This window comes from Columba livia, chromosome 5 (genome assembly GCF_036013475.1).
Source record: "Columba livia isolate bColLiv1 breed racing homer chromosome 5, bColLiv1.pat.W.v2, whole genome shotgun sequence".
Lineage (NCBI taxonomy): Eukaryota > Metazoa > Chordata > Aves > Columbiformes > Columbidae > Columba > Columba livia.
In genome coordinates this window covers 27,811,245-28,092,303 of record NC_088606.1, presented here as the reverse complement: position 1 = coordinate 28,092,303, position 281,059 = coordinate 27,811,245, and the positions used below count along the sequence as shown (strand labels likewise).

The 281,059-nt window shown below is 41.0% G+C and overlaps 7 protein-coding genes and 1 long non-coding RNA gene across 18 annotated transcripts; 3 read left to right on the top strand and 5 right to left on the bottom strand.

Moving 5' to 3' along the window:
- Positions 1-16,053: 16,053 nt before the first annotated feature.
- CFL2 (cofilin 2) lies at positions 16,054-21,854 on the bottom strand. 3 transcript variants are annotated; one of them, XM_065064076.1, is made up of 4 exons: positions 21,693-21,854; positions 19,934-20,241; positions 19,756-19,832; positions 16,054-19,663 (listed from the first exon to the last, which is right to left on the bottom strand). In XM_065064076.1, the coding sequence occupies exons 1-4, from the start codon at positions 21,693-21,695 to the stop codon at positions 19,551-19,553; spliced, it is 501 nt and encodes a 166-aa protein (XP_064920148.1). In that variant the 5' UTR covers positions 21,696-21,854; the 3' UTR covers positions 16,054-19,550. The 3 variants fall into 3 exon arrangements, with proteins under 3 accessions (XP_064920148.1, XP_064920149.1, XP_064920150.1); XM_065064077.1 differs by lacking the exon at positions 21,693-21,854 and adding an exon at positions 21,407-21,475; XM_065064078.1 differs by lacking the exon at positions 21,693-21,854 and adding an exon at positions 21,401-21,456.
- Positions 21,855-35,907: 14,053 nt separating this feature from the next.
- Positions 35,908-100,370, bottom strand: BAZ1A (bromodomain adjacent to zinc finger domain 1A). Of its 2 annotated transcripts, XM_065064059.1 has the most exons (27): positions 100,229-100,370; positions 99,413-99,562; positions 92,146-92,424; positions 80,357-80,500; positions 75,629-75,730; positions 74,330-74,417; positions 72,361-72,495; positions 71,598-71,700; positions 68,730-68,896; positions 67,828-67,923; positions 65,868-66,006; positions 65,281-65,427; positions 61,753-61,848; positions 61,400-61,624; positions 60,589-60,754; positions 60,207-60,320; positions 58,943-59,067; positions 56,811-57,419; positions 53,833-53,996; positions 53,502-53,656; positions 51,062-51,210; positions 42,977-43,224; positions 42,648-42,874; positions 40,960-41,444; positions 39,663-39,808; positions 37,476-37,563; positions 35,908-36,955 (listed from the first exon to the last, which is right to left on the bottom strand). In XM_065064059.1, the coding sequence occupies exons 2-27, from the start codon at positions 99,523-99,525 to the stop codon at positions 36,765-36,767; spliced, it is 4,701 nt and encodes a 1,566-aa protein (XP_064920131.1). In that variant the 5' UTR covers positions 99,526-99,562; positions 100,229-100,370; the 3' UTR covers positions 35,908-36,764. The 2 variants fall into 2 exon arrangements, with proteins under 2 accessions (XP_064920131.1, XP_064920132.1); XM_065064060.1 differs by lacking the exon at positions 61,753-61,848.
- A 32,663-nt stretch (positions 100,371-133,033) lies between these two features.
- On the bottom strand, positions 133,034-154,963 carry LOC102093661 (uncharacterized). Its single transcript, XM_065064070.1, has 8 exons — positions 154,705-154,963; positions 144,487-144,608; positions 143,316-143,454; positions 142,335-142,456; positions 140,501-140,611; positions 136,236-136,342; positions 134,770-134,860; positions 133,034-133,296 (listed from the first exon to the last, which is right to left on the bottom strand). Exons 1-8 carry the CDS (start codon positions 154,946-154,948, stop codon positions 133,180-133,182), a joined length of 1,053 nt encoding a protein of 350 aa, XP_064920142.1. The 5' UTR covers positions 154,949-154,963; the 3' UTR covers positions 133,034-133,179.
- Positions 154,964-155,183: 220 nt separating this feature from the next.
- LOC102097209 (signal recognition particle subunit SRP54) lies at positions 155,184-190,701 on the top strand. Of its 3 annotated transcripts, XM_065064066.1 has the most exons (17): positions 155,184-155,398; positions 158,480-158,588; positions 159,953-160,044; positions 160,621-160,705; positions 161,590-161,694; positions 162,931-162,997; positions 163,086-163,143; positions 163,855-164,005; positions 164,919-165,067; positions 166,393-166,493; positions 166,622-166,708; positions 167,138-167,211; positions 167,439-167,547; positions 168,329-168,499; positions 168,975-169,070; positions 187,462-187,559; positions 188,404-190,701. In XM_065064066.1, the coding sequence occupies exons 2-17, from the start codon at positions 158,511-158,513 to the stop codon at positions 188,614-188,616; spliced, it is 1,734 nt and encodes a 577-aa protein (XP_064920138.1). In that variant the 5' UTR covers positions 155,184-155,398; positions 158,480-158,510; the 3' UTR covers positions 188,617-190,701. The 3 variants fall into 3 exon arrangements, with proteins under 3 accessions (XP_064920138.1, XP_064920136.1, XP_064920137.1); XM_065064064.1 differs by lacking the exons at positions 187,462-187,559; positions 188,404-190,701 and adding an exon at positions 169,735-170,200; XM_065064065.1 differs by lacking the exons at positions 155,184-155,398; positions 158,480-158,588; positions 159,953-160,044; ... (10 more) ...; positions 168,329-168,499; positions 168,975-169,070 and adding exons at positions 174,170-174,523; positions 178,633-178,809; positions 185,683-185,749.
- A 691-nt stretch (positions 190,702-191,392) lies between these two features.
- Positions 191,393-207,600, bottom strand: PPP2R3C (protein phosphatase 2 regulatory subunit B''gamma). Of its 3 annotated transcripts, none has more exons than XM_065064069.1 (13): positions 207,489-207,600; positions 206,285-206,412; positions 205,044-205,148; positions 204,345-204,457; positions 203,429-203,526; positions 200,576-200,646; positions 199,703-199,835; positions 198,527-198,582; positions 198,378-198,453; positions 197,587-197,723; positions 195,811-195,948; positions 192,519-192,578; positions 191,393-191,815 (listed from the first exon to the last, which is right to left on the bottom strand). In XM_065064069.1, exons 2-13 carry the CDS (start codon positions 206,375-206,377, stop codon positions 191,627-191,629), a joined length of 1,269 nt encoding a protein of 422 aa, XP_064920141.1. In that variant the 5' UTR covers positions 206,378-206,412; positions 207,489-207,600; the 3' UTR covers positions 191,393-191,626. The 3 variants fall into 3 exon arrangements, with proteins under 3 accessions (XP_064920141.1, XP_064920140.1, XP_064920139.1); XM_065064068.1 differs by lacking the exon at positions 207,489-207,600 and adding an exon at positions 207,170-207,445; XM_065064067.1 differs by lacking the exon at positions 207,489-207,600 and adding an exon at positions 206,822-207,057.
- On the top strand, positions 207,401-260,968 carry PRORP (protein only RNase P catalytic subunit). Of its 4 annotated transcripts, XM_065064062.1 has the most exons (9): positions 207,475-207,586; positions 207,827-207,889; positions 208,062-209,450; positions 211,697-211,744; positions 217,061-217,193; positions 232,937-233,044; positions 257,072-257,220; positions 258,667-258,862; positions 260,542-260,968. In XM_065064062.1, exons 3-9 carry the CDS (start codon positions 208,456-208,458, stop codon positions 260,668-260,670), a joined length of 1,758 nt encoding a protein of 585 aa, XP_064920134.1. In that variant the 5' UTR covers positions 207,475-207,586; positions 207,827-207,889; positions 208,062-208,455; the 3' UTR covers positions 260,671-260,968. The 4 variants fall into 4 exon arrangements, with proteins under 4 accessions (XP_064920133.1, XP_064920135.1, XP_064920134.1 ...); XM_065064061.1 differs by lacking the exon at positions 207,827-207,889 and having other exon boundaries at positions 207,401-207,586; XM_005502316.3 differs by lacking the exon at positions 207,475-207,586 and having other exon boundaries at positions 207,821-207,959.
- On the bottom strand, positions 258,287-265,248 carry LOC106145679 (uncharacterized). The gene is made up of 2 exons (XR_010472906.1): positions 265,084-265,248; positions 258,287-259,973 (listed from the first exon to the last, which is right to left on the bottom strand). It is a non-coding gene; the product is annotated as an uncharacterized LOC106145679 (long non-coding RNA).
- A 105-nt stretch (positions 265,249-265,353) lies between these two features.
- On the top strand, positions 265,354-276,890 carry PSMA6 (proteasome 20S subunit alpha 6). Its single transcript, XM_065064071.1, has 7 exons — positions 265,354-265,591; positions 270,111-270,205; positions 270,951-271,032; positions 271,289-271,444; positions 273,017-273,195; positions 275,355-275,449; positions 276,682-276,890. Exons 1-7 carry the CDS (start codon positions 265,516-265,518, stop codon positions 276,737-276,739), a joined length of 741 nt encoding a protein of 246 aa, XP_064920143.1. The 5' UTR covers positions 265,354-265,515; the 3' UTR covers positions 276,740-276,890.
- The last annotated feature ends 4,169 nt before the right edge of the window (positions 276,891-281,059 follow it).

The window sequence follows — 281,059 nt, the reverse complement described above, 5'->3', positions numbered from 1 at the left end:
GACTATACATATGCATATACATTGTAATGCAATTCAGCACACTTCTTCCCTAGGAAAAAATGGAATTTTTCTTTTTGTCTTTTAAAATTCATTTACATGGCATTAGAGACACATTCTGTCTTTGTCTGCCATGAATGACTTAATGCCTTTATAGAGCTATACCTATGCAGAAAGTTGAACTATCTAAAACCTCATTTTTCACCAATGCCATGAACTAATGCCAAGAAGCTATAAGGGGAAGAATATATCATCCAATGAACAGATGTAAAAATAACTTAATCGGAGCTCTGAACCTTTTAAAGGATTTTTCTTTTTTGGATTGCATTCTGTTATTAACCTAATCACGATATTCTATAACAGATTGTAGACAATCATTGCTCTACACAAATACTTCATTGCAAATGGTTACAGCAGGAGGCTACATCTCCCGTAGCTCCCATAGGATTGTCTAGGAAAGAGCCTATAATGAAGTTTTCCCCTTCCCTGGCACACAGGGATGCGTAGAAATGTTTATTAATAAAATCACAAGCTGATCAGTGTTTCAGCTGCCTACTCTGGATTTAAAGCCATTGAACTTGTCTCTTTTCCTGAACTCTAGTCCCTTCTTTTTAAAACCAGCAGAAACTTGGTATGCTCCAGAGGATATTCTGAGGAAATCCTTTTTCCTTACTCTCCACAATTCTGAATGTGTCTTTAAGACAAAACCAACATTTCTGGCCTCACCTTTGCTCCAGACTAAGGGGTTTACTTGCACCAAGTACAGGCACTTTTTAAAAAATTACTTATTATTGTAATGTAATTTGCTATTGTAACAGAAACAGAAAAATCTTTTTGTTGACACCACAGCTGAAACCAGGGAGGTTCTCTCCCCACATTGCTTCTCAGGTTTTTAATTTTAGAGCTGCCTGGTATAATCCCTGGGTTGTAGAGGGCAATAGGAATGCTTTGGGATACCAGCCTCATAGCAGAGTCTTAACTCTATCAATCAGTAACTGCAATGATAAGAGCATTATGAGAGACTTCTCCAAAGCAGTTTCATTACTCTTTTCACATCAGATGTTGATGAGTCTGAGGTAAAAATACCAGGTGGCCATTTACAGTAGGGCTTTCATCGGGGCCAGCGCTGATGATTCTTATCAGGTTTAGGGAATAGTAAAAAAGAGTCAGAAAAAAACCCTCAGTATAAATAAGACCTTGTCAATGAAAATGTGACCAAGAAGGATAAAAAGCAGATTTGCTAACACTGACCTCATCCACGTCATTCCTCAAAGGCCAGCTCTGCCCCAGCAGGGCAGCACCATGCGGGGCAGACAAAGCAGCTTTTGTCATGTCTTGTCACTGGTACAATAACGGGTATCAGGCAGGACTGCACAATGCTGCTTGTTTTGCCAGAACAGACTGAATGACGCTTTCTGCCTAATTCAGTAGATACCTACTGCTGGGGCCTATCAGTCATTGTTCTTTGTCTTTTGCTCCCTGTTACCTTATTTCCTTTTATTCTAATACTTTTTTTTTTGTTTGCTTTTCAATTATTTTTCCTTTTTTTTTTTTTTTTTTTTTTTAATATTTACCATTTTTCCTTTCTAATCTCTCATTCCTCTTCTAACCTGTCTCTTCCTTTCTCTTTGTTAGACCACACTGTTCCGTGCCCCAATTCGCTTTGGTCTTGCCTGACGGCAACTGTCCTCTCGAACTCATCACAAAATGACACCTCTCCCTTCACTCCCAAGCCTTCAGGTCCTCTCTGTTATCAGTCCCAGCACATTCCATTGATTGTCTCTCTCAATCTTACATTCAGTCTTCTCCTAATGTGCTCCTCACTGACTACTTGCTCACTTGAATTTCCTTACTGCTATCTTTCATGTATGGCAGGTGGCCACCCTCTTCTGAGTTCTCCCCTGAAAATGTTGGATGTCTCCTAGCATGTCCTATGAATGCCAGTAGTATTAGAGCATCACTTGCAGCATGAGACAATGTGATGACCACTAACCTAGTCTGCCTGAGGCAACATTCACAAGTTTGCCAAACAATAACAACGTATCCTTTGTCTTCCTACACATATCAGGTGAGCCTTACCTGACTCGCATCCTGAAGACTCTCTGACCAAAGGGGTCTCATTCAAAATGATCAGAGAAAAGCCAAGAAAACAAACAAACATGTTATTTCTGCTATATGTTTACCAGAGAAAAAGCTGAGTTTGACAGATTCCATCAACCAGCATTAAAATTGCAATCAGCTGAGGCAATTTAATGGCCAGGGGCAGCTCTTCAAATATGATGATGTCTGACTCAAAACCCAAGCTGCTTCCATCTCCAGGTGAACCTGTTGTGACACTCATTGCAGCACAGCTGCATGGGAGCAGCCACCCTAAGAGACATCCTATGTTTCATTCACAGTCTGAAATGCTTGCTTGCCAGTGGTCCAGTGAAAAAAAAAAAACGATGCTGCATCCAGATATGTTCCTTTCTATATAGTATCTTCAGAATGAGAAGCCTTAGGACTGACTTGAGGGGCAGTCAGAAGCAAAAAAAAATTGGGCCACGTAGACATTGGCTGGCCAAGCATATCACCCTCTTTGTTCTCTCTTCCTGACTTAACAGCTATGGAGATGCAGATGCTTGTTTAATTTTAAGTTGTGTTGGACAGACAATTGCAATGAAAGGGATGGGTTAAGATGCAGCTGCATGGAGCACTCACTATTAGACTTTACTGCAGTTCTACTTCCAGCTGTCTGCTTTTGAGTTACCATCTCCTGAGACAGCTTGACTTGACTTATGGTGCTCACTGCAAAACAGCCAAGATGTGCAGAGCCATCATATAACAGCTGCGCTGAATAACTGATTCCCACAGTGTGACCCCTAGCACTTGAGCTGCAGCCCATGCTTCCAGGCAGGCCAGTTCTGTTCACACCGCCTGGTTCGTCATACCATGTGGTTCGTCATACCATGTGCTTCATCATACCATCCCTCTGGATCTGGAGATACTGAATGTGGAACAACCATAGAGGGCGGTTTGGATTAAGACCATCAAAGGCCATGCTGCTGCTGGAGTGGAAGTCACACCCGCCTCTGTGCTCCTGCTGTCCCAGCGCTCCCTCAGCACAGCCCCATGGACAGGTAGATTAGGCAACTGAGCCCATTTACCTGTTTTTCTTGCAGGATCATTTTCCAGCTGGCTCATTTGAGTCAGCACAATAGGAACATAGGGAGAGTATGAAGAGTAGCACCCCGCTTTTCAGCAGCAGTGCAGTTTTAGATTGGCCCGAAACAATCAGGAAACCTCTTGTGGCATTACTAATGGATTATTTCAACCTGCACTTCAGCAAAGATGAGCCCACGGGTACATTACAATAAAGCACCCTGCTGTGAAAACGCAGCAGGCACACCAGGAAAAATTCATGTGGCTCCTGCTATGGTGTTTCAGAGTAGTATGGTGGTTTTCACTGGTGGACAGGACGTGCCATCAGGCAAACACACTGAGCCTGTCTCGGCACAAATTCAGCTGGGATGGCTTGCATCAGAACAGAGGTCTGCACAAAGCATGCCTGGCTACAGATTAAAAAAGCACTTGTGCATCAGCCTCTAGGCAGCACAGCTTTCTGATGTTGCCCAGGCCAGGCTGTAATCTGGAATGAAGGCTAATGGAATAGCATTTGGATCTCCATCAGCACTTTATTGAGTTGCAGCAGTGCCTCAGTCAAGGCAGAGCTAACATGATACTATGAGAGGTTATATATTTGTAGGCAGAAATTAGAACTGTGTATTTGAGAGCAAACGAGCCTTGTGCTGCAATGTGGGGAACTGAAGCGTTCGGTATTTGAGACACTGACCTGTACTGCATGTGGTCAGAAATAGGGATACATGTAACGTTCATGAGCAGGTTCAGGATCAGGTCTTCAGAGAAGGCTTGAGCACTGTTACAGGATCAGGTCTTCAGAGAAGAATCAAGCAGTATTACATATGTGTTTTGTCCCAGCTGGTCCATGTATGGTAGAGGGAAAAAAAGAAAGCACTGGTGCTTTGGCTTTGTTTTTTTCTTTTTCTACACCCATGCCATTTGACTTAAGAGTTTTTAGCATCTGAATGGGCAAATCTGATGGTGAACAGGTGAACCAGGCTCACTGAGAATTTTACACATGCCCGAAGTGAATGCTGGGCCACATGGGTGGATCTGCAAAAGGGAACTCAGCAGTGGGAACCAGCCTAGGAAATGCTTCCAGTGCTCCCAATGGGATCAAACTCTCTCCTTTCCAAGGTACACAAACAAATCCCGCATATTAGTTTGCGTTTGGGCAGGTCAGCTGTGCTATTGTAACAGTTATGTTCAGATTGCTGTGACATGTAGGGCCAAAACCTGCTGATGCATGGAATAACACAGGCATGAAAATTGGGGCAGTGTTTGACTCCATGCAAAAGGCAGAGGGTTCAGTGTCCTGCTCACTGCTGCTGAGTTCCGAGGCCCCCCTGTTAGCTCTCTGCCCCTGTGGCAGACACTGTGCAAGTTCACACAGCAGTACATACCAGAAGTGGAGCAGGGAGCTGTGCTTCAGGACTGGCGAAGCAGCCTCATCCAGGCCAGGGCAAAAAAGGGAGTAAATTCAGACCCTCCCTTGGAGTGGGTTTGTTGCTGTTAAGGATAGTTTTGGCACTGAAAGTATAAGGACCTGCAGAATGGAGCTATAAAAGAAACACAGACTCATACTAATTTTTATTTTTCATAATTACTTCAGGGAGATTACCCACATGAAGAAGACAGTCAGGAATGCACCTCCTTCTACTCAGCTCTTCTGCTCTTGCAAATCAATGTTTTTCCATTAAAGTCAATGGAGCTTGGCTGATTGCGTGAAGTCAAGATCATTATGTACAATTTATTGGCTCTAGTCATTTGATAATATGCTACAATGGGAAATCTTTTACCTCTGCTTCTTTTATAAAACACAAAGGACCCATACAGTTTCAGATAATTGTATTTTGCTCTAGTCCCACTTTCTCAAAAAAAATTCCTTTTGTTATTTCTCTCTTGAGGGGGTAGCTATGACTAAGTGGCTGAACAAAACCTTCAGATTTACCAAACCTGCAATGCAGCTCATTTCCTACCATTTAAGGCAATGCTATTCTCGGAATTCGCACTTTGAAATCTCCCCTCCCGGAGAATCAGTGCTTTAGGACAAAGGTAGGCACCAGTGTAAAGCCCAGTTGTAAATGCACCAAATAAAGGTTTTAGGTTAAATTTTGCCTTTCACATCTCATAGGAAAAAGAGTTTCTTTGCTGTATTTCTTATTTTACATCTCCATATAATCACCCACTGTAGCGCTGAAGACCAAGGAGTTCCAGTATTGCATCCTGGAAATTGTTTCCCTCTCCAGTCTGGGCGGACCTTTCTTAGCTCTGGACTTCATGTCTCCCAGTCATACAGTCACAAAATCTGCTCCGAGCCACCAACAAGTAAGACTTTTGTTTAATCATGACTACTTTATTTTAGAATGTACATTAATTTCTGCTCCATAAAACACCTCACTGTGTTGTAGTGGTGCAATACTGGATCAAATCCTGCAAGCACAACAGAACTGAGCTATACCAAGATGGTACTTGTGGGACAAATTTATGGGAAAGGACAGCAAAAACTGTCATCCTGGTGATTCATTAGGTGATGCTTTTTCCTCTGCAGCGATTCTGAACCAATGCTCAAGGTGCACAGGGCTCTGACTTCCACATGAATCATAAAATGTTTTGGCTGCTTGAGATGTGATTGTGTGTGATACACTTAATCTTTGTGATGAGTTAAAGCGAGTTACAAGAGCAAGTAAGGTTCAGTCAGGTTCAATAAGGCTCTTTCTTAAATCTACACATTTTGAGCTCAAGTCCCTTCCTAGCATTCTAGCAATTCTCCTAACCCCCTCCTATTTGGGTCACCTGCAGTTTACATCTGCTTCTGAATCTAAAACACATCAATGCTGAAATGTATTTTAAGGGTGTGCAACGTCATAGTTCAGTCTGAAGTGCTGTCAGCTATGGATTCATGTTGGGCAAAGGGGCTGTCACGTAGGGCTCCGCAGTGAGACAACAGCATGCCCCAGAGCTGAAAGTTGGCTAAATGATGCTTACAGAATCTGTGCATGCCACCCACAATAAAGCTTATAGTTGTTTCATTTGCTTAATATTTCCCCTCTTTTGTACATTTCTGAGACACTGTTTTATAATTATTAGTAGAATATTAGAAAAACACTTAATTTGTTCTAATTCTTAGTATTCTTATTTTGAATGAAGTATCAAATATTTGGGGGGAATTTATTAACAATAAAAGTGATATACCTATGTCTTCAAGAAAGGGAATGAGTGAACTAGGCAGCTGCCAAAGCACGTACATCTGAGCTGAATAACGATCAGTATTTTATGACACATTTGGAAGGAAAACGTAATAAAAGATAGAGAGGCATATGAAATGGGATAAAAATAGCCACTCATTATTGATAAATTATTCTAGAGTTGTCTGATATATTTGCTTGATAAAATGATTACCTGTTCTTTACACAGACAGACAGTAGATCTAATCATGCTGGACAGCTGAATGTATTTTGCATAACGTTAATTAAGATGAAAATGAAGGCTAACATATGAACTGTAAAGCATATAAGAAACTGACTGAAGAGGAGTCTTCTGTCAGGAGAAAGGGCAATTATTAATGGAGTTTCCTAGATTCACTCTGGGAACAATCTTATTTAATCTTTCATTAATGACCTTGGCACAAAAAATAGGAAGTAAATGAGCTAATGAAATCTGCTGACAACATAAAACTGGAAGGTACTGCTGATACAGAAGAGGATCGAAGTATCATGCAGGAAGATATTAATGACCTTGAGGGATGCAGTAGCAGAAATAGGATGGAATTTCATAGAGAATAATAAGTGATGATCTTAGGGGCCAAAATAAATTTCTATAAGCATGAGGAAAGAGCAGAGGAGGAGAAAGAAGTAGGTGTATCAGTCACATGATATATATTGGACTTTTTAATGGAAGAAGACATAGGAGAAAGCAATGCATTAATATCTTCATAACATGTAGTGATTAGGCCTGGACAAACATGTTCGGGAAAGCTAGATCCAAACTGGAACAGGTACCAAGAGGTGCTGCTAGGGCAATTAAAGGGATGAAGAAAACTATCTTACTGGAAATATCTTGGTGTGAACAAATACAGTATCACATCGGGAGATTAAAAAAGGGAAAGGGAAGACTATTCAAAGAACAATACAAGTACAAAATAAAATGTCCAATAATATATTTAGGCTGGAATTAAAATAAGGCTTCAAAACATCAAAGGAGGCTTCTGGAACATCACTTCCATCGTAGTAGTAGAAAGAAAGACATTAACTAATTTTAAGGTGAACTTCCTAAGTTGCAGGGGGAGGCTATATGGCTTCATGGCTGGCAATAGCAAGTGGTTGGAATGAAAGCCACATCAGGTGACACCAGGTTCTCCATTCCCTGACAGCTGGATTTGCATAGATGTGCAAGAACAATGTGCAAACTTTCACATGCAGAGCATGGAGTCCTGACCTGTGCCACATCTGCTTACTGTGTGTTTGGAGCTCTGTGATCACATTTAAAGCACCTTTACTGCACTGGGCCAGTGGGGAGACCCAGACAGGAGAGTCTTACTTCTGCCTTACAAATGAGCCTTGATGTCAATGCTGTATTCTGAGCTTAAAGTCACAAAAATGACGTGATCTTCTGTGCACATACAGAACACAAGGAGGCAGTACATGGGTGCTGATCCAGAAAGGTCATCATAGATATAAATGGTCACACAATAAAAAAACAGCATTTATAGTTGCACTTCATGCATTTAAAAAGTGGGTGCTATTAGGTTAAATTAATAATACATATTTAAAATAACCTTTTGGTTAAAAGAATCACAGCTGCCTTTCTTGTATATATATTGCGACTCATCACATTTCCGTCTGGACTGTTTTATCTTTGTTGCCTAAAGATGCAAATCTACGATGTGTGCTCTGAAATACACATAGTGCTGGTATAATATTTCTGTTCATTTTCTGTACACCCAGAGCATTCTCCTGCTGCCATTAACATCACACTATACTGTTCTAATGATACCAGATACTAATGAACTTGTAATACGCATTTCTAACTTCCACTGATTTTAATGGAGCTACCCCTGATTATGCCTGGATTACATCAGTCCTGATGAAAAAAAAAAACCAAACAACTGACTTCATATATACTTAGCACATGCATGCAGCGGTTGAATTCCAAATACACATCAAGTGAGCTATTCTGCATATGTCTTGTTTTCTAACTGGTCCATAGTAAACGCATAATTTACTTTTCCATTCAAAACACCACTAGCTACAATTCACCTGGAATGCTAACAGGAAGCAGAAGTTGAGCGAAGTAAGTTTGTCTCACCAGCTAAATGAACAAGGCAAAACCCAAACTCTTTAGAAGTGCTGGCCCTTGGATATTCAAAGCTGTGTGACGTGCTGTACATGCAGCATGCTTGCCTACACCCTTAGGAATACCATGGCATGGCAGGACTCCCAGTCTCTGCAAAGCTTGTAGTCAGGACTTCAGAATCTGAGAAATTCAGTTAGTTCATATCACAGGTCTTCATGGGAGAAGGGTGGCCAAAACACTGTTAAAAGGAGTGAGGAGAGGAAGCAAGAGCTGGAGTCAGGCATGCACATCTGATGTAGTGTAACTCCAAGTTTCACTTTAAGTTAAACATTAAAATGCCTTTACATGTCTTGTGTGGTACTATCAGCAGCTGAGATTTGATGGACCTAATTTCACCACTGCTGCATACACGTACAGGAGTCAGAGTGCTAAAGAATATGCAGTTTAATGTGTGTACATGACAAGAAGCTCAGATGCAAGTGATCATTGGCCTTTCCAGATTTTTGCCCAAGATTTGGCAGCAGAGACATGTATGACTATGTCAGAGTCATTCACTATGCACCAGAGACCCTGTCATTGTTTGACCTCAGCTGGCAACTAAACATCATGCAGCTGCTCGCTCACTCCCCACCGGTGGGGTGGAGGAGAGAATTGGAAGAGTAAAAGATGATAAAACTCGTGGGTTGAGATAAAGGCAGCTTAACAGGGAAAGCAAAAGCCACATGCATAAGCAAAGCAGAACAAGGGATTCATTCACCACTTCCCATGGGCAGACAGGTGTTCAGCCAGCTCCAGGACAGTAGGGATCCATCAGGCACAGTGGTTACTTGGGAATACAAATGTCATCGCTCTGAATGTCTCTCCCATCCTTCTTCTTCCCCCAGCTTTGTATGCTGAACACAAGATCACATGGTGTGGAATATCCCTGTAGTCAGTTGACATCAGCTGTCCTAGCCTTGTCTCCTCCCAACTTCTTGTGCAGCCCCAGCCTATTCACTGGTGGGCTGGTGTGAGGAGCAGCAAAGGCCTTGGCTCTGTGTAAGCACTGCTCAGCAATAGCTAAAACATCCCTATGTTATCAACACTGTTTGCAGCACAAATCCAAAATGTTGCTCCATACTAGCTGCTGTGAAGAAAAATAACTCTACCCCAGCCAAAACCAGCATAGACCCAAACATCCAATGCTTCTGATCTATGTGAAACATGTTGTGACAGTATGTATCTGCTGTCTAATATACAGACAGAGAAGTTCCAATTCTTCCTAGAAGAGCTGGACTTACTGTACAAGAAGAATGTGATCCAATAGCTTGGCATTGCCTGGAAATGCACGGGAGCACGGTGGCTGCCGTGAACACAAAGAAAGTTTGGCTCCTCCACAGACACCCTGCATACCATATACTAAACTGCCAAGACCGAGGCAATTCTCAGAAACATCTCAAATATTTCAGGCATTGTGCCTTCCTAAACAAGGAAAAAAATATAACCTTTCCAAAATAAGTGAGAAGTGTAGATTCCTAAATTCACTGCTTGGTCAGGAAGGCACCAACTATTAAAGAGGGGGAGCCTTCAGCCCAGCGCCTGCAGGGATCCCCGTGTCATTGGATGCCTTCATTATGCTGTCAAACAGCACCCTCAGATGGCCCTACTTCATATATCTTCATCAGACTTTTTTTCTTTTTAAGATCAGGAAAAGGAAATAAATCCTCACTGCAATGCTATCGGTTTCTGGTGCTCGTAACTGCAGAGAAAAGCCCAAGGAGATGAATAAGCATAATACAAGATTTCAGAAAAGGAAGCAGATGAAAACGCTTAAAAGGTATTATATTAATGTAACTTCTGATTATATAAATGGCTACTTCATGATTTATTGAACTTTTTTTTATTTTTGAACATGTAGGTTTGTAATATGGCCTTTAATCCTTGTAGCAGTTTTCTATACGTTTTATAATACTGAGATTTTCTTGATTTGACTATGAAACAGTGCATTTGGACTATGATCCAATGAGCCATGCAATCAACTTTCAGAATTCTATGTTGATACACAGTTCATTTCACACTATTTATACAGCTTCAGTTTTCAATATACCATAAATTCAGGCATCTATAACATCTCCCCACACTGTAAGTACTTACCACTTTTGCGGAAGTTAACAGATGAAAACAGATGCTTTAATGATTGTGAAAAATGAAAGTTCGGGCTTCTGGCACCGAGGAAAGCACAAAACCACCCAATATGGCAATTCCCCGTCTAAATGGTGGAGCCTGGATCTCAGAGTTAAATCCTGTGGATGGAATGAAACTGTTCAAACGTCTCGAGAGATTATTTCAAACTGTTTGCCACTCTAGTAAACTGTAGCCAAGTTTACTCTTTGAACAATTTCTTTGTAAAGTTATGTATTTTTAACAAGAGGAACTGGTAAATGGATCAAAAGTGTTGTGCTTCTTTGTTTGGTGTGTTGTTTTGTTTTCTTGTTCGCGCTACGTTTATGATACAGACTAAAGCACACTGCTAATGTGAGAACCTGAGCTACCGGGGAGCGAAAAGGGTGATGATGAGCAGAGGTGAAACTGAGGTAATGGAGATAAATAGGAGGATTCAAGGAAGCAGGTGAGCAATTTCTGCATGTAGACAGAGGCAGGGAAGGTGCTTTGGAGGAGAAGGGACGCGGAAAGCCAGTCAAAGGGAGGGGAAAGGCTCAGCTTTGTCATTTGCATCCTTGAGAATGCAAAGACACAGCAGGACACTTATACCTGTTCAAAGGGAATAAAATGCTACTGCCCATGAAAATGACAAATTATGATCTGAGAATATTTTTTATTCCTTTTGCATACAGCATGACTTGGAACTTGACTGCCGTTAAACGCATTTAATGTCAGTGATAACAGATACTATGTCACCACAACACCCTTTCTATGCACCCTTTCACACTGTGCCCCACAGATGGCAAAGCAAGCCTGATAACATTATAGCAATTCCCCAAAATAGATTAAGTGAACTGGTTGCTTCTATAACCTTCACTTTAACTTTCAGCCCCGTAAAAGACGTTGAAGAATTACATTTCCACTAGTTCTGAATCATCTTCTGAAAAACATGTGAAAACATTGGAACATTCATCATAGGTGTAAATATTCTATTCTAAACTATAAAAAAGGAAAATTATTGCAGACATATCAAAAAGTAGCTATAACATTCATCTCTCTAATGCTGGTGCAAGATTGATGAGATGGTCTATGATTATTTCAGGATTAAGCACTACAATAATAATCTCATTCCCACTGAGTGCTCCTAAATACTCTCAGTAAACCCATTCATCCCTTTTCCTTAACTGTGATCCCATCCCCGTAGCAAGAAATATCTCCATAAAACTGGGTCAAGCAAACAGTTTACTCTTTTCAACAGTAACCGTATATTTTATATACATAATAACTCCTTCCTTTGGTAACAATTTAATCCAATCTGTATTAGACTGAAACGTGATGCAGTGTGGGGAAAGTGAGAACACCAAAACCAAGTAACTAAGAAAACAGAAAGAACTTCATGGGCAACTTACAACATAAAAAACTTGCTAGCAGAGAAAAATATAAGCTTTAAAAAGTTACTGTTTTTTTCCCCAAAATATGCCCTATGGTAATTAAAAGTTTTCATCCCATAGCTCAAAAACGTGTATGTTCATATGAATACTGTAAAATTACTTACAGAAATTGTATGTTCTTGTCCATTAATCACTGAATGTGATCCAAATGCTATTTTAAGAAGAAATTGAGAGGATCTGTATTTGCACACAATGTAAGATGCTGATGGAAAGAGAAACAACTAATAACTCTTCTCATCTTCCCACAGTTTGCTATTACAGTGGAAACTTCCTAAAAAAAATTTTTATTTTTTAAAAAAAGGAGGTAAAAGCAGGAAATTCCTTAAATATCTAGACAAATAATACTTAAAGCACATATATGAAAATAAGTTATTCCATTTCCTGGATATTAATTAGTAAACCTTTGGAAAAATCTTATCCTCACCCTTTTCCAAAGAAAACAGCTGTTAAATTAAAGTAAGATTCTGAATTCCCATTGATGTTAAATATATTTTTATGTATCATCGTTACTTTATGCACAGGATAACTGCAGATAAACACAGAGCCACGTGCTTCTTGAGTCTGCTGTGCACAAAGCTATTACTGGACATATCTTGACTTTGTATTTCACTATTAGAACAACAGCAGTCCTTATGTTCCTCAAGATGTAATTCCGGTGCTGTATTTTGGCCTTACGCTGCACAGTGCTGTGAGAAGCATTCTTTGCTCGCTTCTCGTAATCAGGAAAAAATAAAATACATAGCTGAGATGGTTGACTGTAGTGTCATAAGAAAAAGCTGTAATTGCAGTCTGTGCATTCTATTCAGCATGAAAAAGGCGGTGAAGTGCTTTAGACATTGATGCCACAGTAACCTCAACATATCCCAGGACAGGGAATTTATTCAACTATGCAAGAAAGCAAAGCAAACTGCTCTATGTGGATACTCCAACACTACTTCAACTCCCTCATGAAGGTCTATGGCAGGTGTTCAGTCAGGAGCTCACTGGACGACCACTTGACTTTCTTAAGAGAGTTGTCATCCTCCTTGCAAAACTGAGACCAGGCTATAGAAAATAAAATTAATTTGGATTATTACTAGTTTTGATGATGATGACTTTTAAGTGTTTATGCTGTGTTGTGAGCATTATATTAGCAGTGCTGAACTCCAGGCAGTTAAAACTGTAATGGAGTTGAAGCAACTGAATTAAAATAATAATGGGATCAAAGCAACTACCAGAATTATTGAAAGGTTATATATCTAAATATAGCTTGCCCTGAAAATACTTCCGACCACTGCACCTGTTGAACTAAATCTATAAAACTGGCTAGAATCAAAGTAAGGTGTTTTTGTCAGAACAGGTAAAATATGTTTTTGAAAAAGGGGTTATCACTGTGACCCTGATAGCTGTTTCACTCAGCCTTACCAGTAAACAAGGCATTCAGTCAGCTTGTGAAGTATTTATATGAGAAAAATTAAAATATTCTCTTCTGTTTCCACGCATTTTCTGGGTTGGGCTGTTGCACACAAACTTGAACGAGCTGGGGTTCTCATCAGAGTAACCCAACAGTCAGAGATGGCAGGCAGGGCCAAACATGTCCAGTGGCCACGCAGGATAATGCCAGGCATTTGTTTCCTATGTGTGTTCTACAAGATGCCTTTCTACTTTAGTCACGCAGAATAAATATTGTTTAGGAATTCTGGTTACTTGGAAGGAGAGTTCTGGGAACTGGTTTTGAAGTGTGGATGTGGAAAAATAATGTAGCACAACAAAGGGAATTCACCAATGCAGAAGAATAAAAACCTTCAGGTGACGGATTCTGCATCAGTATAGTCAACAAAGAGATAAAATCAAGCTACTGCTTCTTAAAAGAATTTATGCAGGCAATGAGTTCTGTGGACTGGGAAGTGTTTAATCTCTAAGTCACACTTAAATAACAGGGTTAAGACTGTAAAACATGACCATATATTACATTTGTCACTTGCAGTCACATAACTAAGAACTACATCAGATCATCCTCACTCCCAACGTAATAGCTTAATTATTGTATTGGGTATAATGAAAAACCACACAATTTTAAAGGGTTGTTCAAATGCAGCTTAGGTGCATCACCTATACGGTATCACTAACCAGAAGCCCCATTACAGCACGGCTTCATATTTACAGGAGTAAAACAAATTGCACTGATACAGAGCTGCGTGTTCATATTTCATTGCCTAAAAGCATCAAGGCACTTGGGACAGTGGAATCAGGATGTTCAGGCAGAGCAAAAGACAACATAAGCTCAGTCTTTACAGCTGTAAGCCCATGCTGAAATTAAAAGGAAGCCAATCCTGTGCTGTAGCCTTCCCCCTGCCCCCAGATGTACAGGTCTCCATGAAAACCTGCATCTTCTAAACCTTCCTCTGCACCTTGTTTGCGACACGCACATTCCATTTTCTGTTGAAACAGCTAAAATGGAAGAAAAGCTTAGCTCTCACATCAGCCTTAACAGAAGGTCAGAGATGAAAGCAGTGCTGCCACAAATCAGGCTCTTCTAAACCTGTTCTCAAAATCACATCTATTTTTTCAAGCCGATGTACACCCTGCAGCTGTGCTCACCAGAGAGTAACTGATGCTTTTAACTTTCTGCATAATAGAAAAGCTTTTGAGGAGCATATTGTTACAGTGTTCAGTTTTTCTAAATCAAATCCCTACAATCACAAACAAGAGGGGGAAATAGATACTAAAAGGTACAAGTGGAGATTGTCTGCAAAGCTTTAGAGAAGATGGTGGGCAGATGGTAGGGATTTGCAGTGACACAGCTGTTTTTAAAAATAAAGAGGTGGAAGAGGAGAAGGCATGATTACAGCTACACACATTCCTACGCCTGTTCACCCAGGAATAAAAATGAAGCTAACGGCAGGAAATTCAAGTTGGCACATTTTTTATCGTCCGAATCGACATTTAGGAACTTGAAAAACAACCAGCAGCACCTTCAAATTTATTTTCCAATCATCAGTTTTCTAAGTAATTATGAAGTAAAGCTGAAAACACAAATATTAACCTACAAAGATAATAAAAATGCAATGTCAAAATCACTCAGTGCCTCCAAATAGCACACATTTTTGCTGCAATATAAAAAAGAAAATTCTATTACATCATCAAATAAACAACATATATTATGTTACCTGTTTCAATTTCCTATGAAAGGTTTTAATTTATCACTTTTGTATTTTTTTCATATAGTATTAGTAGATGGCAGAGATAAGCAATGCAAGGAATAGTAAGATGTATGGGAATTATTGTAGATTTAACAGCATGGGGGGTGAGGCAGGGAAATGCCCAAATTCAAGAGGTTATCAGGCACTGGATACGAATAGAGTAAGAAGAGAACATTTTTTAACTAAGCAGTAATTTCTATAAAGATCCTTAATTTCTTAGAGACCTTTCCTTCATTTTTAATGTGTATTCTCATATATGTCCCCTATAGCCACATACAAAGTTTGTTAGGTAAACAAGATTGTTCATCTACAGTGTCAAAGCCTGTCTCCTCCACACAACCCAGTGAAGCTGTTTTTTGACAGCTTTGTCTACAAAATCAACTCTCTTCCAGTTAAGCTGTTCCTAGATCCAAGAGATTTTACATTAACAGGAGAGATACCACTGATACCAAAAGAATAATCCTTCGATCATTCTTCACAGAGTCACCTTTTGTCACACTGCATCCGTTCCGTTTCTTCTGAGTATTTAAAATGACTTATGTCAACCAACATACTTTTTGCTACCTTAAAAAAAACATCAGACTTTCTGAACGTATGAGCTGGGACCCAACACAAGAAAAAAGTTACCCATCACCATGCCACTACAAACTCCTTTATGCCTATCTCCAGAGCCACCAGTGCTGGCTTTTGCTACCACTGGGTACTGAACTGAATGGGCTGTAGCTGAAACCCATTACAAAAATAAACATACTTCATGCTTTTACTTTCTGATCTCTCCTTTCACAGTGTCTGGGTGGCTCCCGAAGACAGCAGCAAAGTGATTAGTGTAGGTGTTACCTAGCACACAAACATACTCAACATCTGGAGACATTTAAATTAATTTTATTTATACCAGGTTTTCAAAATCAGAAATATTTCAAAGAAATTCAATACTTAATAGACAGGTGCTACATTGATGATCTTTCATCCACCATTAGTGCTGTGTTTTCACTCTACAATCATTAACTCGCCACCACAAACTAAGGGGTAACTTACAGAAGTTTGTAAAAAATAGGCAGACATGAAAATTTGGTTTATACTGGAATTGGCATAAGAGAGTAAAGCTTATTATCAAATTGTGGCAATTGCTGTATTTCATCACTTGTTCTGAGGGAATGGTACAGCAGAAAAAGACTCTTCCGGTTAGAGAAGCGCTTCGGATTTTAACTGAACATACTCAAACTCTGTTTAACAATCTGACTAGGAGTGATTTTTACACTCAAGTCCGTACCTATTTAAGCTTTGCATTTCTAAAATCGCCACAAGCATAAACATCACTTTCTCACCCTTATCTTGGACCGATCTCCCTTTCTGGGGAAATCAAGCCCTCATGTGTGTACCTCTTCCAGGATTTACCAAATCAAACAAAACAACTGCTGGTTTCAAAGTATTTTTAGAAGAAAAATGCTGTTTCTGCACAAGCTACTCTCATGAAAAGTTTATTTTATGTTTCTTGATCAATAAAATAACTGAAGCCACGATACCCAAAAGTCACGTCTACACCGAGATACACAGAAGATATTCAACTCGAGAGGATTTTCCTCCACTTCTCGATCACAATGAGGCCCTCACCATTTTGCATAATGACAGAAAACAACAGCTGACAAACCGTTTCGGAACAGATGCCAGCTGTCTCTCATTTGTTTTATAATTCAAACAGTAACAGTTCTGTAGCACTTTATTGTTGGTTATTTTAAAAAAAAAAAAAAAAAAAAAAAAAGCAAGCCATCTGAATTGGACCTCGCATCAGTCAGTCATTTCAAGAACAAACTGAGGGCAGGCTGATCCTTTTGGATCCAAAATTGTTTTGGTAGGAATCTTACATAAATACAGTTTGTGCTTCAATTTTTTATCTACTTGGACTGAGTGAATACACATCTAAGCTAGTTAAAAAAAGAAAAAAAAATAAAAACAAGAAAAAAATAAAAAGTAACTTTTCATAGTCAACTTAGAAGCCACAGACATCTCTCCAGACTGTTTGCAGCACAGACAAACAATAAATTTAAGCACAGTACTCTTTAAAAAAGTTTACTGTCTAAAATGAAATTCAAATGGTTTATTAAAATTTAACATTTTCAGTTTTGGCTTTCTCTAAGGAAAACGTTTATACCTTGCGAAAAATCAGTTAAAAGATAATTTCATTATACTGTACTGAACTGAAGTCAAACATAAAGCACAAAGGAGATCCTTACATTAAACTGGGCTTTACACACAACGTGAATAATCAGAAATAGCCTATTTTGAGGAATAAAAAGGGTTTTTTTCCTTTATCTAGACAACATGCATACCATCAGTTACTTCTCAAACTTAAAAGGTACCTGAAAGGAGAGTTTTGTAGAACAAAACCAAGACTCATTAATACACTTAGTAAGTCAGTGGTCATCATGCCTTTTGAGTTAAATTCTAGTAAAGTTTAGTCTACATACAACAGCTAACACAATGAGGTGTGCAAGTCATAGGGATAGCCAGAAGCCTGAAACAAAGTCTTAAAGTTCTACAGGACAAGAGAGCCTAAACACAGTACCACTAAGTTATTTAAACTACTTCTTAAAAAAGAAAAAAAGAAAAATAACTTTATTATTGTCTGTTTCCTTGTTGAAAAAGGGCTATGAACTGAACATAAAGGGCCCATATTTAAAAGCTCCATAGTTCTACTCTACCCACTTTTTAAAATAAGGTAATGATAAAGAGCATTCCTTCTAGCAGCATGTACAGCTCGGCTGCGAGTGGCTGCCCAACAGCGCTCCTTTACGCATACCAGGAGAATCATGTCCAGTTTTGCCATTTGTGGATAACGATGACAAGATACAAAAGCATGTGTTTGCCATAAATAGCTCTGGCTAACGGAGGATTGCTCACACAGAGCAGATCAAATTCTCTATAAGGAGAGCATTATTTGGCTCCCAGCCAAAACATGTCCCCAATGCAAGCCTCAGTAGTGGCAAACACTTTCCAGTTCTATTTACATAGAAGCTAACAAGTAGAACAGTTAATTTAGGCTATTTCTTGTACCAAGCCCGCCTCCGCTGCAACCCTCAAAGAAACAAAAATCATTTATCGGCTTCATATTCTGCATACAATTGTCATTACACATCACCTTAGCAAAAAAAAGACAGTGAGCTGTAAGATTTTGTGCAAGGTTTAACTCCGACATGTAGAACTTTAAGAACATTCAGGTACGAAACACACTGCGTGGTTAATCACTTCATATGTTTCTGACACAAGTGTTTCATGGAACTAATGGTCTTTAGTAGTGGTAGCTTCTTCAATGGTAAACTAGAATCAGGTCCTTTATTGAATGATCAGAACAGAGCCACAAAGTATTGTAAAGCAGTGCCTAAATCATGATTAGGAATGAAAAAACTGCATTATTTGAGATTAATGATTATTTATCTTTACAATACTTTCCACAGAAGTTATCTGAAATATGCTTAAATTAAACATACTTAAAAACTATATTTTCCAATGAAAACAAGGCAACATTCTGTAATAAGCCACACGTTTTATTGCAACGTGGCCAGTTCTTGATCTCAAAAAAACAACGTTCCATTTAAGGCTCTTTTTAATACAGAAATTGCCACCATGATTGATGTTTTACAAAACTTTAGTGTTTCAAGACTCACATGGTAAACAGGTAACTTCTACTCCTGTTCAGTAGTGTACATTCACTGGAAAACAAAAGGCATCGTAACAGCTACTTCATTTATAAAGATATGCATGTAACAGGAATGAAACTGAGGTACTACAATGATTTGATGACACAGTTACAGCAACTTAATTGGCATTCCTTGGGGGGCGGGGGGGGACAGGTCAAACATATCACAAAAAAGTGCTTTAAATGCATAGTGTTGTGTGCTGCCATGTCACAAAAATAGGCTTGTCAAGGCAGGTGAGGTGTATGAATGCACAAGAGCCTCATGGAACTGCAATCAAGTGCAACTGTAAGTAATACTGTATAGAGTCTACCATCCGACCAGTGGACAATACTTTCAAGGCATTCAATTAGCTTACCCTTTGCTGTCTGCTGGACTATTCACATTAACTATCACATTCATTGTACACGTTGCAAGGAATGCCTGCCACGTCAGTTTTGGCTAAGAGTATGACGTGAAAGCATTCCTTGGATCCTACCAAAAACTACCAGGATTAAACAGTCTAATGGCAATCACTGGTAGACTGCTTAACAATGACATCTCCTTCAGGGGCACTAGGGAAAGGACTTATTTTTTGAGGAGGGCAGGGGACAGGGAGACTAATACTATTCCAATTGAACGAGCTGCAGAAATGGAAGCTCCTTAGATCCAGATGGCACTTGTCTGTCTTTTTATAAGGGTTTTCCTTCGAGTGAAACTACCACGTTGCCTCCCAATTTCTCTCCAAGCGTTGAACGGTCCTTAATATCATCCAAACCATTTACTTGCCACTCATGTTTAATACCTGAAAGGCAGACGGAAAACAAACATACTTGTGAGAACCTCAAGATCTAGACAGCATTATAAATAACAAGCAAAACATTTTAAAGGTTGTACCTGTAAATTTCTTTTTAATGGCATCTTTAGAGCTTGCGTAGATCATCTTGCTTTTTAAAGGTGCACTTTCAGGAGCCCTTTGAAGGGAAAAAGAAAAAACACAACCAAACAGTTATTCAGTCATCCGGTGTTAGTTCTGGAATATTCAAGTTTAACAACAAGCTTTGCTCTTACACACCAGAATATAAATACCAGGTCTTCTTTCTTAGATTCCTTTGTCTCATATGTGGCATCATACAAAGCGTATCGGCAATCATTCAAAGGTAGCAACTTTACAAAGGCTGTATAGGGGTCCTCCACGGTATCTCCAATGTCACCAACCAATATCTGCTTTGACTCCTCTACAATTATTTGTTTTTTGTCATCACTTAAGCAGAAGAGAACGGCTTTCTTTCTTTTTTTAATCTCTTCTGGGGTTGAAGATTTCCTTACTTTCATGTCATTAAAAACCTTTATGACTTCATCATTCACTGTTACTCCAGAAGCCTGTAAAATGAGATCAAAGGAATAATTTAAACAGCAGAAATTAACACTCACCAGACAAGACGATAGCCCACAGTGCTAGATAAAGAAGTCTGCCTGCCCCTGTAAGAATAAAAATACTGTACTCAACGTGAACACACTATGAATTTAGTAATTCCTGCAGGACTGGAGCAGAAGATATGAAGGAGGTGTAAATTCTGTACTCTCCTGTTGCAGATCTCAGCATCTTCAGCTGATGGCAGTTTTATACAACTAGGCATACAACTGTACTACTCAAGCAGTTTTCCATTACCTTATCATACCCCTGGCTCACTGGGGGGAAGGTTGGGAAGCAGGGGCTTGGATGGGGGCTGAACACAGGAGAGGAGTTTGTAGTTTGGGGTTGGGATGGAGGGTGGGGGTTTTGTTCTTTTTGCTCGTTTTTAGCGGAACGAACACTACAGCAGCAGCCCACATCCAGCACTGTCATGACTCTCATTCTGCTGGGTGATGTAAGGCTCTACAAGCAGCAGAAATGTTTTCTGCATTGTGTCAGCTTCAACATCACGCTTTAAAAACTCCTGAATTTTACTTCGCACTGCTGCACACAAGTACTCCCTGCTCGTTCTTTCTTTGTAGGAAAACACCAGTTACAATGTATCCCGCTTTCCTTAGGGCTCGCAAGCCGTTCAAAACCCGAGCCTGCAACAGCCACAAAACCAGACCCTGGCAGGGCAAGCGGGGAGCTCGCGGCAGAAACACAACAGCGCACCGAACCCCATGGCGAGGGCGCGGGCTGCTCCCAACCGCAGCGCCCCGGCTCCGGCCCCGCAGCCGCATCTGGGGCGGCGGCGCTGCCCGCGGCGGTGCGGGGCAGGCAGGTGCACCGGGAGCCGCCGGCTTTGTCCCCGCGGGAGCCGCCTGCCCCCTTCACGGCTTTGTTCCAGGGGCGGCCCTCGCCTCCGGGGAGCGGCCGCCCCGCAGCCCGGCTCGCCCCGACCCTCGCTCCAGCCCCAGCGCGCCCGGGCCGGCACCGGCAGCTCCCCCACCGGCCGCGGACACCTCTGGGGCCCGGCCGGGCCGCAGCAGCGGCTCCCCCGAGGGGGCGCCGGGAGCCGCGCAGGCCCCGCCGGGAGCCCCTCTCCCCGCGCCCGCCGGCAGCGGCCGGACCGCCGCCCCTCACCCGCACCGAGAGGCGCTCGCACGCCCGAGCGGTTCCGCAGGGAGCGCTGCGCTGCGCCGCCGGGCCCGAGCCGCCAGCCCCCGGCCCCACCGCGGCCCGCCCCGCCGCCCGCTCCTGCCCCGCGGCCGCTCCCACCGCCCCTTCCCCCCGCACCCGGCTAAAATTAGACTAAAATGGCCGCCAGAGGCCGCGGGGCCGCGCCGGGCCTGCCCTGCCCTGCTCTGCTCAGCCCCGCGCCGCCGCTGCCCCCGCCAGCCGCCCTCCCCGCTCGGCCGCGCCGCGCCGCCCTTACCATGGCGCCGGGTCCCGGGGCAGCGGCTGCCTGCGGTGCGGTGCTGCTCCACGCAGGAGAGCGCTGCGCTGGGGGCGAAGCGGGCGGGGACTCGGGCCGGGCGGGGGATGAGCCGCGGCGGCCGGGGAGGGCCGGTCACATGGGCCGCGCCGCCACCACGTGCCGCCGGGCCGCGCCGCTCCGCGCCGGGCCGGGCCGCCCCCCGCGGGGCTGGGCCAGACCGCGCCGGGGCTGCGGGGTCCGGCCCTCTGCGCGGCTCGGGCAGCCGCTGCTGCCCCGGGGGTGCGGCTGGCAGCGCCCGGGCGGCCGCCTCGGCCTCGCAGCCACCGGCGCCCACCCTCGGCCACCCCCGGGCCTGCCCCGGCGGGCGCGGGCTGTTGCGGGCTCGGCGCCGGGCACAGGCGGCCCGCAGCCGTGTCGGGTGGGGCGGGACGGGACGGGACGGGACGGCGCGGGTCGCGCTGGAGCCAGGCACGGGCGCTCCCGCTCTGCCCGCCGCTCCTGCCTGGGGCCGCTCCTGCCTGGGGCCGCTCCTGCCTGGGGCCGCTGTGTTCGCCAGGGTGTGTTCCGATGCTCTAAAGTCACGATTTTGGCACCGCACCCCTGTTCGTGCTTCGTGGCCGAGCGCTGTCTGTGTGTCTGCATGAGCCCGACAAGACGGCGTCGGGGGCATTCTGTGTTTGCTGTGTGCTGCAGCCCATGGCAGCGGACAAGGGGATGGTCGGGACCGTGCAGCTCTCTGCTCCCTGAACTGGTGCGTGTGAAAGCCAAGAGCTCCAAAACAAGCAGGGTTTCCACCAGCAGTGTGTGTGAGCACACCACCTGTGTTGTGGACAGTTAGCTGTCTGTCCCCAGAACACCTGAATTGTTAATAGTACCTTCGTAGAAAACGGCTAGCTAGTGTTTTAGCAGTACACATGTATATATATACATATATGTATATATACATTCATGCTGCATTGTGTGGGGGATGTGGGATTTTTTCCCTTTTCTCCATTACTGTACACTGCTACGCTGACCAGAGGAGCCACTGTGTTTCCAGTTTTTGAGTCACATCCTGCCCTCTCTCTATGCAGAATTCAAGACTGATTGACATTCATCAGTATTCAGAATTTGGCCCATCTTCTTTGAAATCACTGACGTGGAGCTATATTATGCCTCCAGCTTGTTACACCCACACATTCAGGACCCCCCCACTGCCACTGAGCTGAAAATGTCCAGTTTATTAACTTCAGCTTTTTTCTAGTTGATGGCCTCTCATTCACTTCTACAGCCTGTTCAGTGCCTGCAAGGGAGACCCTTTATTGCATACTTACATTTAAAGAGTCAGCCATTGTGCAATTCAGTTTTCAAATTCAGTATGTGCTGCTTTTTGATCAAGCAAATAACTAGTTAGGAGAGGTGAAAATTGTTAATGAGAATTAATAGCACAAATTCTAAACCGGATAACTCTCAAAACACAGTTTTATGGTTGGCTTAAACCAACGTAAGTCCACGGGAATGCCTTGACAGCCCCATTTCTGGGCATCTGCTGCTCTTGTGTAGCTTCATGGACTGGGGTGGACTGGAGTGGTTTCAGATCCTCCCCATCAGGATGGTTTAATGTATCCCAAAACAGCATTCACGACACTGCAGTGCATCACGGCGCCGTGTGTGACACAGGCCCTTCTCAGTGCCCCAAGTGGAGGTCTGTGTCCTTGCAGCTGTACACAATGTTGGGAGGCTACTACGGCAAAGAGCAGCATGGGGGTTCCTTCGCCTTTGTAAGCAGATGTAGCTGTGCCCTTGTGCCGTACATCGCTGCCGTGGGCTCAGTGTTCTTCTAACACTGGTGCAGTACCATGAACGTGCTGTGTGTGAGTGCCCTCAGCCACCGATGCAGGGCCTCTGCACTGCACATCCCAGGCTGGTGAAATGAAAGGTGGGAAAAGAGTTACCAGCTCCAGAGTTGGACGGCTGGGTAGATGCCCCAAGAAAGAGTTACCAGCTCTGGAGTTGTGCGGCTGGGTAGATGCTCCAGGGATGACAACTCCAAAATTGTGCGTGACTAACCCTCTGTCTTTACTACCATGGAAACTGAATAATGAATCAGAAGTGCTTGTTATTCTCATCACCTCACAAGGTGCATACCTGAGGCACACAGGGCTGCTCCTGAACATCACTGACTGGTACCTGGCAAATTGTCAAGAGTACAGAGGAAGGAGTACTGAAAAAGGAATATTTTAGGACTTTATTGACACCTCTGAGAGATAAATGAGTTCAACAGAATTGGAGATAATTTTTCAGGGTGAAAAACAGGTCACAGGTAAGCAGAAAGGGGCTTCTTATTTTCAAGAAAATGAACAATGGACTCCCAGTGATCAGGGAAGGAACTTGTGATAGAGCCCAGTGGTGACCTTGAAGGCCACAGAAATGGCCACTGTCCAGCCAAGAGCAATAATGACCAAGCAAATCTTGCTGGAGCACACTCGGACAAAACTGGTTCCCCACCTTGGCTGCCCTCAGGAAGCCCTGAGTTTCACTACCCTTGTGCTACAAGACCTGCATCCCACCAGGCACCACTGAAATAGCCCTATGATTCAGAGAGCCCAGCAGCAGCACTAAAAGCTTTGTGAATGATACCCTATGTGGAGCGCATGCCTCTGAGGAAGCCCTCCAAGCCTCCCCTCGCCCTCCGGGGATGGAAGAAATGACTCACTGGGAAGCAGAAGGCACTGTTTGTTTGGATTCAACTCCTGGATGCTCATTAGCACAAAGTGATTATAATGGACTAAGTTGCCTTATGCATTGAAGCTCTCTGAAGTCATAGTCCTTTCCTTTTGTACCCTGTACATCCCCTTTGCTTTTCTATCAGAGTCACTAAACTCGATGTTACCGTTTCAGCCTCATTTCCCATGGAAGCAAGGCCTCTGCTTGGCCTCCTCGGGCATCCCTTCTCTCGCTTGGGCTAGTCCTTGTCCCAGTGACTTTTTAACTTGTTAGCTTACTTGAGTTAAATCTGGCAGAAGGACAGAGGTCACAAAAGTAATTAAGATCCTTAATTAAGTAATTAAGTTTCATAAAAGAGTTCATTTGAGATAGAAGAAAGTGGGGCTGTATGTCTAGCAGTTCAGCTGAGGAACTCGGTTTCTGCCAGGAAACATCAGGTCTCTTCTGGTGTAGCCAGATTACCTTCAGGAAGAAGGCTACAAAGGGAAGGCAGAGGAACTTGTGTAGGTGTACACTGAAATAACAGAAAGTCTTAATACTGTTCAGTTACAAAAAAAATCAGTCAAGGGAGAGAAATCCACAGCAGAGTGTACTGTTTGAGATCTGTTGCTCAGGGCACTTCCTTTCCCCCTTTGCTCTCTTGTGTGCCTCTGGAAAATGTCCTGCTTCCCTCCAACAATTTTGTGTTTTCAGTGGGAGTGCAAAGAATGCTGGATAAAATCTAAGTTCTTGTAAGAGAGTATTACAGAAAACCCCAATGAAAGGCAAACACTGAGGTTTTATGCCTTTCTTCACACTACAGATACATTTATTTTTAAAATAATTTGACCACAAGTGGCGGATCCTAGCACAATTTCGCTGCAAGTTAGCAAGCCTTGCGGTGCCTCCCACAGACGCTCACCCGCGGTGCTGCAGCACGGGGCAGGTGCGTAGCTGCCGTGGAGCAGGGGTGCCCAGCGACCCGGGATTTCCCCTCGGGGAACCTTGGCAGGGTCACCGGCGCGGCTTCAAGCAGCCCCTTCCGCCGGTGTGGTCCGAGTCCCTCCGGGGCGCTATCAGTCAGCTTCTCAGCGGCTCGGGCCGGGCTGCGGAGGAGCGCGGTGCCCGCCGGGCGAGCCGGGCCCCTTGCGTCAGCCGGGCCGCTGCCAGCGCATTCCTGCGGCTGAGTCACGGCCGGGCGGCCGCCCCGCAACCCCAGCGCGGCCCCGCGGCTGCTGCCGCCCGGCCTAGGGGGGCCACCGCCTGCCTGCGCTCCCCAGCCACCGCCTGCCTGCGCTCCCCAGCCACCGCCTGCCTGCCCTCCCCAGCCACCGCCTGCCTGCGCTCCCCAGCCACCGCCCGGGGCTCGGCGTCCTCCCGCTCAGTCCTCGCTGCAGCCGGGGATGCGGCTGCCAGAGGTGGGGCAGGACTTGCTGCAGCAGCCGTGCCAGCTGCAGCGCCGCGGTGCTTCGGCTGGTTCGAGCAGCCCTTTTCCCTGCCAAGTGGAGCCCCTTTTCTGACCCAGCACTGGTGTGGCTGAAGAAATGCGTTTGCTTTTTCTTTTTTAATTATTCCTTGGAAAGCTCTTCAGCCGCCCGCTCTCCCTGGCCGGGTTCACCTCACGGCCCCACACTCCTCTCCCGGGCAGAAAGAGGCAGGAAAATAGCCGGCCCGGGTGCTGGAGGAGCTGCAGCCACCTGGTTTTCGGGACAGGGTGGGTGGAATTCCCCACGCTCCCCTCCCCCGTGACTCTCAGCCCCGTGCTGAAGTCACACGTGCCCGTGAATCATAACGCCGGGCCTGTCATCGGCCAACGGACAATAAGAGAGAGATTTAATTAAAATGTTTTGCCTTGTAATGACATCATTTCAGGGATGGTATTTAAACATCAAAAAAGGAAATAAAAATTCCTCCTATGAGAGAAATGTGGAAACTAATGGCAGAAAAATGGCTGAACAGAACAAGGAGTTCCCCTGAAGTCAAATACAGGGAAACTTTGCTGAACCTTATTAATGAATACGGAATATACAAATACTTTTAAGTAATTAGCACATATTCAACATTCACAAAGGTTTGCACATTTATAGCATTAGAAGAAGTAACTACTATTTACCCTGCCTTCATAAATCCTGTATGCCCTGCAAAATGCCTTTTCCCCATGAACAGTTTCTTCCCAAGTCTTCCCTCTTGCTGCCTCTTGTTCACAACTGAGATAAATTTTCAGCATTATCTCAGGTAAGGAAGGATTTATAAGATCAGCCACTGACCACAGCAATTATTCAATTTATTCACTTTTTTTCCCAACTTCCAAGGTAAAAACAGTTTTTTGGTTGTTTTTGTTGGTTTTTTCCCACTTCCACATGTAGCATTTTTATTCCAAGGTGTCAAAACTTTTCATTAAAATTACAAATGAAGTATCCCTGCCTGATGGGTATTACTTACCCGGTTCGATAGTCGCCCGGGGTCACCCAGGAAGACTGCGGCAATGCAAGGGACAGGGAGTCTTGGATCCCCATCCCTGCTTCAATTATTGAAACCTCTGTTTCAAGCAAACAGCAAAGTCAGACTTTCCTTCTCAATAAGCATCCTCTGACAACACAAGGTTCTAAGAGTTTGACGTTGTCTGTTACCTCCAACTACCGATATGTCAGAGAGAGGCTTATGTGCACATACAGTGAAGCAGAACCCTGGCGATGTAGCAGACATGGATGCAATATGGCAAATCCTATCTAAAGAGAGGAAATGTAAAAAGCAGCATCATTTCCTGGGAGCACAGTAGTTGCTGGGCATCACAGAATAAATGCTTAGTACAGTGAAATGGCAAGAAGGGAGCCAAAGTGACCTTTAGAGAACGAGGAGTGTATAGCTGACCTATACACTGGGTAAGTGGATTGGGGGAAGAGCTGCCAGAGCACTTTTGGAAGAATAGGCTGTAACACTAAAAAAGATGTAGATCTTACTATTTAATTATTCTAATGAAATAAAAGTCCAGAAGTGTTCTTCAAGCAGTCAAAAAGCAATGGCATAATTTACTGGATGTATCAGTCACCTGAAAAACCTCTCCTGGATAATCCATCCCTTCTGTGCTCTTGTTTTGTATATGTAACATTTTCCTATAAAATGAGCTAATGGCAGAGTCCCCTGAAAGTGAAGATCTCTCACACTTCAAGTGTGACAGCTGTAAAACCAGCATGAAAAAAAAAAAAAACTAAAACATTTTCTGGTACTGCCAGCTTGTTTTAGCTGAAGTATGCCACTTTTAGCATGAAATATGTTATTCTGGCTGTCTGTGTCTGCAGCAGAGGAGGGTAACACACGGGGAGTCACACCCGGGAGCTCCTGTGGAAGCGCCTTTCCTCAGCCCACGGCATTTACTCACAGCTGCCTGCGGATCCACCAGCCTCATCCTCCTTCCCAGCACTATTCAAGGACACGCATAGGAGTCACACAGAGGAGGTGCCCTTGGTAGTTTTGCTGGTTTCTGTCAGGAATTTCTAGGAGAGCTATGAAACTGGGATGCCTGAGGTTAGCGGGGATGTTAATCAATGCAATGGTCCTGGTAGGTGTTTTTTCAATAGCAATTCCACCCGTTGCTTAGCTCTTTGAGTTTCTGGCAAAAAATCCCTGCCTTTGCCACCAGAAGAAAGTCTGTTACTACAGTGGGTGTACATCACCACCGTATGCCTCGCTCGAGCCACGTGTCTCTCATTGCTGCAATGTCCTTTTGCTGTGCATGTGCCCCAGTAGCGTTCAGTGATTTTTGCTCTTTTTCCTGTGTCTTACAAATGGAGTGATAGTCCTTGTGCTGGCAGTCTCCAAGTTCCTCCCTCCAAGCTTAGGAATTCAAATTCTGGTGCTTCGTAGACTAAGATTTCAATAGACTTGCCACAGCACAGAAGCAGAGTTGTTTGTTTCTTTTTAAAATTAGAAGGGAGAAAGAAATATGGTCTGTTTCTTTGTGCTGTGATGCAACAGTTGGTTCTTTGCTTGCTCGCAGTATGTAAAATTTAGTACATAAACATAATAAAACTTACACAGAGAAGGACAACAGTAGTGTCACCAAAATAAAGTCCACGTTTATGACTTTCCTAACAGTGCTTTCATCTGGCTTAGGTTTCTGAAAATTTGTTCAGCCGCAGGGTGGTGACACCTCTCAGCAGAGGAGCAGGACAGCTGGAAGGGGTCATTTCTTGAACGGCTTCAGCCTGGTTCGCAGGAGGATGACTGCCAAAAGTTAGGATGCAGTCAGACACCTCAGCAGATGACACAACTGGTGCTTCTCCAGGAAGAGGTGGCAATGATTTCAGAAAGCTCTTTCCCTTCCGGATAGATGCATGCAGAAGTTCAAGATGCTGGGGCTGTTTGGCATGTAAGGACTATAATGATTCAGCTTTGCGAGTCCCCAAAAAGCGGTCCCTCTGAGATAGCCAGGGTTCCTGGCGGGACAAGGAATCCTTGCTTTCCTGTGGCTGGACAAGTGCGGAGCAGTACTGTGCACAGACTGCACGTAGAATTTGGGCACTAATCCCAAGTCTTGCAGCCTTGGCCTTATTCTGCTACTAACCTTCATCACTCCAGGCTTCCCCTCCTACTGGGGTTATGTCATCGCATTGGAATAAGGTCCTTGGAAAACGGACTGTTTCTAATCGTGATCAGCACTTCTATGATGTAGATCTGATTTAAGGAGACGTCTTTGCAATAGAAAAAGTAATCACCAGGAAAGGATCAAATCTTCACCAGGAGATGGAGGCAGCCATCACAAAAGTGCCGAGACAGGAGATTAATTCATGTGGCCTCTTTAGACTGGAAGTTGCAAAGATCAGACAAAAAGGAGGACAGAAACTTTTGGTTCTGAAGTTTTAATACTATTAAAATTACTCTGAACAGACCTGGGACTCAGTTTGCAGCATTTGGATCTGAATGGAAGGAAATTGTGTTTGATGAATGTTGAACCCAAGGACTGGTACTAAGAAACCTCTTAGAAGCAAAGAAAACAAAAGATGCATGGGCTAAACCTACCCCAGCATTGCAAAGCCCCCTCACAGAATATGTTGCTTAAAAAGTTGATCTTGCCTTTTAAAATAGCTAGATTTTTCTTTTTCAGAGAGCAATCTAAAAATAAAATGTTAGCTAAGCCTAACATGCTAAATACACGAGTTGACATCACTTTCTGATGGTTGAGGATGGGCTTTAGGATGACTGGGGCACAGGAATATTTATAACCGCTGCTGGATCGCGGGACCTGTCGGTCAGGGCAGAAGCGTCCTTCGGTGACAGCCGCGCTCCCGAGCGGTGCCAGCACCGCGGGGCCCAGCATGTGACCGATGGTGGGATCTGCTCAGGAATGCTCGCGAAAGGCAGCTATGAAGCCCTGATGCCACAGGCAAATCCCCATGCTGCCCAGAGTCAAGTGCAGAGCTGCCGTCCAAACCCCGTTTCAGCATCCTGGCTCACATTTCTGCCATTTCCAACGCCTGATGCGCAGCAGCCAAGCCACAGCACAGCCTGTCTCCTCCACGTCCTTCCCTCTCTGAACTGATTTAATCTGTAAGGCGATTGGAGAAGAAAAATAGGAAAGCATATAGATTATTATATATGTTACTATAAGACTGCTAATCTAGAAAATAGCTATACAAAGCCTAAATAAACTGGTAAACTGGGAACTGCACACTGGCAAAAGTCAGGTTGGAGGGTGCATGATCCCAGCAGAGCAGGAATATTCTCTGCAAGACAACTTTGTTACATGGGAAATGATTGTGCAAGCTGCCGTTTCCAGCTCCTTCGCACGGCCCTGTTTAATCAGGCTGTACATGGCACCAGAATGACCCTGTGCTGCGACACGATGCCAGCGCCGTGGTACTACGTTACTAAAATAAAGACATTTTTTCGCGGGTCTTTGAAATAAATATAAGAAATTCTGTGATTCTGCGAAAGGAATGGCGAACGACTGTAGAGAAGAATAAGTGAAAGCTGATCTTCTGTGGGCAGCAGCCAGTGCTCTGGAGAGTATGCTGTCACGTAACATCCTTGTAGGAAACTTGGCCCAATCAAACATTTCTATCATCAAAAGCGAGTGACCTGAACAGCTGGATCCAGGCTGTGAGCTGCGGGCAGGGTGCAGGCAGGGTACAGGCAGGGCACAGGCAGGGCGCAGGCAGGATGCCGGCAGTGTGCAGGCAGGGTGCAGGCAGGGCGCAGGCAGGATGCAGGCAGGGTGCGGGCAGGGTGCAGGCAGGGCGCAGGCAGGGCGCAGGCAGGGTGCAGGCAGGGCGCAGGCAGGGCACGGGCAGGGCGCAGGCAGGGCACAGGCAGGGTGCAGGCAAGGTGCAGGCAGGGTGCAGGCAGGGCGTGGGCAGGGTGCAGGCAGGGTGCAGGCAAGGTACAGGCAGGGTGCAGGCAGGGTGCAGGCAGGGTGCAGGCAGGGTACAGGCAGGGTGCAGGCAGGGTACAGGCAGGGTGCAGGCAGGGTGCAGGCAGGGCACAGGCAGGGTACGGGCAGGGTGCGGGCAGGGTACAGGCAGGGTGCAGGCAGGGTGCAGACAGGGTGCAGGCAGGGTACAGGCAGGGTGCGGGCAGGGTACAGGCAGGGCGCGGGCAGGGTGTGGGTGCTCGCTGCCTTCTCCCTCCCTGGCAAAGGCTGCGGGGCACTGGTGCGGGGCCCAGCGCCTCCGGACAGGCCCACAGCCTCTCGCGAGGCAACGGCTGACACGCTCCTGTGTTTGCACACCCAGAAAGCATTTTTTTACCTTATTCTTTCACACCTAAAAATTTTTAAAGATGGAGGTTCACTAAAAAAAATATTAAAATTAATTCCAGCAATTTTCCAGCACTACAAACTCAGGAAATTGATGTATTACAGTAGAGAAACCCAAAGTTGGCCTCAGTACGCTTTTTGCAAAATATGTGCAGCCTGTGGCCTTCTGCCATTGAAAACATTTTAGGTGTAGTCTGAACTACTGTTTAGCATTGTAATGCACTCCAAATATTAAAAAGCACTGGTTTGGAAAAGTATCTGTTTGCCAGAATGCAGCTGCAGGTGTGTGGCCGAGGGTGGAATGTTTCACCACCAGCAGACCAGATTTGTTTGATTACTTAAAAAATAAAATCAAGTTTAAATGCAGACCCAGTCGCAGATTGTCACTGCAGCTCAGGCTCCTGGATGCCGCTGGGAGCGGGGTGAGGCTGGAGTAAGCTGGGCTTTGCTCCCAGACCACTCTTGGTCTAAGTAAATCACAGTTTTTCCAGCACTTTCCCAGGTACTGGAGATGTAACTTTTAAAGACATAGAAGTACAACTTTCAGGAATGATAACCGTTATTTTAATAATAGGTGGCTTACAGCAGTTCAAAATACAAAACTTTGCCCAGTATGCACACACACATCCATGTTTTAGGGACAGTGCTACTTCAGCATCCCTATTAGCAAACAGATGGGAAAGAAGGCGATGGATTTACTTACCCATCTTCATAATTCTTTTGATTTGCAGCACAAGTCATTTTACCTTTTGCATTGGATTTAATCCAAACATCCTCAAACCCAAGTGCCCCAAAATGGGAAACTTTCTTATCGGTGGTAACTGGGGATTCTCCAAGAGGGGTTATTATATGGGCCTGATACTGGACATATATACAACTGTGCACTTAAAATTTTGATAGTGCTGTTTAAGGAAGCACCAAATTAAGGGAAGTAGGTTGCTGATGAAGGCTGGAAGGAAGATGACACCAGTAGGTCCAACAGTATCAGGCTGAGAAATCTCCTAACACCCGCTTAGAGCACGTGGGGCAGAGCGCAAGCAGCACCTCTGCAGAACTGGAACGAGCAGTGCAGGGGAGAGATGTCCTGGAGTTACAGCAGGTGAGCCAAATGCTGCACAGATAACTACCTGCAGTCATCTGGATGCTGATGTTTTGTTTTGGGTTTTTTTTAAGAGTGTGTGTGCTTTTGCAGGACAGAAATAGTCCTTGGTAGCCTCAGGAACTGTTAGCTGGAATTGTTGCAATCAGTGATGACAGGGATACACACTAGGCAATGTGACCACTGTTAGATACCTGAATACAAATAGATAAAACTTGGAAGATACAAGATTTTTGTAAGGTAAGGGTTAATTCAGTTATTACATCAATGATTAAAAAAAAGTCATAAACCACACATGCAATCTCCTAAATCCTAAAGTACTAGGATACCAGTCCAGCAGCAACATGATGTTGGGCAGGACTCTGGCACGCTCTGGTGTCCCCAGAGACCTGCTCCCTGCACTCGTCCATAGCAGAATCTCCACTTCTGGACCATGGTGGGTTCAGGGATGACCAGCTGTGGGGCAGCTGTTTACTGCAGCAAGGTGGGCCATTCAGGGTCTGTCAATCTCTGCCTCCCTATGATTACACATAAAAGTTCAGGCTGGCTTTCTGCTGCTTCTTACTGGTTTCTAAAGCCCATGTTTGCTAAGAGTACAATAAGGTCATCTTTATTTACCGTTAATTCTAACATTCATGTGCTGTCTCCTGTGATACTTAAAACTTCACCCTCTCCACAAGAGCCATCCAACACTGGGTGCAGGAGTGGTGTCCCTAGCCCAAACCCTTCACCATGAAGAGTTCTGGCCCAAATCTTTCACAAGGTCTGCCAGATGGAAGCAGCTCAAGCTTTCCAGCATCATGAAAGGTTTCCAGGAGTTAAATTTCCAGCAGGTGAATCTGACACTGGAGAAACAATCAAGGTGATCATCGGCATCCTAACACAGGTGAAGGGACCTGGCACAATACTTTCGCTACGTTGGTGCTGCCACCTAAGTGTGAACAGCCAGTATCAGCTTTACTGCAGCCAGCACACAGGGCTACATCCAGAACTTCTGAGAACAGGCCTTCTCCTGCTGACCTGGTCCTGCTTGGGTAGGAAGGGCAGCTTCCAGTAACGGCAGCCACTGTAGGGATTTGCCTTCTCAATGTTCGACAGTCTGTGGTGGTCGGGGGCAGAGCAAGTTGTTTTTGAGGAAATGCTGAGATTTCCTGGAAGAGACAGTAGTTTGGGTTGGAGCCCAGTTCTTCCAAGGGAACTGGCCCCATGGTTATGAAAGACTTACAGACAAAAAGCATCAGAAGAAATTGCTGAGGGTGGTTGGTTACTCGGTAATTCTTAGCTCTGTCATGAAAGGAGTGGGAGGAGGGAAGAGGCAGAATTTGCACAGCAAGAAAAACAGCTGGTCTGGCAACCTTTGGATACCTGCCAGGGCTAAGAAATATCTGGGCTACCAAGAAGGGAAAGACTTTCACTCTCAGATCTCGTAAAAATCCTGCCTGGAGGACAGAAGCTCAAGGAAGCCTATTGCCTGTTTTCCTGGAGAGTTGGGCTCAGCCTGATCAGTCAGGGCCTCTGAATCTGAAATGAAGCCCTTGGCCCTACCTCATTTCTGTGCCTTTGTGGAACTGTGGCTTGGAGACCCCTGCAGTGGCAGGAGACCCCTCCCTTACCCCAGCACTAACAGCATGTGGGGTGGCTGCTTGCACCAAGACATGGCCTTGTCCAGGGGAGAAAGATGGACAAGGAGCATGAATATCTCCATTCCTAAGACAAGGGGAGAGACACAAAGCAATTCCTCTTTTTTCCAAGGGGAATGTGTGGGGAAAATAAACAGCCATAAAAAGCCATCTTGCCATAACTCAGAAAAAGCAGAGCTGAAGTTTCAAAAAGCTGTAACACAAGCACTGACTAAGGCAGCCTGCTGCCAGGAACAGAGGGCTTGGTTCGTGCCCTGGGAGCACCACAAAAGCCAAGGATGGTCAGATCAGCATTGCACATGCAGCATATACAAACATTTTAAGCACAGCTGCTCAAAGAAGCGGGCGCGTTCCCACCTCAGCATGTCTAAAGAAGGCTTTACGCTTGCAAACTTAATGACAAATTGGTAGCTTGACTCCTAGCCCAAGCAGACAAACACCACCATCACAAGCAGCGATTTGGGTTAAACTGTTCCCACTTGCGCTACCCAAACTGAAAATTATAGTTGCGTTGCTGAGGGGAAGCTACTGAAGGAAATAACCTTGGAGAAAGAGTGATAGGAATGGACAGCTGGGAGTAGGCTGGGGACAGCAACAATTTAAATTGCTTCTGCCACAGAGGGACTTGTTCAGCTCACTGTGCCCTCCATCCCCAAACAGTATGCACATTTAAGTCAAAGGGCACTATTCATGTGAACAAGAACTTGCACAACTGTTTGTGCAACCTGCTAGTCAGGATGTTCACATCCTCTTGGGACTGAACAGATACACGGATATCAAGTACAACCTACACCCTGCAAAAAAGCCTTCTGCTGCTCACTTTCCTTACACTATTTAGCATTCTTTGTGGTGGCAACAAGAAATCCATCTTTGGTCTGGACAGGAGAGAGGCATCAGCTCTGAACAAGAACAGATGTTTCTAAACCATATCCCTCACATTTCTCAGACTTAAAAAAGAAGATATCCAACGCTTCCACCTAATCAGTCTCCTATTGATCACCATCCATTCCCCAGGCTCAAGGGAATGCCCATTCTTGTCACCTCTAAGGCCAGGTAAACTCTACAGCAGCAAAGAAAACCCCCAACTGCAGAGCAAGTTATTGCTCAGGTCTGTAACACGTACAGGTCATCACGCTGCAGCACAAGCCAGCACAAACACAGAGAAGTCGCTGCAGCAGCAAATATCCTTGATATTAAGGATAGTTTAAAGAAGCTGCTGGTCAGCTAAACTAATCAATGAGGTTTTACACTATTCAAATAAAGATCCTAATTAAAGAACCATACAACTTATACATGTAGTTCTTACATTACTCCTTACACACTGATGAACATTTGCATCCCTCAAAGACCAGGTATCACACTGGCTTGCAGCTGCTGAAAATGCTGGTCAGGGTGTGTTGTGGTTTAATCCAGCTGGCAACTACGCACCACGCAGCCGCTCACTCACTCCTCCTTCCCCAGGAGGCTCAGGGAGAGAATCAAATAAAAGTAAAACTTGTGGCTTGAGATGAAGGCAACAAAGGAAGAGAAAAATCATAATAGAACAGAATATACAAGTGAAGCACAGTGCAAGTGCTCACTGCCTGTTAATGGATGCCCAGCGCAGCTCCAAGCAGCGATCCCAGCTGTCCAGCCAATTCCCCCCAGTTTATATACTGAGCATGATGTCACGTGCTGTGGAATATCCCTTTGGCAAGTCTGGGTCAGCTGCCCTGCCTGCATCCCCTCCCAGCTCCTTATGCACCTCACTGCTGGCAGAGCATGGGAAGCTGCAAAGTCCTTGACTTACTATAAGTGCTATGTAGAAACAGCTAAAACATCAGTGTGTTATCAACATCTTCTCTTCCTGCATCCCAAGCACAGCACTATACCAGCTCCTGGGAAGAAAATTAACTCTATTCCAGCCAAATCCAGGACAGGGTTCTCACACTGAAACCAGATTCTGCTGTGTTCTCTCCAGCAACTTGTCCTAGTAAATTCATGGGGAAGATGGTGTAGCAGTGTAACTCAAAAGGAAATGCCAGAAGCTCAAAATACTTTGAAAAATGTGTCATTTTATTTGTACACTTCCAAAGTTGTACGTAGAAACTTATAGCACAGTCCTGTAAATTTACTCATTGCTAGAAGAACTTCCAAGGACACAAGAAGGTATTTATTGATTGATCATCAAGTTAGAGGGGAATAAACAAAACAAACAAAAAAAGAAAAAACAAAAAACCACAAACCCACTGGAAAAAAAAAATTAAAAGTTATGGAACTTTTTTTTTTTGTTTGTTTTTAATCCCCAAGTACAAATTTTATAAATACAAAACAAATTCACAAATTACTTTGAATGCTAAATAAATATCTACTTAATAAACTCAGACTGAATACCTCCAGCCAGCACTGGTACAGTACTTAAAAGATATGCAGTTGTACTCATTCATGTGTAGTGTTGAGAAGATATGCTCAAACAAGTTTTAAACATACACACAGTTTCTTCAACTGTGCTACAGCAGAAGATTTTATCTGAGTTGATAAAGCCCTCAATACCACAGCTCCTACAAAATGTAGAGGATGAAACAAGGTCATTTGGTGCAGGAATAAACAATGTACTTCTGGAAGTTATTTGGACACATGAATGTATTAAAAATGTACAAAACCTCTGTAAACCAGTACTGTACCCAGTACATCTATCAAAATTATTAGACACTGAATAAAACTGTAGCAAAGGTAATCTTTCCTACATTCTCCTGAGTGCTTAATATTTCATTGAGAATATAGTGCAGGCCACACTTCAAGGTGGTTAAACAGTTGTTATTGCTTTATACAGGTATGACGACTGCGTGATTTAACATTTCATTTTAATGAAAATAACAGATTCCCTCAGAAAATCCTTTGGAAGGCAGAGGTTAGATTCGTGACTTCTTTGCCGCGGGAGCGGCGTGGTCCACATTACCAGATGTGATGGGAAGTCCGAGCTTCTGAGCCTGAATGTGGAAGAAAGCCTGAAGTCTAGTTCCAGCTTTTGCTTCACTCGTGTTACGAGGGTTGTATTCAAAGCAGTTCGAAAACATCAGCTCAATGTCATCAATGAATTCCGCTAGTAAATAAAAAGTAAAGAAATTAATTTAGCGTGTCTCAAGTAAGAGAGCGATGTGACACCACTGACTTAGTACAGTGATCTTACACAGAGACAAAATGTCTTTACACATGCGTCAAGTTTCTATCATTATTCAGTGAAGTGCCACGTAAACATGGTTAAATTTCTCTGATTGTCAATAAAGGAAATACAAATGAAGTAGTAACAATGCTATCTTTTCTAAATATTTCATCAGTATCACCCGCTGACATCAAAAGGCTTGAGAAATTACCAGCAGTGTCTCATCTGCTTGTTTCTTATCCATCTGTACACCGTGTATTTTGCCAGTAAAAGAACTATGTTCAACAAATCTTATTTAAAAATGCTCTTTAAAAAACAAAAACAAAACACAAAATACCACAAAACCCCAAACCAACCACAATTTCAGTTTTCTAATCCTCTGACACAGCGTATTTTAGGAAAATAATTTACTTTAGAGAGAGAATATGGTTCTTTACTTCTTTCAATAAATAATACTTACATGCATATTTATATTCACATTTATTCACTTTTTCACGGATTATATTTAAGGCAATAGGTTTTTTTATGATGTCATAGTAGTCTGGTACCTTTAAAAGAAAAAAAAAAAAAGAATGATTCATAGACAAACAAATGGAAGCTTAAAACTCTACCTGTGTAAAAAAATTAAGCAAACCATGCACTGGCAGAAAGCACACTGGTTTTCTTTATATATAAGCAGAGGAGTCCTAAGCAACCACCTCCATTTCCTGGACAGAATATTAGTTTGCAGGTATTGCTTTTCCATTTTTTATATAATTAAAGCAGCAGACCTCAACAAACATTAGCCAGCAATTCAATGAATAAATCTAAACCTAAACACCCTGTGAACAACTGTAAGAAAACTGCCTGAGCTGATAAGCATTATGGTGTTCCAGCTATTCCCATCTGTCAAGCACAAAAAATATTTCCAAGATTTAAAAACTTTTCATTTTCCTGTAACATATTAAAATATTAAAAGCTCCTTAATCCTGAGTTATGGCCATTTTTACTCCACTACTATTCACCATCTTGCAAGAGAAATGAAATCCTGAGATTCTATTTAGTTGTGCTGAAGAGAAGGTGGTGAAGCTTCCTGTAGCAAGCAGGACACGCTGTGCAAGTACCAGAGATGAAGACCTGCTCAGAACAGTGTTGATGTGATAAAAGCGAGGGGAGGTAAAGGATTGCCTAACCCTGAAGGGCACTGACCATTTGGATCACAGATTTTGAATTCCAGGTAAGCACCAAGCTTACCGTGACCGTGTCTCACCCATGAAGTGGGGTGGGGGCAAAAGGTAAAGATAGCTGATCCAAATTTTACTTTTCTTTTTCTTGACAAGATTAGATACCCACATGCACCATCATGTATGTTTGAAAACCAAGTTCTGGGTCTGTAACTTTACTGTACCAAGTACAACCTGCAAACAAACCTAAAGAAGGAGTTAGTAGAGAAATCAAATTAGATTGACATATTTTTCATTTCTTTTCCTTTAGGAGTGGTGTTTACATAAGTACTAAAAAGAAAGGTAAGTTTCTTTTTCTAGCTTGCTGTGCACTGGTCATTCAATGTATTCCTTACATTGTCTTAAAGGCAGCAAAAATGTAACCCAAAATTTCTATCATCATTAAGAAAACTTGGGTCACTCCGGTATGGATTTTTCTTTCTGAACAATACAGAGACTATCCCCTAGTGACTGATTCAGGCAAACCGGAATGCACTGGGTTCTAGCAGCTTCTTTTCAGGATCAAAACTAAGCTGAATTCTCCATCCCTCCCTAAGAAGCTTCCTTGCCTTCACCAGATTCTGCAAGACTGTAACTCCTGTACTATAGCGGGCAGACGCTAGTCTCTGTTTCATTCAAAACTCCTCTCCTCCTCCTCTGCACTTTCTACACAATTCTTTTTGTCTAGATGCATTAACCCTTCCAGTTATCTGGAACTCCTTAGAAGTTTCAAGCCTTCACCTATCAGCTATCACTGTTAATTTTAACAGAGGACTTAACCCGCGAGCTCTGGCTGCCGCGGGAGGCCCAAGCAGAGCTGCTGCAGGGGCTGTGGGGACAGACGCATTGTCGGAGAGGACGGTTCCAGCAGCACCTCCCAGCTGACAAGCCAGGGCAGCCTGCAGAAAAGCCGATGTGCTGCAGGAACTTCTGTTGTAACACAAACCTCTACAGCAGCACTTACTTTGGGTACCTACTTTAGCATCAAATATTTTAATATCTAAACAAGAGAAAAATGAAATTCAGAACTAAGCTAGGAAATAATCTTTTTCCTGCATTACAGTTAACAGAGTGAAGTTGTTCCTACCTTGTTATTTTATTGCAGGTCTGTTCTCAAAATACCTTTGCATAAATTGAAGATTAATTGATAACCATAAGCTTACGTTTAGCAGTCCTGTGCTCTCTTTGTTTTTGAGGTTTGTTTTTCAAATCAAAGCATTTCACATTTTCAAATGCCTGATGCATATTTAAAATTTTCCCAATAATAAGTCAATTGGAAAAGTTATTTCTGGCATCAAATATCTGAGTTGAAATGCAAGAGTTCTCCTGAATCCCACTGCTTAGCTGTATCCTCTGTTTGGGCAATGCTATAAAATCCCACGTTTTTACTGCCAGCCAACAGGATTCCCAGGCATTACCACTCCATCTCCAGTTTTATCAGTTACCTGGATTTTGGAAACCAGTTTCATGAAAGGCCAGCTGTCATCATGTCGTACTAGTTCCACTATGAGTTGTTCAAAAGCTGAGAGTTCATGGACTCCCCCTTGACGTCCTGAACTTCTCCTGTTCAATGAGGTTTGAGGAGGTAATTCTAGAAAAACAAAAAAAACCCAAAACCAACCAACCAAAAAAACAAAACAAAACACAAGCAAACAAACAAAAACAACAACAAAAAAACATTAGATAAAAAATAAAAACCTGATAATTTTAAAAAAATAATTAAAAAAAAGTGAAACACCATTATTCTCCCCTATTAAAGTTGTAGTTTCAGGGCACAACTTACGTAGTTTAGATTCAGGTATAAACTACACTACAGCGTTGTTATTAACCGCTAAATGTCTCTCTTGTTGTACAAAATGCTAAGGACCAGGACTTAGCTGGGTTCCTCCTCCATTCTTCTTCTCCACATTAATTTTGGAAAGGATTTTTTCACCTATTTCAATTTTAAAACAATTAGTTAAACACCTAAAGAAAAGCCCTATTAGAGAAAGATAGAATAAGCCGCCTACTCATAATTTTACTTCCACAAAACCTCTATTCAGAGTGGTTTTATCTGCTTTCAAGAGTAGTCAGCAGGGTGGTTAGAGGATAAGCCCAGAAACTCCCAATGGTGAGGGACAGAAGTGGTTCAGAATACAACGCTGCCACACTGGAGTGCAAACTCTTTTACACTCTTCAGCCTCACACGGGGTCCTTTTTGTTTTTAAAAGGTTATTGTAGCTTTCCAAGTATTTCCATACCATCAAACACATGGTATTAGCTTAACAAGCAAGGACACTGTTAGCCCTATACCAGATAGACAACCTTTTTCTTCTGGTAGCAGTTTCCTGTTGTACGTGTATATTCCCACTTTCACTGCCTTGCCTACATCTGTGTTCTTCACTGTTTAGCTCTCTAATAAAACAAAACCATAAAAACTATAAGGAAACATTTGCAGGGGTTAAGACATAAATACCACTTCCACATTTTCTATTCACTTATTAGCAATTGCTCCATATTGCATGCAAATATGAAATATAAAATATCGTTATGATAAATCTCCTTGGCAAATTAAGTAATGTTCTTTAGATGGCTGAAATTTTTTCTTCAGGTTCATTCTGTCACTGCAAAAGAGGGAGCTGTCTTGTTGGAAATGGTAAAAACACCTTCAACCACCACTTCTAATCTCCCTGTCCTAGCACACAAACATTTTAGCGAGGAACAGAACACTGCTTTTGTTTTGGACAAACACATTTCTCTAACCTGTGGATTGTCGTTTCCTGCCTCTTCTCTTGGGTTCGGTAACAGGCAGAGAAAGCTTTGAAACAGAAACCGGGCACTTCCTAAGCCGTTCACTCGGATCTGCTGTTTCAACAATTCTAAATCCGAGGGAATTGGAGGGGCTGTTTTCCAGTGTGCTGTCAGCACTCTTTCTTCCTCTTCGTCTTCTTCGAGGACCCAGTAATTCCACGAATACATCTGCTTGTAATGAACTTTGGTTCTGACGAGTGGTCCGGCTATGAAGCCTTAAAGAAGGCTTTGTCACAGATGGAGGGGCTGATTTTACTTTTCTTATACCCCTCCTGGTCACTCTGGATAAAGGATCAGCTTGCTTAGGTGTGTTTTGCTGACTCCGAGAAGCGTATCTTGCCTGATGCTGGCTGTTACGACTTGAGAACGGATTGTTCAGTTTTGCTGCTCTCATCTTTAATGGAAACTTGACCTGGGGTCTTCCTGGCTTTGATGGGCTACAAAAAGTGAACAATTATTTTTAGTTATCCCAAAATTCCATTCCTCTCTTTTCCCTCGGTCTTCTAATCAGCATTTTAAACCCCAACCATTCAAGTCTGGACTGGTGAGCAGCTGGCTTTCAGGCTGATGCAGTCATCCAGTTACTATTACTTTAAATACTGCTCTGAAGTCTCTTAAATAAATATTACTTGGAGCACATGCTTTAAAGAAATGCCCAGAATTCTGATCACTCTCACAGCTTGAGCAATACAAATGCATTAACGAGTACCAGGTATCAATTTCTTTAAATCACTTATTTCTCACAGCAACTGTAACTACCAAGATTTTTGAACTATATTATCAGTTATCTAAGTAAACTGCAGTTCTAATGCACCAAGTATAAAATCTATGCTCTAGTCAGGGTTTATAACTAATACTCAAGACTCTCCTTCCATTACAGGAGAAAAGGAAGAGCCCAGAGACAAATTCACTTCTCAAGGAGATGCAAGTTCTCTCCAATTATTGAATGCCAACTGTCAGAGCTGCAAATAATCTTGTTTCAGTCAATTCAAAAGACTGTACCAAAAAGAAAAAAAGTAGTCTGAGATCAGGAAAATTTCCTGCAACTTTTATGTTCCTGGCATGTGTATCAAATCCATCACTTACTGAAATTACCACATACATTGGATTATTTAGCTGTTTGGGGTCTTTTCTGTTTGGTTCATTTTGGTGGGATGTTTCTTGGTTTTTAACAGCTACTGCAGAAGTCCTCAAGTCCTCTCAAAGTCACATAGACTCCGATGGATGACCTTGTCTTCCCTCATGTTCCAATACTGACTGTACGCAGCTAGTTCTCCAAAATTCAAAACTGGACAAAACCGACTCCAGGTTTTCTCCAGAAAAATCTTTGTTGTTTGAAACACTCTCCACTTTACATTCAAACAGTAGCTGTGCAGAACTACAACTCTCATGGCCATCTCTTGCTCATACATCCAAGGCTGGAATTTTCATCCTGAAAAGCGAGTCTAAGTCCAGTGGACCTAACTTTTGTTAACACTAAGTCCACCAGTAATGGCCAAATTCATAACAAGATGCCTTTTTTTTAATAAACATATTTTCTAGACTGAATTTCCAAGGTACATGCTTTTGTGAACAACTATTCCACCTAATGATCAAGATGATATTTCAGTATGAAACCGCTTTACCAGATGTCTGTTTACCTTGTTTCTTCTTCCTCTTGAGATTCATCCTCCCCATCTTGCTCTTCTTCATAATGCTCTTCCTCACTTTGTCTCATTTCATCATAGTTTGCCTCCTCTTCCCCTTCTCCTAGTTGTTCAGCAGTCTCTTCATCGCTTTCCACAGAAGGTCTCTGTCTGGAGGAGAGGCGTCTGGAGCGCTGTTTTGGTCGGCATTCCGGACAAAACCAGTCTCCTTCAGGAATGACCTGCAAACAGAAGAAAAAAAAAAATCAGCATTAGGAATATGCAATTAATTAGTAAGAAGTACTCACGTTTTGTGCCAAAAGGAAGCCCTTTTCCCTAGATACCTTCAGCTTGGGCCTGATACAGTAGGTGTGATAGCCTCGGTCACAGCCATCGCACAGCACCATGCTTTCTGCATCGCCCTTCTTTCGACACACTTTGCAGCGAGCGTTGAGGATGGACTTTGACCAGATGACACTTCGATCCAGTGTAGACAGATGAAGGAAGACTTGGGACAAACTGGTAGAAGCAAGAAGTGACTCCCTCCAACGATCCAAAACTGTTTTGTAGGACCGTCCACCATCACTGGCATCTTCCATTGAAGAAGGGGATTTAAAAGAAAAAAGAAAAAAAAAGGCAGAACAATCAAACTTCTTTATCAAGCATCCAGGTTTTTCTAGACTATGAGGTAAGGCTCTGACTTTCAAACAGATAGCAGTAGAGAACTGGGATAATATGACAACCTGTGTCTTATCTCTTCAATACTTGAATATTTCCTCCTTAGTTTCCAAGCTGCTGAAGCTCTAAGAGCTGTAAGATTTTAGTCTTCAATACCAATTCAACATATAAGTTACACCTAGGACATGAGTAAGACATAAATGTCTCACTCAGATGTCAACCTGGAAACCTAACAATTTGATTAAATTTATAAAGTATAAATGAAGATTACTCAAGATTTAAAAAAAAACAAAACAAAACACAAACCCAAGCAAAACCAAAAACACACTCACAATTTACTTCCAGTTTTATCTATGTTTCAAAATCCCAAAAATATTTAAAGAAAGAACCTGGCATTAAACAGACTTGATTGGCAAAAAAACAGCTAAAAGGGCTCTTCTCACCTGCACTGGCCCCAGTATAGTCTAGCAGACCAACTTCCAGCCCTCTCCCCCTGCCTCAGCACCTTATTCCTGACCTGCACTCCACCTTCACAAGAACCTGCATGTCTGTCTGGTTAACCAGATGGGGTGATTGGTCTGGCTGAAATAGAAATGTTTCTTGGTATTTGATAAGCAATGTAGCACACGAGTCTCTGGTACACACCTAAGGGCAAACCAAGCAAGACCTGGAATCCTAATTAAGTCAGAAATAAATGAGGGAGGGGGTGGGGGGGCAGTGGTGAGAAATTATATTTTCAGGCACGTTTGGTTTGCAACCCAGGCCAAAGTGGCCACAGCAACATACACAGAATAGCAAGAGGGGCAATACCCAACAGGAATGAGCAGCTGGGGATTACAGAAGAAATTGGGTTGTTTGAGGAGCTAGAGAAACAAGAAGGTATAAATGACACCCTGCACTGCTGCTGCTGAGCAGAAAGGGAATTTCTTTATGAATATCAAAAGCTAATTTCTTGCATTTTGAAGCAAGAAGGTCTGACAAAGAGACAATATAGCAGTACTTTTGATTACAGAGACATGCACAGATTTCCCTTCTAAAAGTGATAGTCCAGTTATTGCTGTGTGATCTCTCGCTGATGAACGATCCACTCCAGTGTCAAATGCCCCCTCTCCTGCTGCAGTGGCCACAGTGGGCAGAGGAACAGCCTCCAATCCACCTGTCTGCCACAGCAGCTCTCCTCAGGAACAGGAAGAGAAAATATCTAACAACAAATAAAATGAAAGAATAAAAACGAGACTAATTTCTCTCCTGGCAAGGTCTTTCTGCCATCTCATCAACTGGCTGCCAGGATTTGCCTAATCTTGCATACATTTGCATGAGCAGCAAGCAGCACAAGAAAAGCAATGGGAGAAGGCAGAGGATAAACCGGCAACACGGCTTCATAAGTACAATATAGCCACTCGCGAACTGCAAATACAAATCTAGATTTCCTAAAATTTCCTCTTACTTTGTCCTTAGGTTTCCTGTCTCAAGTTCAGTCTTATGAAGGATAGTGGACAAGGTTCTTTTCACAGCACTGCAGTACATCTCTCAATGTATTTTTTAAAATGCAGTAAGAAGAAAATTAAAACTTCTTGTTGGGACACTAGACTGTAATGTGAGACCCACTTCTGCTCTGCTGCAGATTTCTACTGTAACTCTGGCAAAGACACTTATTTTTTGTGTATCTATAGTTTGACAAGCATTTCTTTTGCTGACAATAGCCGCTTGAGCATTATTACTTGGTGGTTTTTTTTGAGTGGTTATTTTTAGCCTGAATTGGTTCACCAATATAGTTCATCACACCACACAACAAATATTTGCACTGCAAAACTCCAGTTGCAATGTAGAGAGAGAAATTACTGAGTACAACTTGCTTCAGCACATCCTGCTGCTGAGAGAAACAAGCTAAATGACACCTGCTGTTTCAGACCCCAATTTGTAAAATAAGATTAACACTTTTTTCCTCCATCCATCATCTTTCTCATTTAATATTGTTAACTTGGAGAGAGAAACAGCCTCTTTCTTTGTGTCTGAGCGGCTCTACATGGCGCAGTGGGATACCCCTCCGTCAGCTAAGCCTCCCAAGCCTCGCTACAATGCAAATGAAGTTGTTTGACAGATCTATGCACTCATCTATCAATAGCTAATTGAGTTCAGGGAAGGGTTTTCCATTTTAGTATTTCTAGAAAGGATATGCAGTTGCACAATGCTGTGAAGTTTAAAAAAAAGGGGGGGGGGTGGATTATGTGAACATGCAGATTTCTGTCCCAAAGTGATAGAAAGAAAATAGAGTTCTTTATCTCCAGTTGCAGAAAACGTTAATTTTTTTTTCTTTTTTCTTTTTTTTTTTTTGAGCTGTTTTTGTTTTCCTACCCATGTTTAAGCCTTTGGCTTCAATACCACAATTCCTTCAACATAAGGAGCTGGCCATAAAATTATTATAGTTAAAAAAATAAAAGAAAATGTGATAAAATATTCAACACTTTCTAATTCTTAGCAATACAAGTAACATTTAAAATTTACCGTCTCTCTGACTACTCTTGTCTTTCACTCTCTTCCTCTTTTTATCCCCCCAGTGGTTCCTTTCATCTCCTGCATTACCAAACATTAAATTTATAAAGTTATTTTAAATAGCTTTTTGAAGCATAGCAGATTATTTTTTAATTAATTGTTATAATCCATACTTGTGTAGCCTAAAAATGTAAAGTGGTTCTCAACACACATATGTGGAAAAAGGTAGGCAGGAAAAGGCAACAGAATAATGTACATGGAGGAACTGGACATCCTGGACATTACTTTGACTCTCACTACAAACAGAAGGGTTAACCCGAAAACTCTTAAATCAACCCTCCCTTACACTTTTCTGTCCATCCCCAGTACAAATGGCTATAGAAGCAGCTTGCTAACCACACGTTTCTCTCTCAGCAAACAACTTGTCTGGTGTGTGTTACCACGAACCTCCTCACATCTCGAGAATACAGGCAGTTCACAGGCACTGTCCTCAAGGACCAAGAGAACAAGCTCATCTGTCCATGTGAAATGACGCTTAAGATATTTTCATGCAGGGGCATTCCTAAGTATTAAAACCACGAAGTTACTCTCCCAGGAAGCAAGAGCCAGAGTAAACCTCATCTGCTCCAAATGCAAGGTACCTTCTCTGACTGCCTTTTCTGAAGGATAAGCAAATAATTCTTCATCAGAAAAAACCCACCACTTGCACCTCACTGCCTCTGCTCATGGAACTCCATAGGGAAGTAAGAAAAGCCCAAGAACAAAGTATGCCTACATACGAATCCTATCCCAGTTCACTGCTGGATGATGTCTGATGCTATTAAGAGGAGGACAATTCTAAACAGAAAAGGAAGTAACTTTGGGAGTAGAGGAAACAAATAATAAAAACCTAGAATGAAATGAATGGAACAAAGACAAGTACAAAGGAGTGGAAAAAGCTGTGGTTTGGGGTTTGGTAGTTTTGTTTGTTTTGTTGTTTGGTTTCGGATTTTTTTGTTCCACTGGAAATACGTGGCACAAGTTTAAAAGGAGGTAAATGGTTCACTATACTGGTCACAAAGGTGCTCCCATGAATTGGAATCCAGCCTTCTGTATGGAAATATGAAGAATGCTTAGTGACTCCAGTCCTGCTCTAGTGCAGAAGGCAGCAGGATTTTTTGTGGCTGCCTCACTGAGCTCCAGGGCAACCAAATCACTTCATCATTCTATACCTCAATTTTCACATCTATGTAACAGCAATGATCAGACCTACTTCTCCACTGCAAAGTATATTGAAATTTAAAGAAAAGTAATTTATACTAAAAAAAAGAAGCAAAATCCACAATTGCTTGTATTTCTTCCCCCTCAAACATATTTTTTTAATCTGAGAAGCAGCACTCAGTTTCCATCAAACAGCTTTTTTTTTTTTTTTTTTTCTAATATTTTAACTCAGAATTTTTGCAGGAAGAGCATGTACTGCAAGTTGCATCCCCCTATCCCCCTTTTTGCAATTGTCCCCAAACATTACCTTGAGCTGGTTACAGAAAGAACAATGACATTTTCATAGCTAACACGTAACAAAAGGATTTCTAAAACGCAGCTTGAATTGTAGGCATTTTTAAATTACATGTTACATTTAATCACCACACAAGAGACGATTAGCAGCCACCTAGCAGCTCTGCAAGGCAGAGGGTGCCGTTTCTGGGGTTTCTAGATCTCCTTTTGCATTGCTATCTTGTGCGCCAGTCTTTTCTTGCTCTTCCACTTGAATATTCGGTACGCACCTCAACTCTAAACTTATCAGAATCACCAGCAAGGCTCTTGGCAGCGTGATAGAGCCTCAGAACAAAAACGGTGCAGAGAGGAGCAGCTGGTCCTTTTATTGCTGCGCTGGGTCCCTTTGTCTGTTCCGCACCCTGGAGGCCACTGGGACAAACTTGCCAGTGGCTGCACTGAATTTCACTGCCCTGTCTTTAGTGCTCGAAGCTGTATACAGAGTGAAAACTAAAAATTGTTAAATAGGGCTTCACTCCCTAACAGGAGCCGAGCACAGCGAGGGGGGGCAGAGAGGGAAAAGAAACTGCCGTGGCAAAAGCAGCAACTGACATACCGACAAAGCATGTTCAGTCTGGTGTAAACCAGAAATGCACGGGTTCACTTTCTACCAAAAGCATTCTCCTGTACTGCTACCAAAACAGAACTCCTAGCGCTTGCTTGACTTCCAATGTTTTTACTTCAGTGGTAATTAAATCAGCCTAACAAGTTGGGTTTCTCAGGTTTAACATTTAGAAATAGATATGCAGGCATTCTGTCTAGGGAACAATGCCATTAAATAGTTAAAACAACTATAAAAAAAACCACCGGTTAGAAAAAATATGCATGTAGGAACACAATGATCTGTACAAGAACAGGCAAACAAAAAGCCCACAAACCAAAACCCAGTGGTTACAAACTACAAGCTATTTTCTGTCTGAGTACTGCTGGCCACTTTCTAGGAGTCAATGACAGAGGGAATCTTAGTTTTAAGCACCAGGCAGTCCCTGAGCAAGCAGCAGCATCCACTTTTAATAAAAAGGTTTAGTGACGCTACTAACACCTCCTTGTCAAACCAAGTATAGAACTTTTCTTTCCCTGTTATACATATGCAAGTTGCAAACTAAAAAAAATAGAGCTCACTGTGGTAGCACGCTAAGACATTGTTTCCAATGGGGGAACTTAAGCTGAAGGTAAGATCATGCAAATTCTACACACTTGGTTTTTGAAACATGTCAAACACTGAAGATCTGTACCCAGAAAGGGCTGCATCCCACAAGTTTGCCAGATGCCTCTCAAACACAGGTTTCCTTGACGCTTGGCAGTTGCGCCTTCTATTTGCGCCCAGAAGTTCCAAAGTCAGAGCACCTTTCGTGTAACTGCCTAGCACTCAGAAAAACCAAAGAGGTGTGTGGTTTAAGTTTTCCTTACTACATAGTCACTCAAAGCCACGGCTCCTCCAAGAGCTCTCTAATGACAAAACTAAAATCTTGCCTTCATTCAGACTCATATCCTGCTAAAAGCAGCCCATTACGCAACTGAAAACATGAGACGCTTGGCACCAAAGGTAAAGCAAGGAAGAGAGAACCCGATGCTGTCGTGTAATGGTTAGGGCAGTAAGCCAGAGCTGAGGAGACCTGGGATCCTTCCTGCTCCCTCAGCTATGTAGATTATTCTATACAGTAGCATAATCTTACAGCGATACCATTTATCAGAGCAGAAGAGATGCACAGGCACAGTATGGTAAACAAACATGTAAGACTTAAGACATGCAAATCACATAAGATTGTTTTCCCTATATAGTTTCTTTGTCACACAGTATAAAGCACCTAAAGGAAAACAGGATTCCCAAGTTAAACACAAACAAGAAAGCCCACTATCAACAAAAGGTCAGGCAAAAAACATGAACCATCATTAGATTATGGCAGAGTTGGGACCACCAAAAAAAAGACGCAGGAGAATTGCTAAAAAATTTCCTCTCCATTACTTCAGGGACATCTTTCTTCTTTTAGTCCTTTTCCTCTAACTCATGATGCCCGATGTATGTCCATAACCTACTAATAGCCATGTTCTTCCCCTTACAAGCTAAACTTACAGCTGCGAGCAAGATGCTGTTGCCAAAATACTCCCAGAGAGAGTCTGGAAATGGAGGCATGTACTGTACAATGTATTTACCACTCTGCGTGTGCAGGTTAATATGGCAAACACTGAATGTACTGTCAATTAACTGTCCCAGGCACATGTTGTAAATCTAGTCCTGTGGCAGGAAATAAGCTGCATCATGCCTGGCTTGAAAAGGGCAGACAGCCTTGAGTTGACCAAACACACTTCGCCAAGTAAAGCTTGTGAACAGCTGCAGCTTAAACCACTCCTATGCTCTCCCCTTTCATCTCAATCATTTGCTGCATTTCCCTCTCCTAGAGGTCATCACACTGATGACAAAAGCCTGTGGAAGGGAACCCATGCCTGTGTGTCAGTCTCTGGCACAGATCTAGCTCAAACTCATCTTCAGTGTCAACTGATAACCAGGCACCAGACTCTATGCAGGAGCAGCTGAGAAGCAGAAACAGTTTCAGGTCAACTGTGCCACAGGGCACCAATGTCTACTGTTAATACAGCAAAACCCACATTTTCATCTTAAACTGCTGCAGCAAAATCTGCCAGAGCCTAAGGATTTTGTACGCAGTCATTATCGGAGGAGAATATCAACGTAAGAGGCGGTGTAGCAGTCTCTGCTCTGGGGTGCCGCCAGTCTGTGCTGCACTGGTGACCCACGCTGCGCTTCCCCCGGCGAGGAGTGAAGCGGTGCAGCCCAGCACAGAGCATCACTTGTCCTCGCCACCGCATCCGAAGGGCAGCCTGACCGAGACAGCTGCCTTGGGAAGGACGAACCACCTGCACACGCTTCTCCAAGACAAAAATCCCAGTTTTGAATTGCAAATGCATCCTAAGGAATCATGGGAAAACAAGTGAATTTATGCACTTTGGACCTCCTCTTGCCCATAATTGTGCTTTGGTTTAATTTCTTCTTGCAACCCTTTATTTCTAAGTTTTACAGCATGAACGCAAAACCCAAGGATCTGAAAGTTCGCAGTGTAAATCTTTACTATGTTTTACCGCAAATATTCTGCTATCGCTGAACAAGGTGATCGAGATAAACCAGGCCTATATTGCTTTCACAGAAACAACATAAAAGGGAGGACACATTTTTACCACCTAAGAAACTCATGGTATAGTTGCATGATACATTGGCCTCAACAGCAATGCTGAATTATGGAGTATTCCCCCCCAAAAGTTCACTTATTTCTGCCCAACAGTACAACTTGCCTCACAGTGCATCTGTATAACTGTATGGCCACATGAACAAGATCACTGAAGTGATCCAGGTTAAACAGGCAGAGTAAAATATGCTCTAAATTAATTAATACATGTAATTCAGGACATGCAGAAAAGAAAAATAATGTTTCCTCATGATCTATGGCCTTGTAACCTGATAATCTAACATTTTTAAATTTTACAGTGGTACATAGTAATAGATCAGTTATTTGTTCTTTTCCCCAACATGTCCCTCTAAAGCATCCAGCCTTACAAAAGAAGTGAGTTCGGAGTGCATGCTTTTTCTGTGTTCTTTGTGGGGTTTTGTTTGCTTTTGTTTTGTGGAGTTTTTGTTTGTTTGGGAGGAGGGGTGTTTGTTACAAAATCTTACACAAAATTAGAGACGTAACAGTTTCAATTCTAAAGCTTACCAAGAGGTGCTTTGAGAAACCTGCGCTCAATCCCTTGTTCTATCTGAAGCAGTGCAGATGCCAAGTAGTGGACCACGTTATTAACTGGCTGAGGAGTACTTGTACTTGTTGACGCAGCACTTGGAGCTTCAGTTTTTAACCCAACAAGTCTAAAATAGAAATATATTAAATTATATGTTTTAACATATTTTGAATTTGATCCCATAGATATTTGTACAGGTCTGTATCCAGATTTTTATTTTCACTTCACGGACATGCATGGGCTACAGATATGAACAGACAGTTATCCCAGTTCTCATATTTGCTTAATTAGTCTAATAAATCTAGATAAATAATGTTTCAGTAACAATTATCTAAATGTCAAGAAATGCATATGACAAATTTCAATACTATTATTAAGATTTCCAGAAGATTGGATCCAACATCCATCAGCTAGCTTAGGGAGATTTCTGTGAATTATTTTCCCAATGATTCTTCAGTGCAAACACTTCCAGGGGTGAGGTGCAGCCTTTTAGAATACTTTCATCTCCAGAAGTTCAACTATATATACCCCCACAATTAATAAGATTTTTGAAAAGAAAATTAAATACAACCAGAAAGCATTTTAGAATGTTATATTAAGAATTGTTAACTTCTACGTTCTCATCCTTGGAGGATTTTTCTAAAACATTAACTCTCTTTGACCAAAGACTAAGTAATCATTTCCAAGTGTAGTTAATCTTCCTGAACCACAAACATTACATTAAGTATAGTGTAGAAAAGCAACTCACACTAAGGAAAATAAAAATCAATTTCTACTTGGGGTTTATAAAAAAAAAAAAACTAATTAAGACTGTCTGGATTCTGCTTTATTCTGGTGAAAGAGCAACGCTTTTGGTTGTCCCTATTCTTTTTTCACACTTAAAAGCTGTTCATTATATTTTGCAGTCACACACATTTTGAGAGCCTGAAAGCAAACAGAAAAAAAGCTGCATAGTTATTTACATTTCACTAGTCAAACTCCAAGGTCTTAATGAGATGTCACTCGCTCTGAGGTGGATAAAAAGCCCAGCATCAAAAGCAATCTGTCACATGATTTCAGAATCCCATAGTCTCTGTTTTAATATGCAAGGCTTTATTAGAGCAGACTTCATTCAGAAACTTTGACTGAGTCAGTATCAAATGGAAAAAAAACCAAAAACCAAAAAACAAAAAACAACAAAAACCAAAAACGAAGCAACAAGCTTCTGCAGTTGAATTGGGATTTGGCAACGGAGCAAGTGCCAAAGGCAACTGGAGACAGATAAATTTTAGCTTCTTAATTAAAACACTGGAATATTTCTATGTTGTGGTTTTCAGGAAGCAAATGTCTAAATTCTGTCATTAATATAGAGGATGACCCTATTCATTTTGCATGCAAGTAGAGAACTTGGATCTGAAGGACAGTCTTACATGAAAATACTAATTCAGCCAACTGAAATAAAAAGGAAAAAAACTTAAAGAACTTTAAATTCCTACATCCAACACAGCATTCAAGAGTCCACCCAGAAATAAAGCTTTCATAAAAGTCTAATTGCAGAAAACCTCACAGAATACATAAGCAAACAGTATGTTGGTATAATGATCACCGCAAATGAATCTTTTTTCCTGCAATATTTCAACATTCACATTCTATAGAGACATACAACTGTACACCTATTAAGTAAATTAGATATTTCTGCAAAGAAAGAATATTTAGAAATCTTCACTTTCTATAGTTTGATTTACAACAAACAGATATAGTGTAGACTCCCACATCTGTCTCAAATGTTTGTTTAAAAAAACCCAAAACAAACCAACAAAACAACACTATATGATTTGAGGTTTCCTCTCTTACTATGCTGCAGCTTGCTCTGCAGGATGATCATCATTCATAAATTATAAGATTATATCTCTGATGTGCTGCATTGCTTAAGGTTAATCCAGACGGTGGCCTCTTGCACTGATGGGTCTCGCTGTGACTCGTGAAGAGGTACAGTGGCCACTTCAACCAGCAATTTGTTACTATTACCATTTTCCCTTTGAAACACTCCTACTTTTCCCACAAAGTGTTGGTTTTTTGTTTGTTTGTTTTTTCTTCTGGAAAACAAACCGGAATTGCCAGATTAACCTTTCTCTGCATTTCAAATGATTTTAAAATGAATTAATGTATTACTTATTTGATAATTGATGTTCACTTTGAGCAGTGTAGTATCTGAATAGTAGAAGTTGTTGTAAAAATTGATGTCTTAATCTTATATGGTAATAGAACAGTGTCATTTACAAAATATAAACCAAAGAAAAATGTCACATTTTACAACTCAAATCTTAAACACTATTCCAAAGAATTTGAGGGTAAAAACACTTTTAAGGTTAAAAAAAACCCCAGAGCACCGCTGTAAATCTCACAGGGAAGAGTCATTATTTAAATCATAGCTCTTACCTGTCTTTCACAATAAACTTATCTTGTTCATCAGTTTCCATTTCTTCAGATTCTTCATTCACAGTTTTAATTATACCATTTTCCTTGTTTTCATCGTTCAGGAACTCGTACCGCCCATGTTCTAAGGCTGCTCTCCAAGACTGTCTGTCTGTAACCTGAAGCAAACACAGAAACTTGAAGTTTCTAAAAATCAGAGGCCACAAACTTTTAGTGCCAATTACTGTCTAAATTTAATTATGCTTTCAGTAAAACCCATACCATGCAAGAGTTCTCATTCAAGCTACAGACTTGATGGCACCACCATGCTATGTATGCTACAATTCACAAATACCTTAATAGCCCCCAATGTTCCTTGGTAGATCCTGTCTTCAATGTCCAAAAGAAAGTCTCGAAGTCTCAGCTCAAGCTGCTTCTCTGCAGATACATAAGATCCATCATGGGCATTTGACATCCTTCCCCGTCCTGAAGAAGGTCTGATGTCACTTTGAGGTTTGTCTGCAAAAATACCGAGTAACCTCACGTTAGTGGACTTTCTTCCTTAAAGCAGCTGCTGTTGGAACAAAACGTAGCACGGGGCTGAACAAACTGAAGGCACAGGTTCAAAACTCCCTTCCTGTAGGGACAGTTGCCAACACCAGCAGCTCCATGACAACTGAGGCACCTGATCCAACCACATGAAGCAGTTTTAAGGGAAGACCTACGGATTAGCATCCGCTCATCCCAATGCAAAAGATGACAAATTCTTGTAAATTTAAAAGTCATTCTTTCGTCTTAAAATGCTTTCTGAAGTAGTAGATGGTCAAAAACTGCTGTAAGTGCAAGGAGGGAAAAAAAACACCAAGAGAAAGAATAAAGTCAAATGTCTAGCATTTTTCATATTCGGTGGTCCTTACTTTACAGGAGAACTCCTCAGTTTTCTTTCTTGCATGGATCTTTATCATGACAACATTTAAAATAAGCATGTGCAAAGGATAATCACAAAAACTAACAGAAGAAAATATAATCCCTTTTAAAAATCTAACTTTAAACCAAAACTAACAGATCAAGATGACACAGGCACAGACTAGACTGATTGTGTCCTCTAATTAAAGGCTGGGAAAAAACAGAACAAGACAGCAACATAATTTATGAAAAATATGGGAAGAGCTGATGATAGGCAGTCATGCAGAAATCTCTTCATAAAAGAACTGAAAATTCATGCAAAAGCTCAAAAGCCACAGGAAAGAGCTGAAAGTATGCCCAGATCCTAAATTAGTGCTTGTAAATCTGCATAAGTGGCAAATGTTTTGGTTCCCAGGATTTATATTAAATTCTAGGAGTGCAGTGATGAGGAGGTAAATGCAAAAACTTGGAGGTATTTAATAAAAAATTACCGTAAAGCTGTAAGGAAGCACAGGATGAATTTTCTAAGGTGCTCTCGACTGCAGAAACAATTGCCTGTTACTGAAAGTAACTATGCAAATATTCTCAAAATGTATACTCATATACTCTGATGTCTGGATGTGAGAAAAGTTTTTTGGCTTAAAATAAAAGGAAGAAATGATTTTTTTCTTGAGCAAAACTGAAACAGCAGCAATTGGCTTGCAAACAGTTGGTGAGGAAATGTTAATGGATACTGGAATGAAATCAGCTAATAGCACGTATCAGTTTTATTTCAACGCTCTTTTGAGTGGGAATTAGAAAACAGAGAAGGGCAGTTTAGAGCACCAGAGAATCACTGAGTAGTTCCCATTTGTTTTGCAAGTCATTTCAGTGAAGACAACAGGGCAGCAGCCGAAGGCCACTGCAGAGAAACCCCCTCCCCAGCACAGCTGCATGTGGGCACCTACCACAGAGGGGAGGTGGCACTGGTATTAGAACACTGCATTTGAATTGTCTTTCTATTAAAGTGAAGTTCGAAGCTGGTTTTTTTGTTGTTTTTTTGTTTGTTTGTTTTGGGTTTTTTTAATCAACATTACACTATAATTCTAGCATAGAAAGATAAAAATCTATGATTGGGAAATCAAGTTGCTTCAGGACAGAAAACAACATACAAAATATAAGGGTGCAGCAACTAGAAAAATAAGGAACTACACATACAAACACAAATATATCAGAAAATGATAGATTTTCTCACAAAAAACACAAACATAGCCATAAGCCATGATGCCTCCAAATAAAGCTCAATTACTACGCAAGAACTCTGTCCTGTGCTAGTTTCTGTCAAAAGAAACGGTAAAACAGTTACAGATTTAGTAGTATTTGATGTGTTTGTGGCATGTTCTGGCACACGCACTCCAGTAAAACACAACTCATCTCTGTCATGAATAATTCAGGTACACTAAAATACTGACAGTAATCTGGCATAATTCAAAACAAACTGCAATTTCTTAAACATTACCCTGGCGAGTTTCATTTTAGTAACATCCTCTACCCACCAACACACCACAAACAAGCCAGCTGCGATCTTGTGTATGCAGAATTTTATCAGGGATTGGAGCTAATGCCTTGCCAATAAATGGCAAAATACTTGGCTAGGAGAAAAGGGAAAAAACCCTAAATCGTAGGTCTAGGATGGTTTCAACTACATTCCTCAGTTTTGAAACCCATAAAACCAACACTGCCCTGTAGATGTGTCCCCCTCCTGTAATAAGCCTCAGCCAAAAGCAAAAGAAGGTGAAAAAAAAATAGAAAAGAAACCACTGCACTGACATTAACCCACAGAACAACCAACAGGCTACACTGTTTTTTCCTCCCAAAGCTTTTAGTATGACCCTGCGATATACTGTCATTCCCTTCTTCACAACAGGCCAGTAAAGGCTTTCAAATAATCCAAAGCATTATAATGTTGGCAAAGAACGTGCCCTGTTCAACGAATCAAGGTAGTAATTGTGTCCCTTTGCAATGTTTCTGTCTCCAGTGTCATATCTGTGTCTTCTTTCATCATACTGGAATTGAGGACATCAGATGATCAATACTATGATTTGCCTTCAGCAGGTATTAATCTTTATTCTCCAGTTAATCTTTTCCCAAAGCTCAAATTACTGCCTAAAGATGTTTGTTTAAAAGCCAATCCCGTTTTAATAAGCAGTGAGATAACAGAAAAGTTATTGCTCTTTTCAGGATAAAACACCAGAACAAAACTAAAATCTATCATGGGCAGAGGGAAACAGGCCACACGCCAAACCTGTTTTCTATAGACTGAAATAATGCTTAAGAATAATTCATATTTCTTAGGAATTAAAATTAAACGTGAATTAGAAGTTTCTAGAATATTACATAGAAATTACAGCCATGGAAGCAAATTAAGATCCGGAAGTCCTCATTTACCTGGAATATGGAACTTTTCCACAGGAAAACTGCTTAGTTGTTCATATATTCTACTTTTTTCTTGTAAAAGAGTTTCTTTTAAGGCACTCTCCCTATGTCCTCGGGAATTGAGAGCCTCTAGGAGTTGGTCCAGTTGCTCCCGAGAATTGTAAAAGCACCAACGGTTTGGTTTATATACTGGCCTTGGCACTTCTACAACAACACTGGTGTGTGAATCTTGGTCAATATTGGAGGTAGATTCAGAAGATTTCAAAGACTCTCCAGTTTTACTGAATACCTGAGGTTCATTTGTGCAAGACTGTACATTATTCTGAAAGGAAGAGGTTCGAGGCAGCAACATATCTTCTGTGAGACCAGAATAGTCCTCCTCTATAAACAATCCAGGAACAGAGGGGAAAATCCAGTAGCGTCGGTACAGACGGTCACGACCTAACGGGGTGATATTTGTGCAGGCTGTTGCATTCTGAATCTTTTCTAACAGTTCCTTCTCTTTCTTTTGTTGCTCTTGTTTTAAAGCTTCTTCCTCTTCAGCAGTAAGAGGTTCACTCTTTTCACAAGGGGTCTCTTCTTGTCTTGTAAATTCTTTATATCCATTTTGCCCTCTCCTTCCTAAAATTTAAGGGAAAAAGAATGATATGAAGACAGTTACAAATTCTTTCTTTAACCAAAAACTCAAGTAAAGGGCGGGTTTTGGTTCTGTCCCTTTCTGATCAAACTAGTTAAACTTACCCTGTCAAAGACCATCAGCTCAGTCAAGAAACAATACTAGTTTTGTCAAAGAAAAATTCAAGTGATTAACCCCCTTCTCTTGATAAAGAGAAAGCTATCTTTAGCATACTTTCACTTCGCAGAAACTAGACCAAGTCTGACAATTATTTTTAACTATGTTTTGGACTTAATTTATCATATTTGAAATTATCAATTAAATCTGCCAAAGACCTCAGGCAAAACCAGAATCCCTATATAAGAGCTTTTATTGCAAACTCAGTTACATTACTTCATCCTTTTTTTTTTAATATATATACACACTACTATTTTTTACCATCAACTTATATCAGCTGAAAATATTCCAGTTGACATCTTATTTTACCAAAGAATCACGTCCTGATAGTCATCTAGAAAAGCACATCTTGTAATTAACACATGCAAGGGTGAAAGATGCTGTCAGTAGTCAATTTCTACTGATTTCCAGGGTGACCTCCTGTGTCTCCAATTGTAGGAATGAAATAACGCTTGTTTGCCCTCCACACACAATGTCTCAAACACGGGCATTTGAGAAACTTGACATTCTCTTTAAGACGTCATTGTTTTGCTATCATAAAGCTGGAGGAAATATTCAAACCTGCATTACTGAATGACTCAGAATTTCTATCCCAGGTACTGTTAGGAACTGTACAAGATGTAACCTTAAGTCCATGATCATCCAGGACTTTCACCGGCACAGACACGAGCACAAGGCCTTCATGGGAGAAAGACACAGATAAGGTGGCAGGCCAAAGCCATCAACAATTCATCCTCCTGTGGCAGTATCTATATTTAATTACAAATCGCAGGCTGTGCCATTTACTGCACCACAGCTCCTACTAGCACACTGTTGAGGAAATCAAATCTGTGGAGAAACCTAGTTGTACTCTTGTACAGAAGTTATGTTGCTTCATTAACAAAGGCAAATGAAACCAAACCACTCAATGTAACATTTTCTTTCAAAATACCTGTTGTTTTTGCAGCTTCCTAACAAAAAATCACCAAACCCACACCACACCCTGTTAGAAGAGACTCCTAGAACTCCTTGACTTTGAGTACACGGCTCGTAACTGTCATGGTTTGTCCAGCAACAGCCCGGGCCTTTTTTTAGACAAAAGCGGAATCTGGAAACCAAGTATGGAAGACAAGATGAAACAGAAGTGTGAGACACCATACACCTGACCACTAGAACTACATCAGGCCAGCTCAATGCTTAAGAGCCCATTAGGATCATGTCTGGGTGGGTTTTCTGTTTTTCCTTTAAAAAATCTACAGGAAAGATTGATACTTTATAAGAATTTGCTATAAAACCCAGGAACTTCCCGGGTGCTTGCACACGTGTGTGTGTGCATACATGTACACAAATGAAGAAGACATTATAGCATTACCTCTCCCTCGTTTTTTGTTTGGTCCCAGCTCTTCTTCATCCTCTGTCATTGTGTCCATGTCTTGCTCTTTACGTTCAGCTTCTTTGCTCTCTGTACTAGTATCAAGGTCTTCCCGTTCCTCCTCCCTGACGCAATAAAATAAAGGTAACTAAGTGATCAGCCATGTATTAAAAGCTGAATGGAGTGAAGAAAATACACACTAGAATACAGCATCTTCTATACAAACAGTATTTACCTTTCAGAAATACTTAAGCTACTCAAAGACCTATAATGCTTTTTAAAAATAAACTTCCAAGTCATAGAATGTATTAAAATCCAGAAGAAACCCACTAAACTATAAATGGGAAGTTTCATATTAAAGATTAAAAACCGTTCTTTGCTATTCACTCTTTCATTTGAAGAGCATTAATATAATCAGATCCTTTCTGGAGACATCTTGGTGAAGTTCTACTGACCTTATTTTTTTCATGACTAAAACAATGTGTTTCCTCCTCAAAATGTATACCATTTTATAAAACGCTTATTACACATTTCCCCCTTATCTAGCAAATACAATTAAAAACCTACAGAACTACATACAACCATTAAAGGATAACTTGGGTTTTCTTCAATTACAGCTTCAAAACCAGCACAAATCTCTCTTTGGCCCATGCTCACCTTTTGCTAGCAGATTTATTTAACTAACTCCCTTCCTCAAGCAGGTAAAGATACAGTGTTGTATACACACTTTGCTTTTTTGCTGGAATCATATACAGGTGCCTGTGCATGAATCTTACCACCTGAAACCATACAGTTTTATTAATAGAACAAAAAACCTTGGTTTTACGGAAATCATCTAAGATAACACAGCATTTTTTTAAAATGCTATTAAATTTGATTCATAAACTGTTATGTGAGGTCAGTATTATCTAGCTCAGATCAATTCCTCAAATTAGAGAACAAACTAGAATGGTCTGTTATGAAGATATTCACAGATAAGAAATAAATGCAAGACAAAAAGTAATGCAAAAAAACCCCCAACAAATTAGATTTTGTAAATTTCTCATCAGCTGGTAAAATTATGAGTACAATAAAAGTTGATTTTAAAAGAAAATCACTTTCATAAAGCAATTGTACTAGGAAGAAAAATAAAATCAACAGTAAGGGCTATATATTTAAATATAACTTCATATATGATCACATCAGGGAAGATTACATAGGTAAGGTCTGGGCACACAACTGAAGTGCTGTATCATATATGTCACAGTAATACTATGTATCATACCCAAGAGGTACTTCGACAGCAGGATTTCTTTGCTCCTCTTCCTTCAGCTTTTCTTGTTTCTCTTTCATTTTTAACTCTTGTTCTTTTAACCTTTCTTCTTTCCTCTTACGTATCCTAATAAAAAGAATACAGAAAACCAGTTGCAATCATCTAGTATCTGATCTGGCCACATCTTTCTTCTTTTATACCACTGCATCATCTAAAAATAACAGTAACATGGGAAAGGACAACGCTTAGCACAGTAAAGTTTCACTCCTGTTTAGGGTCTCAAGAAAACAGTATAAAACACAAACACTGCTATTTTTTCTCATATGCCTTTTGAAACTGAGGAATTAATCTAATTTGTAGCAACAAAATTTAGCTTTCCATATCCTGGTTTTACCTTGCTGCTGCCGCCTCTCGTTCTTTGCGATGCTGTTCTGCCTTTAATTCTCTGAACTCCTGTTTTGCCTGTCGTAACACGTCAACAGAGTCCTCAATGAAATCTCGAGTGGAGACGAGAGTCAGAAGTTTCCCACAGAGGGCATGAAGGATCTTCATCTTTTCTCCTAATAAAATTCAGACCAATTTTTATATTTCATCATACAATTGATAAATAAGCCTTAATGGTACACACTCCAGACTGAAGATGGGTTCTCACTCAAGAAAAAGCGAACAAACATTATTAGTGCACCAGCTGCACTTGCAAAGAGGCATTTCCTGAAATACCTGCTTTGCTCAGAGATGCAAGCCTTCTTTTTTGATTTATTAACTTTTAGATAAAATAATCTTCAAAACTGAGACAAAGGAACAGCAGATAATAGGTTTTTTTCTCCATTTCCAAATAACAAACAAAAGAGCCAAACCAGAACAGTAATAAAAAGCAGGAGATTAATCAAATACTGAGATGCTTCTCCCAGAGAGATCCCCTTCTGCAAGTAAAACTGACTTTTTTTAATTTTTTTTTACAGTATTTTTAAAAGCTCCTCAGAAGTAACAAGACTGCCTTGCTCCGCCTATCTCTGATCTGGTGGGATCTGCGGCTTGTCAGGGCTGGAGCACAGAGGGTGGTCTAGGTGACCTCCAGAGGTCCTTTCCAACCTAAATTATTTTATAATACAGTACATTTTGACCATCATTGATCTGAAGCAGTTATAGATCTGATCACTTGATGAGCAATCTAATCACCTCTAACATTTACTGTCCTTCATTACCTGGCAACAAATCATACACTGAGGTACTTGAAAGTTTCTTCAAGAGACCAGGATTACTCAATCTCAGTTCCATGCAAGCATCATCAGTAGCATCAAACCCTCCTCGTTTCTGGTAACGGTATTTTGCATTGGCTGACGTTACATCAGCACCCGACGCTAGAATGTGAAGTCTGAGAATCTCAGAAAGAGTGCAGCTATCAAGATCCAAGTTTTTCAAATTGCAGCCTACAGTTGAGAAGAGTGAACAGTTATTTTATATAAATACTTAAATTCATATAAATATTAAAAATATGCTTTAAAATACAGAGCAAAATAAGAACAGTAACAAAACAAGAAGTGAAACCCACACATACCCTGATGTAACTGGGGCCATGCAGCTGCCAAAGTTGCAACTGCAGACAGTGCAGATTTTGTGGGGTCTGCATCTTCATCCAAAGCCTCTGTTAAATCTTTAAGGAAATAAACACTTTATTCTAGTGCAAATTAAAACTTGTACTGTGGAGGGGAGGAAAGCAAGCCGTTTTTTAAAAGTTGCAGACAAAGCAAAGGGGGCCAATATTTACAAAAGCATCAATGTATTCAAAACTCAATTCAACATCCAAATCAAAATTTACACATCTTTAAATGCAACTAAAAATCCAACTAAAAGCTAAGGACATGCACCACATGCTACACACTGTTTTCCCTATATAGAAGCTGTTAAAGCAACCCCAATGCACAAAACATGCACAATGGCAACATAAAAACAGAAACAAATCCATAAACACACTTGAAAGCTAAAGCAAACAATGCAAGAACACCTGTATTCTACCATTATTTTGTTTTTAGGAAAGATCACCTAAACCAATCAGATACTGGTTATCACCATTCCCTTTATACTTTTAATCTGTAACTTAGATATAGCCTTACTGTTCTGCACAAATACAATTACTAAGGCATGACAAAAAAAATTGTATTTCACCAAAGCAAGCACCTGCACTTAACGAGGAGCATCGCACATCAGCGAACTGACCAAGGAAGCAGAGCAGTGAAAGGGAGAAATGGCAAAATTCCTGTTTCTTAGACAAGTTTCCTTAGCACGTACAGGTATTTCTCCAGAGGGCTGGCACAATTCTTTCAGCCTTGTATACTGTTTCAACAATTTCACTTTATTCAAGTCCAAATCACTAAGCAGTTAAAAGTCACCACGTCATTAAAGAGCCACAAATCCAAACTAAGACTATGTAAAAAAACAAATCCACAACAGAGTCTTGTATGATGATTGATGTTGTTTGAAAACTGTCACCCAAACATTGCAAATTAACCTCCACACCCCTCCTCTCACTGTACCCGTGTAACAGGGTTTGAGAAAGTATTATACACACCAAAACCCCACATTCACGGTGTTTTCTGTTGCAGAAACACTGCCTGTACAGAATTTAAGTGAGCAAAACTGCTGACTACTACTAGTTTGGTTCGCCAGAATTACAAAGCTGAGAACATGTGGTTCTTTTACAGGAAAGAAGATGTCTAAACAAGAGTGACAAGAAATGAAAGTTCAAAGGCAAGTAAAAGATTAAGTGCCCTGCCCACAGCTCTGCTGAACTACAAGTGAAATGGCAGATTTTTGCAATTGCCAGCCCCATATAATCAAATTAAAATATAAAAGTTATGTCACATTTTTTGTGATCAGTTCTATGAATAATTAATAATCTAATCAACCATTCTATGATTACCTGATAAAGGAATCCTTGCTTATGTTGTCCAAGCAAGGCTCTCAGTTGTTAAAAAAAAAAAAAAAGTTCAATTGCTAAATTCAACGGTAATTAAAATACAGTCTATATTTGTTAACTTCGTATCAAATCTGTAACTTTATTCAATTAAGAAGAGCAACCTCTATTGCTGAAGATAGTGTGCATGTTTTATATAAAGACATTTTATAGATCAAACATAAATCTTAAGCATGAAAATACACAATCTTCAAGGGAGGCATTAAAGAAGCCTTCCTGTACCTCACGCATCTGCCTTTCAGGGGAACCACAGGATTCACTTGACCCCAAATTGGAAGGGCTCTTATGTTCCCATCTACCTCTAATGAAATACAAGATCAGCATGAAGGGTGAAAGCTTCTCCTTTAACTAGTCAGCAATCTGGCAGTCTATAAACACAGGACACACTGGACTTAACAACAGCATGGTGACGATGTTTGCCTTCCCTTCCACCAAGCACCACAGAGGGTGAAGGAATTGGGAGAAGTCTTAGACCTCAGATTCAAAACACAGCAGGTACATAGCAACAGTAACATCTTAAAATATATTCAAGGCTCCCAGTCTGGTGCTTCTTTCTACCTCCTCACACTAACACACAGTTTTGAGAGACCATCACTAGATGCTCAATGAGCATAACAAAGCAGTCAGACCAGCTCTCTGGTCCACAGCAAGGCTTTATAAATAACTGAGCTGAAATAAATAGGCAGAAGCACCTTGCAAGGGCATTAAAAACCCAAATTGTGCAAGGGCAATATACAAAATACTGTAAGTTTGCGTTATTGACAAACTCTTTCCAAAGCACTAGGTGGAGTGCTCTCTGGAATGAGGCTTAGAGCATTCACAGACCATTGATCAAACCCCTGAGCTGCCTGAACACAGAAGAGAAACAGGTGACTAAGGATGAAAACACATATACAGACCACATAAATTTGGAACCAAGCCTGCAGTTCCTTCTTATCAGTGTTTAGTGTACAACAAATGCCTCTGAAAACGTGGGCAACTTCAGCCATAGAGTGAAGAGCAAAGGCAGAGTAACTGTGAGAGGTTGAGAGAGGTTCTCCTCCCCCTCTACTCTGCCCTGGTGAGACCACATCTGGAATATTGTGTCCAGTTCCAGGCCCCTCAGTTCAAGAAGGACAGGGAACTGCTGGAGAGAGTCCAGCGCAGAGCCACAAACATGATTAAGGGAGTGGAGCACCTCCCTTATGAGGAAAGGCTGAAGGAGCTGGGTCTCTTTAGCTTGGAGGAGACTGAGGGGTGACCTAATTAATGTTTATAAACATATAAAAAGTGAGTGTCACGAGGATGGAGCCAGGCTCTTCTCAGTGACAACCAATGATAAGACAAGGGGCAATGGGTACAAATGGGAACACAAGAGGTTCCACTTAAATATCAGAAGAAACTGCTTCTCAGTAAGGGTAACAGAACACTGGAACAGGCTGCCCAGGGGGGTTGTGGAGTCGTCTTCTCTGGAGTCATTCAAAACCCACCTGGACACCTTCCTGTGTAACCTCATCTAGGTGTTCCTGCTCCAGCAGGGGGATTGGACTAGATGATCTTTCGAGGTTCCTTCTAATCCCTAACATTCTGTGATTCTGTGAAAAACACAGATGCCAGAACCTAGGAGTTGTGGATGCACACCAAATCCTGACGGACAATGAACATAAAATTCTTCATTTTTACTGTGCTGGGGATTTTTAGTTTTTAATCTAGTCAGGTCCAGATTTTTTTTTATAGCTACAGGTAAAGACCTTTGAGAAGATTTAGGAAATTGCTTTGTTTCTTGACCCTCAGGAGAAACATCTAACAGTGCTAAAGGAAGAGGTGGAAAGTGAAGAAGAGTTTTGCCTCACCACCAAAACATAAGCAGTGCTGTTAAAAGCTTATTATGCTTTGTTGGATACAATTGTAGTAACAATGAGCTTGTTTTTTCTCTATTCCCCCACCTCGACCCCACCCTCCATGCCCAGTTTAAAGCTTTAATTTCAGTTAAAAGAGAAAAAACAAGTCAATTTGCATACAATATCCATGCATAATAAGACAAGGTTAAACAAAAGAATGCCATAAATCATGCAGTTTAAAGTTAATTCCAGTGGCATTTCAGTTTTTCAGCAGTAAAATTAAGTATCTGACCTTTGGTCTCAGCATCAGCTATTTGATCTTTGGCCACTTCCTCTTCCTCTTCGGCCATTGCCTGAAAGATGGCAGTCAGGAAGAAAAACAGCAATTCACATAGTGGGCCTTCAGTGTCATTTCCTACAAGAGCTTCCTCTAAAACTTCTGTGAATAAAGAAGCGTCACTTTTACCGCAAAGTTGGAAACAATTATGCACTGAAGAGCGAAAACATTTTTTTTCTTCAGGTATGATAATCAAGTTACTGTTCCATAACTTATTACAAATATTCCTAAAGTGATTCTGTCAGGAAGAGTGCTGACAAAATAACATTATTTTATTAATATTTAACTGCAAGAATAAACTACAAGTAGACATTTTAATACATAGATTAATAGCTTCTACATTTAAATTAATTTTGATTTTATAAACACTGTAGAAGTTGACTGTGAAAAGTGGATTTATATGCACGTGTAAGCACTGACATTAAAGCTGTACAGAAAAAATTTCAGCACTAGTACTTGGGTGCACTTAAGATATTTGGTTGGTTGGTAGAAGAAGGGACATCACAACATCTGGGCACCTTGCCACATAAACAACAACTTGCCTAAAGTCACTCCTTCAGGAAATTCATCTTGAAGATCAAAAAGTTCCCCAAAAGCGTATAAAAACTCCAAAACCATCAGAGCATCACCAAAGATCTCAGGAGGAAGTCTCGTCTTCACTGGCATTGGAACAGGAAGTTCCTGTAATCCAAATGGGACAACTTAATATTGCATTTGGTTTCTGCAGAGTACACAAGTGATTGAAACTAGCCTATAATTTTAAGGAGTGTATCTGTTGGGTTTCTTTACATTTTACTACAAACAGTTCTGCAAGACATATAATCAATTATTATGGTAACATCTGTGGTAGTACTGACTTTAAAAACTGAAGTGCATGCAACATAGACATAAATCTTTTGAGATAAAAGTTTATTAATATTTGAGAAGTTTAATTATTTTGTATCTTCCTTTAAAGGAATTCAAATGCACTCCAAGTCAAGAACACTGACTGTCAAGATTTTTCCTTTAAACCTGCATTATTTCACAAGAGTTTTGAATTTAATTTTGGTGGAACTGTCCAGACAAGCAAAAATAAACATACTCTTTTAAATGTTACTCATTATTGCTTGCAAAGACAAGCAAACAAAACCCCATCACATTCACATAAAACCACACCCATCTAATACTAGGATATGCAAGATCATGTCTAATGAGCCAGTGTTCTGGTACTTGGGGTTTTATGCTAGTGAGGCAGTTATGAAAGACATTTTAAAGGGAGCTCATGTAACCATGTGACAAGACCACTGAACAGAGACCACCTCCAAATCTCAGACAACAGTGTCTAACACTGAGTTTGACTTTCAAATTAGTATCTTGATGTAACTCTTCAAGATTTGTCTTCACTTAACATTTCTTAGCAGACAATTTCCAGAAGGATGGCTCCTTTCCACAATGATGACAGTTCACAAACATTAACAAGGAGAACACCAAATACTGTGCTTTGAGAAGAACACAGTAAGGTATTTCATACATTTCCTGAAAATGGATTTTTTTTAAAAGCAGTATACAGGTGGATCTTTCTTCTTGCTTCCTCATCTACACCTATCTGTATTCATATTCTTGTCAATTTTGACTGCAGTGATGACACTACTTTCCCACCCCTCAATGTTTCTTTTCCAGTTGCAACATAGCAGCACTGTTTTGCAGAGCTACCTCTCATTTTGACAAAGTTATTCCCTTTCTTCAGTTTCCTCTTTTCTCTACACAGCTAAGAGTTTTTCCTCACATATTCAAGGGCCTATGCAGCTCTCCTTGCAAATATATTCATTCTTGCATTCCTCCCTTGTCCTCTTTGCACTGTCATGTTTCCCTGTGTACCTCAAATAAACCTCCATCCTTGCATTTGACAATTTTCCCTCCTTCACTATCCCCTGTGGCAACAAGTCATAATAAAGTGTACATAAATGTGTAACGCTAGACAATCTTCCATTATGTACAGCCACACTATATTCTTGTTTAGAACATTAAGTTCTTTTGGACATAAATTCTTGTTATTTTCTCCAGGTTTCTAGGATCATTCAGGAAGATGCTTGTTAAGCAAGGATACTGTCAGAGTTTAAATCAAAAGAATGCCACAGAGAGTAACATGCTAACGTCCTTTTACATTTTTCAGCCAAAAATTTGGTTTCTTCATTACTCAAATCTTTTAAGTAACCTGGGTTTATTCTAGGTGAGACCATGTTGTACATTTAACAGAAGAGTCAGGCATACTGAATACCTTCCACTCAGTAACATCAGCATTTTAAAAAGACATCTGTTCTATGTTAAGACTGAGAACAGCCTGTAAAGATTTTCTGGAGGGGGAAAATACAGATGCAGGTGATCCTTTTAGCATCGGCACTGGGAAATATTACACGACTGCAGGTGATTCACAACCCCGAGCATCCAGATCAGATCTAGTTCTGCCTCTACATTAGGCACCCTGTAAAGTGTAAGTCTGAGCTACTCCAACTTCAATCATACCTTAAGATCATCACACTCCATATCTTCCCTAGGCTTACTCCACTGTTTCAGGTATTCCACATATTTTCTTTTTTCTTCACGCAGCTTCTCTCTTTCCTGAAAGAGAGCGTCACAATTGTATTTGAAATATGGTCAGATCACCCTACTGTAGTTTCTAGAACTGCCTCCTTTATGATTTCCATTACACTGAAAAATAAAATGAAACCATTTTTAATTAGAATGATTTGTTTTTATAAGAAGATACTGGCAAAAATGTTTCAAAGTAAACTCCGGTAATACTTTGTTGAATTAGACATGTTTGGGTTTGGTTGGGTTTTTTGTTTGTTTGTTTTGTTGTTGTGGTGGGGTTTTTTGCTTTTGTTCGTTTTTAATGGAAGTGGCTGAGGGAAATAAAAAACACAAAACTAAAAATAAGAGTTTTTATTAAAAGTTGCCACAAAAGAGACCATCAAAATTGATTGTGGATGTGGCTGTGGTGAAATATAGTGGAATAAATAATTTCTTCACATTCAGAGTGAAAAATTCCAATTCAAAGAGAAACCACATGGAAACCCACAACCATTTAATACACTGTGAATCTGACACAGTACAGTCTCTAGCAATTAAGTAGAAGACAACCATCAAATCAAATCCTGCCAGGTGTTATTGGCAAAAAACTCCCACCCCACACCATTAATTCAGAATTATGTTCAAAGCAAACTGTTCGTGAACTAAAATTATATAGAGAATATTATCCAGAAATACAAATCCGTAGTCATTTAACTGCCTATTCTTCGAAAGTACATTTCTATTAACTGAAAACAGTTCATGGAAAATAACTTGAAGCAGACAACAACTAAGAAACAAACTAGAAAGACATTATCTTGTTCCTATACGAAACATATAAACTGCAAATGCATTACTTTTTCCTTTTCTATTTTGAGTCTCTCTTTCTCTTCTTTCTTCTTCATCCTTTCTTCTTCCACAATCTTCTTTAATTCTTCTCTCTTTTTTTCCTTATCTTCTTTTTCCTTTTTCCTAGCTTCTATGGCATTTGCCTTCTCTCGTTTTAATTTAGCTTTTTCAAAAGCTAGAAAGGAAAAAAACAAGCAGAACAGTTATTTTTCTTTTATAAAATGTTAATTTTATCTAACTGTGCTAAACAAACTAGTCTTTTTATAATTACCATATGAAAAAAGATAGTTATGACAACTGAATTGTTTCTATGCCAACCAGAAATTCAATCACTTGAAAGTTCTTTAGAGAACCAAAATTTTAAGCCTAAGTATTACAGATGTTTTACAAGGTAGTCATCACTGTAATAAAGTCAAACTTCTGTTTTTATACGTATACAGAAGTTTATTACTTGTGCATTGTTTTTTTACCAAGTGACCTATAAAGATGAGAATCAATTCCAACTGCATATAATTACACCAACATAATTAGTAATGACTGCCTAATAAAAGCATGTCACAACTAGGTGTGGCATACAACCATGAAATATTTATCATAGTAAAAACCTTTACATAAGTGATCTTTAAATACATTAATTACTGAAAAGCCAATACATTTGAAACCTACTAAGTATTTCAGTGGCTTTTGTGCAAGTTTTACTTCTGCTACACAGTTTAAGATTAACTTTAATTGGTAAAAAAAATGTTCTTGCCTGAGGAGATCAGATTTCTTTGCAGTTGTCTACAGAAGAACAGCAGGATACAAATTTCCACTTTCTGTGACAGACAATGTCTGTCAATGTACACACACACACTAACAAATAAAAGGGTATCTAGGGGGCTTCCCATTTTAATTGAATAAGCAAGAGAGCTAGAATCATGAGTGAAGAAAGTGAAAAAAGATTCTGTTACCAAGAGGATGGCACTCCAAGATTTGGATTACATTTTCCTATAAAGTTCTGAAGACGGGTTAGATTGTTTTTACAGATAGCTACTGTACATACCAGCGACAGCTCTCACCCAGCAAACAACAGCAGTAAAGCTGAGCTCTGTAGGTTTCTACATATTAAGGAGGATGATTTTTCAGGGTACTTGGTATTTTGCTACCTTTTTACATCATTAGTGAAGTACTACAGCAGCTCTTTATAACATACTTTATGAATGTCAGTAATTGTCATTCCAATTAAACATTATTTACAGGTTAAAAGTTTAAATTAATGTTCTATTACATTAATATAGTATATTTGAAAGTGTACTTTTAAGTTAATTGTATGGATGGTACCATACTTTTTAAACAACCAGTATAATGTGGTGTGGGTTTCAAATCAAAAAAACCTGCATCTTAAAAACAAAAAAAATATTTTAAAAGAAGGAGGTTTATAATCATGGGCCAACATTGCGCCAAAACTGAACAACACAGAACATTTGACACCATGATATTTTTTAATTATTACTTCTTATTTGATGCATCTATCATAATTTTTTGGCCCCAGCAAAGAACAGAAAGCATTTACAAAGTCTGAATATCAACATGCTCTGACAGCTTTCTAGTGAGGTGGCAGAAAATACAAAAAACACCTTTGGATCTCCACGTCATGCAACTTATTTCAGGGCTGGTTGCTCTTTCATTGTTTGAAACTATATGTTTCAAGGCTGTGGGGGTTTGGGGTACAATAGCATAAAACAAAGTTAAAAATTAAGCTAGAATGTGTCTTAACTAGCCTTCTAGAAGCTGCAGTTAATGCCACACACAAAAAAAAGGAAGCAGCTCTGACGCTCGTGAGTGATTACCTTGTTTTGTGCTGTCCATTCCAGCACATAACAGCTGACGATGCTGGTTGTGCAGAAAAGTGGACGCACGAGTTTAGTGGAGCCCATTAAGCCCCAGTGTCCCCACCTCCTAAGAAAAGGCCCTAAGTAGTCTCAGACAACTTTGCAGTTACTTAAGAAGATGTTGGACTAGATAATTTCCAGGCACTCCTGCCACCCTAAAACATTCTGTGATAATGGAAATGAGAAGCAGAAACCAGAAGTCCACCAAAACATTTCCACAGATGAAAGCCTTTTGTTAGGAAGGACATCAGTGCTTGCAATCCAGAAGAACATGTCCTTGTCTGAGCTTTGTCTCCTCAAGGAGGTGCACCAGTTCATCCAGTTAAATCCATGCCAAAGTTATGTGGGCCCCCTTACTTCATTTGAAACAAAGTTTAAATAGATCAGAAGCAGGTCAAAACTCAGCCAAAATAATTCCATAAGTCCAAAATAAAAACCTCTTAAGTGATTTGTGCTCTCTTAATTGGAAAAATTTGTAAACAGACTGTAAGTAATCATGCAGAACATTGAGACATATCTTAAATATCTACCTATAGACATCTTCAGAAGGACTCAAGATTTGCTTAAGTATTATTATGGGTTTAAAAAGTGTTGCCGTTCTTTTAAATTTTGATGTAGTTTTTCCATTTATGGATTTTCTTCATACAACGGATTGATTTTGTTAAACGCTCATGTTTTAATATACCTTCAGCTGGTAAAATTTATACATGACTTTAGAATCCAAATTTCTGCAAGTATTTTGCTCTTTATCTGAGATAGAAATCAACATAGCTGGACCACAAGCTTCCTACGTTTCCCAAGTTTAGAAAAAAAATAAATAAATAAATAATCCAGGAAACAAGCATTCTAACTACAGAAAGGAGCACTTTGCAATAGTGCTCTGGCATTGCGCTCTTGTGACATTTTCCCTTTGAGAGCTACAACCCCAAAAGTACTCTAATTATGGCCTGCTCTGGGACCTGCAAAAACTGGTTCTACTAGTCATAGGACTAAACCTCAACTTACCCATGGCCTGCATATCTTCTTTTTGCTTCTGGAACCTTGTCTTTTCCCTTGGTACTTTACTTTTGTTTCCTTGGGTATTTTGTTTAGCAGTAATTTCATCCTCCTGATAGAGAATTCGGAAGGGGAGTGGAAAGAAAGAACATAATATCTACAGTGAAATGACCAGAAACAGATATTCCCAATTTTTCAACAGTTCACTAAAACAAGAATAAAAACAGGCTGTAAGAGTTTCCCCCAAACATACTACAGACCCAGAGATCCTGCCTAATGGTGGGGAAGAAGGGAGAAAATCCAACACTTTTCTGCCAGCTTTCTTTTTAAATAAAGCAGTTTAGAACACTAAGCTTTGCTGTGTTTAAATACAGGCAAGTAACATAACTGTATCTGAGGTCAAGTCACATACTTGTATCTAGGGGTACAAATTAAAGGTTTTTAGCAAATTATTTATTAATTGTTCCAAGAAGGGACAAGTACTCCATGTGCCTTCACAACAGACTGAAAAGCTAGTTTCTTGATGGAATCACAGAAATAAAAAAGATAAAAATAATAAGATAACACATCAATTATTGTCCCTTTGACCAGCTGAACTATAAAGCAATCTACTATAATAGCAATTATGTAACATATCCCAATTCATCCTCAAAGTAAAAAAGTACAACATCAAACTTGCATTCCAACTGTTCTGAAAGTTCAGAGAAAATGGTAGAACTTAAAAGACTACATTGAAGTGTCTTCATCTGGAATTAAAAATGTCACTACTCACAAGACTAGTAGGTGCCCTCTTTGGGGGTCTCCCTCGCCGTCTGCTTGCGGGACTGAAGACAAATGTCGGTGGGTCATCAGGAAAGAAGTAGGAGAAATTTTGTTCTGCTAGATTATATTTTGCAATTGATGTTGCCTTCATAAGAGAGAGAAAGCACATATTAATTGCTAAATTCTTACGTTTTCATAAGTATAAGCTAATGAATGAATCATTAACTCGCAAAAAAGACAAAGTAACTAGATTTATGATTAGTTAGCTTAGGATAAGAAATAAAACTCTGAAACAGTGTAAGTGTAGAGTTAATCCACCAAGTGGATAATAATGTAAGCAGCACACATCTGAAAATAGAATTTGGCAAGATTTTATTTCTTTAGATGCCTTTTTGCAAACACAGCTGGACACAGTCTTCCTAGCAATTTATTGACATATGTTGAAAATTACTTTTGACAGAGAAAACTGGAAAATAAATTTACTGACGTATCATATGATTCTCTAATACTTTAACTCTTCTGGAAGAGAAGAAAATTTATTACTTCTCTCATTCTTAATTGTCAAAATTTCATTTAAAGTCACCTTTAACCTGATGACTTCAGGAACGCTACCCTTACAAAGTGATACAGATGAGGACACAAAGGAGATAATCCAAACAGGACATGTTCACATAACTGCTGAAATGCAAGGCAATCAGCAGAGGAACAAGGAGACACTCCACAAATGCCCTAACAGAAAGAATAAGACACACACACACACAGACACATATAAAATATAATTATTTTCCTGAGGCACCAAAAAGCATCACTAAAAGATCACTACACCCAGCTCACTGTATCATATCAAGGACAACATAATTGCTAACAAGCTCAAGGAAGGTGGCGGTTTATCCCTTTCAGATCCATTTTCTTTTATTTCCACTTCCTTAAAAGAGATAGACTTCAAAATTACAAACTCATTCAAAAACTAGTTGCCTTTGTTATTTTCCACAACTTTCAGAGGCAAGACTGATGCTCTCATCTCTCAGAGCTTCCTTGTGCAGGACGAGCACTTACACAGCTGTATGAGGATTCTTCTTAAACACACACAAAATGCAAGATGTAATAAACAAACATGCTTCCTTCTAAAAACAAGGCGAAGATCAGAAGGATTTCAGGGTCAAGGCTGCAATATGCAGTGCAAGGATGCAGGATCTCCTGTGGCACAGCAAGCGGGGCAAGGGAAATTGCCACCTGCTTGGCTGGCATGGGAGAAGCTGCTCAATTCCTTCAGCACAAGGAAAAAAAATTCTCAGAGTCATCCTGCACAGGCTAAGATATGAACTTCAGCTTGAACTAGTACTAAGTATCACCATATATTTCCACAGAAGATGACAAAAATATGCATCTTCAACACCTAAGGCCTCACCAAAAGCCCATTCCAGCCACCTGAAGTCTTCAGTACTTCTGTCTCAGTGAAGAACTGGAGACTTAATACAACCTATAATAAAGTATTTTCCAGCTAAAAGCATTACAAAAGAATATCAGATTACTGTACCAAACCAGAAATAGATAATTTTTATTTGACTTAGGAATACGAGCTGCATACCTTGAAGAATGAAAACAACTTGTGTTAGACTAAGCAAAAATATATTATGTTTTAATAAATAACATTCTTCTAGGTAGAAGCTCCCATTTTTATTTTTGGGACTTTTCTAAACGGGTAGCTAAAGAAGAAATTAGAGAATTAAATTCTGCTTCATGTACAGAAAATTTACCATCTTGTTTACAAGCAAAAGTTTAACATAAACTTCTTTTTACAGAAAAAGTTGCAGTATTCATTGTTTTATTCTGGAAAAGTCAAATACCAACTCAATACTTACAAAAAGCTAAACTTGTTGTAATTTTAAAAAGAGGTTCTGAGCAGCTAGTAGAGAAAAGTAAAAGAAAGACTGAGCAGGGTCAATATTCTATCCCACAAATGATTCCTTCTTATTTACCTTAGTTTTAATGACTCCATCATGTGGTTCACAGTGTTGTTTCAGAAAAAGTTTAAGTCTATCACGAGAAAAGAGATGTTTCCTTCGGCTGTATTAGGAAAGAAAGGCAGCATTATCAAATAACATCTTTAATTACTGTTTAAGTACAGCTGACAATATATGCAAAAACACAGGTAACAGATTATGTGACTGACTTTTTTCTCATTTTCTTAATTATAAATTACACCCTTACTATTGTAATTAACAGCCATTTGCAACCCCAATTCAATTAAAAATTTCCTTCTGAACAAAACAAAAGCCAAGAAATACTTAAAAAGTTGGTTATGCATCTGCAATTTTTGTTTTGAAGATCCTGGTATGTCCTCTTTTATACACACATACAAACAAACTCTGCAGCCTATTCATCCCCACTAGATCCTCCAAACATTCCTCTCTGTCACGGTAGCTTTTAAAATCCCCAAATAAGACTCCAGTCTGACTGTCTCAGAAGAGGGTGGAAGCAAACAAGGGCAACAGGAAAGCAGCACCCACAGCTCTCATGGGGGAAGGAAAGGCACAGAACTCTCAGGCCAACAAGGGAGAGGGGCACCCTGCTCACTTGGGCTGCGCCACTCCTGCCTACAGGACAGCATCAGCTCCACATGCTCCCTGGCACCCCAGGGAACCCACGTTACTTCACAGGAAGGAGAAAACCAACTACACAGGTATGGTTAATGGAAAACTAATCTGGATTCATGCTGGAACTAAATGACGTGAAATCACTGAAGTCTGGTGTTCCCTGCCCCCGCCCCCAGCAGCCGGTTTATAAAGTTTTGATGCACAACCTACTCTAAAAATGCATTAAATAAATTCAAGACAAAATTATTTAAGAAGCAAAAACTCTTTGCAGCTTTTTATCTTAAAGCAGTCTGATAACAAGCATCTGCTCTACCACTTCCAACCAGTAATGCTACCACAGAGGGTTCACAATGCAAACAGTTCATCAATATTATAGAACAGGGTTCTCAAACTTCATCTATGCCACCAGTCACATCAGTAGACACAGGTGTCAGAAGCAACAGCCAACAAAAGCACAGAGGCTTGTAAGGAGTTACTACCTGTGTTAATACTAGTAAAGCTTGGAACCCTTGGCTACAGAAAGCCTGTGAAACACAGTATTTTGTTCCAGTTCCTCTAATTAATAGTTCTAACATATTATTTTTAAATGCCATTCATTTGATACCAAAAACATCTTCCAGTGACTTACACAACTCACACAGTTATAAAGTAGGATTTTAACTTTAATATAGTAATTTTTACCTTAGTTGAGATGCTTTAACAATAACAGTCTCATACAAATCTTTTTTAATAGGTTCTACTTTGTATTTGAACAAAGAAGGATCAATTATGGCTTTCTTCTCCCTAAAAAAATTAAGAAAAATTACAAAGTTAACTACAATCACAAAACATCAGTCTTTTATTGTATACATTTAATATATTTATACACACACACAATGGACCTCTTGAAAATACAAGCTACATTTAATACAGACTGTAACTTCCACTGGTACCAAAGAGGACCTGTTCACTTCTGTCAGCTTTTCTGTGACTAGGTGTATTAATAGATTTGCATCAAAGACAGTTCCTGCAAGGAAAAGGAAAAGGGATCAGAGATGTTGGTGTCCTTACTGGCGAGATGGGAGGCGAGAAGGGAAGGAAGAACAAAGGAGGAGATAAGTAATGATACATCCCTGTCCCTCAGAAAATTGTCTGTATTTTGGTCATACCGTGACTTGGTATTCCATGATCATCCTCAGACTCAAGATAGGAAAGCTAAAGTAATGAGGGCTGTGGCTAGGAATTACTTGATAGTGTCAAATACAAACTTGTCCCCTCACCATACATACACCCCTGCGTTTCCAGCCCTTTAGTCTAACAAGCTAAAGAAGGTTCCCAACAGATAATGTTCAAATACAAAGTAAAAGGCCAAGTGCCCATGTTCTACCCAAAGTAGATTATTTTATACATTTTAATAGATTCTAAACTCAAATACTGTCTGTAATCAAAAGCAGGGCCCAAAGAACAATCAATGGTTAACTCTTGTATCATTAACCTTTACTTTTTAGTTTGAGTAAAATCATTCTCCCACCTTCAGTGGATCATGTATAATGGCCTCAACCCAATTCCCAAACAAAGGTTTTTTTCCTGCTTAGTTTCTGAGTTTGATTATCCTAAGAAGTGAACATATTCCTGAAGTCCTCCTTCATAAATCCAAACTCAAAGTCAAAATTTTACTTAGTGCACAAGAGGGAAAAAATGATCATCCAGTACATGTAGAAAGCTTTAAAAATTACATAGATTATCTAGGCACTTTGGCATAAATGTCGTATTATTTTTGTTGTATTGCACTTCATAAAACATTATATAAAATACAGAAAAGTTAGCAAAGGTTAGACCCATTTTGCAGCAGAGTCCATACAGCAAGTCTTAACAGGACAGCTCTGACAGACCACCAGATCCCAAGGAAAGAATACAGAATATCTTGAACTTAATAGGTAAAAACTGGAACTGACTCACTTATATTACACTAGTTTCTACCGCACTCAAGTAAATGCACCTGGCAGAGTCTTGCATTTTTTTAATGAGGTTATTCTGAACCACTAACAGATGATAATCTCATCAGCCCCTCTGTCACTTTGATACAGTGACCACATGACTTGGATATAAATTTCTGCTATCTTGTATTCAGACAGTATGGTCTTAAGGTAGCTTTACCAAGAAGCTTCTGAGAAACCTTGTCAAGGACAGGACTATCTATACTATATGGTCTGAGTCTTGCTAGAGCTACCTATATCTTGTGGTATTAATAGAACTAGAAAAACTACATAGAAGAATACTGATGGTTAGAGAATCAAGAATGCATCTACAATGAATGCTGTTCTGCTTTTCCAAAAGAGGCAGTGGCTTTTCTTCTCTTTGACTAAGTTTGGGAATGGAAAAAGCTCCCCTGAAGAATGCTGGCTAAATAATGCAAACATTTGTCTCCTTATGCTCCAATGCAAGCCTTACACAGAGGTAACCTCTTGGTATACTGATCCCAACAAAAAGACGGTCTCTGTGCACCTTCGAAGGTTGTCACTGACAAGCTACTCTATACTGAGCAATTCCAACTGCTAAGACATACCATCTCCATCATTAGATTCAGATAAAGAAGGGGTCAGAGAGGATGAGAGGAAAGAGGAAAGATCGTTGAAGAGGAAGAAAGATTTGTTCTACTGAAGACATTGTATAGCTTTAATGACAAGCAACAACCACACTTTTTGACGTATCCTGTTCATAACTTCTTCTCCAAAGAAGAGGCAGAAACCTAGGTTGAAGATGGTTTAAAATAAATAAATAAATAACCAAAATATCGATAAGGTTTCACTCACATTTTTTTCAAAAGCTTTGTGACCTTTGCTTGCATTCCAAAATTTGCAGAAACAATTAACCCTTCTCCAAAATAAAGATGATACATCAAAATGCATAAACACCCAAATTTACTGCCAGAAGCCAGCCAGCGACCCAATAAGAATTTTTTTCTTCTAGTATTTCTGATGTGGTTGATGGTTCGCACTACTCACGGCCCCAGCAAGAGGAATGCCATGAATTGAGCTGCAGACAGTATTGTATATATTGAGCAGCACAAGCCCTTCAACCTCCAGCCTGCTCCTTGGTGCTGAAGAGAATGCAAGAGTTTGACCTCACCCCAAGTCCAGCAGTTTAAGGTGTGTACACTGCTCATCTACAATGACCACTACCCTACAGAACTAGAGGGTCCCAGGGAATAGGATCAACGGTTTAAGACCTCAGAAGATTGCTGCCTTTTGCTTCATAACGCAGGCCTTACAAAGCAGCTTGTTTTTCTGAGGAGGGCAGGAGTGAGAGCATCCTGGCCTCTTCCTCCCTGTACAACCTCAGTTTTTACAGCAGAACACAATAAAAAAAAAGGACAGCAGGAACACTTGTACAGAACTTGTGCTATTTCTGCCCCACACAGACAGGAGTAGGGTCAGAGAGAGGTTGGGATCTCTAATGACATCTATTTTCAGTTAAGATTCTCTACCCGTACAGATTCTTTAGGAAAAATATTTGCAGATGGCCCATCAATCTGTGCTGTGCTCCCCTCCCCCCTCACAAACACACCGAGCATCTGCTGTGCCATTGTTTAACGGCACTGCAGCTTCGCTCAAAGGCTGGGTCTCAAAACCTGGAGATTTGTGTGCAGACGGAGGCAGAACTGCAGTTCTGCACATATCAACTTGACATTGGTTCCAAGGCAAATAATGTTGATATGCTCCACATCCAAGTTTCTCCATAAACAGCAAAATACAGTCCCTGAAGGATTAGGGCTGCAAAACAGTGTAATTCAGTTCAGTGGGATTCTTACTGTTATGGGCAAGGGTATAAAGAATCTTAGATGTCCATATAAAAAAAATGGACAACAATGCTCTACTTTCAGATAGGTTTTACAGGTACAGCAAATAATACTTCTCAAGTTTGCATAGGCCCATAATATATCCAGAAACTAACGTGTTACTGCACTCTTGCATTTGTTACAAAAAGACTCACTTAAAACTTCCACTAAGCATTTTAAAGCCATAAGAGGTTTGCAATTTAAGTTTGTAGCATAAAAGTTAGTTATGCCACAGAACAGTACTTCCAAAATTTCGATATTCTTGCAAGATTTCTCCTTCTAAGAGAAGTAAATTATTTTCCTTCCCTCTCCTGCATTATCAAAATAAGTAATGAGCTGGGGAGAACCACAGACTAACTGGGAGTGTAAGACTCAGTCTTACTACCAGCTCTGCATGCATGGAAGTGACAGCAACATAAAGGGATCAATCCAACAGTCAGCTCTGTGTACGCTTACATTATTCCAAGAATAACCTCCTTTCAAATGCCATATGCCTTATGGAATACAGAAAGAGCACTTATTTTCTCCAAGGTGTAGGACCTCTTTGTGAACAACTCAGACACTGCCTTCAAGAGATAGTATAGAATTTTTAAAATTATTTATCCCATGTTATCTTCTTGGCCAAGTGAGGAGCTCCACCCTAGTTGTGCAAGGCACGCCAAGACATGGAAGCCCTCATGCACCAACCAGTGAGAATAACTTCTGCATCCACACAGCATCTCACAGACAACGGCCGTTCCTTTAAGCCTGTGTGTTGCCAGATACAAAACTAGGGCACACTTCAAACCCTCTTCTTTCATCAACATTGTGCTTGTGAAGGACAGATAACTTTCTTCTCATTATACTGCTAGGATAAACCACATGCATACGATCAATTACTAACTGGTAAAGGGATACTCCAAATTAAACACTGCAATTATAGCCAAGAAGCTCTCTTATTTAATTTTAAGCTACTCCAGCCTTTCTTTCACAATGAAGAAAGCTTTGTACATTTTTATATTTTGGATGCAAACACATTTAGTCTCTGGAAAGACTTTTCAGAAAGTTACAGCAAGAGTATGTCCTATTATAAGGCAATCTCAACCCTGAGCCCCATGATGGACGTGAAATAATAGATCATGCTAAATAGTACCAGACTGTAGAAATGCAGAACATAACTGCATTTTCCAAGCTATAGCAGCACAGGTTCTGCAGCACAGAGAGGACTAGTGATAGGTACATAATGTGAACTGTGAGGTTGTCCTGCACAGGGACAGGAGTTGGACTCAAGGACCCTTGTGGGTCCCTTCCAACTATGATTCTATGATAGGCACACATGGCTCTTCCACCACCTGTCAACAGAAACACTGTCATTCCAAACAGATTTAACAACGATTATTCCGTAGGTACTCTGTTTCTCATGACATGCAGCTCTCTGGTAGATTTCACGTAGCATAACTGGCACCTGTGAATATTCAACTTGTCACCTTCGGCTGCTTGAACACTCACGAGCCACACAGATAAGTAATTTGTTTTACTCAGACCCCACCTCATTTGCTTTAGTCCAATTTCCACCCAGCCTGAATGCTTTATACTGTAAAAGTATCATTTACCCATTTTGTGCAGAGCTATTGTGCGTTTCTGAGTCATCACTGTCACTGATGACAATTGTGTCTCCGTCAGTGCTGCTGGTGTGGCCATTTGCCATCCCATTGTGATGAGCTGGAGCTATGACTTCCAAAATCTTACATTGCAACCTGAAATAAAACAAAGACATTTCATTACCCTCAAAATCTTCCAATAGTGCAAAGAGCCTAAAGTTGTAGTAGATGTTATTTTAAGAATACATTTATAACTGAATATTGTATTGTCTACCAAATAAGTAAATACTTAAGAGTGTTGCACTGAAATACTAGGTAAAATGTTAATTTTGTGAGTTCCATCCAATAAATGAAAGAAAAAAAAAAAAATCATCTGCTTACACAGCTACCAGCTTTACTACTCTGGACAGCAGAACAAGTCACTGTTAGAATTATTTGCAGTTGTATTTTTTTTTTCAGTTCTCACTTAAACTAAAAAGTTAACTTAATGTATTACCTTAAAACTGGACACCAAACCTTTTACATTTATTTTTACAGCAGTCTAAGAAAAGCAAAAGATTTTCAGATCCCAAAGTATTTTTACTTATAAGAGATCATCTACTGCTGTCAATGACCTAAATAAACAAGGCTGAAATTATCATTATGCATCTAATCTTAATAATGGCCCATTTATCTGCTGACACATATTAAGGCTCCATCTGGCATGCACACAATTGACAAAACAAGTCTATCTCTTCACCATCCTGAATGCCAGTTATAAAAGGCAGAATTAACTACATATTAAAAAGTATAATTAATCGACACTTCATGCTGGGTGACTATATTACAGCTGGTTCTTAAGCACTAACTTTCACCCCTTTCTGGAATCCCATGGTTCATATTTTTTAGTTTAATCTCCTCAAGACTGTCTGCTTCATGAAAATTAACTATAGCAGTCAGTGGATGCTGTCACATACTATCACTAAAAGCTCAAAGGGTGACGGGAGAAAGAACACAGAATAATTCTCTTCTCTGGACACCAAACACTGTCACTTGAAATAAATAAAATGGAGAATGCAGGAAGCACAGGGCTTGAATGAGCGTAGCATCACGCCTAAGCTAAAAATAAACACACACCCCCAACAAATCTATGACAGACAAATTCTAAGTGTTCTATCTGAACTGAACACTAGCAAAAAGGAAACAATGTCAAAATATTTCTTAAACATCTTTCTGCGAGCAGACAGTACTCTCTGCACACACTGGGGAAGAAAAAAAAAATAAAAAGAAGGACAAAAGTTGAAAACAAAAATATCCTAGGTCGTATTCACTTGTGAATTTAGCCAGGAGCAGTAATGCAGTTGGTGCCCATAACTGTCCTCCCCAAATCTCTCTCCAACAGGGACAGAGTTCCAAGATGCTCCAACGGGATGTGCTACTTTAAAACAATATGAAATAATTAAAAAAAACCCACCAAGTACTATTAACGTGGTCATGTACTCCTGCAGACAACAATATAACCAGTTATGCATGGGGACACGAGCGCTGCCTGCGTGCCAAGGACCGCTGTCTGCAGGAGCTGCCATGCCAGCACTGCCCCGATGTCCAAGGCTGGTCCGGGGCTGGAAGGCACCTTTTCCTGGCGAGTGGAGCTCAGGATAATTAACTGTGCTAATGTGAATAGACTCAATGTAAAGGATCAAGAGCACCCAAGTATGTAACGGACATAGAGCCTAGTGACTGCTCACAAAATAAGTCCAAGGCCAATGAAGCTTAGTAAGGTCTGGCTCAGCACCAGACTGTGGCTGAGTCCTAAGAGAAATGCCTGTCATTAACAGTGTCTTGGTTTTCCAATATTTGAAACATCACTGCCTCCCCTTCATACTGCACAATATGGAGCTGACTACATAGCAGAATGTATTAGGCTGATTTTCTTAAATCCAGCAAAGATCACCTGCTCAAAAAGACTTCTTAGTAGAAATATTTTTGTTTCAGATTATAAAATATATTTCCTAGAGAGTTCAATTACATTTAAAAAACACTTTTAAGTGTTGTTTGTTTTTTTTTCCAAATGGAAAATAATCAAAAGCACCAATGCTTAAGACTAGTGACACTTCTAATTTGTTTACTATTTGAAGCCCACTAGGGGGAGCGCATATACACTGAATTTGCAACCACAGTAAAACTGCCACATGAAAGCTAACTTGCAACCTATGCTATGCAATGCCATGAAAGGATAAAGAGCCTAACATACACACACGAATCAGTCCTCCTCGACAAAAAGACTTTAATGTTTAGTCACTGAGTATTTTACCAATGCTTAATTTACATGTGTGTCCATCAGACAGCCCTGTAATTTAGAGTATCACATCTCCTTCTGTAAGAATTGAAATTATATATTCTATATACTTGATTCAGTAAGTAGCAAAATCCCAATACAGCTACCTCTTTTTTCTTCTTCCTTTTTTGTTATTAAATAGGAAGCATGACTAATGGAATAAACTACCACAGAAAGCAAGTGATTGTCCATCATCTATGCCTTCATTCAAATAATTACCAGAAATCTTCGGTGAAGGAATCAAGTGAAACACACATTACCTGGCTCAATAAAAGCATAATCCAATGGAAGTTAATGGTTACTGATAGACAGGGGATTAAAGAAGGTGATGCAACTGCTCCTTCTAGCATTGAAGAAATAATAATCTATTAGTTCTTTTTTTAGCCCTTGCTACAGTCAAGTCCTGGCTAGTAGTGGCCAATTCCCTGGGTGAAGAGAGGCAAACACACTTGGTTTCTAGTACAAACAAAGGCCTGCTTTTCTCAATAACCTAATGATTCCCGAGTTCACTTATTACAACTCTTATTTTATATCATAAGGAACATAAAAAACAGCAGAGCTGAAATCTGAAGCAAGACACTCAAATGAAGCATACTCATGGAAATACTTTATAAAAAGGACATCTTAAGATCTTCACAGAGCTTACATCAAAGTCAAACCACGCTCGCTCACTATTTCCCATAAAATAAGAACTAGAGGCACCTCAAACTGAAAAGACAGCAGCATTCAAGCAAATAAATACATATCCTAATATCCCCCTCAGTCAGGAAGCACTTTCTTCAAATAGCAATAAAAATTGTGAAAAAGCTTACAGCCACTCTAAGTAAATCCCAAAGGTATTCAGAAAAGGATCAGATAAATTGAGAATAGAGCCATCACGAACTTCTACACACAAGTCCCAGCAACTCAAGCTCAGACACTGACAGTTAAAAGCTAGAACAGTAAAACCTGCAAAAGGATTACCCTGTACTCAAAGAGTTTTGCATACTGCTCTCTGCACTGCAGGCTGCTATCAACAACAGGGTATGGATTCCCTGACCAATCCCAAGGTTGGCCTCTATGCTCACAGCTTTATTTTTTGCTACACTCAGAAAACAAGCTCTTTGAGATCTCTTATGTTATGGAAAAGAAGTGCCTGGCCTAGATGATTAAATCTGGGGTTTGTTTTGAAGAAAGAGAGGAACACGAGCCCAAAAGTTTTAAATGCAAAGCCAGAGGAGATACTATCAATGTCAATTTTTTTAAGTACCTGTGCACATCCCCTCTCTCAAATGAAAAAAACTTAGATCTTTCATTCCCATGAATTTTGGGTAGAGCTGGTCAGATGCCCAGGTGAAAGAACATAAGTGACTCCAGCAATCTAAGAGCAAGATACACTGGCTGGAGACGGTGGCACAGGACACGGTTTCTGCAGAAATCCAACTCCATCACACTCTCTCTACAAGAACAATTCTGGGCTGTGCTTTGAAAAGCAGCTTAACACAACTAGCAGAAAACTTTAAGGTTGGGTGGAACCTCGTCACTCCCAGAAGAACAGTAAGGAAACGGCAGGCTGAAGGTGAACAACAGCAAAATGCACCTGCAGCCTCAGGCTGCTGCTCTGCGAGATGCAGAGATGACTTAACAGTTCAACACTACCAAGGGGGAAATCCTCCCCTGCCATTCCTCTTTCCAGCCACATATTTGGTGTGGTGCTTGCTTTTTGTAGCTCTGGCACTCAGTATTGTTCATTGATTGCCATTAACCCAAAACTAAGCCAAGGTGAAGAGCTGGGTAAGTTTGTGTCTGATCATATACTTCAAGTGTTTCCCTGAAGGATCTGATGAGAACTACAGCATGTACAAAAGCAAATATTGGCCACAGACAAAAGCAGGTGAGAAAAAGTAGCAAGACCTCTCTCATGCAGAAGCCCTGATACACTATAATTTTTTGAGGAGCTCAGTGACCTCAGTAGCTTATGCTTCCAAACTGAAAAGCAAACACTGGGATGCTAGGAAAGTCTGCTCTCGGGAAACCACACAACTCACAAGGTATTATAGTTGGGCATGACACAGTACATGCTTCAAACTCACCAGTAGTCCAAGATGGGAATGATTCAGGAAAATCCAAAACAAAGGGTAAGTGTAACTTACATGGCAAATTTCTCTTTCTTTCAGCTCAGCAATTCAAAGGCAGGTACACAACCTACTACAAGTTGTGGGACAACCCCACAGGTATCTCCATCTCCTGCCAAAGCAGCAGAAGAACACAATTTGAAGAAAAAGAGAAGCTGCACTCCACTATGTAACGGGCCAAAACCAGACATCACAGGGTGTCAAGCAGAAACCTTGACCCTGCAATTACCAGCACTTCAACTTACTCTGAGAAGTTCTTCCCAAAGGCCAGGTAGGCCTATACATCCAGCCATACAAGCTGTGAGAAGAGAGACCACTTCTCACTGCCCCTCAGTTGAGCATTCTGCACCCCTGTTTTTGATCTGACTGGTGCTAACTACTGTGATAGAAATAATAGTCTGGCACTCTGCTATGTCCTCATCTCAAGCCAAAACACAAGAGCCCTTGAATGCCCACGTGAGTTATAAACATGTCTCTGTATGCTTTACAATAAGCAGTTAAAAAACAGCAGAAAGCTGTTTCAAATGGGGCAGTGGAGTAATATTGCAATACTTTGAGGCCAACTTTTAACATAAACAAAACAATGACCAGCGAGGCAGAAGCAAAAGGAAATTCACTTTTTAAAAAAACAGACACCCAAATGAAAGCAAAGTTTTTCAAATGCCAAAATTAAAAAGGGACACATTTTCCAATAGTATGTGAAGTTAGTCGAATGAAGAAAACCCCAAGAGAGACGTATGAGAAGCTATGGTAGCAAGTACCAAAAAGCTACAGCCTCATTCTGTTTTGACAGCTTTTAGTAAGTTTTTAAGAAGTAAATGTCAGGTAAGTGCAATAACTTGTATCCTAGTCCTAACAGTTCTTGTACACTTGGAAGTAATTAGAAAGATAAAAGCGAGACAAGATCTGAAGGAATAAGTGACATCTCTTACTGAGCTAACTGGTACTATTTAATGCACACACCAAGCAAAAGCACACAACAAGGAGGCAGGTTTTACACACATAATGGCTTCCTGAAGTACAGTAAGAGCTGCTCTTTTCAAGTTTTAGCATCTTCATTTGTCTGTCAAGTTATAGGTAAGATTGTGCGCTTCAAAGAAACCAGTAAGTAGCATGTTTTTACTTAGGACAAGAGAATCTGGTATACACAGTAGCTGCATCAGTTGTCTCCTGCAGATTTAGGACAGCACTAACTAACAGTAGATGCATTGTTTTGATTGCCCAGCCTTCAGTTCACAGTACTGTACTGACTAAAAAAAATCCACACAACAAACCAAACCCTGTACCTTTAAATTTGTAGTTACAGAAGTAGAGAAAGTACACAGAACTAACAGAGATTGGCTGTGTCCAAAAATAGTTGTAACAGCTGTTCAACAATCTATAAGAAAGGAATTGCAGGTTCTCTCCCAGATATTGTAATCTCATAGCTTCCATCAGTCAAATACAAATATATTTATTATCAACAAATACAAATATATTTATATCCCAAAGGACTTAAGAGCAGTGGAAAGCTAATTTCTTAAACATGATCTTTCCAGGCCAGGAGTTGACTGATCTTTAACGAGCAATGCTGGAAGAATGCAAACTGCACTTGCTCTATGAATAGGTAAGCTGCTCTCCAGTACTGTCAGCTATGCTGTTTCACAAGCACCACACTAACTTTGCTACTGGAATTCAAATTCACCTTTCAAAATAAAGTAGGAAACTTCTTTGTATGCAGGAACTTGTGCTTAAGCCTTGGCACTACAAAAACATGCTATAACTTTCTGATTCTGTGGACATGAGCTCCAATGCCTCTGCATCCAGTCAGCTTTGAAGCCTAAATGCCAAAGAGGAAAAATCGTTGGTGGACAAGAATATAATTTAAACTCACTGTAACTCATTAGAGTCTAAATATGGAAGACACTTTGCCTTTTACTACCTAGTGGTCTTATACTAACTTATCCTAGTGCTCAGAAGGCAACTATATGTTAACTTATGTAAGTAATACCTTGTTGCTGGTTTGAACGAAAAAGTTGGAAAATTAGCTATAACCTTATCTCTTACAAGGATTATCTTGTACCATCCTGACTCCATATCAGCCAGGCACAGCCACCGCCAGCAACACGCTTTCTGTGCCCCGGTTAAGACTTAGAGAGATGAAAACAGTATGCAAATCTTTTAATTGGCCTAATGCAGTAGTTAATCCACTATGAACAGTCCTGAAGCACTGGGACACCAGCCAAACAATTGATGAGCTAAAAAAAGAAGTTTCAGTTACAGAAAGGTTGCTCTGTGATTATCGAGGTTTCCTACAGCTTGGCAACATCAGATCATTCAGAGCAGAGAAAGGATGCTAACCTGTACCAAATGCATTATGAGATGCAGCAATCCTCCTAACAGAGAACTTTATCTACTACTTCTGTAAGCAGGTTCATTTTAAAAACACTACGTTCCCTTAAAGCATTCTGCTGTTGCTCACAGGCATGACGCAAGTATTCTTTTGCAGTGGTGTCATCTAGTGGTCAAATTCAATGAAAAAACATACTCCTTCATATCTGCCACATTCTGTATGACTTCTTATACACTACCTCTAAGCAACCTATTTTAGTCTGCAGGTGGTTAACTTTTTAATTAAGTTCCATACTAATTGATGGACAACAACTGGTTGTCTCCCAACCTTCATGGGGAAGGGAAGGCATAGTCACACCGGCTATTTTTAAGGCTGGGAGAGGGGGAGCTGAAGAGCTTGAGTTCTCCAACCAAGTCAGACTGCAAGCTTACAGGTTAATTAACTAATTATCACACTGCTCACTTGTATACCCTAATAAAGATAACCAGTATTTCTTGTGATACCACCCAGGTTCAGAACACTGATGATAAGTCACGACTGCTTGTTTACACATGCTTTAAATCTCATTTTTCCTCCAGCAAATTAAAATAATTGGAGGAAAAAAAACAAAACAAAACACAACAACACACACAAAAACACCCCACAAAAAACAAGCACACTGCTCAAGCAGAAAAGAACGGGTCCTACAGCTGAGTGAGCTTGGCAGTCATAGGTTTTATCTGGTGTGGCTGAAGCATTCACTGAGGTTATTTCAGGTAGGCCTTCCACACCTCACACCTCCAAATTTCAGGTAACTGACTGGCTGACTTCAGGTGCCAACATGTTGAAACTCAGTTTCACAAGTTGTAAGTACCAATAAAACAACACAGTACTAAGACAGCAACAAATGGTCAGGTTACTGTAAGAGATTCCACTTCTTGTGGAAAAACAAAAGGCCAGCTAGTATGGTATGGATCTTAAGCTTCCAGTGCTGAAGAGCAAGTACAGGAAGCAACTCCAGTGATGTTGTCAACATTTTTCCTCTGCTTCAATAAAGTGTGAGTTAAAACATTAACTGTTTATTTTACATTGTAACTGACCAGGGTTAACATGAAATATTGCTCTAATTTCCTCCCCAACGAAATCTCAAATAATAATTTCCATGCCTTTTTGAATCAACTTCTTTCCATAAATAGCAATTTGACATTCTAACAGTACTTACAGTGTCATCTGTTTTCAATTCCTTTGCAACTTAGACAAATTTAAACTTCATTTTAGATTATTTTTTTCTGTCTCTATGATATGATGTTTCTGACTTACGTTTCAAATAATAATTTTGTCTTTCACTAAGGCAGTACTAGGAAAATGTTGTTACACAGCTCCTACAGTTCTTGAACTGGGAATCCAATAACCTCATGTTTTAAAGCACAGCACAGCTGCCACTTGGGAGAAAAGTCAGGCTCAGTTTGGCTGGAAAAGCTGGACACATACAAAATAAAAGCTGGCCATTTTTAATCAATACATCATCTGAAAGAGTTAAAGAGCAAGTAGAATTATCTCCTTGTTGATTCTACTAGATTACCAAATTACACACATCATTTTCACGGACCGCCTGAACAAGCCACATCATAGGACTGGGGGGCTTTCTTTGTAATTTCTTTTGGTTGATAAGGCCTGTTAAGACATCAGACATACCAAAGCAACAGGAAGACAAAGTATCTCCCAAACTCTTTGAATTCCTCATACCAGACCTCAGCACCAAGGCAGAAGCAGCTAAATTCAAAACTGTGTAGTGCAACAAAAGGCTAGAAACCAGGAAAGCCTGGTAGAGATCTAAGACCAGAAAAAGCAATGGAGCATGAGATTCTGTAACCACCAGAACATACGGGTTGGATACAAGAACCACCAGTGTCCATCTCCCCCGGCCTCCCCATCCCCCTGCAAAAAAAAAAGAGTATTAAAAAAAAAAGTCTTCTGCCTAGCCTTTGCACAAAGCACTTGTCCTCTTACTCTTTCTAGATCACTTGTCCATTGCTTATAGTACTGAAGACTACTTTGCATGCTCAATTTAAAAACATTTACATTAAGCAAAAATGCTAACCCTTCTGGTGTTTGGGTTCCCTCCCATTTACTTTGTTTGAACTCCAGAAAGCCGCGCCAAAGTAATCCATCCTACAAGAATATTACATGTGCAAATTTAGGAATTATAAAATATAAATACTTGAATTGCTTGATCAACCTTTACCTATCCCTGGCTACACATGAACTATGCTGTAGACTTCACACTAAATGATGTGCAAAGCTCAGATAACAAACAACCCTGCTGACATTGCATGGGCAAAAAACTTCATACATAAATGCAGCGGAACAGTTTACAACACCACGACACGACTGGGTTTTCGTGATCTGCCAAATTATTTGTCTCATAGGATGCAATTACACTACAGATGGACTGTGACCATTTTTGTTAGAAAAGATCACAAAAACGTAGCTGCACATGACAAACATGCACAAATCGCTCTGTTGAACAGCCGTGTTATTTACAAGTAACATGAGTTGCTATAATTAATACCCAATGTAGTACTTCAAAATATAGGTCAAAGTCAACTGTTAATTGGGCAGAAGAATAACTCTGCCTCACCTCCTCCCACTTTGTATTCTTTAATTATGTGTCTCTCAGCATAAAAACCCCTCTGCATTACCATGTTATTTGCACTGTTTCCTGGATTTAGTATTCAAGGTTTGAAGTAGCTCTCTGCTATACATCTGTCTAGAATACCAGTGGCATACAATCAGCTAAGGCAAATTTTTGATGCTTCATTTTACTAGACAAAAGCTTATATTTATGTAGTTTGAAACATACAAGCTCTTGCAGTTTAGTTTCTGATGGAAATGGATTTTATTTGAATACTGAGTTTTTTAAATGATGTAGCCCACCTCAAAAGCTTAAGAAATTCAGCTTATATCCTATTAATATATTGATCTGTGAAAATGGAACATAAACACAAATTTGTTAGGTATGTATCTCAACAGAATTTTGAATAACCAAGACGACTGAATGAAAGGGTGGTAAAAAGTTATAACGCTATCTTCATGAGACAGAATCATATCACAACTTTATCTGAACAGAATGTAGAAACCTTTTTGTTAGGGCAAACTTAAAAACTGATTCATGATGATCTAAAAAGAAAAGTGAAAATAATTCTTAATTTCAAAAGACAAAGAAATAAGACAGACTTGTATTTATTGCATATAAGCCTACTTTTCATTTAAGTTTTTAAAAGCTAAGATGCACAAGCATAAATATCTTAGCTAAGAGTTTAGAAAAGTAGTAGACAGGAGGTTTGCTCTTCGGGGGGAAAAGTGTTGTTCTTCTAAAGCATTGATTTTGCTGTTAGTTTGGAAACCAACAGTATCTTAAAAGATTGAAAACAAAGGCATTTCATTGAGCAAATGAAAACCAACAGATGAACTATGCTGATAGTTCATAATATTCAGGTTTCTGGTTAAAAAACCAAACAAATACAAAAAACCCCATACACCTTATTCTCTAAGCAAACGGAATGTAATACTAGTAGGAACACAGGGTCTAGTCATGATACAGGTACAAATATGAGAAGGATAGAAAAAAATTTTGGATATTGGTTTTCTGTACAGAAAGCATGAAGTCCACCAAAGTTGTTCTTGTCCTGGTTTTGCAGACTAGAACTTCACTGGTTGAAAGGAATAAAGCAGGGTAGATAAAGAAAGTTCTTCCATGGAGCAGATCTTACACACATACCCATCCAAATTTCCTTACAATTTATCTCCTGCAGCACATCAGCAGATTTTTCTTCCTGATATAGCACAAAATTTGCCTTAATTAACATCTAGATCAGCCACTAAAAAAATCCCATACAGAATAACTATGTTCTCTGATGACCATTTTGAACCAGCCCATTCCTATCACCCAATATACACTAGATGATGCGCAGAGACCTCAGGCTACCCACAGAAGTCAATAGGTTGTGCCCTGTCTACTCCGCAGTGTAATCTGGCACCTTCCTCCTAGGGATAAACAAACAAACATTTATATAAAACAACAGCCATCACCACCAAAACAACCCCACAGGCAAACAACAAAAAACAACCAGCAACAGCTGAACCCACAAAGGCTGTTAGCACACATTCTGCAGGTGTTTCCAGGTTAAGCACTTTAAAACTTTCCTATTTATAACCTCTATTAGGTGAAACTGCAAACTTATTTAGACAAAACACGGACCTTTTCTAGTCCTCTCCCAGAAGTTCCTTTAAAGAAAGACTCAAGCTAGCTTCATGTTGTAGAACAACTTACTTATACTATAGAGCATATGTACCAATGATATAAGAAAGCATCTGAGGTTTTCCAAGCTTTCTATCAGTCTAAGATAACAATAAAAACTCTTGCAATATATACATCAGTATAAGAGTAAGCATAACACTGAATGGAAAAAGAAACAAACAGACACTAAATCCCAGATAATCACCTATTACAAACACTTTACAATTATTTTCCAATTGGTCTGAGAATGCACTCAAGATTTATCCCTACCTAAAAAAAAAACCCCATGAAAGTAGTATCATTTTTTTAAGGTTTCTATAGTTTGGCCATTCTGAATACACAAAACACCATGTGATGAACTGCATTCTGGATGATTTCACCAGAACTTTCATATTATTTTTAATTAATTCTAATTAAATCTCATTTTACAACCAACCTACCATTCTCACACAAATACACCAGGGGACTGACATTTCTTTGCAAATCCAGCACTCCAAAAAAACGCTGTGTCAAAACCCAAGAGAGCTGCCCTGCCTCCACAGCTGCATCGAAGCTAAGGAAAGAGATACCAAGCCCAGCAATACAATCCTACTTGTAATTAAAGCAAGTAGGAGCAGTGTCACTAGCTTAAGCACAACACTTCATTTCTGGCGTGCTTGATGGAGCTTATTATCCTGATCTTTGGTTTAAAAGAAGCACATAGAAGAAACACCCATGCCAAACAAAAAGAAACAGGCATTTATTCTAAAATATTCTTACCTTGCACCATTATTTCTAACCACTTCCACTGTTTCACCAACAAAATACCGATCCTTGACATAAGCAAAGATTTCATCACAGATCTCATGAAGTCGGGAGCGATGGGTAAGGGTGGCCAAGTAGAGAACTGGAATGATGAGTGCCTCTGGAAAACTTTGAAGATTAAGTCTGGCTTTCTTCTCCGATTCCAGTGCTTCCTGATATGTGAGTCCTGGTTTGCCTGTGACAGCACAGCTCCACACGAGGCTGTTGCACAGAATGGTGCGTTCAAAAAAATCACTGAAAAGAAAGAGGGTGGGGGAGAGAGAAAGAAAACTGTTGAGTTCTGACTAACATTTTCAATTTACCACTATTAACACAGCAGCAAATTTCTTTCACAAACCCAAAAGGCAAAGGCAGCTCTATTCCTGTACAGGTTGTAGATACTCAAGGGTTACTTATCACTTTATAGCCATGGTATGGTAAATCGCTGTGGTAAAACTAAAGTCTCCTCTCACTACAGACTACAAAAACAGAGCATCAAGTCTCCAAAGTGTTGCAAACAAATATTCACATATAATAAACCTTATGCATAAAAACAATCACAATGAGTTTAATAGGCATCATATCCTCCTCACATCCCCCATTTCCACAAATACTTGCAAGAGGAGGGTCTAAAACTGTACAAACATAAAATAACCTTAACATCAGAGAAACATGTTGAAACTTGGATAAGTCTCTGATTTTGAGTACCCTAGCTCATAAATGAAAAGATGGGAGAGGTAAAAAAATTAATGTCAAGTAGTTCTCTAAATAGTTTTTATTCCTTCACTGTTTGCATTGCTCTTAGAAAAAGCATTAAACTATTTTTTCCAACAGATTCTTCTCCTCCCTCATTCCATTAGCAAATATTGATGCTCCTCCTTCCCTGCATTTCAATTAATGCTGAAATTATATTATTATTGCTGTCTTACTAGTTATTATATTGGAATCAAGAAAGATGAGCTTCCATTAGTCAATATCTGTCAATTTTTGCCCAGTATCAGAAAAACAGAGGTTTGTTAAAACACTTTCCAGATGAAGTGTATGATGTAGCTACTCATAAAACCATGTTAAAACATATCGCATACTAAGGATCAGTGATCGGACAGCAGGGCAATCTTTCAATACGCCCAAATTCAGATAATTTTTATTTGCCTTTCTTTAAAATCTTAACAGATTACCATTCATAACTATGCAACAACATGACAAACTGAATTCTGTTTTGCCTTGTATCAGTTCAACATAGCTATTTCAAGACAGACATACAGCACTTTCAGCACACCGCATGCTACACAAGATGCCTACACTGAAGTTTCATTCCTTCAAAAAAACTGACACTGTCCAGCGTTCCCATTTCTAAAAGGGCAGAACTGTTCAAATCATTCTAGTAATGAGATTTGAGAATGGGACAGTTCACACTTTGAGTTTTTTTCTTGCAGGCTCCCTGCAAACTCAAGCTGGCAATCATGCATCAGTTAGACTGACGCAGACGACGATGTTCACTGCAGATGAACGGATGAACCAAAGCATTCTGTAAATGAAAATGGAAACTCCAGATTGAGGACAATGGAGGGTCCTGGCTCAGATAATCCTTTCTATATGAGCACAGGATTCCTCTGAGTGACAGAAAGATGCTCTAGGAAGAACATCAGCTACAAAAAGGGGGAAAGGACAGAAGAGATATATTATCTGAATAATATTTAAAGTTATATAATTTCAGATTTTACATCATCTGCATCTGCTTAATATATTTGATAGTACATGGGTCTAACACTCATAATAAGGAATAATTCAGGTTTGTTTACTATAAACAAGAAAAGGAGAAGAACAAAGGAGAGAAAATGAGAGAAATTGTTCTTCAAGTAATAAACTTGTTCTTCAGTATACGAAGAATGGATGGCTGTCAGTCATTTTTTGTGCATATGACATAATGTTCTTTTTTTGTTGTTAACCATGGTGAATCAGTATCTTTAAGGTACAGAACAGCTATTTAAACATTTTAAAGAACAAGTTCGGCAAACTTTTTTTTTTTTTTTTAAGGTGATGGAATACATAACACACGATCTCTTCAGGTCTTCTCCTGCCCTACATTTTAATACTTCTGTATTAGATTCACAATCATTTTTGGCTATTGAGGTCAGAAAGACTACTAAAGAAACATATACTCAAATCTTCATGCAGTTGTGTCTCTACATATATTTTTGTGTCTCAAAGAGGTTCTTGATAATTATCTTGTGCCAGCAAAGAAAAAAAAACACCCTTAGAGTTATGAAAAATTTACCAGAACAAAATTGCAAAAGTAAAAGTGGGGAGGGGATTGAGGGGGGTCAGACAGAGCAGAGGAGGAAGGAGACACTGAGATTGACACCAAGATTCCCTGTAAGAGCTGCTGTTCTTCTTTGTGAGGAGACACCAGGCAGTCATGCTATTTAAAGCAACAGTATTGATCCTAAGAGGGGGGGAAGAAGCAGGGCAGGAACCAAAACAACTAACAAACCCCTCTCTACAATTTTTTAATCCATTATTATTGCAAGTGAAAAACTCAGACTACTTTAACTGAAACATATTTGAGGAAACAATTTTTCCATTTGCATAAGACAGTAGTTTGTGTATCTAGTCTCATTCTCCCTCATTTCCTCTTTTGTTTTGTGTAGATTTTTCCCCCGTGAATTTAGAGAGAGCAAAAAAAAAAAAGTCTGAAAAAAATTACATTAAGTTTTGAAAGCATTATTTGTCTTCAGCCTGTCATTACCTACAGCACATCAAAACCATCTGCGGCTTAGTCTGTTAACACAGTTTTATTGCAATGTTTTAACAATCTCACTTTAACTTTCTTTGAGAGGAGAACACTAAATTCCAACAGTGTAGCAGTAGATGTTATTTGCAGTACTCTTTCTGTCTGTCTCTGGTGCGGGTCAATTACCACAAAAAGATTTACAAAGAGCAGACACAACAGCTACCAAACCAAGAGAAGGGTAGCAGCAGCAGTGATACCCTTTCTCTTTACTCAAATAGTAGTAACACACTTGATCATACTCTACATTCAACTTAAATTCACAAGAGCAAGTGCATCTGCTGCTATGTCACATCTGAAGCCCCATCTACATCTTTATCTAGGGTATGACAGGGTGTTACAGTCTTCGGGGCTTCCTCCCTAGTTCAAGACCTCTAACTCTTGACAACACAGAGATTAAGCCCACACAAAACACATCCACAAAGCCCACTTGCCTGGTCTACCTGCCCATGAGAAGTCAAAGAGGACTGCAGCACCCTGGTGACAATGTCTACATTGGCTCAACCATTCAGGGATCAGGGACTGAAAACTGAGCTGTCTTTGTAGCAGTAATTAATGCTGACTTCACAGCTGGATGGGTTTTTTTTTCATTTACATTGTATAGTTTTCCATGCAAGGTAAGGTAAACAACAAAATTATTAGCAAATCACTAAGAAGTAGCTTAGTATTGCTACTCTGTAGGTATTTGATAGGAGGCAGTTCATTAATAGAAGCTAAAAATAAATTACTTGCAATTTCTGTGCCACTCAGTCCAAAATCTACTGTATTTTTAGTGTTTCAGGAACATGTTTGTTTCAAATCATGTATTTTCATTCATTTTCTTAGCATATATTAAAAACAAGCTGGAGATGTACTTTTTTAAATAGAGTTATATATTGGAGAACGTAAAATGTAAGAAAATCATGCTAAGTGAAATTTAAGACAGAGGAAAAAGCAGGGGAAAATATAACTTTACAGAATGGCTAATTTGTAATTTTTATTTTTAATCCTGAAGCCCCTATGAACCTCTACTAAATAATCTATTTGGTCTCTGGCAGAAGAGTAATCACAGAAGACCAACTTTGTAATTCCAGATCACAAAAGCATTCTTGTACTCCGCCCTGTCTCCAGAAGTGGTCAAAAATACATACTACAAAATAATACACAAAAGAAACAAAACTAAGGAAGAGACACTTATTCCTTAATATTCACAGGCTAGTTATGCATAAAGGAATATATTTCAAGTTATGAGTTTCACTTCAACCAAAAAGAGAAAAATCCACCTAATTTGACTAAGGACACTTTTAAAAGCTCATTTTGACTGTAACACAGAATTCCACAGACCAATCTATAAAGAAGCTTCAGTAAGTACTGAAGATGCAAAACTGCTATTCCCCTCCCCCATGTTTTAGAATGAGGAACATTCCTACTGCTGTATCTATACTACTCATAATTTTCTTTTTCAGGTTGCCTCCACAAGCAAGACTTCCCATACTTTGATAGTAGCTTTCATCACACACCTATATCAGCTATTAACTTTCACAGACAAGGTGCCAAGGCTAGTGGTAACATCCCACTGGTTTAATGTTTTTCTCATGTATCGCCTGCATCCCTGTACTTGCTTTTCCAGTTACTATGACTGCTCCCAAGACTCTTGTTAGTCCATCCCCAGGTCTGTTCCTCTAACCAGGACTACAACCAAGCATGAAAAACACCAGTTCCCCCAGTTCCTGTTACTCCTGATAAATACAATCAAACACTGCCACCACACTGCACCTCCTTTTAAAGGGTTACAAAATTATGCAATGGTATTGCAGATTAAAAAGGAAATACATTCTTAATGGGAAAGTCACTTTACAAAATACTAGTCTTGCCAAATTCTCCTCGCATTAACATAATGATTTCTTATATCGAGAAGAGGCATACTAATGTATGATTTGTATTCATCTCTACTAAAGCTGCCATGGGCAGTAAAGAAGCTTTTCAATGCTAAGTTTGTACTCTGGGAAAGAAAGAAACAAAATAAAAAAACAACCACAACAAGAAAACAAGTTAAGTCTTAACTGTTTGTAGTAATTAAAAGAGTTCATTTAGCTGGGGAACGGGGTGAATTCAGGTTATCATATGTATCTATATGGACCACCTGATCTAGTCAGACTGATTTTTAAATTCTCCCCTTAAAAGAAAAAAAATCACGCTGCTATTGCTTGATTTAGACAACAGTTTTCAAGAAACAGCTAAAACAATTTTCAAAAAGTGGGGTTGCTTAAGCAAAGAAATGGAAAATGTTTTCAGAAGACACTAGCTATTTGAAGCATCACTTTGCAACCAGCAGAGACAAGGATCAGCATCTTTAAAACCTGCTGAAAGATGACCCTATGTTCTCCAGTAGATTATGCCACAAACAACTAACATTAATCTAAACTTACTCATCTGTGCCAGGGCACATTGTTAAGTAAAAAATACTAAACTTTTCAATCCAAAGCACCAATTTTACCCAACCTAACAGAAAAGCCACAATTAAAAAAACAAACAAATAAACAAACACAAACAATGACAAAAAAAACACAAAATTCACAAACCACAACAATGACAAAAAAACCCACAACCCAACACATACACAAAAGCATAGCAGAGTTTTCTGCAGTTTTCCCAAATAGCGTATTCTAAACTCTGACCTCTGAGCTAACCACCCACTGACACTTCTAGGGATCGCCTGCGTGAACACAAGTCTAAATTTATCCCTTAATTTGTGAACTTTGGTTAAATATGGAATTTGGTCTTTCATACTTTTTCTTAGTGACATCTTTGCAGTGTAAATAAGCCTGTTAGAGTACTTAAAATGTTCACTAAACCCTGTGAGAGCAGAAAGGTGTTTTAAAAGGATACTTTTCATGCTGAAATTTCAGCAAAATTACACGTATCTGAAGCACATTTCAGCACAGTGTCAACAAATACATGAGAATGATCTAATTATGTGATAATAATAATAATTGTAACCAGACAAGCAGCTTTCAAAATATTGGAAGCTGGGGGAAGGGGGACTTAATTCCTACAGAAACAGGAGGCTGTCACCTCTTACTCTTTAGGATCTTATACACCCTATAATGAAAACACTCCTTACAAAACCTCCAACAACTCATTCGACGCCCCCTTTCCCCCTCTGAGTATGTCATCCGGGAAACAGTAAGACATTACCCTTCGAAGTTACCTAATACAGCTTCTTTTATTAGGTGAAGTGTATTTGAGTAAGAAAAACAAGTCTAAACACGAAAAAGATTTAGGTGTGCTCTAATTTCATATGCTGCAAACGAAAAGTATTTCAGATTTAATCTCATTAGTCTGCACATCGTGAAAAAAAAAAGATAGTTTGGATGCGGGGGCGTTTTTGTAGGCGGGGATGGTGGTGGATCGGACTGGGGAGTGAAAACATTTATCAGCTTTTGAAAAACGTCTCGTTAAATACTTTCTGCCTATTGTTCTTACAAACGAAAGTACGCGGCAGCAAGTTCGGGACTACCCGAGCAATACGCTGTCAACGGTTAACGCCAGTTTCACAATTTCCACCAGTCTTTTTACACACGGAGGAAAAAGAACAAAACAAAACAAAAAAGGGGGACGGGGAGAGAGAGAGAAACCTCCGTAGGACGAGAGATCCCGAGGGGACAGGTGCGTCTGCTCGGTTTCAGGCCGGGTTTAACCCCCGGCCGCGGCTCCCTGGCCGGACAGGTGCAGCAACGGCCGCGGCCGGGCCCGCCAGCCATTTCCAACCGGGTCAGCCGGCGGCTCCCGCGGAGGCGGGGCGAGCGCGGCCCTGGGCGGCGCGGCGGACCCGGCACCCCAGCCCGGCGGAGGGCCGGCAGCGAGGGGTTAACGACGGCGGGAGCCGGCCGGGGAGCCGAGCCCAACGGGCTCCGGAGGCGGCGGCCCCCACCGGGCCGCTACCACAACAATAGGGCGGCCGGCCCCGCTGCTCCGGTTGAACCAGGGCCCGGCGCGGCCCCTTCCGCGGGGCGGCCTAGCGCCGTCCGCCGCCAACACGCGGCTGCCGGCGGAGGGGAAGGGGAGAACCCGGGCCCGGCAGGCGCTTGTTCCTGCCCGCCGCCTCCCACACGGGCAACTTTCACTTCCTCGGCAGGGGCGAGGGCGACACCGCGAAAGGAGCGGTGCGGCGGCGGGGGGAGGCAGGAACCGGCTCCCCTCCTTCCCCGCGAGGGGAGGGGGCCGCGGGATAGCCCCGCCGAGGAGGGGCCGGGATTCCCCCTGCCCCGGGCGAGAGATCCGCCCTCTCCCCCCACCCCCCTCAGGAGGGCACGGGCTCACGGCCAGCCGCGTCCCCCCTCACCCCACCCCCGGCAGGGCTCCCCGCGGCGCTGCCGGGGAATCCCCTCCCTGCCCGCCCAGGTGTCAGCCGTTCGGCGTTAAACCGCTCCCTGCCCGCCGCCGGACACAAACACAGGGGTTGTCTCTTACTCGTAGTCCCTGAAGATCTCGTTAGTGACCCTGCAGTAGAAAACACGCTCGTCCGGCCGAAGGTCGGCGGGTGGCTTCTCCCTCACGAAGGGCTTTCGGTGCAGCAGCGGCATCGCCCCGCTCCGCGCTCTCTTCCTGCCCCGGGACCCGCTTCGAGGAGAAGTAAAAAAATAATAATAACAATAAATACGGAGGGAGCGAGTGCGGGCAGCGGCGCCCCCCGGCCCAGGGAGGAGGGAGCGTCTCGGCGCGTCCCTCCCCCCGGGGGAGCCGGAGAGGAGCGGGAGAAAGCGGCGGCGGCCTTTTGTGTGCCTGACACGCCGCTGCCTGCCTGGGACTGCGCGCGGAGCGGCGGATCCTGCCTCCGCCTCCCTCTGCCTCACAATGGGGCCGTGACGCCGAGCGGCGGGCGGCGGCGACGCCCCCCGCCCCAGCCGCCCAACGTGCTCGGCTCGGGAATACCCCGGCCGCCGCCGCCGCGCTTTGTCTCCTCCGGCTCCCCTGCCCCCGGGTCACCCCCTTCCCCCGCCTCTGACCCACACACGCCGGGCCGGACACCAACTTCCACTCCCCGCCGCCTCCGCCTCCTCCTCCCCGCAAAGCAAACACCCAGGAGGGGCAGCGCCGACCACTTATCTCCCTCCTTCCCTTCCTGCCGGGACGCTGCCTGATGGGGGTCCTCGCCCTTCCCACCCCGCGCTGCGCCTCGCCCCGGCCGCCACCGGACTCCGCCGCCGCGGGACAGCGCGGCCGCGACGCGGGGGGCTGCTCGCGCTCCGGCCTGCCGCTGCGGGGGCTCCCTCCCCTCCTGCCCACCTGGTGCGGCCGCAGCTGCCCCTGCTGCTCGGCCGGTGCGAAGCGCGGTCGCCCTCGCCGCGTTTCTCCCTTTTCCTCTGCCCCCCCCGGCTCCTGGGAAGTTTTTGATCTACTTCTTCAAGCCCTCAATCAGGAAGAGCTGCGGGGAGGAGCCTTCCCCTGCTCTCCCCTACATCTTTATTGGCCGCTTGGTGCCTTCCAGCGTGTGTCACACAGGAAGACAGCGAGCTACATTATTAATTAATGGCTGAGAGGGCGCATCCTCCATTTTTGAATTATCAGCCGGAGATCTCCGGTGCGGGGGGTGACGGGCCCAGGCCGGCTGATCGCGGACGGGAAGGCGGCTCTTTCCGCACGGCGCTGCCGGACGGGCTGGGCTGCGGGCGGCACGGCAGCGCACGGCGCGGCGCGGTGCAGCGCGGAGGGGCGGCCCGGCCCAGCCCAGCCCGCGGCGTGCGGCGCTGCCCGCCCGCGCCTCCTGCCCACCGGCATTACCAGCGCTTCCGAAACCGGCGCCGAGGAGCCGCCGGGAGACCAGCAGCCCCTGGCAGAGCAGCAGCCGCTCGGTGCCGGGAGATCCGCTGTCCTCAGTACCTGCCCGGCTAGCCAGGGCAGGCGCGGCTCCCGCGGGGCTGTTCCCCTCGGCTGATCCACAGGGGTTTCGGCGTTTGACACTGCAGTTCGGGAGACTTTTCTCTCTCAGTTACAACCCAAAAGTCAAGGATTGCAGTGCTATCCGAGCGTAGATGGGCGTACGGGTATATTTTGCTGGAAGTGAGATTACATTTAAGTAAGATGAGCGTTAAGAGTTGTACACGGGCCCCTTATGTTGCCTCATTTTTTTTACAGTTCACTGATGATGTCACTACATGGGTTTACTAGTGTATTAATTTTTCACCACTCTTTTTTTACACTAATGTGTTTACAGTGCCACTGGTAATTAACACTGGGGTGTTAATTTAACTGTTCTTAAGAGTGCTGGTCACCTTAAAGACATAAAATCACAAAAAGTACACATCAATAATAGTTCATAATCACAAGGTCCACTTACATGAAAAATCTAGAGAATAATTGCAGAAACCCTCAAGAACTATTGAGGTGAATAATATCTAAATAGTTTAAGTTTACAACTTAAAATGCTGTTCCTGCAAATAAAGATCCTGTGCTGTTTCCTGCACCTGTGCACAGGTTGTTTTCTTTGCCTCTGCAAGTAAAGGCAACGACCGGCACTGCTGAAACCTGTGTGACTAAAACCTAAAAGAATGTTTACATTCAGTCCATGAATTACTTTGTTTAACAGTGATCAGGTTTTAATCAAAAGCAGTGAGAAATGTTAATGCTCGCTTCTTCCTGTTAAGGTTACAAAATATGAAGCTTGAGCTACAAAACACGGTAACTCCTGAGCCCTACCAGTTTATTTTCATTTGCCAGTTGGCTTCACTTTCAGTTTTTAGTTACTTTCGAGCAAAGGGCACAAATGCAACTTGAGTTAAAGCACTTGTATCTAACATCTGGTAATTTTTAGTTCCTTTTTCATCAAAACTGTACAGTATGCCTTGGTTATGACTCTTAGAGTCGCCAGCTCTCATGATTACAGTGGATTTTGCAACCCCTAGCTTTGTTTTAAACACTAGCTCTTCAGCAGATGTAATTAAAGTGGAGTGTTAGCTCTTCTCAAAAAATAATTACATTTCTAAATCTCAAATTTGAGAGAAAAGCTTGACTATGTGAACTCAAAAGGCTCACAAATTAGAAAGGAAAGAAAACCATTGAGTTTCAAATTTTTGTAAATCTCATTATTTTTAAGCCACGATGTTTGGGAACTCAGCTGTTTTTTTTGTGCTCAGATTGTCAGCACAGCATTATTTTAGCACTAGTTGGTACCCATGAAAAATGCACGAGGTGATAGAAGTGTGACATCAAAAGCAAATTCCCTTTTCTTTTTTGCTCTCTCTTGCCCTCTTCCTCTTTTCTTCTCACCTTTTCCCCCTCCTCTTGTTCTTCCCCACTCATTATTCCCTCGGTGATTTTCCAGTGAACGGATCCTCACTAAGTAATAGGGCTGCAGTACGTTTTCATGTTCCTAGGATACAGAGGAGCAGTTCATTTAGTTTTCACCTCTGAATCCAGCTCTGTTCTTTAAAACCCACAAATCCGGGCTCTGATTCTGCTCCCAGTAAGGTCAGCAGGAACTAGAACAATTTTTTGTGGTGACACCAGCTCATGCCTCCCAAGTGGGCACTGAGACTTCAATGGATATTAGTTCTGAGAAATCAGAAAAATGTTACTTCCCTTCCATGGGAAAAATTGATTGTACTTTTACATTTAGTCTAATTTTTGCAATTTTTTTTTTTTAACGCATCACCGAAAGTATAGTTTTGATTCAAGTACATGTGTGGTATTATTGATGACGTTCAATGGAGTTGTTGATATGGATTTTGCCACAAAGAGGTCAAAAAAAAGATAAAAAGCTGCTTTCTTTTTAAAAGATGACTTACACACTAACAGTTGAACTAAACAGAGCTCACTAGCTAGGGAAGTTGCAGTTCTCATTCACAGTACTTTAAAAGTAGCTGTATTGGGAACATAAAATCTTATAAAACACTTGGTCTCTATGGTTTACAAGGGTAGAATAATTTCCTAGGGACGGCGTCGGCCCAGCCTTGGGGCAGCCCCTCAGCTGCTCCTTCAAAGCTCCCCACAATTTGCAAATGTTTATTTCTTTTAACTTGGTCCCTGTTTTATCATAGATTTCTTTCCTTGTCTTATCCTGTTTCTTCCTATCTTTAAAACACCAAGAACTGCTTTACACAGATACTCCGAAATATCTATTCAGATATTCTAAAATATCTATTCAGCTTTATCCATTACAAAACAATTCCACATGTGACTACTGTTATTCTGGAACAAGTAGATTACAAGGAATTACGTTACCAGAGTATTGCTGCTTTAAATTCACACCAAACTTTATATTGGAATAACTAATGTTTAACCAAATAATATACTTAGAGCCGTGCAAAAGCAACATTTTTACACAGTTATTACCTATATTATCATGCAATTGGGAGAGATTTTTCTGTAGAGTATGTTTAGCCATTTGCTCACTTGCTTTTTTGTTCTTCTTATTTTTCCTGCAAAATTACCGGTTTGGCTGAAGTCAGAGAAAAAAATGTATTGGATTTCTTCAAAAAGAGCTTCCTTGGACTTTGAGTGGCATGCTAGGTTCTCGGTTGTGAAAAATGCACTTATTTGTGTAAATGTTAAGTTGATAGTGAATTGTTCAGCCGAATGACCTTTTTCTCAGTTGACTGGAGCATGTAAAGAAGGAGAAGGACAAAATGCATGTGACCATTGACTCAGTTTAATGCACTGAGTAGATTTTGGGGGGATTGTATAATCCTTCTTTTTCCCAAATGCTGTTTTGAAAATCCTTCATTTCCGTAACGCAAACAAACCATAGATCACTTTTTTAAAGCTTATGGGACCCAGCAAAAACACCTTACTTATTTGCTTGTGTGTTTTGTAACTTACCGTTATAGCTTTTTTTCACCTTTTGCCCTTTCTCTGCCACCTTGCTGAGCCAACTTACTCTTTTGATCACGTATCTTTATTTAGACTTTAAACTATGTGAGCAAAGACAATGTGCTGGTTTTATCAATCCACTCCAGCTGTGGGTAACAGTAACATTTGGTCTATTGTCTTTTACTGGCTGTAAAGCGCTATGCTCAGTTTTTAATAACATACTCACTTATAAATAACATACTTCAGTCAAAAGAAAAAAGGAAGAGATGCAGATGATTTTTCACAACACGTTTCATTTTTCTTTCATTCTGGCTCAGTTGTATTTCAACATGCTTTTAAAGCAGCTCTGTATCACAAGGATAGGAGGTTCCTTATTCTGCAGCTGCTCGACGCCTTCACATGGGCCACAAATAAAGGTAAAGAATTCCTGTGCTTGGTGACTTCTTGACATAGTCATAATTTTTGGTAGTTTCTTAATAGTCTTAACCCAGGCATTCCACAGTTGTAAATGCAGGCAGAATCTTTGGGTCTGTTGCTCTCATAAAGGGCAGTAAGTCACGGCCAGAGTCTGCTTTGCCTGTTGCTAAGGTTAAATAACACCCCATACAGCAGGGCCCATCCCTCACAAAGCCCTCGGCGAGCACCAAGAAGCTTCTTATATCATGAGTTATTCTACAGACAGGCATTTAATCTTCTTCATTTTTTTTTCACAGTATAACGGGATTTAGACATACAGTTCTCACTGCTTTTAATGGATATTGAATGTTTAATTTCCATGCAAGTCCAGAAATGAAGAGTTATGTTCCTTTAAAGTTTACTTTAATCATATCTTATTTTTTCCCCTCTCAGAAAAGTCTATTAAAGGTATTTAAGCTGATAACCTTATACTAGTGGGGAGGAACTCTGACCTCATCTGCTTTGCAGAGATGACCATGTATGATTGGCCTCTACCCTGATTACAAAATGATAAAATGTTGTTGTGAAACTACTATTCATTTCCTAATAGTATCTCAGAAACTAGCTTAAATTCTGAGAGTATTTGGACTGCATTTTTTTCTTAGTTGTAGTGCACAGGGTACAGAGTATTGACACTACTGTAATTTTCTGACACTAAAATATGCTGAATTTCTCATTGCTAACCAATATTTTGGATGGATTATGAGCGATGAATGATTTTGAATGAATGATGGGTGAATTTGCTACCTTTTGCTACATACGCATGTTGTCACTCCTGGAGTGATATATGGCATTTTACAATAGATTTAAATATCCTGTGTCAGCCTGCTTGAAACTTGGATTTGAATCAGTAAGACATCCTTTATGCAGTCAAATGTGAGATTGAGAATTCTCAAGCTACATAATACTAACCTACCATTTACATTCATCTTATTTGAATTACTTCTGTTGAACACGTCTCTGGCCAGTTCATGAGCAGAACCAATAATTTCAAGGATGTTAATTTTATGATTATATGACTATATATGACTATACAACCCTAACTTTTTTTTTATCTTATTTTTTTCCAGTAATACTGAGATTAGACAAACCTGATTGCATATTGAAAGAGATCCCATGCAGTGCAGTTTCTGTTGAGAAGCACGTGAAGAAAAGTTGTCCCAGTAGCTGATTTGGGTCATTTAGTCAAAGATTACAGTGATGAGCCAATCTGAAACATATGATTTTGCTCAAATGCAAACCATGTTGGATTTTCATAGAGCCATTCATTCACCAAAGGTGATGACTCATGACTGTAACTAGTATTCTGACTTACTTATCCATTTCATGAGACTCCTTTGGCCCCCACCTTATTTTCTTCTGTCCTGCTACTCACCTCTCATGAGGGCTTTAGGAAGGATGAGCGAAGAGATGAACTATCTAGACACTGTTCCGATGGCAGATGCCAAGTAAGAGCAGAGTTGAAGAAGCCTGTAGCTGGCTTGATGGGGTCTCTGGATGTCTCCCCACTTGACAACCCATGGGTGAATTGTGGTATGTGCAGGTGGAACAGCCTCACCACGATGCTCTTGCACGTCCTTAGACTCTGGCCACCACTTTGGCACAGGTAGATGAGGGCTGGAATAAAGCGGTCACTTGCCCTGGGTGCAAAATAAGCTGCAGTTTTGATTTCTTGCTTTTGCAAAATGCTGCTTTTCCATAACTGCTTTTATTAACAGGGTGCTGGCAGAGTGATCCAAGCCTGGTGTGCTAAGTCCCAAAGCTGGAGGGGAGACCACCATACTATGTCAAGGGCACAGAATATATTCCTTAGGGCAACACCATACTCAAGGGAGATCCTCTTAAAGGAAAGCTCCTGAGGCACAGCCTACATGATCATTCTTCTCCCACAGATCCCATCCTGACTGGCATGTATTAGGTGGACACCACTGTCCCACAATGCCCATGTTGGGGCCTCACACTCAAGAGAAAGTGAGACCCTGACAGAATTTCTACATTTCTTAAAAGTCAGGCACTCATAAATGTGTTTGGTCTATATAAAGTATGCACGTAGAGCAGAACTAAAAGGAAAAACAAAAGGTGGCAAATCCAGTGCGCACTTCGGTCTTGCTGGCTTTAGAAGATACAGGACAGCTGGAAAGTTAGGATTGTTACCATACAGTTGCTAAGCGTTCATAGCAAGGAAGAAAATGTAAACCTTTTTATTACTAGTACCAATTTAGTGCAACAACTGATAGAATGAAATTGTTAAAGACTCAGTAACTTGTGAATCAAGAACTGAAAATTATTTCAGTTGTAATATCCAGTCATCCAAGAAGTTCCTAAACAAAAAGCAAAAGCAAGACTTTACAATCCTAAGACCACTTTCACACATGGAAGTTATAGTACCTGAAACCTCACTCAGTATAACCCCACAGTGTGAACAGAGATATAATGTTGTAAAAATGTTTATATCCACATAGTTTGTTGTTCTATGAACACCTTCTATTGGTACAATTTATGGTTATGCCTCTCTAAATGTACCCGTGTTAAGGGTTGAATTGGTATAAATATCTGAGGCTAATTTTTTTTTCTTTTTTTTTAAAGTTTGCACCCTAGTTATAATTACAGAATGTCATTAAAAAATGTATGTAAATCCAAATGTACAGAGACAGTAACACTTAAAAAGCTTACCAACCATCTCGTTGTCCCCTAGAAATCAGAAAGTTACTTTTAACTGCACGCCTCCTTTAGGGCAAAACAAAAAGGTCACCTGCAGCTCTGCCTAGTCCCTAATGGATGCAATGGGTTAGACCTCTCCTCTAAAAAAAGCTTTCAGTTATGCTCAGTACCACTGACACATCTGAGGTCCAGTGACAGAAATGCAGCTAATAATAAGAAAAAGGAGAAAGTGTGCAAGATGGTTCTTTTATACCTTATTTTGATAATTACCTCCACTAAAGTCAGTACTAAGCAGAAAGTTTCAAAAGGTCATGTCAGGTTTAAGAATGCCCATGCCTTCCCATCACTGTCCTGAATTAACTTGATTTTTGTGTTCTTATGTCTGTGAGTGGGTGTGTTGTACCTCTGTGACAAAACTAAAGTTCAGTGAGAGAATTTCCTGCTTCATAGATAGGTTTTTAACCATGCAAGGCATGTGCATGACCTCAATTCTCCATTTCTTGCCTGTTGTGCAACTGAGAGTTTAGCAGCAAAATGAGTTACAACCTCAGCATTATCTAATACTTGTGCATATTGGATGCGCACATGCTTGGATAAAAATGTTTGAGAGCTGACATAAGTTGAAATAAAACACTTTCCCCTTCCTCCCCCGCACAAATAATACCTCATCCACACAATCTGAAGGAATCTCCTGGCAGGAGAATGATTTCTCATAAAAATCATGAGGAGGAAAGGGAAAGGTACGCCAGGAAACATAGCTCGGGTCTGTGCCGACGTGTGGATTCTCAATGAGTTCAAAACAGCCTGTAACCACAGCCCATCTTTGAGGCCAACGGATACAAATTCTTGACATTCACATAAAACCTGGTTGCAAAAATTTGTGACTTTCCAAATGGCTTTGCAAGAGCAAATGGAAGCACTGCTCTTCTGCCTGGCAAAGCTCAGTTCTGCTGTGTTGATGAGTAAATGCTGCCAGAGAAGTTTTATTCGCTGTCATCAGTTTGTATCTTGGCATTGGGCCGATACTGCCACCCTGGTGGGCACCAGGCTGGCCTGTCAGTGGGATCTGGACAGAATTTGGTGCTGTGAAATCTGGAAGAAAAGCACTTTTGGATCCATGCATTTTCAGGTGAGTGGGGAGGAGGCCAAAGCTACTTCTACACTGGCTGTTTTTTAACAGCCAAGGCACTGCCACAGTGCCTGCACAATGGAGGGAGCTCCCATGCACGGCTCCCGGTGTCCCAGGGCCGGGCTGGATGTCTGGCTGGTTTTGTGTCCCTCCTCGCAGCTTCACGCCTGCCTGACCCATGAGCTGTTCTGCACTGGTGCAGGACAGGGATGTCCATCCACCAAGGGGCCTCCAGTCCCTCAAGCCGCCAGCGCAGTGTGTGTGTGTGGATGGGGTCTCTCTCACAAACCACTCGTCAGGGGCAGCCTCGTGGCAGGCCGAGCGTCTGCACAACCACCTGTAGATAAGGTGGCTGCTTGAAGCTTAACCCCAGCAGACAAGCGCAGGTGGGGGTAGGTGTTCTGGGGACAGCCCTCATGGTCTGTCTGACCCACCTTCCAGGGGGTGCATGGGAGGCTGAAAGTCACCGCTCCCCCGTGGGCTGCCCAGGGAGGAACGCTCGGGATTGTGGCTGCCATGGAAAGGCCACAAGGTTCATCACCTCGACCTCCTCCACGTGTCTCCACGTGGCAGGTCAGGAGCCTCGGCAGCACGACAGTCATGCACCAGTCACCCACCATGAAGTGGGTCACCCTGCCCAAGGGAGGCCCACTGTCCGCTCCACCCTTTAGACCTTTGCCGAAATTGTGTAGAAATCACCTTTTGGCTCTGAAGCGTGTGTGTCACAGGTACTGGGTTTGGTCAGTCGGTGGTGAAGAAGTGGCGCCTGGGTCAGTGCCGTGAGCCACCCTGTTCCTCGTACAGCAGCTGGATCACACCCAGCACTCAGCATTGGTGCACGGAGCATGTAAAACCTCTCAGAAATTAAGTGGTCCTTCTGCTGAGAGTCATAAAATGTAATCAGTTCCAGTGGGGGTTGAACAACAAAATGCTGCTGGGAATAATTTGGACTTTGTTTCTTCAGTTAAACCAGAATTAATCTATATAACTAGTCTTTCATATTTCCATGTTGTATAGACCTTGTGCATGTGACCTTCCTTCTTCGTAAAATTAAGTCTGTCCCTTCTATCACTTTATTTTATAAACAATCAATTAATAAGGACTGAGGGAGGGATAAAAGCCCCTGTAAACTGTTCCAGTTTCACAGTGTTAGAGAATGCAGCAGGAAAATTTCCTGACTTTTTTTAACAGTCTACTCCTAAACTCTACTCTTAGATGTGTTGTCAGTTTTGCATGCAGACCAGACCATGAACTAGTTTAACTAGAGTTATTTTGGCATCAGTTTAGCTGCTGTGGTGGGAACTGTCTGGTGGACACACTGAGAAACAAGGTGTAAACATTATATTAGCACATTAGCACGAGGTTTTAAAAGTATTTAGTTAAATGGGCGTAAAAAGTGAACTAGATGAGCCAGTGCAAGCTTTGTGCATAGGCTACCCTTAGCATTATTTGGAATTAAGTTCCTTTTGCCTGGAGTTTGCCTGTATAAAACTCTGCCTAATTCTGTATCAGATGACTGGTGTAAGTATATATGTGTCCCACCAAAGGCAGATTTGCCTTGAAGTATCTGAAATATGTGATATAATATGCTTTCCTCCCTATAGTATTAGTAAAACTAAAAATCCAGCCCTATCAGCTGACTTACACACTCTTTTCTTTACACTTAAATGTAATCTATTATTTCCTTTGAGATAGTGAAAATCATGTATTTCAAGATATAAGTATTTTCCCCATACGAGTATGTTCCAAAGCCTTTGCAAAAGGTCAGTGAGAGGAAAAGCTCATTGGTGTGCCTGAACTTGTAAAGAAGTTAAAGGCAGTACAATAAAAAATTATCCAGAAGGAGGGAATGCTACCCCAGTAAGTTCAATCATACTAAAATTTCTCTTTAGTTCATCACAAAACCTGATTTTTTTTCCCAATAAAAATAATAAGGATGAATATGATCCGCAGTTTTTCTGAAAGAGTAAGTGAATACACACACACAGAAACGCCTTGTGGGCAGGATCTTTAAAGATTCAGTGGTGTTCAGTATGTCAAAACACTCGATCAGCTGCAGGATCAGAACCCAGAGGCCTAAAAGCAAGGATGCAGCACCTGGGAGGGTGATTAAGGTAAAGTGAAAAATGTTTACATGGTTCCTATTGTAGTTGCTATTTAAGTAATTCTATCTGAATTTAACCATTGTACTAAAAAAAGAGTGAAGTCTTGCAGGTTACTTGCTCTTATGCAGCTCGGAAACAAAATCTATCAGTTGGGCCAGGTCCTGGGCACTACTCCAACAGTTCAAAACAGGTCCAGAGCCAGCTTAACTGCCCCGGCCATAACTATTTTCACTTCTCCAGGAACAGCTGTGCAGGGCATAGACCCGCTGAGACAGCCCACGCTTCCCTGCTTCTGAACTCGGGCTCCCAGAACACGGGCAAGGAGCAAATGGCACAGGCAGCGCGTACCTGCTCCGCAGTGCCTCTTGGCCTTGGGAATAATGCTGGGAGCAGCTGATTGATTCTTTAAACAACAAAACCAGCCCAACGAAGCAAACCTCATATTTGGAGATAGGATAGAATCAGCATTAATAAACTATTATTTTCTTAACGTCAACTGATGGGATTTGGGCATGTTCGATTTTCCTTGGTGTCTAGTGAATCAGCCCAGGTATCATTTCAGTGCTCCTGTTGCTTGTTTTATACAAACACACTCTCAGGCTTCTTTCTGGAGAGGAAGTAATGAGAATTTGTGGAGTAATAAAAAAGAATCAACATTTTACAGTGTTGAAAACTGTTAATAATCAACATCAAAAGCCTTTAATCTGTTGACAGTCATGTACTTGATTTATACAGCTAGCTGCTCTACTGGCTTTTCTTCCAGGACAACTGGAGAGTGCACCAAGATGTGGCTTTGTACAGTGATAACTCTGGAAACATTTAAGTAGCAGCAATCCAAAGCAATGGGTTTAATCTGAAGGCCTAAGCAAGTAGTCCAGGCAGTATATGTGATTTTCCCAGGTTGATATGAATGAATTAAGAGCAAAGGCATTGCCTCCAGGAGAAAACAAACCAAACCAAAATAAAACCAACACGCACACACATGAAAAAAACAGAACAAAAAAACAACCCTCTGTCTAGCAGTTGCCTAGAGCAAGGGGACAGAAATTTTGTTTCTGTGTTTCTGTTGCCTAGAGTCATGTAAAACCTTTGCCCTTTTACAACTAGCTACAAATCCTGTGGCTGACTGTGTGAGAAGGAAGAAGAAAGAAAAGAGAGAGAAAGAGCTCTTTGGGGTACTGAATGGGCCTGATGGCCAAGCATAGGGTTTGGGAACAAGAAATTTCTTACTGTCTGTTTATTTACAAAGACTTTAGAGGAAGGGCTAGAGCTGGTACTACCCCTTTGTCCTCCTCCTAATTCAAAGACTCCAATAATAACTTCTAAAGCCAGGAAGAAAATGTTATTTTCTTCTTTTATGACAATCAGACGTTTAGTGGGAGGAACACTCAATGTGCATCTAAGAGATAGGTGATGCCAGTTAAAGAGGAAAAGAGGACTTCACACCCTCAAACTAAACTAATTTGGTTGCCAGCACAGTAAGCAGCTAAACAGTGCAGAGATAGGTTCATAGTCATTTAAAGTGTAGTAGGTAACACATAAAAAAACCTTATCTAGAGACACCATAAACTTGCAGGGCTCACTTAGCAAAATGCTTCTCCAAACGTGGGCTAGTTTCTTCCCAGGTCTGACAGAGAAGGGAACAGAACAAGGACACCTGAGAAAGATGCTGATTTCAGACGGTTTAAATCTGGCATGAATTCACTGGCATGAATGATTATCACGTCCTGTTCTCTGTTTCTGTAGGTACATGAAACCCTGTTTCAAAGAAGGATTTTCATCAGTACCATATTTTGGAGGGTCAGGCAGCAACAGCAATGAAAACACAACCACCAAAAAAAGTAAAAGGCAGCATAGGTACCTATTTGAAGTACTCTTTTAACAATTTCAGAATTCATCTTCTACTAATTTGCTTCACCTTCTTATCGTTTCGCATGGACTTTGTCTCAAGAAAAGATAAGAAAAAGATTATGCACTAAAGGATTCAGCTGACTCCCTGTTCTTACACTCTGCAAGGAAAGTGGTATCTGTTATCTGTACAAGGTAAATTCCACCCTGCTTTTCACTGCCTGATTTAAAAAACATTAGATTTATAACATTTCTATTAATGTTGCGCTTTTCAACTTTTTTGTTGTTTTTTGTTTGGTTGGTTGGTTATGTATATATATATCTTTGAACATGTTGTTTCCTAGAATTTCTACTTCTAGAATAATTTAGATCATTAGAAAAGATAAATTGCTAGTATTACTTGAAATGCATCCTTATCAATCAGAAACACAGCTCAGCGCTGGCCTGTCATATCCAGTTTTACAGCAGTAGCATACAGCAAAAGTTTGCTCTGATGTTATAAAATGTTTTCAGGGGAGAAAGAAGTCACAGCTCCTTGGGATATTTATAGTACTTAAGAGTGCTTTTAAATAACTTGTAATGGCAGATGCCACTTGGTACTCTGTCATAATTGGTTTTCTTATTCATAACAAGTAATACATATTCTGGTATGTTTCAAGCTAGGTCCACATTAAACTTTGTAGCAAAAACCAAGACCACATCTGTATTACTGTATGAATTCCCTTTGGATTTTGTTAATGCCATGCTGTATTTCGATTTTCATTTTGAATGCAGCTCTTCAGTGGGGTTTTTAGCCATCAAACTGGGAGTATAACGCATGAGGGACTTCAATGGATTATGTTTAAAACTCCAGCACAGGTACCAATGGCAACACACTGAATGGTGTTACTGTGGGGTAGGAAACTGACTTGTTACAACAGGATTAACCTTTGAATGTTTTGGGCAAGGGGCCCGTGGAGTGGGGTTCCTGCTCTTCCAAGTGCTGACTCCCTTTCAGAGGATGGTACCTCCTCCCACCTCCACCATGCAGCCTCTCCCCAGGAGTCCATTCTCATCCCCCAGGGTACGTGTCTGAGGATTGCTGCCCCAGCAAACAGGGCGATGGCTACAGCGCACCCTGGCTTGGGTTCCAGGAGCAAGAGGGAACTCAGAAGGGCTGGGATACCAGTTCTGGGGTCTAAACAAGCTGCCACTGCTCTGGAAGGATCCCAAATGTGGACCTAACAGTTTGCAATGCACTGGAAAGACCAAGTTAGGACTTATTGACCTGTAAGTGAGAGGGTCAATTCACAACGCCGTAAGCCTGCCTAGAACAGGACCAGGCCACATTCTAAGAAAAAATGCCAAATTTGACCAGATTTCATGTTTAATTCAGGCTTCTCCAGGCTAGAAAGCCCCACTCCCTTGGAGATGACAGTGGCTTCTCACACTACGTATGAGGCTCCTAGCACTACTACAAGAGTTGCTTCCTTCTTTCAAATGAGACGTTTCTGCTCTGTATGCCCCAGCCCCACTTACTGTCTCTGGTCTTACCTTTGCTACCAGGCCTGACCCCTTCCAACTGCTGTTCTTCATCATCCAGTCATAAATATCCATTTTAACACATGTGCTCAGCTGCCAGCTTGCTTTTCTTCTTCTAGAATGGCTTGACTATATTGAGTATTCAAAGTTATACTGTAATTGGCAAGTAGCAAGTGGTTTCATAGCTGTTTAAAGATTTGCAAGAAAATAAAGTTAGAACTCTAGGGCCATGTAGATATTGACGATCATTGTTAAATAGGTAAAAAAGTATGTCATTCATTTATTTATTCTTTTTCCTCCGCCGTTTAACATCATGTGTGAGGATTTTCCTTTTATATGTTACATAGCTGCCTTATTCAGCACTTCCCCCCGTCTCATAACAACCAAAGAAACGGATTTGGGAACTTCTCAGTTGAGGCCTCAAGTCCAAACTCCATCTTAATCAACGTTAGTAGGATCTTCACTGGGAAGATGTAGTTCTGCTGATTTCTGAGTATTTTTTTACTTTTTGTTTGTTTGTTTGTTTTGTTCTAGTTTTAAAACTTTTATGTAGAACTAAGCAGATAAATCTCCATGTGGTATGCCTCAACATGCTGCTTGAGTCACTCTGGCTTTGTTGAAGGACTGACCTGACACTCGTCTTGGTTTACAGCTCTACTTGTAGCTGCCGAGTCTTGCCTACCACAATCGTTCCACAGCCTCATAGCTCAACAACCTGCCCCTTTTCCTGTCAACACAGCATTTCTCTGAAGAATGCAGTTGACCAAACAAATACCTGCAGGGAGGACGATACTGCTATTGCATGTGTAGCTTTACAAAAAATTCAGTCATCTGCTGAGGTGATAAGAATTTGGGGAATTCTTTACTATAAATACGCAGATGTCTATAGTACATTATATGGCTTGCTTGCAGACAATGCTAGCACTGAGGAGGGTTAAGCATATAGACAGAAATATAAACATGAGGTACTTCGTTCTGTCCTATTGTTCTGTCCTGGTGAATTATGTAGCAGACACAGACACTGGGGATTCTGAGGATTATTTCTGAAAAGTTGAGTGGTCAAGTCCTACACCATTCCTAAATACCCTAAATGAAGCAGGGGATGAAAGAAGAAACGTTAGATTCTGGTGACAAAGGAAATCTTCATATTGCTGCTAGCCTACAGTTTTCAGTTATTGTCTTTAATTATTCTTGAGTTGTATCATATTAAGCATGGCTTATCCAGGTGTTTCTCAATGGCAATGAGTGTTTTGTTTCAGCAAAGTGTAAGAGTTACCAAAAGAATGACTCCCAGCAAGTAATAATTCAGTACAGAAATGTAGATTTCATTCAGAGGAAACTATTTTAAAGATGTGTCATCACCGACAGAACAGACTTTGGTTGGTATAAGCCAGTTATTAATGGCTTTCTGATGTTAGGCATGGTACAGGTCTGAATGTGATTAAGTTAGCAGGAATTCTGCCACTCTTCAGTGACAATGACGTGAGTCCTGAACTGAAAAATAGGAACATCCTAGCAAGAGGGAAGCTATTCTGAAAAATTCAACTAAAACATTAGAAGATTTCAGAGTAAATGGAAACAGCAGACCTCAACACGAGTGATTAAAAAGAACAACAGTCATTAAGATCTAATTATTATGCAAAGACTGAGAAGCTTAAAAAAATCACTAATCTTGCAGTTTACTATTATCAGCCTTTTGAGTACTTTGTTTCTAGGTGGTGGCATGATTAACATCTAACTATGAAGGCAGCTCAGATTCCTTACAATACTGCTTGGTAATACTAACAGTCCTAGCAGAGTCCCTTAAACTAGTTTTCAGCGCATTAGTACAGGAATATTTGTTTCTCAACTGTTACTTTGAAACATATTGATTTTTCAGCCTACACATGTTTTTACTTGTTTGTGATCCTATCTTATTCAAATTTCAGAACCACACAATTAACCGCTAAGATAAAGAATGCAAAATTATCCACCCAGTTTGGCTTCAGACAAACAAATGCAACTCCACACAAACAAAGGGAATTGTATCCAAGCGTTATTTGCCTGTGTTCTTAATATTTCACATCCCATACACTTTCAGGTTTCACTAGTCTCCAAAGCCAAGAATTCAGTTTAAAGATGCCACAAAGCTTCGGCATGCTTACGGCAAAGCAGTGCTGTGCTTTTTTTCAATCTTTGTTGCCATACTTTGGAATAGCATAAAAGTTTTGCTGTACATAAAAAGAAAAGCATGTCTGAGATGTTACGTAAATCTTCTACACCTATTCCATACATGGATTATACTCAGAGGGAGGAACCTTGCATTGGAGCTGGTTAGATTTGCTGTTTCTGTTGAAACAGGCTCTGAGCTTGAAGTGTTTCACTCAAAGCATCCTGCTTTGGTGAACTTTCAGCAATCAGAGCTGAATCCAAGCTCCTCAAAATGGGGCACTGCACCAGCCAGGTCTCTGGTCTCTGACCCTCTGGCGAATGGTTTGTGGAGGTTCAGCATCCGTGTCACCCGTGTCGACACTGGCTGACACAACTTCCTCAAAGAGCAATGTGTTAAATTCCAGGAAAAGCTCAAGCCTCACAAGTGTGGACGTTGCCGTGTGACTGTCGCTCTTGCTGTCAAATAGGAAACAGGGTCAGGTTTGCAGAGAGCAGCCTCTTGACCGGTTTATCAAGCTGGCAGCTTGAACGCCAACCACCTGAAGCCCCTGAAGCCTCCTCCTGAGTGTTAGCAAGCCTGAACTGCAGCCCTGTGGAGGACTGCACTTTCTAAAGTAAAACCCTTTTTAATTTTTTTAGTGCTTGTTTGTCCCCATCACTACCAGGCAGGACAGGACCTGACTTCTGAAATAACTTTCGTTCGTCCCCAGCAGGACCCGACATTTCTTGCCCATGTTATGCAAGACTGTCCTACCCTACCTGTGACAGAACTGTTTGGCAAGATCTACCGTCACCTTTCTTTAGAGACAGTGCTGCTCTTTCAATCCTGACCGAACTGAAAGTCTTTGCCAATTTGTGTGTCTTTTATTTTAGTTTCCTCTGCCCAGATCTGGAGAGTGCCTGCCTATAAATACCTGCTTATAGAGTGCTTGGAAAACCCCTGTTTTCTCCAGGGTCTAGATTGTGTTTTTGAGTCATACCTTGCCATGATAATGAAGGATCGGAATTGGACTTCTCTGCATCGATATGTCAGTCATTCATTTAACCAGGTGGCAAACCCTCATTACAAAATAAAGGCTGCAATCCAAAATGATGGTTACAGTAAAAGCAGGATCCCAAAATGAAAGGGTTCACAGTTTAATAGAGATAAGCAATCTTTCCCAAATCAAAATAAGTAGTGCAGTGGTACATACCAAATATGATAAGGAAATTTTCAAGTCTTACTATAAAAAGTTGTCCAGTCATTTCTGAATACATTTCATATTGGCCTATGAATTAAAAAAAAGATGTATATTAATACAGAGACTGAATTCTGATTCAGTCTTTGCAAGTAAATTTCAGACATCATAGAATGATTTCCAAGATGTTATTCAAGGCAACGGAATATGTATTTTAAAGTGAGATTAATCTTGCTCAGATTTTGCACAAAATTATTTGGAAATGTATACTATTGCAATTGTTATTACACCTTAGTCTGCTACAGTATTCAAAAAGGTTACTGGAAATTAAAGGCTATGATCCTGCAAATATCACCATTAATTTTAATAAAACTACCAGCATGCTATTATGGGCTGCTAAATACAAAAAATTAATAAATAAAAGTTTTCTTAAAAGTCTTTTCTGAACCAGTACAAACCTATGTCAGCTTTGACAGTAAAATTGTTCAGATTTTTCAGGATGTTATTGAAATTATCATGAATTTCTGAATACACATATCAGTCAAAACAACCAGCCAAAAAAACTGGGTTTGGGACAGACCAGAGCTTTCTTTCACAATGTACCACACTGTAATATCCAGAACCTCTGAAATGCATGTAGAAGATTTGCAGTGGAACATCTCTCTGTGCTCTTGATCAGAACAAGACACAAAGAGTATTCCTAAAAAATTCACCATGTGTTTGACAGCCCTTAGCGAAGACTGAAGAAAGACTTTGGAAATGTGAGTTTGTCCAGGCAGAGCACATAGTTTCTATCAGCTTTTGTAAACCTTGTGATAACTCAAATAACATTATTTTTAAGATTTTTTTTAAGAAACTCAGTCTATAATAGTAGTTTACTGTACTGCCATTCCTGGGTAGGAATTACTAATTACTTGGTGCCGTTAATGCTTGTTAGCTAACTGGAAAGTTCTGTGGGGATCAGAGAGGATGTCAGCAGAGAAATAATTGTCTTATCTTTTGCTTTGCTTAGCCCTTCTCCCTCTTTTGTGCGAAAGAGCAGTGGTAGCATTTCTCTTCTTACCCTCATTACTCCACAAACTTACTATTTTGTGTCTGACCATCATTCAGCCCAGTCTGTACCTTGCTCATGACACTGGCACAGTAAAAAGAGTAGTAGAAGCATTCTGCCAGAGGGCGAGGAAATAAAAGCTATAGAAAGACTATCTAAGTGAAAATGTTCGAAAGTCAAAGGGAGGGCACATGTCTGACTTCACAAAAGAAAATGCTGTTTTCTGTTGCAATGTTGGTTACACAATCACATAAGGTTTTATTTTTAAAAGCAAGTAAAAAAATTATAGTGCACCCAGCACCAGCTCCTCAACTGGTGTAAATCAACATGGTTTTATTGACTTTGATGGAACAATGTCGATTTATACCATATGAGGATTTGGCCCACTGTATGGAGATATTTTTATTTCTCTTCTCACTCTATCAGTTAAGGAAAGGGTAATAATCAGCAAGCTGGAAGCAATTACGTGTGTGTGAGGAGGGGGTAGTTTCATAATAGCTAACTTGATATTATTTCCTGTAAAATGCATCAGGAGAATAGAGCCTGGAGCCTGCTGACCAGTTTGTTTTGTAAAGAAATAGCTGTTCAAATCTGTTTATAACAATTTGTCAAATGACGGGTAGGCTCGGCTTGAGCACTTGCCTTCCACCGACACCAGAGGCGGCAGTTCTGGTGCTGACCAGGGCACCGCGTGGCAGCCGATGAGGAAAGACCCAGGCAAAATTTGGCTTTCATTTGCATCCACGTGAATCTGGAGTAATTCTACCAAAATCAGTAGAAATATTCTCCATTTACAACAGTGTGCCCAAAAGCAAAATTTGGCAGAGTTTTCAAGTGAGCATTTATAAGCTGTTTCTGGCAGCAAATAAGAATGGGGGAGGGGAAGATTATTCATTGCAGATGCTTTGTAGGATTAACAGAGGCTTTCTGGTGACAATAAAGTCTACTAACGTAGTCAGTTTTGAAAAATGCTTTAAAAAATGTGATTTGCGGGACTTTTCTGTCACCCTTTAATTCTTGGAGAATTTCACGGTCGTAAAAAGTGCCAACCGAGACCTCAAGTGAAATGATCTAAATTGTTCTCTTTAGCCTGGTGAGGCAAATGAGTCCCAACCTGCAATCACTGAGGGGGCTAAAGCAATTCATGGGAAGCTAAGATTTCTAAGAAATCATTTTGGATAAATGCATTGCATAAAATTTGGATTTAATTATTGTTAAGCAGCCGCACACTGACAAGCTAGTCACAACTAAAATAAATTGAAATATTTATCAAATCATTTTTAAGTTATAATGCAGATTATTCTAAAGTACCAACACTAGCACTATTAATACAAAATTATTTCAACCAGCTCTTGCAATATAGCTCATTCATCTGTTATATTTGCTCTCAGAGATGATTTAAACATATTTTGGTAATGTTTTTAACTTACGAATATCATTAAAATTACTTCACGCCCTGTTAGATGGCTGCAGTTATACTAGGCCAGAGGTGCGTCTATCACTGTAGCTTGTACCCATGTGGCTTCCTCTTTCTGAACTGATCTGCAGTTACACTAATGCCAAAACCAGCATGTAGGTGAACCCTTAAGCATTAACAGACAACTCATAAAAGACTGGAGAATACGTGGTTCAGAAATTACTCTGGAAAGATGCATAAGAGCAGCTCATGCCCCGTGGAGAGACACCATGCTCCTCCCCCGCAGGCCTCTCCAGCCCTCCCGGCTGTTGTTCCCTGGGAAAGGTCAGGTAACCTATCAATCACCCACTTGTTTTTGATTTGCCATATATATATGTATATATTTATATATGTCCACTGCTTCCTGGGTCCTTTTGAAGCAAGGAACAATGAGCAACTCTCCAAGGAAAGAGTGGCTTTGCTTGTTTTGGGATTCTTTTTGTAATAGCTCAAATACCACCTCCTTAAGACGAACATGAGGCACCATTTTAGTTAGGGCAGGTGACAGCATTCTGACACTGAATTTAAATTCACTTTCCCATAGTGAATACGTAACTTCAGGTATAAGCCGCTAGCTTTTTATTCTGTATGTCGTTACAATGAGTCTTCCACTGGTTTTGTTACTCAGCTTTTCAGCTACTCATGCAAATTCATGGGATGTTTTTTTTTCCCCAGTAAGTTTCAAATGTATATGCTGTTCTGCACTGGAAAAGACAACTGCAGGGTTTTTAGCATCTTTTCTAGTGACAACATAGAATTGAAAAACAAGTGCAGTATTGTAACCAGATATACCTCTTGATTGATTTAATTTCTAGGGTTACGTGGGATTGTATAAAAGAGTTATTCTATTTTTTATAAATACGTGCACCCAGATCCTTTTTACTATTTAATATATTGCACAAAACATAACTTCTTACAGACAGTATTCCTAGAATCAATACCAAAAATCAATTCACACTAAGAATAATTTTAAAAGGATGAGACAACTTTGAGCATGACACATCAGTGAAATGAAGGTAGGTTCTTTTCATTATTTTTCTGCTTAGGTTTTAGATATTTACAGAAAAAAAAAATCATTTTCAAATCTCGTGTGCACTGTGAAGATGAGGTCCCAGCTAATTTTGCTGTGGACAGAGATTATGACTGAAGTCAGGAGTACACAGAAGATTAAATCCTAAACCGTAACCCCGTTTTCATAGAAACGTATTAAGGAAACAAGAGAATGACATACCTAAACCAAAGCATTTCTAAGTACAGCACTTGGCATCTGTCAGGTTTTTCCATGAGGCGTAGGCAGTTTAAGATGTGCTGTGACAGTATTTGAGATTGGTGCATTTTACTATTGCTCAGCTTTCAGGGGAAGGGTGGTCCAATGCCTGAAGATTAATTTCAGGGACAAGCTGAGCACTAGACAGGGAAAAGGTTGATGTTACAGTAACTACCAGTTAATATGTGTCAGCCAGCCTTTAACTTGGTAAAACACTGTATGAGGTCATAACTAAACCAAGAGAAGCTGCAATCTATGAAAGAATTTGAGTTTGGTGTCAAACTACTACTAGAGTTAGTGCTTGGCACGGCAGAACCCCAGGCTGTAAGCACAAGTTCTCAAAGGCAACATCTGTTTGGTCTGGATCGAGGACCAGGATAATCCTGTCACCAGACAGAACTGAAGTCTGCTTAGGGATCTCCGAAAGGCACCTCTGGGGTCCCGCAGGAGCCGGCGCTAATCACTTGCTGCTTTATTCCCTGAGTGGTACCCGGGCACAGGAGGGAAGGGACCCAAGTACCAGCTGAAACCCACGGCCAGGCAGGACTAGGGTAAAAGCTGACGGCTACCACAAGCTCCCTTCCAAGTGCTCTAGCCTGACCTGAGAAGAAATATTAATTACATCTCTACTGTCTAAAATAGAGCTCAGCTATTCTGAGGTACATATTTAATGTTCTGGAAGCCTCCTAAGGTTTTTTGTGGGTTGTTTTGTTTTTTTGTTGTGTGTTTTGTTGTTGTTGGGTTGGGTTTTGGTTTTTGTGTTTGTTTGTTTGGGTTTTTTGGTTGGTTGTTTCTTTTTCTACACATGCAGTTAATCGGTTTACCAGCTGGAAATAAATCTTTGGAAGCAAGAGGCACCCACCTCTTTTTGATCATCATATTCCCATAGATTTTAGGAAGACTGGAAAAAATAGGGCTGGAAGAGATCTCCGAAGGTCATCTAATCCATCCTCTGTTCCGAGGCAGGTTGAAACAGTAAAGATCAAATTGCTTGAATATCTTCATTCACATTATCTGTTTCTAGTGTGTAGCCTGTGTCTGATTCTGATACCAGGATTTCCAAAAAGAATTAGCGTGGGACTTGAAGCTCCCTGAGGAACAAATGAAATCAGGAGTGGAAGTAACAGAATTACTTCTAAAATGCTGTTGCTTAGCTTGGCCTCCAATTGAGTATCAGTTTAGTAGAACTGTTAATTAAAAAAAGCCATAATTTGATTACTCTGGTTAGTCCTAAAATTTAAGAAGCTAATGTCATGGCTCATAGAGCCTGCAACCAGCTACAGTCTAATTACTAGGCTGGAATTTTTTAATTACTACAGACAAGAGTGTTGGGGGAAAACTGTCATGATTCAGAATTCAGAAACCACATCCTCCATATTTTCTAGCCATCCCACTCAGCCTCTGAGAGGGAGTGTTGAGGCTGTAGCAAGTGGAGGCCGATAACCACATCCCCAATCTGCTGTCATCCTCAGACAGCAGAATTTCCGATGTGCCTTCTGCTTAACAGAGAGAAGTGATGAAAACAAAGAGGACGTAAGTAACCTCACTTGGCAACAGGTGCCTTCACAATAATTACTCGTAGTCGGCCTTTGCCTACAGGCAAAATTTCCATTGGCTTTTTAGCAAATTTCTGCCATGTCTCCACTTAGAAAACTCAAGATGAATCAGCTAAAGGCATGAAGACAATGTGAACAATTTAAGACATCTCAAACCCTACACAGATCCTCTAGTTCAGGAGTAAGGGGTCTGCAGAGCTCTGATGGATTTCCCCTTCTGAACGTCATCTCTGTCAAAAAAGGTTTAAGATATCATAGTCATGACAAGTTACTGCCTCTTTTGCCAGGTAGCAGAGTAGGATTCAGGCATTTGTGAGAGGCATCCTCATTTACAGCTCGGTGTCTTAGCACAAACCCATCTTTATTATAAACTTAAGCCAAAACCCTGGCCTGTGAAGGAGAAGGGGTGAGGTGTGGAACCCATCCTGTCCTGCTTGGGGTGAAGAGGAGCAAGCTGGTTGTGTTAGTGCATTAAACTACCTAGCTAGATTTGGGAGAGAGTGCCTGTCCAAATTTTTGGTTTGCTATAAGCAAACGCTACTAAATAGCACCAAACTAAAGCTGCTTGATTTGTAAGGGAAACCTCCATCTTGGGACTGAATCTGTTTTAAGGGCTCTGACAGATGGGCTCTACTGGGTTGAACAGCAGCAATCTGTAGCGCTTTACCTCCCCCACGTTTGCTGTAACCCTCTTCAGTGCTGTCAGACCCAGCAGCAGGGGAATTGAGAGCAGATGCTGATGAGGGTGGTTTTGCTGCTGAATCTGGCCTGGGGCGGGTGCAGACCGAGGCAGCAGCCCCTGCCCTGGCCACCGCTGGTGTAGGGGCAGTGACCCTGGCAGCGAGGTGGAGGAGACGGGGAGTACGCAATGTGTCACCGTCACTGCTAAACCTGACAGAGTCCGACCATGATGTCTCACACTCAGCTGATTTGCCAAAACCTTCTGTAGCCGCCTCATGCTGGCAGCTTCTTCACACGCATAATAATTTGACCACAGTGAAAGTTTTTGCTTAAAGCAAAGCATAAGAGAGTGCTAGTGCAGTGCAGGTGGAGAGCAGGATGGATTTAAAAACCCTTTCACAGCTTTGATCTGAAACTTTTTGGGTTCTAGTAAACCCCTTTTGCCCTGCCAGCAGCAATCCTCACAGGAACACAAACATGGGCCCTGTCTCCACCCTTGTGCAACACCCACCCTCCTTGTGTCTGGGCATACCTGCCAAGTTTTGTGCATCTCTGTGTCTGGCACCAATGCAAATTAAGCAATCTGTATCTAATTTATATGTGGTCATAAACACAGCTTCTGAAAAAACACTGGCTTTAGGGTGGTTAAAAGTGTTAGGCTGAGTCTAGGCTTCGTAGGGTTAGCTCTTTTTGAGTACCAGGGTCTGAGCACAAGGAAGCTGGGAAGGAGCCTTCTCGTCAGCCAGCCTGGAAAGAGCAAGTTTTTGTGGAAAACACAGGTCCCGGGTGAAGACCAGTGATCCTAGCAGTGGAAGGACAGAACTTGAAAGAGTTCCTGGCAGAAGGAGGAGTGCTGGCTGCTATCCCTTGCTGTGTCCACATCAGGTGCTGCCAGGAAGTCCACTGCTGGCAGAGCCATCCATCTGCCAACCAGCTCCTTGGTTGCTCTTCCCTCTAATCCACCTCTTCCTCTTGCCTTGCATGCCCAGTGCCTTAAAACTGCCCTGGGAACAGGGAGGACCCCGAGGAGGCAGGGAAGGCTGACCGCCAGCTGTGCATCACCCCGGCTCCAGGGACAGACGCAGAAACCACAGCCCACACCAGCCCACTTGCCCCGAGCAGTTTTCCTTAAGGCTTTCAGAGCAAGTCTTGCTGCTACCGATTTCTCTGGCTTTTCCTTCATGCCTTGCCCCTTTCCCACCTCTCAAGAAGGTTGGCTGGGAACCAGCATCCAGGTGAACTGGTTCGGGCAGAAAGTGATCCCAGTCTGCTGACCTCCTACTCCAACTCCCCTTACTGAAGTGAGGGGTGATGGGACAGCCCACATACATTTCTGAAAACATCGTAGGAAGAATAAAAGTGGGAACATGATTGAGAGAGAGGGGATGGTTCTGCAAGGCAGAGAAAACTGGCTGGGTCATGCAAGAAGTAAAGTGAGAAGCTCACCCATGGGGGAAGGTCCTGACTTAGCAAACCCAGTGGCTGCAGCACCAGAGAGTTGGGCCCTTCAGGGCTGAAAGCAACGGAAGGGGCTCAGCTATGGCGCAGCACTAAACAGGGCTCATCCCGAGGCCCAGGTTGTAGATTTTACCTCTTCTTTCTGAGGCAACCAGCAGTATATTGCTACTCTCCTCACCAGATCACCATCAGTGCTTGCTGCCCTGGGGATGCTGTGAAGTTTACACCTTGTCTCTCCTGTGCTGTGGTCACGGCAGGGAGGTTTGCCCATTCCCATGGGCTACTTCCAGATAGCTCTGCCAGTTCCCCTAGGCTGTGAGCACGGATGTCATCCACACATGCAGGATGCTTGTCTGCTCTCCGCTCTGCCAGGGTCCCTCACCACTATTAAGGCCCACATGGGGAAGGGAGAATTAGTTTCTGGCCAGCTGTGTGTCTATTCCACTCCTTTCATGTCCTTGCAGCCACTTGCAGGAGAGACAAAGGAATAATCCCAAGTCTGGATACCATAACTCTGTAGTTACAAGACAGTAAAAAAACATAAATCCGTATTACTCAAAGGACAGTAGCTCTGGGTTGAATGATCTAGTTCTGTCTCAGTAAAATACCTCCTTCTAGCTACTAAATAAGAATTCATCCTCGTTATTTGTAAGAGCTAAACCATATGTATAGTTACGATGAAACGTGGGTGCTGCAACTAACTTCTGTTAATTCAGAGCATGAATATCAACTCAAACTAATGAGTGGTAAGAGGAAAAAGATAGTAAAACATGTAAGAACATCCTTCTGTTACCAGAGAGTTTCAGGGGGCCATTAGCTGTTCTGAGTTCAAAGTTCAGGGGAAAATAGTTGGCCAGAAAAAACCCAAACAAACCCAAAACAACACCACCAAACAAAACCAAATACAAAAAGACAAAAGCAAGAAGGACAGACCACAGTGGCTCAGAGAAAAAGGAATGTAGTGTTGGACTGTGCATTATACATGCACTGTAAAAGAGGATCAATTTGAAAGGGACTGTAAAATTTCACAGAAACCATCTTGCTTTCTATGTAAGTAAACCCTAATCTAATTCTCATGCTGTGCTCAGTTGTGCTGTTCCTGTGAGCAAAGCGCTCTCAGAACTGAACAAAACAAGTCATTTTAATGTTACTATTACCTGCAGAGGAGCCTGAGGAGGATGGGAAGGAAGAAAATAGTAGCCCTAAGAGGTGCTTCAGTCTTCTAGACCTTAGCTCGTAGTAGAAACCCTGGCATAACTGCTAGCCAGCTCATATTTCACTGTTCTGCAAGTTAAAGTGTTATTTATTATTTTTAATCAGAGCAAGCAAAATGATATTGGTATGGCAGAACTTCAAAGGTAGCTTAAAGCCATTTTTGTACTTTCTCCCTCAGCCCACACCTTTGGCTATAGCTCAGGATCTGAGTATCTGTGCACAAATAGGTTTAGAGATCTCTCTTCAGAAGTCTTGGTGCTGAGTTAAGGTGGAGAGTCAGATATTCAGCTGATAAGAACTGAAGAAAATACACTGAAGTCTTGCACCCATGGAGTTACACCAGCAGGCTCCGAACCAGCATGCTCCCCCTTTTTTTAACAGTTTCCATGCTCAGCACCACTTGACAGGTCACAGCGGCTCTAATAATGGGAAGATGCTTAAATTGTGCAGACGTCGTGTTGCACAGAGCTGCTTCAACTCACCTGGTTACCTGATGGGAAGGGATGAGTGGCCTGTAGCAACCTCTGTGCTGGTGCCAGACTTCTCCTGGTGCCTGAGCTAGCAGGTCTCCTGTTCCCACGTGTGCCTCCAAGGCACTGGTTCCAGGGAAGCAGCACGGTGTGCAGCACTGTGGAGGCACGCCAGCATCCCAGATGAGGCACGGAGCAGAACACAGGCTAAAGAGCTCTGCTAGGCATGAGCTGGGGCTCCTCTCCAAAGCTGGCACTCATCGGGAAGCAGTAAGCAAGAGCCCGGGGCGTCGGGGTTAGGAAACAGCCCTGCAGAAAGGCGGGACACAGCAGAGCTGGCAGCAGCCAGGGACAGGCCAGGAGGCAGGATCAGGCCAGTGGGTGAGAAGAGTCGAGAAGGTGAGAGCCAGGACAGTGCGGCGGCAGCAGGGGGTCCAAAAGCAGGAGCTGGCAGGAGAAGACGCTGTAGTCAGAGACCACACGAACAAAAAAGTAGCTCCATCTGAAAGGCAGCTCCCCAGCTGTACCCCACAACTGTACACACACAAGTGACGCGGCAGAGGTAGCACAAAAAGCTGGCGTAACACCGCCACAGCTGAATGTCAGCGGTAGCCAAAAGAGGGGACTTCACTCTGAAAAATGCAGAGCTGTGAAATCCATAAACGAAACTTATGTCTGCTTCTATTAGTATCAAAACAGCAGTTTGACCTAAATAGCAATTTCTGTTTGGCGTTGAAAGACAAACAGTAATAAGCTCCAAAATATGAATCATTAAAGAATAAAATAAAGCCTAACAACATGTATCGTACTTCACAACCAGCCCCTTCCTGAAAGAGGGCCATATTTTGGAGTCTCTTCCACAGCAGATCTTAGTGCAGCTTCAGAATCTTTGGCTGACACCTTGATGACACTGAGAGTCAGTCTATGAAGTGCAGCTTTTAACTAGCCAGCGGAGGTCCTTACTAATTCCAATAAGTGCATTAGAGTAAGAGACTCACATTATCGCAACACCACATGTTGTACTTACACATGCAGCAGTTTTGATTATAAAATCCTTGAATGCTTACTGTGACCCACTCATTGCCAGGCTCTGGTTTGGATTTTTTTGCTGATGACCTTCTGGGTTATTGCCCGTCAGGAACAGAACTCTGACAGTGACCGTACCAGCCATCAGTCCCACCTTTCTAACATGCTCAAGTGAGAAAAGATCAGGGAGAACATCTGAGATGCTCCTGTGCAGACTTCTGAGAGAGACACCCCTAGTACACGTACATAGCATAGTAGTTCAAGATTAATTGTAAGATTACCAGTAAGGTCAAGTAATCGCTTTCCCTAACTGTCACAGTTCATAATTGGAATGTGCTTACTATTCAAAATGCTTTCAAAATTATTAAGATGTACCATTTTATGTACATCCTCAGCTTGCACACGTTATGCGGGACTGAAAGAAAACACGCAGGAACCTATTATCTCTAGTACAGAATACTCCTACTCAGCACCCAGCCCCAGATAGTTGGCAAATGCTTTTGCAACATCATGCTTAGTTTCATTTTACTTTTGAGACACCAAGCCTTGAGTTTTGCTAGCTTTCCATTTAAATTACTACTAAAATTGTTAATTTTTCCTTTGTTTGTTTCTTTGTTCAAGCAGTTGGAAGCATGCAGTTCCACCCAAATTCTTCTTTTCATTACACCAGTGCCCTTGCAATGTTTATCTGTGTGTCAGCTTGGTGTCTGTATTCTGGTGTCTTAAGCATTTTGCCAGGAAGCTGTCAGTGATGTTCCTTTCCCCTCCTCCCTCCCCAGTAAACTGTACTATTTATCTTAATTGCATTTTTAAAAGAGGGACTCTTAACAGCTATGTCCAGATTTTTGTGCTCACCATTGTCACTCCCTGAATACGCTGACCACAAAAAGTGCAGTCACCAATGCTACAGCAGATGATGTGCGTGCAATTACCTCATTTACACAATCACAATAAGGACATGAAATTCAATGCCCCATCTGGAAGACAGGAAATAATATTTCCTTTCTTCTACCTTTGTCCGTGTACGTAGTGGACTCTTGAGGATAAGCAGGGTCTCATTCAGTGGGTGGATATATATATACACACACATACAAAATACACACGCTCACACAATGCTGCAGTCAGGGCCTGATCTCTGTTGGGGCTGCTATTGACCACAGTAAAATATTCTACTTCAAATTTTAGCATGAAATCTCCTGACGACTTTCCCCATCCTTGCTATTTCCAGCCCAGGCTGACAGCTTTGGCTGGTTGCCTTCCACGCTCCAGCAGACGGAGGGAAGCACAGCTGAGCAGAAAGGCGGGAGGAGAGCAGCAGAGCCCAAAATCTCCCCCACTTGCCCTGTGGGCTCTTGGTGGGGCTTGGAGCAGGTGATGGAAAAATGAGCCCTCGCAGCCATTGTCACACAGAAAGGGGCAGAGAAAAATGAAAATTGCTTTCCTCTTCTTTCTGTCCTACCAAGTGGCAGGAGAGGAGCCTCTCAAGAAGCACAAATCCAAAAATCCCCAGGCGAGTGTTTACAGGTAACAAAGTACCACAGCTGCAGGAGGGGCTGGGATGTCATGCAGGTCATTCAGCAGAAAAAAAGGTGGGGATGCAAAATGCTTAGTACAAAAGACTTGCAATAGCGAACTTCTGGATTTGGGTTTTTAAGATCTATTTGTTGGCATTCCTGAAAGAGAGAAGTGGGGGATGACTCCAGCATGTGTTCTCTTAGGGCACTGCTGTGTTACAAGCTATGAGGGACACCAGAGGTGATCAACCCCAAGCCTTCAGGATACTGCTGCCTTGGTTCTGTCAGAAAAGACTCATCCCCAGGGCCACACAAACATCATTTTTTTTAAATGATGCAAGCTGGACTGAGCTAGAGGAATTTAAAAAATACATATATATTTAAGCATGGTGTTCTATCTCTGTTCTTTCCCAAAACACTGTGCCACATTAATCTGCTCTCAAATAATGAACAAGTGGAAGTACAGACATTTCCAGAAAGAATATTTTACATGCATTTATTCGCGAAGTAGCACTGCCTCCTCATCTGTTTATTTCTACAAACACAAGCCCCTCTACTGCACAGGGCTTGTGACAGGGCACATTTAAAGAGGACACTTGTTAAAATGCTGGTAACAAGCTGTGGCATTGAGTGTGTTGAGCTCCCGCTTTATGGAGGGGGAGCCAGAGCCTGGGTCTGTTGTGATGCCTCAGAGATGAGATGGAGCTGGTTCTGCTTGTTTCTCTGGAGTCTTTACCAAGAATTCCCAGAGAGTGCAAAGCAGCCACTTGAAAATGTTTCCATCATTACTCCGGTCAGCACTGACCCCTACAAGTTGCTCAGCTAAAGTTACCAGCTACGTTCACTATTGCTGTCTTCCAGTGACGGAGACAACGTGCAGGCTGCAGCCACGCTCAGGCAGAGCTTCTGTGTGCCTCCTGCCGCACCATAGGCTGGTCCTGGTGCTGGGAGCAGGGATGGAGAAGACAGCTGGAAAGAGAGTAGAGACAGGAGAAACCTAGGAAAGAGAGGAGGACATAGACAGTGAGGAATGAAGGAGCTGGCTTTGGGTTTTTTCAGGCTTGCCCCACTATTAAGTTTTCCCAAGCACGGGCCATCGGTCCCTTTCAGTATTACTTACTGGGAAAAAGGACACATGGAACATGACTCACCTTCAAGAGCCAGGCTGCCCACACCAGGCATTTGATGATTTTTTTCAAAACGCAATCTGAAGTGAAAATATTTGCAATGTTTTCTGTCTGCAAAGCTAATCTATCATTCTTTCAGCTTGACATTTTTTGCCCTATCACAGTGGATCCAAAGAGCGTTCTTTACTTTACAGAAACAGTTCTTGATGGATTTAAATTTCAGATCACTCGTTCTGCAGAAGCCAGAGTACTCCATGGAAAGTTATGCTGCTTAGGAAGCGCAGAGCGACTTTCCATGTGTGCCAGAAGCTCCTGGTGATTACAAGAAGCACTGCAGATGAGCAGGTTCCTCAGATTAATTTGTTCTAATTCAGGCCTACAAATGTGAAATGTTCTGATTTACGAGCTGACCACAGGGTTTTGCTGTCATAGCTGGGATTAGGACCTCCGTGAGGTCAGACATAAAGCTGTGTTCATGGCAAGATGTAGCACACGGTCGTGCAGCCCAAGAGCTGCTGGAGGCAGCAAGCATCGCAGGGGCTGGCGGCACACAACAGCCACCATGACACCTGTGGTTGCTGTCGCGGAGCTGCCCTGCACACAAAACCAAAAATCCAGGTACCAGTGGTGGTTTTTCCCTCCTCCCAACACCATTGGCCTTCTAACAGCAAGGCAAGTGTAAAAACTGAGAGCACTAGGAAATAATTACTTACCCATTTTCAACACTGCATTGTGGTTAATCTAAGCTTCCTTTTCAAAGCTGACTTGTGAAGAAAAGGGCCAGAAATTTTATCTCAGAGAGATAAAGGTATTTTCTTTGCCTTCCAGGTCGTTTAAATTAGGTCAGTTTACAAAACACAGCTTGGCTGTTTAGCACTTTTTATATGACAATCTCAAAGCAATTGATATTCAATTAATTCACAACGGTGCTCTGATTTTGGATTTGTTATTCCCATTTTCACTGTAGACACTGAGGCAGAGAAAAGTTCAGTTATCTGCCAAATATCATGCCACACAGCAGTAGCAGAACTGAGAACAAGGACTTGGCACACTGGATATACCCTTGGCAGCTTCCTCAAGCTGCAGAAGCGAAACCTAAGTTGAGGCAATACACACTCTTGGGAGGATTTCAGCTGATGTCCGAGGCCGCCTGAGCTTATCCAGGGAGTACAGATTTGCCCACTTTCACACAGGGTTTTGCAAACCTCCTCACACCTTACTTTTGCTACACTTCTGTGTGGGAATCTACAACAGGACTAAAAGGGGCAAGATAACACAAGTTAAAGCTGGAAAATGCGCAAATTCAATTAATACCTTCTTTCACTTGCTAGTTGTTTCGAGCTCTTCAGCAGAGAAATTAAACAGGTCATAACATCCTTGAGAATGGCCCTATGAGCTCGACCCTATGAAGCCAAGTTAGGAAGAGATGTCTAAAGGGACACAGAAGTTGTATTTCTGAGTATCAGTTTAACAAAATCAAACTGAAGTACCATCACCTCTTCTCTGTGAACATGTCGGGGTGTGGGTTTAAATCAAGGACCTTGTGAGGGCAGGAGAGGAAGACAGGAATTTCAGCAGCTTGAACTCACCTCTTTTCTCCTGATGTTTAAAAAAGACAGGAGGACCTTCCCTGTTGCACCCTCTGTTGCATATGAGCTCCAGATGTATGCATGCTATTTCTAGAGTCAGAGGATACAGATGTCATTAAACATGCTGGTGATCTGCTCCAGTCTATTGAAATGTTTTTCATCTGACATCAACACCCAAAAAAAGTATTTGAAGACTCAGCATAAAGAGCAATGAAAGCTATAGTTCCCGTATTACCAAAACAAGGTGCAGGGCACAAATTATACCCAGTATCATGGGCCAGAAGTTCTGACAATTGATTCAGGAGACGTGGCAGGACCTCTGGAAGAAGTAAGCAACATTCCAACATCATGTTTTCTTATCACATGTTAGTAAGGTTATGAAGTAGCCTTTTAAGACCCAGTCAGTTTTCCTTTTATAGCAGTCTATTTATACACTTCAAATTCAGTCACAGCTTCCACTGTACTGTACTGATTACTATAGTGCTCATTTCCTCATTCTGAATTGCACATGAAATTCTTTTCTCATTTTTTATTCTCTCCTTGTTAGATCTATTAGCCTTGTATTACCTCCAACCCATTGCCTAGCCTCTCCTAGGTTCCCTTTCTAGGGGCATTTGTCTGTAAGTAATCAACAGTTCAGTTACTGTACTTTAATAAAATAAACACTTTAAGAAAAGCTTTCCATCTTTGTTCATTTTTAAATGCATGAAGCATAGAGTCAACACAGTATTTGGGCAGCAGTTCAGTATCACTTAAGTTAAAACATCCTCCTCCACTCCAAACAGACCATGAAAAATAAGACTTCTTAAAATTCACTATCCTTTCTACAGCATCATTTACTATGTTAGTGATTGCCTAATTGCCACTGCTCCTTTTTGCCTACAGCATTATTATCAAGTTCACTGACCTGTAAATCATTTGAAGACTGAAATCCAATTTCAAGTTTTCCCATTTGCACTAGACAGAAGTAGTGTAGCAAACTTTCTAACAATGCTTCTAAATTCACAACACGGTCTCAAACTTCTGAAGTTAATATTTTTGCACTTGGATTGTTAATGATTGCTAAAACCCGAAACATTCTTCAGCTGACTAAAAGCTTCACATCCTTAGAATGTTAAATCTAAATATAAATGTGGTGGGCGTATGTGGATCTTTTCTCTCTGAGGAGGTTCTGTTACAAATTTCCAATGTTTTACGCCACCACCAAGCCTCTGCTAAGCTGTGACACCTGTTCAGAATTTTCAGCTTCTTAACCCCTTATTACACTTCCTACCATCCACAGCAAAAGTGCAGGAAGCAGAACAGAATTCTGTTATCCTGGACTTAATGTATTAATTCTCACTGGCTCCTCGGCATCTTGCGATATTTTACATTAATACCCACTGTAAAGGGCAACTAACTAACAGGAAGGACTTGCTTCTCACAACTAAGGCCAATAGATGCTCTGGTTATCAAGCAGACTCTGGAAAGAAAACCTAAAAATTCCATAGGAGGAACATTAAATATAATACTGTTACTAATAAATACTATTACTGCTAACAATAAATGGTCTACACAAAACGAACCAGAAAACTAACGTACTGCAGCTTTTAAGTAACATTATGCTAAATGCATTCTTATCATTCATGTTAATAATGATTTCCTATTCTTAGGTTTGATATATTTAGCAAACATTGTAAGTGCACAATGCTAGTGAACAAAAATTCTCCCAGCATCAGCATGTAGCCACACTTTCTAACATTTCTGCAAAAATTAAACCATAAGGATATCTCCTAGTTAAAAGTAAATATACTCTGTTGAGACAGAATGCCTCCATAAGGAAACTTGTTTCAAAAGACTCCTTTTATTACAAACAACAGATGTGACTCAGATTAATCACAATAAGAATTTTGACCCAATTTATTCACACAAATTCATTTTAGACCCAAAATATATGATATTACAAGGATACTAGTAAATTTTTCCAAGTACTAGAGAATCTTGTATAAATGAATTTGTTCAAGTGCTTCTCTGTCAACATCCTTTTCTATGTACACATCATAGTTTAGTTGCACCTCTTCGACCCATTGGCTGAGCTGTATATCTGTCTGAAACAATGAAAACAGATCTTTATATTAACAAACACAGTGCTGAGAAACAGAGCAGGAGTTTCAAGGTCAGTACAACATTAAGAAAGTAAGCCATAACAAGAGAGATTAGTCATTCCAAATTATGTGGCAATGATAATTTCTGGAAATGCCATTTAACTTAAATAGGAGAGAACAGAAATAACTTTAAAAAACTGTCTCAGTCAATAGTCTAGATATTTCGCTAGCATGTTACAACTGCTTCTCTATATGCATTTGTATAAGCCTCAAGCATCCTGAACAGAGGACAACATTCTGACAGAAGTGTTGAGGGAGCAGCTAATTGTACCATGGAAGAATCGCAGGTACTTTCTTGTTTTACACCCAGGGAGTATTGTAGTAAGGCTACAAAGAGCTTCTCAGCTTCTGTGTTAACGACTGCCTTCTCCAAGAAAAAGGTCCAATGACACCATTGCTGCTCCTGAGGCTGAGGAGTCATTCCACTCATCAGCATAGAGGCAACAAGTGATTCAGTTTCTCTGAAGCAGACTACCATGGCAAGCAAGCCACTTTGTAAGAAACCTTGTCATGTATGATCAGCATTTTGTGTCCTAACTAAAGCCAGCCCACATAATTTGTTTGGGCATCATACACGTAACAGCTGTAATCTACTGGTGACCTATGGCAGAATGGACACAGATTGGTCCACGGGCAGTGGTTACTACTCAGGGAGCAGCAGCAGTGCAGGGCATTTAACCTCTTTGAAAGCTGCACTGTTGTCATGTTTGTTTACAACTGCAATTTAAAGCTATGTCACTGATCCAAGATGCCTGATGGTAATTACCGGGCTAGCTGGGAGGCCACATCTCTCCCTAATCTGTATTCCTAACAACTCATATCAGCATATTATGAGCTGTTCTCTATGCTGACAGCAGGTCAGAAGACAGAGTATCCTCAGGGATGGTCCTTCTTTAACATGTCCCTTCTGCCATGGGCTTAACAAAACAGTTTGCAATGTGCAAATGTAGAGCTAAACAGATGAAAAACATTCCAAGGTTTTGCCTCTAGAAGTTTATAAATGCATCTATACTTCTGAAGTTCTACCCCGATACGTGAGGGAAGTCTGACGGAAATGGATACGATTATCACAAAACTCACCCCATAATATGGCTTTGCTAATGTTTTGTGCGTTTTTTTTTTTTTAATTTCATAGCAAAGGTATTGTTCATAATACACAGGATAATACAATGACTCATGCAGGCTACTGATGTAGGCTGGGATTTCCATTTTACAGGTGGGGACAATCAAGAACAGGAAGGTGTGTTGGAGGTAAACCCGGAAACAGAATCTAGAGTCCTACATCTTTTAATCTATGCACAAAATTACATATCTTTTCTCACAGAACACTGGCAAGCAGCTAAGCTCAACTACAGAACTGCCACTTTCATAGAAAGAAACAAAAAGTATTGGCTAAAAACAGCTGAGGGAGCTTACCTGGAGCTTTGAGAGCGATTCTTTAAGGCTTGGAACTGTCACCAACAAGGACCCTCTTTTCCTTACATTACAAGCAATAAACTCCCAAGCTCTGAAACATATTTTAAAGCAGGTCACTAATTTTTAGGAAAAAAACCCACATTTGATATAAAATTAATCTAACACTTCTGTAGTTTAGAGGCCAGATGCAGACTAATCTTAAAGACTTGCTATACATGCTTACCAGTCGCTATTAATATCCAAGCAAATATCTTTGTATGAACAAGATCAGCCTTCATATTAAAAACTGAGGGAATAATATATGGTCTTACAATGTTAGACTCTATAACTTTTTAACTCCAATACAAACATGCACATAATTTTGTATTGTCAACACCTTCACTTTGGACTAGAATTAAACATCAATATTTGGTCCCTTTAAACCTTTAGTTTTGAAGAAAATCCAGTATCTGAGCACACTGTTTTATTAAGCTTAACAACAAGCTGCTCTTTACATAGGAACTTTGCAGTCGTGACAAAATACTTTACTTAAGACATTAGCAATTGGAGCATTTAAATATAGCCCCCAGCATTTCTTTTTTTTCTGATTTTGCAAGTCAGATCATTTCTCATAGCACAGCAATACAGACTAAAAATAATTGAATTTCCAGCATTCTTCAAATGTCATTTGTCTTCACGGTACCAACGCAGCATTAAACCACTGCCCCTGAGTTCCTGAATAATCAAATGAATTCACAGCCATGTGCCTGGAAAGAAATCTCCTGTCAATGTGAAACACCCACTCTGTGTTTCTGCGGTTGATGTTACCGCCTGGTATCAAGGGGAGTAGGACAAGCCTTAGCTGAAACTGCTAGCGAATGTCAGGCTGTGTGCTGGGATGGTGGAGTCACAGACATCCTTTCTTTTTGACTGCCCATTCTAACAGCACAGTAACTTCAGATGATAAAGTTATTTACGTTTTAAATTGATACTGCTGGATTATCAAAGCTCATCTGTGAGTATCTGTACCTGAAAGAGAAGAACCTTAGCCACACGTTTGTTTGCTTCCACATCCTTATGAAGATATATTGGAAACATAGTAATAACCATGTTTTGCAGTGCATCCATATTAAAGCCCTCAGATCCGAAAGTCAGTGACCTTTCTTCTTTCTGAAGATTAAGCTTTAGGCTGATGTAGTAATTTCAGATTCTTTAAGAGCAAGATACTATTTTAACAGATCAGTGCAAGGATTCAGGGCAAGGTTTGGGTAAACAAAGCAGCAGTGTTTAGTGGCTTTAACAATAAACAACTGCTGTAACACCCTAGCAGTTAAGTATAACAATTAAGTGTAGGCAGTTTAAAACAATTTCCTTACGTAATTTATGTATGTGACTTCAAAAAGCACAACCTTAAGGTTTTCCATACCTCACAAGGTTACACACACGGTGCCAAAGAAATAGGTAACTTGTTTGGACACATAGCTTACCTGGCCTGTTCCTGTCTGTCAAGAAAATATTCAAAGACATTATTCATTACAACAACATCAGCCTTCTGAAGAAGTGAAGCCTGAGTACAGATGTCTGCGTGAACTACCTGAAGGAGAAAAATTTCACAAGGCATAAATTAATTTAAAAGGCAAATACAGCATTCACATAGCCATGAAGCCTGTCAACCTAGTCAATAAAACTGAAGTGAATAACCAGAATAAGCTTTAAAAAAAATAAACATCGTATTTATCTCCTTTAGTTAAAATCCACAATTAATTATGTTAAGTGAAATAAACTGCATCTGACTTTTGGTCTAGAACACCGTGTGCCACAAAAGAGATGATGTATGTGATGGCTGTTACATTTCACTTACCTATATTTTATCACAAATGCTCACTGATTTCAGGGAAGGAGCTAAGCTAGCTAAAGCGTTTTTGAGGATATTACATCTCACAGGCTCAGTGGGTTACTGACGGATTATAGCTAGAAAAGACGTTGCAGAACCAGGTTTGACAGCTGAATTTTCATGCGATATATTGGGATTGGCAATTCTGGAGAGGTGGAATGCCCAGTGGCACTGGAGAAGAGCAAGTGCTTTGCTACACAATTACCTCTCCAGTCATCATAGGAGTTGGTTTGATTTCATCTACATTCACATACCAAAAATATATATTAGCACATCATGTCATTTTCAAGCAGGTGAGATTATAGTGACAGGAGAATATGAATGCTCATTAACACTCTGACAAGATGTGTTTGATTTCCTCTTAAACACAGAGAAATACATCACATCCCAAATCTGAGTAGCAACATAAATTGGAACATCTTTTGAAGGGATAAGGGAGAGAAAGCCAATCTGATTATTACTTGAATTCCACAAATTTTTTTGAAAGTGCATCCCTATATGCTGAAGACTGACAGAAAATCCAAACAACTTTTCTTGCTTGTGTGACCTAGTACTAGGTTGTGCTGAGAATCATAGAATAGTTTGAGTTGGAAGGGACCTTCAAAGCTCATCTAGTCCAACCCCTCTGCAATGAGCAGGGACATCTTCAACTAGATCAGATGGCTCAGAACCCCATCCAGCCTGGCCTTGAATGTTTCCAGGGATGGGGCATCTACCACCTCTCTGGCAACCTGTTCCAGTGCCTTACCAACCTCATTGTAAAAAGTTCCTTCCTTGTGTCTAGCCTGAATCTCTACTCTTTTAGTTTAAAACCATTACACCTTGTACTGTCGTAACACCCTCCTTCTAATGGACACACAAAGTATGCTGTTCTGACTGACGGAGGAAACAGATACTACCAGCCCTGCAATTTGTAAGGGTTCAAGTGCAGCAAAGATAACAGAGTGCCACAGATTATGACCCTGGTTCATGCTATCAGAATGCCTTATAGCAATTGCAAGTATAGCCAAATATATCAATATCAATATCAATATCAATAATATCAATATCAATAATAACAGAAACAAAACTCTACCATTCATAAGAAATTAGGCATCACAGCATTTCATTCTTGAGAACTATAATCCATGGGTTCTCTGCTAATGCTCCAAATCAGTAAAGCAAACAGCTTAAACACATTACCATGCCAAGTTGTTCAACATTGCCTGTAGTGAGTGGAAAGGAAGCAACTGTACCTTACCTAGAACAGACAGGTTAGTGTTCGAAGGCTCTATCTCACTGAGAAATAGGGACAGTTTAGCTGTCAGAATGGTCAAATTTCTACTTTCACCTCTAGTGTGTGGACATCTGAACTATCTATCCACTAGCTCATGAAAGCTGGAGCTTTTTAAGGCAATGAAGATTGGCAATAATTTGTCTTAAAACAGGGCACTGTGAAGTGTAGCATTACAGGAGCTCATAAAGAAGTTCAAGCATGCAGGCAACAGAAAAAGAAGACAGACAACTCAGGCCACTGTCAGCATTCCTAAATACAGTACGTCCTGGTTGTCAACTTGTGTCATCTGCATAAAGCCACTGCTAACTGTAGATTAAAATGCAAGACCATAAACTGGGGTGGTACAGATACTGAGGATACAGGCTTGACTGCTGCCCTGTTACACAGGTGGGGCCTTCTGCAGTGGGGCAGGACCGGCAGCTGGGAGCAAAACGTGCCTCAGCTCGATCTGCCAGAACTCATGCATCAGAACCCAGATTTACCTGGACTGTAGTGGGATTTGGATCACTGTTTCTGAGTGTAAAAAGACATCTTACTGTACCATCTTACTTTCAAGCGGCAAAAATAACAAAACCACAGAATTTCTGTACAAAAAAAAACCTGAGCAGCAGTCCTTTAACCAAACACAAGTGACTGGTGGACTGTTCCACCAGTGGACTTCTTGCAGCACATGAAATCATGACTAACCCTAAATTTTCTTAATGCCCTACTAATGGCAGTCCCAATATTTTAAGCCTTAATTCATAAAGATGCTTAAATTGCTGTGAAACTTTGTACATGTGTTTATGTTTCCTTGACTGGAATAACACTTAAAACTTAACTTAAAATTAGTCTGCATTTACAGAGTAGGTGATCATGCTGACTAAAGTGACCTCCCCAAAGACATCCTCATTCCTACTGAGGAATGTGGGGCCACATAAGCACGTGGCTGCACCGGGAGCCAGACCAGGTATTGCTCCAGCCAAAACACCACTGGGCAGCAACTGATTTTAAAAGTGCGCTGTTGCTCAATGGAATACACACCAAGCCTTTCGTGATTACAGGCAATTTCTGAATTGAGGTCTCGTTTCCTAAGATTTGCCTGTTTACTTTCCTCCCAGCATTTAAGTGTTTGCTCAAAAGGCAAAAGATGCTGAGCAATTTTCTATGTACTTTAACAAACCAGCTGTTGATAAAAGAAATGCAGGTTCGCTCAGAGATCTAGCCACTAAAGATACCACTCCACCCTGCTGTCATTTGGGAACATGCTCTCATAAAAATTCGGAATATCCTGAAAAAACAATCATTATTTAAGACGGCTCTCTTAAAAGCTTTTCAAATTTATGTAACAAATTATTATCAGCAACTTAATTCTGACTATTTTTCAGGATGGTAGGTATTGCCAGAGAGTATTCATTTGGGGGTGAAATAAAAATCTAAGATTGAAATGTTCAAAGAAGTGTGATAATAGGAGTCACATGACTAAATTGGCATCTAATGAGACACAAATAGCTAAGTCCTCAGGCACTGCTTTGAAAACATATTATCTTCTTATCTTTATGCCCTGAAATGAATACTTCAGCAGAATTACAAGGTGTGAAGGAAAAACAAAAAGGTTTATAATAAAAAATATACAAGGCTGAAAAGCACAAACACAGATCTCCAGCTCCACTGAATTAACGTGACAGAGTTCCTAACTGCACTTTCAGTCTCATCACAACAAGGTGTTATGAACACAAAACATATGCAAGAAACAAATGTTATGGACAAACTGGAAGCAACTGGGATTGAACTGGGCAACCCAATGATACCGCTTACCCTGTGTTAAATATTTTACATTTATTATTTCTTTCCAGTTTAAAATTGTACTACACCCAGCAGTTTGTGTGACTCCATTGAAGAGAACATGCGTACAACACAGGATTAAAGCCAGTATTCTACCCAGCATTTTCTACTTACCAGCTTTTGCTGGTAACAAAATAACTGGTATTCCCCAGGAAGGAAAAAAAAAAATACATTTTTTTTCTCATTAAAACAGTACTAGTTGTTTCCGTAACAGGACAAATGAAATGGTTCCCATAATGACAGACACCACATTGTTTGAAACCCATTTTGTTTGTGGATGGCACATACACACTGACACTTCAAGAAGGAAATATCAACAGCCGTAAATCCTTTAGGTGTTCTTATATGCAAATTTTCAAATCCTACAAACATCTTTCTGCAAATGTTATTGAAACACAAATACTTAGTTTTCTTATTCATGACAGAAACTCTGTACACTCAGTTTCACAGAAGTTAGTGACAATAATGTCACTGGTTTCACTGGAAGAAACAGCTAAGATAAATCTGTTTTGCATGAGCCAGTACGTAAGCCCACTCAGGAAAAAGCCTAAGTGATTCAACACACGTTATCATATTTTGATAATTTATCTTTTCCTCACTGCTATGAGGTTTTTTTCCTAATTCGAAGCCTTTGTTTAGGATCAAAAAAAGCAAAGACAGAAGCTCCTCAGAGTGCTGATGTACCAAGCACTCACGTAGACAGAATACCTAGTACACAGTGGTTAAAAATACATACACTAAGCCGTACATTTATTTACCTTTATTCTGTCAATGAACTGGTATTTTGTAATCATCATTTCTTGCAACTGGCAAAAGTCTGCATTCATTTCTACTCCGTACAGTTGGGATGCTGAGCTATAAAGATAACCCTACATTAGGAAAAGGAAATTTAGTAACTGTGATACCTCTAAGCTAAGTTCAAAAATTTCAATTAAAATGGAAAAAATAAAACACAGGTTAAGGTTAAGATTAAGAAAGCATTTTAAGACAGCAAGTTGAGAAATGTCTTTCAGTGGATGTGACATGTTTTTCAGAGCTAAGCCCCCGATTTAATAAGAGATCCAAAATGACACGTCAAAATAATAAAAAAAAGGAAAATTCCAACACCACTTCAATTGCAAAACAGATGTAAAATGGTCTGAGAAGGAAAAAAGCACTACAAACCAAGTTACAAAAATAGTGTGAAAGGAAAAGACTGCACATTTTTCTTCCTTGGGAGAACGGAAGCAGAAAATAGCAAGAGAAAAAAAAAACACAACACCAAAACCCACATGAAAGATATACATAGTCAAAGTCAGTGAAAATGGAGGACAACGCACCAGTAATATAGGGGGATATTTTGGTACACAGTCTTTGTCAGCACCTCTAAGTATGGTATTACTGCCATTTTCAGGTGCTTGATACAGGTACATATGAAAAAAAGATAAATTATCCTTTAATAATAAGCCCAAAATAATGGTCCAGTTTTGGACTGAGATTTTGGAAAGTTGTTGGAGATGTTAGGGAAAAAAAAAGTACATATTCTTGAGCCTATAGGGCCCTGATGAAAATATAGCTTTGAGTGCCAGTGTCTCCATTGAACACCACAACTACACTTTGCCAACAATGGCAAAGGCAAACAAACAATGCTAAAGATAGAGAACATCTGAGATATCTATATACTACAATCTAATTAATAATGTTTTCAAAAACCAGTCAGCTCAGAGAGTAGAAAAGCACCTGGTGAAGATGAAGTCACCCCTTCTCCAATACAAGCAAAGAACATTATTAAAAAGGCAAACTAATTTTTAAGATGTTTCCCCTGCTTTATTTGAGACTATCTTCTGCTATAACCATACAAGCATTTAAGTAGTTTAAAACAATTTCAGGCTAGCAAAAGTGTTACCATTTAAGGACCCAATGCTGCAAATATTTACAAATGGGAGTAACCTTTCTCATTTGAGTAGTCCCAAAATTAGATTATTCAGATGAGTAAAATTACATGCTCAACTGTTTCCAAGATTGAGCCCTAAACAGCTATTGACTTTTGTAAGAAAGTTGTAATGTGTGTTTTGCATTGCTGTTGGCCATATGTTGCACCAGCCATGCCAAAAGCAATCAAAATTGCACTCAAGTTTCTCGATGAAGTATTTTATGTGCATTTTAAAATGCAGAGCAGGACAATATGTTTTTGGAGACAAATTCATATCAAAGTCTTCCTTTGGATAATTTAACAGTCTGTCAGCTTCATAAAGGAGTTTAACATAACTAATCTATATATATACATGGTCAAGGCATAGAGGACAAACTTACTTATGAAGGAGAGACTGAGCAGGAACTAGCAAAAGAGCAGCATGTGTGACAGCAATATGCTACTCTGTTGGACAACAGACTTTTCCTCTCCATAAGCAAGATCATTTGTATTCCCTCTTGTGAGGAACAGAACAAGAACTGAAATCACTAGTAAACAGAACCCGATATTGTTCAGAAAGCCAGATCAGAGCTGTCTCTCAGAATGACCCATCCAAGACGGAGTAGCAAGAGTAGGTAGTCAGAGAAGAGGGAAAATGTTTGTCACAGTAATAAAATACAAATTCCTGTGCTGGAAGTTACCGCAAATAGCACTGCACCAAGCCTGGAGCCAACGTCAACCACTACCTTTCCTGTCAGGTCAGGCAGTACATGTTGATAAAGAAACTTCAGTTCCATGAGGGAAAAGGAATGCGAAATAAACTCTGGGAAATAAGAACAGAACAAAGGTGTTGGGTGGGCAGTACTAACTACTGTGTTATTAACCAACGAAATATTAATCTGAAGAGTTATACCATTAAAAGTTTGCATGCTTTCTTGCCTGCACTAGTGTTGGAGACCCTGGAAAACCAGGCTTTGAAGACTGGAGGTACCCTGCCAAGTAGTCTGTCCAAGTCTGGGGATTCCTTCCCTTACATGGAGAATTTTGAAATCCTTCATGAAACTGAGTTACCTTTTTCTACACAGTGACATATATTAAAGAATACAAATAAAAGTAACTTGGAATTGTTTAAATGAAAAAGGAAACATTGTACCTAAGGTTCAACACAATTCACGCAAACCTTTTTATGGGCAGACATATTAATTGCTTGAATTTCAGCTCCATGGTTTTAAGGAATGGAATGTTCTCCATATAAGCCATCCCTCCTTCAATGCCCATGCTATACTGGCAACAGCACTGATCTGCACCATATCACACATAAGCTTTAAGACAGATGGTGCTTCCTCCTGCTTTTCAGTGTGCAAGAGGAGACTGAGGCTACTGCATGGACTCCTACAGTATTGTCTTCCTCTTGCATCTTCCTTTTCAGTGGTACATAGCCCTGCCTCTTCCCTGCGCAGTTTTTGTGGGCAACTAGTGTCACTCATACACTCCAATTTAATTCAACTTACGTGTGTAGGAGTCTCCTTCCATTGGTTATGGGAAATAATTCTGGCCTGTGTATTGCGCCAGCCTGGACAAAGTCCTCCATCAGCTGTATGTTGTGTTGTCCAGCTGAGTCACTGCACAAACCAGTTCAGTTAAACTGAATTTGTTCCTTGTGTTCCCAAAAGAGCACTTACCTAAAGGTGCAGTCTTGTATGAGCCACACTCCATGCAGTAGCTCCTACTCATTTTCCCCTCCTCACACAATGAATCAACAAAATCATCATCATAAAGGAATGCATCAACATGAATCATGGGCAGTGGATGTTGGTGTATCTGAGAAGAGGAACAAAACCCAGGAAAGACATAACCAAATCTCCTAATTTCACACAGTTACACAGTTAATTGTCCCACCACCCTACCTTTCAAAAATCCCTGAGATGCAAGTTTTTCCCAACTCAAAAGTTACAAATCAAAATTAAACCATAGAAATCCTGCATGTAAACCAGATCATCAGATTCCACTGTAATAACCAGTAAGTGGAAGTTGACAAAGGAAAGCAAGCTAATTTTGATAGCTGAGTAGGAGACATGACACAAATTTTGTCTCCTTAGTGCTTGCTTGGAGAATGTTACTTAAATTTAGGAGAAAGGGCAATTTTGCTTCTCAACCTCAACAATCTGATTATTTTATCTTCATATCTTATGCCTCAATCTAGAAACACCCCTGATTAACATGGCTGTCATTTTCAATCAAAAGCGCACCAGTTGGGATGCTTGCCTTCTCATCATTTTAAGGGGTATAAACTTCATCCTCCTCTTTCTTCCCTCTCCCAGGCTTGCTACATGCGAGCAATCCACTTTTCCCATTTAAGAGCCATTCACCACTTTTCTGGGAAATGCATTAACTTTCCACCTATACTGACAGCTCAAGAAGAAAAGGTGCTCTCCCCTCCCACAGGACTCACATCCCACCTCTTTCTGAGCCATCAGGATCTGAAAAGAGCTGGAAGTCATTTCTGGGCTGCCCACATATGGCAACAGTGAAACACTGGCCCTGTACTTCTATTTTCTTTAAGGGGGCTGTTAGAGTCTATTATGGAGCTAGCATCAAGAATCACTGTGACAGGTGCCATACCACACAGAATGAAAGCTATGCCAAACAACTTACGATCAAAGTATTAGGAACTATGAAGCAACTTTCTCAGGGTCACACAATCATGCAGCAACAAACCTGAGAAACAATCTGAGATTTCTTGTATCCCAATCAAGTGCTCATTCTCTATTATGTACTACTAAAACTGAAATCAGCATAGTCCCCAAATAAATGATGTGGTTCAGCAAAAGGAGGCCATAACAATTAGCTTACTTTCTGAACAGCTTGATGTTCTGAATTAAACATTGCCTCGATGGGTAAATGACTACGTAAATCTTCAGCGATATTTTTGAGCATAACATCGTTGTTGCTCACCACAAGCTCATCGAAGTCACCTATAAATCAAGACAAAAAAAACCTCCTGAACAGTCATATGTAGATCATATGGACTAAGTGATGACCAGTACAATACAGTTGCAAGACATAAACAATACCAGATGGATAAGGTTTTTATTTGAAATGCACTTTTCAGCTTTTGTTAGCTTTTCCAGCCAATGACAGATTTGGATTGTAATAACTTTGCCACTTAAAATAAACGTAGTGCTTTTTTGAAATCTCAAATTATTTTCATATTTATAAACTTATAACTCACATATGAGGGTCTGGGCTGCCACCAAAGTGACACTGTTTCAGCTTACGACATAAAAAGATCAAAGATGTTTTTGAACTATTGGAGAAATTACAAAACTCATAGTTGCCTGAATGCAGGCATTTTTTTTTATTTAATACAAGTTTCTTTTTATACATACCATCTTCCTAATAAAGTGGTTACTAAAAAAAAATCAGCGATAATGCACACAGTTCAACAGTTCAACTTACAATACATTTTACATGACTTAAACTACCAAAATATTTTGAATGTGAAAGAAAATAGGAATGGATATAAAACAATACATTTTTGTAAAGCCACACTGTAAATTCTTGCTATTTTTTTCCATTCTATCCCTGCATTATTTTAACACCTCTTTTTTAAGACATCTAGAAAAAAGATTGAGAGGGAACCTTGGGAAGTCACCAATCCTTTCTTCTTCCAAGGCTGAATCAATCGAAGTGTCACTACTTCTCCGAACCATTCTTTTAAAAAATATTATTAACACTGGAGACTCCACAACCTCATTTAGCAAATTTCCAGTGTTTGACTCCACTTCCTATTACGAAAGAATACTTTTCTTAATAACTGATGCAGATTTCCTCTGCCACAATTTAAACTCAGTATTCCCTGCCCTGCTTGCAATGGAAATAGAAAAGTTTGTTCCAGTCCCGTATATTGCAACACGTTTGCCCTCTCCTCCTCACCCTTTCTGGTTTGTTCCTTGTTCTGTTTAGATGGCCACCATGTTGGGCAGGGAATGTAGTTTTTACATATGCATATATCACTCATCAAAAGAAGATCTAACATGCTACAAGATTCTCTGTACTAATATACTTAATCTTTCCTGTGGAACACAGGCAGTGCTAGAAACAGTGAGAAATTTTAAGGCTAGTGTAAGAAACAGAGACCAGCTAAACTTTTAACTATGAAATGCTTCTAAAATACTTTTTGCTTAAGCACTGTAGCAAGAAAAATATGATTAAAGAAACCCTCATTCATTAGTGCAAGAAACTCTCTTCTTAGCGTGTAAATGTAAATGTTTTTCAACACATCCCCAAACTGACTCCAACAGATAACCCTGAATCCTCCAGAGTAAGCAGCAGAAACTTTAAATCACATGGATTCCCTTAGCATATATTTGGCTATTTATTAAATGTATGTATAGCAGTAATACTTCAAGGCCCTGATGGGCACAATACCAGTGGTAGTTGTTATAAGACAGGAAGACAATTTACTGTTCCAAAAACCTCACAGTTAAGTTCTCCAGAACCTCAGCTCTGAAAGAGATGCAGACTTTGCACTGAGGAACATGGGAGGGACAGAGCCGGTGGCTGCAACAGCAGCAGCACAAACAACACAACAGGTGCAAGGCAGGAGCTCCAGTTTGTCAGCATTTTAATGTGAAACCTCTAATGAGCACTCATCTCCTGTTAATCTTGTGGTCCATCCAACAACTTGCAGATTTGTTATGAACATCCTAGAAGCAGTGAGGGATTTTTCTCATCAACTCAGGGAATATTTGTATGTATGTGACACAGCACAGAAGCAAACCCAGAGATGATGGGAAGGGAATGTGTACAGATTTAACTGTTGCTTACATGGGGCCGTCAGCACCACGACGGGCCCTCAGAGTGCAAAGGAGCCAGAGTTTGATGAGGTGGATAACATCTGAGGAAGCAAGACGGAGAAAAATTGTGCTACAGACAGAACTAGAGTGTAGAAAGCTGATATTAGCAGCTGTACAGACCAGTGCCTGTGGGTAATAAGCCCCTACATCTGGCACATGCTTTAAAACAATACTATTACTATGCAAGAGAGCTCATCCAGCTGTTATACTGCCTGTTAAGAGTATCAAATTCATATATAGCATTTAATGAAATGCAGGAAGTGCTCACAGACCACCAGGCCTGCCACATCACACTGTAAATGCAGTACTGCAGCTCCCTTTCTCCCAGGGCAGGTATGATCTGCTTCCTCATGGCCTGGGTGACATTTTCTGGCCACCAATAGCAATGGACAGCTCTCTAGGGTCTTCAGTGTCCCAGCTCTACAGCAGCAAAGAGGTTACTTTCAGAAGGAGACAGGTAGCACATCATCTTCCTCAGAAGCAGAACATCCCTTCCCTGCCTTGACTTCCATTTGTACAATACTTGTCACTGGCCATCTTGCATGGGGCCCTCTGAGCTCTTCTTACAAAACAAAGTACAACACACAAGAGTTCTTGTGGATGCTCTGTATGAAGCAGGTCCTAAGGAAAATCTTATAACACATCTGCAACTCAAATGCAAAACTGTTGAACCATAGATACTGAAAAATAAATGATGAATGGAAATGCTCCTTCCCAACTACCATTTAACACTGCAAAGCATAAGCATGCAGGAACAAAAATCAGAGGAGGTTTGAAAACCCTCTTTCTGAGATGACAAAATGGCAGCTGCAGTAGAATTTGTGCAGGCAATACTGCGCTTGCATGTATAGTCTGTGACTGAGCTCAGACGGGGAGAGTCGCCTCATTCCTGTCAAAGCAAGGAACAGTAACAGCTACTACAATAACTAATTTACTTTTGCAGTATGTAAATATTTATAGATTGCATCAAGTAGAGAACACAGGTGCCAAATATGAAAATATGCATTTTTCCTGGTAAGGTTTTATCAACTCCACCCTTGTGTTTAACAAATTGTTTGCTCTTGAGAATCTCAGTATCACCTTACAAGGATCTTCAAAGAAGAAACAAAAATTTTAAAACTATGTTTGATTTTAATGCCTGTTATATATATGTGAAATGGAGAGTGTGCAAGCTAACTCCTGTGTTCATTGAACAGACAACTAACTAACTAGGAAAGAACCGTACAGTTCAAGAAACACTGCAAGATGAATCACAACCAGTTGTTTACGGAGGAAGTCTAAGTGCATAGTGTTTGTATTTTACTTCAAAAACCGGTTCCACTGGATCCACTCAACATGCATTTATAAATTTAATTAACACATTGCAAAAAGCCTCATTAACACCCTGGTACTGCTCAGCCTTTCTATGGCAAATATAACACAAGCTAAGAAAACATCACAAAGCCTCACACTGGAGAGAGAACACCGTTATACCAACATCTAAACATCGTGGCCCTGTGAAATACATGACTGAAGACAAGAAATGCATGATTTCTAAATGACAACTGAAGATTACATGTCACGTGGAAAGAAGAGGATTTAGCAAAGGCCACCATAACAACAAGCACCTTATGGTCTTCCAGATATATATCCAGACACACAGAAGTCAAAAGAAAATCTTAACATCCATGTTACTTTAATATGAGGTCAATTTAATCATTCAGTGTGTTTTAATGACACCGAACAAACAGGTCAAGGAGGAAGCCCCACATCTCTAAAACCTTACTATCTCCTTTTTTGGCTAAACAATTTGAGAAGCAATCTGTGACCTCAGTATATGAACTTCTTCAGGAACTCTATTTCTATCCCTAAGCACACACAGAAATTGGTAGAAAGTAATAAGGTTTTTCCAATAGGCATATAACCAGAGCGTATTTTATTAGTTAAGTCTTTTACATTCATAAATTGAAAGAAGCTTCAAAGTTAAATTTTAAACAAAGTAAGTCACATACCTATTTTACAATCACTAGTTCTTGCCACCATTATTAAGTTTCAGTGACTAACAACTTAGAAGTACTTGGTATTCTTGAGACCTCTCTCACAGCAGTATCATTTGTCACAACAAAGGAAATTAACGCCAATTCCCAAAGTTGGTGATTCATCATATTACAGGTAACAACCCATTTTGGTTTACCAAACAGCAGAGTAGTGGAAAAGATTTTTGGTATGGCATAGTTTTAACTAAGAAACACATTCCAGTTAACATATCTCTGCAATGCTATTTTGATCTCTTCTGAAAGGATATTTTATTTGGACAAATCACATCTTCCAATTTGGATAGGAAGCCTAGCACTAAATTCTAAATTGCTTTTCCACATACACACAAAAATTACATACTATGTCTGTTACATTGCAGAAACCCATGCTTTCACCCTTTTAAAGAGACTCGTTCCACCTGCAGCGACAATAGTACTGAAAGGAAACATTAAAGACCATTTTCTGCAAAAGAGTAAAGTTTTTTCTTATACTATTTCCTATTCTTGTCTTGTGAAAATCATCATCCCATAATTTTACCCAGCAGGTCTAGGAACACAATAACACCTAGGTGACAAAGTACATAATAGAAAAAGCTGGACAAACTTGATCTGTTCCTAAGAGTAGGATGAGAAAGTTTCTTCTCCACATGCAGAATACTGTACTAAAGCAGCATGTCCAGCATGGTCTGCTTAATTTCGTCAGATACTCCTCCCTCGCTGCCTGTTAAAAGCACTGACTGCCCTCAACTTTCATATCACAAGACTATGTCCTACGCCAGTCTCTTAAAAAGCTGGTTTGCTCCCAATACAAGTGAATCCACTTAAAAAAAAAAAAAAAAAAAAGTACTTAATTATATATTGTTTATCCTTAACTTAGAGGATTTGCAACGGTTTATTATTTAATGACTGATTAATACATCACTGTATGAATAATAAGCAATTCAGACTAGTACATCACTTTGAAATCTTAGCTTTATATCTAAATGTTCCTAATGAAATGTACAGAACTAAAAAAGTTTGTAAGACTGTTTCATTTTACTGTTATATGGCTGAAAAAAACAAAAGCTAGTACTAGAATAGTCACTTTTAGCTCTGTGAAAAATATCTTTTTAAATCTATCCTAAGACTGCAACTGCATATGAAAAAGCATAAAGGGTCTTCTTATCACCTTATCTGTGCTTCACTGACATGAATTGAGAGTCGGGGTTTTGTAATCCACATTAAAGCTCTAAGTACAGCTGAAGAGTTTGTAGTTGCCAGTAAGCAATGGTTTGGAGACTTCAATCTCAAAATTGAAATAAGGATTCCTACATTGACTTCCTCCAATTCCTGTATCTCTGTTCATGTATACAAATAGCTTGATCAATTCTGCTTTCACTGCTTTTCTTCTCCACCACCCGTTCTTAACAAATGCAACCTCTCCTGCTACTGAAAATTCTTAAGAGTTTGGGAAATGGAAGAGTGAGAGGGAATATGACCATACATACATTTATATAGAAGCTACATATCAAATGCTGGGACCCAACTGAAGGGGATCTTTAGGGGGGGTTCTCCAAGTGGTTTGAATTAGCTCTTGGGCTTCACCCAAGTTTTCTTAGCCAGATCTTCTGGAACATGGTTATTGTAGAAGGATATTAACACATTAATCATCCTATTATAAAAAAAAGTTCAGTTAAGACACCAGAGGTTCCTGTTATTCTTTCCAATTCTTATTATTTTGTTTTCTTTGAGATCTAAGACTAACTCAAAAGAAAAGCTGGAATGCAAGTCACCGTGAAATGACGTACATTTCACTGCAGTGTGTGGGAAGAGCTGGCTGATTGCGAAACAGCAAAGCAGTGTTGCTAAGCAGCTGCCTTAAAACAGTAATGTCTTCTCCCATCATAGGTAAAGATTTGGAATTTCTAAAATTTGTAATACCACCCTCCCCTCAAAAACAAAAACAAAACAAAAGCATGACTGATTATTTTATTCTGTATTTGCACAAAGAAGAAAATGAATAGCATTTTGCATACACTTACATTGCTGTAATTACTAAGGAAGACTAGTCAGAAATCATTAGAATGAGAACATGTTCAGTGGTCTCTCAGTTCCACATACATAAGAGTCTTTACTTTAGATAAAACTAACTTGCTTTACTATAAATAATTTGGCTCTTCCATGGAAAAGTTTCTCAATAACATTCCATGCATACAGTATGTGAGTCAGAAAACGCCAACTAAGTTAAATGTCCTTGTGACAACACTAATCCTAAAGGGCAATTACTATATGCAGGGCTTTACTCTAAGGCTGCACATATACTTCACTTGAGAGACGCATGAAGAAGGAAAAAAGCCTGACTATAGCTAACACTGGAATCATGCCTAGTCCTCCTCAGCTGGAAGTAAAACTATAAGCTCCACATCTTGACAGAAACAGGAATAGGATGGCAGTAGGAGGTGGTGGGAACCCACACACCACAGAACAACTTCTCTGTGAGGATGGCATTTTTGTTTCCATTTATCGTATCCTTGTTTGCTTACAGATTTTTCATTCAGAATATGATCCCCCTATCCCTATAACTTTTTTTCTCTATTCATCAGAGGCTTGTTTCTTTCCTACATCTGTATTGCCGAAGACTAGGCTTTTATTTCTGTGTGGTACAGAGATCCGGTAATTTTTTAGCATCTCCCATAAAACTGTTTTCTGTCTGCACAGAGAACTCCAAATTTCCTAGCAGTATCCAGGGTATGGCAGCAAAAACCTCAGTACCAGCTCCTCAGCATCCTCTGTCCCACCAGTATTAATTATTACAGCACTATCTAGGTGTTAAAATGGGCAGTATCACAGTATCACAGTATGTTAGGGATTGGAAGGGACCTCAAAAGATCATCTAGTCCAATCCCCCTGCTGGAGCAGGAACGCCTAGGTGAGGTCGCACAGGAACATGTCCAGGCGGGTCTTGAATGTCTCCAGAGAAGGAGACTCCACAACCTCCCTGGGCAGCCTGTTCCAGTGTCTGTCACCCTTACTGAGAAGAAGTTTTTTCTCAAATTTAAGCGGAACCTCTTGTGTTCCAGCTTGATCCCATTACCCCTTGTCCTATCATTGTTTGCCACCGAGAAGAGCCTGGCTCCATCCTCATGGCACTCACCCTTTATATATTTATAAACATTAATGAGGTCCCCCCTTAGTCTCCTCTTCTCCAAACTAAAGAGACCCAGCTCCCTCAGCCTTTCCTCATAAGGGAGATGCTCCACTCCCTTAATCATCTTCGTTGCCCTATGCTGGACCCTCTCCAGCAGTTCCCTGTCCTTCTGGAACTGAGGGGCCCAGAACTGGACACAATATTCCAGATGTGGTCTCACCAGGGCGGAGTAGAGGGGAAGGAGGACCTCCCTCGATCTACTAGCCACCCCCCTTCTAATACACCCCAGGATGCCATTGGCCTTCCTGGCCACAAGGGCACAGTGCTGGCTCATGGTCATCCTGTTGTCCACCAGGACCCCCAGGTCCCTTTCCTCTACACTGCTCTCTAATATGTAATTTCCCAACCTATACTGGAACCTGGATAATTACTCAAACACAACAATTCTGAGGGGAAACCCCCCCCCCCCCACATTTGGAACTTGATCTACACTTCAGCTTGTATCCTAATTATGAAGAGTAAATATGAAGAATATATATTTCCTTTAACTGAAAGACATAGGCATGGATCTGGAACATTAAAATTCAGAAAAAAATACTTGAGAGATCATAATGTAGCAAAGGCTAGGAATCACAGCATACTTGTCTTTCAAAGAAATCATCTATCTATAAGAATTATTGCAAGCTGTAGCATAAAACCAAAAATTTTTAAAGTTATTCACTGACAAAGGATTTTTGCAAGTCTATGTGACATGCCATTCGTGAAAAATGTCTATGACAGAGGTAAAGCTCTATCGAAGTGGTGAAAATAGTAAGTATGTGTTTCCTAACTTAAACAGTTTAGCATTTTCAAGTTTCAGTAGTTGCCATGTGCTTTACTGTATTTTTAAAGGAGTCAGTAAGCTGAAAGCCATACATGCACTGCACACCACTCTAACTGATACAGTGTAGAAGGAGCTGTAACGATTAATGTTACATGAACAAGCAATATGAATGGCTGTATATGAAAATCAATGAGATTTTCAAATTGGAGCACTTGGATGGAAGAAAAAACTTCTAACAAGGTTATTTGCAGTAACCCAGGCACCGTTTATCAAGCAGAGCATGCTACTGCAGCCAGACAAGGACTCAAAAAGGAAAGGATGAAATACTGCTTATAGCAGATTGCTACCATTCTGTCTATACACATGTGCAGACATACACATGTGTGTATATATACATATATACATATACACACAGATACAATACGAATATTTAGTTACAAATAACACTAACTACACCCATCAAACTTCAGACTTCAAGTCTTGGGGAGTCCCAGCTATGCTCTAATCATTAAGGCTGACTTGCAGATGCTCTGAAACATCTGGCAATGTCTCTCCTTGGAAAGAGCCCGTTGGAGTGGCAGGGCTGCATGCCCACCGAGGAGGGTAAACACTGTTCACGGCTGGTTCCTTTCCCACAATGCTAGCAGAGAACCTGCTCTGCCAGAGAAGCGCCTTTCTCCATCTGAGCAGCCGTGGGAGCTCCACACCACAGGCTAACAGTGAGTTTGCAGTTCTAAGCACCAGGACAAACGGACAACTTCTAGATGTCATAGCTGGCCTTTGTGGAACAGTCCCCATGTGTCTGCCTATCCAGATGTTTCCACCCTAAAGTGGAGGTACTGGAACAAAAGACCTGAAAAAGAATAACCCCAGCACAACAGGGCACGACTTGGGGAAGTAATGTATTGTATGACAATTCTTTCCAACCCAGCTCATGATCATCAGGGACTGGGTTTACCATCCCAGCAGGCAACAATTAGTAAAGAGGACATACACTTATTGGATGCTTGTGACTGGGGGCCTTCAAGACTCTTATCTGCAATGACAAAATACAAATATACCCACAGACTATGTGGCGTTTAGTGAGTTTATTCAGCATGGCACTATGTGCATACAGCTTTACTGCACTGCCTATATTCAGGTTTTCCATGTCATCTTTTTGTTCAGTTTTAAATTAGCAGCTTATGCATCAATTCACATTTCCTTTCTTCATCTGTCACAAGAGGCTTGATAACAGCATGTTGACGAAAATATAGGCAGGCACAAAAAGGAAACAGAAAGCTATGTTAACCTAAGCTGACAGCGGAAAGTAGTGTTTGCAAATGAGCTTGAAACACTATTTTTAAGCTTCTGACAGGTTGCTGTGAACACGTGTGAAGCTGAACAAGACAAGACTAATGGCTAAAAATCTCTAGACATGCCAGGAGCTGAGTACCTCCGTATGACCCCTGACAGTCATGCTGGGGAGTTCAAGAGGTTATCACCCCAGCTGCCTGCCCTGCTCTTCTGCCAGGAGTACCTGCCTCTGCAGCACAGCCGGTGGAACAACCAGGAGGAGCCTGCGCCTCTGCCACGACACTCAAACCCTGAACCTGCCACCAGCTCCGGTGCAGACGGACATGACAACGGGCTGACTGCGGCGGCTGGGGAACGCGGGCTGGTGCCAACCGACAGCTTCGGACACAGCAACCCCTGTGCAGGGCCGGGCCGGGCGGGCGGCATCAAACGGGCTGCCTGCCCCACGGCTCCGGGCCGACCCCAACCCCGAGCCCCGCGACCCACGTCTGCTGTGCCGCCAGCTCGCTGCGGCGGCCCCACTCCCGGCAGCCCCGTCGTCCCGGCCAGGCCGCGCCGGGTGACAGCGCGCCAGGCGGCTCCGCGACGCTCGGCTCCGGGCGGGGGCGCTGCCAGTGCTGCGGCAGCGGCAGAGCCAGACGCCTGCGCGGGGAGCGGAGCGCGCAGCCCGGGCACCACTCCCCTCAGACCGACGACCGTTAGGCGGGCACGCGCTCGGCTCGCGCACGGCTCCGCACGGGAGGGACGCCGCCCCCTCCCTCCCCCCGCGGCTGCCGCCCGCTCGGTGCCAGACCCGCAGCGGAACGGGGCAGCCGCTCGCCGCGGCGGCGCAAGGCTCAGGCCCGCAACGCCCTCTAGGCCTCCCCCTGCGATCGGAGCCTGCCCGCGGGGCCCCGCCACCCGCCGGGCGGCGGCGCTGGGAGCGCAGCGCCCGGTCCGGGCCGCGCTTACTGGTGTTGCGCATCCAGTGCAGCAGGCGGGGCAGGTCGGCAGCGCACGTGCCCCGCACGGCGGCCAGCACCGCGCGCCGCGCCGCCTCCAGCTCCATCGGGCCGCCGCCGGGGGGCGCCGCCGCGCGCAGGAGCCGCGCGCCACACCGCGCCTGCGCGGCCCGCCTTCCGCCGCACGCACGTGCCCCGGGCGCGGGATGCCGGGGGAAAGCCGCGCCCGCCGCACACCCGCCGCCAGTGCGCATGCGGGAAGGCGCCGCGCCCGCGGGGCGGGGCCCTGCCTGGTTGTTACAAGCCGTCTCTCTGCGCATGCTCAGGCTGCCGCGCTCGCTTCTGGCACCGGGCCCGGCCACGGTACCGCCTCCCTGCTCAGTGCGCGCGATACTGGGGAAGCCCTGCCCTTTCCCTGCCTGCGGCCGCGCCGCCCATCCTTAAGCTGGAGCGGGGCGGTTCCTCGTGGGACTGCGCTGGGTGCGGACAGGCCGTTCTCCGGGACCACCTTAAAGGGGCGGTGGCAGCGCGCGCCCCGGTAGCGGAAGCGTGTCGGGCTCCTGGGGCGAGGGCGAGTGGTGACGTTTCGCAGGCCGGCGGCCGGCGGTGTCTCGGTGCTGTCAGCGGCGGCTGAGGGGCGCTGGGCGGTCTCGCCGCGGCCAGCTGGGCAGCGCTCCGCCCGCGGGCCCCGCGCCGCGCTCCCGGTGAGTGTTGGGGCTGCTGGCGCGAAGTGGGACCGAGACCGGCGGCAGTTTCCCGGGGCGAGGTGGGGGCCTTCGGCCCGGCCCCGGCGGTGCTGCGGCGGGGAGGGTGGGCATCCGGGCCATGTCGGCCCTGGGGAACGGACGGCGGGTCTGTTCTCAGGTAGCCCCGGTGCGGGGCGGCGGCCGGGCAGGGGTCACCGGTCTGCCGAGCCGCTGCGTGGCCGTCCTGCCTTGAGGGAGCGGAGCCCTGGGCGAGCCGCAGCTGTCCGCCTCGCCGGACAGGGCTCGCCCGGCCACTTAGCTGTGGGCGACTGTGGATACACGGGGAGGTTACGGGCTGAGCGCGTATCTTAGCCGGTGCCTTCACCGTTTTTTTTTTCCTTTTCTGCCAAAACGAGGTCTTGAGGCCATAAGCAGGAGAGGCAGCCCCTGCTGCAGCTCTGGGGGTGCCTTCCTGTCCCTCTGTTAGGTCACTTTAGAAGGTGGAAACTGGTAAGTTGGGGTTGAGTGTTGCTGCAGTAGCGCAAGCTATCTACACCTGTGGATCAGCCTTTTTTCAGGTATGGTATTAGACTTCCGTCAGATCTTAACCCATGTATGTATATATTTAACATAACTATTTTACAGACTTTAAGTGACTATCCTTTTTGCTTGTTATCTTTTAAAACAGCTGTTGAAGCAACTGTTATCTGTTAAAGCTGTTATTTTTTTTTAAATCCTGTACACTAAAGAGTACTGCTAATTTAGCTAGACAAATTTTGGTTAGAGGTTTGTGCTAGATGGACAGGCAGTCTGTCTCTTTGGAGTTATTTCAATGCTGGTTTGGTATGGCTTAATAAAAACCCCACTGTTTCCGCTGTCCTTTTATTCCTGAAATGCCTGGTTTTCAGCAGCAGTAGAATGATGACCTGGGAGCTCAGTGCGGGTGTACCCAGGCTGTTTCTGCTGAAGGCAGCTCTGCCTCTGTAGAACTCACGGCATTGCTTAGCATGATGACTGCTGATACAGCCTGCCAGATGTAGACATGCTCGGTGTGCTTGTGGAGTGCTGCATCGAAATTAAAAAGCTCTTCCAGAACTACAGATACTCTGAATGCAGCAGATACACATTCTGCAATGCAGTCACTGCTAATCCCTTTCTGGCTACCTGCCAGCTCAAGTTGGCTACCTGCTAAGATGTGTCTTTTTGTCTGGAGTGTGGATGGACTGTATGTGAAAAGTTATATTAATTTCTGTACTTGGCATCCCATAGTAATTCCAATGGCTTATAAATCCTTAATGTGCTAGAGAAAGCAGCTGATATTAAAATGCCTAAACTCATCCCCTTAGCATTATTCTTATTGTAAGACTGTTGGAAGAAGCTTTGGAGTTCTGCAGTGGCAACATTCATTTATTAGGATATAATTAACTTTGTGTTTGGGTATCTGTAGAACTCTAGGAACTAATTTTAAATATTGAGTGTTCACCTTGCTGCTGTGTGTTGGTCATCCTGTCATGTTTCTTAGCTCTCATATCCAGGTGTTCATGTTAAGTTTTGTCTGTGGTGGCAGTTTCAGCAGCTCAAAGCTTCCTGAGATGCAGTCCTATTTTTAAAGGGGATTTTTTTTTTTCATTTTTGTGATAATTTTTTTTCTTTTTCGTGCGAAATGAGCTTGACAGACATTTTCAACAGCTGTTTTGTTGACATCCTTTGGTAGATTATATTGATGATAGTGTTTTTCAGAATTGTAGTGCAAGAATGTGAGTTGTATGGCCTACAAGGAAGACTTGGTGTTTTCACACTTTGGATGTCCTCTTCCAGAAAAGTAAAAAGATGGGCCTCCATATCTGTTAGTGTACTGATCTGAAAATATTTTACAGGCAGAGTTCCTTTGGAAGCATAGACTGTTTTTTTTTAATTCAAATATCAATGTGGCAGGGTGATGTATGTCACTGTGGATTTGTACGTACAATGCACATTAAAACTAAAATGTGTAAATATAGTTGTTTGCATTATTTACTGCATCTGAGACCTGTACTTAGATTGAAGTTATTTATCCTACATCTTCTGAAACTTCTGGAGATTTTGTTCTGTGTTGTAGCCTCAGTATCAGAGGGGTTGGACTGGCAATTTGAGGTTTCATTTGTGATTTTTTTTTTTTTAATTATTTTTAAAAATTCATGTTATTTTCTTCAAACCTGCCAACTTCATGACAATATTAACTCAGGCAAGGGAGTCAGGAGGTTGGGTTACATGGGTGACTTTTAAATCTAATTTTAAATATATCTTTGTACTCATTTATAAGCACATTGTAAGCCTTGCTTTTGGTGCCTGCACAGCTAGTCGATCTCAGTGTGTATATAACAAGCTTCTTTCTGCCTTATCAAGTTTGGAGGCCTCTCTCTTAACTAAGAATATAGGTAATGATGTATTCTTCATTTTATTAAATAGACCAGCATTTCTTGTCTGTTTTTTCTCTCTACTCATTTGAGAGGGGAGGGGATTCCAGAAAATATTGAAAAAGCTCAGCTATTTTCATGATGGAGGCTGCCATTATTGGGAAGCTTACTTTCAGTTCTGAAAGAAGGAAATCAGTTGTGAGATTCTGAATTCAGCTGTTGGCTGTTCAGCTTTATTGTAAGGTAGATAAAATAGAACCGATCAATAATGTTCAATTTTACTAGCAAAATATTTTGCTTTTGATCATCCTGTCTTTACAGGATGCAGAGCTGCTAGGCTATTCTGCTTGACTTTTATGCTATCATGTAGCATATTGCCGATAAGGAGATGAAAAGCAGTTAGCGTTCTTTCTGGAAGTCCATCTAGGCTGTTTTTTCTTCAGGAATTCAATGCACAAATATACCAGACAGCGAAGTGCTTCTAATTGCAGTATGGTATCTATTTCTACTTTTAATTAGGCCATCAGAATAGCCTGAACTTAATTTCAGGCCAGTGTTTGCTAAAAATAACTCTTAAAAAAGTAAAACTTGCGTGCTTTCTGGAGTGCCAAGCAGGTGCCTTAACACAAAAGATACTAGAATAATTATTTTGTGAAGGTATAGCTTCAACTAGTTTTAAATTTCATTTGTAATTGCTTTCCAGATTCTTCTGAGTTGTACTTGAAGCCGCCAAAATGGTTCTAGCAGATCTTGGAAGAAAAATAACGTCAGCATTACGCTCACTGAGCAATGCTACAATTATCAATGAAGAGGTATGTAATGCGCGTATGCAATAGTGCTAACGTTCAGAAAGCAGAGTTCTGAGAAGTTCTCAAAAGCTGATAAGAAGCTTGAAGTAGGTTGTTGTTATCCCTAGGCTCTTTTCTGTCAGGTAAAATTTCTAGCTAGAGGCTTTAGCCCCCTGATAGTACTGCCAAAACTAAGAACCAGATTTAGACATGTATAATCACCTTGGGCATAATAGGTCCCATGGTCAAAGGATCCTTGAGCCTGACGGCTGCGCTTGCAGAGATTAGTGTTCTGAGGAGGTGATCGCTGGAGGAGGCAATATGCATTCGAGTTTGGGTGGAAGGCAGACTGTGAGGCTACAGGGAGTGCTCTGATTTGTGTGTGCCCAGACAGACTATAGAGATGTGCACTGGGCTGCTAGAAGCTGAAGTGTGAAACAACAAATAGCTTTTGTTGTAAACCTTGCTGTCTGAAGTGTGAGGATTACGTTGTGCTTGTTGTCTTTAAATTCAAACCAATACAGCATGTGGTTCTAGAAGCTGTTCAACTTGCTATAGTCTGTATTTTTTTTTTAATAAAGAATTTTAAACTGAAAAGCTAGATGGAAAACTAACTGATGTGGTGGTTTAAAAGTGTCTCTAAATAAATTGCTAGAAACTGTTTTCGGGTAGGCAGACATGTGGCTTAAAGCAACTAAAAAGTAGGCTTATTGAGGATTGTAGGTTGGAACTTGTGCATCGAGGAAAGGTTTTAACAGATCTTCAGCTGGGAGACAACAAATCCTTAACCGAATCAGATACAGCCCAATTAATTTTATTTTTTCGGCAGTAGGAACTGTTTTCCTGTAAGAGCTCAAGCTGTGCAAATGAGGCCATTTATACAGGTGTTACTTTCAAAAGAATTTTTTGTTCAAGACTTTTTGCTTTGTAAAGTCTTTGAACTACGAAACTGGGTTCCTAACTGAGGCATCTGTTTGCCTAAAAGGCATACAGCAGAGCAGCAGTCCAGTTTCTGCTGAGAATGGACATAGCACTGTGTCCTTCTTGCATTTAAGGAGTACTGTTATTTACAGTGTTGCGTTAAGAGATACTTTTGTGACTTTCTGTTAGAGCTGTGTCTAAGGAAGTGTTCTGTGTTACTTTGTTATAGTGTGCATATTACAAAGTGCGGACCTTTCCAGTGTTACACTTTCAAATTTAAGTTGCATTTACATAGGAAAAAATGCATAGACTTCATGTGGTAGTCAATATAATGATAGGACTGCGTGCATTTAATTTGTAAAAGCCTTGGTTATTTCATAAATACACTTTCACATTCATATTTTGAACCAATACTGGCCTACTCAATACTGTGTATTATAAAACCATTTTTCTTTTACACTCCAAAGGTTTTAAATGCTATGTTGAAAGAAGTATGTACAGCATTACTGGAAGCTGATGTTAATATTAAACTTGTGAAGCAGCTCAGAGAAAATGTCAAGTAAGTGAAATAATCAAAATGCATTTAACTTCTAATGTTTGTACAAGTTGTAATTTGAGGTTGTGTAAGAATAACTAACTTCTATCTTTATATGGTTTTCTTAGACATACCCAGTTTACCCTTAACAGGGAAATACAGTTTGAACTAAATGTCTAGTCAGTTCCATCATCAAAAAAATCAGTGTCAAGTTTAGCCAGTTATTGCTGTTATAGTCTTGTTTCAAAAAACTGTAGCTGTCATCAGTTGAGTGGTATGATAAACAAGTTCTTTGTTACTTCCTAGATGCCTCATCTTCACATGTTCTGTGCTGGATGTAAATAGATCTTTGTATATGACCAGTATTGTTACCTGGGCGATTTTCAGATGTGTAATTCAAGTAGATGCAAGTGTTTTAGAAACCTTTGTTTGTCCTGCCTACAGAAGTAATGTCTCCAATGCATGTATCTTCTTAAATATGTCCTGTCTGAAAACTCAAGGCAGATTGGAGTGCTGTTCCAGTTGCAAAGACTTCATTTATTATGAGGTTAAAGTGATGCTTTAAGTTATTCTAGTGTTTCATGGTTTTCCTAAACTCAGGTCTGCAATTGATCTTGAAGAAATGGCATCTGGCCTTAACAAGAGAAAAATGATTCAGCATGCTGTCTTTAAGGAACTTGTTAAGGTAGGACTTCAAAATTCTGTATTATGTCCCTTTTCTTGCACAGCCTGGGCTGTGGAAGCAGTTCAGTAGCAAGCCAAGCTTTAAGGTTATTCTGTGGTACCTACAGTTTTGTTTTCTGTTGTGAGGCTACTTACTAATGCAAACACTAGTATTCTTCTGATTGAAACTACTTCCTGGGCATGTCTCAGACTAGCTTCAGTTTAAGCTTCAGATTCAGCTTTTCTTACTCCTCAACTGAACTTTAAAGACATAATAAGGGTAAAGTGCTGTTAGCTCCTGGACTGTCTTTTGTTGTCCCGGAAACATGCCTTTGCTACCCTAATGAAGATTTTGAAAAAGTATTAAGGAATAACCCGACAGTTCATGGTAATATTTCTTTTTAATCTGCCTGGTTGATCAAATTAGTATCTTGGAATCAGTATTCTGTCCACTTTCCAGTTAAGAGCGTAGCCTTCTGTTCTTTCGTAGTCTGTGTTCACCCATATGATGGCTCACTGGAATGTATGTACATATGTATGTACTCATGTGAGAAGTTAGGCAGCAACATTAAAAAGCTGTATGTACTGTGGGATTCTCACCAGAAGAGGTTCATTTTGAGCAGTGGTGGTGGGGTGGAGGTCATGTTTCTGTGTTGGTTGTTATAATTGTGCCATATATACAGGCTACTCTGACTTTGATGCCTGGCGTTAGAAAGAAATTAACGCTGTTACTGTTACAGAATTATTATGTGTGATACTACATAGTAGTAGTAAGAAAGACTAGAATATGCAAAAAATGATTTTGTCCCTTAAAAATAAAATTGGGCACCTAGTGTGTCTGTGACAGTGACTGTTCTGTGCTTCTGAAACCCAGTTCTGCAACGTATGTTACACTTTGTTCTATAGCTTGTGGATCCTGGAGTCAAAGCATGGACACCTACCAAAGGAAAACAGAATATTATAATGTTTGTTGGGTTGCAAGGAAGTGGTAAAACAACAACCTGTTCAAAGGTAACTGGCACTGAAGTTGTCTGTGTGTGGTGGTTTTGTTTTTCTTTTGGTTTTGGTTGTTGTTTTCTTGGGGGGTGGTGGTCACTGGATTTGTTTGGTAGGATTTGCTTGTAATCTGTGCTGTTGCTATTAGTATGAAAGTACTAACTAATCACAATGTAGAGATATTTTTGTAGAGGGATTTCTGAGATGAATGTCCAAAGTAATATTCTTTGGGGCCATTTATGGCTTGTAGGACTACCTTCAAGATTTTTTTTTAAACTAAACTCTTGATGGTACTGTATATGGATAACAAAGATTATTTCTATTCCTTTCCTTCTGGGTTTTAAGACTAGTACTATGAACAGACCCTATCTCATTCCATTACCTGTTTAGGGGATCAAGTGGAAGTTGTCCTCTGTGTTAAGCATGAGTGGGTGGTGTGAAACCTCTTCCAGCCCCAAATTCATTGAGGAAATTTGGATTTTTATTTCTAAGGCTAAGGATGAATGCTCTGAATCAATGCTTAACTTATTTATGATGGTGGTTGGGAGGAAAAATTATCCTGTGGAAAAAGGCAGATGACTAAAAAAAGCAACAAAGATGCATCAGTTTCTGAGAGTCACATGTAGGCTATATCAAATATATCACTACTCTGATTTCATAAGGCTTTCCTAGTACTGCAGGCGAACTATATTTTCAAGTTTGTCTTTGATCAATCAAAGGTTCTGTGAACGTACATTGTACCAGTGAAGCTGAGTGTTCCAAGAGAGTAAGGGTTTCATCCACAGCCTTAGAACACGTCCTTGCAACAGTAAGATCTTTGTTCCTTTGACAGTATGGGAACAAAGAGCTGTACAGGTTGTAGCCATTACAGTACTTATTATTGAAGTAGTTATTGCTTTGGGTAGTTTCTAAAAGCTAGTCCTATCTGCAGTATTAAGAAGTAGAATCCAGAAGTTAGTAAGTGGGGAACTGAGGTTATTTGTAGTCATTCCTAACTCAGGAAACAGAAATCAGCAGCAGAGTCAAGCAGCTGTTTTCATCCCACCATTCATAATTATTTGTATAACATGCTTTTCTAAAAAATTGAGATGCTAACATTTGATACTTGTGCAGTGTTACTAAGTGGTCTCAGTTATAGGAAGGCTGGCGTGACTTTGTGTCCTCTGAATGTACTTCCGTGACTTACAAACCAGTGTCATTCTTTGCAGTGGGATTTTGGTGTAACTACTTGTTTTGGATTTATTTTCACAGTTAGCATACTTCTATCAGAGGAAAGGTTGGAAGACGTGTTTAATATGTGCAGACACATACAGAGCAGGTAATAAAATCTTTTAGTGATGTGGTTCTTTATCTCAATATTTACAGATTTTTTAAAAAATAGTCCCTTGACTATACCTGTCTTACAGGTGCTTTCGACCAGTTAAAGCAGAACGCCACGAAAGCAAGAATTCCGTTTTATGGGAGGTAAACATCTTTCAGAATCACTTTGGAGAATGATTGAACTCCAACAATGTATTGTTTCTTATTGAATATCTCACACTAAGCCCCATTAAGTGCTGCCTAATTACTTAGACTTTAATAATAATATTTGCTCTGATCAGATGAAAATTCAGCCTAGTTCAATATCCTATCTGCCAGTAGTAGCAGGTAGGGGTAGTATAAGAAGTGATCAGGCATCTGAGGATAATTCCCTGAAATGTTCTCTGAGCTTATAGCATAGCAGACAAGTTTAGATTTTCAGGAAGTATATTTACAGAACAAAGGATATGATTTTTTTGGACCCCTAGTTTTTATTGTCAAGTGGGGGCAGCAGTGGACCTAAAATAGCTTTTATAAAGCAGTAAGTAACTTTCTCCCAAGTTTCACTGGAGGTGTACTGTCCAGGTGCTCAGTCAAATCCTATTTCAGAGAAGAGCAAGTAGAGTTTAGTGCAGTCTCCATCAGGTGAGACAGACATTCCTTTGTGCTTCAGTTCTCTGAACAATAAGGGCAAATGGCTTAGGAAGGCATATTTTTAATCAGTTTTTGCTTGACATAAGAGGAAGTCCATCTTGAAATCCAGGTAGATTTATAGTTGAGAAGTTTACAGTCAAGTGATGAAAGTTTGATTTAGTTTCTTTGGGAAAAATAATTTCACATATATATGTATGTATGTATGATTTTCTTTGTGATCAGTTATACAGAAATGGATCCTGTAATTATTGCCTCAGAAGGTGTTGAGAAATTTAAGAATGAAAACTTCGAAATAATCATTGTTGATACGAGTGGACGTCACAAACAGGAAGACTCTTTGTTTGAAGAGATGTTACAAGTTGCTAATGCCATAGTAAGTAGTTTCAAGAAACACAATAACTTCTGTTAAATGATTTTTAGTCAAGTTATTATATGTTTACTCCTAATTAATGTTCTGTGTGGATTTTGTTCCTCTGGAATGTGTCAGTGCTTTAACTCCTAGAATATATTAGAAATTACAAATGGATATGAATAAAAAAGGGCTGGATGATCAGTGCTTGTTAGTTCTGTGCCAGTTTTAATTCTTGTATCTGTATTTCAAGGATGCTTGCACATAACTGGACTACCTTGTCTGCTTTAACTTTCCCTTTTCAGGATCTTTGCATTGAGAAACTAGATGAAAGAACCAGTCTGATCTGGTTTCCTGTAGCTGTGTGTACTACATTTTCTGTCATTGTCACAAATAGTTGCCCTGAAACACAGAAGATGATTGGATAAATTTCAACAGATTTGATGTGTAAATGAAGCTGATGTTTCTTGTATGAGTTTACAAAGTCTGGCTATTTGTCTGATTCTGTGCTCTTCCATGACAATTTGACGCTTCCCACAAAACTCCTGCTAATGGCTAACTGTTTTTAAGGGGAATGGATATCTTAAAGCTTGTAATGTAAAACCAAATGGAAGATGTTAGCCATTAATTGCTTGTAGATACTAATTAACTTATTGTCACAGATACTGACTAAAATCACTCAAAACATAAATAATAGCTGTAAACTTATTAAGTTTTAATATTCTGTGTTGTAGATCTGTCTTTCACATAGTAATACAGCATCCATTTTTATATGGTCCTTAGACAATACTGTTTATAAAACAGTTTTCCCTTTTGTTTTAAACTGCACAACCTTTACATATTTACTATTATTGCAGGAAGTTCTGCTACTGACCATAATGCATGAACACTGTTTAAGAAAGCAGGAAATTATTATTTTGTTTCTCTCTTCTCCTAGCAACCAGACAACATTGTTTATGTGATGGATGCTTCCATTGGCCAAGCTTGTGAAGCTCAAGCTAAAGCTTTCAAAGATAAAGTAGATGTGGCTTCTGTTATTGTTACTAAGCTTGATGGACACGCAAAAGGAGGTGGAGCTCTTAGTGCGTAAGTGCTGTGATATAATAGCATCCAACATCTGGCTGTGCTTAAATAACCATGAAATGTGTTAGTGTGTCACAGAAGCCTGTCCTGTGAAAGTGTCACTGCCACACTGCTCAGAATCGGAGATTGAAGTCAGTAACAGTTATGTTCTTACTCCTGGTGGACAGGATCACCCTACTTGACATCAGTCAGAATCAGATATTATGACACACACTACTGTATTGGAAATACAGCATATGTCAGACTTCTGTCTTCTGAGAACAGCATCAAGCAATTATATTTATTGTATCTTGCATATCTGTAGTTTTTACTAAAAATATAAATTTGGCTTTAATAGACATGGGTTACTTGAAAAGTTTTGCTTCTCATTTAATGCCCAAGATTTTTTTTCAAAAGAGATAAAAATCCAGCCAGTCAAATCTAATAGCTTTAAAACTGTAGTGCAAATCAAGCTTCTGGATCACCAGTGTTCACCAGTTTGCTAAAAAATTAGTCTGCAGTTATACTTTCCCAAATTCCATTGACAGACTCTATTGACTAGAAAAATGTTATGTTTTATCTTCAGCCTTATGTGGCGGCGTGTCAGACTGATCTCCAGCTGCATTTCGGTGATACAGCTTGTATGGAGCTGAGATGATTTGTCAAAACAGTCAAGTTAACTGACACCAACTTACTAAATCACAGTCTGACTTTAAGTGTTAGAGTTCTTAAACTGCCATATGTATTTTGCTGTTATTTATAGTGTAGTGATGGAAAACCAAACTTAAGAGCAGACTGAAAATACTGAGCTTGTTCCAGTTATGTGTTAGGTCTGCTGTGTTTGTTCTATATTTGCTGTGGGCTGGAAGCTGCGTTTGTCTAAAAGGTAGTGCCAATGATTGGTTCTGATTTTTCTTATGCCTAAGCTTTTTTCCTGTGTTGAAAATTAGATTGTAGTCTATAGGAGGTACCTTGAAGGAAAAGTAATGAATGCCTCTCTTATCTGAACTCCCAATATTAGCATAAAATGAAGATGATTTCTTTTCCTGTCTTTCCTCTCAAGTTGCTTAAACTCAGCAATGAAAATAAGCAACTTTTGTTTCTGGTGGTGATTTTTCAAAGCAGACTCTGTATCTTAAAAAGTACTAATTGGAGAAACATCTTGTCAGCTACTCCTGGCTACCCATCCTAAATGCTGGATGTTTTTCCATTAATAGCTTGAGGAGTAAGAAAGATACTTCAGAGAGGATGTGCTGTGTTGGTGATGCCTAGCTGATGATGTTAGTAGGTGGGTACAACAGATGGGTGTTTTTTGAGAGGCCATTTCACAAAATATTTTTTTACTGCAGAGTTGCTGCCACAAAGAGTCCTATTATTTTTATTGGAACTGGAGAACACATAGATGACTTTGAACCCTTTAAAACACAGCCTTTCATCAGCAAACTTCTTGGTATGTACTATGTACAACTGCACTTAAAAGACATTTTGAATTGTATAATAAAGGTCAAAGTGAATTTTTTTTAATGCTAACTTCAGAGGTTTTGTTTTTTGTTTTGTTTTTTTTTTTCCCCTTCCCAGGTATGGGTGATATTGAAGGATTGATAGATAAAGTAAATGAGTTAAAGCTGGATGATAACGAAGCACTCATAGAAAAGCTCAAACATGGTAAGTTATTTCCAATGCCTGAATAGCAGGGTTATTAACATGACCTAATGATGGCAGGTTCTCTCAGAGGTGTAGACTACTGAGTTAATTTGTGTTACATGTAGAGACAAGTAGCTTGTTTCATGTGTGTAGTGAAGAATGGCTATTCTTTCTCTAATAAATGTGTCAGGCAAGTAAATTGAGATGTTTTTCAAGTGATAAGTTGGTCAGACTGTAACTGCCTATAACTGCAGAATAACCAGCTCAGCTCTTAAGTGTGTGCCATCTAAAACTGTTTAGCCGTTTTAATAGTGAGGAAGAGGTGTGTTTATCTACTTACCTGTGCAGTGTCTTATTTACCTTGTGAATATAAAGAATATTTGAGAAAGGACAGTAAGACCAAAATGCTAGTGTGACTTTTGCTAATTCTTTTTTTTAATTGTACTTCAGGTCAATTTACATTACGGGATATGTATGAACAATTCCAAAACATCATGAAAATGGGACCATTCAGTCAGATCTTGGTTAGTTATCCCAAAAATAATTTTATCAGATTTTTATTTATACTTGACAAACTTCTGCTGTAAACTTAAAAGCCTTTGTTTAAACTGGTGCTAGAGTCTGCGCTGTGTTTTTCAAAAAGGTGAAATTATTTGCATACTGTGATATGTAACTACTGAACTAAAACTTGCTGTCCGTGTTTCTGGTTGCCTATTGTGATGCAGCATTTGTTTTCCATTTTTGAAACAAGGGTATGATCCCTGGTTTTGGAACTGACTTCATGAGTAAGGGCAATGAACAGGAATCAATGGCAAGGCTAAAGAAACTGATGACTATAATGGACAGTATGAATGACCAAGGTAAAACAAACTCTACTCACTATTTTTTTTTCCTCTATTGTTGGACAAGCTTATTTGCATACATTTTTTGGAAACAAGTTGAACATAAGGCAGCATCTACAGTGACAGAAAATGACAAAAACCTTTTATCACTCTTAGAAATGGCAGAGAGTACATATGTGACTCAGACTTTCTAAATAAGTGTAAATATTTAGAGAGAGACCTTGACAATTGCCTGCTGCTGCTCCATCTTGTGTAAAATAGGTGGAATTTTGAAGCATTCTATTGGAAATTAATGTATTTTCATTTTTCATACTGTAACTGTGCTGCTTAAATTCTTAAAGCTATACTTGCAAATTAAAAAGCTACATTAATCTTTAATCTGTCATTGCTTTCTTCCTACCCACACTCAAATTTACTTGGTGACATAGCCTGGTCTCGAATTCAAAGTGTGTTGTTTCTAATCTGCCCATGACTCTTGCGGGAGAAGTGTGCTCTTTCCATTGTGCTAAACCCATTAGTATGGCTTAAGACCAAGTATGCTGAGGGCATAGTTTATTCAGGCAACTCTTTCTATCATAGTGATTGGCATATGAACATAAAAGCTTTTTTTAGTACTTCTCCTTAGAATATTATATATCTTATTATGTATATAAAATTCTGCATTGTCACTTCTAGGTGTTTTTCTCTGGCTCAAAGCTAAATTCTCAACAATAATGAGAACAGGTTTGCTACCAGCTGTAACAGATTTTAATGTTAGTAACTGAATGGATTTTTTTTCTTTGGTTTTTTTTTCCACCAGAACTCGACAGTACAGATGGTGCCAAAGTTTTCAGTAAGCAGCCAGGAAGAATCCAAAGAGTAGCAAGAGGTTCAGGTGTTTCCACCAGAGATGTTCAGGAGCTATTGACCCAATACACTAAGTTTGCACAGATGGTGAAAAAGATGGGAGGCATCAAAGGGCTTTTCAAAGGTAAAAATAAAAGTAAATAAATTAATTAAAAAACCCCACTTGTTAACTCAGTGGGGAGGTAACTTCATATGCGAACACAGAGGAAATGTGACAATGTTGACTAGGTTTTGGGAATGGAGAAAGTGAGCTTTGTAACTAATTTTTGTGATGTTTCAAAGCTCTTTTATGTAGCTAGTGAGACCTGCATTGTTCTTCATGACACTAATGTGTAATTTAGCAGTGAAAACTACTCATTTTTTGATCTACCAATGTAAAAACTTCATTACTATGATTACAACACTGACCTCAGTCTGTTGTGTGGGGTGCAGGGACTGTTGATACTTAAAATACTTTAAGTGGCTGATGTAGTAACTTTTGATCGTGGACTGGAATGGATTTTAATCTAGAATTAGGAGGTAAAATTCTGATTTATTTTATTTTTAGTCCCATATATTAATTCACTTTCTTACCATTGTGTGGTTTGTTTTTTTTTTAGGTGGTGATATGTCAAAGAATGTAAACCCATCTCAGTTGGCCAAACTGAACCAGCAAATGGCAAAAATGATGGATCCAAGAGTTCTTCATCATATGGGTATGTGTTGGCTTTTTACAGCCTTGAGAGGGCTACCAGTTATGGTGGAGCATTTGAAATATAAAAGTGAGGAGGGTGAAGTGAGGATGTGTGCATTATATATCAGTATTAAGTATTTCTAGGTTTTCTAATAAGAATCAGAATGTTTAGTCGTTATATAATGAATGCTTTGCATTTACTCGTGCTTAATCTAGTCTCTTCATCCAAATTCAGCTCTCAAATTGAGCAATTGGAGTGGTGTTTGATGAAATAGTGATGACTGGAAGCATGACTGTGGTAAAGCAAATCTATTCCGAAGTCTCCCTTCCCTTCTTTTCTAAGCTTTGCCTCAAATAATTAAATATGAGAAGAGCAGCTTTAAATAAAGACTCCCATCTGGAACCTTACTAATTGATAATGGTCATTTTTTCAAGGTTTTGCCTTTTGTCTAGATCTTAATGAACAGTTCATCTTAAAACCTACTTTAAGCCTGGTGTTCTGCAGTCCTTTCTGTAATGACCCACTCAGTTGTTTACTTTCTATAGCCATTTAAAACTAGCTTGACAGTCCTAGGCTTTTGCATTTGTATACAACTGAAACGGCACATGTGCTGTAATGAGGCCTCAGAAGTGAGGTAGCTGTGTTTTAGAGTTGATTAACACATCTGTGTTCTCATTTTCTGCAGGTGGCATGGCAGGATTGCAGTCAATGATGAGACAATTTCAACAAGGTGCTGCTGGGAATATGAAAGGCATGATGGGATTCAATAATATGTGAAAAAGCCTTAATAAAAATGGACTTGGTTGACTCTTCATTGCAACTTCAGTGAAAGAATTTGCTTTCTTCCTTTTTACAGTAGTGGGGGGGAGTGGTCTTTTGAAACCTTATTCAGGCTTCTCAGTTTCTACATCTAATTTCTGAAAACTATTTTTGCTTAAATTAGCTCCTCTCCACTAATACCTGATGGCACAAAGAGTAATTCAATTTAATAAAACAAAATCATGATGTAAAATTTTAATATTTAGAGGCACTTTTTAATTGTTTACATCAAATGGCAGCCATTATATTTGTAAACAACCCTGATATTTGGTTATAGTAACATAAAATGTCACAAATATACTGTAAAATAAAATTTAAGTGGTTATAAACAAGGGAATGTCCTATTTCTTCAGTTCTTTCACAACTGTCCTTTATTAGTGTGCAGTGAGATGATTTTCCGTTGTTTCTAATGACTGTTTTAATTCATGTTTTACATAGATACTATAAGAATATTTCAGTATCTGAAATGTGCTGTTGCTGCTCAAGTGTTCTCATTGGAGCATTTTTAGAATGTGGATGTGCTGTGCTCAGGTTTGTACAAAACTTTTTCTCCATAATTTCTTTCTCTATACATAAAGAATGAAGTGACTAAAACCACACAGGTGTGCTGACCTGTCTCATATACTGAAGATAGTCTTTATACCAGGCTGCCAATTAAGCAGTTCTCTCGTTAGGGAGATAATTTCTACTATATACTAGATGGAATTCTGTGCTGGTACTGAACTTAAAATAAAACAGACACAGCTACATCTGACTAAGCATATTGTCCCAACTCAGATTCAATCTGATCTTTATTTCCTATAGCATTTATTCTTTTAATATTTCAATGTACTGTGTTGGTTTCAAAAGGGTAGAATCTACAGGCACGCTTCAGAAACTAGGTAGACCAGATGGACCTTGAAATCCAACATAAATCTTGGCAAATACAATAAGACCTTTCACCCTTCTCTTAAGGAAAGAGGGACATGATTAATTTATTTTACATACGGCAGACTGCTTGGGTTGTAAATGGACACCCATCTTTGGTGCTTATCTAAGATTATTAAAGGCAGTAATTAAAACAAGTGTGTTGCGCTGTCAGACAGTTCTTTGAGAAGGTGGCAGATAACATAGCTGACAGTGAACAGCTTATATAGGTAATCATGGTTTTATGCTAATAAAACATATGCTGTAACCTAGTTTATAATATGAAGGTATCTTCTGTGCGATTAGTAGTACGTGTATTCAATGTATGGAGGATGCTGAAAAGTCCTCAGGTATGTGATTTACCTACAGCACTGTATTATATGCATAGCAGTAGTCTGTAAAAGGATCAGTTAAGTTGGATGTTAGTATTTTAAATGTAACAGAGGAATGGGTCCTTGCATGTCACCATCTTGTGCAGGAGCTGTCCTCAGCTACTGAAGTGTGTATTTACTAAAACTGTCTCTTTTTTAATAGTATCTTCAGTTCTTGAGCAGTACAAACCAATGCAATAAACAAAACTGTGCAGCAAAGAGTAGCAAATAAATCTTGCTTTGGAATGCAGTTGATTGGGCAGAGTGAATAGTTAAGTTGGATGCTTTTTATAGAAATCAAACATGAATAGGCATATTGAGGATGAACAGTGAAGCACTGTGCCTCTGGACAAGCCCAGTCAGACTGTCCAGTTACCAACAATTAACTCTTTCTATTTTCAATACATTGCATCAGTTTAGTTGTAGTCTCCAGTTCACCATCTCCAAGCTACTCCCACTGCTACCAGATAGTAAGAGAGCTGTCACTGGCTCTGTGTTGGCAGAGTTAAGGGCAAGTTCAGAAAGCATTTCCTTTAGAGTATGAGGTCAGGTTTTTTTTTTTTCTAAGGTATATGGGTATATGCTGGAATAAACAAATAGCAGTATATTGCTTGTACCTTAACATGCCAGGTAGAAAATACTTTGGTGCCTGCTTGGAACAATTGCCTGAAGAGCTGAAGTTGTTGGGGGGCAGAGAGGAAGGGGGAATGGGGAATTCACATTGGAGGCACTTCACAGAAGAATTCAACTATCTAGGAGAACCTATAAATTTCCCTCTAGCTTTATAGGAGAACAACAATTTTAGGGAGTGTGGGCAATATTTTTTTAATATTTGTGGATTTGGCAGAGTACAATGTGTAGAAGAAAATCCTGAAGTTGTTGCAGAAGAGAAGCCATATGTTCTGTATGTTCTCTCAATTTGGTGTTCTGAGGTGGAGACTTAATTGCCTGAAGCTCGGAGAGGCCATGTAAAACATTGCCAGCAAGTGCCATGGGTAACAACTGTCCCAGCACCACTTCGTGCATTAGGCCTCTTTTACTGATCGTCCATGGGCTATTGACACATTCTGAGGAGAAGTTCTCTCTGGCACGCAAGAAGCCTGAAAAGTGAGAGGCAAACAAACTTCAGTGGACATGCTTAGAAGGCTGAGGCCTGTCTTTCTGTGTAGATATTGCTGAAAGCAGTTTCTCTGCTGTTTTGGTGTCTGGACACATGGCTAAGTGACGTCCCTTGAGAACTTGATCTGAACTTGATCCAAGCAGATAAGGGCGGGCTTAGGTCCTTAACTAACTGTAGCACCCGAGGAAGGCCACTAGAAGGAGCCAATGGACAAGAGTAATGTACAAAATAAGCTCAACTATTTCTGTTCTAGAATTCCCCCTTCACAATCAGTGGCCTCCTGCAGTCACCCTTTACTTTAGTAGAAATAGGTATCCGTGGCATGTTTACTTTTTTGGAACATGGTGGTTGTTCTGTGAGAGTGGAAGACTTTCACCAGCCGTGGAATAATCATGTAGTATTGGTGTATGCTTTATCAGTTTACTGCCTTTTTAGGGTAAATTCTACTCATATCTCTGAACAACAAGTTTGATGGACTTTTTTTTTACTCCTTCAAGAAAGAGGAGGACCTTGGCAGTTCAAATATAAATATCCTCTTACCACAGCTAGGGCAAAGGATGGATATAGCTCATGACAGCTCATCTTAAGCCTCTCTGCTGAGCAGCCTAATACGAGGAGACAGTTATGATGGTCAACAGACAGCTGTGTGGTAGGAGCTGGATAACTCAAATTGGTACACACGAATAGCCACAGAAAGGCACAGGCGTGGGTTTATTTGTTAACAGTCTACCTTTCCTTAGGACTTCTAACATTGACACTTGCTAGATCTATAAACCTAAGCTGCAAATGACAATTGTTCTGGGAGTTGAAAGATTAACCTCAGTATTAATATTGCTGCAGAGCTGTTACAATCACAGTAGATGCAAAGGGGAGCAAGCTCGCTGGTTGATGATTTAATGCTGTTCTTCAAGAGCTGCTAGCTTATTTGAACCAGTCCTTACTAAGCAGAATGTAGACTCTACTAAGGGTAAGAGGTATTAGTTTCTTTCTTTTGCAGTTTTAAGTGATACCTTTTTGTTTTAACATATAAAGCAGATATTCAGTCCTGTATTTATCTAAAGTAGCACTCTAGTCTCGCATGCATTTCTGCAATCAAACGTTCAATAGTACGTTCTCTGTGTCAGTCCTTTTCATAAGGGGAATGTTTTCTGCCTTGTGCTAGCATAATTTTAAATCTATACTTTACCTGGGACTCTAATTTGTATTTTCTTAGTCATATTATCAGAGCCCATCTACACTACGGAGTTGTCATTCTTTGGCAAATGATACAGAACCGAAGGATGTCTTTTGCTGTTGTGTGAATAACTTTGTTATAATCATTGGCTCCAACTATTAAATAAATAAAAATGAGTCTTCATTTTCATAAAAAGGATGTTCCCAGTGCTTCCACCCTCAACGGCTGTGCCTTTAGCCTGAGTCAGGCCTGAGTGCCAGTCACCTGTAGTCAGGAGGAGGAAAAGGCTTCCCAGCTCTCTGCTGGAGCAGCTCAGTGATGAACATTCTTCCCTGCCTGCTGGAAATAAGTGTTATTTGATTATTGAGACATATCCCAGGGACCGCAGCCCCCCTGGTTTGCATTTCTTTATTGTTCTGCGGCTTGTCCTTTAATATACATTGAATTGCCTGAGCCAACGTTAGGTACTGCAAAGCTTAACAAGCTGCCTCTTTGAGAGAGGGGGTCTTAAACATGGGCAAGTAGCTTCATGTGCTTCTCAAAACAGTCTTTTTCTATTCTGCAGATTTTTACAATATTGTAGGGAAATGATGTGCTATTTGCCCACAACTCGCGGTTTTTGCTCTTTGCAGAGGGCAGGCTTCCCCCTCTCTCCCTGTGGGCACGGCTGTGCCTGGCACCCTGGCTGCCTCTGGTCTCTTCCCCGTCTCCCTCCGGGCTCCGGTCGCTGCCGGGCCGCGGAGACATGCCCGAGGCCGGTAGTGGCTCGGTCGCGCTCCCAGGGGACCCACCGGGCGCCTCTCCCGGCGGGTCGGTCCCGGCGAGACACCCCAGTCCTGGAGGCCCCGGAAGAACCGGGCGGCGGCCCCGCAGGCCCCGGCGGGCTCCAGGCGCCGCCCCGGCGGGCGGTGTGACGGGCGGTGCCGCCCGGCTGCTCGCCTCCCGGGCCGCGGCGGGCCCGCTGCCGCCCTCCCCCGGCGCCGCGGCGGGCGGGAGGATGGAGCAGGGGCTGTCCGCCATCACCCTCTACTGCGCGCCCGCCGCCGGCCCCGGGGCTGCCGCCTGCGCCATGGAGCCCGAGCAGGTGAGCGGGGCCCGGGCCGGGGATGACGAGCGGCCTCTCGCCGTCCCTCGGCCGCGGGGAGGCCGCTTCCGGAGGAGGGCGAGGCCCCTCGGGCCGCGGAGGGGCGGGCGGCGGCGCCGGGGTCCGGCCGGGCGGGGGTGGCGGTTCCCGCGGGGATGCCGGGTGTGCGGGCCTGGCCGCGGGGGGACGAGCGTGGTCTGTCTGTCCGTCTATCTGCCCGTCCTTCCAGCGCTGTGTAATTACAGTCAGCACGGAGGGCACGCGTGTCTCGGGTGTCTCCTGTTCCCCGGCAGATAATGCCTCCTACAAACGAGCCTGATAAATATTAAATGGAGACAGGTTTCCCCTTCCCTCCGCGCTGCCAAGTGAGCGAAGGTGTTGGACATGGCCAGGGCCGCCGCCTCTTGGTGCGCCTGTGACCTGGCAAGCCCTCCTGCCCCCGGAACAGGCGATGTCCCTGGCGATGGCCTCGGCTGCACGCCGCGTGCTCTAATGCCGCACACCTTCGCTGATGATGGTGCCTTGTCAAGGCTCCTTATTCCTAGGGTGTCTTTGCTTACAGTCATCTTCTGATTCTGTTGTTTTGTTGACTTCTGTGTTAGAAAGACTCACGCTGTTTAATTTCAGATGAAAACCAAGGCAGGAAAGTCAAGCAATACGCAAAAATACCCCAATCACCCACCCCCCCCAACCCTGGCCAACAAACATAACACAGACAAAATCAGTAAGGCAGGCAAGATAGTATGGGTAGAAAGATTTCTCAATAACTATTACCAGCCTTCTCATAACTAGCGCTGTCAGATCAGTAGATTTGATCGGCAAATTGAATTACTCATCTTTCTGAGGGAAAATGGACATCACAGGCTCTCATATTTTGGGTCATAAGCTCTTGTAATGATACTTGAGTCCAACAGTTCAAAAGATGCCAAAGTGAATAGTCTGTTTTCCCTGTTACTTTTTGCTTTTCTTCTTCCTCTCCTTGATGAAGTTTATGTTATTGCATCATCTAGATTTAGTTGTGTGAGCTCTCCTGGCTTCCCTGCAGGTGTCCTGGCACACTTCATCATTAATTGTAGTTTATTTATTGTGGCATTTTGGTTGCAGACTGACATTCCATTGCGCTGGGTATTGTACCAACGCTGTCAAAACGCTCCCTGCTCTCTCCCTGGGCAAAACGTGAGAGAGGAGAGTGGGTGTAAAGAGGGTGAACACAGAGCAGCAGATTCAGGTGCTGACTCCCTGACAGGAGAGTTTCGTGGGGGTGCCATAAAGCCAAGAAAAATTCCAACAGAGCACCTAATAGAAATAGGAATTTGCTTTGCCATGTTGACAGAGTACCTTCAGAGTGTTGCCTGGTGTGGAAAAGGCACAAAGGTGGCTGGCTTTTGTGTCTAATAGTTGCTGGAACAGAAGTGAAAGTAAATACTTTTATGGCCTGAGATTAGGAGAAATGCTGAGTCTTTCCAGACCCATATAATGTGTTGGACAGGGATGAGCCTGTGGAAAAAAACAAGGTGATCACCTGACCGGAGCTGTGGACTAGAAGAATGAACTTTGTAACAACGTATTGAATTAGAAAAGATCAAATTTGTAAAGGAAGATCAAAAGTGTAGAGCTTCAAACAGAAGATACTGTAATATTTGAGCTACAAAATGGGCCTAGATGATAATTCTAGAATAGATCTGCGTTGTCACAGTTTTGGGTAGACTATGTTGGAAAGATAAATAAAATTTACTGATGCTGGACTTCACGCTTGCAGCTGGGAGAGTTGACTTTCATTGATGTTGTGCATGTAAAAACTAAAGGGACAAATGCTACAGTGACGACTAAAACCTGTGTCCAGCTTTGTTGGCTATGTAATAACCAAAACAACAAATGACATGTATTATTTTATTTAATAATTTAGAGCTCTGAACCAGATTACTAAGAGAACCAGATTAATTGTGCCGTGATGAATCCTTATGGTCTTGAACTACTGCATTTGTCTGAAACTTTGTACCAGTACCAGCTACATGGAGCTGTGTACTGTAGGTGGTGTGAGCGATGTGGAATGGCTGTGCAGGGGATTAAACTCTGCTTCTTAACCTTCAAATATTAACTACAGTATTTTTCTAAGTTAAAATATTGGAAGCATGTGTGTTAAATGAGCCAAAATCAGATGAAGAGACTGTGCCTTTAGAGGAGCTCATCGGAGAGGCTCATCCTGCTTGCTGGTGCTAGTCACAGTAACATTTGTGATGTTATGTAGCGAGAAATAGTGGTCTTCAGCACTGTGACTAAACACGAAAAATGGCATTATTGTGTGATGCCAATAAAGGAGAGTTAAATGTTCATAAAAGGCTGATTCTGTGGTGCTCTTTCCTCAAAAAACAAACAAACAAACCCCAGAACTGAGTTGCAGTAAGTGATCCCCACTTTTATAGTGTTAGCAAGGAGCTCCCTCTGCTTAGGCTGCCTCACTGTTTCCAGAATTTGTGTTTTTGTAGCTTTGCTGTTCTGCTCCTGCTCTGTTCCCAAGACTGATGAGCAGCAGAGAGAGTGCGCTGGGCCCCAGGCAGTTTTGTCTTTCTACGCGAAAATGTAATTCTGCGTGAAAATGTAGTGCTGTTTCAACTGCATTACCCCACTGGAAACTCACCACTTCATTCTGCTCCGTTCCTCCAGCCAAATGCCTGAAACGTGCCACAGTAGCTAAAGCAGTGCCAGTGGAAGCTGAAATGACTTGCAGTTTTGAGAAGCGGCGGTACGAGGGCCGGGAGGGCTGATGAACGACGTGTGTGTTCCCTCACCATGCTGTAAAGCTCGGCATGTGATCTTTGCCTTCCCTCCCTCTTCTCCGTGGGCAGGAGGAAAACCTGTGCCTGGAACGACGGAGCCGTTCTGCTCGCTGCCGTGCCCGCTGGCTTTCCCAGCTAACCGAGCCTGTTTGCCTTGCAAGGCTAATTTATGTAACACAGCATTAGAGATGAGAATGGTGATGCTGTGCTTGCAGTGATTAAGGGCTGTCTTACAAGTATTTGATAAAATATGTATTTTTGTTAATAATTTTGAAATGTGATCTGTGAAGACCATTAAGTTTGCATAGGCAAGAAGCTGAAAATTGGAAGGTGCTCATTTTATAAAACTGAATTCTGTGTACACGTACACACATCTCATTCCGTATGATACAGTTTCAAATTGTATGAGCTCATGCATTTGTGAAGACCTTCATGGTGTGTTAAAAACATATGGCCGGCATTTCCCAATTTCTGTATACTTCCCTGCATGACAGAAAAGTTTTCAGAACAGTTTAAGCATTTGATGCAGTAATATGTAGAAGCTCTACCAGGGTAAAGGCTCTGTTTTGCTAGATACAATACACAACCTTACTAAAATTCTTTGGGCACAGGAATTACTAGCCCACAGAATTATTGACTGGCCTTTGAACTAGGTGTATATTTTTTCTAATGCTTGTGACTTGAAGACTGCATTGTAGTATTCAGCAGCTGGAAGAACAAGAGCAGACATTGTACTTCTTTTTTTATATGTCCTTAGCCACAAAACTAAGTGTTGTTCTTTTGGCATGGTCCCTTGTACTAATCGAGGTTGCTGATGAAAGCCCACAGAGGCAGATCCCTTGGTGCATTTTTTAAAGCTTGAGCCAGGCTGCGTAGTTATCCTTCCTGCAGTTCTCTTCTGTGCTAGAGGTGTCTGTCTAAGCTTGCAAAGAGGTGGCTACAGCTGATGAACTGCTTGATTAATTTCACTAGATACTAATTCAGAAACCGACAATGCTTTTAAATATTAACCCGTACATACTCGTCAGATTATTTGAAGAAAAGCATCCTGCTGAGAAACTCCTGTATAACACACTGCTCTTTCGAAACAGGTGTTTTTAATACCACCTGTCCATGTTGAAGTGAAGGCATTTACATTTCTTGTTACTTTTAGTGAAGAGATCAGTTTTTACGTATCTTTTACCTACAGCCAGGCTCTTGCAAGTGTCCTTTGTATATGCTAATCAGTCTAAAATATTTTAAATAACTCATAAAGTCTTTTTAAGAGGGAACTTTTCCAGTTCCAGAAACATGTACTTGAAGTAATGATTGGGGTTTTTTTCTTCTCTATAGCAAGTTGCAAATGGAGAAAGAGGCTTTGAGAACGTGGAGCTGGGTGTCATAGGAAAGAAGAAGAAAATTCCAAGGAGGGTTATTCATTTTGCAAGTGGAGAAACAATGGAAGAATATAGCACAGATGAAGAGGAAGACGAACAAGAGAAAAAAGACCTGTTGCCGCCTGTAGATCCTGTAGGTATTTTATTTGATAAATTGCTCCTTCTAGCTTAGTGGGTAATTCCCCACATTTTATACTTTTGTGTCATAGATCTGATATAGTATTTAAGATTATCTTAATTTGATTTGCTCTAGGAACTGACAAATGTGTGAAAAGAATTCCTGAAAAATTTTGTCCTCCTCTGCTAAAGTAGCCCTATTAATTAGAAATGGTTTTATTTTCTTCACTGGTCTGTCATCTGCAGCATTTGTCCCCTCTAATAATATTGGCTTGGTGTCTCCTTGATTTGTACTGTTGTTTAAAAAGATGTGCAAGGAAGGCATTTTTTCCCTTATGTTTGGTGACAACAGAGAGTTGAACCTGTAATTTAGTGTAACCATACCTGCAATTTGATATAATTAAAAGAGATAAAAGGGAAAGAAACAGCTGACTTGCAGAAATAAAGGAAAACTGGTGTTATTCATGCTATATGAAAAACAAGTTTTAAAGGACCTGGTTGGTCCATGTATGTAAAGTTCATCTGTGTTGTAAGCTGTTAAGATGTTGCTCAACCTGTGAATGGAGTCTCCATTTATGGGTCCAAATTCAAGTGAACTTTCGACAATTAAAGCTGATTCCCCAGCGCGTACTGTAGCTGCTAAAATATATTTTCCTTTTTGTCAATGATTCTGGATCTATACATAGAGGTAAAATGATATATATGATGTGTTTTATTCTGCTGGCATGTCTTACAGCCTATTGGATAGTGACAGTGTATTTGCCAATCTTGCGGCCGTGTGTGCCGGCGCTGCTGGCAGCAGCCCCCTGCCCTCTGCCAGGCAGTCCCAGAGAACATCCCCATCCATATTGTCATCTCTGTACATCCCCAGTCTCATGTTTCTTTTGTGACACCCCCACGAACTGATGTCCCAACCACTTCCTTTCTCCACCTCCTACAATTCTTACCCCAATAAATCGGGTCTGCCAGCCTGTTCCCAGCCTGCCAGCAGGGCTCCCCTCCTGCTCCTCCATGGGCTTGGTTGCCTGTGCTGAACTAGAGGTGGAGACACCGAAATTGGCCGGGTCCCTCCTGGTGGGCTGGAGTGAGGTCAGCAGCTAGAGCCGTGGTTTTGGGCAGCAGTTCCTCCTGCCCAGGTGCCGACTGGAGGCGGATGCTGGTGTAGAGCTGCTTGTCCCCACGCTTCAGAGAAGAGTCTTTGCATACGTGGAAAACGGCGTCCTGTTTGCTGCTTGACATTGCTGTTGGAATGACTTCTGCACCATCGTCTGGGAATTCATGATTAAGAGATGTTGTAGTTGAAGCCCTGTATTTACTATATAGTAGTAGACCCTGCATATGCACCCTGGGAGAGCTTGGCGGTGAAGAGTTTTGACTTCCTGCTCACTATCTTTTGAAGAAGTGGTGAACCATAGGGGTTTGCTTTGGGAAGGGCAGTCCATCCATTCTTTTATTTTTCCCCCATCTGTAAAATTAATTTATCTTGAGGAAAAAAAAAAAAGTGGTTTGAGAGCTGAGCTGCAGAGAGACTAAGGCAAGGCTGTCAGACTTGTTTTCACCAGGACCCACATCAGCCTCACGGTTGCCTTCAAAGGGCCGAACGTAATTTTAGGGCTGTATAAGTCCTAAAATTATATTCGGTCCTTTGAAGGCAACCGCGAGGCTGATGTGGCCCCCAGTGAGAATGGGTTTGATACCCCAGGACTATGGGGATTCAGCTGGGATTGGAGTTCCTAGCAATTCACAGGTGAAACTCTTGCATTTGATCTTGGATGGAGTGATGGTACTTCTCGCTCTTTATTGCTAGGCAGTTCTTGTATACAACAAAAAGTAACATCAGCCAGAGAGCAGGTAAAATGTCATCAGTATAAAATACACCTGAAGTCTATAGATTGAAAATAAATGCTCACAAACAATGAGTAGATGTTAAGCTGCTTTGCTGAGTCTTGAGGTTTTTATTTCCTCCCTAAGGTTCTGCTCAAAAAGTGCAATAATTGTGAAACTTACTGGATATTATGGTAATGTTCAGGTATCTTCAGAGTCAGATCTGTTCCCCATTATGCAGGTTGTGTCAGATATCCATGGATGTGTAAGAGATTTTTTTCCCTACTATAATTAGCAGGGGACCTGATCTGTGTAGTTTCTTGTACCATTTCTTCTCAGTAGAAGCGTTCCACTGTGGTGCAGCAATGGAAGGCTCCGAGCCTTGATGTACATGTTGTGAGGCCAGAGACGCGCACACCGCTGTACAGATGGACACTCTAGTAAAGACCCCTCAAATGTGCCCAACAGCCGGAATGCTGTGTGATCATTCTTCTGCTTTCCTAATATGGATTTTTTTTTCTAAATACCAAAAAGTATATTGTATGGCACAGTTAAGATTGCTTTATTCTCCTTTTGTATTTTATGAAATCCTTAATTTTTATTATACTTTTTAATAAAAGGACCCCCCAAACCATAATGGTTTATTGTGGAGCACAGTATGCCTTATTATGTATTGCTTTTTACCTTGACAGAATAAACTTGATTAGACCAAGGGTTGCCATTAAGTGAAGTTTACCTTATCTGCTGCATGCTTCGTGTATCCCAGCTGAGCCAGTCAATTGAAGAAACGTTAGTCCAAGCTGAGCTTTGATGTTTTAGCCAACAGCTGCCTTAAAAATGTTTTTATTGTAGGATTTCTATAAAAGCAATTAAATAGTCAGTTTACTGAGACCAGCATGTCTAAAACTTGTTATCTCAGTTGGGTTATGAAAAAGTATGTTGCAAGTAATAGCTGTTTCTGGTCCAATTTATTTTTAGAAAAAGTACATTTTATATTTTGAATAGAAACTTTGCATCGTGAGATTTCAAAACTCAGCTGGTATTGGCATCCTGGCAGTTTCTGAATGAGTTTAAGGGAAACAAATATTTTGCCATCTTTTAAAGCAAAGTCTTCAGTAAGAACCTTGGTTTAATTGTGTTTTAGAGCTAAGCAGACAATGACAATGTCTTTCTTACTAAGCAACGTAATGTATATATCCTGGTGCTGTGATAACCTAAGCACTCAATGTGATGGGCTGTTGCCAATCATAACAAAACAAATTCTCAAAAGGAACTGGGTCTTAAATTTTGCTTTGAAACAACAGCTGTGATATTTCTATAGATCAGCGCTCAGTTCATTAACCCTCTTGGACTGGAGGTCCTTTCTGTGGGGGTTTTTTGGCTGGTTGGTTGGTTTAAGAATGTTGAATCCAGAACACAGGGTGTGCTTAATGAATTTTTCCGTGGATTTTTTAGATAATAGCATTCAGTCTTATCTGAGTGTTCTGAAATTAAAATGTAAATGCTTTAATAACATAAATGCTTTCATTTTAACTGAGTCTTCTGTCCAAAAATTTAAATGCTTTAGATGTGTAAATCTGTTGCTTCTATCCACCAAACTTTATTTTGTAGCAATTAAATTTCCCTAACCTGTTCTAGAAGGTAATTTCTCTCTTTTTTCCTGGAGGGCCACTTGCTATAAACTATTGGTTGCACTCACTTATTACATGAGTAGGCAGAAAGTGGAGTGTAAGTCTTTCCAGAGCAACTGTAAGCAATATAACTAGTGGTGATAAAATTAGAATTCATCCTGAGAACCTCTCTGCAACAAAGCTCTGGAAGAGATTTAATTTTATTAACCTTCAGTGCTTAGAAAGATTGAAACACATTCTTGCAGGAAGATTATCTTGATATCCTGTAGTTAAAAGGAGCTTAACTTCAAATAGCAAGAAGTTCTCTCTTGAGGACCATCGAACTCTTAATTTTCTTTTAACAGTTTGGGGATGAGGGAGCAAAATAGTTGCTGAGCAAGTAATAACTACTTACAATATGGGAGAAGGTTTTTGATGGAGGATGGTGAGTGTTTCTGATCTTACTTGTCTTGGATGCCATGGTTTTGCATGGTGCATACATGGAGGGGCCTATTATAGCAATGATCAGTCAACAATTAAGCTAATTTAAAATGCATCTTGGCACAGTAAACAATGGAAGAGTATCTGTTTGCTGGTGTATATTAACGCTTAAATACAGTATTTGTGTTTTCTTAAATCGGGAAATAATTCTTTTCCCCGTTTTGCCATTTTCTTTGGCAAAAGGAAACCCTACTTGCTTTGGAAAGTTCAAGTGCTATTAGAGACTGAAATCTGACAAAAATAGATATAGATGGGGATCATTTAGGAACATGGCGCACTCAGAAGTTCAACAGCCCCATACTAGGAAACACAGTCATGTTCTGTTGTTGAACTAGGGCATCTTGGTTTTATCAATGGTTGTATCCATTATGTTCATTCCTATTTAAAATGGAGCACTTGGATTAAAATTGTACATGAGGAATTTTTGTAATTTGAAAACCAGTTGTCATAACCATTTTGTTTTCCATTTTAAACAACAAAGTCAGGATAGCTGAATAGTATAATTAAGCAGTACGGAAATTTATACTAAAGAGGCTGATGGCAGGAGAAACACCGTCCCCTTATAATAAACCAGTGTCCTGTGTTTCATACTGCTGCCCCTTGTTTCCAGTAAAGAAATACAGTAATACTATGTCCTCATGTTGGTTGAAGACTGAACATTAAGGCTTCTCTGGCCAAAGGAGGTTGACATACACTATCTGGGTATGTGTTTCTTACTGAACATTAGTACTGTTCTCCAGTATTGCTCAATGCATTAAAACTACTTCATGGAGTAGGACTAGTGTGTTTTTAAGTAGAGGATACTGGCAAAGCCTTGCTTGGTGGGAGTGAAGGAAGTGTCTGGTTGGGCTTCATCAGAAAGCAGAGGTTTCCACAGAGCTGAGCTTAGAAGTGCTCCTAGCATACCCAACGGGTTTTTAATTAAGGTAGGGGAACAGTAGAAATGGACACAACCTCTGTGTCTGTCTCAGATGTTCCCATGTTTGTGTGACCACAAACATGTTAGAATATTCTGTGTCTGACTTATTTCTGTCACGTTGAAGTTCGGCTTTTCTTTTCACTCTTAAACCTAAAGGGTGCTCTGGGATCCTCTTGCCCACAGCCGCACAGCCGGCCCTTGTTTGTCCTGTGCGCTGTGGGAATGCTTTTTAGCCTTGTCACCTTGTTATGAAGGATTCTACAGAGCCTCATCAATGTCATTATTTGCACCTGTGGCAACAAGCTTTTCCAGCACTTTTCTTGACTTCTTTAACCGAACAAACTCCGAAATGATTGTTGTTAGCCTGTCTGCCAACTGAGCACATAATCAACAAGCCGGAGGTGCTTTTGTGCAAGCAGGATAGCAGCTGGTTTTGCTTACACTTTTACCTTGGCAGGACATTTTCCGTACCCGTTGCCAAAAATATACAGCATCTGGCTTTTTTCAGCCTGCCCAACTTGAGTTTCTGGCTTGACAGACGATTTCTTGCTGCACTGATTTGCAGAGGTTGTGCTTGGAAAGCACTGAAGTCCGGTGGCTTGTGTATGTACATGCTGAGGCTGTACCAACTAGGCTCTGTAGCTGTAGTATTTACAATAATATTGGTTGTCCTGTACAGATATCTATTAAATGAGATCACAGAAAATGGTTACTAACAAACAGATTTTAGCAACATAAATACATATGTAACTGGGTGGAGCTAATGGGTTTCATTTAATCAAAGCTTACACTTTTAATTGCCACTTTCCACAAGGAAAAGCACCTCTGCAGAGATCTTTACTGAGGGGAAATACATAACAAAGCTTGTCTGAATACATCATGTTAACTCTAAACATGTTTTAGTTTACTATGAAGTTTGAGTTTGCCTCTTCACAAAAGTGAAACTCAATACAGCTTTTTCCCCATTAGATTGGAATCTGTTTTTCCCCTTCTCATTTATATTATGTATTAAAAAAAAATACAGCCTCTTTCGTTAGTGAAGAGAATAGCCTCTGTATGCTCATCAATTTCTAAAATTTCTTTAAGTCCCTATGTGTAAATATCTCAGTTTGTCTGTGGTACCTCCTCTGTGGCGCTGAATACACCGTAGTCCTGTAAAGAGCAAGTCCCATCCTCATCTTCCCGGCCTGTCCTCCCTAAAGGGTCTGTACCCCTCCCTTGCAGCACTCTGGTCACATGAGCCGTCCATCACATCTCTGGGAACCCAACAAGATCCTACCCCTGCAGCTGCACACAGATCTGGAATTCCTTGTGTTTACATCCCACACTGTGTGTCTTAATGTGCAGGCACTTCAGAGAGGCTTCCTTGCTTACATGCGAATGCTTGAAATGACCCCACTCGAGACCCATTGTGTTATTTTTGTGTTCCTCGTTGTTCACATGACCTCAGGCCCTTTATTTGTCAGCTCTGTCCATCAGTCCCTTAGAGCTGTGGTAACTCTCCATCTCTCATGGTTCCTGGTTTTGTTCTTCAGGTACAATTCCAAATGGTAATTTGTATCTGGTTGCAAATACTTGGAAGCTGCCTCTTGCTCAGGGGCCACTCTGAAGGTTTGGTTTTAAACAGTCTTCAGTCTTTTGCAGTTCTCTCATTATTGTAATGAGGGACTACTTGTTTAACCCACTTCTCCTCTTGGCCTGATGGAATCCAGAACACTATGGAAAGGTCTTCTAGTCATAGGAGTGACTTTGGGACTGAGTTGGATGCTTGTCATTTCCCAAGTCTGGGAATGGGACACAAAAAACTGTGAAACAGATGTTCCCAGATAAAAGCCATGGTTATATTTGTATCTTACAGTGATACCTTGCTTCATGTATGTCTGGTCTAGACTTATTTTGAAGCAAAAATACAGTGGTAGCTGTCAAACAGGAAACACTGCAGATCTTTCTTCTCAATCTGTTGGAGTTGTTGCATGTGTTATTATGTGCCATGAACATACAGCGAAACGTACTCATACTGCTCTTGTTCTTGCAGACAACACTCACATGGGGACCCTACTTGTGGTTTCACATGCTGCGAGTTGCCACATCAACCTTATCAGGTATTGCTTTAGTTCATTCTTGGGTAAACTGGTAATGGAATAGTGAAAGTTTTGACAGATTGTAAGTCATCTTTGTGACCTACTGGCCATTTTTTTCAAAAGTATGAATTAACCTGTATTTAAATTTGTGGAGATGTACTCTCGTGCCTTAGGCACATTTTTTTTTTTAAAAAAAACCCCTTTTAATAACAACTCTTTAATAGAAGAACAAACAGAAAATACCCTTTTGCTGGACACCTTTCCCCCCTGTTCTCCATATGGAGATAGGGTGGTGTTGGCAAGGCAGTGTAGCAGCTTTCTGTTATGTTTTGTATGGAACCGTTCTGTGTGATGTTACCTGAAACGAATGCTGTTTGGAGTAACTGAACCGACAGTGTTTATGAAGAAGACAGCTAGAGATTATCCCAGGAACACATCTCTTCTTATGCTTTACAACAGACTTCTGAGGTTACAGAATAAACAAAAATAAGACTATTGTCAAAAGTCTTAAACTCATGGCATAGAAGTTTATTTGACCTGTGGAGACCATAAAATTTTGTGAAGTTTAAAAAAAGCTTGTCCTAGTCTGTGTTCTTCCCAAGGTGTAAAGTATCTTTACTGTGTTTTTTTGACAAATGTTGTGGAGTTTGTGTCATTGTATATTTAATTTTGAATATTTAAAAAAATCATTCATAGTCTATTTTATTAATGAACCTACTCTTATTTTTAGAAACACTTTGTCTCTAATGTATAGTGTGATTCTATTGTTTGTCATATCTATTGTTCATACAGAAAGGTAGATTGCTTTCCTTTTCTCAGAACTCTCTTATGAATTTGAAGATTAGTACTTCCTTCTTCTATACTTCCTTCTTCTAACTCCGGTTTTGTCTCTAACATTTGTAATTTGAACTGGTTGTTTGCACAGTGCTCTGAATGCCAGGATATCTATACAATCAGTTACTGTGAATATTCTTTGAACCATTCAGTTGCTAGCTTCTAACCTCTTTTCCCTGGAGGTGACTAACTCACTTGCACCCTTGGGGCAGATTTGAAGTGCAATACATTTGACTTCTTGCTTGCCTTTACTCAGGAATTGCTGCTGTAGCCATCAGCCATCGTCATGGTAAAGAGACTGACTGGCACAAGCCCACCTGTTCCATGCTGTGCACTACCTGTTCTAGCAAAGTAGCACTGCGTGTAGCCTGTGCTTGAAAACTGAGACAGCTGAAACCTAAATATTTTATGAATACATTAGTATGCAACACAGAACATTGTTAAAACTGCTACTGACTTGAAGTATATCAATAAACAACCCTCTAGTTTGCTGGTACCCTTAGACTAAAGTGGCAGTACAGTTGGTTGCCATGTGTTTTTGTCTAACCTTAATTTTCAGATATAGTTCAGTTAAAGGTTTATCCTTTAACCGATTCCCTAGCAAAATAAACCTAGATCCAAAGCTGAAACTAGTAGAATTCAAACGAATACTACCACTGGCTAGATTGTGATTGATTTCCATGTTCTTCTCCTTTTTATCTTTAAGAACAATTATTAGTATATTGAGCTAATAATTACATACAAGTAGATCACCCTAGCAGATTTTGGTTTAGTCTTTTGAGTGACGTAGGACTATGGAAAACCATTCAGGAAAGATGATGATACTTTTTAAAATAAAATTGTGCTTAAGAATCTTCTTCTAGATACTAATTGTATGTAAACCTCTCTTTATTTTCTAGTGTGTGATTTCCTTGGGGAAAAGATTGCGTCTGTTCTGGGGATAAGCACACCGAAATACCAGTATGCCATTGATGAGTATTACAGGATGAAGAGAGAGGTACGCATGTGACATGAGACTCTTGAGCTCTTTTTCTCCCAGCTTGCCTTCCCGGGTATTTTAAACAATGAAATTTGTATTCCAGCATTAAAATGAAGTTTTAGAATCTTTATGGCACCTTGCCTTCAGTTTTAATTTGATGCCTGATTAATGATTGCTTATCCATCAGCCTTTCTCGTCAGCTGATCAGTGTTGGGACTGGCTGGATCCTGCCCTATTTGCTTCTCTTGTACAACGCATTTCCACGTCAACAGTGTGAGAAAGGTGGACGGAACAGTTACTGGACACTGTAAAGAGGCGGCTGCTAGGAATATAATTTCCAACTCTAAAACTTGTTCGAGAAAGTGTCAAGGGCAAATTGAACATGATGTTACCATTTGTTCTAAACCATAACTAGAAATGACTGATAGGTGGCCAGGGATTTATGCAAAAAAACCCAAACCCTTGATAATCTTCATTTGGAAGAGATGGGAAATATTTAAAACTTTACTGTTTATTTTTTATTTTTGATAACCCTGTATTATAAAGAACTGAAAAAGCTTTTGAGAAGGTAATCCTATCACTATTGCTAATGACTAAAAACTGCTTATCTAGACACGTCACACTTTTTCTGTGTTTACCTAACACAGTTGAATCCTTCACTTTTGATGATTATATTTTTTTCCACAATGGGAGTTCTGGAATATACCTCATCTTATGATCAACTTAATTACTGTTTTCTAGGGGAACAAGTATCCTTACCTTATAACAGTAACCGGAATGTTCTTACAGAAAGATTTAAAGTGAATCTAAGTAAGTGGTAAACAGTAAATAGTAGCTTATAAATCTGGTTATCTATTGTTAGGAGGAAGAGGAGGAACAGGAAAACAGAATGTCAGAGGAAGCAGAGAGAAAGCATCAGGAACAACAGAACAAGCCACAAGCTGAAGTTCCTGTCCAGACAGACCAGCCTGAAGGAACAGCATGCACGTCATTCGTGAATGTAAACTTTGAAAATGAGGAGGACTGCCAGTCCCTTGGGGAAAACAAACAAGATGTAGTTCCTGTCCCTCCCTAAGTGTAAAGCTCTGTATAATGTAGGAAATAGGAAGTGTCAGGTGTCACAATCTGGCTGTAAAAGCAGCAGGAAAAATAGGATTATACTTGTTCAGTGAAATACAACTTCTAGCATTCTTATTGATCAGGAGAGAGCGAGGTGATGTCTGTTCAGTCTGTCTGCCTAATAAAGGCTGAGGCATTCTGCCAAATTGACACTTCAGTTAAAATTGCACTACAAACATTTGATCTAAAATTGAATGTGTGAGTCGATTTCTGTGTAAAGCAAGTAAAAATGTCTTGTCTTTGAAGTGCTGTGTCTCTAACACCTGTGGATTGCAGATGCAGCACTGCTTCCTACTTCTAAACACCTACTTCTGATTTGCACATTGTTTGCAACTCAGCTCTCTATGAATAGATTAATAGGAATCAATATCCTGTAATTCACAAGTCATTAGAATAGCGTCTGATTTCCCCTATTTATTGTCACTATTGTATGCATGTATTTTTTTTCTCTGTTGTTGTTAACACAAGAAATGTTAGATTTAATGTTAATTAGATTTAGAGGCCCACTGACTTTTTTATTATTAAAAAAACTTTAAAGGAGGCTGTAAACACCCTTAAGAACTTATTAACAAGTACCAGCACTCTTGGAGGCTGATAGCGCTCAGCTGCTCCTTTCAGCGCTGTAGCAAAGTACAGACCCAGCATCAGCGGAAGATGCTCTCACTCCAAGTCTAAAAATTAAGAGACCCCCCCCCCCCCGCCTGAATACTTCTCTTCAGGCTCTGAATGGTCCTGGGAAATAAAGTCTTGCTAAATTGTACTGAATGCACTGGACATTTGTCTGGTACCAAACCGGAACTGTGAAAACTTTTTTGGATGTAGATTACCTGACTCAGTGAGTGTACTTGATTAACCTATACAGACTATTTGTTTAATGTTAAATTCCAGTAAAGGATGTGCCATTGCAGGTGTTTGTCCCCCTCCTCTAGCACAGAACACATAAATAACTAGAAATCACAAAAACAAACCTGCAATTCTTCCTTTTTCTTAAATAAACAAAACACTTTGTTGCAATACTGCAACAACAGTAATTCTTATTTTTGTCGAAGTGAAATGCAGGTAGCTTCAGAGCTTTTACAAAACCCCAGATACCAACTGAGGTGATTTTACTGCAGTGACTGTCATTCTACTTGTAGCTTGTAAAAGGTGAATGTTTTACTCTGGGACAATCAGATGTCAGTGCCCAAGTCACTTTCTATAGAGAATTGTTGTAGATAAAGGAGCAGAAAACCTGCACCGATTACCCTGTGAAACATTACTTCTGTCCTTGAGACTTCTAAAAATTTAAAAAATAGTCTTTAGTGAAATTTTGTGTTGAGCATCATCCTATGTCCCTGGCCTTGGTCTGACTACCAACTAATCACAGAATCATTTTGGCTGGAAAAGACCCTCAAGGTCATAGAGTCCAGCCATAACCTAACACTGGCACTAAAACACATCCGTAAGAGCCACATCTCCGCAGAGGCTTTAGTTTCTAGTGTTCAGTTACGCATTTCAGACAACCCTCTGCCTGAATGAGGGTCCTGTATAGCACAAATTCCTTCTCCTCCCATCTGCCACTACAGAAAAATCTCCTGAGGCAGATTCAATCAGCTCTGTTCCATCTGTTTGGATGCTCTGTTCTGTGCCTGTAAGGCAGAGGGTGGTGACAGCTGTGTAAAATCATTCCTTAGCCCCGAACATCTGCAAGGGAGAGCTGGGTTCAACACCTGGGGGATACACAGGAAAACAGCTTGTTGGGAGTTCTTACACTGTTAAAGATAGGAAGCCTCACATAGCTCAAGAGTAAAACCCTTACAGCTGAGGGATGTCAGTTGTTTTTTCTTCCTCTCTCCCTACTCTGTGTTGTGTAAGAAATGCTCTCACTGCCTTGGGTTTAAACTTTTTTGTATAAAATACTGTATTACTCACTGTGCCTTAACTTAACCCTTCCTTCAGTTTTTTGCAAACTGTATGGAAACAGTTACTTTCATAATGTTTTAATTTTTCTGTAAATGCATTAATTGGTTATTTTGTATTTAATATAATTTTTGAACTGGAAGTTGGCTATGGCTTTTCCTTTAAAAGGGTGTGGTCTTTGAAACGCTGCCTGCACACAGGAGCCCATACTGTTTATTCTTTTCTATTGAGTCACACATCCTGGTGGGATATCAAGCACTGAAATTCAAGATATCTTATTACCCCCACTACTACCTCAAGCTAATAAATAGTGCAGGATTGCAACCACCTCTCATCTGGAGCTACTGTAATTTCGTCTGAAAGTTCAAACATTTCTACAGCTTTGTTAAAGAGTTTTACTTCTTTAACTACTGCTGTAACACAAGCTGCATAATTAAATTACATAAAACACTTGCACAGGAGGTCAAGTTGGTGAAAGCCTTGTGTTTGCTTTTAGCAAGACCTAAAGCTAGTGAAGTTTTGTTTCTGTAATGAACCTCTTCGGAAGTGGGTAACTATTCAGTCAGTTCAATAGTTATTTACTTATTCTTTCTGTTAGACATTAATGGCTCAGCACATATAGAAGAAAAAGGCCTAAAAACTCTTTACCTCTTACTGACGACTTTGCCTTTACAACAGAACGCTCAAGAGTATTATCATTAGAGGAAGCCATACAGAATGCAGTATGGGGTGGCTAAGTGGATACAGGCCAGTGCTGAAGATACCAACTTTCAGGATAAATTTACTTTCTAGAATAGGGTATTTGAATAAGAATAGGGCTTGGTACACAGGTAAAAAGTCCAAAAATATTTATTTTGAAAAAAATTACCTCTTAAACACCACTTGCTTTTTTGGTTTCAGAGCAATTCCTGTATGTACCTCATTTTATATTATGGGGGGGGGCATGGGGGAAGGGGAGAGAGGTAAAAGGGAAGAGGCACTGATTCAGGTAAGTAGTGTTTCCAGCTTCCAACAGTTGGTGCATCAGACTGAGCTGTCTTTGGGGATACATTCTGCTTCTGTTCGAGTCACGTATCATCAACATCAGCAGCACTGTCATTATCACTTGCCACAAGGACCTCTCTGTTCTCATATGTCCAGAACCCATTCAGATCAATTAGAATGCTGGTGACAGTGTCTCCTTGGCTGCTATTGATTAAGTCCTGAAGGGAGATTTTGTAAGGATCCTTAGGCTTTACCATATCAAAGATTTCATCCTATGAAAGAAAAGTCAAAATTGGGTAAAAAACCCCCCACACATTAATGAGCAGAATAATGGCTACTTTATACCATATACAGAATGATCTTTGGGTAACTAGTGCCATCCACACCAATTTACAAAAAAAGCTGTTAAGTCCCAAACCATTTAAGACACAAAGCACAATAATTGGCCACAGACAGGAGCAGTGTGCTCAGCTCCCACACGTCAAATAAGAATTTGCTTTTCTGGGGAGGCTTTGGCCACAAAGTGGCAACGTGAAACTCGGTTCACTTGTATGAGCCAAGTTTTATAGAAGCTCTTGTACTACTTTTTTAAAGTACTAAAACTGCTCAATGTAAAGTCAGCACTAATAGAGTTTTATAGACAGTTTTTTTTAGCCACCAGTTCCACACCCCTCCCAAGGGATGATCCTGAATCATAAAACAGATATACCAAGTATCTTCAAGCACAAGGCACAGCAACATGTATTTAACAGGTACTCTGTTTATTAGTAAGGAAACTACTAGAACAGTTGCATACCAGATTTCTTACAGTGACTGCTGAACAGAAAGACATTTTCAAACCTATGAGTAGGACAAGCCAGATTGTCTCTACTACTCTGCAAGTAAACATATAACGACCTAGAAACTAAAATATAACATAAGTTATGAAATGCTTACTCAAATATTTCATGTTGTATTCTATTCAGTAAAACTAACCTTGACATCCTGAAAAGAAACTGGTTCTTGCCCATGGATTTTCATTTGTTCCTGAATAGCCTAGAAAGAAAGGAAAAGTTAGGCAGAGGTAGTGCGGTATTATACTGACGCTGTACAAAACTTTTTCAATGCTTCTGCATCTCGGGCTGTATTGCCCTGTAACGAAGCGTTTGTGGTACAGCTTGCAGTCACTTCTCTTCCACAAGCAAGGCAGGTCTGAGTTACAGCATAATCAACAACTCCAGGTTCAGTTCTTAGCGCACTAAGAATCCAACTTTCATGATGACCAGTGTTCGCGCACTCACAAATGGGATATGCAGACACCTGAACACCATCACTCAACATGCAAAGCTTTAAGGTTCAGTTTTCTGACCAAGTGTGAAATACAGCCTAGGCAGGGAAAGAGAAAAGGGAAAAGACCAACCAGCGGACAGACAAAGCAGTGTGGCTCCTCACACTGTCAGTTACTTCGAAAATGGAACCTGTATTCTGGTTGACCAAATAATAACGTGAGGAAGATGATGTATTTGTCTGTTTGAGCATTTGTCCATGTGTGGAAGGGCTCTCTCAGTTTGTGCCGTAAGTGGACATCTCTCATTTTGAGCAACACAGTATTCCCTACTATTAGTTCTTTTAATGTGGTACCATTTAAACAGCTGCATCACCAAACCTCTGCCTGCACATAACTAAGGAACAAAACTGCTTCACTAGCACAGGCTGCACCGTCTTGTCAGCACAGCTGTCCCAGCAAAGCCTCTATAGGTACAGACCTACCCAAGCCTACACCAGCAGAAAAGCAATTATTTGCAGAGACAAATGGAACTCTTCTGATTTCAAGGAAAACTCAGAACATTCCATTTCCAAAAGTTTAAAGGAGGGACACAGTTTGCAGCATGATCAAGAACCTGGTGTAGTAGAGGGATCTTTTCAATAACTAAGCCATAGAGTAAGTATGTAACCGGAGACATGCACAGAAATGGTAATGCCCAAGTAGCTTACAGAGAATTACCTTGTTAAATTGCTTTCATGTTAGAATCATTTATGTACTATGACAACACTAAAATTTATGTTTTGGTAAAATGTAAATCTGTAAATTAACACCCTTTATTAAAATCAGAGTCAGAGACAGTTGGTATGACCCCTGGCCTCCCTGAGTCCTGCTGTCATGTGAACAGAAGCAGAGAAAGTGGTGGGAACAGTGAGCTGTGAAAGCAGGGAGAGAAGACAAGCCATTGCTGCTTCTCTAGGATCCTTAGTATTGCCAAGTCCTGGCCCAATGGTTGCCCATCAAGCATACGCCACAGCTACAACGACTAACCAGAGTTCATGCTGATGTTCAAAAGGCACATGCAAAAACCCTGCCTGCGCCTGCAGCAGAATGACCCCATGCAGTAGGACACAGCAGGGCCAGCTGGCCAGAAGTGGCTGGGCAGGAGAGCTGCTGATGGCCTTGGTGCACAAGAAGTTGAACAAGAACGTGTAAGGCCCTCTGGTAGTGATGAAAGCAGATAAATGCTGGGCTGCATTAGCACAAGCATGGTTAGCAGGTCTGAGGAGGTGATTACTCCTCCTGACTCAACATTTGGACACAGAACTCCAGACGCAGCCTTGCAGCTTTGGGTTCCCCTTTATGAGCCACTGACGAACCAGTGGGAACCACTGGAGGGCCATCAGGGTGCTGGGGGTCTAAAGCACAGCGCAACTGAGGGGAGAGGCTTGAGCTGGGCGTGAATTCACCCAGAGAACAGAAGGTTGGGGTGGTGGGGGAAAAAAATCTCATTACTGTCTTCACACCACACCCAGCTCTTCTTGGAGATGCACAGTGAAAGGACAAGAGGCAGAGGACACCAACTGCAGCAAGAGGCATTTCAATTAGACAGAGATGGGAGAAAGGGTGAGGGGAGAAAAGTCTTCTCAGTCAGGGTAGTGACACAGGAACACGTTGCCCAAAGATGCTGTGGAGTCTCCCTCCTTGGAGACACCCTGCACTCGCCTGGACAAGGCCCTGAGCAACTTGGCCTAACCACAAAGGTGGTCCTGCTCTGAGCAGCTGGTGGGAGCAGGTGACCTCCAAAGGGCCAGTACAGCCTGAATTATTTAATGGCTTCAAGGCACTAAAAGGAAAAAAAAAAAACTGTGGATGTTTTTCTCTCTCTTTTTTTTTTTTTTTTTTTTTTTAAATTTAAAAAAAGCCTTTCCTTTCTAGAAAAGGCCTTCCAGATAAGGAGTCTTATTTTTACAAAATAATATGGTTGTAGTCACTATCAGAATTCATGTTCAACTGAAGACTTCTTACAATGTAGAAATAACAGATATAAGATTATCCCTCAAGCAGGCCTGAATGCTTTATTTAATGAAGCGAATAAAGTATGTACCTTGTTCATCAGACTTGGAGTATGCAGCTAACTACAATGACAGTTTATATTTACAGTTGCAATACAAAGATCCACATACAGAAAACTGAAGTGCTTGTTCCTCTGTCTGAATAGATATCACCGAAGGTATCTTGCACATGAAAAAAGCATCACACTTATAACTCAGCCGAGACCATGCACAGCAAAATTACCATTTCACTGCATGACATTCTCCTGCCCAAGATACCTCAGGTATCTATTAAAAAAGACAAAACAACAAAACATCCACCCCCTCAAAACCAAAACCACTGCAAGCCAGAAGGAAAACAAAAAAAGCACCCACACACAAAGCACAATTTGCAGAAAGACTTTACAAGTCTTGGGTCAATTTTAACAGCAACTGAAAAAAATTAAGTTTACTTTAAATCTACTCTGCATGCAACACATATAAACACAATATTAAAAATGCAAGGAGCTTTTTGCAATCAATATTGTGAATGAAAAATCTCACAGCTGTACAGGCCTATCACTGCGTTTCATTATTTTCATTTCTTCTACTGAATTTTAGGCTTACAGTGGAAATTAAAACCAGGAGCAATAAAAAATTAGAACTATAGTAAGAGATTTTAATAGGTAATCATAATAGGTAATCAATTTGGGGACAATTTCATTTAAGAAAAATCAACAGGAAATATTTTTCCTAAACAAAATAAAACCAGTTAATTTCAATTGTAGATAAAACATTGGAAAAACATTTTGAATTCTATCCAAGCTCTGGAATATTTTTTTTTAATATTTTAAATCTTCTTAAAAGTCGTTACTAGCCTCTCAGTGGGTGCTGGTAATTTAAAGTGATTCCCTGCAGATCTGCATGCAGAAGCACACAGGCTTTAACACCATAAACACAGCAAATGGCCTACCTGTATAAAGGGACTTACCCTAAAGAAATAATTAAGGGAAAAGACATTCAGGTATCCTTTGTTCTCTATATCAAGCAGTTTGAAAATATATTGCAGAGCTGCAGGCTCCTTTCTGTTTTCTAATGCAAGCACAAAGTCCAGGTAGGTTTTATAGTCCTAAAAGTAGATACAATCATGTTTATTACAGTCTTCTTTCTAAATTGATTTTGCAAGCAGGAACTTTATAATTGGCAGCTATTTCATTGTAGGGGATCAGTCTATTTTCTGAAAAAGACAACATGAAATAAAAAATGGCTACTACCACCAACATGAACAGAAAAGTTAGTTTTTAATGACTGCTGACGATAGAAAATCCTGCCATTTTAGAGATAAAATAGGATTCCAAGCATAAATCCAAATTAAACATGCTGTAAATACTTTTAAACAATGTTTGATACATCTTTAGACCACTGAACATACCCAACTAGTAAAGAAAAGCCATATAAGAAGTCTTCCTTACCACAAATCAAACGTCCAGTGGCAGTAACCCTGCTTCACCAAACAGTGAACTATATGGCCAATGAAGTACATACACCTTTGACCAGTGCAGGTAGCTTGGTAAATCATGTGGTAGAACCACTATTAGACATCACAAATATGCATCACACTTTTCTTTTTTCCTAGTACTGATTCTTGGTTTCCTGAGCAAGATACAGTTGTGACAAGGACAGAAATCCTTTAGTCCTATCTATGTAATAACCCTCTCTACCCTAAATACCAAAGTTCAGAGGGAGCTTCACAGGATGGAAAAATGGGCTGACAGGAGCCTCATGAAAAATCCTGCACCTGGGGAAGAAGAACCCCATGCACCAGTACATGCTGGGGGCCAACTGGTCAGAAAGCAGCTTTGCACAGGCAGACCTGGGAGGCCTGATGGGCAACGAAAAAGAACACATGCCAGCAACAGGTCCTTGCAGCAAAGGCGGCTGACGGCGTGCTGAGCTGAGCTGCGCTGGGAAGAGCTTTGCTGGCAAGTGGAAGCAGGGGAACCTTCTCCCCAGCACTGCTCAGAACATATCTGAGCGCTGGGTCCTGGACCAGACTGCCCTGTACAAGACAGACGTAGCAAGTCCAGCAATGGGCAACTAAGAGCATCTCTCCCAGCCTCAATGTCTCTGTGATTCTACAAAAAACTGCTAAGGCGGCAGAAGGACTGTCTAGTGAATTTGTAATCTATCACTTTTAGAGTTGAAACATCTGAATGCAGACAACAAGAGTCGCAATACTAAGTAAAACTTGCAAAATATAGATGTAAGTTTCTATTTTAACTCTAATTTAGTCAGCCTTCCCATTTTTCACAGCTATGGAAGGCTTGCAACAAAAACCACTGTTGTCTTCATGGAGAAGCAGACAGGCTAACTAACTTTCATTAGTCTCAAGTGTGTGCCACTTGTCCTTGGTTCTCTTTAAAGAATTACATGTAACCAAAAAGAATTGCTACATCTTTACATATTTTCAACATGCACTTTGTGTTACAGAATCTACAAGTATCTTTATCCTAGGCTGCCTGGATTTTGTATCACCTCTGCTTTTCAAAGGAAGTTACTTGCGTTTAAGCCACACTGCAATGACCTTGCTGTTAGGAAAATCAACTTTCTAACCTGCTGCACGGTCATTCATGTGCACAATGATTAGAAAAATAAGTTACTTTACCTTGAGCTACTCTTTATTTTAAAGATATTGCTTCTGAGACATTTCCCATTTCAATAAGCCAAAGCTTTTATATTGTGAACAAAGTGAAAAATATGTGATTACCATTTCACCATCATAAGTTAAGCATTCCTGAAAGACACGATCCAAAAATATGTTGGTCAGAGTCCCTGTTCCATACCGGGAGAGTTCTTCTTTGCTGAGCATGCCATTGTGATCTTTATCAAGGTTTAGGTACTGGCCTAGGGAGAAGATACAGAGGGCAAATCATAATATACCTGTATCATCAAAGTATGGTTTCAGAGAAAGAAAATTTAGTATTTTTTTTAAACATTATTTAATTTTCCTCATGGAGTTAATGCAGTTAAGTGGAAATATGCTAGATCCACAATAATACTTGTAAAGGATCATAAATGAGCACAGAACATGGGGGGGTGGTATTCCCATAAGAAGGTACTAATGGTTCTACTCCAAGGTAATGGCTCAAAAGTAAGGGCTGTGTATGCAGAGAGAGGAGCAGAAGGCTAAAAGCATATTATTTTTAACAGATTTGCTGGAAGCATGAGAAAAGAGCTTATAATGATGAAAAAGCACGAATAGAAGAGTCAAAAGAGAAGGTTACAGAGGTATCTTGTACCTTGTGTAACAAGCACAAAGTCTCAAAGCATAAAACCAGTAAAGAGCAACACTGGAAAACTGAAGCCAAAGGAAGTCAGGAAGATATACTGAAAGGATGGCTACAGGATCTAAAAAGACAACTTATCAGGACAATCCAAAGAGACAAAAGCAGAGGAAAAATAACACTAAGAAGCTGACTAAGTTCTACAAGGCAGACAGCAGAGGAAAAAAAAGGAAAAAAAAAAGAAAAAAAGGCATTCACATATAAGGGAACCTACCATAAACTCTTAATGCAGAAGGAGCAGAAAACCAATTTGTTTCCTGACTTTCTTTAGAAAGTTCTTCATCCCTTAACTGAGTGAAACACAAAGTTAGAATTCAGAAAGAGTAAATTACAATAAAATAGTATATGCTAAGAGACCTTTACCTCCAGTAAGTCATCCAGGAAGCTGCAAGCTAAAATATCCTGTATCTTTATCTTCCCTGCAGTGAGGAAAGGAAAACACATTTTAACAGTCATTCAGCCAACTTATCCATTTTACTGTTCTCATTTAGGTGGTTCTACTTCAGAAAGAAATATTCTGAACAGAAAAAAAAAAAAAAAGCACTTGAAGAGATAAAATTAAAATAGCTTTTAAAACGACTCAACAAAACTAGCCTGATACTGGCAGGAGTTATCCTGAATCCTTAAAAGCCAGAAAACTAGATAAAAAAATGTAAGCGTTCAACATTAACTCAGAATGTAAAATAAGAAATCCAAAGACAGTATGCTTAAAACATTTGTTGGAATAATCAAATCTTGTAAATGATATGTGATATTTGTTGCATCTTCAGAAACCAGAGATGTGACGAAAAGCTAAGGTGGCAGGATGCACGCCTGCTGGTACAGCTTTAACTGGTGCGTAGACACTACACAAACAGTTGTGCAAAATAGAGGCATTTCAGCTTCACACACTCCCTCCTCTCTAGTGTTTGTAATTACCTCTGCCAGAGCCTACTGTCCACACAACTCTGACATCTCCAAGTGGCACAGCTGGATTTCAAATACTCATGCAGTTTGTGACTTAAATCACAGGCATAAGAAAAACCAAACTTTTTCAAGGGTGCTGCACCTGTAATGAGGATTAGCAGCCATAACCACAAGCCTTTTCTAAGGAGTTTACATGGTGCACACAAATCCAGTCACAGGAGAAGCACATCACAATAAGCATTCTTGAGCATTTCCACAGCTCAGTGCATGTTCTGCCAAGCAGTTCTGTTGTTAGTTGCTGTGTTTTCTATTCATCCTAAACATTTATAAAATTAGCTACTGCTTATAATGCATTAGGATGAAACAGTATCTTATTTGTCAGTATCTATGAGATAATTCTGTAGTACCACAACAGATGAGTCTCTCATTAAAATTAATTAGCTGTGGAAGGAGATTATTAGACCCACATAGACTTGTGGTCTTCAGTGGAGCTTCACCTTCAAATACAAGGTTGCTGTACAAAAACTTGCAAAGACAACTACATATTACTACATTTTACAAGTAGCTTTGGTGGAAACACTTTAAAAGTGAAAATACTCTTATGTATTTAGAGTTTTCAAAACATTGACCTACCTGTTCTGAGAGGATCCAGAAAGAAGAAGAACTTTCTAACTGCTGTGCAGACATAGAAGGAGTAAAAAGATTTTTCTAAACCATCTAGTTGTGGCAAAGTAGGGATGAGTTCCAAAATATAGTTTTCCAAATCCTGCAGAATTAAGAAAGAAAAGAACACAAGCTTTAAACACTACTATTGTTGCATGTTTGCTATAATCCACCCTGGCTTTCGATCGTACTTTGCTATAAAAATACAGTCCTGCAACAATGCAGGGAAGAGCATGAAAGCAGGCACAAAAACTTCTGTCTCTCTGCAAGAAATCCTAGGTCACATACATGCACACATGATGCTGTTATTGAAACAGTCTACAAATAAAGCAGAATGTTAACAAAGTAGAAATTTACCTGTAAATATAAATGCATGCAACTGTACCTTTTTCGAATACCAATGCATAACTCCTAATTGGATTATCCTATCACTGAATATTCTTTAATAGATCTTTTTAAGTAGAACGGTAACTAGAACCATCTTATTTACTTTATAATATTAACTCCTGTTAGAAAAGGAGAATAACTCCTTGAGGCCCACTCTAACCATACTTTTTTGGAGATTTCTACTATATAATACCCAATCTAGTAAAGTGCTAATGACATGAAACCTTGATATCTACAATCTCTTTTTCAGAGAATTACCCATATGCTTAAAAGGCTACAGCACTCTCACCACCAAATCTCTAGAGTATAGGAATTGCTATTTATCCAAACAAATGTGCCCATCCCAAATCTAGATTATGATATAAATTTTTGTAAGACTGGAAGAAAACTGGAGCTTTTCTGATGCTCTGTCATTTAAGTAAAGACAGACATCAAGTTAATCAAGAATTTACTTACTGATTCTCTGAGGTAGCCCTGTCCTGCCACGTCATATAAACTGAGACCTATTCTTGTCTGATGAAGCCATACTGTAAAAGAGAAAACAGAATTGAAAGGTAAGAAATCTAAGTGGTTTTTGAGGCCTCACCAAAATTTGAAGTTATTCTAAAGGCCACAAGACACTGTCGGATGTTAAGTGCCTCTATTTCCCACTTTTCTGAGATTTAAGCAAAGCCATGATATGTACCAGTCCTGCTTAGAAATACCATTTGAGTCTCAAAGTTGGTAACAGTCACTGGCAATATTCAATACCCTGTGGCCAAGACCACCTTATAATAATTAGATGTGAGAAATGGCTGAACAGACACCACATTTCATCTGGTACATGGAATCACATGAATTTTTTCTCTCTCGCTGAACTAGAGGTAGGGGTATCAGCACATTTTCACTGCATTAAAACCAGCTGTACCATGTGGCATACAGATTGCTTGTCTGAACACTACAGCCCCTTGTGCAGCACAGCGCAGATACAGCCAAGGGTCCCAACCTCCCTTCTGAGTTACAACAGGAGAATTAGAATAGCACAAGCATCTAATTTTGCAATGAGAAGGCACATTAATCAAACAATCTACAGGACAACGTGCATGAGGCCACTGTTATAACACAGTAACAGAGATGGAATACAGGTTAGGCATAAAAACTATTACTCACACACTCCAAGCTAAATTAAACTTCCATTTTATGAAGAAACAGTTTAAAAGTTCCTCTTGTGAAATATGAGCTGCGCTTCATACCAACATTCATCTCTTCAAGGTGTTTGTCAAGACAGACTAAGTATAACTCAGAGATGGCAGACATTGTACATTTCTGGCTGAAGTTTAAAGGTGTGCATCATATACCCTGAAGTGATTCAAGATGCTTTTACTAGGCTTGACTTGTTTAGACAAAGTCAAGAGACTCAACCACCCCTCCTCCTGAAAAGGGAGTGGTCCTGGAGGCAGGATGGTGCTTTGGGAAACATTTCACCATTACACGACTCACTCAGCCCCTCCCAAAAGGGACTATGTAGATCATTAAGAAAGATTATAAACCATAGACTGTAGGAGGAAGACAGAATGCTACATGTTTGCCACACGTGTGTGAATGCATGCAGCTATTCCTAAAACTTCAATAAGAATATAAAAGAAAAACCCCAAAAGCTCATTAATAAGTTCAGCTGGTTAGAGAATACTGTCAGGCACCTGAGGCACAGCAGTTTAAGGTGTTTTAAGCTCAGGGTGATGCGGTCTCTTCACTGCTGCAGCCCTGCTCTAGAAGCTGACCACTCTGCTCCATGAGCTTCATCAAAACAAGGTGAAATGCGGGACTGCACTGCTCCAGCTTGGATCAGCTCAGGCCGCTGCAGAGTAACTCCATCATCTGCTACCTTACCCTCCTCTCAGCGCCACACCAAAGGATATTCAGCAGTAAATACAGATGGAAATCACCAATTCCAATCTAAAGTATTAACTGAGAATTCCTACAGGAATTTAAGTATTTTCTTCCTTTAATATCTGGCCTGGTCTTTAGCCCTCATAAGGAACTCTGTACAACAGGCAACAGAAATTATCTCAGCTACTGCACAGGCACACCACTGGGCTACCTTTATTTGGCAACTGCAACACTGTAAGCTAGCAAAACCACATATCCTTACTCAACTGACCCAAGAGGGACTTTCAAACAAGCACTGTGACAGGACCATGTGTTGGCTCGAGTCTGAAAATGAAATCCGATTGAGATTGACATGCCAAAAGGCTTCCTGTCTCTAAAGGTGATGAGTTTGGTTGTGTTTTGTTTCTTTGTGGGTTTTGTATGTGTTTGTTTGTTTTCCTTTGTGTGTTTATGTTTGTTTGTTTTTTGGGGGGTGTTTGCTTGCTTTAGAATAAAAAGGATATCACCACAAATACACAAGACTTGAAACTTCTGGATGAAACAAATGAAATAACGAGCTCTGAAAGTATCTCTGTTGTGTCCGTCTGGGCAGGCCTTTTTGAAATGCAAACAATTTTCACAGGCTTCTTCACAAGTCTCCTATCCTGCAGATTTTGGGTATGCTTTTTGTAGCAAATGGACCTATTACTCCTTTCTTGCATACAGTGCACGACTACTCACCAGGTTTCCTGCTCAACACATCTCTCATCCCTTGCACCACCAGATTTCAAGTTGAAGTCGAGCTGCTCTGGGGAAAGGTGCCATTCTGCCCTCCTGAAGGCTCTACCAGAGCCAAGAACACAGTAGCCAGGGGACAAGGCAATGAGGAACCCTTTCTTTCTGCTAGCCAGCCTCAGCTTTTTAAACAAGATCTAATACAGATTTAAAACCAAATACAATTGCATTTTTGAGCTCAAATGGTTATTTATAACAAAAAAATAACTGAAAATATGGTAAGGCTACAGTGACAAGCACAAGAACATATTGACATATTTAACAAGCACAGTTAGAATACATAAATAACACCACTCAGACAGAAAAACAGCAAACAAAGTTATCTGCTGGACAGTCTGATCACAGTGCTTAGGATCCTCCTTGCCACAGAAATTTAATGTTTTGCTCTTCACAGGACTGCCTGAATAAAGGAAATCAGAATGACAATATATATAATAAACAGATCAAGGCTACCTCTGGCAGAAACGAGAGGTGAATTTCAGAAGTAGGGTGAACTCCCACCTCCTAGTAACCAGAAAAAAAAGCCCAAGCCTCCAAGAAAATAGCATTAGCAATCAAGGGGTAGATCTCACTGCTGTTGAAGAGAACAGCAAGTAATTAATAAAGCATAAAATAGCCTGGAAAACAAAACAACTTCTCATTAACACAGAAGAAGCATCAACTAACCTTTTCGCATGACATAATTGAAAAACTGCATGATGGATATCCTCCCATAAGGATCGTTATGGAGTAATTTAGCAAATATCTTAGCAGTGAAGAACTGCCTGTAAAACATAAACACCAAGCTACTTCTATGCAACTGATTACAGTACACTGACAGACCCAGTTACGGTATCCAAAACTTACAGACACTTTAAAGCACTTTTAACAGTATAGCATGTGTTCTGTGTATTTGAAGACATTAATTTGCTAAACTACATCCACCAAGTGGGATCCTACCAGCTAACAATGGTAAATTGACCAAAAAATCAGCTGCCTTTGCTGCTCATGAGACTCTTCAGTGATGTGGGAGTTTTGAGAGCTCTCATTCAATTTCATTTCTCTTTAATACAACATATTTGGCAGCATCCAGTCTTCTACAATGATATGTACCTAAAAGGAACTGCCAGTACTGACAACTAACTTGCTTCTGCTCAAAACTTAATCACAGAGCTCTGGCCACAGCAGCAGTCTCCAACAGCAGCATAAAGAAGGAATATTCACTGTATGGGATACATAGAACATATGATAGGAAATTTTCCCTCAGAAGATATTTGTGAAGTTTGGGTAATATCATTGGAGACATGATCTCAAATATAAAATGTGCTGTTTACTGGCTTCTAACATAAAAATGCTCCCAATGATGAGAATTTATTCTTCAAAAGGATGCAGTGCCCCTCTTGCAGGCATCTCTGTCAAAAGTTCCGTCAGAAACGTTGGGCAATACACCTTTGCAAGGATGCAGAGCAACTAGTTCATCAATAACTACATGGACATGACTTTATCTCACCACTAAACTGTTTCCATCTATTTTAGCAACTGAAAGTTACAGCACCACTTAGGTTTAGCCCAAGTAAGCATACACCAGAGAAAAAAGCCTTACTTGCATTTAGGTCCAGCTTTTTCGCCAACTTTCAAGAAGTTCTCATAGTTGATCATTGCTTCTTCCCCAATCATTGGTGATGTCTGGTGTTTGTCCAGTAGAAACCATAGATTCTTAAAAGGCATTTATATTTGGTTAAGAAGATACCTCTCTAGATAGGTCAATGTACTTAAGACAGAGCATCTAAAAAATGCAGCAAAAAAGTGGGTTTGCTGCAGGGCTATCTCAGGTAACCAGAAAACATTGTCAGTTCAGCCAGAAAAGCAAGCATTATTTCCACTGCTCTAAACTGCTGTTAAACACACACACAGACACTCTCACTCACTAGGATTTATAGGGTCACATCCTTACTGTCTTTGCACTGCAGTAAACTGTCTTTGAAGTTTCTCTCAATGATATGCAAACAGAACTTACTACTTCTTCTGGGCCCACTAGGGAAATTGTTGGAACGTGCTGGAAAACTAGAAGCCATTGATTTAGTCCTCATATACAGCATAACAAGGAAACTTTACACTGATATTACCAGCCCAAGACTATGCAGGACTCCAGCTTTAGCTCGTACTTCACAACCAGCCAACGTACCCAAATACAAAGCACCTTAGCACAAAATTCTGCAGACAGACAGGAGGCAATAGAACTCTGCAGAAGGAGGAAGGCTGTCAGAAGACACTAGAAGACACACAGAAAATATTTTCTTACCTGCAGCTCTTCATTATCCAACAGCTCTCTACTTTTTCTTTGCAGAAAGACTGCTCTAGATTCTTCTCTTAATTTCTGAAGCAAGACTTCATCTTCAGCGGGCAGCTAGAAACATTGTGGTGTTTTAATTTTATGTATGGGGCATCATTCAAAAACTACACATCCAGCAAGTACTCTCCAGCAGTCCTGACTCACACACTCTGGTGAAGCTGTTTACTTCACAGAAAATAGTGAACAATCTACCACAATGCGGTGTGGTACCTGCTTCCTGTACAAGGATATTACTTGCATACCATCTCAAACTATTTCAATATTGAAATATTTATTTAAAGCAGGACATCTTTAGCATAAGAGACAGAGACCTACCTCACACCTGATAACCCATCCAGTAAGCACTTTCCCACAGTTACAAGATAGGAGGGCTCACACATAAAAGACATTTACTACTGTGTTTTACTCAGGAGAGAGCACCACTTTCTGTTTTGTGGTAGACATGACTCTCAAAAGTGTGAATGTCTAGTCAACTTGTTTTGACCAACAAGACAGACTGGAGAACAATTAGTATGAAAGGTCTGCCAATGCTTACATGCAAAACTGTGCAGCACTACCAGGATTTGAATGGTTGCCTATGTATTCATCAGCTGAAACACAGGTACCTGAGAACTTAATCGGCAGAAACTCGTGATCCTAAGGAATATGGGACCGTGCGAGGTTAGACAGCAGCTGAGCAGTCAAGTTGACAAGTACCAGAAATATCAAGATGTCTAACTTATGCTCCCATATTCCCCCATCCGAATCTGATTACTCTCAAACATACGTTGCCAGACGATGCAAGAAACAGGCCTATCTTTAATCTGCAAGAACACTGACCCACCATTTTCATGAAGCAGCATCTCATCATGTCTAAACAAAAAAATGAAGATAGGTATTTATAAAACCAGTATATCAAAATTTAGTTAAAACAAAAAGTTTCTCTGAAAGAGAAAGAAGACTTCCTATCTTTAGTAAACAGCCAAGCCTACTGCCTGATTGGCAAACTATTTCACCGCCTTTGATGAGACACTTAGCAACTACCTAAAACTGCTGATATCCACAATTGTACAAAACAATTACGCTTACCAATCGACATCATTCAGATTTCAACCTACTTAATGTTCTGAAGTGTCCCTTTGAATAAGCACAACTTTCTTTTATAACACAGAATAGCCTCCTGCTGAAGTTTATTTGAACACCTCACTTACCCTGTAGTAAAATCGCGGTATGTTCGTATATGATGTATTGCCAATTTTTCTTCCCCCTTTCCACTCCATGTAATATTTTGTGAACAATTCCATTTCTTCTCCTTTTAGCTCTTCCTCGCTCTTTTTAGCTGATTAACACAGAAAGGAATTTTCATGCTGTACTCCAAGCAGACTTTTAATGTAATGAGGAGCTTGAAAACAAGGAGGTAACGCTGAAGCTTCTATAACTATGCTGTTTAGTAACACAAATACTAGGTGCAAATGAATGGAGTATGGGCCTTTTATGTAAATTACACCACAGATACATCGAATATGTCGCATATATGCTGTGTCTGACGGCCTGCAAAGCATCTGTCAGTCACGGGACACACCCGATCCTGTGCAGGGTCCGTGACGGTAACAGAGCCCCGGTTACGGCGGACAAAGCCGCAGCGTCCTCGCTTTACAGCAGCAGCGATTTCTAAAGATCCTGCTCCCTGGCAAGCGGCAGCACAAGGCCGCCGCTCACCCTGTACCGCCGGGGACACCGTTCTGTACCTGCCCGAGCTCTCCGGGCGCTCCTTCACGAACGCAGTTACCGGCCAAACCCGCCGCCGGGTCCGTCTGTGCCACAGACCAACAGCGCCCGCACGGCCCTCGCCTCGCTGCCACTGACGCCTTGTTTCTCCGCAGAACGAGCCCCTGACCCGCCTGGCGCCCAACAGCAACACCGGGCCCGGCGCCCCCGCCCCACCAGGCACGACCTCGCTTCCCCTTGTCACTGCGGGCACCGGCGGCCGCGCTCAACCCCGGGGACACCTTCCCTGCCTGCCCCGCCAGAGGCGACCCCGGCGCGCCGTCCCTCCGCGGCCAGGAGCGCCCCCGGCCCCGTCCCGGGGCACTCACGGGCGCGGCGGGCGGCCAGGCGGCCCCGCAGGCTCCGCTTCCAGTCCATGACCCGCAGCGCGCGCCCCGCGCCACCGCCGCCACGTGACCGCCGCCACCCTGCAGCCGGCCCCGCGCGCATGCGCGGTCCCCCTGCCTGGCGCTCCTGACCTGGGAGCGCCGTGCCCGCAACAGATATGGCAGAGCAACCCCCATCCGCCCTAACAGGGGCCCAGTGAACCGCGATTGGCTGCCAGTCCCGGCGCGGGCCCGGCAGCACTTCCGGGCTAGCGGGAGGCTGGCGTCCTGCGGGCCGTGCGGTCGCCGCTGCCGCACGCACCTCCCTGACGGCGCCTCGCAGCGCCCTGGGCCCATGGCCGCCGCAGCGAGGCCCATCCCGGAGCGGTGAAGACGCTGCTGGGCCGGGACCGCGCTTCGGTAACGGCTGGCGGGGCCAGGGGGAAGAGGGGGGGGAGAGAGAGACTCTCCCAGCAGGCAGCGGGTGCTGGGGGCCGGGCCGCTGTGCACGCTGGGAGCTGTAGTGCAGGGGGCGGGCCGGGCAGCGCCTGAGGGACGTGCGGGGCCGCCAGGGAACATCCCGTGTTTACCTTTATAACCTAACGCGCACGTGGGTTTCACTGTAACTGTGCCAATGGTGTGGCTCTGCCTCTTCGGCAGGGGCGCCACCAAGGATTTACGGTTGGGGAGATCGACGAACAGAAGTTTGTCACAGGTTGAAAGGTGCGAGGGAATCCCGTGCTGGGGCCGCCTGAGGGATCAGTGTTGGGATTCCTGACGGGAAATTGTCGAGGTACCTTGAACCTTGTGTTTGCTAGCTTGCAAGTGTAAATATGACAGGAAAGCACGGAGCAGTTCATGATGTTGTGGTATAATTTTTAATTTTTATTTCTAGGAAACCTTCAGACTCAACTTGAATAAAAGCAGGAAGAAAACAACCTGTGCGTTTTGCCTAGCTGCATCAGAGCTGCCTGTACTGATCTTTACAGTAACCATCAAACAGAAATTATAAACTGCAAACCTGCAAAGCGTCTTCTCTAGAGGAAAAGATTCCCTCACTTTGGATGAATGTTCTCACAGTCTAAGAGACTGAGTTTTGTGGGAAAAGATTTTACAGTTCTTTATTTTCGTAAAAGGCAGAAAAGGGTCAAAGAACAAGCATTTTGAAACTGAAGCTTATACAGTTCAACAGCCCCTGGCCTTTTATTATAAACACACCCATGCAAACTGCATTTTCCATTTTATAGCTTTGTTAGATACAGTGAGCTAATAGATAATTTCTTCTGGTGATGGCACTTTTTTCTCAAACTAGTCAACTGTTTTTTCAGGCTTTGCTACGGAAATGTCGTATGTTCTGGCCTGTTTCAAGATGCCAGCAACTGTTTGCTGGCTTTGTCAACTTCTCCAACAGGGAAAAGGTTAACTATTTCCATGTTATGACATCTTTCAGCACTGCATTACCAGTGGATTCCAAAGGAACTGGTGTCTTTCCTACCAAGAAAAGGTCTGAAATTGATTATGAAGAAGAAAAAGGATGGAATGAGAACAGAGAAATACCTGAAGGGAAACTCTACTTTTCTTCCTCTGTTGGAGCTCCAAAAAAACGGTTGAGTCAAGTTCTGTCAAGGCATAGGTTTACCAATGTGCAGCCTCCAGAAAAACCATTGCAGGCTGCGGAATGGAACAGACTGAAGGAAAGCTTTCAGTCACCTGAAATATTTGAAGAAGTGATGTTAAACAGTATGATCAGGTGCAACAGCCCTATTGATGTGGCTAAGTCATTGCTGACCCATGTGGCAAAGAGTGATGGTGACATTGCATATCATTTATTGATCAAATATCTGGCATTGTGTGTCCAGCAGGGGCAGACCTCAGAAATTCATGATGTGTATGATATAATGAAAACCAGATTTAAGGTTTTAGAAAGTGGGGCTTACAGCCTTCTTATCAAGGGGCTGAGTAACTCAGATCAATGGAGAATGGCCTTGACTCTTTTGGAAGAAGTAAAACAGCTTATGATTCCCTCACGGGGAAGCTATGAGTCCTGCATCAAAGCAGCCAGCCGTCACCAAGAAATGAACCTCGCATTTCAACTTTACTGTGAAATGTTGGCTGAGGATTTGGTCCCAACCTTGGATGTCCTGCAGGGCTTTTTTGACTTCAGCAGGGGTATGAAAGGTGCTGAGCTACAAAACCAGCTCTTTGGTATCCTGTTATATTTGAGAGAGAACCAAATATACCCTCATAAAACATTTATATGGAGTATAAAGCTATGGTTTGAAAGGTAAATAATGTTTCAATACCAAGCTCTAGTTCATGAAGATGGGATTCAGTTTATTCCACAGATCAAGTCTAATGAGATCCCTCAACATGTCATTGTGGTTGTTGCTTTTCCATTTTCATTGTCATGAAAAGATGCATTTTCTTTTTGCTCCAAAATTAGTGTAAAATTGTTACTGGCTTAACCTTATCTTGAAAGATTTTACCTGTTAAATACTATTCCTTGGTACAGAAAGTAGGAAATTGTGAAGGGTCATGGCTGTCCAAAGTACCTGTCTTCATCCCTTTCTGATGTTGATACATAAGGGATATTGACAGCTGTGGTGGTTTTACCTGTGATCTACCAGAGTGTAGAAGTAGTGAGTTATTTGAAGATTAGAGGTGGCAAATTTAGCATAGGTTAAGTGGAGACTAAGTGTCGCTTTGTATAGAATAATAGGAGAAGAATAATCTTCATAGGAGGCTCTTTGTTTTACCACAATATTGAGCAGGCCACACGGTTTGTTTTCACGACTAGCGATGGTCAGACTCCACAAATTACAACTCATTACGCTGCACAGGCACAGCGTAGTTCACCCGAGCCCATTGCATATTTGTCATGCCGTTGTGTGCGAGCCCATCTATGACTTTTTTTTTTTCAACTGTTGGCTTTGGTTGATGTGAGCTACACAGCCACTTTACCAGTTAGTCTTCCTGGGTGGAAAATATGGCTGTGGAAATGCACTACCGTTATTTGAATGGTTTATACTGCTGTCCCCTAGCTATTTTCTTTCCTGGGAACATCTAGGGAACAGAGTAGGCTTCAATTGAAATGAACAGGTTTAGTGGGTGAAAATCTATTGAGGGGTCCTATTTTCCCAGTGAGTAGAGAAGGATTTGCAGGTGTGTGCTGCATGTGCAGGAAATGCAATGAAATAAAAAGGCAAGGAGACTGCAGAGCCAGTCAGTATGTTGAAAATCTATATATTGTCTGTATAGAGTGGCAAACCAGGGCTGAAGGCTGAAGCTAGATAAACTCCTGTTTGTGTCTTTAATGCTATATTGAACTGTTAAAACAATTAATGAAAGATTGTGGTAGATTCATATCAGGGTTGAGTGTTTTGCTAAAGGAAGTAGTGTTCCAAACATGAAGAAGAAACAAAGTCCATATTAGAGTGAAACTAGATGATCGGTTACCCCTTCTGGAATTTTATCTGTGAACGTGTAGGAAATGCTCAGTTTTACCTGTCTGTTCCAATTGTTAGTGCTGAACTTGATAGTTGAAAATAAATAAGGAGTTTATGTGGAGTTCCCAAAAAGAGAATCTGATAATTTGTAGTGCTGTTATTCTTGCAAAAATGATGCAGATGGGGAGGTAACTTTTGCTGACAAAGGAAACTGATGGCACAGTAAGCACAGAAGTGAGCTCTATGAGTGTAACTGAATAGGTTTTAGTTTTAAAAAATATTTTTTCTGAAGAGTAGCTCAGCACTGACTTCTAGTAGTAAGTAAAGCCAGATCAAATCAAGAGATCTGAGTGTGCAACAAAGAATCACAGTATTTTCCGTTGCCTATTGTCTTTGTAAGAAAACTAAAGAACTGCTGTGAATCAGCATAAGAAATGGGAAAGGAAACAGAAGCAGGACAGTTATTCCAAAGCCCACGACATGTGGCAGCTGATGATAATAAACACAGAGGCAAAGGGAAAGATTTCTGCAGTTGCGTGTTGGCATGGGTATTTCTACTCTTTAACCTATTCTGTTTTGGATCTTGTGGGCAAAAAGGAGTGTTAACACCAGTGTGATGATGGCTGTGGTAGGGGTGGTGATGATGGTGTGGAGTCAAAAAGTCTCAAGGCAGCGTTGTGGCACGAGCATATCGTTCTTAATCTCTCGGGATGACATCTGCATAGAAATCTTAATTCCTACTTTCCCATCTGCATTCTGAGGTGCTTTATGAATGTATAGGGCAGCAACTTAAAAATTGGCAGTTCAGCCTGGTTATTTGTATGGTTCTTAATATGTGGGGATAACATCAACGGGGGAAGTTGATAGTGTTAGTTCTCTGTATGTTAGATACTGGTTCTTTATGTAGTATTTTCAGGTGTTGCTAAATTATATATGAATCTTTGTATGATTTCATTGCATGCTAGATGATTGATTGGTCTTTTATTTCTAAATGTTGACAAAACAGAATTTTTCTTTATTTTATTCAGGTATTGTTAAGTAAGAATCTAATGTTTTTATTTATCTTTCCCTGTGTACATATTAGCATACCAGGAGGGAACTGGAGAGGACACTTGACCAACATTAAAGACAGGTAAATCCAACATTTTCTCTAAAAGTGAGGAGTTGTCTTTGATTATTCTAGCTTAAACTCTTCTTTCATAAATATAAAAAATAGCTTTCCTTATATCAGAAAATATTTTAATCCTTGAGGATATGAACCTTTATTGTGCACCTATGATTTCCCAGACTTCAGTTTCCAACTTGTGTATTAAACAAGACCCAAAACACACAGTTGGAAGGAAGTTGTGCTAATCAGAGCCAAGACAGAAAAATACAGAGGAAAAAGTAAGAGCTGCTACTTTACTGGGTGTCCTATTTGTTTACTGTTTAGGAATTAAAGACTTAGTTTTTTGGTTGGGTTTATAATACCATAGATTAACAGGATATTTAACAGAACAGCTTTGGTATATAAGTAGATATCTTCTTGAAAACTGATACTATTCACATACTGCAATTAGTTTATACAGATGGAAAGGTTCTGTCTTCAGACTTGATTTTCAGTGAAGACAAAATTGTTCTTACGTCAGATTTTCACAGGGATAACTCAGACACATGTTTATGTTACAGCACAGTTTTCTTGATGTTTGGAAATTCTTACTTTAAATGTTATTCTCATCGAAACCTAGTTCTGTGTTTTTGTAGCAGTTTGGCAACTATAAATGTATTATAAATTATAAGACTGTCTCCAGGGGATTATGTTGGGGTATTTTTTTGTTATTTTTAAGAATACACTGTGTTGCATACTCTGAGTAAAAGCGCATGTAGAGTCTGCTGCTTTTGAAGCCCATGAAAGAACAGCATAACTCACTATCCTAACAGTAGGGCTTGTTCACTGTAAAGTGAATTATTATTATGTATGAGGGTGTGTGTGTTACTGTACTGTATCATGATAATTCACCAAATTCTAGACAACCTTTTTTGACCTTTAGAGTTTTGAAATTCCAAAGTTGATTGTCTTGGTCAAGAGGTAGCTTGTTGTCTTACTGTCTGTGAACTCTGTTATAGACCTTGAGAGCTAAGCTAATTTAGATCACCTCACATTTTATCATGGATTAAGAATCTCTGAACAAAGTGGTGACAAGGTGCTATATGGTAGTTATTTTGTGATAACTGTATCAACACTTTTTATTTTGAAATAAACATGTTTGAGATAGCCTACTTGGATAAGTATTTGAATAAAATTTAAATGGTTTCAAGAAAAGAAAAAGAATATAAGAGTTTGATATGTTTAAATTAAATGGCTGCTGACAGAAAAGATCATTAGGATTTAAGAGAGTAAAAAACAATTAACGTATCTCTGAAACTCATGTAATGATTGCTACTAGACTCATCTCTGCAGTCAGCATAACTTGTCTTAAAAAAATGAGTCTTGAGTTAAAGAATCCAGAAGAACTATTTTTTTCTAAACAGAACTTGACAATTTAATAGACTTATTAATAGGTTATTCTGACTTTATTTAAATACTGGCAGTTACATCTGAGGTGCTCATATCCTGGTTATTTTCTTCTTCCTCTACTGCTGAGCTCCTAGTTTCCTTGAACTGTGACAGAAACTTGAACCCTCTGCAAACAAACCTTGAGGTTTGCTGACCATTTTTCTTTAAGATTCACAAAAGCTTTGGATTTCCAAGGTCAGCTCTAGAAAGCTGCAGCTCAAGGTTTTTGAACCTGCGTTCAAATTACTGTAGTATGTCTGACTTCATGTTTAATATGTAGGTGCCATGATGCTCCAAATCTAACTTTAAAAAGTAGTCCCCCAAAAAAGTAGTTAAGCAGTCAGGTAGCTGTAAGGACAGCTATATATCCTACAGAGGTGAAAGCTTTCTGTCTGGCAATTTCTCAGCATGAGATCCTGGAATGATCAATGAGGAGTTACAAAAATTGCCAAGTAGTTTAAAAGTATGGTTGTGAAACAGCAGCAGTTAGACTAAGGGTCCAGTCTTGCAAGATGCTGAGTGTTTCTTTTGCCTGCTTCGCCTCTGCTTCCTTTGGGAACCCTAATTGAGAATTCACAAGATGAAACTGGCTTCAGGAGCTTTGGCTGTTGATAGGTGGTTGGGGTGGGTTGATCTGTTTGGGTATGGGGAGGTTTTTTTTTTTCAAGTAATCTGAGCATAGTAGTTGCAGAAGGATCCAAGTTAACTGTGGGACAGGTTCTTAAACTTTAGGCCTAATGATTTTGAAATAGTCAGATAACAGTTCATTAAGCCTTTCTTCTCTGTTGCCAAACTGTGAAGTTCCTTAACGCAATTAGATGTATTTAGCAGTAGCTTCACAACTATATGAGCAGCTGGTGTCATTGCTTATATTAATATGTAGGCTAAGCCTGCAGTGGGTTGAGCAGCTGGAGCATATTGTTCATGTGCAGCAATAAATGCCCATTGTTGGGATTCCATGCGTAACTTCTTACAATTCAGTGAATACACTGTCAGCATTGCAATTAATGCACAGACCATAAGCCAAGACTGCATTATGTATACCAGACATCAATTGTTAGGTGAATTTAAGCTTTCTGGTTTCCATGGTTTTAGAAAATTACAGTGACTTAACTTTGGCATATCTAGGATCTCTCTGTGGAGACAGCCAGGGGAGAATAACTCATTCCATTGTAACACCTAAAGCTCAAACCCTACAAATCAGTTTCAAGATTGTGCTTGTGAAAATAAGGTATTTGGATGGATTTAGAGAAGAATGGTTACTCCTTCAGTTCAAACTATGCCCAGCTGGGTGAATATAGGCCTCTAAACAGAGCAGGATAGAAAGGAAAAATGTGAAACATCAACAGCATATACTGCATGTAAGAGAAGCTTAAGTGGGAGCAAGCAGCAAAAAAGTCATTGTTTTGTCAACCAGGAAGAACCAAAAACCCCTTCAGACTAAGCGTGATTTTAGTGCCTGCTGGAGAAGCTACTAGATTCTGCTCATCTTCTTGGTACCATGGCTGGAGCATCCAGTCTGGTGATGAAGATGTAAACTGGATTTCACATCTGATATTCCTGGAAGAAGTGCTTACGGACTTTCAAGAGGACCTAGGCATGACTGACACTGGATTTTCTTAGTGTATATTAATGTCCTATCTGACTGTTTCTTTTTCCCTTTTTCACATAGAAGAAATTGGACAAATTTCCAGTTTTAACGCACAAATGAGATTGTGGGACATGAAGTCTATGTATATTTGTAGCTCATTGGTTTGTCTTTAGAAAGTTCATCTGCAAAACTTCAACTGCAAAACTTTTTTTTTGGGGGGGGAGGGGGGGTAAAAGGTTGACTCAATGTAGTTGACAATTGAAGCACTGAGATGCAGATTGTTTTGTCTCAGTCCTCCACTGTTACCTCACCTTACATGCTGGTTTTGTGCTGGGCCCACAGGTATGGAGTTGTGCATCTTGTTGGTATGTGTTTAGTGTATAGAGGCTAACGGGAGAGACAAGTAGTAAGGAGAAGAATTAACATATGGGACATGGAAGCAATGACAGTTCCAGTTTTATTTCCTTCAGGCTATGTGTTAGTGCAGAGGTCATGACTGTGGGACATGAAACAACAAAGAAAGGCTAGATAGTAAAAAATATGCTTGTTCTCTCTCTCAAGGTATAGTTCTGGGAGACTGTACAAAAATCCAGAGGTGGCCATGGAAGTTAAGCCTGTCTTGTTTCACATCTTGGAATTGTGTCCTGTGCTAGCAGGCTGTAGGAACAAAAACCCAACTCACAGCAGTTGACAAGGCTCTCTGATTGTGGTTTGTTTTGATGGACTTCCCCAGGGCTGGGAGTTTTTGCAGCGCTATGTTGGTTAGACAAAAAGTTGAGTCTCTTGGCTAGCCATGGGTCTGTGTGTTCTCTATAGCGTTGCCTCACTCTTGCTGTTCTGGAAAATTTTTCAGGCTCTGCTCTGATATGCCAGCACTTTTCTTGAGGAAACTAAAAGAGTCTGTGGTCTGTTTTTTCACATCCCCTATTGTGCTATTCTCTAATCTTTTAAGGTGGATTTTCGGTCTCTTTGGTCTTTTAGGATTAAACATGCACGGAGAAATCGGTGGAGTGTTCTTGTGTGTGTCAGAGACAAAACAATGTAATATTTGGGATTTGCAGAACCACAGTGGTAACCAGAACTGCTGGCCCTGTTGCAGGGAAACTAAGAGTACTGGAAAGTGGACAACGTGAATGACAAAAGAAACTGTCGCGGTGCTGCATGCAATCAATCACTGACACTGCTGTGCGTGATGGAGTGATGGTTTTGGCTCTGGTTGAATGTAACTGCAGAGCTTTTTCATCTGCAGCAATCCACGTTCCTAGATCCATGTGATGATATTTAGTCCCTGCTACAAAGCAGGAATTAAAGTTTCTTAGCAATAATGAAACAAGTAGTGATTGGTCGCCAGGAGATAGCAGTGTGAAGCTGCTTTCTGTGTGGGTGCAGTCAGCCTGATATTAGAAAACCTCTGGTGGAAGTGGGCATCATACAGACACTCAGTGCCAGTGTGACATAGTATTGCTGAGGGCTTTCAAAGCAAACAGTGTTTCTGGTTTAGTCAAATTCTCCTCTCAGTCTGTTCACTTTGTCCACCGTAGAGAGATCTGAACAAACAACCTAGAAAGAAGGGAAGTCCAATATCAAAAGACAAGTGGCGCAAGAAGGCACTCTTGCTCATTATCTGCTTTCCCAACCACACAGCAGATTTATGTTACCCCTTCTTTCCTTCTGGATATTCCTACACTTGTGACAAGTTTGGTTGTTCTAAACCTTGATAAGATAGCTTAGCTTTTTTGTAGGAGCAGTCAGTGGCACAATAGTGGAGCATGGCACTGGTGCGTTTTCTTGTTGTAACACTTTGGAAAGGATTTATAGCCAGACCAAGGCTCAGTGGCCTGCATGCTAGCTTCAGCTAGTATGCCTATAGCTGCTTCATATATCCTGGCGAGGCCAGTGCAACTCCATCACCTTCCCACATTGACATCTGGGCTGCATGTATACATGGCAACTTTCCTGTGTAGTAGGGAAACTTCCAAATATTACAGCTGTGGAAATTTGTGGTAATGCTGGGAACTGAACTCTGATCTCTCAAGGCCTAGCTGTCATGCAGAGTTTTAGTCCTAAATCCTCAAACGTCTCTAGGGTTAAATCTTTGATCTTGATCTCACTAAATCACATAAAAATATTTCTAGTGACTTTAGTAGGTTTTTGGATGCATCTCAGAAAGAGTACAACTAGTTTTCTGATGATTGTACTGTGTTGGAGTTCTTGTAAAGAACTGTGCTCATCCACAAATACCCAGTAAGTTACTAAAATTTAAGGTATTTCATATTTGAAAGCCTTTAACCTTTTATTTTCTCATTTCTTTGCTATTACAGTGGACAGTGCCCGGTTTGCAACCATCAGTTGGAGGACAGTAACCTCACTGAAGAAGAATATAAATGTCTCAGAGAAAGAATAATAAAGGACGTGATACATGGAACGGACACTTTCAGAAAGACAAGCCCACAGGTAGGTCTTGCACTCTGTCAGGTTAATAGGCTTGGAGGGTAATATACAATCAATGTTCAAGTACTTTGAAAACACCACAGATCTCGTTTTCTTTGCTTTAAACATTAGATATTGTGCTATCCTATGTATCTTTTTCAGTTGTGTTTATAAAATGGGCCTAAGTCTTGACCTCTTTCATATTGTCCTTGTTCATGTATTTTCATGTTAATGAACACTGAAAAAAATAAAATGGAACTTTTTTTTACATTAAAACATTTAAAAGGTATGGAAATCTTTTGAACCTTCAAAAGGGAAGTTTTAAATACGGAATAAAACCCAGTAACCAGGACAAAATAAGACATCTAGTACTTTGAGCCTGAAAAAAAATAGAAGTCCTAGTGATAATCTTATGTTCAGTATCATATCTGAAGCTTACATTTATGTGCTGAATATTTGATTTTTTTCAGTTGGGAAGCTGCTTGCCAGAAACAATAAAGAGCCAATTATAATTTTGCTCAGTCAGCTTTCACAGCCCACCGACCAACGACTCAATTACCAAAGATGCGCTTTCATATTTATAATTATAGTAGATATCAGGAGTATCAGGTTTTTCAAAGGTCACTGTAAGCATATGAGAGGGCATAATTCCCAGACACTATAGTATATTGCAGTTCTGTTTCTTACCCGTTTTGTGTGGAGCTCAGTGATGCAGCAGTAACACAGGTGAAGCTGAGCTTCCTCCGCTAGATGGAGCCCACACCACAGTGCGGGATGGGTGTGCTTTGCCTTTCTGAGTGTTGGTGGCATTTTGCTGCAGCTGGCACCTCAGTTCTGCACCTGTTCTGACAATATGGAAGAGGACACTAGGTTTAGTTCTACAGGCTTTCTGCAGAAACAGACCTTGTGTGTGTGTAACAGCTTAAAACAGTGTTTGGAGTACTTGTAGTACATGCAGCCTGTTGTTCAGACATCTAATCTCAACAGATTTTTCTCTTCAGTTCAGGACTTGTAGCTGATCTAGCTGTGAATTGTACAGGGGAATGAAATTATCCTTAAAAATGTAGTAATAATTTTAAGTTTTTAATGATTAGTGGTGTTCTATAATATTACAAGATAAAGAGAAGGATGTGTTTGATTGCACACTGTACAACTAATGCTGTCTGTTGTGTAAAAGTGTTTGTGAAAATTATGGTTGAGGTTGGTTTAATATAGAAAGCAACAACAGCAACAAAACTTAATTCCTTAACCAGCTGACTGTCTAGTCTATGACGCTTCATTTCTGTTCCCTGTGGTGACTGCTGGCTCTAAAATTTAAAATTTGTCAAGTATATGCGCTAGAGTAGCAGTGGCAGGAAAAGGTGGGGAGATCTCCAAGAGAAGTTCTGGGTAACAGGACATTCACACCCAAGCTGAGCAGTGGTGGAAATAATGTTCCCCCTGTTTGAGAACCTGATTGATCAAATGAGTGAAATCTAATGAAACAAAGACTCAATACACTATTTTAAGTTTTCGTGCCAGTAGATTTTGTTAGTCCCTGCAATAGCTGAAATTGTGTCATTTCCCAGTTTGGGGGCTACCCAACTTTCTGGTTCCAGGTTGACCCTGTTGCAGTTCCCTGTTGTCAGGCTGTCACCAGGAGGCTGAACAGAGATGAACTCGCTGTGTTTACTGTCAGTGGTGCAGCTCCCCTGGTGGATTTTGAACATGGATGGGGGAGTAGAGGCAAAACAGTGTCATGATGTGTCAGATGTTTCCAGAAATAAGTTTGGGACTTTTTAGTTGCCTTTGTGCTGTGAAAGCAGACATGTGGTGAGGAAAAGATGCTGCCCATTTTAGGCATGCCAGACTCTGTGACTTCTCCTGCAGCCAGGGTTTTCCAGAGGGGAAACTAGGTGAAGAGGCTGAAAATAGGATGTAAGCAAGTACATCTGAGAGGGGGGGTTTCCATTTTTCAGTCAGTCACTTTTTTTGTAGTAGCCGCAATTCAAATAGAAAACAATTTAGCTTTCTATTCCTTCTTTCCGTCTAACTAGTTTGTTGTTTTGTTGTTTTTTTTTTTTTAGTGTATCTGTGTTTCTTGCAATGAAATTATTATTCAGGGAAACAGTTTGAGTTTTTTTGAGCTCTAAACATTTTTTTTTTCCGACAATGTTTCAAATTGAATATGTAATGCATTTGGAATTTTTTTTTTCACCGAGGAATAGTCTTAGACTTACTTTTGCAACAGCATCATTGTTTTATTTGGTTTTATTTCTCTTACTTAAATATGATCAGATTAGAAAATTAGGAGCAAAGATTTGGTTTGTTAAGGATCCCCCAAAAGTAGTCTGTTGTGCTGTGATTTAAAAAAAAAAAATCTTTTGTGTAATTAGTTTTAGGAAAGAACTTCAGACACCTTAGGGTTGTACATCAGAATGGCAGTGAACACTGTTTACAACTACAGTGAAAAGACGGTTTGCATGAACTATAAAACTGATTATCTGTGAAAAGGAAATACCTGTTACATCCTAAAAATAGACATTGATTCAGATCTTCGTGCACATCTACCGAAAGGTCCATTAGGATGTCGTATGATGATCTAATATAGCAAGTTGCAAGTTTGCAGGCTGCTGAAGAAAGGAAACAATTGTATAAAGACTGTCACCTTTTGTACTGATGTCTATATAATGTTTTCAGTCAGATGCCTGTTTACTCTGTCTGCATTTAATTGGTAGCTATGACACTGAGCCTAGGACGATCTAATTGGTATACTGTGAGGCAGAATCAGCTTTTGCTGTGATAACTTGGATGTGATAGCTGCTTCCAGGTGTTGCTTTCAAATATGCAAATGCAGTAATTTCATTCCCTTCACAACTATTTCATAGCCTGATAAGCCTGTAAGGATTGCTGTGTAGGGGGAAGGAAGCACAAGGTAGATGTGCATGTGCTGGCAAGAAGGCAGGAAGAGATGGGTTTGGGGGCATGTAAAGTCCCCACACTAGATCTGGGCTAAGTGTGTGAAGGGATTTTACGTGTTCTTCTAGAATACAAGAGATTGGAGGGGGAAGAGGAAGTAACCCATTCATCTCAGTGTTATTTTTGCAACTGAATGAGGTTGTGCTGTTTCCAAGGAGCCTTGAAATTAAAGCTCTATCTCTTACTTTTAGATTGATGCTTTTTCTTTTCTATAGTGCTTTGTTTCTCCTTCCATGCATGCATGTTTCCCAACTCCATGGTTTGCACTGAAGCCCTGTGTGGTATATGTCAGTCCTGTTCTGAATGGAGTAGTTTATTTCTTCCGAAAAACCTATGTACTCCAAACTCTAAGAAGGCTGCGTCTGACACAGTCTGCCCTAACCCCATCTGACAGACCAACTTCCCAGCTTCCAGTGTGATCTGCTCATTCTTCTGCCTGCTTCACTCACTCTCAGCTTGTGGTCCAAGCCAGCTAAATTGCCTGCACAGGAGCTGTTTCCAAGGTGAGCTACCCTCACCTGCCCTGAGGTGCCTGAGATTATGGCTGTCCGTCTTGCACTTGGATGTCATGACCTGTGCCCAGGGAAAAAGAGAAGGCTGGTTAATTCAGTTAGGTCTGCTGTGTCTCCTGAGAAGATCAGAGGCTGAAGAGGAGAAAACCCTTTCTTTCCCAGGAAACAGCTGATACTATCTGCACAGTGTGTGCCACAGCCCAGGCTGTGTCTGCTGTTCGCCTCCTCTACCTCTATTCCCATAGATGTTACCTCCTCCCTGTCACTGCCAGGGAGCGAAGAACTTTCTGTGGTGAGGAATCATGGAAGGAAGGAGAAGGCTGGGTGGAATTTCTCCTGTGGGAGAATTTCTCCCAGATATGTGCCATGTTGCAGCAAAGGGATCAGATTCCCAGTTAAGTGTTTGTCCTCTACAGCAGGAGTGCACAATTTTGGCATGTTGCTGAATGCTGCAAAGTCCCTTGCACTGGGATGGAGGCTGTTTTCAGCAGGAACAGTTCCTGTCATTAATTCTCAGGTGGGAATGACTGAAAGTCCTCTTGTTGGGTTCTGTGGCAGGGTGAGTCACTTTGCTAGAGTTGCATTTAAAATTATAGCACCTGGATTCAGATTTAGCTTCTGCAAGAACCCTGCTGTCAGGATGAAAATCCTGCTGGTGCCAGCATGGGTTGAAAGCTTTCTGTTAGTTCTGGAGAAGAGTATAAGGGTGGTGAGTTGTAGTTAGGGTTAGGATTAAGGCTAAGCCTAGGCTTCAAGGTGGTAGAGACTTCTGAGCTTGCTTTTTTTTAATTTGGTGGTGGTGTTGTCTGTTTTTTTTTTTTTCCTCCTTCCACTCTTCTAGGAGGCCCAATAATAGGAATAATGCTGAGCTTGGCTTAGATGAGCAAGTTATGACTAATTTTTCGATGGATATGAGTTACTGGATTGTAGATAGGCTGGGGCTTCAGGATAGCAAGGATTGGAGAACCTGTTATTGTTGAATCCAGAAAGTCATGAAAGTGTGGTGTTCAAGGATCAGTGTTTTAGACAGCAGGAGCTGGAGAACTTGAGTTATTTTTGGAGTCCTACAGGTTCATTAAGATGGAGTGCTGGTGGAGATGAAGGGCTTCTTGGTAGCCTTTTGGGTATGCGCTGATGTTGGGCTACAGATGAGACTAGTGTAAGAGTGAATATCTAGGAGTTAAAATACTTGAAGCACTCACTCGGTATGAGTGCAGTTAGACCAGAGTAGTAGCTTAGAGATGGCATCAATAGGGACAAATGCATTACCTAGTCTGCAACAACACGGATCAAAAAACTTATAACTGTTGTTTGGTTATAGGATGGTCAGTGCTGAACAGGTTAGTTCTACAGGTTTTGCAGAACAGCAGTTTGGTGACTAAGTCCATTGTTGCCTCGTGGCTAATTTTTAGTTAGGGGAAGGGTATGGTTATTAGCTTGTGGATAAGGATAGGGTTAGCATTGCAATTAGAATTAAATACGCTGGTATCAAGCCTGAAGACACCTGAATCGTGAAGAGCCCTGTGCAGTCATAGATCTGTGAAAATGTGCAAAGATGAGACACAACATTTACATACAGATAGGGTTGAACAGCTTTCTTTTCTTTTTTTCTTTTTTTCAGTTCTCTGCTAAATACAGGCCACTGGCCTTGGTCAGATTAGGGTTAGTATTCAGTAGAGCAGAATCCTGCATCGCCTCGAGCGCCAGGTTTGCTGCTAGATCTTGTAACATCCACAAGGATGAAGGAGGGCTGGTCAGAGTGTGGCTCGGGACTAGCTGTGGGTTTGTTTCACTTGCAGTGTTTTGGCTAGAACTAGGGTTAGTTTGGGGGTAGGAAAGAACACTAGCCTCAGAGCTCAGTCCACTACTGAATCTTGTGTATCTGGTAAGCATTAAGACGGGTAATGGTTTATGGTGGGTGTTGAGACAATTGCAGTAGTGGATTGCCCAGAGTCTGATAGCACTGCAGCCTTTATCCTGCTTACTTTCTGTTCTCCTGTCTCCATTTAATTCAGGGTTGGTGATACACTCTTCTTGTGTTATGATCTGCTAGAGGGGAGGGAACTTCTGAGAGGAAGGAAAAGGAAGAGAAGAGGGGAGACCAAATGGGAAATGGGTGGTGAGAGACAAAGGCAGTTGAAATTTTTCTAAGGTTTCTCTTGCATCCTCCCTTACCCTAGAGGCTGCTGATAATGGAAGTAAACAGAAGCACATTGAGTCTTTTGGCAGGAGGATAAAAGACTAAGCTGCTTCCTTAGCAGCAAGAAATAGATCTGGATGAAAACATTATAAATTCAGCAGATATATCTTTCCCTCAATTACCTCAGTGTTAGAGTATCTTACCTGGGAGTGGGTCAGATATTCTGGGGTGGTCCATAGCCTTCCTTTTCTGGATTCGTATAGCAAGAAATGAGTTGGGACCTTGTTAGGGTCACTTGGTCTCCTTTGCTATCAATTGGTTGTGCAGCAAAATTAGGCCACCCTGCAATGAAAGAATGCTTCTTTCTTCCGGTCCTCTATCTAAACCTGGTTTTTGTCCTCTGCAGTCTTTTTAAACTTCAAATTTGTCATGTCTGTATTAGGAAATTATTCTAACATGGCACAATCTTCATATTCCAGTTAGTGCAATCAAATAAAAAAAAACAGGTTCTAATCTTATTTTTTTGCACACCAGCTGCTTGGTTAAAATACAATTGCTAACCGTAATTTATTTCCACTATATATCCTCTGAAGATTTTGCTGAGCAAAATATAAACATGGTTTGCTAATGCAGTGATTTTTCTCAGATCTGTATCTTCCTTACATTAGCTAGAACATAGAAGAAGAAATAGAATAAGTTGATAAAGTGTTTCTTTTTTCCTGTTCATTAGCTGATCACAGAGGCACACAGGACCATAAACATGAAGTCCGAACAGTAGCTGTTATCTAAAGAATTAAACTAATCTGAATTATCTAAGAAGCTAATTTTTAAATGAGGTTATTTTATCAGGAACTTCTTGGACACACAATCCTTTACTGGCAGGTCATGCATTCCACTAAGTAGAATCTTGAGAGATGTTTATGTAATGCAGACTGCATACACTACGATCCTCTTTTAAAAGTGTTCTCTGTCTCTGAATATTGCTAAGTTATTTGATAATACTTCTAAACTAAGATTAGTATGAGCACATGTTGATTTAAGACACTTTGAAATGTTACCTCTTGCAACTCAGGCATTATCGAATGTTCCTTTACCATTTGCTACTTCGGTCTATTACCAAAGGTCCTTCTAAGTTGAGGAGCTGATTTCCAACTGTGGTCAAAACTAGATTCTTCTAATGCTGCAGAGGCCTGTGTGGAATTGTCTAATATAGGTTTTCATTATAATTTATGATAATTAACATTGCTTAAAAAGTTATAATAATTGCAATTGATCTATCCAACACCTCATCTCTTAAGATTTGGTTAGATTGGTTTTAAAACACCATCAGTTTAAGCAGATGTTTTCATTATACTGCGATGGTCCTTTGAGTTGATACAGTTCCTCCATCAATCTGTAACATATAAGTGTACTTTTCTCCTACAATATGCATTGTTTCATCTTTCCATGCTAAATTTCTTAAGTATCTGTAAAATATTTCTTAAATACGGGAATTAGTACAGAACTTTGAAAGATACTGCTATTTTTTTTAGCATGACCCTTTGCTTGCTTTCTTCTGCCTTTTTTAAATGCTATAACTACTTCAGTGTTCTAGTAGCTTGTTATGAAGGCTTGTATCATGTTTTTTGGAAATTAATTAATGCCATCTGGTTCTATTTTACCTCCATTTTCATTGACACAAGGAAATAATTTTTAGAGATACTAGCTTGCAAAAGGTGGGCACATTAAACTCTATCAGATCATATTATTCTGGAGGGTTTGCACAATTTTAAGTGATTGGTTCAACCCTGTTACAGTGTACAGATGCTGGGTGCGTAGGTTTATAATTAGAATCATAGAATCTAGAAGCACCCTCCATGCTACAATGTCCTTTCAGGTAGTTGCAGACAGCGATAAGGTCTCCCCTCAGCCTCCTTCTCTCCAGGCTAAACAGCCCCAGTTCCCTCAGCTGTTCTTCATCAGACTTGTGCTCTAGGCCCTTCAGCAGCTTTGTTGCCCTCCTCTGCCCTCTCTCTAGTATTTCAATGTCCTTATTATGAGGGTGTCGTGCTTGAGACGGACAAATGACATAGACCAAGTTCTTCCAGGATGAAAGTAGTAGATGCCATTTATTGCCACAAGTGCATTTTTATACAGTTTTACCAATTCATGTGTCTCTTCACTATTGGTTACAAGTTACAGCAGTAATATCTCATTGGCTAATTTTGCTATCATCAATGTTACTCTTCTACTCCCTTCTCTCTCACGGGTACATCCTTAACATCTCCGGATACTCCTTTACTCCCATCTTTCTCACGGGTAGGCCTTCATATCTTCAAGGCCAATTTCTGTTCATATGCCCTCCGTCAGGGAATCCACAGACCCACCGTAGTCCCCCACATGAGGGGCCCAAAACTGAACACAGTATTCAAGATGGGGCCTCACCAGTGCTGAGTACAGTGGCACAATCACTTCTCTAGTCCTGCTGGCCACACTATTCCTGACACAAGCCAGGGTGCTGTTGGCCTTTTTGGCCACCTGGACACACTGCTGGTTCATATTCAGCCAGCTGTCAATCAACACCCCCAGATCCCTCTCTGCCAGGCACTTTCCAGCCACTCTTCCCCAGGCCTTTAGCACTGCCTGGGGTTGTTATGACCCAAGTGCAGGACCTGGCACTCAGCCTTCTTGAACCTCACAGAACTGGCCTCAGCCCATTGATCCAGCCTGTCTAGATCCCTCTATAGAGCCTTCCTACCCTCCAGCAGGTCAACATGCCCACCCAACTTGGTGTTTTCTGCAAACTTACTGATGGTGTATTCGATACCTTCATCCAGATGGTTGATAAAGAGATTAAACAGAACTGACCCCAATACTGAGCCCTGGGGAACACCACTCGTGACTGGCCGCCAACTGGATTTAACCCTGTTCACCACAGCTCTTGGGCCCGGCCCTCCAGCCAGTTCTTTACCCAGTGAAGCGTATGCCTGTTCAAGCCATGAGCAGCCAGTTTCTCCAGGAGGATGCTGTGGGAAACAGTTTCAAAGGCTTTACGAAAGTCCAAGTAGACAACATCCACAGCCTTCATCCACTAAGCAGGTTACCTTGTCATAGAAGCAGATCAGGTTAGTCAAGCAGGACCTGCCTTTCATAAACCCATGCTGACTGGACCTGATCGCGTGGTTGCCCCATACGTCATGGCTCGTAAGATGATCTGCTCCATAATGTTCCCCAGCACCAAGGTCAAACTGGCAAGCTTGTTCTCTGGATTGTTACTGGAAGTAGTAAATAGAGGTAGAACTTGTGGTACTATTCAGTCCCCCAGAACAGTTGCTATTTCTCTTGAGACTGCAAATATTAGTTAGCACAAGTGTTTGGTGGTGGTGAGATTTTTAAACTAGCATAACGCCTTACCATGCTGAAAGCAGTTCATTCCTGTCCCCTTTGGCTCTTGCAAGTGTGCCAGGAAAGAAGTGAGCGTTGCCCTGTGGTAAGCAAGGGACAAACGTTGGTGACAAAATAGTGTTTTGTTTTCTTGTGGGTGTTTAGATTTGCTTCAAACATTTGTACCAGCATAGCAGAGAAAGCAGCATGGGGGTATATCTGGCTGTCTGATGTTCATGTAGCATCCTTCCATATGGATATTGTGGACTCTCTGTAATTAAGTGCTAGTCTGCCTCACTCGGGATGCTGTCTTTTCTATGCAGTTCACGATGTCATTCCCCTGTCTTTCTGTAATGCCTGTTACATTGTATTTAAGCATTCACGTAAAACTTTTCCTGGTTTAGCATTCTGTTAGGCGGTTTGCCTTGAGATGAGAAGGTTCCAAAGTAGTGTTTTTAATTTTGAAAGCACCATGAATTCAAAATATTTATGCCTTTGCACGGCTTGTTTGCTTGTTTTAAAAGAAGGCTTGGTATGGTCCATTTCTATACTCTTGCACTTAGGATATGGCAGTCTTGCAAAGATGAGGGCATTTTTCTGTTGAGGACAGCAGCATAAACTGCTTGTTCTTCTCTCCATGTTCATTGTGCCTAGGAAGGACATTTCAGAATTGCGCTGCCTGGATGGTCAAGGTCCAGGTTTTGCACTGGGCTTGACTGACCCTCTGCTCTCTGATGTGGGCAGGCAGGAGCAAGTGCTGCGGCAGCACTGCCTGCTGTGACGGGGACTGCAAACAGGCAACGCGAAGCACATCTCAGCCAGGTTGTCAATGTACCTGTGAGTACCTTCCTGTTTATGAAGGTATCTCTAGAGGCTGCAGCTACAGGAGTTTGTGACTCCCAGATTATTTGTTAACTTTAGAAGCATGTAACGGAGGGTAAACAAATTGTTAGTAGAGTACATAGTGATACCATGCACAATACTCAGAAAGCCTTCCTGCTTAAGGGTTTGAGGGGGATTTCCAAGCTCTGAAACTGGGAGGGGAAACACTCAAACCCTTCAGGCACAGCAACAAACAGATTTAAGAGTGCTCCAACAGGGCGCCTTAAAAAAATTGGCAGGATTTCAGCTTGACAGCTGAATTTTACTTCTCACACTCTAATGCTCATTCCTGTGTTTTTCTTCTGATACCGAGAAACATTGCTGAAAACAAAGCAACCCCCATCACGCTGTATTTTATGAAACTGTTAATAAGTGAATGTTTTCACTTCTCTAAAAGCTGTTCTTCTGGTGTTGAAAAAAACTGTGTTTGATATTTAGGGTCGAGTTACAAAATAATTAAGTGTGGTGTAATATTTTGTTAATTAGAATTTGCTCTTTCCTTGCACTTGAGTATATTGTAATTCAATATGGAGAAGGAAGGACTGCTTTTTCTGTTGTACAAAGCCTAAACTCTTGTGAATGCTTCTGGAAACAATATGTGTTGAATACCATAGTTTTGCAATTTTGACTTTATTGTCTCACCACCATTCCTGGTGAGTGAGCATAAACTTTATGTTTAGAAGTGACAAGCAGCCTTTTCTGCAGTGATTTTAAATAGGTTTTGGTAGGGTGTTGTGCTTTCTTTGTTTTGTTTTTCTAAATTCCATGTGTTGGCATGAACATAACAGCCTTTCATGTATTTAAAAGTCCACTATGGATTCACTCATGTATCTCCTTTGTATGTTATATTACTTTGTTTTTTGGCATGTAGATCAATAGACATTTTGGATTGTTGGAGAATTTAAGCAATACCATTATTTTTATTTCTAGCTGCCAACGTACTTCCTGTTTAGATTTGAGGAGAAAAATGCCAAAGTGATCTGACCTTTCTGTGATCTGAAGCTTGTCATACCCTTAGATCTGTTACATACATGAAAATTATTTCGGAATGCTCATTTGAATTACTCTTATTGCTTTTATCGAAGGACATACTTGTTTAGCTATGGTTTCTTTGTATTGTAATGGTTATTTCTATGTTATGTTTAACATAGTAAATCTGTAAGTACTAACAATGAATTTCTCCCCTGATTTTTGTTGTGCTTTTGAGGCTTGTAGTCTGTCTTGTGCACTGAAATTGGAAGAAAAACATACCTTTCTGTTTATAAATTTATGTACAGAAGTTGAAATAACATTAATACTCTTTCAGAAAGCCCCCATTTTTCAGATTTATCACTATGGCTATTTCAAATTTTATTGGCTGTGTAAGCCAGAATTTTGAAGTCCGAGGTCACACTTTTAAAAATTATTTTTAAATGAATAGTTTAAAATAACAAAACCAATCTTTTTAATTTCTTTTTCAAACAATAGTTCCTATACGTCTGTTTTGTTAAAACCAACCTCTGTCTCTTGTTTTGCTGCAATACCCCAGCCTGAGAGATAAATCTCATAAAATGTGGTAGTTTCACAATCCAGTAAGTTGGCACAGTCAGTGCTACTGATGGAAACGGTGATCCCAGTAGTGTCACTTGCTGCCAGTCTCATTCCTGTTCCATGTCCTGGCTGAATTTTCATGCCAGGACAAACCTCTGTGCTCTGACCTGAGCAGGGGACTGGTGCAAGCTAGAGGCTGTGACAGTGGCTCGGTTCATCCACTTCGGTCTTTCTCCGTGTGCCAGCAAGGGGGCAAGGCTAGGAAGGAAAGGCTGAGGGAATGGAGAAGGTAGAAACACCTTATTCTGTGGCAGCACCAGTACATACCAGTATAAAATGCTGGTGAAACAGCATATGAGTCATCCACCTGGTGTGGAATACCAAAAAAATGTGAGACTGTTTTGTGCTGTTGCCGAGATATGAATGGACTTGAGCCACCCACACACTAGTGGTTAAACAAAAAATTATTTTAAATGTCTTTAAGTCTTCATGTCAAGATGCATTCCATCATGGGTTTGCTATGGCTGGCTCTTACTTCCGAATCCATTTAGTCAGTGTGGTGTCCATTTGCAAAGATAAGTTTATTCGTAGAAGGTGCGGTGAATCATTTCTAACGGTTGTGTAGTTGGCATCCCCCTATTTCCCCAGCTAGGAAATGACTGGGATCAGGTGGTTTTTTTTAAATTCCCTTTCCTTTTGTACGTGATGTGAAACAAGTTATGACTGGAGCCCCCCACGAGCAGCTGCTGTTTCACGCGTGTCCCTGCTGCCAGGGAAGGCTTGCGGGGAGGAACAGCCTTGCTGTATTGCAACACTTTCCTGCGGCTCCTGAGCGTTAAATAAACAATGCTCAATGTGTTCTTAAAGTTTTGTCTCTTCAGTTGCCAACTCTGTTGAAGTGAGTCAGAGTAGTGTTTCTGAGGCTGGGAGAATGGACTTCTCCTCAGAAACTTTGTGAGATTAGCCCAGTCAGAACAAGTTAGAAATCAGTGTAAGTTTTGCTGTGTTTGTTTTGGGGCTCTTAGAGAGAGATGTTTCACTGCTTGTTGACATGTTGAAGGGGTTAATCAGAAATGCAGGGGTTAATCAGAATGTCTGCAGAAAGTTTCCATGTAAACATTCCTGTGGCATTTGCAGGCCTCTATATAGACCATGTGTTATATTCTCTGTTTGAAAGGGAAAGCCTGAGTGAAGATCTCACTTCTTTTTGCCTAAACCCACCTTTGCATCATTGTGCTGCACTGATGGTTATTGTGTCTGGCTTCTCTCGATCAGCTGTACCCTAGCAGCAGCTGTGCTCTGCTTCATTTACTGCTTACAAAGAAATTTATTCTTACAGTTGGCTAGTGAGGGAAATATCTTTAGAGAATTGGGGGTGAATCATCTCTTTATTCCTTTGGCTGTAAGTTGGACCTGCATAAAATCCAGACAAATCCTGATCTTTGAAAAGACAGCGTCCTTTGAATTGTGTACTTTCTCTCTTATAGCATAAGTCTGTGTATATATGAATAACCTTTTGTACTGCATCTGGATGATCTAGCCTGCTATTTATTCCCAGGCGTCGCCCTTTTCCTTCCCTGTGTCCAGAGAGGATGGGAAGTATGGCGACTCAAAAACTGTCTCTCAGAGGAGCAGACCTGATTCTTCTCTGTGGTTCTTTATGTTGTTTGTTTGTTTTGTTTTGTTTGTTTGTTGTTTTTGTTTGCTTGGGTGTTGGTTGTTGTTTTTTTTCTGGAAAAGGAAAGGAGCGCTCCTGTGTTGCTGTGGGAATATGGATGGTGAGAAGAAGATGAACAGATCCTTGGGGATTTTCAGTCTATCTAAGGCTTTTTGCTGGAGTCTTCTGTATTTGGTGACATAAATTAAACCTGGTCATTCGTCTTCTGCACTTATTCTGCTGTTAACTCCTCATCTCCCTGTGTGGATAAGTCTCCTGTGGCAGCAAACTGTCTCTCCTTGTTTCGCACAGTCTACTGGAAGTGAGGCAAAACAACTGAGCAGATCGGGAAGTCTGGCAGGGACACACTATTGGGCATCTGCTGAGAACGGAGTAGGAGACACGGCCAGGAGGAGGAGGCTGGGAAGGGTCGGGTGGCCAAGGGGATGACACTGAAAAGGCTGCAGCTTCTCCCCAGCTCCAAAAGTCTACCCCAGAAAGCCAGGAGCTGGCTCCTGAGAGGCACTGAGCCTGTCCTAGTGCCTCTCAGCAGGACCCTCCAGGCAGCTCCTGCTCCACCTGCCCTGCTGGGAGAGGAGAAGGAGCCAAGCAAAGAGCGGACATGGAGGAGCACTGACCCACCAAACTCTTCTGCTGCTCCCGCACCTCGTGCTGTGCTGTTGCCTTGACAAAGCACTCCACTCTGTGAAAATCCATCTCTTAGGAACTGCCCTAGAACTATTACTCCACAGTGTTTGTTTTTTATTGAACTGACCCCTTGAAGACAAGAATGCATGTATCTTTTACTTTATAAAAATGTTTACTTGACTGTAACAGTGTTACTTCAAATAATGTTGGCAATTGTTGGCATTAGGAAAATAAAGCTCTATTGGATTGTTTACCATATGTTTTCATCTTCTTCCGCTTTCTTTTGTGTTTTCCATTTCCACTCATCTTTGTCTCAGAACTCTCCAATTTCACCTTCTTTTGGTCTCTGTGTGTTTTCCTTCTTTCTGTCTTTCCCACATTTCAGACAGCCATCCAGTAGTACAGTGATGACTCATCTGATTTTGCACCATGGAGAAGTCCACTGGATGGCATAAGCCCAGAAGTCAGAAATCCTTGTTGTTTGGTTTTGTATTTGTTTATCTTCCCTCTCCCTGCCATTGCCTTTGCTAGTGACTACCTTGCTGTGTCTTGGTGTCCCTGTCAGATAGCAATGTGAATATTTATTCATCTATGTAAAATACATTGAGATTGGGGCTGAGAGGCACAGGAAAACACTGCACAAATGCCAACAATTTCTTTTTGTTTGAGATGATAATTTTCTTGCCCAGCTTTTTGTACTTTCTCAATAACAACATTTATTTAATCCATGGGGAAAGGAAAGATAACATAAAAGGCAAGTGATTCTGGTGGTGTTGGACTGAGCCCTGTGTTGTCTGTGTTCTTGTCAGTGTGTGTTTGGCCAGTGCATCTCTGTTCACTTGGAAATTATGCCTGAAATTTTGACATCTGAGTGAGGCATCTTTATCTCACTTGGTTGGTTTGTACTCCTAATAAAGCAACCCCTTAATTTGTCGTAAGCATTCTGACTAGCTATGAAGTTGATGATCCTTTCTTACTGCCTGACAGCAGGACAAATACATTTTTTCTTTCACTCCTTTCTCCAAGGAACAATTGTATATGCTGTATAGGTTTTTGTTTGAGTGCTGAGGGGATGGTTTTTATTTAGACTTATATGTTGCCATATTGCTACGTGGGAGATTAAAAAAGTGCTTCTTGAATTTTTAACAGAAGGCATGAAATTTGAAATTGTTTTGAGTTCCTATGAAGGTTCATTTATAGCTTTGGATTGTGAAACCTTTGCTACTGATAAATAAGTCTTATTTTTTACTAGAAATGTCATTTATGAAACCAGGTCAGTGTCTACTTAGAACACTACATCTTTCCTCAAAAATGAAGGGAGAAATTCCTAAAGGTTTTTATTAAAGCTTTGTGTTCTGTTCTCCTATGCAATTTGAAGCCTAAAGCAATTGTGGCTTTCCTTCCGTTGGAAAAAACAGATGGATGCTGTTGGTTTGTGCATTATGTTTTTGACCTAGTAAAAAAGTTAATTGTTTTGCTACCCTGACACCTGTGTATTTCTCACAAATCAAGTCCCTTGTTGCTAAACAAAGATTTATTTAAATATTGACTAGCATTCAGAGATTTCAGAATTCTTACAGAGAAACTAAGTATGATGCTTATTTTACACTTGGAAATGTTAAGAATTAGTGATAGTGTCACAGTCTATTGGTTTTAAAAGTTGTTTTGTTTTGCAGCTGTTGCATAACTGACAATAGCATATATCTTTATAAAAGTGTACAGTTCAGATTATGGTTTTGAAAATCTGGATGACTGTAAAGTTTTGCTTTTCAGTTTTAATTTAAAATTATATTGGAAGTATCCACTGTAACACTATGGCTTTTAAAGATTCTCCTTGTCCTCTTCCTCTTCCTCTTCTTCTTCCTCTTCCTCTCTTCTCCCTTCTTTCTTCTCTCTCTCTTTTCTTTTTTCTTTTTTTTTGGTGTCTCAGTGAATATGCAAGTAAAGACGTTAAATGTAGCCTATGAAGGAAAAGTGAGAGATTTAGGCTTTGTTTCTTTTTTTAATAAAAAGTAAATTAAACTTCTTTCTGTTAAACTCAACGTATTATTCCGCTGTGTTTGTTTATTTATTTCAGGAATTTGAAGCCTTTCAAACATTTGTGGAAAATCGACTTCCCTTTGATATTGTTATTGATGGACTCAATGTTTCCCACATAAAACCCAGAAAGATGCAGTGTGAAAATGTAAGTGCTGGTTAAATATTCATTAAGGGGTTTGTGTACACTGATTGTAAACCAATGAGTGCCTCATTATTACTTATCCTCCTGAGAAACTGACCCAGCATTTTGGTAGCACGCTACAATGAGGTTCAAAGAGTTATCTAGACTTTGCAAATTAAAAATGATCAGTGGGAAGATGGTTCTTCTTACACGTTTGGCTGTATTAGCCATAAAAAATCCTATCTGATTGTCCTCATGTATGCAGTGCTCATAGTTACAGCTAAGGTGTCAATAACATCATTAGTGGGACATAAACTCTGTGAGCGTGTATGTTTTCATGGTAATAGGGATTTTGGGGAGCAGAGTAAATCTGCCATATAGAAAATCTAGTCTAATATAGTTATGCTGGTAGGAGTTCTTCTTCAAATAACCCCTAACTTAGTTCAGACCACATCCTGTACAAGTTTAAACTTTATTTCATTTTATTTCACTTCCTATTGCCTTAAGCATTTGATTCCTGTTCTTACAAGGGCAGCTCAGACTGGCTACAGTTCTTACCACTTGGTGATTTGTAGAAGGATAATCCTGCTTTTTTACCAATACCTGGTTTAGAGAATTCTTGGTATTCCCTTTTAGCATTTCACTAACAAATAGCTTAAGTTGCTTTTTTTGTCAAGCAATCATTTATTTTAAATTAGGAATAATAAAGTAGCTATTCACATATATTCCAAAGCCAGAATTTACATTTTCACAGTCTTGAAATTAAAACTAAGTTGTAAATTAGCTTGATAATAAAGGAAGTAATTTACTTCTAGTAATTACAAGAAATATGTTTTTGTTCTAAGAACTGCTTTAAAACTATTCTTAAGAAGCAGGATATGCTTTCATATATGTAGATAAAAGCATCTGACCCAGGGAGATTAGATAAACTTGCTGAAAGATGTTTGAGAGCGGCAGTGAAGTTTCATGAGATATGGGCTCATGAAGAGGTACTTTCCTCACTGTGAAAACAGAAAAGGAAGATTACAAGTTGTCTGGATGGGATCAGGGAGGAAACGTTGGTTGTCTGAGAAGAATCTCAGGCAGCATGTAGTGGCACAATGTTTTAAGATCTAGAAAGACAGATTTATGCTGCCAAAGAGGGGAAAGAGAAACTAATGTCCTTCCTCAGTGATTGTCTGTCCCAGTGCAGCAGCCCTGATTGGGATCCCAAATGGTCTGTGCAAGCTGGAGGCAATGGAGCACAGAGCCGGACTGATGGTTAAATACTGCTGGTTTCTGATCAGAAATCTTACTAGGAGGTATTAGCATGCTGAGCAGCATAGTTTGCCTTTGAGTTCTTCCTTAGCTCCTGCTGTATTCAGAGGATTTCGGGGTCCATGATGCCAGGGAGCTTCAGAAGGGCTGTATGGAAGCATCAGCTTTCCATTTAGGTTGTTCCATATATGCACAGGTCAGATCTCTCTTGAATCCCAGGTATTTACAGACTAGAAGGATTTTTAGGAAGATCTGCCTTCCCTTCCTGCACAACAGAGCAGTAACTTGGGCTCACCCAATCTTACCTCCAGAAGAAGATTCTCTTAGCTAAAATTTACTTGTTCTCTGAGCTATGTTGTTGTTATTTTGTCATGCACAAAAAATGTTAATAATTGGAGCTTCCGCTAGCCAGCCTTTTGCTGCTCCTGTTATCTGGATCCCGTTCTTGAGCGTGTGGAGTCATTACATGAGGTAGGATGGACATGCTTGTTACTCCTGCCTTATACTTGTAGATATTCACTGGCTGAGTAGTCCCTTTTTTTGGCATGAGAAGTGTGTATTTGCATTCTAAGCAACAAAATAGCTCCTTCACAGACCAAAAGAAATACTCTTTCAGACCTATGAACTACTAAAGACTTTTTCCTGTATTGAGCCTCTCTACTAATTGAAATACTTTAAAAATTATGTTTTATTATAGATGTCTTTATACAAGATTACAGTATTAACTATTCAGTTTACATTTTTTTTCCAAACGGAAACATTGTTTAAATGCGAGTTTGTGCTAGATGCTAGCAAATTCTGGTTTATTTCTTTGTGACTCCTGTGCTGTAACATGACAGGAAGGGACTGTATCTTTGTTCTTATTTTGGATAATTCTGACAAGAAGCATGTATTCTTGTTTTTCTTTTTTTTTTCAAGACTGATAAAAACAGAAAGGGAAAAACAAAAAACAAACAAAAAACCACAAAGCAGAGCAATCTTTTCTTCTGTCTCCAGACCTTTCTTCCAGATGAGGGAAGAAGGCCACAGGAATCTCTGCATGTGTTGCTTCCCTGGTTACTGCTGTTGCTGCCGAGCAGTTGCCCATCTGTGCAAGTGCACTCTCTGAACACTCTCCGCTGTCCTTTGAGGGCTGGCACTGCCACCAGACGTCCCCTTTTGGAGGCTGCTGTCCTCACGCCAGAGGCAGATGAATAGAAAAAGTGGAGTGGCAGGTCTGGGGCGTTCACAGCCTGCTTTGTTAAACCCTTCAAAGTACATAGGGAAACATAGTGTGGAATTGAGAGGTTGGAGAGGAGAAATAAATGAAAGAGAAGCTGGAGACAGAGCACGAAGGATGGAAAAAAGCCAAGAGTGAAGGCCGCTGAAGTGACACTGTTTGGCCAGGACAGGGGGCTGGCGCATGTTGAAGGGAGACACGCTGTGACTCGTTAGTGACCTCTTCTGTTCGACTTGAGAGGTCATAACAGAGGAGCAGTGTTTCCAAGGGCCTGTGTTAGAAGCTGCCCAACCTGTGTTTTACTTGTCAAAAAGCTAAATTATTCTAAGTCTCTAAAGTTCCGCTAAAGACCAACTCTACCAAACTCTTATTCATATGATTGAAATAAGAAAACATTGATAAAATATTCCCTACTTTTTCAAACACCCTAACATTTTGTAATTCCATTTAGGCATTCCTTGGGCATCTTGGGAAGGGGCTGGGTTGTGTGGATAAGGCATGAGTACCTTGAGGGATGAGAGGAGAAGGAAAAAAAAGCAGAAGTTGAAAGAATGATTTTTACTCATTTAATCCTCGAAGTGTTCTGACATTCTGGAAAACTAGATATGTAACTTCCAGTAGCCCCAGGCAACTTCTGTCCTCACAGCCAGCATGCACTTAGCAGATCATGATGAATATTATTGACTTGGCAGATTTACAGGAATATTCTATGGCAATTTCTCTAGTATATGATCCTGTTGGTTTGTAATTACAATCCCCTTTTTTCCCAGGTTGGTTTTATACCAGCTCTACTTCCTGGTACAAATCATCACATGGCTTCATCAATTACTGACAAAAAGAGGAGGTAGCACAAGGGTGGGAATAAAGATTTTTGAGGGCTAGAGAATGGTAAGATTACCTGATTTGAAGGCACTGCACACACAGTGACTGCAAAACTGCAACGCTGGACATTAGCCAGCACCTCTTTTCAACCCTTTTGCTTCCTTACTGCAGTGTTTTAAATTAGACATTAAAGTTGACTTGTAATTAAAAGATATCGAGTGGAAATTATTTTTGCTATGTAATCCAGACAATAGAAACAAACACCATAAAATGTAAAATCATTCAGTCTTTTAATTTTTTTTTTTCATTTTTCTGCTGTTTAAGACTGTACGTGATACATATTTGCCTTGATGAGTCAGTCACTGTACTGCAAACGTGGTAGTTTATAAACTGAGATATCCTTGTAGTTTAAGTAAGCAAAGTTGATTCAGGCTGTATCATGACATTGAGGAAATCCTCCAGATGTATCTAATTACATAAATTCTTAGCCAGCACAATGACATTTGATACTCCCTGTCCTTTGCTGCCGTAACTCCCCATAGTGCCCCACCTTTCACCTTCTAAAGATCAAGAAAGGGAATTTCCACACGCTAATTGTCCAGTTCTCTTATTAAACACAAACTCTTACATAATTCTTTAATGTACTTTATCCTGTTTATCACCCTTTTTTGTAGAAGTGTTCCTTGGAAGAGAGGGGGAATCCAAGTGCAAGCAGGATGTTGAGGCTCTGGAGCATCTGGCTTTGCTTGTGAGAGGGGACTAAGTAACTACAAAGAGCTGAGCTCCAGCTCTGCCCAGAGTGAAGGGCCGGGGTGGGGGCAAGAGAGGGGTGAGGGAGCACGCACAGTTTAAAGAGTACTTTGCTATTTTTAATGTACACTGAGATTGGTATATAGTAAATGAGGTATGCAGCCAGCTCCCTTTTTGGCTGTGTCCAGCTGGTGTTAGATGTAACCGAAGATATATTTCAAGTGTGTGTTGGATCAAAGCTAACTCACAAATCCTTCTTCAAACAGTTTGGTAGTTGGGATCAGCTCTGCCCTAACTTTACCCTCTCTAATCTCTGTATTGAACTCGGACATCTAAAAGATTGATAAAATAGTTCCAGATTGAGCTCCTTGAGGCTGACAGTGCACAAAGGAACAGTTTTTGCTCTTGGCAGATAGTTCAAAGTGGTTACTCCCAAACTTAATCAGCATTTCAGTAAATGGCCTACATACGTTCAGATAATTCCCCTGTAAACTTCAGTGGGTCTGTACAACAGCTGAGAAAGCTAGATCCTTGCTGTTCCACTCCCATCCCATCCTGGTCTGGTGGCAGCAGCTGGCATGTCACCGTGGTCACACCTGCCTGCAGTTGCAGTCTGCTCCTGCCAGCAAAGCCACCAGCCCTGCCCCCTGCACCTCCTGCACTCTCAGGCTGCACAAAGCCCAGCCTGGGACTGCTGTAGCCAGGGTGCTCTGTGACAGGTGGAGGGGACAGGACATCCCTTGCAGCCAATTCTAGTCTGTTCCAGGGGAAAAGCAGCAGCCTTGTTGGGTGGAGGCTGCTCTCTGAATTGGGAAAGGGTTCTTTGGCTAAATTAATTATGCGGTCACAAGTAGCATAGAAATCATGTGTAAACAGATTATTGCATTTTGGTTTTCTATTTGTTAAATATTGTTAAAATAATATTTATCCAGGGGACTCAAAGTTTAATATTCCAATTTTAGTTACTCTAGCGTTCTGTAGTAGTTATTCCTGGACTCTCTGCCTTCTTTACCAGTATGGTAAAGAGTGGGTAGGGAGATGTTGCAGCCTCAGAGGGAAAGCTGGGAGAAAAAGGTTTCACCAGGACAAGGGAGAACACCAGGATGTAGGATACTTGTCTTCAGGAAAATGGTGAACAATCTTGTTAAATTTTTGAAAAAAAGTCCAACTGTAGCCACATAATTGAAGAACCTTAATGAATTACACTTTGCAAATTCAGCTCAGAACCATCATTTTGGTATGTGCTTTATTCACATTTTCAAGGCTTGTTTTCCAAATATCAAGACAAATATCAAGACAAAAGTAATATCTCTTAAAATGAAGTTGAAGTTAAAAAAGAAGAAAACAGCGAAAAAGCAGGTCACCTACAACCCATCATTCTCTTGCATTAGTAACCCAAATCAACTTTGAAGCCTCATTTCGTTTCTTTGAAATCTCTTTTCTTGTGCCTATAAATCCTCTATGATTAAAAAAGTGGGAAAAAAAGTATCAGAGCTTATAGTGTTTGGGCAAAACAGTAAATAAAACTTCTTCTTCTGAGTCTTGCTTTCTGAAAATTACCTCAAGGCCGTGAAACACCCAAAGAAATTAACACCTGTGCATACATTAATAGTTGACAAATAAATGTACTAATATGCTCAGGTTTTCATGTGGTATTTTTTCCTGGCCTTCAAGTCTGTCTTAACTGTGCAACATGCATGTAAGAGATCAACTACACAATTAGTGAGACAGTGATACTTGATACAAAATATAAGCTCTACTGTAAGAGCAGTCCTGCAAAACAAACAGTTACTAATAAATTTGACCCCCCAAGAAAAAGTCATGCATAGAAGAGATTTTTTTTATTCTTTGACTCATTTGGCAGCATCTGTGATTTGTTCAAGTACTTTGCTGTCTGTAAATGAAGCAAGAATTAAGTAGATCCATGAGTCATTCTCTGTTCAGAATCAATACATCCAACAGAGGTCTTATTTGTCATACTGTGACAGTTCATTAATTCTTCCTCCTACCAATTCTTGTCTTACCACTCAACAAAGCAGTCAGAAATGTGTTTGTTCATTTGCTCCCAGCATTTTCCATCCTTTTTTTTTTTTTTTCCCCAATCTTCTAATGGTAGTCCAAGTTTGCATTTCTACTATAATGAAACATTTGTCCTATTGCTCAAGATTGGAGAGGTTTCTGGCTTTGCAACATGTGTTTCATTCTTTAGACCTGTACTTTTCCTTTAAGTATTGCACAAATCATAAAGATGATTTTTTTTGGTACTTTCACTGAAAAATCACATTCAGCCTCTGTGTAACATGATCTTAGAAGAGAAAGGAGCTCAAGCACTAAGGAATACCCTTGAAACTTCACCTATTCTTGGTGTTAGAGATGTGTGACTGGCACATTGAGCATTGCATTCAGCTCTCATCAGTTAATTTCTGGGGTTCCTTGAATATCTCAGACTGAGTCAAGTTCTTCTCCAAAGCCTCATGTAAGAGATTGATATTGATATGCTGAAATCTTCCCACTCACCTCCTATATTGGGGCCATCCTAAAACAGAATAGATCAAGCTCAAAAATTTCGATCACCAGATGCAAAGGAGCAAGGCTGCTCAGCTTCTTGGGAGAGGTGAAGGAGATGACTTGTTTGCCTGTGAAACCTGGGGGAAAGGCCTGGTCGGCAGGAATTCCTTCTCTCCTCGCAGTTGTTCTGAAACCTGACATTTTCCATTTGTGGCTAAAAAAAAAGTGAAGGGGCATTTAACATATTCAACCAATCCACAGTGAGTGAAGGTGTATTGGACGTGAGTGTGTCAGAGGTTCTAGAAGTCCTCCTGCAAGTGGTTGGCACGTGTGCTCCCACCGAGAAAACCCGGGTGTTGACCATGTACCGTGAGCCACCAAGTTTGGCCCTTCCCGTAGGGGTGTGCTCCGAAGTCCTTTGCTGCTTCTGCGGCACTGGGAGGGGAGAGTAGGAGGTAGACAGGACTTCTTAAGAAAGGAAATAAAAAGTCAGACTGGTTGCCTGTGGATCTGGGGAAAGTTTCTTAAATTTTTTTTAGTTTCCCAACGTTGTGAAATGAAGGGGAGACCTGGCAGGTTTCCCTGATGAAATGCCTCAACAGTTGACTCTAAGCAACTATTTTTCCTTTCAGAGGTTTCCAGTCTGATTTTGCATTTTGTGGTGAGAAGAATAGAGCAGCAGAAACTGAACATGTTATAAAATCTGACTATCAGGCATTTGGACAACTTTTCCCTGTTGTTTCCTCCCAAAGTCAGATAATTCCTGGTGTTGCCTCCCCTTACTATTTGCAACCTCATTGCTGGCTATAAAACTGAATAAACCCCATGTGATTAATTAGTGATCTCGATCAGTTTCTGTCTGGTATTTATAATTTCTGCCTTTGTATTTGGTGATAGCAGCAAATCGAAAGGTAAGTACAGGAGCACCCAAGCACTCCTGTTTTTTTTAATGAGGGGAATTGCATCATATCTTTCGTAACAATAATTCTTCTAATCACTAGGAGTACAAGCCTGCAATTCAGCAGAGCAGAATGAACATGCCTTGATGATTCATGTCCCAGTGAACATGGTAACTGTAGCAACAGGTTGTTTGTTGTATGTTACAGAGAAGCCCTGCTAAACTCTGGGTGATGAAGTCCAATGAAGGTGTCTTGTGAACTGCATGAGCTTCAGTCTTGCTGTTTTCACTTCTCCCTTAGAAACCACAAGATGAGTTTCTTTGGGCAGCCCAACTGATTCACCTAATCATGGAATTGTTATCAGTGTGGCAATAAGAGCTGTGCTGGGCCTCCAAATCGGAAACGTGGTCTTTAGGGAACTGAATGGAAAGTCTCCATAATAGCGAGAGACTATAGTGCTATTAAGATAGGGGAAGCAGGCCAGAAAATGTGAATGTTGAGTTAACATAGGCCAGTTCTGTAGAAGAATAAATATTAGATTTGAGCCTGAGAAATACTGGTTTTTAGTGTCACCCTAAAGATAATGTAGATAAAATCCTCAGAACAACGATTGCATTCATTTATGTACGTCTGGATTTATTTCTACATTTTGAAAAGCAATCAATTTTTGGTTCATATTTGGCTTTTATATCCAATATACTATTTTTTAGTAAAACTAGGAAAGAAAACGTATTTGGAAGCTGTGTTATCTGAAGGAGAGAAAGTACAATGAAACAAAAGCGTGAACTGAATTTGGATTTGCTTACGAAGTTATGAAAGCCTAAATTACTCCCATGGATTTCAGTATATTGGCCTGCTGATTAATGGTCCAGTATCCATTAAACTGCATTTGATGTTTTTTCTCTAGTTGTATTCTACTTGTAGAGCAAGAGTGGAAGAGACATTTATATATAGGTAATTAAATATATTTAAATTGAGGTTATAAAATTATTATAACCTGCAGCAAAGCTTACAACCAAACTAAAAGTGATTTTATTTTTCTAATCCTAGACTTGTAGAAAGTTGAGAACAATTGTCGACCGCTTTTAGCCTTAAGTCTCTTTATAAACTGATTGTTTCATATTGTCTGGAATATGGAAATGGGAACTCCTGTTTGAATCTAGGAGACCAGTTTCACCAGAACTAAAGTTCCATGCAGGGAACATGATCACTTTGGCGGTATACTTGCTTCAAATCAGTTCACAAGATTTTCTCCTTCAAACTGAACTTCTGAAAAATTCTAAGAACTCTTCTTATCGAAAATACTGTTGCCCATTTCAGGTGACCTCTTGCATCAAACACTTATTAAGAAAACTTCACCTTTTTCCAGTACTGATTTTGTACATCAGGTACAGAGGTGACAGGCAAAGGACTGTCCCTCTTCTGTCTTTTACTTATTCTATTTATAGGAATGTTTGCGCAGTTCCTCCAAACAGAGAAGGGAGAAGAAGGCAGGGCAAAAAAAAAGTAAAAATAAAATTCAGACTTATGCTGTGATCTATGGTCTGAATCTAAATTACATCAAATTAGATTAAACCTATATATTTACCTGTAAAGAGTAGGTCTCATTCAAATACTTGTCACTTCTCTGTAGGCTGCTACCAGAACTATGCCATAAGTGGAGTCAGTTTCTAGAAATGATAAGAAAAATTATATCCTCTTTGCTATTAAAAAGATAAGAGCATTGTGTTGTTTCAAACCACAGTGTCTAACCTGTCTAATCAAGACAGAGGTCAGAAGTGGAGTGGACGATCCTAGGGTCTCTTCCAACCAAAATGATTCTATGATGATTCTGGTTGTTACAGTCTCCCAGATTGCGTTGCTGATTTAGGAACTTCTCAGTGAAGAAGTTACATCCTGACTAGCACGTTTAATTGCCATCGATGGAGTTTTCTTTGATTAATGTATTTAATTACCTTTCCAGCTTATCTTTGCCTTTGGTTTTCAAGCCATCCTGGCGCAATGAGTCTTGAAGGATCTGATAATGCATGTGCTTTTGTTTGTTTTAAACCTGTTGTCTCTTAGTTTTGTATGATGGCCTCTGCTGCTTGTGCTGAGAAATAGTGAATAGTCCCCATTAGCACTTTCCAGCTAACTTGCCATTTTACAGACCTTTTCAAATAACTAGCATGTATTCTTTTTGTAAATTGTCTGGAATAAAAAAATTACATACAATTATGCAAGATAGGTATCACACAGATTTTTGTTTCTTTTTCATTTTTAACTACATTCCTTTTCTGATAGGATCTTTGTTCTACTTGGGTGTGTATGATGATATTCAGGGCTACAGTTGGGCTAAAGAGCAGACCCCTCCAGTTGGACTCAGGACACCAGCATTTTAATGTGTAATGGTTGATCTCCTGCGTGACTGTGAGCAGTTCAGTTTGAAGTATCCTGGTCTTGCAGGTTACCTGTAGTTAATGTAACAAATCAAAGTTTCCTGTGGATTTTAAACTGTTTTTAAAAATGTATTCTTATTTGTCGTAGAATAAAAATACATTTTTTTTTTTAAAAAAAAGATAATTAATTTCACCTCAGAAAGGTTTGGGAGTTGTCGTGTGCCACTGCAGCAATGTGTTGCAGTCTCCATGGCTGATGGCTGGTGTGGCTCTGCGGTGGCTGAATTACAACACAGCAACAGAGAGAGCAGGAGCACGGAGCAGTGACTGGGCATCATCTGCCTGAATCCCCACCACCAATGCAATCCAAACACCATCTGGAATAGTACAAAATGTGAAATGCCTAGAAGCCTTGCAAGCATGTCTATTAATGGTTCTAATCAGACCTGATCTATGCATACAAAATGTAATTAAGCTATTATCATACATGCTGGGACTTGTACATTATTTTGCTTCTTCTTGTCATGTGAGGAACAGCAGTGATACAGTGAGAATACCAGTACCAAGAACATAATATGAAAGCTATGGATACCTTTGCTGCTGCTGTTCTTCAAATTTTCAGGAAAAAAACCCCAACCCACAGGCTGATTTCTAGCACAGGCAATGCTAGTCTGCAAGGGCTCTTCCTTTGTCATATAGAAAGAACTCTGGGAAATAAGGGGATTTTGGGGATTTCTTCTAGAAAAGTCATAGCAATGTGACCCAAGCTGAAATAAACTGCAGAGAAGGTCTTGAGTTGCAGTTTCTCATCTTGTATGTGCTGGGTCACCTCATGTGCACATCATGCTGGTGCAGCAGGTCAGTGGTCACTGCTGCAGGGTGGATACGGTCATCCCTGTCTCCATGTGTGAAGCAAGAAAACTTTCCTTGGTACTTCCAGAAACTCTCAGCATTTTTCCTTATTTGCTTCTTAACCTGATGTCCCCTGTTGCCTACATGATTTAACATTGTTTTTAGATCTTCTGGATTTTTATTTTTCTAAATAATAGAGAATGAAGTGAAAACTGAAGACTGTATATACGTATTTACTTATTAGTAGCCATGGTGCTTTTATACAATACAAATCTTGACTCCCCATCCTCCTAGAAAGATGCCTACCTCAAGATCTTAAAAATACGTCATTGAAAAACATTAGATAAAGAAATAACCAGATAAAGCATTGTTTGTGTTAGAGTTCTCCTTTTTATGTGCATCTCCATCAAATAATCATTCATATTCTTTGTACTATAACTATTATTTCCAAAAATTAATTTTTAAATCCCTTTGAATGCTTGATCTCTGGCATTGTACCTACTGCCGTGTCTCATTGGTAGGAAAGCTTCCTCTTTTTGAGAAATTCTCTATTTCAAATCGTTTACATGTTTCATACTAATCTTTGTAAGTATCTGCTGGTTTTTCCTTCCACGCAGGGATACTAGCTTGTGATGCTGTTTTTTCGGGATTTATTATTCACCATTCAGTTCTTTAATGATCCAAATAGTTCTTCTCACAGTTCTAGCTGGAAATATGTGTTAAAGTTATAATGAGTCGGGTGAGTCAGAAGCTAAAGAGGTTGTCAAAATTATATAAACATCATAAACTCTATTTTCCAACCAATTTTATGAATTATTAACTGATACTTCTGTCTGATTTTTCCAAATAATTTCTACCATTTCCAGCTGCCGCATTGTCCCATCCTTACACAATGTTTTCTGTAGTGACTGTTAAAATTGGACCTGTGCTTCTGTCATATTGATGATACCATCTTACCTATTATGTAAATCAGGAATTAAGTGATGCTTGTGTATTCAGTTATTTACCTGCTCACTTCTATGACTGCCGAAAAGGAAGCAGTAAGTTGGCAGTACTATTTCTTTTGCCTCTAGTATTTTGAATCTTTTTGGGTCCTGAGCTCTTAAGGAGTCACGTTGACAAGGCACTGTGCACAAGCTGCATGCATTGTGTGCCACAAACGCTCTGGCAGAAGTTGAGTGCCAGTTCAGTTCCATTGCGTCTGCGGAGTTGTTCCTTACAGGTGTATATCCAGGTGGGGAGGTCAACCTTGCTGATGCCCTCCTTGTTTATTTCCTAATGGTGTGATATTTGGGTAAACTAGGTAGTGCTTACACTATACCCTGAAGAAAAAGAAGTTACAAGTATGGTGTGCAGGTGCTTATTAGAGCTGTGGTTCATTGGAATTTGAGCTTCTACATTCAGTTCACGTTTGAGGAAAGCACAGTGGAAGACAGGTATTCCTTCAGTACCACCTATAATACCTGACTGACTGATTGATTGATTGATTGATTGAATGACTGATTGATACAAATTTTCTTCCACCACAGCAATAAGCTGCCACACACTGAGTAAATAAAATGAAGTAGTTGTAAGGGCTGCAAGCAGGTAGTTATAGAGCAGAACCAGTCAGTCTTAATGCTGTTGATTTACCCTGATCCTTATTTGGAGTAGTTATTCTGGGCTTGTCTAAAGTTTATGTCGCTACACTGCTTTCAGCAGCTGAAGTAATTTACATGATATCCCTGTAAAACATTGCACTGTACTGTTTAAATCCATTTATGTATGATGGCCCTAAGTCTCAATAGTTAAAGTAAGTGGCTTAAATAAAAGAATTGGAGGCTCTTGACATTCTCACTTCTCCCTGATAATATGTATCTTCATACTTGAGAGCCTTGCAGGGTGAAAAGCTCTGTCTTTCCATTGAATGGGCATCCCAAAATGGGCTTTCAGAAACACAAATGCTATAGGTTAGGGATTTTTCTCATCCCACTCACTCTCATTTCCACAAGCCCATTCACTCTGCCAGCCTAGCTAACATAAGCAGTAATATGACACGGAGGTTTAACCCTTAGCTATCTGATAATTTGATAAGCAAAATAGTTCTGAAATTATAGCTCCCTCTTGCACTTGAGCACTGCTGTTTGGTCCTGGGTGCCCCACGGCTGTTAGGTGGGTCTCTGCATTCTGTCCACGGAAATGGTCAAAGCAGGAGAAGATGCAACAGAATTCCTCAGATGTGCTGGCTGGTATGGTCATATACAGATATCTGGAAACCATAATGCTGAGTCCCCAAAGCGAAATTTGCTTAGAAAAGATAGATCCTTTTATGAAAGAAGAGGTGGATGGTTCTTACTTGGCTTCTGTTGTCTGAGCTGTTCTGGTGGTCATATTTTCATATTCTCAAGCTTATTTCATTTGTCTACAGGGGAAAAAAAAAAAGACTAAGTAGACAAAGATTTTCACATAGTTGTTCCCAGGAGGTGGAGCTTTTAGACAAATGCCAAATATCATCCATAATTAATTTGTAGGAGCTGACTATATTATCTGTTTGTCAAATTGCTGTATCTTATCTCCTGAGCTAAAGAAAAATACTTTAGACGTTGGCCTGCCCAGTGTCCAGCTCTTGAGTACCGCAGACTATTATCAGTAAACTTATATTAAAAGCACTGGAGTAAATTAGATCTTGTGGATCTATTGTGGGGGGCTTTCAGACCTTCACTGCCTAGGATCTCCAGATAGGTATTGTCTGCAGTATTGCTAATAGTAAAACGGCCTGAGTCTGCAGTGATGGACAAAGTTAATGACTGTGTTAAGAAAAACAGTGCTGACCCATAGTTTACGTTCACTTGTGATACTGCATCATATCTTTGGGGATTTTGCAGGAACAGTGTGTCACTTCCCAGGGTGTGCAGCCTTCATCCAAATGAAACAGTTGAACCTCTGCCTCATGGGACTGGCGGTGCAAGGTGTAGTGGTGTCTATGAAAGTCCCTGAAGTTTTCTCCAGCCTGGGAAATACCAGTTATGCTCTTACTACTATTGAACAGATCCCTTCCTTGGTCCCTCCTTGCTCAAAGCCTTGGTGCATGGTCAGCCCAGGGTAGGTGGGCCTGACTGACCACACAGCTGCTCCTCCACCTCGCCACCTTTGTGCTTTCCTTTGCTTCTGCTGATTTTTGTCCCGTTGAAGAGCATTTCGTATGTTCTGTTTCATATTAAACAAATTTTTCATGTTTCTGACCTTCAAAGAGAAATCACTACTCACTTGAGTAGTGTTTGTTAATACATTTATTTAAGAGCTGCCAAATTTTTCTTATTGGAGCAATTGTTTTTGAAGGTAACCCCTTTATCTCTGAATAGTATCTGTACCAGGCAGCTGGAAAATAGTACTAATGAGAAACAGAAGAAAAGCAGCATGAAAATTGTTCTAGATGTTTGCTGCATGTTGTAGTTCAATTATTTTTTTCAACTGCAAGTAATGGATTTACCAATGGGTCTCCTTGGTTATCGTGTCATTCTACCTGGATGTTAAGCCTGTTGACCTGTGAGCATAGAAATAGCCCATGCAGAAGCATACGTCTGATGTGCCTTGAACAGCATCGTGCCTGTGCCTTCTACAAGAGTCATGTCCCCAGCTGCTGTGGCACCTTTCCTCAAAGATTAAAAGTACCGTCTGGGACTTTTTGAACCACAGATTGGAGAGGGGGGAAAACACTGAACATCAGACGAGGTCAGTGACGCTGTGCAGACATCTGCATGGGACAGCGGTGAGAGCTAAAATATTGGTATCTTTTAAACTGTCAGTTTCAGTCTTACAAAGCCGATTTCAGTCCTGCACCAAGTTATTTCCTATCTATGGAAAGGATCAGTCAAGCTTGTGCTTTCATTTTCATAACACCCCATCACCACTGCTGCCACCATCACCCAGAGATCCTGTTCACATTTTGGATTTTCAGTACTTAAATATAACTTATGACCCACACTGTGAAAATCTAAGACTGGCACAGCTGCATTTACTTCACAAATGTTCCTTTCTAGTAGCTAGTTTTTACATTCTTTCTAAAATGATAAATGATAAGAGAAACTCTCTTATGGCCTTAATTGTTCTTCTGAAGCCTATACAAAAATAAGTAAAACCTCATGCCTTTTCATTTTTATGTAACTTGCTTCCTCATGAATATAAAGATTAAATACGTAGTGCTTAGTGCAGTGGAGCAACGTGTAGTGATCAGTAAGCAAATACTGCTGAAGAAACAGCAGTGCAAGTAGAAAGAAGATGCTTAAGAGAGCTCTGGATTTTAAAAAAGTATTTCAGAGAAGACCAGAAACAGGGAAACATCTTTGCCCTTTTACATTACTCGAGAAGGGAGGATATTCAGAAAAATTCAAATTAATGAAAGGAAATATCTTACTGCCAGTCCACAATTAAAATATGAAACTTAGAGCTGCTGGGACTGGGCTCTAGTTAATTGTGAGCTGAATGTTCCCCAGTTGCTGCCTTATCAAAATGCGACTTTGGATTACATATTCACCCCATCTTTATGCCTACTTGGTAATTGCTGAGCCGACATCGAGGGGCTGGCTGCATGTTTAAAGTAACATTCTATTTTTTTGTAAGTGATTGGGAACAAAAATTGTATTTTAGCTGGTTAACAAACTTTTGGATTGAAAAACTTGACTGGCACTGCAGTGACTTACAAATTCAACTTCCAAAAATGCTGTTATGCAACTGAAGAATGTTTGTTTGTCCACGTATTTCTTGAATTGTTGTCAGAGTCAGAAAAGATTTCCTGTTTTTTTCTCTTTTGCAATTTATACTATAATATTCAGCAATTCCCCAACTGTCCATCTCTTTTTCAGCCATCATTTCCAGAGTTCTTGGCATTGTTCATTTAATAACATGCTATGTTAGCTACTGTTACTAGTCATTTTTGTATCTTTATTCATGTTGACATTTATTAATCTAAAGATCATGATGATAAAAATACTACCATTCAAAAGGAGTGACGTTCAAAAAATGTGAGCAAGAATGGTCACGCTAAAAGGTTTGTCAGGTGTAAGGTTTGTCAGAGTGGCTGAGATCTTTCAAAAGTGACAATTCATGCTGAAAAGCCAGACTCCAAAAAGCCAGTGTCAGCTCCACCTGATCATCCCGCTCCTGCCTCCCCATCCTTCACATCATACACACAATTTAAATTCTGTGTTTAAATTGTGTATATATTTCTTTGGTCTCTGCATGCCTTCCACCTCGATTCTGTTAATTCTCCTAAGACATACTGCTTCACTGTCCATCAAATCACTACTTGTAGTGCCTTTTGGGAACAAAAGAGAGCACAATATGGCCATAATTAGACTATATGTTAGAAAACATCTGTTTCAAAACCTTTTTTTTCTTACATGGCTCTCTGCTGGGAAGGATAGGGACCTGTCCCTATCTTCATGTTGCACAGGAAAAATTCATAACAGGATTTCCAAACCTAAAGTTAATTTACAAAGGTTTGGTTTGTATTGTGCGGTTCTCTGGGCTGGTCAGTAGAATAAAAAAATGTGTGGCTTGTTTGAAATTGGAAATTTTACCTGCAGTTTATACTATAGCAAAATATAATGTCAGAGCATATTGACAAACATGTTACTTCTACATTCAGATCAGTTTCAGAGATTATCTTGAGCAGGTTGCACCTTCAGTTGAAATCAAGTAGAGTTCTAATTAAAGACATCTCCATTACTGGCATAATTGCCAAGGTACCATGAACACAGGAAAAAATGAATTATGCTATCGCTTCTGTACCTGACCTGAAGCTGTTCACAGTTGCTCTGCTTTACTCTCCCCACTACCCAGGATTCAAGAGGGGTTGTTACCTTGGCCACGGTCCCTGGAGTGTCCTTGTAGGCCGTTCTGACCTGCCTGGAAGCAATATCTCTACATTCATCCCGTGCTGCCCTTGAGCCAAGTTCTGCGTCAGCGGGAACACGGACTGTGCGGGGGCACCAGGTGTCTCAGTACGCAGCCAGTGTGGACCTGGCTGCAGAAGCATCCTCAGGATGCCTGGAAGAAAAACTTACTCTCCAAGCAGCCGAGCTGTGTTTAGGCGTCTCCTCGTCTGAGCAGACTGAGGCTACTATACCATCCTCAATCTATATTAAATCAACTTGGATTTACTTTTCCTACTCAAGCAATAATCTGCCTTTGATTAATATAGTGGACAGTGAAGTCAAGAGCAAAAGCTGGCATCTAAAAATATACTGCAAATTTTAATGAATTGTGATAAGGAGTTAAGACATATCTGTAGTGAATGCGTCAAGAGAGGATAAGTCAATTCTAAGTGTTGAGTCAATGCAGACTGGTTAAAACATGTTAAATGTAGTGTGATTGCTATCAGTGATGGTGAAGTCCTGTCACTGGTAGAGTTTTGCATGATGATGTATGTGTTGCATCAATCTAAATAGTGGTATTGTAACACAGGATACAAATATTCCCAACATTATTGTTTCTGCAGTATTGCAGAGATCCCCAGTATTGTAAGGGGTGTTTCCCAGGTGTTAACTTGTGGCTGTCTCAAGAGCATAAAGTAAACCAGGCTGATGAAGCTTCGTGACGGTCACTGACTCATCCATCACTGCTTTCCCTGCCAAGTAGCTCCCCCTTGCTAGTCAGGGGCAGGTGATCCCTAGGGGCTCAATAAATGTCTGTGCTGTTCCTGCATTTGCATAAAGAGGACTTGTTGATTAATGTACACTGTGTCATCAGTAAAACTGTAGATAATATAAGAAGCAGCTTCTATTATGTGTGCTGCTGTGATAACCATGTTGGATCTGCTTTGGTGAAATTGCCAGGCTCAGTAAGAAAGTTCAGCCTGTCTTGCAAGCAGCTCCCTCACCTTCCCTGGGCAATTGGCCATGCCATGGGAAGAAGCTCTGGCTTCCCATTGTGTCTCTTTCCTGGTGTGGTACTAAAGTAGGTTTTTTGAGCTTCTTTGTCTACAATATTGTCGAGGGTTAAGATTGTGGGGTGACAATAAAACCCTGGCAGATGTATTGTTAACCTCCTCTCCCCCCACCACACTTCCCCCTCCCTCTCCCCCCTTTTCACTAAGGAGAGGCAATTGGGAGGAAAAGAAGCACAGAGTGAAGAGAGTTGGAAAAAATTAAAGATGTTTTACTAATGCTACTAATAAGAATAGAGAAAATAATACAAAATATACAAAACCAATCTTGAAAGTCCCAGCAACTGCAGAGCCGGCACCCGAAGTCCTGGACTGGACGCTGCAGCCAACCGGAGCTGGATTCAGTCTCTCACTAGGCCTCAGTTTGCAGGGACGACTAGCAAGGTCCTCTTCTAATGTCGGCCATAAGCAGAAGGGAAAAGGGAAAAGCACACGAGATCCTCGTGATCTCCCACTTTTATATGAAGTATTCACGTGAATGGAATGTTATACCCAGTTGGTCAGTTTCTTGGTCTCTTTCTTCTCGTTGCCCCTCTCGCGAGATGTCCATCCGTGCTTATCATTAAGTTTGCATTCCATTGCTAGGTTTACCAAAACATGTGTCTGGTTCTCCAGGAAAATGCAGTTAATATGAAAGCTTTAGCTGACAGGCAAATTCACTGAGAGAGAAACTTGTTTTTTAACAAAACCAGGACAAATATGTAAAAAGGGAACTGAAAATGATGAAACTGTAAGTCCACGAAATGTGATGATGGCGGGAATTGATTCCTTGCAGGCCTTTGGAGAGAATGCTTGTGCTCAGCCCCACCTGACTATTTACGGCAGCTCTGTACCTGTGGCCAGTATCGAGGTTTCCTCTGGAGTTTCGCAGCTGCCATGGTGGGTGGGAAGGCACAACAGCAACAGGTGAAAATTGCAATAATAGAGCAGTTTGGTGCTGTTATTAGCAGATTTCTGATTGGAGGTGTGTTTTGCTTTTAAATGGCAGTTAGTGAAATCAAATGTTTAGAAGATAGCAAATACAGTTTATTAACAACAATTCAAACTTTTTTTGGTGTGATTACTTCTTCGTGTTGTACCTGTATACAAGTGAGCCACATTTTGCGGAGTCAGTGCATGGTGTGCCTCCCAGCAGCGGTGTTTAGGGGTTTCCCATCTGACAAAGGGGAAACCACTGGGAGTGCCCAAGGAGAAGGGCTGCCCTATGGCAAGTGAACCTTTGGACTGGGACACGTGGCACAGCGTGATCTAGTGACCAGCCTGGGTGACTGGCAGGGAAGCCTTGGGAAATCTGTATTTTGCTGTGCTCATACTTCCTTGTATGTGGTAATCAATCTGTCTTCCTTGTGCTCCATTATGCACTTGTGTAAAATGGAGATGTAATTATGCATTTACTTCATAATGCTGTTGTGTAATTTAAAGAATGAGGATTAATCTTGCAGTGTGACAGGGATTCCCTGTTTTACCAGCTTAACCCCTATGTTTGATCCCCATTAAATCCTGCAGAATTGTAAATGTGGGTTACTGCAAAACTTATTTCCAGGAATTTGTATAGAAAAGTTTCCTTCTGATGGGAAGCTGTTAGTATGTATTCTTACCTGAAAAGTGGTTCTTTTAAGGTATAACTTGCTGATTTTTAACATGTAAAACTACCAGTTACAGCATTTGCAATTGCTACATTTCCTATTTGCAAAGCTCAGGCTTTTTTACATGGTATGAGGTGTTCACCATCAGCATTATCCTGTGGAGCATGCGTTCTCTGTCCTACTGCTCTGCCTCCCCGCCTCTTTTCTCTCTGGCTCCGCTGATCCAGAAGTTCCTGCCCTGGTGTGTGAGCGCAGTTGTGATTATGCTCTGATCTGGTTGGCAACATGGCCCAACAAATAGATAATATCAGCACAAGAGAGAGAAAAAAAAGAAAAAAAGGTGCACAGTGGTAGGAGGGCAGCAGCTTGGTGGTGGAGGGGAAATTCCATAAAATGGCATTGCTGCAAAACAAAAAAGAACTCATTTACGTGTGGGGAAATAGCTCGTATCTCTGGGACTGTCCCAAGGAAAGATAAATATACACGCTCAGCCAAAGTACTGTACAAGTGTGCTGCTTCTTCACTGATAGACAGATTAGGGTGCAGAAAGAACATGCACACTGGCTACATACATCCATTTAATTATGGATATGTTTTTTTTTTTAAGTAGAAAAATTATTAGCAGTGTGCTTACAAGAACCACATTGGGAGATATTTGATATGTTTGTGAACAGCTGGTCTTGACTCTTCCATTGATCTGTGTGTAGTTTCATACTTTGTGGCTGCAACCTGGCTCCCTCGGAGTCGTTTGCTGAAGTGCTGTGAGCACACAGGTTTTTGCATTGTAAGTAAAATGTTAAGGTTTAGGAGAAGCTTGAGAAAGATCTAATTAAACACAGACTGGAGACAGCATGAGAATAATTTAAATGTAACTGATAAATGATGAGAGGGATTGCAAGCCCAGCATATTCAGCAGGTGCTAATGAGCACAAGTTCCTTGGAGAAGGATCTAGTGATCTCCACAAACAGGTGATTAAAATGTCTATGTAGGTCAGAAAGAAACATGGATCATGGTGTACCCTGTCAGAGGAAAATAAAATAAGACTGAATGCAGTAGCAGTTATCTATTAAATCCAGTAGTAATTCTAGTGCCTTGTTGTGCGGCCAGTGATTTCTGCAGAAGAGCAGCGGTTCACAACTTGCTGCTACTCTGCCTCAGCCACATCTTGCCATGTGAAATGAAGCAGCCAGTCTAACCATGCTTATTTTCTCTTCTCTGCAAAATGGCATCTTATAATTCCTGTTTTCAGATATGTATTTTTATATACTCTGCTGTCCAAATTTGAACGATAATAATATTCATAAAAGGTTGTTCTTTTGCTAATTTTCTAATCCTTATTCTCAAGAAAATTGATAGCATAGGGAATGTGTGTTGTATATGTTTTAATGTTTTATACAGATTGCCTTTTGAACAGATTATCCAACTGAGCATCTGATGTTTGCTGCCTGAATGTGGGAACATTCAAAGGGTGCATTTGCATAGAGCTTATTGCATATAACATATTTACATTGTGTAGTGGCAGATAACAATAATTTTTAGATAACTTTTGGAAATACTAGATGAATAAAACATTCATGTCTTTTTAAGTGAGAGATCACTACTGCTGTTTTTTTGTTAAAAGCATTATGTTCAGTTTCCTCTATGACTAAAACAAGTGTTAACTGTGTGTCTCATGTCTTCCTTTCTTGAGAAGCAGCCAGGTGTGGGAGTAACACACTTAGGAAACCCCCCTTGTAAGTTCTGTGACTCTCTGTAGCCCACCTCTGTTAAATGCCCGAGCCTAAAATGAGATCGAATGCTCTGTAGTAAAGTTGCATCAGGCAAGGGAGTGTGCAGAACAAAATTATTTTTATCTTGTAGAGGCAAAAATAATTTCTATCTTCTGTGTTTTAGTTGTGTAAGTAAAGGTTAACCTTTGTGGTAAGTGTGGACAGTGTGCTGTTATGCAAGCAGGAGTTTCTAAATTTTACAATGGTGATTCCCGTTAATTTTATTATGATTTAAGCCTGAGTCTTTCCATTGCAAAACTGTACCTAATTTATACCGACCCCTGAATTTTTTCCCAGAAGCACTTCATACTAGAGAACCTCATATGCTAATAACATGTAGGAGAAGAAAGTCCATATGACTAACAGGTACAATGTGACACTATTTATAACCTTCAGAAAGACTTAAGGGAGCTGGATCCAAGCCAGTTAATTTTTTTATAAACTTGGGAATATCCCAAACTGACCAATCTGTATCTGGAAATCCAGCTGCCTTTGTGTTGAACCATAGCATTTCCTGGTTTTATTTGGGGTAAACTCCAGCAGTTCACATAATAGCAATTCTTTGCAGTACCACTAATGCAGCTGCATTCCTGGGGCTCTTTGACTCACAGTCTGCTTCGAGGAGTTGTTTCTTTTATTGTTCCAGTGGGAATCTCTTGCTGTCAAGTTTTTTATTTTAGACTTTGTGGAATCAGTTTCTGGAGTGTTATTTGAAAAGATTTTTGAACTTTTCTTTTTTCCACATGGCCTTCTGCTAACCCTCCCTTAATATAGCAAAACGTTAGGCAAGAAGAGAAAGTATTTTCATTTTCAATTTGTAAGGAGTTGCTTAAGTTACTCATGGTTGATATTTCTTCACTGTTGACTTCTCTACATGACAATGTGTATGAACATAGTAGGTAGATTCCTAACTTTTACTAAGTTTGATGAACTCAGCTTAACAAACTTCATTCTCCTTTGGTATTTGTATCCAGCTGTTTGCAGGACGGGGCCAGTGAATGAGAACTAGAAAATAAAAGTGACTATAAACAAGTAAAATCGATGAGCCAGTTTTCACTGCCCAGAGGAGACATTTTAAAAAGAAATGTCAATACTGAATAACTGAACTTTGTTTTTTCAATTTTTAATAACCTCGTAATTTAATAATCAAATAAATTATGTGACATAAACAAAAATATATGTTATTACTTAATATAGTTACTTGGAAAGCTTTCTGGTAAGATAAAAATGGCTTTTGTTTGTATCTTTCAATTCTGTGCTCCAGTAAGAGTTCTGAAATGTATCTCCAAAGATTCAGGACATGCAATGGAGAGAATGCCATTTTTATTTTTACCTGCCATTATATAGGCAGAAACTATTACATCTGGCCTTTTCCTGCTCACATGATGTCCTGTTTGTTTTAACCATGGAAAAGTAGATGTATGCATGTAGGGAAATAGCCGATGTACAGCACGATCTCAGAAAGGGGAAGCCAGTTTCAGTAGGTGCTGTTAGGCTCTTGTGCTTTGCCTGAACACTGAGATCCTACGGCACCACGAAAAGAGAGTCAATATTGGTAACAGCAGCTTATAGGTCAACAGTTCAAATTAATGTAGAAAATCTTCTGGCCTCCTCTCTCAAATCCTCAGGTCCAGATTTGTGACACACTGACTTGGATGCATCCGCAGGCCTTGTGCTGAGCAGGGTGGTCCCAGCTCCCTCCCCTCACCACCTCCAGTGCTGCTTTCCCATCAGTCATCGCTTTTGACTCAGGCCTGTCAGTTGTGTGGCCACAAGCTCAACCCTGCAGAAATACTTTATTTGCTGGATCAGTGAGCTCGTAGGTGGTCGTGACATTGTTAGATCTGATGCAACAGAAGTAGTGGGAATGTGCAGTTGAGAGAAGACTGAGCAGGACCACCCCTTTCCACCGCTACTTGCAGGTAGAACAAACTAAATGCATTGCAAAATTGTACCCAAGAGTTAGAAGAACAATTCTTTCTAGCCCCTGAAACAAAAGATAATGATAACAATTATAAGAATCACAAACAGGAGGGAAAGGAGAGAGCAAGAGGACAAAGGCAATTAGAGGTGTTACAGGGAGAAGACGTAACAGGGAAGAGGGAAGTAGCTAGAGGAAGAGAGGTTAGAGAAATACCAGGGGATTGTATATTGACGACTAGTGGCAGCAAATGCAGGTAAAAATGAGGAAGCGCCTTTCCCTGAAGGTCGAGCGTACCATCCTTGGCCTTCAAACACGATGCTTCAGTCTCAAGAAAGAGTTCTTCTCTCTTTCTGGGCAGAACTGAAATGCTGTTGCTTTGTGAGCAGTCCACAGCAATATCCTGGGTGCTGAAAGCCAGAACCTTCCCCCCTTGTGAGCTCTCTGTGGGGGAAGTGGGGAGGGAAAGACAAGGCACCGGTGCGAGTCCTGAGAAGCATTTATTGCTGAGCAGGCACAGCCCAAAGCAGCTGGTGAAAAGTCCATCTGAAGAGAAACTGGCGTAGCAGTGAACTTGCTACCCCAGGATGTCGGTTCGTTAAGTGGGAGGCGAGTCGGGATGTGGCTTTCATAGACCTTCATCCTGAGGTCACAGACTGCCTCTCACCGCCGCTGGCTTCTCCTCCCAGGGCAGCCAGATCACATGTAGTTCTGCAATTTGGACAATAGGTGGAGCTGGAAATGCAGTGTGGATCCTCTGATAACCAACAAAGGCTTCAGCACCGAATCATTTCAAAAAGTAGGTATTACTTAAATCCCCATGTGATTCGGTTCCCTGAGCTGACTCTGAAATTCTGAAATCTCCTTACAACTCTTCCTGAGTTCATTCATGTCACTCAAGCTGCAGGAGCTGGGAGAGGTTTATAATAGCAATGTATTTTCTGTGTGTTTGACAGAAGCTTCCTACAATGAATTATTTGGGTTATTTTTCTTTGTCACTAGGGAGTTAGATTAGTTATATGCTCAATTCATGTTGCAGTTAAGAACTGTGGGAAGTAAGGGTATGCTAGAAGTCCCACTATTTGAGACACAGATGTGAAAGTGTTTCCTGTCAGTCTGTTTTTACAGCTAAAAAAATTGTTGCGTTTCCTTTGTTTTCTGCAGCTATTTGAAGCTGTCAACTGCCTGGCAAAAGGGAATGCTCGATTGCTTGTGCTGGGCCGCAAACACATGCTGAGTAACTCTCCAAACTGGAAAAGAGAGGTTATGAAGGAAATGCAGAATAAGGCAGACTTCTTCTTTGCTGAAAATATGTAAGTTTAAGAAAATGGCCAAATGTATTGGAGACGAACACTTGATTTATGTGCATTTTAAATCAGTATAAACAGCTGCAGTTTTTGGTACCATTACTAGTATCTCCCATGCTGTGTGTGTGAAAGAGAAACATATCACTTGCTGTACTTGCTTCAAAAAACAATACATATTAAAGCTGTATCATGAAGAATTTCATCACTTAGCATCATGTTGTAGGGTTTATTAGGATTTATAACTCAAAACCACTTCCAAGGCGATAGTGGCCTGAACTATCAGAATACCTGATAGCATCAGTGCACATCGTGGTCTGCTGTGTCAGCCCTGCATGGGAGAGATGAATTTTGTGCCTGGCCAGTGTTGTTTGGTAGCCCAGGAGTGTGGAGAGTCTGGACCGCTGACTTCCTTGCTGCTTGTGGAGGAGAATATTTCTGTGAGTGGAAATGGACCCTCTGCCTCTCTAATTTAAGAAGCACAACCCCCTTGCTCTTGCCCAGTCAAACCCGTTCTTGTCTCTAACTCGCCTCTTCCTCAGTGTCCCCTCTGCTTGCCCTGCTTTCCTCCTGCAATGAGTCTCAGCTCCCTTCGGTTCCAGCTCCACCTGGTCTTCATCCAAGTTGGGCACTGTTGATCCTTCACCCAGCTCTGCTGTTTCTTCTGTGATTCAAATTCCCTGAACTTCCCTGAACAGCTAATCCAAGTCCCTTCTGTCTGGCTTCTTGTTTCAGATCTGTTCTCCTTCATCCCCTCTCTGCTTCTGGCTGTTGTTCTCTTTGCTGTTGAGTCACGTTGCTTTCTTTCCTGCTATCTGAGCACTGACAAAGGAGACACTGTTACTGCAGTGGAAATCCTACCTGATCTTGTCTCTTGCATTTTACTATTACAGTAATCCACAGCAATCAAAAAGTGGTTTCAAGCAAAGTTCTGCTCAGCTTCTCCAGGTATAGGGTATCTCATGCCCTATTTCCCCTAAAATTGTTTCAGTTTAATAGCTAAATATATTTTCCAAATAATCATAGTACCTTTTGCAAGTATATTTACAAATAAAGGCAAAGATTCACAGATTGGTGCTGTTGCCGACATTACATTTTATTATCAGTTGTGATGACTGTTTATATTCCAACAAAGTTTTGGAGGTACCTTATGAGTTTTAGCAGTTCTGTTCCACATAGCACTTTTAAGTTATGTGGCAAAAATTATATTGTTGTATTATCAGATTGTGATAGGAGGAAAGAATGCTCTGTGTAGCATGCAATTAATTTTCATTGCACTCTAACTTTTGGTGCCCTGTGATAAGCAGAAGTTCTTTATTCTACCAGGGAACTAGAGTAGTGATGGGAATTTTCAGTGTTGCTGATGAATAAATCTCAGATCAACATTTGATTAATTTCCTGCAACCACTTCCTGCCTTGTGAACAAAATCTGTCTTTTGCATTCGTTTTGTTCAGCTCTGAGGACGATACCTTCTTGTTATACGCCACTCTTCGATCGGGCAAGCATTGCAAGTTTGTTACTAGAGACTTCCTCCGGGATCACAAGGCTTGTCTTTCTGACAGTGTAACGCGTCATCTGTTCCGTAAGTGGCAGCGTGGACACCAAATAGTGATTTCCTCTTCTGGAGAAGGAAAGCGTTTAAAATTTTTGGTAAGTTTTCTGCTACATTCAGAAAGCACACAGAGCATGTTCATTAAAGATACACAATTTCGAACTCTGGAAGCAAAAAGATTCTTGTGTGAGTCTAAGAAATGGATTTGTACCAATGGCTTCAAAACTCTCATGCTTACTGAAAATTCACTGTATTCACAAAGGATACCACAAACATGAAAATAGTCAGAAAGACAAGAAATGCTGCCTAAATGTTTAAAATCTAAATGTAAGTGCTTGTTTCTATATACGAATCTTTCCATTGCTGTAAAACATAAGTGCCAATATTTTTTCATTTATTTTGAACTTTGAAATACCTTATTCTCCCCTCTATCACTGTTATAAAATATTGTGCTTCTAATTGTACAATAGAATTTATTCCGCCTTTATTTTAAAGAAGCAGGAAAACACAGGAATGTCTGTATTCACTCTTAACATTAGCCTAACATATGTATAAAATTTCATGAAGGAAAGCCCAGAACACTCAGGTATATAGTCAGTATTCAGCTGCAGAAATTGCAGTCTTCCAAGCATAGTATCATCTTATAGCAGAATATTACTCTTATTGTCTAGGAGACATGTATGCTTGAGAGCCATGAACAGTACATTAACAGGAGTACAGCTGGTTTAAGATTTTTCTAGGGAAAAATTCATCATGTTGACATTCCATACCAGCAGTTTTTTGTTATCTGTTTGCATTGTTATTGCCTACTGGTTGAAATTGTAAAATAATATTCACCATTACAAACAGACCGTAGAGACACAGGCTTATAAGAACAATGGCCTTTCCTTCACTGTTGCCATATCTACATTACTTTTTATGGAACCAAATACTGCATGTAGGGCTACCTGAGTAAAACAGCTTTACTTACACTTCGTTTCTTTCTTTTGTACAAAAGGCCTACTAATTTTCATATCTTAATTCCCATACATGTGATTTGGATGATTGACATTCCCAGTCATAGCTGTCTTCTCGGTTATTCTGGAATCTGTCAGAGGTCAGTAGACATCCAAGACTGTACATGCAGAGTGACAGTACGTTCTGAGAACCATAACTGCCAACCAGTTGTGTTGCTGTTGTATTTGTGTTATGTACGTTGAGTTAGGATACCTGAAACATAGTAGACCAGAAAAATAGTTTATTATATTTGTTCGACTAGATGCTCTTGAAAGTGTTAGTGATAACCCCTTTTCTTACATCCTCCTCAGCACAGAGCAAGTCAGCTCTGTAAAGAGGTACACTGGAAGAACAAACACAAGATGTCATTAATGTCATTAAATCCTATCAGTTCAAGCCTATGAACTCCACATCCTAAGTTAATTTCCATATGATATAATTTAACTGAACAGAAAAACAATCATTTTGCTATTTCTAGAAATTGAATGCATTATGTTTAAATTATTATTAGCTGGTGGAGACTGAAGACATGATTTTAACCATTTATAATAACTCCTAGACCTCCAAATACTAAAAGATGTTTTAGTTCTTCCTCCAGTACTAAAATTTAGAATTTGTTTGCTGTAAGGAAATAAATCAGAGTTGTTAGAAATCTCCATAGGTTCATCACTTTAAGGTAAGTGTTGGAAGTTATATAACTGGTACCTATAACTGGTATTTTAGTAATATATTGTATTTAGTAATATCTAAGGAAATGGTTTTATCTGTCTCTATCCAACAGCCTGCTTTGCGTTATGACTGTGTGGTACAGACTACCGGTGATACATGGCACATCCCCTATAAAGACACTTTTGACGAAAAATATTCATACGAAGTACCAAGAAAATGGCTCTGCATTCAACAGAAGTGATGAAGAATGTAATTGTACAAGCTGAAGCCACTTTTTTATTTTTTTTAAATCACTGTTGCTGACTAGCAGAACGCAGCAGTACAATTATGGGGTTAATGTGTGAGGCCCTATCACTAAAGAAAATTCAGTAACTGCGTTTTGTCAAAATCATTCCTGCAGTAAATCGGTTAACATCAGTGGTGGTCCAGCAGGGATGAATTAGGTCCGTTATTTCCATCTTTACAGGCGATTTCTGTACCCTCTCAATGTGATTTGTCTCAATATGATTTGAATTAAAACTTGGTTTTCCCTCTTGAAATTTCAGGGGGTTGGTTTGTTTGTTAGTTTTTTTCTCAAGCTTTTAATTTACACTGACATTCATAAATTCCGTACTTCCAAGAAATTAAGCAGGACTTTCAAAATACCTTGACAATGGGCAGGCTGACTTTGCAACAGTGTCACACAATGTCTGTAGCAAATAAATGGAGCTGATGGGGCCAAATGGTATGCTTACCATTGGCAGACACACGTAGCCCTAATACTTCCTCACACTAACCAGAATTGATTCGATCACACAGAATGCAAAAGTTTTGTTGTAGCAACATATATTGAGATTTTGAGTGGAAGAATTAGTAAAAAATGAGTGGGATATTGTGTGGCTCTTTCACATTCTAAAATTTGTTGTTTCTGACAGGGTTTCATGTCATTGGAACTGTTTGCTTACGTAAATGCATGAATTTTGTAAACAAAAATTGATGATAACTAGAAATTCTTACAGGCAGTAATAGAACAAAACTGAATTTCCTATTGATAATTTTATAAATCTTATCCCAAGTTTTAAAAAAAAATCACAGGAAAAGCGTTCCAAGTTATTATTTATAAGTGGTTTATGGTAAATGTTTTCATTTATTGCACTTACCAATTTAATGCAAACTTTCATCCCCCCGCAAACATGGAAATGCCACATTAATCTCACATGAAAGATCATGTTTTTGTCATATTTGACTTGCACACTGAAAAATCCTCTGTTTGAAACTGAGTTGAATCATAAAGATCTTTTTGTGTAGTATTTGCAGTTCTGAGTTTTTGCAGTGTCCCATGAGAAGCTGCTTCAGGACTCTTAGCGTTCAGGCATGTTCTCTGCTTTTTTTTTGCTTTTTTTTGCTTTTTTTCACATCAGAGAGCTATCCTGACACTTTTTTTCCTCCTGGTTTGTAAACCAGCATCTGTGATTTACATGTTGTCATATCCTTCAGGTGCTGTGCAGAAAGGGTAGAGGAGCTGGATACCTCTTAAAGTAACCCAGAACCTTGGTCTTAAATTCATCATGTTGTTGGTAGCTTTAATCACAGACCCATTTTCTGACTCCTGTATGTCACCTGCTTTCTGGAGTCTGACAGGGAAAGAAGAGAGACTGGATATTCTCTCACTCCTCAAACCAATTTACATCTAATCTGTCAGAAGATTGTTTTTACAATTCTGTAAGTCAGAGAACTGCCATATCTCCTTGAAAATGCAAATACTGCTTTGTCAAAGTACGTGTCTTCTCTGTATAGGACTGCTTAGTAAGCAACTGTTGCTGTGTCTGAGGGTTACGTACCCTCTGGGTTAAGTTCCAAAACAGCACATGCTGATGTGAATCAGTGTTGTTATAGTCCCAGTTTGGGACCAGCTCTGAATGGTCTTGCAGTCCTAAGGAACTCAGGGCTGAGTCAGCTGAATGCAAAACCCTTTAAAAAATTGGTTTTGGCCAGGTCAAAATTTGCGTTGTTGTATGGAACTAGCACCATTGCACAAGTACTGAAACCTGTGTGGGAGAGAGGCTTGAAATACCAGTCTGCAGAAGGTGGGTCCTTGCAGCTCTGCCTTGGGTCAGCTTTAGCTGCCCAGAAACTGCACCTTCAGCGTATCCCTTTCATTGCCAGACGCGTTCGTCCATTGAGGTTTGTATTTTACCTCACCCTGGTCATTATCAGACATGCGGACATATCAGACCGGAATAAATGCATCCTCTGCTTCCTGTAGACTGACAACAGACATGTTCCTCATCAGTCACTTGGGTTTAATCTCAAAACCTATTCCTACAGAGATACCATAACACCTTCTAAATAGTAACACTTCCTAAATACACACATTTTTAGTGTATTTAGGGGCAGATGAAACAGAATCTGGAATTTACAACAGGAGGATGTCCCAACATTAGTGTGAGAATTGTTGTGACTATTTTTTTTTCTTTATGTTTGCTGGTAATACACTTCACTGTAGATCCTTGGAGGGAATTAATTGCTTCCTATCTTTGGAACCAAAAAGGAAACATTAGCAATCAACCTCCACACTTTTTCAATCGCGTTCCTCTTGTTCATATAGATGTACACATTCTCCACAGCCTCAGTTCTGCCTGAGGTTAATTATTTGCACTCTATTTAAGATATTTGTGAAATAACATTCCTTTTGTGTTGCTTTAAGTCTTCACATTTCAGATTACTGAAACAGGGAATTTAGACATAACAATGAGGATTTGTTTCTGAGTATGTAAAAGGAATGCTGGGAGGTTTCATTGGCAATAAACCCAAGAGCAATCCAAAGCTTACTGGCATCTACCAGCAGATCTACTTGACGTTGCTACTTGTTAGTAGAGAAGTGCAGTAAAAATGCAAGGATTTCTAGTGTCTGTCAGGGAGTAGCTTATTAGATTGATGGTTGCATGCTGAATGCCAGAAAGGCAAGTCCTCCCAATGCTGCAGCAATTGGTACCCACGAAACCACAGCGAATGACCCCGACTGCCCTTTGCTGGCCCGCTGAGAGAGAACGGGGATCGGAGGGAACCAGCACTTGGCTTGGCCTGCCACATGCTGGGGACAGGGAGACACGTCGGTGAGAGAGACGTGAGGAAGGCTGAAGGGGTTCAGCCTGTGCTGTAGCCGCTTTGGAAATAGCTTCGTCTCCGAGCTCACACACTTACTGCCACCTTAAAAACATGTCTCCCAAGGGTCCTGCAACACAGACTTTGACTCTCACGTAGTTGGTCAGACGTAATGAACACTAAACCCAAAATGTGTGATTGCTTTACTACTGAAACAAAACCTTACGTTGAAACTGACAAAACTGCCACATAGATGGAGAAAACTTTTAGAAACTGTCCGTGACTTCTGCTCCGTCACATCCGTAGTATTGAGTAATTGTTACTCTTTCCTTGGTCTAAGTCAAATATTGAATCTTTCATTCCAAACACTTAAGGAGTTTCTCACTTGGATATTTTTTGGCAATCAGGCTAAATGCTTGAAAATTACTTCCATTTTCCCATCCCCTTTTTCTCATGGGAAAAATAATCTGACATTAAACTCCAGGGTTATAGAATGGAAGAGCTTTGTACGTGAAAGGACTAGGAGGTCAGGAATCCTCAGCCTGGAGGAACAGAGGTCTTGTGAGGCACAGAGGTCATAAGACTAATGAACTGTGGAGGGGATGCATGGGGATCGATTGCTTGCTGTCTCTTCCAGTACAAAAGCAGCATCAGACAGTGCTGGCAGATAGAAGGTTCAGATAAAAGGTGAGGTTTCAGATGAAACCACACAACGTGTTGTTACGCTGAGCAGCTCTTTGCCACAGCATGTCATGGATGCAAGAAGTTCACGTGAGTTCAAGGGGAGACCAGCAGGTTCATGAAAGAGAAATGCAGGAAGGGTTATTAAATAACCAGACGCTATTTCTGCCTTGGGAAGTCCCTCCAGACGCCTGGAGACTGTGAGAGTATTCAGGGAGTGGATCATCAGAGGCTCTTTATGGTCTTGGTACTCTTCCTTGGGCACCCACTTTTGGCCACAGCTGGAGACGGGGCACGGGGCTGGACAGGTTGTCTGACCCAGCAGAGACGTTCTCGTGCCTTGTGTGTCCCAGGCCTGCGCCACAGCCGTGAACAGCTCACATCTGCCCACGCAGCGCTTCCCTCGTCACGGGGACAGCCCTCTAACACACAGCCAGATCAATAATCAAGGAAAAGTATATTGAAAAATTCAAGAAAGCAGACTTTTAATATATGGCATACACAAAATGCACCTGTAGTCTGTTATTTCATCTAATAACAGCCTTGTAAAATAGAGGTGCGGAGACCAAAACACAGCTTTTCCAACTCTTCGAATGATCCAGCTTTAAAAAAAAAGCCTTCCCACAAGGAGCAGGGGAAATCCGAGATGCCAAAAGGAGCGTGTATTCATGAGTTCAAATTTGGGGAATTTCCCTTTGTACTGGACACTGATAAACAGTTAAGTCTTTTAAATGTCACATTATAATGCGTCTGCGGCAACAATTACTCATTATGAGTATCTTAAACACCTTTGTTGAGGTTGGTGTATTTCTTGAAAAGAACATGTGGAAATACTGTGTTTAGGAAACTGGAAGAGGGCCTTGTTTTCCCGGCTGGCCGTACAGCTCACCATTATACATCCCCCCGGTTTCCGGTACTTCCGCGCGCATTCTGTAACGTCTTCCACGCGGTTTCCCGTGAACCAGGAACCGCTGGGTCCGCCCGCCGCTCCCCGGGCCCGCCTTCTGCCGCGCTGCACGGGCTGGCACGACGCCGCCCGCATGTCGCGACAGGACGCGGGCTGCGCGCGCCGCCACAGTGCGCTTGCGCGGCCGAGGGGGTGGCGGGCGCGAGGCGTTGGGGGCGGGGGACAGGGACACGGAGCGCCGCACGGCTTGAGCATGCGCAGTACTGCGGCGGGAGCGTGACGGTGCGCGAGCTGTGCGCGTTTCGGCGCCTGCGCCGGGCGCGTGACCCGGCAGTACTCCCGCGGCGCCCTGTGTGCGGTCTCCGCGGGGCTTGCACGCCGTGAGCCGCTCGGCCGCGCCCCCCCCGCTCCGCCATGTCCCGCGGGTCCAGCGCCGGCTTCGACCGCCACATCACCATCTTCTCGCCCGAGGGCCGCCTCTACCAAGTCGGTGGGTGTCCGGCCCCGGGGATGCTGCCGCTGAATTGCCCCGTCACGGGCCGGGCCTGCCGGCCGGGCAGGGCCACAGCGGGCTCGGGAAACCCCGCCGAGCCCGGTGCCCTGGGGAGGGGGGAAACGTGGCGCTTCTTGTGGCCGACGAGTCTGGGTTCCCGCCCTGCCCGGTCCCGCGGTGCGGGGAGAAGCCTGCGGGGAGCCAGGAGCAGCTGCGGGCCCGGCGTGTCGGCGTGGGGCCCGGGAAGGGGATCCTCGCTGAGAAAGGGAAAGCTCCGGGCAGGGGGTATCCCCTGCAGTGTCCCTGCCGCGGGGAGGGGCCTCCTGCCGTTTCCTAGTGTTTTATTTCAGATGCTTGTAGACCAAAGTGACAGTTACCCAAAAGCTGTTTATTCCTCTGAAAGTGTTTCTGAGCTGTTTGAAATGGGGCTTGAACTGCCTCAAACCCTGCATGCCAGAGTTAGAGTCAGTTTCTGGTGGTAGCCCGTGCTCTCCCTTGCTATACCTCAGTGCCATGTGTTCTGTACATCACAGCCTGTGAGACAGCAGCAGCTATCCTTTATTTTCAGGCTTCTTTGAACGTTTTGCAATTATGCTGCAGCATAGCTTTATCTTCTTCTGTAGGTTACTGAGACTTTTATTCATATTCTACAGTGCAGCAAATTGTGCAGAGGAGCCTCATGGTGCTGCTGCAGAATACTCAGTAGCAGCATAGTCAGCTTGCAGTCTGGCAGAACAATGAGAGGGCTCCTGAACGATCCTTACAACAGGGCTGGGTGATTTGTTTTGGCAGCAGCATCCTGATGCCCCCATCCCCTGGAGCTTAGTGGCTCTTCCACAGCTGCAAGTGGCTTCGCTGTACGTGTATTACACAGCACATCCGTACATCCATCTGTTCCCCAGGAAAGGGGGCTGTTGGGACCAGACTGCATGAATTGCCCATGGCAGCCAGTAAGTTTTTTGTGTCTGCCCTTGGGTGTGTGGAACAGGCCTCCTGCACAGGTGGCCCAGTCTCAAGGGGTCCTTTCTCCAGGGAGCAGCCAGGAAAGTGCCTCTGTGTAGGTGTCTGTACATGGATAGAAAGTTACCCGTACAAGATACCTACATACAGGTGCTGTCTTATGCCTGAAGTGTTTATAAGGCTTGTATGGAACTTGCACAGTGAGCCTTATACATATGGGTAGGGGCAGCACTTCCTCACACGGGATGTCAGTGGCTCTGTGATGGAAGAGTCATGGGCTCTGACCTTCCGTTTGCATTAAAACAAGCTGGTTAGTCTGTGTCGTCATTCTGGCTGTTTCTCTGTTGCAGTACAACTTGTTAGGAATAGTTTCTGCATCCTGTTGCAAAGAGAAAACAGAGCCTCAGTTTTCTACTTCCTGGGTATATTCACCAATTAGGTTAATGTGTGAGAAATGTGCAGTACCTCCATATCTTTTACCTGTGTTTTAGAAGCAAGTATCTGCCTGTGCATTTGTGAGCCTCTGCACACAGCCTGAAGCTGTCTAAAAGATATTTTGAGTACCTGTATGCTATGGGAAGAAAAATACATAGGTGTGCATAGTTCTGTATGAGCTCACTGTACCCGCAGCCAGGCTGACAGCTTGAACATGGTGCCACGCTAGTGTTGGCCAGCACCTGGCCACAACCTGGGCAGAAAGCTCATGGTTGCTTGGGGTTAAATATCCAACTCCAGGGTTTTTTTTGCTCTTTCTTTCTTTCTTTCTTAATCCTGTACATCCTTGTCCATGTGCTGGATACAGGTTAATTAGGTGGTGTCAAGGATGAGTATAGATACATTGTTTTAAGGCTGCCTTAAAACCTGAGGATTTTTTGGAAGTTGGCAGTACCTGAACAGAGATTTCCAGTGTAGTGATATTGTACTGAAATGCCTGTGCTTTGCCTTAGAGCTGTCTTCTCTTTCCAAAGCTCAAAAAGCTCAAGTGCCCTTGAAGCGATCTCGTGTTAGAGAAGTTAACAGTTATTTCATATACATTTCTTGTTGCTGTGGTTAAAATCACTCAAAACATCAGTGTTGTCTTGCCACTTATTAGTTCCGGTCTTCAAAAGTAATGGTTCTTCTAAGTGGAAATTTGGGAGGTGAAGAATATTGTGTCCAGTTCTGGGCCCCTCAGTTCCAGAAGGACAGGGAACTGCTGGAGAGGGTCCAGCATAGGGTAACGAAGATGATTAAGGGAGTGGAGCATCTCCCTTATGAGGAAAGGCTGAGGGAGCTGGGTCTCTTTAGTTTGGAGAAGAGGAGACTAAGGGGGGACCTTATTAGTATTTATAAATATATGAAGGGTGAGTGCCATGAGGATGGAGCCAGGCTCTTCTCGGTGGCAAACAATGATAGGACAAGGGGTAATGGGATCAAGCTGGAACACAAGCGGTTCCGCTTAAATTTGAGAAAAAACTTCTTCTCAGTAAGGGTGACAGAACACTGGAACAGGCTGCCCAGGGAGGTTGTGGAGTCTCCTTCTCTGGAGACATTCAAAACCCGCCTGGACATGTTCCTGTGCGACCTCACTTAGGCGTTCCTGCTCCAGCAGGGGGATTGGACTAGATGTTCTTTTGAGGTCCCTTCCAATCCCAAACATACTGTGATACTGTGATTATGGTCAAATTTCTGACTGTCATGATGTAACAGCAAGTGACTGCTGTTTTCAGAAAGAACGTGTGGAGTATTGCTGAAATACTTACATAGCAGAAAACAGACTTAAAACAGCACTAGCAATTTGGATTTGTGATACTGTAAGAGCCACTTCACTTTTTGGCTTGTCTCTGAAAACTGAAGAATGCACATGGTAATAGGAACAGGACAAGGAGGGACTGCAGTTCAGCAAGCCTGATTGTCAGTGCTTGCAAAGAAAAACAGTTTGTGAGGGCACCTGTTCCTGCTCCCACCTCAGTGTCACAGAGTCACAGAATGGTTGAGGTTGGCAGGGACCTCTGGAAGTGTTTGTCCAACCCCCTACTCAAGCAGGGCCACCTGGAGCAGGTTGCCCAGGACTGTGTCCAGACAGCTCTTGAATATCTCCAAGGACAGAGAATTCACAACCTCTGTGGGCCTCTGCCAGTGCTTGGTCACCGTCACAGTGAAAAAGTGTTTCCCGCTGTTCAGATGGAACCTCCTGTGTTTCATGTTGTCCCCGTTGCCTCTGGACCTGGCACTGGGCACCACTGAGAAGAGCCTGGCTCTGTCCACCTTCTTTACACCCTCCCTTCAGGTATTTGTGCACATAAATAAACAAGTGTTGCAGAGCCTTGGCCTGGGGCTTCAAACGTGACAGGTTTGTGGGCAGCGCTGCCTCATGTCTCACCGGCTGCTGTGCCCTCCTGCAGGCTACAGCACTGGTCACCTGGAGAGGGCAAGTGAAGAGGTGAGTGGAGCTGTGTGTGTAGCGGAGAGAAAGGGGGGACATTCTTCATGGTGTGTTTGGGTTACCCAGTAAATGCTCTGATGCCTGAGAGTAATAACTATGGTGCCATAAATACGTGGCAGCCAGCCCTTCCACAACACTGACTCAGCAAATTGGACATAAAGATCCTGGTACTGCAAGAGTTGTTTTTTTTCATTTTCCCATTATTCCTCTCCTGTTGTGCAGTCTGTTCTGTAGATTTGAATGCAGATTTTAAAACAGATGAGCTTCTTGCTCCCATTATTAGAGGATAGTTTTAGCGATTTGCTACACTGTTGTTCAGACTTGTTCTAAGTTCCATTTTTATTCTCATCACTGACAAAAAAAATACATATAGTTACTGCCTGAAACTGCCCTCTTCTAAGCAGATATTAGGGAGTTCTGAATTTTTATCATGTATTGCCAGATAAATTATTTTTAAAGTTGTTGTTCTTAAGGCTTTTGAAACCATTAATCAAGGGAAATGCATTACCTGGATTATATCAAGTAAACCTTAATCCATTACATTTATCTCAATAATGCTGTCTGGTAGGTACATGCTTAGGTTTCATTTTAAAAAGTGGATTAAAGCATTGCAGTGTTTGAACATCCAGTCAGAAAACGCGATAGTAAGGTTAAAACCAATCTTCTTTGCCTAGTCCATCACTTCAGTTTTCATCTGTATCAGTTGAAAACCACAAAAGAAAATCACATCCTTGCAATGGTAATAATGCTTGAGTTACTAAACTTTTGCATGCTAAAAAGTCTTATGTTAACGTCGGACTCTTTTGGTCAAGTGCAGAACAAGCTTTTGGTTTTAAAACAAATTCTGTTGCTGTTAAACATTCTAACTGAACAAAAAGGCAAAGTATTATAAATGTTTGAGCAAAGCAGTGATAGTAGTTTTGTGACGGGAGTTAATGACTAAATTCCCATCAGAAGGTTCTTGTGTGCATTGTACTAAAGACCTTAAAGACACAAAGTATTGCACAAATATTAAAGTATTAGAAAGAATAGAACTTGGTGAGACCTCTGTGTTGGTAGGAGGTGTGTCAGAGTTATTTGTACTAATATCTCTAATGCTGGTTTTTTATGAATTTTTACGTATTTTTTTAGAATATGCTTTCAAGGCCATAAACCAGGGTGGACTTACATCAGTAGCTGTTCGTGGGAAAGATTCTGCAGTAATTGTAACACAGAAAAAAGTACCTGTAAGTAGTCTGGTTTTGAGGGGGAGGCTGGAAGGAAGTAAGAAAAAACAGGGGGGTGACACATTGCAACATTGATATTATATTTATTAACGTTGACATATATTGCAGTTTGAGTTGAATATCTTATTGTTCTACTTATTACGAGTTCTAGCTCTGTTTAGTGCTCAGTTGTACATTTCCTCACCAAGTACTGTAATATTGGTTTTCTCTGCAGTGATTGAGGGGTTAAAGCTAAAACACAGAGTGGGGTGTGTTGTACTTTGGCTGCTGTACGTTAGTCTGGCTTGTAAGGGCTGAGTTGTCCATCCTCAGTTTCCTGATTTCTTTAATTCCTACTCAGAAAGTGTTATACCAATAGCATTCAGAACAGATTTTCACGAGCGTTTCAGCACAGTGGGGCTGTATTGTTGACAAAGAGGGAAAACCCTTTGGTCTGAAGGGCAGAGTGCAACAAGAACTCAAGTTTTTGTATGTGTGTTCTCAAAGTTTCTTCAGAGGGAAAAAGACTTTGAAGTTGGTCATGCTGCAGCTGTCAGCCTTTTCCAGATACTGAGTTTATCTTTCTCATTCTCCTATTTCTTCCTTCATGTGCCCATAGCAGTAAATAGTAGAAAGCCTGAAAGACAATTTTTAGCTGTTAGTTGATTTTTTGGGGGTCTCTTCTGTAAATACCAGAGCATCCAGAGTCTTTTTTTGTACTTAAAGGACAATGTTTTCTGTTAGTTCATTTCTGTTTCCTCTTTAGGACAAGTTACTGGATTCCAACACAGTGACTCATTTATTCAGAATTACTGAAAATATTGGCTGCGTGATGACAGGAATGACAGGTATTTAATTCACCATCTTTTTAAGTATCTGAAGTGTGTCAATTTTTTTATATAGTTATCCACTTTGCATCATACAAAACAAATAAGTGCTCTAGGAGATTTGTTCTACTCAATCTGTTTTTTGGAGAACTTGTCTAGTTCTCATATGTATATTTAAAGACAACTTAAAGTAGGGCTTGGAATTTGCTTTCTCTAGCAATGCTAGGAATAAATGTGGTACCTGTTCAGTTAAATTAATATTAGTTCTCTTGTCTAGCTGACAGCAGATCCCAGGTGCAGAGAGCTCGCTATGAGGCTGCTAACTGGAAGTACAAGTACGGCTACGACATCCCTGTGGATATGCTGTGTAAAAGGATTGCAGATATTTCTCAGGTCTATACGCAGAATGCTGAGATGAGGCCTCTTGGTTGCTGTAAGTTTAGTCTTTTCTGTTTCTTGTCTAAGCTTGCCACTTCAAGTGCAAGGAATTCTCGCCTGTTTTCAAATTGTGCAAGGTCTGCATGTAAGTGAAGGAGTAAGAGGGGTGAACAGCCAAATGAGAGAGCAGTGCTGGAAATCCTGAATTGGAGCCATGATTTTACCATTGATTCAGCATTTGGCGTGGAGTGAATAGTTCAGCCTCTGGAACATGTGTGATGCTCTTTCACCTTCGTTTTTGAGACGAAGTCTGTTCACACTGCACAGTGATGCCTGTCACTGGGAGATGCTCTTTTTACTGATGTCTGTGTCTTGGTAAATATCACTGTTAAAACAGACATATGGAGAGAGCAATTATGTTTGTGCAGATTTTGTGTCTTATTTTCTATCAAAGTGGTATGTATAGGCTAAAAATCTGCATAAGTTTTGCTCTTAACCATTATATAGCTAATGTAGAGAAGAAGCGCTTACAAATATTTCACTTGCAAACATTTCTGCACCAGTCTTGTTTTATAACAGTAAATGCAGTTTAAATAGAAAAAGATATGTGTAAAGTTGGGGATTTTTTAGATATTCTTGGTCATCTGTCTGTTCTGAGGCGGGTTCTGACTTTTTTTCCTTTTATATTTGCCTGTGAGCAACTTAAAACTGTACCATTAGGCTGCCCAGAACCGAGATAAAAGACTTAACGTCTCCTCAGTGTTTCCTCAATTACTTTTTCGTTAAACATTCTGTCTGGGTTTCTTTTAGTTTGCTTGCATTTTTTTTTTCTTTTCAGGACAATAGTTTCAGAATTGATGAATCACTTCTCGTAACCATAGTAAGCACTGCACTTCTCACTAAAGAAGTAACGTTGAGGGTTACACCACAGTTTCCATGATGGGGCAATTTTTCTGTGCTTGTAATATTCAGGAATGATTGTTTGTTTCTTCCTTTGGCATTTCCTAGACCTTGATAGTACTGGAAAATGGTTGTGTGTTTTTTCTGTTTTGTTTTTAAATACATGAATAAATATTTATTTTTCTTTTCTTAACCTTTTTTGGAAAATATGATGGATGTAATGCAGTGCTTTTCAGGATTACAGTCGAGAAATCTAAAGTTGATCTTTTAATATTTCTATTAGTTTCAACATATTTGTAAAGTTGCTTTCTGGTAAAAGGCACATGCTAAGAGAACTATTGTTAACACTTTTGAAGTGTCACACAATACGCAGGAAGTGAGTTGTGGGTGGGTTAACTTTGTATCGGGGTTAAACTTTTGTATTTCCTGATTTGTGGTTCTCTACACACTGAGCATGGCAAAAATGTTTCCACGTTTATTGAGTAGCCTTTGGGAATGACAGAGATCTAGTTTGTACTAAACTGAGGTGCACACCTGATAATGAGATGCTGGTAAGAAATGGCAAATTAGAGATAAGGAGGAAATCACAGCTCTAGGTATTGGTTCCAAAAAATGTCCTGCTGTGTGTGCGTGAGTTTCAGGGGAGAGGAGTCTCTGTTCTGTTCTTCAGTTGAATGAGATTGCTAAAGTTGGGGAAAGAAATAAGTTAACAAATTTTCTCTTCAAGGTATGATTCTGATTGGTATTGATGAAGAACACGGCCCTCAGGTATACAAGTGTGATCCGGCCGGTTACTATTGTGGATTCAAGGCCACAGCTGCAGGCGTTAAACAGACAGAGTCAACCAGTTTTCTTGAAAAGAAAGTAAAGAAGAAATTTGATTGGACATATGAACAAACAGTAGAGGTAGGCCAGCAGAAGGAAATAAAGATTTGTTAAAGTATTTCTAATGAATATGCTGTATGTAGGCTTGTGATATAGAGGAATGCAGTTAGGCATTTCCTATTTTCTTACAGTTCTGTACTGCTGCCAGAGCAAGTATAGCTATTCCAGCCAGAAAATCTTTAAAGGTATTTTGCAAGTGTTTTTAATTAGTAATCTAATCTGCTTTTTTCTGCCTTATGTTGGCTGAAGCAGAATCTATAATTGTAGCACTCCCACTGCAGCTGGTAGTTGGTTACTACAGTGCTTGATTCTGGGGATACCAGTGCAATTTTCTTTTAGTGGCACTTCAACCAATCTTCATTTCAGACAGGATGGGGTAGTGCATGTCTGTCAGTTTAGTAAATACAGCACCACTTTGTTACACCCACTGTGAAAACTGTCCTTCAAGGCTCATTGTAAAAATGTATCCTACTTATAAAATCAGTTCACTGACCTATTTCATAAGTTATCCTTACTTTTTTCACTCAGACTGTAGAGAACCGTCTAAACAATCCTCTTCCCTGGCCCACCTGTTTCTCCTGCCAGGCCTCATTCTTCTCTCATAATGTTAAGTTTCCTGCATCACAAGGTCAGCACTTGAAATTAGGAATAATAACCCAAGCTGTTGACACTCTGTAAGATTAAACAGTATTGTGTTAAGGTCCCTATGAGTGCTATGCAGATTCAGACCTTCAGCTAAATTACATCTGAAGTCTACATTACTGTGAAAGTACCATTTAAGCGGAAAGTTCTTCAGTATAAACTCATAAGTTTTATATGTGTATCTTAAGTACTTATTTCCTTTATATGTGATTTCTTTAAAGAGAAGATCCTGAGAGGGTCTAATCATCATAGCATGCTGAAATTAATGTGTTTGAAATTCCCTCAGTTATCCTTTTTTATCCTGGCTGAATATTTTTTGGATTAAATATATTTATCTATCACTACTTGATTACATTGTGCACGTCTCTTAGTTGAGTGATAGATAGTCTTTTCATATTCCTGTTTTTAATTCATAAAACTTCCATGGTATTGTGCAAATACTTAATTGGTAATTAATCTGGCAGTCAGATCCTGAAAGCTCTTCTATACATTTTTGTTGTCTTTGTAAAAATGCTGAGATTGTGAATGTAGATCAGACCCTGTTACTGTAAAAGGCAGCAGTGACAAAGAGAAGCAAGTCTGTCAAACAAGAGCAAAAATCATGTTTTTGTAGTGTTCTTCACACATAATGCTGCCTTTTTTTTTTAAGCTTGTGGTGAATTAGTGATAATACTCTGTGGATCAGAGTTTGGGGGTTTTTGCTGTTTTTTGTTTTGGTTTAATTTTTTTTACAACTTGGCAGTCTTGTGATAATACATCTGTGTAGTCTTATAGAATTACTGCAGAATCAATGTATTATCAACATATTGAAAATAACCTTCAGAAAATCTTGTCTGGTGTCCTACACTTCCTAATACGTTACTGATCAGAATTAAATGCCAGCATGTCAGAATAACTGATTTGATAAGCATCTGCCTACATAGCTGTTTTATGGAACTTCTTTTTGTGCTCAATCGTTGTTTTAGGAATATATCTTTAGCATTGTTATGACTCTACTGCAGGGTTAAGCGTGAGTGAGATTGCAAAGAATACCTTTTAAAACAGGTGATGATTAGGGTGGGAACAAAATAAGTTAAGCCATGATGAAATACAGCTTTTAGAAACAGCCAACATAATTTTAATTACCAAAAGAAAAGCCAAAATGAAAGCTACACAAGTGACTTGTGCTTTGAGTAATCTTGGACTGTTACGTTGGTGTCAGTCTTGTTTGCCAGTAATGAAACATGTTCTGTCCTTGGGACATGGGGTTTTAATCTTTGCTTGGTAAAAGCTTTCAGGTTTGTTGTGGGTTTTTTCTGCTATGAAAATGACATGTCCCTTTGCTAGATTGGGCTTTTAATAGAGAGAGGACTGGAGAGGGATTGTATTCTGTAACAAGGGGAAACTATTTGAAACTTTTCAGCTGAGCTTTTGAGGTGGAAGGAAATAACTCAAAACTAGAAGGAAGGGCAGTTGTTAATGCTATGTCTACTGGGGGAAAAAAAAAAGCAGCCTTACTGCTTTCTGTTTAATGATAGCTTTTTTTAATCATCTTTCAGACAGCAATAACATGCCTGTCTACTGTACTGTCCATTGATTTCAAACCTTCAGAAATAGAAGTTGGTGTAGTTACAGTGGAAAATCCTAAATTCAGGTAAGTGACCAGTGTTGATAGAACTTTGTGTGTTTTTCTGGTTATGGGCAATTATTTTTAACTTCTTATGTAATGGTGAATTGAGAAAAAGAGATGTCAGAAGTTTTGGAGGTTTGTTGTTTGTTTTGGTTTGTTTTCCTTGTAACTCTACAAAATGTGTGCTGCTAAAGACATTGTTTAAGAAAAAATGGCAACATAGTTTAAAAATGTTTGACATGGTTAAGTGGTGCAGCGGAGAGAAGTGTTTTCCCACCTAGCATGAAAGCAAGACACCTCCCTCCCGTGTTACCGCCCCGGTGCGAGGGCAGCGCACTGTGTGCAGCAGGGTCCCTTGGTCAGATCTATTGAGACAACACCAGATCTTCCTGCTGAGGGCTGCGCCTCGAGTCGGGTGCAGCGGACCAGGCAGCCTTCTCACAGCACAGCACAGCACAGAGCTGTGGAAGTGTGCATGAAATGTGGGAAAATAGGTTTGGGGGCACTTTTGTTAATGCAAAATGACCCTCTAGGTATGCGTTAGCTAAAATGTAGTTACGACTGGCTTGCTGCGGAGGAGTTCAGTTATTTCTGCCTTAGTCTTTTATTGCCAGACAGGAGCAGCCAAGCCAAGTCCTCTGCTGCTTCAGTCTAGCTACTTGGTAGGTGGGGATTGGAGAGAGGCTTCAAACCTTTGTATCCTACAGGTGCACCCACTTAAGTGCTTCCTAATGTGTATAAAGTTGATGTAGTGAAGATGGGTGGGTTTGCATTTGGCGGGGTGTGTTTAGGACCGCTGAATAACAGCACTTTTGAGAAAGCCTACGGGAGCTGCATTACCCCTTTGCTGCTGCTCAAGGGTCAAGTGCTGTTTTTTTACCAAACTGCATTTGCGGGTCTTCTGTCCTTTTCAGAAAGGATGGATAACAAGCAGAGGGAGAAGGCTGTGAAAACCTGTGTCCACCTTGGAGTAATCATACTAATGACCATACCCTTTCTCCTCACCAGGGCCCAGCTTGCAGGAATTACCTGTTCTTTTTCTACCATTTGTTGCCTTTTTACTCTCTAGTGTCTTGGCTTCTTTGTTTATTTTTTCCAAAAGAACTGGAATGTCAGCCTGAGGCCCTGGCAGCAGGGCTTCAAAGGGCTGAAAGATACCTTGTGTAAAACTCATTTGTGTAGATATTAGGTTGGAACATTATAGCTTAAGGAGGAGGATCATTGAAGCTATTTAAGATTTGTTTTTGTTCTTTCAGGATCCTTACAGAAGCAGAGATTGATGTGCACCTTGTAGCTCTGGCAGAGAGAGACTAATTAGCATTCCCATTTCCATTGTCTGTGCTTCTGACCAGGATATTTGGTGAAAAGAAAACACTTATTAATGGCTTTAGATTATGGGTGGAAAACGATGTTCATTATATGATGTATTTTACTCTGTACAAATAAAACAGAGGTTTTTGAAATACTTGGTGTCTCCTTTTAATGTATTTTTTTAAACTCTCAGTTCTATGAAGTTCTCTACAAAATGCTTGATGATTTTGAATATTTCTGTGATTGCTTGCCTTTTAGTTGTATTTTAAGAGAAGTTTTATACTCTGCTCCACATTTTTCACCTGAGCTATTTGGCTATTAATGTAAAGTTTTATATCAGATTAGGCGGGGTGTTGAGGTAATTCGTACATTTACATGTGTTCTCTTCTTGCCCTGATATTGGAAGGCTTATAACATTATTGTTCTGTGGGGAAAATAAGATCTTAATATTTGCTCAGGTTTGTATAAGGATATATGACAAAAGTTGAAGAAAAAACTTGTGCTGTGCTTCCCAGAGCATTCCTTTAGACTGATTTATTTGAGGTCCAGGTAGTAAATTTAATGGACATCTACTATAATAACACAGCTCTGAAGCTAACATTTATTTAGGGGAAGAGATTCTATATGCAGTGTACTTCAAGAGTTTGGCTGTTGTTACCAACCTGGTTTGGGCAGTGCCAGGAACAATGTTGGGGCCAATAGACAAAGTCCATCAACAAGAATGTCACTGGGAAGCAATTCACATTGCTCCTTCAAAGGTTCTGGGTTAGGAGAAAAGAGGAGACCGCAAAAAAGCATTTTTGTTTTGCTGCAATTGAAGAGGTTTCACCCTCAGCAGCAAAAAGGGAGATGATGGAGTTGTGAGGGAGGAGACACTGGGGAGACAGGGCAGATTACCAGGCATTTTTAGCTGTTGGGTTGACATGCGTCTTCTTGGGAGTATGCCAAGCTAATCCAATCTAGCTCCTTCATTCCTCCTCTATGCTATTCCTATATTTGCTTTAATTAGTCCAGAATTCTCTTTGATTTTTTGAGACCTTTGGGGAAGGCCTCATAAATCATCAGAAACTGGGATTGCTGGATTTTTTTTTCTTTTTGCTTTACAGTTAAAGGCTCTTGAATGTGTATTTTTCAAGTTCATTGTAGTAAAGGAGACGCAATTCTGTGTTTGGTGGTTAGTAGAAGTTAATGCTAACCTTATGTGATAACTGAGTTGAGGAGATTCAAATGTACTGTGAATTGTTGACTTCACAAAGCTTCCTCAATTTCCATTTGTGCCTCCAAATTTCAGTTTCCCTTATGTCAGACAGCGTAGTATAGGTGATAAGATGCAGCCACCCTTGCTTCTGGTTTTGGGTGGGTTATCTGAGAATTCTGTATGGTTTTGTGTAACAGTAGAACAAATGCTGATGGCACATTTGGAAAGGTCTCTGTCATTCCAAGTGGCAGCTGAGTTTCTGAAACTTCCCAGGACCTTCCTTCCTGATTCTCCAGTTGTATAACAGCTTGGAATTTGGGTAGGCTGAAGTCATCATGTACTTTGCCATAAAACATAATGCACTGATAGGTTGTTCTTGATCAGCTTTGATTTTGTATAGAAAACTTCACTAATGACTTCTTGAACAGAACAAATTAAAAGGAAGGTGACAATTGGGGAGCCATGTGACTAAAGTATTTAGTATTAAGACTCCCTGCAACACTTTTTAATTCGACGTTTTGGAGCTTGTATGTGGCTGTATATCTCGGTGGTTCTAAGAGCAGTGGGTGCTCGTTCATACCTTATGCTTTTGCAATGCAGAACATCCCGTCTTGTGTTCAGAGTTAATGAAATAAGCTGTCTACAATATGTTACCTGGCAATGTTGCATCTTTTTTTTAATAAGCAAAGTTAAAAGTGCAGCAACTGAAATGCCATTTTTGCTAGTGTTTTGTCCTGTAGTGCAGACTCATGGTTCTGTTTTCGTACTAATGGTGGGGATTTTTCTCAGTCAAAGCTTTTTGTTGTTTAAGATAAGGCAGCTCTGCAGGTGGGGATACCTGACCGCATGGGAAAACCCCGTGTGTTACACTCACACGTGATCACATTCCTCACACCCTGGAGCTCACAGCACCTGCAATCAAACTGCACCAGCTGCGGCTGCTGTGGGGCTGTGCCTGCTATCACCTGCAGTTCCAGACCTGGCACTGGTGGAGGAACTAGAGCGTGCATGGTACCATCCCAGCGCTGATGGTTTGGGTAGAGCTTATCGAGAGCGATACCAGACTTGGGCTCGATCCATGTGTGTGGTTTGTTGTGCCAGTGCTGGGAACCCTGGTAGATGCAGTTACAGTGAATGTAAGAGCAGTTAAGCAGGAATAGGATCAAGTCTTATTTGCATACTAGGCCCAGGTCAGTGTTATCTGTACTAAACTCAGACTGGGTCTGCACAGGCTTGTAACTGTGTCTGTTACATTCCTAGTACTCTTTATTCGTGCTGTAGAGTGTAAGGATGTAAATGGCAAGTACATGCAGCCAGCTTAGGTAAATCAGTATTTATTGGACTCTGTGAAGAGCATCTGGATTTCTTATGAGTAACCCCCACGGCCTAAGGGGGCCCAGAAGTAGTAAAGGCATGTGTTAGAGACAGAAATAGCTCAACAGAAGTAGTCTGTGGGTCCTCAGGAGCTGTCTGTCTATTCATCCTGGAAACAAAAGGTGTTAAGGCCGACAGTAATTAACCTCTCTGGGATTTCAGATACTTCTCAAGTGTAAGGTGCTGCTGAATCAACTTGTAACACACAATCCTAGACCATAACTTTTCACTGTAAAGCCTCTGGTGATGACAATGTAAGCACAGAGAGGTAGATGGGGAGTTCAGGTGGAGTGAGTACAAGTAGGTACATTACAGCAATTTTAATGACATGGCATAAGACGCTGCATTCTTCTCTACCTCTTCTGTCCCATTTCTCGTTACACCTATGTCCAGGTGTACCAAATAAGAAATACTTTGGTTCAGTGCATGTGGTTGGAAGTGAGATGGAAGAACTTGAGTTTTAAGTTGCTGGCAGCTGAAGGAAAAAAAAAAAAACCCGCACTTTTATTTTTCTCCCCTGGCACAGAAAAAGGCTGCTCTTTGGAGTTCTGCAAAACAGCAGCCGTGTTGGCTCACGAGATCAAGTCTTGTGAAGCATTTTCCTGACAATATTCATGTTTTTTTTCTAGAAAAACCCCTACGCTACCAGGGTAATAACGGTAGGTGCATTGTTTTTCATTTTGTAATCAGTTTTCTTTTTTTTCCAATGGGAAGTTCTTAAGTTGTCATAGCTTGTTCCAGCCAGTTCTTGCTAGTAACAATATGTTCTGTTCTTGTTTTGCTGTAACCCAAACTATTTGGAAACAATGCAAGACATCCTGTAGTTCAGGATCCGTTGGAACAGTGAACTTAAACCTCTCATGGCCAAACTAAAACAAGGATCATCACATGCTTATGCAAAGCTGCTTAAAATAGCGTGTGAATTTTGTTTGTTTATCATGGATCTCCCATTTAAAAAACAAAACACTTTCTCCTGTCCTTTGTACTATGTCCATACAAATAAACTTACATTTCTTAAATGACTGTCAAAAACTTCAGTAACTAACAGTATATGTTGCTGTTCACCAAGCTTTTCTCAGCATAGTAATATTTTCTCTAGTCTTCTCTGTGCCAGCATCATCTATGCAAATTTTGTGCCACGATGTTAAATATAGAAACTGTAATGGACTTGGCTGTAAACCTGGTGAATAAATAGACCCAGCATATCACTAAGTCCAAATTGGCTAACTGTGCTTAGCAGAACTGAGTGACCTATGAAGGAGTGTGTGCTTCCATTTTTTGGGTTAGTATTTTTCTCCTCGTCCTTGCTGGAACGTGTCAGCCACAGCTGAGCTTCCCGGCGCAGCAGATGCACCGCACGGCCTTGCTGTGCAGCTCCTTGTGGCTGGGCTGATCTGTACATTGAACCACCAGCCTCTGGAGTAAAGTTCCCTAGCTAAGGCTTTAGTGATGTAGTGTGCAGTACAGATTGGGACACACAAGCCAAACTGTCATTTTTTGGCTAGTAAATGATATGTTAGTTTTCTCTCCCAGAAAACTGCCTCTTGTGACACCCACTGGCACAGAGAGCTGTGAACATGAGGTATTTAATCCTCGATGGGATTCCTTAAACTAGAAAGCAACACACTCTCAAGTTAGAGAGTCAGACTTGTTAGCTGTGGATGGAGAAACATGGTGTGAATGTGCATGGACTGGGATTGCATGCTCGGGAGTAGGGATGTGTTTCAGTGACACCTGATGTTGCTGTGATG

Coding starts and splice junctions, on each gene's coding strand:
- PPP2R3C (XM_065064068.1), bottom strand. CDS start 207,290: ATGCGCGCGGGGCCGGCTGCAGGGTGGCGGCGGTCACGTGGCGGCGGT. Junction 204,458..205,043: donor TGGATAATGAAGAGCTGCAG/GTAAGAAAATAT, acceptor ATGCCTTTTAAG/AATCTATGGTTTCTACTGGA. Junction 203,527..204,344: donor AAAGCTGGACCTAAATGCAA/GTAAGGCTTTTT, acceptor TATGTTTTACAG/GCAGTTCTTCACTGCTAAGA.
- CFL2 (XM_065064076.1), bottom strand. Junction 19,833..19,933: donor GACCTGGTATTTATATTCTG/GTGTGTAAGAGC, acceptor TTCCCTTCAAAG/GGCTCCTGAAAGTGCACCTT. Junction 19,664..19,755: donor CATTAAAAAGAAATTTACAG/GTACAACCTTTA, acceptor TCTGCCTTTCAG/GTATTAAACATGAGTGGCAA.
- BAZ1A (XM_065064059.1), bottom strand. CDS start 99,525: ATGCCGCTGCTGCACCGAAAGCCCTTCGTGAGGGAGAAGCCACCCGCC. Junction 92,425..99,412: donor GAGATCTTCAGGGACTACGA/GTAAGAGACAAC, acceptor CTTTCTTTTCAG/TGATTTTTTTGAACGCACCA. Junction 72,496..74,329: donor ATGGAGTCATTAAAACTAAG/GTAAATAAGAAG, acceptor TCTCTTATGAAG/GCAACATCAATTGCAAAATA.
- LOC102097209 (XM_065064066.1), top strand. CDS start 158,511: ATGGTTCTAGCAGATCTTGGAAGAAAAATAACGTCAGCATTACGCTCA. Junction 167,212..167,438: donor GACCATTCAGTCAGATCTTG/GTTAGTTATCCC, acceptor TTTTGAAACAAG/GGTATGATCCCTGGTTTTGG. Junction 187,560..188,403: donor ATTACAGGATGAAGAGAGAG/GTACGCATGTGA, acceptor ATCTATTGTTAG/GAGGAAGAGGAGGAACAGGA.
- PRORP (XM_065064061.1), top strand. CDS start 208,456: ATGGCACTTTTTTCTCAAACTAGTCAACTGTTTTTTCAGGCTTTGCTA. Junction 233,045..257,071: donor GAAAGATGCAGTGTGAAAAT/GTAAGTGCTGGT, acceptor TGTTTTCTGCAG/CTATTTGAAGCTGTCAACTG. Junction 257,221..258,666: donor TTCTTCTTTGCTGAAAATAT/GTAAGTTTAAGA, acceptor CGTTTTGTTCAG/CTCTGAGGACGATACCTTCT.
- PSMA6 (XM_065064071.1), top strand. CDS start 265,516: ATGTCCCGCGGGTCCAGCGCCGGCTTCGACCGCCACATCACCATCTTC. Junction 265,592..270,110: donor GGGCCGCCTCTACCAAGTCG/GTGGGTGTCCGG, acceptor GTATTTTTTTAG/AATATGCTTTCAAGGCCATA. Junction 271,033..271,288: donor CGTGATGACAGGAATGACAG/GTATTTAATTCA, acceptor TCTCTTGTCTAG/CTGACAGCAGATCCCAGGTG.
- LOC102093661 (XM_065064070.1), bottom strand. CDS start 154,948: ATGCGCACTGGCGGCGGGTGTGCGGCGGGCGCGGCTTTCCCCCGGCAT. Junction 144,609..154,704: donor GCACTGGATGCGCAACACCA/GTAAGCGCGGCC, acceptor CTTGATTTATAG/GTGACTTCGATGAGCTTGTG. Junction 136,343..140,500: donor AGTTCATTGACAGAATAAAG/GTAAATAAATGT, acceptor TTTCTCCTTCAG/GTAGTTCACGCAGACATCTG.